General features: G+C 43.8%; 10 protein-coding genes and 1 long non-coding RNA gene across 15 annotated transcripts; 6 read left to right on the plus strand and 5 right to left on the minus strand.

Moving 5' to 3' along the window:
• Nucleotides 1–22,251: 22,251 nt before the first annotated feature.
• On the minus strand, nt 22,252–27,114 carry gtf3c4 (general transcription factor IIIC, polypeptide 4). The gene is made up of 5 exons (XM_003978379.3): nt 26,786–27,114; nt 24,428–26,152; nt 23,750–23,880; nt 23,265–23,353; nt 22,252–22,506 (listed from the first exon to the last, which is right to left on the minus strand). The coding sequence occupies exons 1-5, from the start codon at nt 27,098–27,100 to the stop codon at nt 22,442–22,444; spliced, it is 2,325 nt and encodes a 774-aa protein (XP_003978428.2). The 5' UTR covers nt 27,101–27,114; the 3' UTR covers nt 22,252–22,441.
• Nucleotides 27,115–29,193: 2,079 nt separating this feature from the next.
• On the minus strand, nt 29,194–29,923 carry LOC115250219 (uncharacterized). Its single transcript, XR_003888818.1, has 3 exons — nt 29,854–29,923; nt 29,391–29,506; nt 29,194–29,290 (listed from the first exon to the last, which is right to left on the minus strand). It is a non-coding gene; the product is annotated as an uncharacterized lncRNA (long non-coding RNA).
• A 22,721-nt stretch (nt 29,924–52,644) lies between these two features.
• Nucleotides 52,645–58,084, minus strand: barhl1b (BarH-like homeobox 1b). Its single transcript, XM_003978369.2, has 3 exons — nt 56,827–58,084; nt 54,867–55,089; nt 52,645–54,104 (listed from the first exon to the last, which is right to left on the minus strand). Exons 1-3 carry the CDS (start codon nt 57,275–57,277, stop codon nt 53,801–53,803), a joined length of 978 nt encoding a protein of 325 aa, XP_003978418.1. The 5' UTR covers nt 57,278–58,084; the 3' UTR covers nt 52,645–53,800.
• Nucleotides 58,085–86,290: 28,206 nt separating this feature from the next.
• On the plus strand, nt 86,291–93,502 carry stom (stomatin). Of its 2 annotated transcripts, XM_003978380.3 has the most exons (8): nt 86,291–86,528; nt 87,156–87,185; nt 88,242–88,351; nt 88,766–88,838; nt 90,374–90,456; nt 90,552–90,755; nt 91,824–91,958; nt 92,044–93,502. In XM_003978380.3, the coding sequence occupies exons 1-8, from the start codon at nt 86,468–86,470 to the stop codon at nt 92,230–92,232; spliced, it is 885 nt and encodes a 294-aa protein (XP_003978429.1). In that variant the 5' UTR covers nt 86,291–86,467; the 3' UTR covers nt 92,233–93,502. The 2 variants fall into 2 exon arrangements, with proteins under 2 accessions (XP_003978429.1, XP_011618005.1); XM_011619703.2 differs by lacking the exon at nt 87,156–87,185 and having other exon boundaries at nt 86,296–86,528.
• Nucleotides 93,503–93,555: 53 nt separating this feature from the next.
• On the minus strand, nt 93,556–105,740 carry gsna (gelsolin a). 2 transcript variants are annotated; one of them, XM_029837872.1, is made up of 17 exons: nt 105,584–105,740; nt 101,319–101,519; nt 100,791–100,945; nt 100,524–100,685; nt 100,285–100,434; nt 100,126–100,215; nt 99,473–99,605; nt 99,071–99,375; nt 98,843–98,976; nt 98,625–98,715; nt 98,445–98,471; nt 97,216–97,386; nt 96,696–96,870; nt 94,880–95,001; nt 94,487–94,564; nt 94,338–94,398; nt 93,556–94,118 (listed from the first exon to the last, which is right to left on the minus strand). In XM_029837872.1, the coding sequence occupies exons 2-17, from the start codon at nt 101,512–101,514 to the stop codon at nt 93,949–93,951; spliced, it is 2,220 nt and encodes a 739-aa protein (XP_029693732.1). In that variant the 5' UTR covers nt 101,515–101,519; nt 105,584–105,740; the 3' UTR covers nt 93,556–93,948. The 2 variants fall into 2 exon arrangements, with proteins under 2 accessions (XP_029693732.1, XP_011618004.2); XM_011619702.2 differs by lacking the exon at nt 98,445–98,471 and having other exon boundaries at nt 93,949–94,118.
• A 668-nt stretch (nt 105,741–106,408) lies between these two features.
• On the plus strand, nt 106,409–116,331 carry ppp2r2ab (protein phosphatase 2, regulatory subunit B, alpha b). Its single transcript, XM_003978382.3, has 10 exons — nt 106,409–106,731; nt 108,362–108,430; nt 110,186–110,283; nt 110,379–110,544; nt 110,736–110,848; nt 112,138–112,315; nt 112,575–112,739; nt 112,864–113,033; nt 113,660–113,751; nt 114,839–116,331. Exons 1-10 carry the CDS (start codon nt 106,725–106,727, stop codon nt 115,116–115,118), a joined length of 1,338 nt encoding a protein of 445 aa, XP_003978431.2. The 5' UTR covers nt 106,409–106,724; the 3' UTR covers nt 115,119–116,331.
• Nucleotides 116,332–116,667: 336 nt separating this feature from the next.
• Nucleotides 116,668–125,281, plus strand: bnip3lb (BCL2 interacting protein 3 like b). The gene is made up of 6 exons (XM_003978370.3): nt 116,668–116,991; nt 120,225–120,456; nt 121,774–121,852; nt 122,047–122,150; nt 122,377–122,526; nt 123,155–125,281. The coding sequence occupies exons 1-6, from the start codon at nt 116,937–116,939 to the stop codon at nt 123,201–123,203; spliced, it is 669 nt and encodes a 222-aa protein (XP_003978419.1). The 5' UTR covers nt 116,668–116,936; the 3' UTR covers nt 123,204–125,281.
• Nucleotides 125,282–130,794: 5,513 nt separating this feature from the next.
• dpysl2b (dihydropyrimidinase like 2b) lies at nt 130,795–152,120 on the plus strand. Of its 3 annotated transcripts, none has more exons than XM_003965145.3 (14): nt 130,795–131,322; nt 139,803–139,891; nt 140,614–140,798; nt 145,059–145,223; nt 145,368–145,429; nt 146,329–146,409; nt 146,507–146,575; nt 146,910–147,030; nt 147,143–147,299; nt 147,396–147,537; nt 147,789–147,959; nt 149,451–149,630; nt 149,726–149,891; nt 150,427–152,120. In XM_003965145.3, the coding sequence occupies exons 1-14, from the start codon at nt 131,056–131,058 to the stop codon at nt 150,516–150,518; spliced, it is 1,947 nt and encodes a 648-aa protein (XP_003965194.1). In that variant the 5' UTR covers nt 130,795–131,055; the 3' UTR covers nt 150,519–152,120. The 3 variants fall into 3 exon arrangements, with proteins under 3 accessions (XP_003965194.1, XP_011602794.1, XP_029693522.1); XM_011604492.2 differs by lacking the exon at nt 130,795–131,322 and adding an exon at nt 133,248–133,553; XM_029837662.1 differs by lacking the exon at nt 130,795–131,322 and adding an exon at nt 133,733–133,885.
• Nucleotides 152,121–161,642: 9,522 nt separating this feature from the next.
• On the minus strand, nt 161,643–171,645 carry adra1ab (adrenoceptor alpha 1Ab). Its single transcript, XM_003965146.3, has 3 exons — nt 171,463–171,645; nt 166,662–167,915; nt 161,643–162,650 (listed from the first exon to the last, which is right to left on the minus strand). The coding sequence occupies exons 2-3, from the start codon at nt 167,578–167,580 to the stop codon at nt 162,205–162,207; spliced, it is 1,365 nt and encodes a 454-aa protein (XP_003965195.1). The 5' UTR covers nt 167,581–167,915; nt 171,463–171,645; the 3' UTR covers nt 161,643–162,204.
• Nucleotides 171,646–182,725: 11,080 nt separating this feature from the next.
• Nucleotides 182,726–186,442, plus strand: LOC101078981 (transmembrane protein 230-like). The gene is made up of 6 exons (XM_003965143.3): nt 182,726–182,859; nt 183,544–183,606; nt 183,762–183,801; nt 183,881–183,990; nt 184,110–184,232; nt 185,751–186,442. Exons 3-6 carry the CDS (start codon nt 183,780–183,782, stop codon nt 185,889–185,891), a joined length of 396 nt encoding a protein of 131 aa, XP_003965192.2. The 5' UTR covers nt 182,726–182,859; nt 183,544–183,606; nt 183,762–183,779; the 3' UTR covers nt 185,892–186,442.
• A 1,087-nt stretch (nt 186,443–187,529) lies between these two features.
• igsf9a (immunoglobulin superfamily, member 9a) lies at nt 187,530–224,076 on the plus strand. Its single transcript, XM_011604494.2, has 21 exons — nt 187,530–187,826; nt 192,884–192,972; nt 193,069–193,272; nt 198,128–198,274; nt 200,576–200,724; nt 202,092–202,203; nt 203,078–203,219; nt 205,471–205,616; nt 205,942–206,084; nt 208,282–208,422; nt 208,810–208,929; nt 210,472–210,622; nt 210,930–211,041; nt 212,549–212,739; nt 214,137–214,354; nt 214,678–214,762; nt 215,338–215,508; nt 215,909–215,945; nt 216,203–218,260; nt 218,566–218,639; nt 219,800–224,076. The coding sequence occupies exons 2-21, from the start codon at nt 192,921–192,923 to the stop codon at nt 219,961–219,963; spliced, it is 4,617 nt and encodes a 1,538-aa protein (XP_011602796.2). The 5' UTR covers nt 187,530–187,826; nt 192,884–192,920; the 3' UTR covers nt 219,964–224,076.
• The last annotated feature ends 20,559 nt before the right edge of the window (nt 224,077–244,635 follow it).

A 244,635-nucleotide genomic window follows, 5' to 3' on the forward strand; every position in this document is an offset into this window, starting at 1 on the left:
AAGATTGGAAAAGCAACACCGAACGGATACGGGTTTTTAAAATGCCTAAAAGAAAAGGTTTCAAAAATCATTTTACTCTCTGACTCGCCCATACGACATTTAAAAGTAACCGTTAAGCAGTGAATGAGTTTATACCTGCTAGATGAGGAAATCTCTGTGTGTTTTCTGCACCAGGACCTTTCCCACACGTGTGCACAAGTATGAGGTTGATGCAGGTGATCAGGATAGAGCAGGATTTGTGATCCCTGACCTGGCTGGCCAGCAGAAACAGGACCGTTGTCTGAAAGCAAATGTTAATTTAATTTAAAGTTGATGGGGGCACAGATAATTGAGCAAAATGCTGCAAAAGTGATCTTTTCTTTGCCCTTTTACACAGCATGAGTCGTACAATGAGATTCTTTTTACGTTTTATGGCTTCTAATGAGACAGTATTGTATAATTCTTTGGTCAGTTGGGTTTTTAAAGCAGTCCAGTACAATCGGATGCAGCAATAGCAAGGAAAGAAATGAGGATTTAATGGGAGGAATAGATAGCAGAGATAAAAATATGACCTCCAATTGAAAGTGCATATGGCATCAAATGGAAATGAGAGCGGAGGAGAAAATAACACAAATTAAATCAACAAAAATAAAGTAAATGAAGAGACAAATTGAAAAACAAGGAAAGGAAGAAAACAGGGTGGAAAAACAGAGTAAATGAAAGCAGGACAACCGAGATGAAAGAAAACCGGAAAAAAACAGGGAATTTGTTAGGAGCACAAAAGAGGAGAGGGGAGAGCAAAAAAAAAGAAGTGAAGTGCACAGCAAAGCAAAGACAAAGTCAGAGAGACAAAGAGAAAGCGGTGTTGTGGAGGAGTGGACGATCTGGTCGAGACTTCCTCTCGACCTCCAGTCCAGCATGGCTGTTGCTGCTCATGTTTTCGTGCGGCGTTCCTATGTCTTCCCTCACTTCCGTCTCCTCTCTGCCTCATCTTCTCCCTGTGCAGTATGCTAATTATTGTCGCAAAGGAACGGAAACTTAATGACGACAAAGAAGGATGACGAGGATGCGATTACGACTGTCGCTTAGTGCGGGCAGCGGCGTGTCGCATGGAGGAAAAGTTTAACGGCAGGACGTGGGTGAAGGAGCGCTAACAGGAAAGCAGGTGACGCGGCGGATAGGTTAGCAGTTAAAGATCAAAGGGAAAAACAAAGGATGATTTCAAACGGGCCCAGAGAGCTTGGCAACAGACCCGCGGCTCCTCTGATAATACTTAGATCTATAAATGTTTCCTTTTTTATTTATTTATTTTCTTATTTATTTTTAAAATTATTCATCGCCATAATAATTTGGGCCTAACAAGCACTTGAGGGAGACGGCTTCCTTTTGCATCTCTCTCTCCCCCATTTCTTTAGTTCTCTGCTCTGCGGTGCTGGGAGCTTGGGGATTTGGGGGCACTATTAGAGAGAATTTCTTTTATTTGCTGCTAATGAATGATATGCATGATACTATTTTCTTTTTTCTTGTGTACTTTGTGGGGGTAACTGCGAGGATCGGGGCAGGAGCTGGAGAATTGGACTCTTTTTCAAGGCTTTGTTCATTTAACCCTCTTCCTGCCTTCCGAGCTAGTGCGTGGGGTTGTTATCATCATTTTGCCAGATTTCCAATTCAAATAATGCAATCACACTTCACTTGACACCGGATATATGGCATAGTTTGACTTTGTTTTTCTATTTTCGGTCGCTTGGTATGTTTACGAAATATGGGTTAACTGGTCTGTAGAAACAGGAGAGGCGCAGCATGTCTGTAAACATCTCATTCCACCCAGAGAAATAACTGCACATTTGTTGTTCTTGATTCTTTAAAGGATTCCTGTTGTTGTTTTTGAGGTTAGTGCGGCGCAAACAGAGCACTTGCATCGCAATGCTGGACAGAAATCGAACATTTTCACTTATTTATGTTCTTGTATACAAATTGCACATTTTAACTATCTCATTGCCACCTCCTTTTTTACAGTTCAACAGTAGGCAAAGATAAATATATTACAAACTGGAAGCTTCTGCAACAATAAAACCACTCAATAAATATGGCTTGATGTACTATTTATTTCATAGGATCACTCCTAACACATAATTTATGATTATTTCAAGCATCTGCTTTAATGTTGCCAGTGTACACACTGAGCAGGTTTTATATGAATGCTCCATTTCAATATACATGAGGCATTCTTATTGGAATAACTAATTTTGCTAATTTTTCCACGCTACATGAACAATAATGAATATTCTATAGGATGACTGTACTGCCCAGCTTCAGCGTGAACTAAAAAGATATTCCACGAAAGCGATACTGCTATTGCTAAATCTCCACAATAAACTATTTTCAATCATATTCATCATTTTATAGAAATATCTGCTTTCCCTGTTGGGGTGTACAATAATGTATCACTTTTTTTTTCAATTTCCCACCATTAATAAGATGAACAATTAAATTCAACAGCATTAGACATTTAAGAGCAATGCAAAAGTGTGCAGATAGTATAAATTGTGCATCAAAAATAGACGCTTGTTTGAAAAAGCAGAAAGGTCATAAGTTCAGTTTCACTATTTAATCATGTTTCATCTCGTATTTGGCCTTGAAATTTGCAATAATAACATCACCAACTTCTAGGATGTTTAAAAGTAAGCATTAAGAAAGAAAAAGTAGCAATAAAAGGAAACAAAAACACCTGAATTTACCTGTCTAGCCTTCTGATATCATTATCATATCATGCGGTATTTATTTGTGTAAAAACTTTCCCTGGGGAACTGGTGACCCTCACCTGTACATGCCGGGAATAATGCAAATGTCTCATGAAAGAGCCATCTTTTGGGACAATCTCACGCACATATACTGTATGCATACATAAACCATAGCAGGCACATAGTCCCTTTACTTCCATGACTATATTCCATGTGTTAAAGCTCCAGCAGTGCTGGTATAAACATGGCCTAATAATGACCTCCCTCCTGACTGCACAGAGAGTCCGTCTAACCCCGACTGCCCGGAAAAACTTTGAAGTTGCCTCGGTGCCACCTTCTAGCCTAAATCTGGAGCTTCAGATGGGAGCCGATGGAGACGCTAGTGATAAAGCGGCACTTTTCCCATGCTTCGAGTCATGCCAGAGGCTCCACACGCCTCTCCGGTCAGGATGGGAGAGTCCAGGTCGATCTCCTTCTACCGTGGGCTATATGGATGAGACATCAGGGAGCTCCATGACTAAAGGTCGCATGTGTCAGGAGGGAAAACGGGCAAAAACAGGGCTGAAGGGTATTGACGAGCTTGTGCACAATCATACCTGTCCTCTGAAAACACATGTTAGTATAAGGGGGCTTGTGATTAGGAGTATTTCAACCACATAAATGAACATTAATTAACAAGCGGCACACTTTTTCTCATGCTTGAGTGAGCGTATCTTTTATTTGTCAGGAGAGGCCTCAATTTACGCTAAAAACACCTTCAGACCGACGCAGTTAGAGCACTGATATCACCCAGATGCCAGTTGGACATTTTTAAAAGCAGTCTTTGTTTGCTTCTGCACAGCTTGTTGCTCCCCAAACCCAGAACATCTGTTCAGTAGGAGGTGGTGTGGGTGGGTTGATGGCACGCCACATGGGGAAGGCCTCCCTTTCCTCAGTCTGTCAGCCCACCTGACTGTTGCTGCGGCAGCCCTGCCCAAGGCAAGACCACAGGCGAGGGCCTCTTGTGGGCCTCCAGCAGGGTTCACCGGCATCCCCAAGCCCATTAAAGCACCCCTCCTTTCACCTCCACCCTGAAGGCCTCCACCCAGCCCTGCAGCCCTGTGCCCCAAGATGCCGTTGCTCTCCATCCGACTCCGCTCTGCGGTAAAATAACTCTATTGTTTTCCACCGTTCGCCATGTTGTGCCTGTAATAGGTGCAGTTTGGGGGCATGCTGGTTTATTTTGCTTGGCTTGTCCTCAGGCTGGAAGGTTTCGAATCAGGCTCCTGTGAGACTTCAGCTTCCAGTGGCATAAGAAGTTCGAATAAATCGCAGGAAGGCCTTTTTCCCATTACTGCACTAATGTGGTGTGACTGTTCAAACTTCCCCCCGTATCTTCCTTTTCCCCTGGATGGCCCAACATGGAGGTTTGTCCACGCACTTAGTCAGGATTGGCTCCCCTATCACAGAGACAATAGCAGGAAGTTTCCGCTGTGTATTTCCATCTCTGCATCTCTGATCTTTGATTTAATGAGATCTTCACGGGAGCGCTTCAGATTCTCCGAGGCAAGGTGAGGTGGGTGGGGGCGTGGAGTGTATGCGTGTGGAGGTGGGGGGGGGGGGGATTAGATATTCTAGATACGCTGTGATTCTCTGTCTATTTGAGTCTTTTTGATCTAAATGAAACTACAGGGTGCAGAACGGACCCCGCATGCGAATTAGTTGAGGCGACTTTTCCTGAGCCGCAGAAATACCAGGAGATCAAATTCATGTTCAACCCCAGTTGCAGATGTAATTTGTGAACGTGAGCTTCTAAAGCGCAGCGTAATGGTTCGATTTATAATTAATCATCTCTGATTTGCCAGATTGCCATAAACTTGGGGAATAAGAATTTGGGTGTGTTGGGATTTTCTTTCCCCAGCATTAAGTATTTATAATCCTTGATGGGTATATAAACTGCCGTAAATCTAATTCCTTGAATATTGATTATGTCTAATTAAAAATGCTGTTTGAGAAGAAGACGTGTAGATTTCTCCGGTCATCCCTGCCCTGCTTCACAACTTCCTTCCTTTTTTTTTTTTTTTAAATTCACGACCTCCTCGTGGTTTTTTCCTTGCATCGCATTTTGCCAATTAACTGTAAAGCACTTTAATGAGCATGTCAACCGTTCCAATTAGGGCATGTTCATACGAGATGTTATTAAAGGCAAAATCTTCCAAATTTAGAGATGATGGGGTGACCACTAACTAATATATGCAGATGTTGAGCTTCTTAAGATGGCTAAACAGTAAACAAGTGCTCCTCTGAGCATGGAACACTGGGAATGCGCTCACTGTTCAGACCTATAGAAAACAATTATACCAATTATACGAGGCATATATAACAAATGTAATACTTCTTATCCCAAGTTTGTCTACTTTTACATAATGAATTTTAAACTAAGGTAATTTGAGGAAGTATCTATACCTGTGTTTACAATATAAATGCACACAAGCATGTGAGCGACTCATACATTTATACACCTTGGATCCAAATCGGCTTAGATGCTCTGCACCATAGTTCAGTTCTAATGCTTTGACCTAAAACATTTGTGGAAATGCATCATGACAAGAACAAAGGAGTTTTCTAATGCTCTCGGGGAAAACAATGTCTTCATCACAATGAATCATGGGAGTTTTTGTAGTGACATCGCAGCTACACTGTCGCCTGTCAACTGAGATCAACCGTACTCTGCGAGGTTTCCAGGTGTTATTTTGTTATTCATACATGTGAAAATACCCAAAGTCAAGGTCAGGGCTTGAGTTGATTGTGATCATGTGATCAGTCATATGACTCGCCACTGCTGTCTCGTAGGTGCACTGTAAAACACAGCAACGCTGTCCTATCAGAGCGTCAAGAACTAACAAAAACAGAAACTGTCTTGTGTTTTGGAGATTTTTTTCCATCACTTGGATGGACTAAGAAAAATCAGTTATTGATTGCAGAAAAACTAGAATAAAAAGCCTCTTTCTATATGTATTATGCTATGTCAAATGTCTAACTTTTTAGCCAATTCTCTTGTGTTTACTTCACCCAAATATATTACTCATATGTTGGCAAAACCCAAACAAACTAAGCAGAAAAAAACCTCACAGTGGCTGAACTGGTACCTGTTACATACGTTTGATCTTTAGAGCATTAGATTCAGGAGGTCTAGATCTCATTTCCTGTTGCTGCAATGGTTTGCAGACACATGTTTAACGTTTGCACGGGTTCAAGGAAGGAGGGGGAAGATGGCAGGATGTCAGTTGAGGATGTGCAGGTGCGCCACGAACGTGTCAGAAAGGTACACAGAGAGAAAACAGAAGAATAAAATGTGAGGAGAAAAGATAAAGACGAAGAGAGAAAATCAGGAGTGTGAGTCGTAACGGGGAGTCGCGGGGCTCCACATAAATCACCGTAGATTACGAAGCCTGTGGAGATCTTTCGACTTGTGTTCCTCCTTTTCCTGCCTTCTGTTTGACATGAGAATGAATGAGGTAATGCACGGTGCTCAGGGGTACACGGCTCTGCTCCCATCTGGGCTTTGAACCTTTTGCTCACCTCACTCTGGGTCTCTGGTGTGTCTTGTTACAGTGGAGCGTGTCAAACAAAGAAATTAAAGGTGGCAGTTTACAGGGAAACACTCTGCTCTTTCGCTAGCGCGGCTCTAAGAGGAACCTGACAAATTGATTTAAAAGGGTAAAATACACTTCCCCAACCCACAAACGTTTCCCCCCTCACCTTTTAAAACATATTTACCTCGCCGTCTGTTCCCCATTTGTCACTTTGGGAACATGTGCGTACGTCGTTCCTCGTCTGTTTGCGTGCTTACATCTCCGCACTGCATTCATGTTTCATGCACATAATCTAAGTCCTTCTTTGGAACTCGTACAATCAATCGGGGGTTTTTTGTTTGCATTTGAGATTATATATGTGAGTGTGTGCAGTATGTGTGTATTTTGAAAGCGCTCAGAGTGTTTTCATAAGCAGGACTGCAACTGTTCTTTTGTTGCTCAAAGCTGTCCCACATTTGGGATCAGCTGCAATTCCCCAGGCGGTAAAGGGTTTTCAGAGGCCCTGCTAATTGGCTGTAATCTCCTTTTTAAACTTGAAAGGCAGCACGCCTTCAACCTCACAGTTTACAAGCAATTAATGCAAAGAACACCGATGCTGCTGGTCACAACTGGTGTATCTTTTCCTGTGGTTCTCTCTTATCTGATCTCACGCCCGTCTCAGAGGCAGATTGACTCCTCCTGCCTGGCGGGGCCCTGGTGTAAACAGCTATTCAGTAGTGGGGTCTTCTGGGGAAGATGCACTGCGGGGGGATTTGGTCTGAATCTTGAAGTGTCCATGGGGATGATGGTAGGATTTGGGGATCGGACGCTTTTCTTCTTAGGCACTGATGAAATAATAATGTACAGTGTTGTCGAGGCTGAAATTTGCACATGAAAATCCTTTCCCTTCGCGCTCCTTGCGTCTAATGTGCCGCCGATGACAATCCCTGCCTCTCACAGTTTATATGCAAATGTGTTATCTCAGCTTCCTCCGCAGAGAGTCGGCCAGCCGAGCTGGAGAGAGTGAGATGCACAGAGAGAGATAAAGTGAAGGAGACAGAGTGGGGCTTTTTTGTTGTGTTTTGTTTGTGTTTGTCTTGTTTATTTTTAAAAGGATTTTTAAAAGATGATAATATATTTTAATTTTTCCCTTTGTTTCTCTCTGAAAGGCAATATGCACATTCTCAGAAGGTTTTGAAATGGCAGGATTTTTTTTGCATATAATTGGAACATAATGCAAGCGGTCTATATAAAGTGTTTTTGTGAAGTGAGAAGCGGTCGTAAAATGATATATAATTCTTCAACAAGCACGTTTTTCATCCACGCCTGCCTGTTTGATCATCCTATTTCCATATGAGAAGTCCTGCTTTCTGTGGTCTGTTTGCTTTTTCGGGTTCTGATCTCAGGTGCAGCTCATCCTGTAGGGTGTTGTAGAGAAGGATGGAGGTGTTGAAACCATTTCACCGGGGGTCGTTGATGATATTGATTAGTACCCCTGCAATGCTCAGAATTGTGTTTAGGCTGGAAAAAAAGACAAATGATATTAAATCTTTTCGATGATGATTTTGTGCTACGGTGAGGAAACAAACACCACTTTTTGATCAAGGCAAAACTAATGCTTGTGTTCAAAGATGTGATGACACCACCTTAGTTCAATTCTCTTCTCCTTTGGAAGTCACTACAGAGGATTTTGATGCCCAAACAGCCACCTTTTGTGACCTTAAATTTGTTAATAACAGTTATGGCCTGTAACACCAAATTTTGAAGATGAATATATAGTTATTTTGGTCAAAACAGGCAATAACTGGTTCCGCTTTCTCTTTTTGCTTTTTTCTCGTCGGCGAAGGCGGGCAGGTGAGGCACAACAGCGTGTGGAAGAGGGGCTTGATGTCAGCCGGTTCTCCTACGTCACAGCCAGTTAGTTAAAGCTAAAGCAGCTGGACCCTGGAGGGAGTGTACGGCGGCTGAGAGTGCCAATCACGGCCGAGCTCTGGGCATTCCACCGCACAGCTCGCCTTGAGCAACTTTTTATTAATTTAATAAACATCCCATAGAGGTGCAGTAACATGGACTTATGTATCTGGCAGACAACAGCACTACTCAGACCTAATGAGATGTGCTACTCACATACAAATACATGGAACGCGTGCACTTTCTCTCTACAACACAGCCCAGCCTGCAGCCCATGGGCGCAGTTACTCAAACATGGTGGTGTGCGGCGCATTAGTGTGGGTACACCCAAATTGAATATGTTTTCACGTTTACCTGTTGTGATCTCTGGGCCTGCACATAGTTGATTTTTTCGCCCAAGTTTTGAGGCATCTGGTTTGGAGATTTTGACCTCGCGGTCAGTGCAATGGAGGGGAAAGGAATTTCATTTGTGGTTCTGGCTGCATTAAAAAACATCACTCTGTGAAACAGGCTACTTATTTGGGGGAAAGTTGTTCTGAAGAAAAGAGTTCACCTTGAGTACTGTGTCTTTTTTGCAATACTTACTCCATACATGAAAAACTATATGGAAATTACAGGTATCCAGAAAGTTGTCGCTGAATGGTGGGGAGCTATTTATATTCTAACAATAGAGGATGGTTAGTAATGGCATTAAAAATGACAGGTTCCTAAATATCAAGCCATGAATCTTGAATTTTAGGAGCCTTATTCCACGGAATAGCGAGGTTAAATACATAGTCTCATCAAAGAAACTGCAATTGTCTTCAAAGCCCCTCGAATAAAATTCCCTTTGTTTAAAAGTTGAGCTCCAAAATCTAACAAGCAGAAATCCCTGTATTTAAAACTCTTCTGCTGACACGGCTGGAACACAGTAAATAGCTAATTATGCATTGTGATGTGGTTGCAGCGACCCATTAAATGTGTATGCGGCCTTAAAAAATGCGTCTTTGGCCCTTAAAAGGCACCTCAGACTCCAGTTCATTACAATTCTGCAGACAACATGCGGATGCACCGGGGGTCCGACTGAGCGCGCCAAACATTAGGAAAATAATAATGATCTCATTTTACACGTTTGTTTCTTCCTACCCTGGCGGCTTATGGTGAGAGTCGGTGTCGATGGGAGTCATTAGAAGGGTCGGACTCACTTCTCGACTGATGAGGCGCGAGTTCAGCGGGAGGGGACCGAGGGGAACCTGGGAGAGGACCGAGGTCTAACAACCTCAACCATCAGCATCATCATCATCACCACACGTACTCGCTGTTCTGGGGAGATGTTGCTTCCTGTCAAACAGCAGAAGGGTCCCTGTTCGCCTACAATGTGTAGGTGTGTGCGTTTGTGTCGGGGGGCTGTGTATATGTGCAGATATGCATATATGTGTTTGCGTGCATCTTGCTGTCTACATAATTCTCTGCCGTTGACTGCTCACTCCTTTCCCTTCACGTCGCCCCTCCATCTCCCCCTCCTCCATTTCCCACTGTATCACTCCATATATTCATGAATTTCCTGTTTATCATGAAAACTTATGCATGAAAATAGAGGGTGGGAAGGCAGGGAAAAAGGCAAAGAAAAAACAACAGGAAAAAAATAAACAGGGGTGAATGTTGATGGGGTTTTTGTCTAGTCTGGGTGCAGCGCTGCCGAGGCAGTCTCGTCCTCAAGGGACGTATGTGAGAAGACCCTGATTCAATCTGCCTTTTCATTTCCTTTCATTCACTCTTTCCTTCTATCCACACGTCTGCTGCCTTCCATCATTTCTTCCTATAAAAATCGCCTCCCCCTTCCCCTATAGCTCCCCCCAACTACCCTACTGCCTTTTCTCTTCTCGTCTTCTCCCTCACGGTGTCAAAGCCAGTTACAGGCAGAGGAGCTCGCCTTCTTAAATAATTTACAAGTTGATTAATAGACTCACAAGGGTATAATTAGACAGGGGAGAGATGGTGGCTAGTGTAACCAGTACAGTGCTTAGGGGAATTAGAGAGCAGGGTTATTGAGGAAATGGAGAGAACCAATGCACAAAAAAACCCTAAACTAAAAAAAAAAGGAAACGAGGCGGCTGCAGGGATGGACTCGTGGTGGAGATGAAGAGGCAGGGGGAGGATGGAAGGGGAGGTATGTGGAGGGGGGGTACCTTTTTCTGAGGCTGTGTGTTGGATATGAGGCAGCCTCTCCACGAGCATGGAGCCCGGGGTTTGTTTGATGTGGAAATTGGACAGTTTGAATCCGTCTCCTTTAATTTTTCACAACTTACAGAGCCCCCATGGGGGCCCCACATTTCTCTTATAGGATATAAATTAGTTTTTTTGTCCTCTCACTCCCTTGGTTTAAACCCCCCCTTTTCACCTTCTCTTTTCTGCATTACTCAGACATGTATTTTTTTATACATATTTTTTCAAACATTTTTCTTTCCCGGCATCCTCTCACTCACTGAACGGAGTTGCAGTCTCACCCCTGATGTTTGTCAGTCAGTCATCAGCATAAAACTTCACTTACGTTGCCTCTAAGGCATCTTTTGTATTCTGAAAGGCGCGTGCTTTCTGCTGCCAGGCTGGTCTTCAAAACAAACAAACAGAACAATGGAACAACAGATCTCTCCTCTCAGTTCAGACGTCACGTTTTTTTTTGTTGTGGTGATCTCTGTCTGCTTCGCTTTTGCCGTTAAAATAAAATAGAAATAATAATAAAAAAAAAAGAAGCGATGAAAAACACACAGACAGGTACAACACTGTCTTCCCAGCTCTTGTGTGTGTTTCCTCTTACTTCCCGGGGAAGTTCTGAAGCAGTCATATTGGGTACACACTGCCGTTTCTTTGGTTTGTACTTATTGCATTGTCGATATCTCAGATTGCTTTCCCGTGGTCCCACTCATCTGTTTCATCAGGTTTCCGTGGAAATCCAAACAGACTGATGCGTCCATCCCGGCTGTGTGGCGCCGGCTCTGATGTGCAGCGTGTCTGCCAGCATGTCGGGGTGTCAACTCTAATTCAGACTTTGCTGTTCTTGTCTCATCTGTCTGCTCCAGATGTTGTGCAGGGGTGTCAAAATGTATCTCTGCTCCTGAGAGCGAAAGCTAGCAAGCAACACATTTCTTGTGTAGAAAACTGATGGGTAGACTTTGAAATTCAATTCCGAACGTGGAGGAGATGAGCCCAATTCAGAATGTGAATGCCTCGATGTCATTTTATTACACTGTATGAGAGACTTTTTTTTGATAATTGTTCCTTTCTTGCATGTTTTTGACAATTCCAAAATAATTATCCCTTCTGTACCATCTAATTGGCCCTTCTTTGTTGTCCCCAGCAGACAGCTAATGACTGCTTAAGTCGCTCTTGACTGTGCAGTTACCTTACCACCAGGAGGCGCTGAAAAGTTCGGGACCCCGTGTGTTGATTTATTTATCCGTGTCTGGATTAAAGCATGTATACCTGATAAAGGGGATGTCAGAGGAGCTTTGACAGCCACAGAGGCGGCAGAGAGTGTGCGATTTGGTCGCTGCGCCGACAGAAACAAGGAATGTCGATGGCATCTTTGAAGTCTTGACAGACGAGAGCCTCTGAGCATCTCCTTAATCTTGCCTTCCCTTTCAGAAAGGCGCGCTAGCAGGCAGGTTCTGAGCTCACACGGCTCTCTGTTTGCCTTATTCTCTTAATGACACAAACCATTCAGATACCACACATGATAGCATTTCATCTGGCATAATATGTGGTGGCTGCTCACTTCAAACGCTTCAGTTCCTCTCGCTGCTAAGCCGGTTGGAGACGGCAGGAGCCGGGACACGAACACACAAGGCTTTTCTTATTGGCTTGATGGAATGCCCGTGCCCAGTGCATGCTGTTTGATTGTGCTGATTGTTTTTGTGAGCCCACTTAAAGCAAATACAAAGAATGTGCCGTGTACGATTGTGTGGATTTCAGATCAATGGAAAGGGACGCGCTTCGCAGCTGACGGCGGCGTCTGCTGCATCGAGTGCTCATAATGACCCTTGAACTGTTCCCATTACTGTTTCCTCACATGACATATATGATATTGCTTCCTCGCAGAAAGACAACCCATTTCAAAGACAATGTCGCTGAGGTACAGCAATAAGCTGTAAGCTTTGCGCTTTGTCTTGAGTTTATGCTCCATCAATGCTGATTTGGTGTTTTTCCATCAATTTGTTCTTCCTCCATATCTCATCCAGGACAGTGATAGAGCAGAAATACAGAGAGAGCGAAATATAGGGGGCCTTTCATTGAGGAAGACTCAAGCTGCTGGGCGGGTGAGGGCGCTGAGGTTAATTACTCTATTACTAGACGGCTCAGCCAGGAGCTGTTTAAACAGGCCAAGGCCAGCAGGGGATTAGGCCTCATTACTCCAGCTAAAGTTACGCCCACGACCCTTTCAAACCGCCTCTTACAGTGTGTTTGTCAGACATTCGGAGGAATATTCATATCTACGGAGGAGGGGTCGATATAGGATAAAAGAAGAGATTAGGTCCAAGCAGGAGGAGGAGGACAAGGAGAAAGAGAGCAAGCTGCTAAAAACAAAAGGCTTAACTGCAGCACATCAACTGCATCATCACTTGAGCACACACGGGGCTACAATTATCCCCAAAATACCGGAGCAGAGCAAGATTAACATCTAAGGCTTAGGTTACCCTCTCTGTTTCCCTCCTGCCGCACCGAACTCCCGTCCATCTTCATCCTTCATCGTCCAACAGGTGTCTGATGACACTCGGTGATAATGACAGCACTCTTGTTTGCAAGAAAGACAGGTCGTTTCGAATTAGGTCAATGTTTGCGCTCCTTGGGTCAAGCGTGATGGGTAGGTTTACCAGGTCTGTAGGGCATGAAATACTTCGGTTTACAATGACAGTCATATCTAATGTACTGTAAGGCGGCTTTATGAAACAGATAAAGTGGGTTAATGGTGTGTCTAATGTCTCTTTGCTTGAATTAATTTCAAGAAGAGCGGAGTTTTATCCCCTTTCTTCCCAAACATTGCTCAGTCAATTAAGGAAAATTTAGCACACAGGAAATTATCTCATCATAGAAATGATGGGCTTCATCGTTTGTTCCCAAAAGTACAAAAAACACACAGTCATCAGTGTAAAATGATTTCCTGTAAAGACAAAAAGGGCGTGTCTCAACAAAGTTGCAAAGGATCAGCTGGCGAAAAGTGTGGGAGTGTTCCAATTTAAAAAAAAAAAAAAAAGGTCAACTCTGTGCAGGGAGAACTAATCCAAGGGTGTTTTCCAAAAAGATTTGTGAGAGCTTGAGTTGCGGCTTGCTGAACTGTACACTGAAAAGTTTTGTGCCAGTGCTTCTTTGTCTTCAGTTCATTCACCTGGAACACATAAGATGAGGGAACCAAAAAAAAAAAAAAACCCTCCTCAGACACGCGCTTTTGTATCACATGTTCACTCAGTAGTCACGCAAATCTCTCCAGAGGGGCTGCCGGACCCAGTCGATAAAAATCCCATTCTTATGAGTCAAAATGCTTTCCTGATTTATGAGGAAACGCTCGCTCGTCAAACTATGCGATTTAGGTTTGAGCACAGAGCAGAGCTTCTATTATATAATTGAGGACAAAAAAATCAATAGAAGCAGCTGGATGTGGCCGCAGCAGGCATGGCTCGCATCCATATTGAGAGCGCACCCTCTTCGATCTGTGTCTAGGCCGGGCTCAGCTTCACTAGCCTAATCACACACGGAGCAGGTCGATGGCAGGACTTAGCCACTGGCGCTCTCCAATGGCATATGTTAACATGCTTCTCCCTCTTGCCTAAAAAAAAAGGAAAGCAAATCAAAGCTGAAAAAAGCAGATTGTTTTAAACATAGCCTGGGGTGAGAGTGAGCTTCTCTGCAACAATAAACCCATGCGCTGGAGGTGGGTGGCGGAGGACAAGAGGGGCAAACAGGATGTTTATCCCATTGATTTTCCTAAGTTGAAACAAGAAGATTTAGGGGAGGCTTGACTCTTAAAATATCCTGGGAGATGCTCACGGCTCAGCTCCATGTGCAGCGCGCGCACATTTACGTATGTATATGCTGCGGGATGATGTGTGTCGGAGGAATCATTATTGGTGGGAATGAAGCCCCGTCTGGTACATCCGGCATTGGTGTGAGCAGACGAGAGATGGGACGGCCTCACCGCAGAGATGATGCGTGATGATGTCTATTCTGGGAAAGAAAAGGCCTTCATCAATCAAGAAAGTTCAGTTCAATGTGACCAAGCACAGAAGAAATCTCCTGAAAAAGTATACATTTGGCAAAGGTCCCCGGTGTTGAGAAGAGCATTGGCATTGTTTGGTGATGGTGATGGTAGCGGTGTCTGAACTCCAAAACATTTAAAGTATTTAGTATTGTGAACATTTGAGCATTTTCCTCAAATGTGAGCTACTCTTGAGCTTAATAATACTGTGATAATGTCAGAAATTTAAACCGCGAGACAACAAAAGGCCAACAGAATGTGGCCTGGATGGTTTATATCATTCATATATTAAAAGAAATTACTGTAGCAACATAGCATTGCAACATTGCAGCCCCATTTTTAGCTGGTACTTTATAATCCAAATATTCTCAACTGTCCAGGCCAAGTCGGAATTGGAACTTGATTTAAAGTGATCTACCTGAAATTGACAACAAACTATGTACTTCCTTATTACACTTTCACAAAACCCTGTGTCTTTTTGTAATCAAACTAGCCCCACCCATTAAACTGGCTATTGGTATTGGTTTGGTATGTACTACACCAATACTGGTTACTGGTTACTCAGAAATATTAAGTGCTTTTGTGCCAGGTTCCCCACAGTTGCAACACTTGATGACAGGTATAATTACAGAGCCTCAGACAGGTGGAAGACCTGCAGTCATGGTCCCTCTCTGTGGCCAGTTGTGACACCTCTGGCATGCTCACAGATGATCACTAATTTTGCTGGAGGAAGAGGAGGCGCAATAATAATTGTTCTTTGGAATGCCCCAATTATACCCATAAACGGCCCCTCAGTGATGAGGCTAATGGTGGGAGACCTCATTTGCATAACATTATCTTAATTGAGCCTGAGGCCTGGCATGAAAACGAGCCTGAGATTATGTTACTTGCGGATGGTGGCGATAGTCCGGCGGCAGCCATTTACCTGACAGCTATATTAATTAACAGCTATCCAGTTACATGGACTTTAGCAGGGATGAATTAATGAACATGGTGACTGTGACGCGGTGGTGACAGGGCTCCTGTGCTTAACAGTCGTCACCCAATGGTAGAGACTCGCTATGCGCGCATGTTACGGGAGCAAAGGGAGGCTAAAGAAGGGCTTGGCGTCAGATCCCGTTTCGTAAAAGAGGAAACTGAGCCAGCGCTGGTAATTGTGAGTTAATTACACTCTACTGTGCAGAGAAGACACAGATATCATTCAGTGTTATGGAGAAACAAAGAGAATGAGCAGAATCAACTGTCCTCATTCATGTGCAGCACCTCTTCCAGTTAAGGGTGGAGTTTTCAATGAACCGGGGTCTGGCCAGGTAACTCTTTTGTTATGTAAAGATCTGCCATCTGATCCAGCGGGATAAAAGACGAGTGAAAAAGACACCGTTCTGATAAGCTACCCCCCCACCACCACCACACACACACACATGCACATCAGATAATTAAGGACGCCTTTGCTCCAGTTTCCCCTTCTTTGCATAAGTGTCTGATCAACTTTCAAAAAGCTCATCAGTCAGAGTTGCTCCACTCCAGGGGGTGTAAGTAGGTTCCTTCAGGATCTGCCTGCCTGCGTCGGCCTCTGCATCGGGCATCCACACTGGCCCATGGCTTGCCCTGGAGGCTCCCCCAAACCAATTTGCAGAAAATTGATTATTCTGCTCAGAATAGCTCTAGGATCAACATTTATTGTTTTGAACTGTATTTACCTCCTGAAATGTGTGGGTTGTTTTTTTTAAGGATCATTAATATTAGTATATTTTAAGCTATTGTGTTTGCAGACTATTTTTTCATTAGTGAATTATTTGGGGTGGATAAAGTAAATTCTGTAATACATTTTTGATTCTGGATGTCAGCGATACACACAGGAAAAGAGTAGAAATCGCCCCAGATCAGGCGAGAGGGTCACACTTCAGCTACAGGAAACAATAATTGTAATTAATCACTGTTCATGCTGCCATCTAATTGCTTCTTTCCAGTGAGCAGCCTCACCTTTCCCCCCCTCCATTCTTTCACTCACCTCAACACCCCTTTGCTTCTTGTCAAAACTCTCCCTCCACCTGTCACAGCGTCGCTGACAATGCCCCCTCATCTGCCTCGGTATGGGCCTCCCTCCCTGCCTCCCCTGCTGCCAGTTTTTAACTACACTCTACTCTGGCCTCTGCTCTACTTGTTACAGCCCCAACACGAGTGCAAACAATCAAAGTCTTTGGGAACGCTAAAATATGCATGGCTATCCGTGACAGACAGATAAAGCAGGGCAATTAGCCACGTAATCCTAGAGCATGGTACGAAATAGTCCGCCTTGGCTGTCCTCCCTCCCCTCCTTCCCTTTACTCTCTTGGTCTCCATTAGTTAAATGTACTCTGTGTGTCGGCTCCCCATCAAATCAAGTAACACTTCCCCTAATTGGCTTATAAATAATACAGCAGGGCCTACATTATAATTTCATCAGTGGTAAACATTGCGGGGGTAGTTGGTAAAGAACCTATCCCTCATTAATTTCTTAATTTGGCTAGATGGAACGAGGAGGAAGTGAGGGAACGAAAGGTGGAGGAACAACGAGAGATCGAATGAACGGAGGGACTCGTATCACCTCAGGCAGAGAAAGACAGAAAGGAGCAGCAGGGGAAATAAACGACGAGGGAAGGATGATGCTGCTGCTGCTGCTTTAGTTAAACGAGATATTCAATCCTGGGGTTTTGTTAGTACTCCTGTGCAATAGGTGATGAGGGCCCCCTCGCCGCCCCCATTTTACACACAAAACACACACAAGTAAACACACAATCTCTCCCCAGCCTCCTTCCTTGTTCTTTTTTTATACCAGGTTAATGAATATTTCATAACGAGCGGCATAAATATTCATTCTAATGGTTTTGCACGCTGTTATTACCGGTATTTTTTAAACACAAAAATACTCATTACAGATTCCGCATAAGCAGGCCCTGAAATAATTCCACGGGAGGACCTACGGAAAAAGTGCAGAAGCATCCGGTATCAACCGCTCGCGATCACCCATCAGCTCCATCGGATCCATTTCCCTCCCTTCGGCTGTTTCATGTCAAGTTAGCAGGCGCAGGAACACATTTATCTTTCAGAGGTTCACTTTTTAGTGTCTGTCACAGGGTGAGACAAACCAGAGAAATCCACAAAGCCTCCACGTGTGATGAAATGCTTTTGTAAAAGGCAATAGGTCCGTAACCGTGCCTTCATCCCCATGAAAGATAAATGTCACCCAAACCTGCTATTATATTGCATAATGCACTTTTAAGGGAAATTTACATGGCGTGTGATAGGTGCTGTGAAATATAAGGTATGAGAATATGACACCTTCTGATCTCTGAAAAGCATTAAAGCAAATTCTCAAATGAGCCCCCCCATCCGCTTCCCTCCATCGACACACTGTCTCCCTCCCCGCTCTTTCTTCAAATCTGGAATATAAAAGGCCCGGAGAGCCCTCCAGCCTTCAATACAAGAGTTAAGCGCTCCACGATCTGTGAGATTCTGAAAATGGAGCCACGTGAAGGCAATCTGTCTCTGCTGGAACCCGACTCGTCACCGTTCCAGGGAGCTGTCACTTGGCGGCGTCGGCGCTGATGGAGACAGACATCCATCATCCGACGCATTTATGAAGACATGAAGGCTTGATATCCTGCAGGCCCTCCTGAACGCCGCGTTTCACTTAAGATCTGCCAAAAACATGCCGATTCCGAGCCACTGATGCTTCCCGCTCGCTTGTTTAACATCTGAAAGGGAGGAATATATCCATCAATCATGCGCAAAGCGTCGGTCCAAAGATTAAACTGCACTTCAGCTGCTCGCTGAAGAAAAGCCATCATTAGATCCCAATATAGAATTGCTTTTTTCCTCACTTTAAAATGCATTTAAATATCAAAAGCAATGCATTGCGATGCAGCTTTAAATAACAGGTATCTGCATAAATACTGACAGTCCATTCGTCAAGAAAAAAGTTAGAAAATAGAACTAAAGGACAGTTACTGAAAAACACCATTTACTGGAGCAGAAACACGATTTTCTGTCCCTGATGGTTGCCTGTGCACTCCTAATAACCACGAACCTCCACAGCATTGCAGTCAGTGTCTACACTATGGATTGGAAGAAGCACATAAAGATAAAATAGGAAAAAGTCACAAACAAACCTGCATGTAGTTGACTGATGGGGTATAAACATGAGTGGGAAAACCAGCGGAGGCAGAGGAGTTAACCGCTCTTTCATGCCTCATTGTAACTATCCTACATACATTTAAATGCAGGAACAGTTCATGTGGAACACAGTCATGGACATGAACAGTCGCCTCGGGCGGCTGGAAATGATCAGGGTGAAAAGGGCAGCGGCGGGTAACAGCAACACAACATAATCAATATTAGTCCATTTAGAACTACTACGCATATGTATAATAAATTATGTTTGGAAAGTGAAGTATTAATACCGTCCATTTCAAAGGCACCCTCATTGACTTCTAATTATTTTAGGTGCCTTATTTGATGAAGTTGACTAATTACATGATCTCCATCTCAGAGCTTCTCTGAAAGTGGGGGATGCTCCACAAAAAAGACAGCAGAAAAGGTTAAATAGAGCATGCAGACTCACAAAAGCTGTCGCTCCACCTAACAGCAGCAGCAGCAGCAGAGGAGCCGGGGAGCTTGTTGGGAACGAGCTTAATTAATGTAGCAGTAAAAAGCGTCCCTCCCTCTCCATGTCCGCTCTGCTGTTCAGTATTAGTTCCACCTCGCTGCTCTCAAAGCCAGAAACAAATAGCGACTCTAATGATGGACATACACACACCCAACCCCACGAACCCTCGTCTGTCTCGGGTCACTGCCCCCTCCTCCTCTCTCTGCTCCCAGGGGAAGGCAGAGCGGGGGAGTCAACCAGTTAGACGACCATGTTCACCCCATCAGTTCACAGAGAGCAGGAGACAACCTTGCATACTGACTTCATTAGCACTGACAAGTTCGAGGGAGCGGGGGGGGCGGGGGGGCGATCGAAAAGGGGAGACAGGTCTCGTGGGGGCACGGAGGGAGTCAGCAGCTGCAGAAATGATACAACTCCAGACTGTGTCCGTGATCGCTGTTGTTACTTTATTCTGGGGCCCAACTTGGCTGTAAGACTTGAGGCCCATTATAGTTGAGGCTCCACGTTCGCTACGCACTAGTCTGACTCCTGCCGTCCCCGGATTTGTCCCCACTCACGGGATGAGTCCCTCGCTCATGTGTGGATTCCTAATTGGCATTTACGTACAACAGCATCATTGCTTTGATGTTCACCATTGGTTTTGATGGAGTTTCTGTTCTGCGGCTTAGGTTTAAATTATCTGTTTACACACACAAACAAACACTGTAGATAGAAATAATTGGGACTCAATACTAGAGCAGCGAAGGCAGCTCAAGTCACCTGCTGAATGGAAGCAGAATGGTGCTCCAGAGAGAATACAACAGGACTTAATCATGTCAAAATCCAATCTAAACAAAACAAACTGAATATCACATCTGAAATTAAGGTGTGAAAAGGTGCCATGAATGTTTTATGCCATTGAGCCAGTGTCATAAAGGGAATAAATATTGTATGGAAAAAGATAAGGCCCCTGTTTGAAGTCTTGAGAGCAAAGACGGTGTAAGGAAAAAGGGAGGGGAAGCTGGTAATTACAAGCGGAGCTGCTCTTTGACGGATTATTATGCTAAAGCAGGAGGAGGATCAACCAAACGCAGCTAACCTCCAACAGCACCGGTCTCCACCTATCAGTGACAGGATCATTACAACCCGGAGACGCTTCCACTTGACAAACTCATGCAAAGCACCAAATCCCCAGGTTAGGAAACAAAAGGAAACCTGAAGCCCTCAGACAGTCACAGGGCTCCAGGTTTAACCTGGGGCACGACTAAAGATGGGTTGGCTGGAGGACTTTTTTCAAAATGGGCAATGATGTTTGGAGCGCATTTGAGATTTAATCTGTAAAAAAAAAAAAACATTAACACATTTTGAGTAGTGAGAGATTCACTCTTACATTTAGACATAGGTGTTTTAATCACTTTTTCCTCCTTAAACTTGCAAGATTGAATTTTTTTAATCATTTTACAGAGGATAAGCATATGTGAGAAAATGATTTGGGAGGGATTTGAAGCTTTTGCTTTTTCTCTAAGAGTACTGGCATCATGCTGAAACTGTTTCCTTCAAAATTTAATGATTTCAGCATCAGATATCTGACTCAAACTGCCCCAGAATTTTCAATATTTCTGTTTTTGCATTTATCATCAGAACATCTTGATTAAAACAGAAGCATCAAAATACCTTCAACAGATTTTTAAAGCCTGTCCCTAAATCATCTTCTGTATACATGTATTTATATAAAAATAGGATATTCAGCGAGGGCCCAGGTGACAAGCTGACTCTTGATTATTGAGGGTTCTGACTGAGCAATATAGTCATTCTGAGACAGATGTAACAAATTAAAAGCTGTTGTCATTTACAACTTTGGATTTTCAGAATAACAAAAGATAATTTTTTTTTTTTTTTTGCAAATATATGACAGAGTGCTCTCGCCTTTACAAACATGGCTTCCTTTGTGACTTCAATTTTATCACAATTCTGCTCCTGTCTGGATAATGTGATAAATGATTCACTTTTTAGGGGAGAAGCAGCAGACATTCCTTTTATCCACCAACTGGACTGAATCTCCAGGCCTGGGCTCATAAATGCCACCACTGGGTAAAGAAATGTCAAAGAACCGAGTTGAAAAAGAAGTTTCTTTTTCTTGAAAGTCCTGTGCGTGGAGCTGGAGCACATCCCTTCTTCCCAGCCCCAGGGCAGGCTATCATCTCCGATGACACCACAGGGATGGCAGAACCCCCAAACCCCACCTTTGCCAGAGCCTAGAGGGGATGGAAGGGATGAGATGTTGGCCCGTTCTCTCGAGTGCAGCTTCCTGTTTGATCACCGGCCGCTGACCTCCATGTCTCCAGAACAAGGAGCCGCGGCCGAGAACACGCCACCGAGCCTGTATCGACTCCCTTTGGCCCTTGTTCCATCCAAATATGAAAAAAGGGTTAATTGTATTTAACAATATGCTCTCTAATACCCCCTACACTCCCCATTACCACCAGCACCACCCTCCACTCCTTGATTAGAATTAGAATCACATCTGGCGCCATGGTCTGTCCCTCATTACTGCTGAATCTCATTACAACCTGCTCCCGTGGGAAGGCCCGCGCTGCGTTTTTAAGCACTTTCCTCTTTCTTCCTGCCTCTTGCTCATCTCATCTGCCGTGCCGCTCCCTCTCTTCTGCGTTTACATTAGCGGAAGTCCTCATCTGAGAGAATGACTGAGCACCACCAGCCCTCCTCCTCCTCCTCCTCGAGCTTGGAAATTGTTTTAGAGTGCCAATTAAAGTAGGTATGTTGAGTTTTCTTTTTTTTTTTTTCCAAGAGCATGTTTTATTCAGAGTGTATTATTTGTTGTGCTCAAAAAAGAAGATGGAAAAAAGGCCCTTGCTAAAATAGGACTAGCGGAGGAAGTTCCACTTACTTGCGATAAAAACTACACCAAAGGTTTGGAAATATCGTCAACATAAGGAAAATGGGGGAGTTTATTTATGGTGCCCTGAAGTCCTACTGAATAATAGAAGCCTCAACATTTGAAACTTTGTTCTTTCTCACCCTCGTGCAAACACTGTGCCTAACTGGGAATTAATTTTACCGGAGAGAAAAATAAAGAAATCTGTAAAGTTTGAGTCCAAAATGTTTTACCTCAGTGAAATATTAATTTAAAACTACTGCGGGTGGGAATAGTTCCTCCTGCACACTTAGCAGGGAAAGAGGAGCTCAAACTTATAATCAAAGCCTTTTATTTGTACTTGATGTTAGCAAGAGAAATAATAAAAAATATGAACAAAATACACTGATTTGAGAAAAAAAAAAAAAGGCTTCACAGTGATTTCTGATAATATTGATCCCTATGTCGGAGTGCAAGGCCCTCAGGGTCACAGGGCAGCCCTGAGGTGTCCCTAATCGCTGGATTCTAGATCATCGGTGAGTCACAGAGCGTGCAGGGCGCCTGCAGTAACTTCTTGATCCACTCGGGTTCTGCAGGAGAAAGAAAACGGGTCGCATTTGTACTCCCGGTATCGCGCTCGAAAAAGATGACATAGACTTTTAAAGGAGTTTTCAGACTTCATTATGTTAATGTGAAGAGAACACTGCCGCTGTGACACGCAAGACGTCCTTTAATGTTCTCAACACGGCACAGAAAACTTTCAGAGCACAAGTTTAACATTAATCAAGACTTTGGTTGAGTTTGGGTGCAAAAATTGGAAGTTTTTATAGATACAACAAAGAACTTCTAGGTCTAACAGAGAAAGAGTTCATTGTTTGCTTCGTCTAAACTTAAATCTTGATCTTGATTCGTTTACTTAGCGTGTTAATGCGTTGTTTACTTTCTTTTAATGAATAATAACTGTAAGTGCAAATCAGCCAGTTGTTCCATGGCATGAACACAGCCAAACTTGGAATATAGAACATGTTAATAAACCAAAAGGGGTCATGCCATGAATGGGGCCCTTTTCCACAAGACTTGGAGATAATTTGCCTTCAAATGTGAAACTATCACGCGGGGATGTCGCCACTATAGGACACTGCTGACTTTGTTTTCTGCAAGCGAACAACTTTATACATCATTGATAAATAAGTCTTTAGTTATATTTAATAGTGGGATTTAGAGGCACAAAAACAGTTCAATTAATCATCAACAGGGGATTGTTTTTTTGTGACTAATTGCAGGAAGGGAGGAGGATGAGGCGACTATGAGACTGAAATCAGCTCCAGAGATGGAATGTTGGGCTTACCCTCAGGCTCTGGCAGTTTGGCGATGGAATCCTGCAGGAGGCATCGTCTAAACGTCAGTGACTGGCAGGCTTGGTGTGACAACACACACCTGGAGGACATCAAGAGGAAGGCATTTGAGACCGCTTACACACCCGCACGCACATCAAGATACAGCTGATATTTTAAATGACTGATGGACGCAGTTTTCTCTGAACCCACCAGAGACTTTATGCTCGAGCTAACAAGAAGACAGCAAAACTGTGACTGAAGACATTTATGAGACAATAAGAGTGGTGCGCGGGTAAATATCACGAGGTGAGAGGCTTGATTATTGCGCAGTCGGGACAAACAAGCCTTCGAAAGAGGTATTTGGCGTTAGCATTCGATACGTGTTCTTTTAAGCTCGACGGCGGCATTTGATCTCACCAAGCGTGCTACGGCCAAAGCTAATAAAACATCTTTATTGAGTCTTTACAGCTGAAGTGAGTGGAGGCGAGCTATATACCTGAGCCACAAGTGACCATTTTCACACACTGTCTGCTTGTGATCTGAGAAAGGCAACACCTCCCGACACAGGCTGCAGTGCTCCGAGAAGGTCTGCTTGGCCATTTTCTTCTTGATGTGACCAATCAGGACCTAAGAAGGATCACACACAAGTACACTGAATAAAAATACATCTGAAAATAACCCAATAAAAGGAATGCTCTCTCTGCACGGGGACTGTTTATTTTTTACTTCAAAAAAGAAAAAAACAAACTCACCCTATTGAAACTAAGGACATTAATAAATCAGGGATTAATGACAAATCCATAAAATTATAATTTTGAGATTATACCACGCTTCATCCCAGGTTTCGAAAAGCCTGTTCAATCATGACAAAGCCTGGGCCCAAAGTAGGGCCCATTAACCTGTTAGATGTAGTTAAACTGTGAAGGTAAAAGAATTATAACAAAATGTTGCTTCTGAATGGCAGGCAGGGTGAAAATGACTTTTTTTGGTTTATTAACCACGTGTATTGTGTGATTAAATGCAATTTTCTTGTCCCATTTCCCAAAACAAAAAAAACACAATGAGACTGGGTGCTGGGCTGAATTAAATTAGAGAACAGGAATATGCAAAGTTATATGTCTCTGGAAAATTTCTGAGAAATTCTGAGAATACCAGACAAATGTAAAGGTGTTACCTCTAAATCTCTGTCATTAGCGTCTCCAGAGAGGTACTCCATCAGGCCACAGGTGGGAATGCTGGTGTTCTGAGTGATGCAGGTGTTGAGGTAGACCGCCCCCAGCACCTTCTTCATGTTTTCCCTCATCAGGTGCTTCTCAATGGAGCCAATCAGAGCTTGCGTCTGTGCTAGCTTCTCCTCATAAGTAGCCTCTTGTTTCACTTCGGACCGCTCTTCCTCATATGAGCTGCCTTCCATGTCCTTTGTGTCTTCCTGGTCTTGGCTATCAACAACTTGGCTGCCTTCCTGTGAGGGTTTCCAGCGGTGTTCGGTGAGGGGGGACTGTAGGGACTGGCACAGTATCCGGACCAAAAACAGTTTGAAACGCCACAAATAGGTTGAGTCCGTTTCCCTGATCTTCTGCTCAAGTTCGTCCATCAGTGACGCAGGGATGCACTTGTCTTTCAAGATCTGCCACCTGACAAGATCAAGCAAGTCTGTCATTCTGTATAAGTTTTGGATGGGAGACTCGAGTAGCAGCGCTGATGCCATTTCTGGTGTTTTTAGGGTCATAAAGTGAACCTGGTACGTCCTATTAATGGGATGATAACCACAAACCATACCTTGAGTGCTGACAAGAGCAATATATGCACCATTGTAACTTACTGCAATGCTGTGAATCCGCCTTGCCGTTATGCTTTCGGGTCGCACCACGTCCTCCTGCTTGAAAATCAAACTGTTCTCTGTGAACGTGGGTGTCAGTTTTTTGATCCACCCGTCTATGGAGCACGTGTACACAGCGATGCCGTGCCGACTGACCGCTAACGAGAGCACGGGAAGCGAGTGCAGTCCGGCCACGTGAGAGTTGTGCACGTTAAGACCAGCCGGCGAAATCATGAGCAGACACCAGAAGACGTAGCAGCCGCGCGACGCCACAATGAGGCTGCAGCTTGTTTTTTGGATCGGGTGAACCATAGAGATGCATTTCAGGTTTCCGACGGCGATTTCGTCGCATTCCTTCCAGAGGATGATGGGGTGTCGCAGGGTGAAGTACCCCTTCACGCCTGGAAGGCTGACCGGCATGATTTTGACCGGTCCCACCTCACTGCCAACTATCAATCCACTCATCCGGCGTTCTCCGTTTTCATATTCCCACCACGCCAAATCGCTAGGGCTGGTCACGCCTGACTCCATGAGGTCAAAGAACTCGACGCCGTCACCATTTAAGAAGGGCAAGACAAACTTCCACAAAACAAGGTCTCCATTCTCCATTAGAACAGCAAGAAGGACCATTTCAATGTCTATGCAGGTGTTATTGGGCTGAAAATGCTTGACTGTGTAAATGCTCGACCACTCCATCCTCAGTGGCGTCTGCATGCGGAAACGCCGCTGCAGCTCATCAAAGTCCAGGAGGTTTGCCAGTGGAGGCTTGTTGTCCTTCCCTGCATATCCTTGTTCTTTTAGCCTGTTGCTGTATTTCTTTGAGAGGTTTACCAACGTGTTCCATTCGAGACGCTTGTGACTGTTGTGAATCGTGAGTCTGTTGTCAAGTGTTAGGCAGGCGAGGAGGCAGCATCCATTTAAGTCGCAGCCCAGCGGAGACCAGGCAGCGTGTTTAATTCCTTTGTGCCCTCCGAGTGCTGGATTCATCACCGTGTCAGCCAGAAAAACTTGCCTTATGTAGGGGTCTGGATGCGTAGAGAACTTCTCCACTGCTTCAGCAAACTCTGCTGCCGGTCCCCCCTTAAAATGTAAACATAGTGGTTTAGTTCAGCAAGGAGTGCATGGAATTTCATGCTAAATGAACAAAAAGGTGGATTGTGCAAATCTGCTTTAGGAAGGGGCAGATTTAGGCTACTTTAAAGCTCTAACGCACAGATGTGTAAGCAATGCAGAAGCACATGGGTGGACATTGTGAAATAACTATGTTTTCAGCTGGGTTACAACATGAAACATGCATTATACACCTGATTCTGTACATAATGGTTGTAAAATTCTGCTCCACTCAATGCAAAAATCATCACTTTAATTATGTTTTCTTTTTAAAATCACCAAATAAAAGAAACACAGAGACATCCAGACATTGCATATTTTAAACTCTAATCAATAATGAGTCACATATTAATTTAATGAGGTAAATAATACATCATTAGCTTGCAGTGTTCGATCCTAAAACATACTGGATCTTTATTATTTTTACAGTTTACAGACATTTATACTACACGATTGTTACAGTTATGTTCATGTTATTATTAATTGTGTTATGTATGTTAGACAGTCCTTTTAGGGCAGCGATGTCAGTCATTTAAGTTACAACGCTAACATGTCCGGTAGTTTTTGATTCAATCAAAGGACTCAATGTTCGTGGAAATCTACCTGAAATCGATGCGCTTCGGTCGGGACAGCTATCGATGTCCGATGCAGCGTCAGATCCAGGTTGCTGTTGTTGACATCGCATACCAGCTCCATCACCGATAAGGAGCCGCTGGTGCACACAGCCAGGCGGTGGTCCTCCGACCACACGAGCGGTTGTAGTCCGCTGACAGGGGACAAGAGAGGGACAACGGGGTCCCGCTTGATAGTGCAATCTTCTGTACTGCCGTTGACGCATTCCTCAGCTTCTGGATCTTCCTTTATGAGTATATTGTTGGGTAGCGATTGCGCCTTGTCAGGCGGAATGGAGGCCGCCATGTTTTCCTTAAAACGGAAGTGACGTAATAGGAAATGGATACGAGTCGCGCTTCCTGGGTTAAATACAACTGTAAATATATTAATTATATTGGTTCTTGGTAATTACTAGAAGCCACGACAGAGAAATATAGCTGTTACAATAGTTTTTTAAAAGTAATTTTTTTCAAATTAAATGATGTCCGATAACGTCTGTCTTTCACTGTACTTTTATATTAAAGAAGTGGGACTTGATTTATATTTCCTTCAAATAATTTCAAGATGACTTTTATTATTATAGTATATAAAAATTTAAATTTACTCCTGATTTATTCTCCACACAGTCTATGAAATTTGTGGTTATCTCTCGTAAGTGAAATCAGCTATGACACACATGTGGGTATAACACGCCTCAGAGTATTTTGCAGTGATATATCCAAATGCTTGCTTCCTGCGATTGAAAACATCTGACTCACTGCCGCTTGAGAAATGTTTTCAACAGAGCATAGGCCTGTTCTCTTTACAGAGCAGTCACAGGGCTAATAGCACAAATCAAAGTGTTTTCTGTTTATTTTCCCAGATGACAGCATACAAAGTAAACATAATCAGTGTTGCTGTTAGTACGAGTTAATCATTAAAGTACACATTCTTCATATTTTATCAATTTTATCCTTACGAGATGCTAATAAACTTAATGGGATATAATTTATTTACTTTTTTTATGTCACAGCTATAATGTCCCACCTCCATCAAATTTTACATTTTTATGTTAATCGTATGTCAAGAAAATACTTCTGCACAATTGTACTACTATATAATGATATTTAAAACTGCTATTTATTTTGTCTGCTCTAAGGAAAATGTCTCGGACAGTGTGTCAAGATGTTGTGCGTCGTTATTTTAATTAGATTCGATTAACTGAAACTTTAATGATCTCCGCAGGGAGATTCTGTAATGTATGTGACACATTCAGTCAAAGAGGAAAAGTAACAGCGCTGACACTCGAGAATGACACGTTCCCCACTCTGATGAAAGGACGAGCCCAGTTCTTGACAGGCACAGCATCAGTCATTTCATGAGTCCGAGCGCAGCCGCTCATCACCACGAGACATCATTAACTGTCATAATCCATCATTAATTAACAAATTTATGAAAAGACACTGCGGCTGAAGGCCTGGTTATATATCAGCATGCTTCATGCGATGAGACACCGCACGCTCCAGGACCGGTCAAAGGCCAAACTGTTGCAGTGGGATTCAGAGCCACAGCCTGGGAGGCTGATTTGTTACAGCTCTGCTCGCAGTCGCTGCCCGCCTCTCGGCGCGATGACAGCGGGATTTCAGCAGGCTGAGTTATTTGTCACAAAACAAATTGTTACAAATCTGCGAGACAAATATAGAAAAACGCGCCCGCCATGTTTTAATCCCTCACTTTTCTGTCTTTTGTTTCAATAATCGAAATGAATAAATGAACGCAGACCATGGTATGTTTCATTCTTAATGAAGCGTGTAGTGAATGAATATTTCACACACCTGCTGTGTGTCTTTGGTGGGTTTTGACTGGGGACCCAATCCCAGCCTGCGATGTATGAATGTTGGATTAAACATTCATCAAATGCTGTCACAAAAACTTTATCCTCTCCTGTCAACCACACATAAAGGCACAAACAGGGCCCACACAGACCAAAGAAGCCCAGCCAGAAGTTGAACTTCAGCCCTTGGTTACTTCCTGTTTGCTAGAATTATTTCAGCTGCTCTGTGGTCATGTTTGAGGGTTATGTTATGCCATGCGGGTATATGGATAAGGATGGGGTCAGCACAGGTCAATCCTCTACATCTCAAACGTCCACCTGCTGTGTTGTTATTGCCTGCAGGTTTCTCCACAGCCGTTCAATCCTCAGAGGAACGCATCCTGTGCTGTTTGCTCACTCCAGTGTCGCTGGAGCTGCTTACACGAATCTTGTGAGGAAGCCCACAGGGACGTTTTGATGCATGGTTCATCATACATGTTTTAATCATTCAGTCTCTTAGACACCTCCCAGGAGAAGGCTGCTGCAGCATATTACCGAGTACACACAATTAGTGATATAATCATTATGATGATAATGAAATGTATTTAGAGCATATCGGTGTGGTTCATTCCGTTTGGGGAGACATTAGCAAGACTGCCGCTTTTGAAAAGCATCGGTGCTCTCGGGCTCCTGGCGCTCTTCCTCTGGAGAGGGGCAGAAGCCGGTAGGATGCCACGTCAGAGATTAGCAGTCATAGCAGTCGACATGGCGCCCCTTCTGTGTCTTCAACTGTGAAAGCCTCACCTGACAGGTGTTGCTCCCAATAAGTACTCCTATGCCCCCCTCATGCGATCCTTGGAAGGGAAGAACAAGAAGGCGTCCCATCCCCCTACAGTACCGCTTGACAGGCTGTGTAGCAGCTGAAATTCAGAGATTCACTGCACTTAAAAAAAAAACACTGTAGCAAATCCCCTCCTCGGTGAGAAAGTACTGTTAACATATCAGTGAAATACAGCATTGGCATTATAGCAGCTCCCCTCAGGGATGGTCAGTCACATGTGAAAGGTCAAAGTGATAAGATGTCAGGATCAGAGGCGAGACTGTGTTGCTGCAATAGACCCGCTGAGTGTGAGGCCGATAATCAAGCATCAACAAAATTGATTTGAATTGATCCTGAAACTTATATCGAATTGTTTAGGTAACATCCAACTGTCAAACAACACATTCAAAAATCATGAAGTGAAAAAGGAAAAAGCAGAAATGGCACCTATTGAAATCAGTCCCATACAAAGTATTCAAATACCACAATGTAATAAAAGTAAGTAAGCACTGGTTACATTAAATTAAGGCAATTTTTAAATTGTGTTTTTGTTTTTTGTTTTTTTAAAACCATGCATCCATGCATTACTTTCACTCATAAATTAAATAAATATGTTTCATCATGAAAACCTTTGACATGAAGCACAGGCTTTATGTCAAAGGTTTGCATGAATATTGTACTGAAACAGTATATTTATATTTACATCTTTTTTATTTAACTGTTCTTAATTATTATTGCAATGGAGCTAAAGGCCACAGCTAGATTTTTAAAACAATTTAATTGAGGAATGTACAAAAGTATTTCCCCTAAAACATTGGATTTAATTCCAGCATGAGTTTTACATTAAGTAAAGGATAAGAAGCTGATATTTATTGAAATTTCCTCTGAAAAAGACAACCTGTAATTGCTCAGATTGCACAGCTCCTGCCACCATTATTATGGCCACTGTTTTATTAAAGGACAATGTGGCCATCGATTCAATGGGCTTTGGGAATAAAACCAAGGTTTCTATTTATTGTCAGAACTAATGGCTGAATTATTCATCCCGTGTGATGATTAATTAAAAGAGGTCCCGGGTCCTGTGGCAGATACAGGCTGCCGAGCCACGCTGACATTCCCATGTGATGTGCTGCAGGCCTCTGCCTCCCCTGCTCTCCTTCTGCTTTCTTCCACAACTCTTTAGGGAAAGGTGCGCTCACATATGTCATATAACTTTGCACCCATAATTTGAACCTATATTGCAAAAATACATGAGGTGAAATTCAAGGGCCTTGTAAAAACCAAACGGACAGGGGGTCATTATCCAAATTGTTTGTTATAATTATTTCTAGTCTGTAATACTCTAATTAAATCTGACAGACCTAAGTCTCATATGGGTGTTTAATGGGTGATATGTTGTTGATGTTTTCAGAATTCTGCACATACTTCTGAGGGAAAAAGATACCGTTTTATATATAAGCTAAATCTTTTTTTCCCCTTTGTTTTCTACTTTATGTGAGCGTCAACATTGCTGTGTAAAAAATGACTTTTAGCTGTAACTAGTCGATAGAAGATGACTGATCTGAAATACGTAAGTTCAAAATGTCAGATGTGTCACAAGAAAATTAAAAAAGAAATCCAATGCCGGCTCAGAGAACAGTGGGGATTTTTCATATCAGAACTATAATTTCTCTATGTTTCAGCACATGTGCACATCTTGATGTTGGCCTGAAAGAGAAGGGGAAAAAAGAGAGGGAAGCTACCTAAATTAAGATTTTCAAAATCTTTCTATATTTATATTTTCTCTTTCTCTCTCTCTCTCTCTCTGTGGAGGTGCATATAAATGGTATCTAATTTAACATTTTGCACCCATGAAGGATGCTTTCTCTAAGGAACAAATCAGATTTTCTGTATTTTTCAATTATTCCTGACTTATATTGACATTTACAGCTGTTTCCAGACATGGCACACATCCGTCCTGTCAGCCAGACCAGGCCAACGCTTGTTTTCAACCCACTCTTACTTGTGGTTTTTGGTGGATTGATAATAGAGTTTTTGGATAGACCTTTTTCCACTCTGATGCATTACCTCAAACTGTAACGAGCAGCTGTTTGCAGCCAGATTCAGGTAGGCAGCGGCTGTTGCATCCTCTGACCCAGGGTGGGCAGCTGGCAGTGGGCAGGACATGCCCTGTGGCACTGCCAGGGGACGACCAGGAGGGCTGTGGTCCAGGCCTGATCTTGACACTGCCCAGGCCCTGCTAATGGAATGGAGGCTGGGCTGCCCATATGGCACTTGTGAGAAGAATCGGGGGCTCTGGGGTTGGCATATGAAGTCACCAGGCAGTCTGCCGTTTGAAATTAAACAGGACAGGGCCAGACCTGTACGATAACCTGGCCACCACCAAACATTATGGATATTCTATCTGACTGGGATGGAGTGACACCAGCAACGCAGACTTCCATCTTCCAGAATGCCATAATTCTATTCCATAAATTACGCATTTCAAATATTTTCTGCAGCATTCCTTTGTTTATTAATTAAAATGATTGGACAAGTGAATTATTTTTGTCACACCGGAAATCTGATTTAAAACAATAAAAGCATTAGTAGATTGTGATTTGGGTAATTCTAAGATGCTAAATTTAAATGCACTACAAACAGGGAACAGAGAGGAAACCCGACACTTAACGTGACATAAAACATAATGATGGACGTCTCAATCAACATTTCATAAATATACATGGTAGAGTGAATATGGCATCAAGTGCTGACAAACATCCATCATAATTACTTTAAAAATCCATTCTGTGTTGCAATAATATGATCAAAAATGAGGCATTAATAATTAACCAAACAGAGCTGTTGGTAACGGGCGAATGCTTGCAAACTGACCATGAAACAGGGACACATTTATCTAGACAAGGCTAATCTTTGTTCAAATGAATTTTAAAATGTCAAATTTCCTACTTCTTGGAACAAGCCAACATCTTGGAGAATGTCCTCTACTCTGAGGTCACGGAAAAGACGGACAGCCAGTTTGTGAGTCTTGCATACAGTAGCTGGCCAGATAGACCGCATGTAGGCAATGAGGTGGACAGGAGGAGACCCATGTAGCCGCTAGCCCATCTCTGGCACTTGACTGACTCCTGTCTGAGTAGCGTTGGACCCAGAGAAGCAGAGCCGCATGGGATGGTAGAAGAGAGGGTTTTGGACTGGTCTGCAGTGCTGCAGGGCGAACCCATCTTCTTTCTGGTACTATATCTGCTGAAATAATGCTTATTCTCCAAAACAAACCTGCTCTCCTTGATGCTTATCATAATTATTATAAAAACCCTTTTGGGCTGACACATGCAGGTAATAACGTCAAGTCAAATTGTAAATTACAGAAGTGAGGTTAGATGTTTAACACAGATCAGCATGACTTAGGCCTACTTATCTTTTTTTTCTTCTGTCCCCCTGCGTGTTATCTTCATCCACCTCCTTCCTCCACCACCCACCTCTATGGACGTGGAACAAAAGCCATCTCTGCGGCCGCCTCCACCACCAGCCCCCCTCCCCATCTCCTGCTTTTCTGTTTTATTGGTGACAGCTGCTGCTAAACAAAGTCGCAGAGTGAGAGAAATGATGTGTCAGTGGAAGGTCCTTTAGCCCGTGCTGCTAATCTGTCACACGGCGTTTGTTGTTTACTGTTTCCTCCCGCTCGCCGACCGGCCGGTGGCGTGTGCGGCGCGGTAATGGCGACAGATGCTGACCCACGGAAGTGTGAATCTTGCCGGTTTCTCCCTGCTGTCAACCTGTAAATTACAGCTATCGGGAGTAATTAGACCCGATAAAACCCTTCCAAGATTCACCCCTCTTGACACACATGGGCGCGCACAAAACTCTGACCAGTCAGAGACCACAGTTTGTGCCATTTTCAGAAAAAAGGCATCTGAGCTCTTTGGACTGTCATTTCAAATTGACAGTTCTTTAAATTATCTTTGGCATTTGGAGCATTTACATTTGTCTTGTTGTCTGTAAAATATGGGGCCTTCCTGTGATTTAGTCATCCCTCTTTTGAGTCAAAACACTTGATGCCTTTAAGGACACTAAGATTGATGTTGGCAGCAGATCTTAGGTGTCACAAAGGTTAGCCTGTCAGCAGTGAACTATCTTGGATTAATCTGCAGACAGTCGGGTTGTCCTCTATTTATCCTCCCCGAGGTTTCTGCATGGACAGCGGGGTCCGGGTCGCAACCACAGAAGTCAGCATCGGGCCACCTTCTCTTGGCCTGGCATCCATGTTCGACCTGCATCCACATGGCGGTCACCACTGCCGAGCATGCTCTTTATTGCGAGGCCCGCGCCCCTTTAAGCAACTTGCGCTACACCAAAGGTCACGCAGACGGGTCTTGTCATCCTCTCCCTGACTCACTGCCCACCTCCACCTCCTTCACCAGCCCTTGGTGCCCACTTCCTGACCAACAGAGACGATCACTTATACACTCCTTGCCTCCTCCACCACCAACACCGAGCAGCAATCTGTCACTCGGGCACTGGGAGATGCCACCCTGCCGACTACCTTCCGTACACCGCGGTAATGGCTTCTGGCAGCCCTGGAAAGATAAGTAACGGGCAAAAAAAAAAAAAAACCAGGAGAGCGGTATGAGTAGGGAGGGAGGGACAGGGGCCAGAGACAAGTGGACCCTCTCTCATTTCTAGGATGCCCCTATCTCAGCCCTCCTCTCCCTCTATCGCCTCACCCCACTTTGGGCCAGTCGCTTTACGCGATACTTCAGCGAATAAATGAGTCGTTTTAATCCGACTGACAAGCTGGCATTGCCCAGCCCTGCCCTCCATCTGTACTGGCCGCCAGCGCAGCAGCAGGCCCCGGGCAGCCCAACGTGCCAATCCAACACACAGCTTATCCTGGCTGTAGCTTCAGGGACAGAAGGGTTAGAGCTGTATGCCGCAGCTACCCTCTCAACCAAAAGAGCTATTTATATAAGAAAGGGATTAGTCGACATAGGCTTTGATGAACTGGAAAAAAATTATGAATTTGTTCCATGTTTGCTCGATTGCATGTTTGAAATCCTGGTCTTAAAAGAAAACTGCAGCGAAGGTCCTTCTGGGTTTTTTTTCCCCCCATTGGATGGAAGGATTTCAGTCTGTACTCGTTCTGAAAGTACTGAAATTCGTAATCCAACCAAATTTACGAGGCGATGCAACAGATGCACAACGTCCCGCCTATTACAAATGCAAAACCGACATTAAAGTTTGCCTAATGTCCATCTGTGGCCACCACAGAGGGGTTAAATTTGCTCTGTCATGCTTTGGCACAGCAAGAGGCCAAATGCAGTATCACTCCGATTCTCTGCCATCCCCAAAGGGACCGAAAAGGCAAAAAACAAAATTTGGCCACGGGAGGTGCTAAACCCTCTGCTCCATTTCCTCTCTCCACAAGCTCCGCTCTTCTCCCGTACTTCACCATGTGTCCCCTCCGAGTCATTTTAGGAAGGGACCTGGTAACATTTGAGTGTCCAATTAAGCGCAGGCCATCGGTCCGGGCCCCCCCGCCTGAGTTCCGTTCAGGCACGTCGCTGATGAGCAGGCTGCTGCCGTTACTGCGAACCCTGCACACTCACACATTCCTCCCACCCTCTGATTCTTTTTCATGCTTACTTCCCCCGTCTGTTCAGCCTCGTTTTTCGCACAAACACACTTCCCTCCATGGTAAAAGATCCCCTGCCAGTCTGATAGCAGCTTACCTTTGGAGCAGGAGGTTATGACTGTTTGATCCATGGCTACAGAAACCATTGCCAGCTATACACCGGGGCCTGGATGCTGCTTATTAACTGAAGGGGTCCTCCCACTGAGCCACAAAGGATCTGAAGGCTCGGTGTTTTGCTGCCTTTGGTGAAAGATTAAGCACTGTTTTCTTAAATTAGCCTGGAAAACATGAAGCGCAAACATAAAAGGCATACTTTTTTACCCACAAGGTCAAGTATACGCTCATTATCACCCAGATTGAATAATTACTGAGCTTAAGAAGTGCGTGAAAAATAAAACAAGTTAGCACAGCCAGGCTTTTTTGAAGTGCTAAAGGGGTGTTTATTCCCTTAACTGGAGTGAAAGAGCATCGCTGGATAATTTAGGTTACAGGCTCGACTGTGACAGCTGGGCAGCATTGAAAGCCAACCAAATCGACATAAATCACTGACTTTTTTTTTTTTTCAATAAGTAGGTTAATATCTCAGACTCATGTTTTAATGTTTTATTCAGCGCTGAGGCTCGGATACTTTTGAGGGACGGCAAGTGTTTTTGAATGCAGATGGGAGGTGGAGGGCCGGGCATGGTTTGGCATGTCCCCGTGGTAGCCTCAGAGCATGCTTGCCCTGTTACAGGGGCTTGGGAATTATCTCTCCCCTCTCAAGCCCCTCTGTATTAAACAAGTGCTTTGTAAGTGTGCCGTCATTACTATTCATCACAAATAAATACTTAAGCACTGAGAGCTTAGCACCCTGCTGTCTTACAGTTATCAGTTATTTCTGTCACCTGTTTGTCCTTTTCCTGCCTCCCCTCACTGCTGCTTTACCTTGAGTGACTGAATGTTGTGGTGCCCTTCAACTCAGTAGTGTTCTGGGGGGAGTTGGTAGCTGGTGCCCTCGTGCCAAGCCTCCCTGGGTTGTGTCCCATATTCTTTGCCCTCACCTGAGGCCTCCCCCTCACAGGCCAGAGACTATATTTTCCAAAATGTGCAATTTCCTAGAAAATGCCCTTCCAGTTCCTGCTCCATTTGGACATTTTTCATTTCGTTTTACACCAAAAACCACCCACAAAGGCATAATTGATGTTTAAGTCCACCCCTGCCGAATTACAGGGGCAAAAGTCCACCTCGCCCCCGTCCTCTATGGCAGGTTTTGGAAGGTGATCCCATCTTCTTTCCTCTGCCACTGCCGTTGGTGCGCTGGCTGGCTCCGATGCAACACGGCGCGCGCTGGCGCAGCCAAGGCCGGGCTCCGGAGCTGATGAATTACAAGCGAGATGCGGAGCGGCAACCGGTAAGGAGCTCCAGCAAGCGGGCCGTCACATGCTATCACCTCGTGCTTGTGTGATGGGGGAAATTGGAGAGACAGCCCTGACAACTTAATTTAACACCAGATCTGGAGGAAGCCAGAGGGCCACTGTGCTCTGGATAATTGATAACTTTGCTGCTCCACCATACCTCGCTTCACCCCGTGCCCACATCATCATCATCATCTACCCATACAAGAATCGCTCACGTTACGATACAGATTTTAAAGCTTGCCAAACAGCTCCCCTGTAATATATATATAAATATACATATGTATATTGTGACTCGTGTCACACCTTCTGTGATCAATGCTCTTCCAGAAATAAAAAAACATTATTCTTTCTATGATACTGTTGTCAAAGCCTCCAACAATATAACCCAATGTCAAATGACAGTTGCATCTCTTTCTCACCCTGAATTATAGAGTGACTGATGCTAATATTTCTCCTGAGCTGCAGCGCTGCAGGGGGAACGCGCTGCCTGGATCTCCTTCACAGGCTGTTGGAGGCTGCTGAGCAGGAGCCCGGTTGACTGGTAATGCCTATTAATTACTAATACAAACTGCTAATTAGCAGACCAAACACTGGCATCTGTACAGTTTGTTTTCCCTGCAGCGATGATACTGAGTTCTAACACAAAGAGGCAGCGAACTTAAGCAGTCTGACGCCCGCTACAATCAAAAGAGACCGGCTGCTCTGCGTGTTTGGAGCCACCATCAGGCATCAAATGGGGTGGAAAAAAAGGAAAGGACAGAGCGCTTTCGTAATGAGGTGAACTTTTTAAATCTGCATTTGATGAGATTTTAAAACTATTCCTCATTTAAAGCAGCAGCAGTTTGAAATTTTGTGATAATAAAGCACCATATTTTAGCACCATTTCATATTTGCAGTTTTGCTTGTCAACATTTTTGCTCTGTAAACCAAAACCTTTTTAAAACCATTTTTTATGTCCTTCAACCAAATGAAGGCATAAAAAAATATAAAAGAAAATAATGAGAATCAAAATGTAAATTTTCTTGAGGTGACTGGATTACTTGATATCAAAGGAACATTTTGGAACAATGCTAGTGTCAGATTATCTATCACACCTCAGCACCTCCAGACTTTAAAATTACAATTTCTGACCCAGAGACCCTGCTCAGGCCAAAATAAGATGCTGTCCCACCCTGTCATCCAATAATAATAACACACACAAGCACCCACACAAAAATAAATAAATAATCAGCCACAGTGTCGCCCAGGCTTAATCCCCTTTTAATTTCCTCGTGGGGCCTGTGCCAGGGCTCTGGCTGCAGTATGAAGCTGGCCGTTGAAGTGGGGATGGCAGTGATGACAGGCAGGCAGGCAGGAAGGCGAGGCAGGCAGGCCTGGGGGGTGTTTACCAGGATCCAAGCAAAGAAAATACAATAACTACACACTCCCACCACTGTTTGCCTTACACTTGAGCTGGATTTAGGTTTCCCTAGCACTCAGTAGAGCATGTGTGTGTGTGTGTGTGTGTGTGTGTGTGTGTGTGTGTGTGTGTGTGTGTGTGTGTGTGTGTGTGAGAGAGAGAGAGAGAGAGAGAGAGAGTATGTGTGTATTGGAAAGAAAGCAAAGAAAAAAGAGCATACAAATCAATCTGGCTTCATTTCACTCTCTGTCTCTCTTTCTCACTCACACACACACACACACACCTATATGCATACATTAAGCATGTGCTCAAGCACTCAAGCACACCCCTGGTAATACTACTCTAGATGAGGCTATTTATATCTTAATTTATACAGGCTGGTCTCAGCTCAGGGGTCATCACCACACAGCTGCCCAATTCTTGGCAATCCCACAATGCCAAGAGTATTATCTCCATTTGAACAGCAATTTATTTTCCTCCCTCCTCCCTGTTATACTAAAGTAAAGGTTCTGTCATTAAAATGTATCCCTCCTCTCCTCAATGCAGGAGAAAAGGGCAGCAGGAGAGCTGCATTCACTCCCTGTTCACGTAATGAAAGAAAGAAGGTGGCGTTCCACTGACGCCTGCATCTTTGTAACGCATTTGCACGAGAGGTGGCTACAGCGGAGCAAAATGGAGAAGGTTAACATTATTCTGGCAGATGAAGGAATTTTTCATGACATTTACAAGCAGCAGGGATTTTCTCCCTGGGAGCACTCTCATAACACCCGACTGTTCCGAATATGAACGGTGGCATATGCATTAAGTGTACAAAATATTAAAAGTACCTCCTTGTTCCAGTAAGCACACACTCCGAGGAAGCTGTACACACTTTAGAAGTGACACCACCTGCTTAATTTGCTGCGATCGCAGCCCGGTAGTGGGGGGGGGGTAGGGGATCACAGATGCATAAGCGTGCACAAACAAACAATGAGTCAGAATTTATAACGATTAGCATGTGTTCTGTTATAATGATTAGGCATTGTTGTAATAAGCTTGTGTCCTAACTGACTTCCTTACATTAATTCTTCTTGTTGGGTATTACATGCATGGGAATATGTTGTTTTTTTGACAGCTAAGTAAGCATGCATTAATGTTAAAATAATTAAAAAATGTGGAAAAACCTAATGGAATGTTCCATTTCCTGTCTTTCTCCAAAGGTCTTTTACAATAACAACTAGGGTCCGCCGCGATTCTCACTCTCAGTCTCATTTAAGGCTAATTCCTGTGTGGATGTGGATGTTTGATCCCATTGCCCATCTGAAGTAATTAAAGGGTTATTAGTAAACAGATATTCACGCTCGCTCACTGCTGCCAACTGTTTCATGCCATCTGCTGCCGTGTTTTGACATTGGAAATATGCTGCTGAACTGACAACGCGCGGGGAATGAACCGAGCTTTCATCAAGTCTAAACACAGTCAAACAGTGTCATCTGCGTGTGTGTGTGTGTGCGCGCGTGTGTGACAAAATAAACTCCAGGCAGGAAAATTAGAAGCATGTTTATGCTATTTTAAATCCGCTTGTTAATTTCAATCCCTTTTAAAGGGCTTTACTTTTAATAGCAGATGACAACTATTATATTCCATCTCCACAGTCCCATCTCCCCCTCTCTCACACACACTCTCCTCTCTCTCCTCCTGCTCCAGATCTGCCCTCCTGTCTGTTTTTATCCTTTTTTTATTTTCAGTAATATAGAAGGGATTAACCCTGCTGGCCCCTCGGTGGTTACTGTTTCATTTTATTCTTATTAAAATCTTAAGAACCTGCTTTATTATTCCTGTTTGATACTACCTCAATAATCCTCTGCCTGGCTGCCTCCGTGCATGCACGCGCACGCGTGTGCAAGTGTGTGTATCATGCTGGCGCTGTGTGATGGATGTGTGCTGCCTGTATTTGGGATAGTATGAAGTCCAGGACACAAACCTCTCAATTTTAATCATCAAGATGCATCAAAAAATCTTGTCTTGGTTCCATAATTCCAAAGATTCTTCCTTTGCATATTTATATTCTAACATTGTAGACCTTCACACCCAAAGAGCCCCATCATAAAGTGACACCTAACATATATTCCAACTCATTGTCTCATGTCTTTTCTCTGTTATTCGCAGCATGTGAAAATCACTTTTTTTCCCTCCCGCCCATGTCGGGATGGCTATTAACGCTGATGGCTCTCAAGTGTTCGCTGTGATCTTCCTTACACTGAGCAGCATTGATTTTCTTTTCTCTCTCTCGCTTTTGTTTTTTTTTTTGTTCAAAACCTCTGATAAAGCGCAGACGGGAACGAGATGGTGGCGTTGTCACAGCAAAGCTTCCTGCATCACACAGTGATTCCTGCCGCAGCTTCATCGACCCGCAGTGGTTTATTTAGAGAAGAGGTGCAAAGTGCTGCTGTAAGGTGTCATCTCTTAGTGTTTTAATTATATCTGCTGTCATATATTTTATAATTAAACTCACCCTTCCCTGAGTAGCAGCTCAAAGATGGGAGTCAGGCTATTAATCAATTCAATTAGAATAATCATTGATTATTTTCACTAATTTTAAAGGCATCTATATATGTGTATATCTATAAACAAGCCAAAGGGAGTCTTGCTTATTCTAATATGTTTTAGTTTAGTAGTTTGATGTGGAGCAGCAAATGTGACCATTAACCTGGCATTTAGTATGCGTTAGGAGAGCGCAGGCTGTAAGCTTCTCAACCTGGAGACCAATCATCTGTTCATTAAAAGTGTGATACTGTTCAAGTGTCTCTGCAGGCAGCCAGAAGCACAGAGGATTACACTGTTGACATGGAGAAAGGTCAACACTATTTGATTTTTACAAAGGTTACTATTTATACGCATTTATTGACTGACGTTTTCTCATAACATGCTCAAGCAGACAGACAGACAGACAGACAGACAGACAGACAGACAGACAGACAGATAGACAGATAGACAGATAGATAGATAGATAGATAGATAGATAGATAGATAGATAGATAGATAGATAGATAGATAGATAGATAGATAGATAGATAAAGCTGATCAGCTGAATCAGGAAGCAAACCAGAGTGTTTCATTAGCGGCTCTTAATGAAACACTCTCTCCATCTTCATCTCCAGCCACACTTCCTTTAATTTTATCTTTTCTTTCCATTTTTTATTTGCAAATACTCTTTCTATCCATTTTGTCCTTCCCTTTGCCTCTCACCTCTGCGATTTTCCACATCTTTTCCTTAACGGCAGCCAGAGCCTCGCACCCCTGCAAACAGAGACACGGTGAACTCCACCCCACCCCACCCAGGCTCTTCCCCCCGCCTCTCCCTCCCCTCCATGCCTATGCACCGGGGTCACGCTGTCAAAATGACTCTTTTTATTACAGTTCATAAACAGCGACTCCCCCGGTGGCCCCGGGAAATTTCACATAAACTTTGATCAAACAGACGTTAGCCTCCCTGGTCCTCAAGCACCTCTCTCCACGCGTGAAAATAGCTCCGCTCAATCACAGGCAGAGACAACACGACGAAAACAGTGCAAATAGCAAGGCAGTCACTGATATATCAAGTCATTATTGACCCGAACACCGGGGGAATGGATCTCATATAAAAACAATAACTTACTCTTTGCCTTCTTTTTTCCCCCTCCTGAAGCAGAGCTGGAAATATAAGGCGAAGAAGAGGCAGTAAACTTTGCGGCTTAAAATTAATGGCGTTGAGGGGAGCTCAGGTGAGTGATCCAAAGTGATAAAAGTACCCAATATGAAAAGCAGCATTTGATTTAACTGTGTGTACGTGGATGCACAATGTGGGTTTTTCATTGCCTTCCCTCCGCTCATTCGCCCTCACCAGCTGCTCGAGCTTCCTGCCGCCCCAGTTTCTGTCGGGACCCGTGGCGTCAGAGTGCTCCCCTGTCGGTGATCTTCATCCAGTTAAAATGGAGATGAGCTGGAGCAAAGCAATACCCTGTCTTGTTGCTGAGTTGAGATTCCAGAGTGGAGTTTATACAGCTTCTGCCTGATTGTATAGCTTAAAAAAAACTGCAAAACTATTGTTATCATCAATCAAAAGGGTTTTCTAATATTACGTCACGTCACATGCTTGGAAACCATCTTCAACTGAGCTGTTCTCCAGCACAATAGGAACTCTGCTGCTCCGCTCACACATGTCCTCTCACACAAAAATATCACCCCCTGCCCCCCACAACCACCAGTGGCACCAGCGAAACATCGCATCCATTTTCTTAATCCTTCAAAATTCACAAAGCCATCCGCAATCAGTTTTGGTGTCCCAATTGCCCTCTCTGTCAGAAAAAATGGTCAAACTAAACCTCTGTAGCGTTATTGGAGTAATTATTCAAGTCATTGGGCTTGAAAAAAGAAGGAATTCATATGTTAAAAAAATTAAAAATGCAGTGCTTTTTTCCAGCCACATGACAAAACAAAGTTATTATATGCCAGAGCTTCATCAACTACACTGTAATTATGGAATAGTTCCTCTTTTTATTGACATCTACACCAGGTAATAACCTTTGACACCGATTAATAACATTTGATATTAATCGGTGCGGTTCTGAGAGGCTACACGTTTTACCAATCAAGAATAAATCCCACTATAGAGGTAAAAAAATATATTTTCTTCCAACTTTATGTCCAACATTGTGCATCCTCCTTGTGACAGCCAAATTCGATTTTTGCATCTGTTGTTATCAACCAGTAAACTATGTAAACACCCTGTCAGTTTTCTATAGGAGCCACAGCAAGAGTGGAGCCATCGTTACTCATTTATTGTGCATGCGCATGTGTCTACATGGGTCTTCATATCAGCCCCCCCCCCACCCCCTACCCCTCGCCACTGACTCTTCACCTTTCCCTCTGCTGCATCTTATGACTTATCCTCCCTCTCCTTAATACTGCGTTAGCTGAACCGATTACTCTATCTCCTCTACCTCTCCCCCGTGCTGCTAATCCTCTCCCAGGCCTAATTGAAGGGGACTGCATCTCTGCAGGGTCGCGCGCTGGCGTGGTGCTAAAATGGAGAGCCTGGAAACAGAGTGACGCTTCTCTCCATCCTTATCAAAGTGCCATCTACACCCAGCCACTCTTATTGTCTCAGCCTCGTTCCCATTTTCCTTTGTCTCTTCTTTCTCTTCGCAGGGGTCAGAATGCCTCCTGGAGCCAGAAGGAGTCTACAAATTGTCAGCGAGGATCCCAGAAGAAGGAATGAATGCTCTGCGCCTCTAGTTCATTATGACTTGGGATGTGAGTTAGGCAGCAGTGTAGGGTGGCAATGTCATTTTTATCTGTTACATTTGTATAGGGCCTGTCATGGGTGTGTGTGTCTGTCTGTGTGTGAGTTCAAAAGACATTTGTGCATCTACATGCTGAAGGAGCATGTGCATCTCCCCCACTGTTGTTTTCCCAAGTCCATGTGGAGGCGGCGGGTTCAGGGTCTTGAATGAGGGTTTCTCAATACCCATTGGTCTGCTGATACCAACTTCTGTGTGTGTGTGTGTGTGTGTGTCTGTGTGTGTGTGTGTGTGTGTGTGTGCCTGCTGTGCATCTCTGCACATTATATGTGATCCTTTTTCTCAAGCTTTTATTTATTTTCTTCCTATTCTCTCAGAGACAAAGGACACAGTTTAGAAGACGTTGGGCCCTTGAGCGCTTTCCTCACTAGAACTGCAGAAACTGAAGTTGGATATCAACATTTGGAATGACTGTGTTTGGCTCACTGATTCGCTATCGTAGTTCCTGACTCATGCTGTCAGTTTTCTCGTAGCTTTACTTGGCACAGGGGCATCTGCTCAAGCAGCTTTTATCAAAGCATTAAAGGAAAATTCAGGCACAGCCGATATCTGAGAATTTCTTCTTGAAAATGGGTTTTAATTTTGGAGGAAATGTGAAAATAAACTAATATGATGCTTCACTCAGTTTGCCAACTTCAAACGACCTTATAACACTATAAATTGATGGCAGCAACAGACTAATGAGCAGAAGTTTAGTCATAATTTTTTTTTAAAATGACTTAGCCTTGCCTAACCCAAAGGGTAACATGGGATTTAAATCTTGTGCAGCAACTGCTACACAACACTGCAGATGTTAGTTTGTACCTAAACACAACACAAAATTTATATCAATATTAGTTAAAGAGCAACAGCCAAATGTAAATGAAGTATGCAAATGCAAATAGTATAAAAACATTACAAGACTGAATAATTGTGCATGAAATCACAACTATATTTTACTGAATCTAATCATGGTGGATATTTATGGCCATAATTGCCCCCCCCCCCCCCCCCCCCCCCCCCCCCCCCCCCCCCTCCTTCCCTACTCTGAATATGACTGTGCGCAATTAAAAATAATTGCAAATTTCATTTTATTTTATTAATGTGAGATGTGGTTGCAGAGAACAACACAACTTCAGTGCTGTGTAGTCAAATATTTGATGTGCTGGATTTTTATGGGGAGCCTGTTTATCTTTGTACTTGTGTCAATGTTTACAAATATGTTAGAATTATTTCATATGGCTCGCCGTGTTTGTCCTTTACTGTGTGTAAGAGGATGTTGATATTCTTAGGAAAAGTGTTGTGAGAGCAGTCGGCAAAAGTTGATTCCCATAAACAGGCTAACTTGAGACATCTGTTGCGGGAGACGCTTGAATCGTTGTCTACTGTTTCGCAAATTTCCACTACACATCACAAACGGGTTTCCATCTTTTTTTATTATTATTATTCTCCACCAAGTGGGAGAATTTGTTGTGTTTTCTTGGGGCGTTATTACCGTCGAGTCTGGGGACTGTCAAAGGGACTTGTTTAAACTGGGACTCTCAGTACCCATCAGGACCCTGGGAGTCTTTGTGAACATCGACGCCGCAGAAGGCGCCTTCCAGAGAATGCGTCACATCCAGTTAACACACATCCGGCACGCTAAAGAGGTTAAACTGCCGTGCCTGGCACAGCCAATTGTATTGATAACCGTTTGAAGCTGGTTTTCTCCCCTACCTGGCGTCACGCTTCACACGCTTTATTCGGCTTGCCACTGCAAACAGACTTCAAACCTGGGAGAGTGTGTTTCTGCAGCACTCAGGTGCATAAAGGTGTGGGTGTCTGTGGGCGTCTGTGTGTGCACGTGTGCGTGAGTGTGAAGAGTCAGGGACCTGTTCCGTTGTTTGTTTGTGGCTCTTCCATTCTATAAACCAGGCCTCTGATCTTCTAGGCAACATGGCTCCAAATTCCTCTGCCATTCCAGCTCTGTGTAAATATACATCGGTGTCAGCTTGTGTGATGATGAAATGAGCATTAGGATCTGCAGCAACGCGAGGAAACCCCGCCGCTCCGTTCCCGATTAAAGCCATCTTCTCAGCACCGTGAGATCTTTGGCTCCTGCATGTTAGAGAATAAAGTTTCCGTGAGCAGAAAAGCACTTCGGCACATCTGTGCTTTTCCTTGACTTCTTGGACTATTCCTGCTTTTGCTCCACTGCACTCTGTCACACACTCGGTGTAGACACGCAAACACACACACATACACACACACGTTGCCATTCCTGCGTTATCGGCTTGTTAGCCTGAGGTCTTCGTCTCGGCCTGGAGTTATTGCTCTGTCGGGCAGCTGCTCAGCCAGCCCTGGGGGTCCTCAGAGGCAAATGGCATGTCAAGGATTGGTCACTGTGGTAGATTGTCCCCCCCCCCACCCCAGTCGGCCAAACCACCACCGGTCTCACTTGTCCAATTAGGGGGGTTAAGCCCCATTTTAAGTCTCTACCCATCCACCCTTGACTGATTCTCCAACATCTGTGGGCCCAAGACGACCACACCTGACGCCCTGGAAGTGCAAAGGTACCCATAAATAACTGTTTAGCATTACACACACACACACACACACACACACACACACACACACACACACACACACACACACACACAAGTATGTGTATGTGTGTGTGTATATATATTTGTATGTATGTATATAATGATATATAAACACCTTTTCACTCCTTAATGTATAATTACCACTCAAAACTCAAACTTGAATATGAATCATGTTGACTTCTTGACAATTTTCAGCCTTTTTGAGATCAGAATTGACCAATAGATGGCATTTAGATGTGATAATAATATTTAAATCAAATGTTGACTGAAGTAAAAGCAAATTAATCAGGAAGTCCCGTAATTATAGATAGTAATACCGATATAGCAGTGAAAACCATTGCACTATTATTATTACGAACTTTAAACAACAAAAAAAAAGATGAACGGATCCACCTGAACTAGGTAGGCCTCGGGCCGGGACTTTCAGCTACACTTAGATCTCCTTAAATTGGGGAAACGACCTGTAGATCGTGGGTTCTGTTCTGTTCTTGATGCCATGTCTAACTTTAGACATATTCATGACTCAGGAGAATAAATATATTCTGGGAAAACCTCCTCCATGATCCCTCTCAAACAGCGCACCTTGATCTGTATCCCAGGGTTCTTCTAAATCTAGCAAATAAAAAAATAAACAGCACCTGTTTCCTCACAAACACACAAACAGCTGCCACCATTTTGTCACGGAGCTGATGCAGTTTTGGGGTTTTGTGATGGATTTGAGGTGTCTTCGGCTGTGATTAAAGCTCCAACAGTTGTAAATCATCAGGGTGTTTGCAGTTGCAGGTAGCCAGGCCACTGTGGTGGCAGCTACACATACATTGGTACATGTTGGACGATTACAATAATTCAGTGAGCTCTTTCAAATGTACTCAGCTCTGTGCTGTTATTCCTGCCAGTTGTCAACTGATTGAATCAATTGCCTCTTGCCTGCTCGCCCCCCTGGAGGCAACAAGCAACATCAGTCATTTTGCCTTCTTATTAGAAGCCGCGGTGTTGCTCCCTCGGTGTTTCTGCAACTTTTCTCCCACTTTTGTCTAAGGCTAGAATTCCTCCTACATTAAAATTATATAAGAAAAAGATTATTGAGGATCATGTTCAGAAAATTGTTTGCTGAAACTCAAACAGGAAAGCATTCCAACAATAACTTTCCTTTGAATTACGTTATTATCATGCAACCCAACAGCCTATTTTTCATTCGCGCGTTTGATTTTTTTTTTTTTTACAAAGTTTCGACTGCATGAGGACAATTTGTGGCATAACAAATAGTTTGCTAATAATCCTGGTACAATATCCAGCAGCATTATGGGAGACGTGCAGCCCTGAAACTCATTGTGAGCTCATTTTAATGAGCCAGAAGAAGCATGGCAGGCTAATGACTGATGTATGATAATCACTTGGGGGTGTTTCTGTCTGCCCCAAAAGAGACAGTGATATTGATTTGACTCATGCAGATCACTTTGTCTTAGTTATATAATCCAGATAGGTGCAGGTGCGCCCCCCCCTTCCCCTTCCCCAACATGCCATATCCAATGTTTCCTCATCATCACGCTCACCCGCACATCGACCCAGCAGCCGTGACCCGGCAGGCAAAAGCAGTAACCTGTTGGCCATCATAACCTTTTTGATGCCCCCCCTGCACAAAGAGCACCTGCCCTACTCACCACCCTGCCCCCCACCTTTTCCACCCATTTCTCTCTCTCACTTCCTCACCCCGGCGGTAAGAGGGCGAGGGAGGAAGGTCTCATTCAGGATTGCGTGGCCGTGCTTTGCTCTCTGCCCTCCACCAGGAGACAGCATGCGAGAGAGCTGCCAGACATCACACACAGGCGCTGTTAAAAATACATGTATACCACTCCTCATCATTTATTGATGCTCTCTCCTCCCTTTATGTTTATGAAGTGAGATGCCTCCCCATGGCCCCGGCCAGTGACCCCCCAGGGTCCTCTGCGGTGTCCAAGAAACTGCCCGTTGCCTTTTAATTTATCCCACTTTCAAAGGGAACCAGATCACGGACACACTTCCACATGTTTAAGTGTGGATCGCTTATATATAGTAAACTGCTGATGTGTTGAAAGCAGAAGTTGTTCAAGGTGGAGAAATAGCTTTGTTGCGAGACCGGTGCCCTTGGATGACTAATGAGATTAAAATAAATGTTTAGATAGTCCTTCACTTGTTCTTTACACCTATTAGAGACCGTGTAACCACGGGGAGAAACGACAGACGTGACAATTAAGATGCAGGGAAATGCCTCCTGTTGTTTAATGGACACATTTATCATTCCTGTGAATCACAAGATGGATGTCAACTCACATGTGTACATCAAACAGGCTGACTTCACACACAAGGGTTGTTTTTCAGTCTCTCTATTCTTTCTTGTTTTGCTCGTGGTAAATTTATCACACGTTTCTGCCACAGATGAATAATTTTACGTTTTCATTCGGAGATGATGGAAAGGGGGGGGGGGGGGGGGGTAGGGCCATGAGGTCGGTGGTGGGATTTTATGGCTAGTTTTGCTTCAGTGTGAGATTTACTCATCCTCCAGGTTGTTGTTTGGTCCCAGAGGCATTTCTGGTCAGCCAGTGGGGGTCTGGGCCTCAGGGTGTTGTCGCTTTTTTGTGTTTTTTTATTTAGCCATGTCAGCTGCTGTAGTGGCTGCTGGGAATCCATTCCTCGCCTGCATAACAGAACAAGATATTGATTGAATAATCTCTGTGTCATCCGAGAGTAATGTGGCTTACACTGACCCCCTGCTGCTAGCAGCACGGCACCGCTTTCCACTGCCCATTAAAAAAAAATGCATAGATGAAAGGCATGAATATTAAGAATTTTCCAGAGTAATACTGACTATACCACATCAACCTCCTAATTAGGTGAAGACCAAAATTGCCACATGCTTTTAATATTTTGTCATTTTAATGTAAATAACTTTGGGATATCCAGGTTGGCATTGGCTGCAGTTGGATCTCTTTTTGTTCAGCGTGGGCTAGATTGCGATCCCTTATGTTGCGTTTAATGACCTCAGATTAACCACAAGTATAACTAAAGACTTTCCAGCCTTTCATTGCCTGATGTTTTGTTCGGTGAATGGTGAAGGCAGATTTCAGAAAGCCATTTGTCTGTCATGTCATAGAAGCTGCGGATGAACCACAGCAGTGGCGAAGAGGTCATTAAATGCATGACTATGTATTTTAACACAGCGGTTAATTAGCTCTCATTGAACGTTTGATCATTAAGTATGTGCAGAGTTTCACTGAGTAAAAGGCATTTGATTACAGATTTTGGAGTAAGCTGCATGAAAAAGAAATAAATGTGGGAAAACAGCTGTAAACTTATTTGACATTCAATTTAAAAGTAATATCAATAATAATGATCCAGCTTTTGCGGATATGCTGCCTCGACGAGCAGTTTTATTTATGATGTGTTCAAGTGTGCATCCCACTTCCGCATCAATCAGCTGATCCTTATTCTCACAACTGTAAGACTGTATGACTGCATCCTGCCTGACGCCTATTTGTGTCAACATTGTAGGGCTGTCACGGTCTGTACAATATTTATGTTGACAAAGCAATACACAAACGTTGCCATCAAGTGTGTTGAACAGTACAGTATATTCAGCATGTGTGCCGATAATTCAGTGGTGGTCGCCCAGATCAGAGTCTTTTCTTTATGTTGTAATTGCTATAAAATTGGGAATGTTCCCTCCTGAAGTATGTTTTTGGCATGATCTGCATAAATACTACAGCTGATGGATAACTCCTGTGAATAAAGCAAACATTCTGATGTCAAGTCAAGCAGGAATGGTTCAGTCCGATAAAGTCTGAGATGATGGAGTATAACTGGCGGTGCCCACTCTGGATAGTGCCTTCCTGTGTGGAGAATAACGAACGATAGCTTTCCATTGTAGCGTATGTAGGGTTGTGGAGCACCAGTCCCCCCCCCCCCCCCCCCCCCCCCCATCCATCCCCCCTTTTCTCCCCTTCTCTGGTCCTTTCCCTGCCCCCCCCCCCGCCAACCACCTCTCCTGATCTGAGAGGAAAGCTTTCATTATTTGCTGAGATTGGGATGTCAATCCTCGCGCCCCTGACCCAAGTTTGTCGTTCTCTGCCGTTCTTATTGGGAAAATGATTAGTGTTAGTGGTTATCTCCCCTCCATTTGGAGGGGCCTTTATTCCTCCTCACGAGCACGCCCCTGTACCTCCAGGCGATGAGAGGATGTCTAACCAGGAGGCTGCGCTGTGCTCTTTTACTTTGCCATCCTCTGTCTTTTTAGAGATGCTATTCATGATCTATTTAAGGTCTCACTTCCTCGCTGAGTCAGAATGAATCCAACTACTCATTTTTATCATCTATATTTTCAACTACTATACTACAGAATAAATAAGTTAGCTCCTATTTTAATTTTGAGGAAATACTGCATATTTCCATCATATTTTAGTTACATCTACTACTATTAACGTCTATGTTATAACATATATTAAATCATGTGAAATTTAAACCCTTTAGCTTTGTTTCTTTTTCTATGAACCAAAGTCAAACACTTCATTGGGAGTATTGCGCATGAGGATATGTGCGTAAAAGGGATTTCGCGCTGTTCAGAATCATTTCAGTGTGATCTGAGGGATCCAGGGGTTATTTCAAATAGTTCTAGGCCTATGTGGGATGGTGGGGAGACATGTGGGAATATATTGGTGCGAGGTCCTTTCAGAATAACAGCAGATGAAATAGCGGCAGGATGTAATTCCGTATTTCTCTTTTGCGCGCAAAGGGTGAGATTATCGTTTTACGGCCATTGTTGCTTGGGTAAAACGGCAAAATAGGCCATGCCTTTCTTCAACATTTTAATTGATCTATTTTTCATCTCCCCGTGGGGTTTTCCCCCGACAAATCATTGGTTTTATATTAAAAGTCTTAGTGTCACAGATGCAAAATTGCTTTATTACTCCTCTGGTACAGGAACGAAGAAAAATAACAAAGCTTCCATGATGCAAATTGCGCTTTGATTTGCTCTTAATTCACGAAAACTTTTTTTTCCCATTCTTTTGAATATTATTAATATAATTATAGTTCTCTAGGATTAAGCGGAGTCACTGATCCTCTGGGTCTTAGCCCTTTTTTTGTCTGTCGGGAGCTCAACGAGACTCCATCCGCACTTCATTAACCCTGAGCCGGGGACAATCCTCGGTAAGAGTCGGGGGATTTAGCTGCAGCCTTTCACATGCAAAGAACGTGGGGGGAAAAATCCCAGAGTCATCCAACAAGACACACGGGAGCTTTTCATTCTATAATCAGCTGTGCACTTTGCAAGAATAACCCCCTTTTCATCAGAAAGGGTCGTCGTTATCTGAATCGGTCACGGACCCCCATGATGGGACTATAATGATCCGTTGGCAAGTTGTCTGATTTGCGCCCTTTCCTCTTTTCGGTGTCCAAACTCCTCTCGACCTTCTGTATTTTTAATGCAATTTTACGCACCATAAACGCGCCAGTCAGACTGATATTTCACGGCGTGGTCAGCCACTAAGTGGAGGCCCCAGATAACAGGTGCCATGCGTGGGTGACAGCGGGGGGCGGCTATCAAACCCATTATCGACTTTCAATTAAAACCTATTAAAGTCTTTTGTCTAATCGTTAACATCCTACACGTCAGGACTTGTCCGTCAGCCTGAACTCCTTTAACCCCCCAACTTGCCGTGGCGGATGACGTCCATCGTCACGGGAGAAAGAGGGGAAGAGAAAGAGAGAGAGAGTGGCAGTGGTTGGTTCTTGGCCGAAATTTGTTTGACGGAGGGAGGGAGGGGTGGCGGCGCTGGGGCCGCGCTGACCAGCTGTCCCCACGCTGATCCCCGGTCTGTAGTCAGCTCCAGCCCGGTTACCAGCTGTTGGAGCTGTTTGGCAAAGGAGCCAGCATCCAGCACCCTCAAGGAGAGGAAGAATGGAAACAATCAATTTCCAAATGGGATCATTTAGGGCACTTAAACAATTGCGCACATATCATTAATATTTCATCTCCTGCATTGTTTATGGAAAAGAATGGGAGATGCGGCTTTTAAATTAAGAAAGTGGGGAAGGTGAAGGGAGGGTGGAGGCCCTCTGTTTTTTGGCTCTGACGACATTAGCCAAAATTGATCTTGACGGTATTTTTACTGTACGGTTGCGTGCAAGAGACTTGGATTCAAACTTTTCTCCCGTCATTTTTTTCAAGAAGAAAAATTTGTAATTAAAGCCGAACTCAAAACGTCAGATCTTTGCGCAAATCTCTCTGCTCTTCTTTCGAAAAGGTTAAAAAAACGAGTGTTAAAGTACCTCTTCCGCTTATTAACTTTTCCCTCTCATCTCGACATTAAACAAATTAAATCAACGACTCTAAACCAAACAGCAGAGGGAAGAGTCGTTTGACAGACATGTTCAAATCTACTCAAACACGCTATCGCCTGGTAAAATAACAGTGATCCCTTCAAATTGTGTTTATTAGGGCGCTCATTCCAGGAGCGGAGAAATGTTTAATTAGGCACCCCTATTTCCAACCTTTGTTCACTGTCATTGGTGACACTTCCGTTCAACTTTCTGCATTATTTATCAAGGGATTTTACAGTGGAACCCACATTTTATATGAAAGCAGTATGAGGCATTCGATAAATTTAAACATTTCTAAACTCATTTTTGAACTTTTCCCTGTCTAACGGCGAAACTACAGCGTGATGCGCCATTTCAAATGTAAATAAGCTATTCCCAGTAGCACGGGTCATTTTATAATGCTTTCATAACGCATTTTGGGGCTTTTTACGTCACGCGTAAAATTGCGCAAATGTTTCCAAAAGACTTATAATCTGTAATACAAACAGAAAAGTGACATTTCAACCTATTTCAACCTAGTGCCGTCGCTCTCCTTGTCGTTTCTTTCCACACATTCAAGCAACCCACGTCATTTAATGAAAGACCTTTATTTCCACATTTATAAAATTAAGTCTCTTTTACATCAAATAACCCATTTTTCAGTCCATCTTTTTGTGACTTTTACAAAGAAATTAACTCCACGAAATGGGGAAAGAGTTCGAGGGAGGAAGAAAATGAGGTCGGCCTAATAAAAACGATCCAGGAAATACGAGAATCACTCCACAAGTTTGATATTTGTAATATACATTTTCACCAAAGGAGAGTAATAACAAGGGTTATCACGGCTTCATATGACTAAGTTATGCACAACGTCTGTTCAAATACATCAAATCAACAGGCGGGTACACCTGAGTCCGATCGATTCATCGAAAACGTAAAAAAAAGAGCGTTGCTGAGGGGATCCGACCCCACTCTGTAGGGATATTTTTTATATATATATAAATAATCCTCTACAACTTACAAGAAGACCCCACACATCTGTTTCAACGCGGATGTCTATGCCTGAAAGCAGAAACTTCTTTGTCTTTTCTCAGATGAATCATATTTACCTGTATTATTGTCGCGCCTCTGTATTTTCTGCTGGATAATCTATCCTATTCTGTTTAACTGGATCACCGTGGTCAGATGAAACAAATTCAGAAAAAAGCTATTTTAAAACCAGTCTCTTTTGAATAAAATGCAAAATATTCTTATTTACAAGTTTATGACTCATCAGGTTGCTTACATGAGGAAAAAACAACAAAACTAATAGTTCCTTTGGGTTCCCTAACTACAATAAATTACATGGTTCATTTCTGCCTTTGCCACAACGAAAGCCCGCGTAGTAATAATAATAATAATAATAATAATAATAATAATAATAATAATAATAATAATAATAATAATAATCTAATTGGCATTGGACTTGAGCTCACCAGCTTTCTCTATTTTTGGGTAAATCACTAAAAAATACTGAATATCTGATCAAATAAATACATAGATGCTTTGCTGGAAAAATAAATAAATAATAAATAAAGCTCATGTCCCGAGGAAAAAAAAACGGGGGAAAAAACCTTCCAGGTTCAGCCGATTCCGCGCCAAACAAAGGCCTGGAATCATTTTTGTCGTGTTCGTCACGTCTCTGTCTGTTTCTCCTTTTACTCTGAGTTCAACTCGGCAGAGGTGTAAGACCCCAAAAAGAGGTCCGCTCACCGCTGGGCGGGCCGGGAAAGCCCGCCCGACATGGGAGGCAGAGGCGGGGGTGGTGGCGGGGGAGGATCGCTGCCCCCCTGCAGCCCGTGCAGCAGGATCCGCGGGACGAGGGGTCTCTGCAAGGCCGGCGGGGGCGCGGAGGGCCCCCTGTAGAGGTAGAGAGCCGCGCCGGGATCGAGGTTCGACACCAGGCTCTGCGGATAGAAGTAAGGGGACGGGAACATCCTCTGCAGGGCCGCGTAATTCCCAGTTTCCGCCAGCAGCTCCAGCCCCACTGCTGTCTGTCTCTTCCACTTTGTCCTGCAAGAGACCAAAAAAACATTTTTTGCCTTCAGCGGTGTGTTTACGTGTAAATACACCTGACACACAAACACATCTGTTTCCCGGGAAGATCCACGGGTTAATCAGTGTGTGTCCAAAAAACCCAGCAGCCGTTTTTACAGCCAAACATGCTGCATCCAGGTGAATAATTCATAATCAAGATAATTGAGTAGATATAGTGGTTTGTTTGAATTATTGATACGCACACATGCAATGCTGCATTATTCATACTCCAAAGTGTTGTGTGCTTTTAAATTTATTTCTGCTGTTTATCTGCGGGAGATCCTAAAGTGTGGTTCTAAATGTTAAAGTTGATGCGTGTACCGAACAGGATCGTTGGAGGCGTTTGATTATTCACAAGCAGTCCTTGCTTTCAGTGTGATTGGAATCAGATCGGAACCTGAAAATAGTCGTGTTATGTCAAGACCAGAATGCGTCCAGAATGTAGGTTTGACTGCGAAAGCTGTCAACTATGTTGTTAAATTTGATCAAATGCGCAGATTTGCTTCTAGTTAGGCCGATTTGGACAAAATTGATGAATTCTTCTTATTTTAGGGTCCATTTTGAACCACTTCTGCGCTACTAAGGTGATGATCTTTGTGCGTGCCCACTGATGACCCCGTGTTTACGGTAACGACATAAGGAAAACATGGCCTCCCATGCGTCCATATGAGCCGTGAGAAAACCGATTGACATCCACTCCCCTCCACCCCACCCACCACTTTGAGCCTGCGTCCTTACCTCCGGTTCTGGTACCAGGTTTTGACCTGCGTGTCAGTGAGGTTGAGGGAAGCTGCCAGTTCCATACGGTCCTGGACGCTTAGGTACTTCTGGCGCTCGAAGCTGCGCTCTAGTTGCGCCAGTTGATGGTCCGTAAAGGCCGTCCGGGCCTTCCTGGGCTTCTTGAGCCGGACCTGCGGACTGTCTCTGCTGCTGGAGATCTCCCTGTCCCCCTCCTCTTTTACTGGCGAGCAGAAAAAGAGCACAGAATGAGATGGGAGTCCGCGATAATAACTCAGTAAACAACTATTTTTGAGTGGAAACCTCCCCTCGCGCAGGTGTAAAAACCCTTTAAAATTGAAGATTTAAACTTTTGAAACACATTTTAATTGCATTTTGGTTTGTACAGTTTTGTTTGGTTTTATAGCACGTTCAGTCAGAAGATTTTGTAACTCTTCATGATTACTAATTTTAAGTGGATTAAAGAAAATCACGTAAAACGAAAATTCTAATATTAAATTACACACATGTGCATGTATGCAAACTACATGCTTACAAGGTTGCTCGACGTGATGGGGCATCATTTTAGATTTTAGTTTAATATAGTGTGCTTGTTAAGTGGATGACGACTAATGTTTTAATGTTCTTACAGGATTTCCCATTATTCTCTCTGGCAAAATAACCACCAGCCTACCGAGCTGCGAAATCACGCTGTTGGCAACACTGCCTATAGGCTATATGCACTTTTTTGATTTCGTCTTAAATCGTTATGAAAAGCTCTTCCGATATCCACATTTCCGATGTGATTTCCGCGCAGTCGGTCTTTGTTCTCGTTCTGCGTGGTGTCATGTCAGGGCGAGCATTGATATACGCTCCTTATAGTCAAATCTCTGGGAAAAAGAGAATGGGGGGGGGGGGGGGGAAGGAGGGAGAAGCGAGTGAGGGGAGAGATCTCGGTAGTTGAATAGTTGAGTCGTCTCAAGAAGCACAATAATCCGCCTAATTGAGCCACGAGGGAAGGACGAGCCTTTCAACCGCGACCGGAGAAACTTCACAGGAGCGTGGAAATGAGTGGAAATCAAGAGCCGCGCGGCCGTGCGCGCTTACAAATCTGATTAGCGGAGGGGACAAATTGCGTCAAATCCCTCAAATGTAATAGGAGGCGAATCCGCGCAAATCAAAGCCACCATACAGGCGCTCAGTGGGCCCCGCGGCTTCTTCAATCAATCATCACCGAGCAGGCTGTGACGCACGCACACGCACGGAATTTGTTCTGCAGGTTGACGGCAATAATAATAATAATAATAATAATAATAATAATAATAATAATAATAATAATAAATATCTATATTATTATTATTATTGATTTCTCCACCAACGCTTCATTAAACTGTCAACGCATCTGACATGACTGGAAACCCAGGGGCCCTTGATGGCATTCATCTCGAGAAGACGCTGTCCTCTTTTCAATTCTCTCACATCAACAGATGCTTTCTGGATGTTCTGATGATGGTGAGTTTGAAAGTGGCATATGGTTATGCTCATCTTTATAATAATAATTAATATTATTGTAAACTGTCCTAATTAAATTATGCTCCCATATTTTGAAGGTTATCCCCCAAATTAATAGAAACAAACTATTATTATTATTATTACAAATTATAGTTATATTATTATTATTATTATTATTATTATATGTAGTAGTAAGTGTTGTATTACCTGATAATATTTTATCGCATAGTTTTTCTTTACTCCAGTGAAATGTGATCTATTTTTTGTTCTTTATTCATTTTTGACACATTAAATTTAAGTCTCTATGTGACCCTTCATTTATCATTATTTTTTTTTAACTCAGTTTGATTTTATAAGGATTTGTTTCACAATTAAAACGACTTTTAATGCACCAGCAAAATCAAGGACAAACGCGGGTTTATTTCCAGCAGCTCGTGTGAAAGCAGCAGCCACATTTTCCTCCACTCACCTTTATATTCACTGTCTGACGACGAATTGCTGTGGATCTTCTCCATAAAGTCGTCGGCTATCTTCGAGGCCAGCCTGCCTGCCTCCTGAGTCGGTTGTCCATTGCTGGAATAGGGCGCGCAGGCGGCCAGGGGCTTACAGTCCGCAAGAATATCTCTAATGAGGAACGACGAGGTCACGGTCCTCTGCTGGGACCCCGCCGATATCTGTGCGTGTTGCAGGTGCGCTGGCAGGCCGATGCCGTGACCCTGTCTCTGGGCCACTTCCTCCACGCACTCTCTCCTTGGCGACGGAGGCGACGAACAGCCGCTCTCCACGTCTGATCTCGGGCTGAACTCCAGAGGCGAACGGCACTCCCCCGTAAGACTGTCCCCTTTGGACACTGGACTTCCAGGCCGGTGAGACAGCAGCGAGTCGATGCCAAAACTGGAACCGTTGGCGGACGCATCCATTTTCTTGATCGAGGCCTCTTTAAACAACCATTTGGTATTCAGAATAAGTTTTATTTATATATGGAAGACAGGTGTAAAAGTCTCAGCTGATCCGGTTAGAAATAGACGCCCTCTCTTTGTGCGCTCATTCCAGTTCCCAAACTACTGCTTCAGTGACAGAATATCTCCAGGCTACGCTTCGTTACAGCGATCAATGAATCCGATTTGTTCTCTTGTTTTGTCCCGAAATCCTCCTGGAAGAACCGCTGAAGGCTCTTTTTTGGAGCGTCACCATCGAATCTTCCGGCTTCTTTTTGTAGCAGCTCCTTCTGGGTTGTTTCTGGAAGTCGACCGAAAGATCTCACTCGCGGACCACGGCAGGACACAGAAGTAAAGATTATTTTGGGATGTGTGAGAGCAGCACGCCGGTGTTGTCGGTGAGGCGTTTCAGCACCATGGACAGGTTCTGGCGCGTCAGAGGACAGCGCGATGGGACGACGTTACCTGGCCAAATGGACGACGACTGGGAACTATTAGCATTCTTCTAAACCGGAAAAAACAGCAAATACTAGAGTGGAGCCCGGGACAGCAGAGTGAAACGTCTGGGAGCTGCTGCGGAAAGAGGAAGAAGCGGAGGACGCGAGATGATGATGCGCGCCGCAGAGGCGGAAAAACGATGAGGTAAACTGGGTTAAATAGTCACGAGTAAAAGGATGGGATGCGGCGGGGAGGGAGGGAATCCCAAAAAAATTGAACTTGAAGAAAAGTCAGGAGCTAGGTTTTAAGAGCGCCTCGTCCACGTGAGTCCCCTGTGACAAGCCTCCATTGGTTGAGAGGAGCTGGAAGTGGACCTCCCTACACGCCCACTGACGCTGCCTCCCACCCTCTCCTCTCCTCTCCTCGCCGCCCGCTCCTCTCTGGCTCATCCTTACTTTGATAAAAGAGACACTGAATTCATCAGGAGACTAGGTTCCAACTGTTTACAGGCAATTTTCACACTGTTTGCTTTCATTACATCATTGATGAGCCTCATAATGGGGTTATTATGTGGAGCAGCTCCGTGTTTTTGCTCATTGGCTTCCCACCTTCACAGCTCCCTTCTCGTTTTTAAAGCGCGAGGCTCCCCCCACTAACTCGACTATTATTATTACTACTACTATTATTACTACTACTATTATTATTATTATTATTATTATTATTATTATTATTATTATTATTATTATTATTATTATTATCAAATACGTGGTTTTTCACGATCAAAATTGTGATTTAATTCTTTTTATGGGAATTTTTAATTTTAAGGGAAATTCACGACCGGCAAATTTTTTTTTTAAATTGTTTTGTTGTTGCTGTTTGTGAAATGGATAAAATAAATGATTCTAGTTTCTTTGTTTTTTTTATGCACGTCTCGCCGTCGGAGTTGGACTATAACAACTGTCTGATGGTCGCCCGTAATTGTAACTTCAATTTGGACCAAACAGCGTGACAAGAAACTTCCAGCCGCGTCATTGTGCGCACGTTTCGCCTGATAACATGCGTGAAATGCCATTGTGTGCACTTTTAAGTCCACTCTGCACACAAGTTTGCCCTCTCATAATCTAAGTAACCTCTTTTCATAATCATCGTTATCGACCCCCCATTAACACATACACACACTCAATCTTCCTCCACCCCATGTGACCACCAGATTGGAGGCGCACGTCGGTCTCAGACACCGGCAGGTTAGTGAATCCTCTCCCGGCTCCCATGGGGTTCCATCACGGCTGCAAGCTGTCACATGTGAGGCGGGGACGACACAGATATAAGGCACCACACACCCACCCTGACTTGGCTGTTTCTTTCTCCTCTGCTGGTGCATGAAAAGGAGCTGTGGTTTGAAGCCTCCTCTCACTGTGTTGTTTTGTCTCGGGGTCTTTATCCGAGATCTTGGTCACTGACTCCATTAGTGTTGTAGTAAATAAATCATAAGGTGATTAAACCAACTTTGTGGTGTTGTGTCTGTGAAAAGGAGTCGAATGCATTTTATTTCTGTATTAAAGCATAGGATTTAAACGTATTATTGATCAAACTAGTGTAAGTATTTCCTTTATTTTTTTAATTTATTTTGGCAGGACCTCTTAAGAAAATTAAGGTTTAGAATCTAAAACAAACTAAATCATTTTATTGAACAGAAAAAAAACATACAAAATAAAGATTTTTTTATATAATACTGCATCATACAACATGTGGACGTAATATATGACTTATTTTTGTCTCTGGGTCTTGTTCACTTTAAAACGGTAGAAAGATCAACTCGATGAAAAAAACCCACGTCTTTGTGACGTCATGTGTCCAAAAAAAGAAAGTTAGATTTTGCCCAAATTAAAACGGCGGATAATTTAAGGCTTTAAAACAGTTTCAGGTTTGTTCAATATGATAATCTACATTAATAAAATAGCTCTCCCAGTCAATAATACAGATAGACGAAATAAAGTGTCAATAAACTGTCCAATTTAATGCAATTAAAGCAAACAAACACTAAGCACTAAAAAAAATTAGACAAAAATGCAGTGCAGCCAAATGCAATAATATCCTCCTACAGCATCAATGTGTGTGCGTGCGCGTGCGTGTGCAGTGTATGGTAATGATTTGGCTCGCACTGCTGATTTTGGATGTGTCTCTCTGGTCAAGTCTCACTTTATACTGTTGTTTGAGGGCCAGTGCAACTGCTATAATACACCACCCCTACCCCAACTCGCGCGCGCGCGCGCGCACGCACACATGCTTTAACAGGAGCATTATCGATCCGCATTGACGCATTAGAGGAGCGTTTCAAGGAAATTGTCATGGTGAATCCGTCTCCACTTCTCCCACATCTGTTTTTTCCCAGACAGATGAATAATAGTTTCTTATTGATCCCCAGTAAAATTCTCACATGTCCTCATTCACCTTTCAAAGGGGACTAAACAGACACCTCTGAGCCATTTCAGCTCTCTTTCTGCACTGACAGCTGAACAGTTTAATTCAGCCGCACATACTCGCGAAACATATTTAAGTCTAATCAGGCTATTAGTTTTTGAAGCATTGCTAATTACTAAACTGGCACAAAATTCCGTTTGATTGTAATAGTGCCTGACTGCATTGTTAATCTATCTCTGGACATGTGCTTTGCTTTGTTTTTATTTTTTTATCTGCATGATTTGGAATGCAGCCCATAAGATTTAGCTCTAATAACGTCTGCTGGGCCTCGTCAGCTTGCTGGGATTTTGTTTTGGGGTGGGATCAAAACGTTTTTTTTTTGTTTTTTTCTTATTCATTTGAGCAGGTGTGTTAAACGGATACCTCGATCTGTTTTGTAAAAAGAAAAATGTGTGTCGCCTTTGAATAAACTTTGGCACCTCTTTCGTTTTGGAACGTCGAGTAGCGCTTGTCTTTCCAAGAGAATATTTGTATTTAAAAAAAAGAAAAAAGATGACTCCTCTCAACAAACAAACAGATATATACTTTTCAAGGGGGGAGGAAAAGGCAGGAAGATGTTTGCCGCGGAGCTGGCGCTTCACCCTGGACCAGTCAGGGATGCAAATGATGCACCTTTACGCCATCAGGTACCGGAGTGGACAGAAAATAATGAGAACCCGCTGAATCTTTTATAAGGTTAACACTCACATTTCCCAGTCAGCTGTCACACAAGAAAGAATTTAGCACATGCATGCGGGCGAAATAAACCTTCATCGTCTCATTAATGCTGACAGGGCCCTGGACCGGCAGCTCCGAGCGCCAGCGCCGCCACCACCTTCGTTTTGTGTGGGTAATTTGCAGCGGAGGCAGACCGCCTTCTCCTGCAGGAGGGAGGAGAGTGAAAGGCAAGAGAAGAAGGCGGCGGAGGATCGTGGAGCGGGCTTGCGGAGGAAAAGAGGGAGGGAAGGTGGGCTCGGGTGGGGGCGGGGGTGGAAAGATGGCTAGCACACCAGGAGTCTGATTCTCCCCTAATTGGAAGCATTGGGCATTGTCAACGGAGAGTTTTCAGCTGCTCGCTGACAGGTAGAGCCGTCAGAATGATAGCCCACTTGTCAGCGCAAAAGACCAATAAAAACAAACCACTTTTGATTTAATTGGAGGCCTAACCATGGTGTGTGTGTGGGTGTGGGTGTGTGTGTGGTAGGACACATGTGTGGTGCCTGCAGGGCCAGGGCCACTGGGAGGTAGAAGGATGAGTAGGGTGGGGGAAGTGGGGGGGCATTTGTGTCTGCACCTGAAGAAAATCATCACTGGAGCCATCAATGTGCTCGCCCTGCCTTCATCCTCATGCCACTCTCGCTCACTTTTCCTCCTCTTCCTCCTCTCCTTCTCCTTCCAGGGGTCCAATGCGGTCGCCGGTCGCCGGTGGTGAGAGGATTTCAGAGGAGACATGTTTTGATTCTGTCTCCGGAGGCCAAAGGTGGGAAACAGAGACAGTCTCTCCTTTTTCTTTTATCCGGCCTTTTTCTCCATAAACTTTCCTGTCTGTTAAGGTTGTGGGAAATTTAGTACCAAAGGTTTGGGTTCAGAATTCCTTCCATGGTTCTGGGTGCAGTTTGGAAATCCTTGAAATCCTCTCAACATCTCAACATCTTGAACACCAACAAAGTTACTTTTTCCAGCCAGTGTTTGTCATCAACTTAAACCCCTTAAATCAAATCCTTAAAACATGTCGTGCTCCTGGCTTTTTTGATTATTTCTATATAAATAGTAATTCCTTTGTGGCCTTCTGTCTTTTACTGCTTATGGGATATTAAAACAAAGCAACCAGACCCATTCAGAGAAGAGAACATTATATGTGTGTGTGTGTGTGTGTGTGTATGTGTGTGTGTGTGTGTGTGCGTGTGTGTGTGTGTGTGTGTGTGTGTGTGTGTGTGTGTGTGTATGTGTGTGTATGTGTGTGTATGTGTGTGTATGTGTGTGTGTTATATGACTTTACCTTCCCTTCAGTCATCGACAACATAAATCCTCACTTTTGCAAATGTCTAGAGTTTATCTCATGAAACAACTTTTGTCAATTTGACCTTGGATAAAGAAATAAGAAGGATGTTATATGAAGTGATGTAGGCTAATATATATATCACAGCACATAAAACAGCATAAAACAGTCTTTGCTGCCGGAAGTCTCCCAACTGATTTTTCCAGTTTAAAGAAAATCGACAGTCTCTCTTGATTTCTCACACAGACCAAATTTCCAAAGCCAACTCCCAAAAACGGGATGCCTCAAGAATGAAGTTATTGATGACAAAGCTGGAGTTCAATAATTCTGTGCCTACAAATGTTTGGCCATTAATAATGCCTTAAACCTGAGGATAAATAATCTGCACTGGAATGCACTGATGGTGCATTTAAGTACTCTTTTTGGCATCAGTTTCAAACATAAACACCATAATTATCTTTTAATTATAATAAGGATGCACCGCTTGGGGTTCTTATTCCTGATTAATCTGTGAATATTGCGTAATGGCCCGTTGTCACATGCGTGTGAATATGCACCTACCTGGCTGGCGAGCACACTTTTATAGCCAGCGTTTTATTATTTTTGACAGAGTTCAACGAACACATCTGGTCAGAGGATAAGAGGGGACGGTGGGATGGTGCCAAGAGGCAGAGAGGTGAGTGAGGAGCCAATGGAGAGGGGTGTGAGCAGGCGGAGGACGAGGACCTGCGGCCATTCATCACAACTGTCCCTCATGAGGGAAGGTAGCTCCTTCAAACTACTGCCAACAATACTTTCCCTGACCTTTCCCCAACTGGACCTTAATGGAGACGATTATTAGAACCACTGGGAAATTAAATTAGTTGAATTATTTCACCTCATTCTAATTGTCTGTTGTGTCCACTGAAGTATTGGGACAAGACTGGAGTTTGGAAATGTTCATCATTGCTTGTTCTGTATTACTGGGGACATTGAGATTGTGAAGTTCAGCTCAAAAAACAATTTTAAACTCTTTTACCATTTTTTTAGTACAAACTCTATAGTATCTACACCATATTGCAGCCCCTGTTTTAGAAAATGTTTTAGGGACAACATTTGAGGGGATAACACCCCATCAAATTGTTATTTATTGTTAATTAAAAGTGAAATAGGCTGAAATTGCTGTCAATAAGGAAGTCAAACATTTAGTGGGAATGTGTTCTATCATTGTAAGTTAATACTATTCTAAGCCTCATTTAATAAACATGAGAAATAAAACCTAATAATGGTTCATTCCAAAAGCAAGATCTGCATTAGGATGTCAAAGTCACATGTTGTTATGGTTCAATGTTAACCTGTCACGTAGACCCCTTGAGCGATGGCGTGTTTGTGGGCTCATTGCACCGGAGAGGGGGCTGCAGCTGCCACAGGGAGACACACTCAAGCTGGTGGATGGTGTGGAGACATCCCCCTTCAGCTCCTCTACCTCCAGACAGGGGCCCAGGCCATGGGTTCAATCCACCTACACTCCACTCTCCCCACTGCCTGGGGAGACCACAATGATCCAGGACCTTCACCTTCTGTGTGTGTGTAGTTTGTGCAGTTTGTCTGTTTAATTTCCTCTCACACACACACAAACACACAATGTGGCGAGGGGGCACCAACCTTTCTGTTTTGAACTACCTCCCTCTTAATTTGGCCAATACGCAGGTAATACGTGGGGTCGCAACATCTCAATTATCACGCCTCCTGTCGGCGGCTCAATCCCCAGCTTGCCACCACCTTCCCCTCCAACATGCTTGCACCCCCCTCTGCCATCCTCACCCATCCTGCCGTGACTTTTATTGCTTCATTAGTATGCTCCACGTGACGTGGCGCCCGCTCAGAGAGCCTTCAAACCATAACGCCTTTTGGCAGATGAGTACTTGATGAGGGAATGATGGGGGACTTCCTCACCGGCCTGCTTCTTTGGACTTTATGCTTTTCCATGTCAAACACACATTAGGATGAAAAAAGTAAATAGTAAACCGGCGCACCAAGCTGATAGGACAATTTAAAAAAAATTGAATAATCTACTTATGGATATAAATGCCATAATCTCTTATTTACTATTGCAATATTCAATTATTTTGCATTGGTATTGACTTTGTAAAAATCCATTTGAAGTTATGCTATGATGTAGTCCGATCTAGTCCATTGTTGCTGAGCCAGGCTCGGCGTGTCAGTTTCCCTGAATGTGACACAATCAGTATGAAGAAATGCATTTTAAATTACACGTGAAATTAACACAGCATCAGCAAAATTAGATCGGTACATCTGGAAATTTACAACAAACAACAAAAACTATCCATATTTGCATTTTAAGACGCAAAAAGCTGCACATGTGAATGTGATGTTGCTTAGCTGACATTTCCTATTTATTTATTTATTTATTTATCTATCTATTTGTTTGTTTGTTTGTCTGGGCGTGCTCATGTTTTCTCATTTCAAGTGCACTGGTAAATGCCAAAACATCTCCACACCCAGATGTGTCTGCTGCGGCGTGACATTTTCACTTACTTCATCGATGCTTTGCTCACGACCTTGAAACACGAACAACTGGCAAAACATTTCTCACTGTACTAAACGATCTCGCATGTTTGGCATTCCTCGAGCAACGAGATGGTTAGACAGCTTCGGTGGAAGGATTTGGGTGGGGCCAAAGACTTCAGAGGTGCTCGGTACTTTCGCAGATCTGCGGCCCCTGGAAATATTAGTCAGGCAGAAATCAGGGACATTTTGTTGGAAACTCTTTTGGCCGGTGGCTATGAGGTGGTGTGCTGTTAGTGGGATGCACACCAGAGGTTGCTGACCCTCACTTAGGAGCGCTATACAGGTCAATTCAAAGGATTTTCACCACCCTCTGGTGACAGTCCCCCTTTTTAAGATCAAAACTCATATTGATCTGTTTTCATTTGTATTTGACACCTACAATAATGCCAATAATGATGTAATTTTGGCAGGTCAATTCATTTCATGGGTAGGCAGATGTAAATGGGAATGGAAATAAAATGATCACGACAAGAGCATTGTTCTGAGGACCGATGGCTTTGGCTTTCTTCATCGTGATTGTTGTCCACATTTGTTTACGTCAATGGCTGATGCTCTCAAAAATATCAAGGTTGTGCCGTCACCTGACGTGGATCAGTCAACTCATCTGATTCTTTTTCCTCTACCTGTCTTGCAGTGATGTCCCATTTGTGAGTAAGATACCTGTTGAGAAGCATGCACGGACGGTATATCTGCTGTCACAACAAACCATACAGTGAAGCAGGTAAGTCCAAGGTGTGTGTGTGTGTGTGTGTGTGTATGTATGTGTGTTCAGTGTGGAAAATAAGACCCCAGAAAATGCTCATTAGAGTTGACCTTGGCACTTGGAGCTGCCGTTTGATGGATCGGGTACAGGGCCAAACAAGCCCCTGGGGAGCCATGATCTTATCTCTTATTGTACACACACACCTCCCCTCCCCGCTGACCCTACACCCCCTCAACACACACACACACATGCTCACTTACACTCCTCTGCTCTACACGCATCACAGGCAGAATAAATCTGTTTCTGACACGACAGGAAAAGAGAAGAAGATGGGAGTAGGAGGAAGAGGGAGGCCTGGGGGAGTAAAGGAGAGAGCAGTGCTTGAAGAAGAGATGGGGGGGCACAGGACAAGAGGTGAAAAACACACAGAGGGATGAGGAAAAAACAATAGCTCGCTGAGATGTCATTACCCATATAAGTGTAATATGTACATATATTTATGAAAAGGGGGAAACAGGAAATACAGGAGGAATGTGTGTCTTTATTTTGCTTAGGGTAAATTATAAAAAGTCTGGAAAATGCAACTTGAATGATTAGGGCCACAGAGACTAGCACATAGTAGTGTTCAAACCTATTGTTGGTATAAATGGTAATTATATGTTTTCCTAAAATCTGTGTAAATAACCCTGCTAATTTTTCAAGTTGAAGTTTAATCAATGTATAAAAAAATCTAAATGTGTTCTCCTTAATCCAGCAGCTGTGTGTAGAATCTGAATTAAAGGCAAAATAGAAGGCGTGACACACATATGCAAAACACATACACACGCGCACGCACCCCCCACTCCCCCGCCCCAGCACACACACAGCTTCTAACCAGGGGACACACCAAACGCACAAAGAGACATGAGGCAACATCCACCTCCAGGATGGCAAAGTTTCTACCCCACCACCCAGCATCTTCATATCCACAGGGGTGGCATCACAGGCTTGTGGGCTCTTTGTGTTCTCTTATTCTGCTGCTGCGCTACAGGGAGAAAGTGACACTCTGAAGTCTTAATTGAGGTTTACCGGGTGTTTTCTTCCTCCCTGTTGTTGAGTTTTAAAGTGTGGTTAAACTTTATAATCAAGCCTACAGGGTTTCAAGTGTGAGGCGAGGAAGAGAAGGGTGTGATGACATTACAAATACGGTTGTTTACTGGGCTGCTAGCAGCAGCTAGCTCGGTAGCTGCATCTGGTGAACAACAACAACAACGTTCTACTACATTCTCGCTGTCAGTCAACACCGCTCTAAACAAACGTCTTAGCAGTGCCAGGGAAAGGAATTTGAAGCGAATGCAACTATTTACCAAATCTTTGGGCATGTTTGAATGGCTCCAACTATCTTCTATTTGCTCCCCGCCACCCCCCAACCCCCACTCAGCTCCTGTCTGTCAGTCTGTCTCCGCAGAGATCTGGGAGGGACTGAAGGACTGATGTCTCAGCTCCTCCAGCATTCCACCAGGAACGCCTTTTGACAGTTGCAGTAACAGCAGGATATAGCACAAAGATGTTGCTGTAATTGCACCTGGTTGCGTCATGAAAAAGTAATAATTTGCTGTCAAGGACGTCAAGGTGTCAGCGTTCGGCAGGAGTTGATAAGTTATTGACTGCCTCCAGAGTGCTCACTCACTCGCTCGCTCTCACTCGCACTCCTTTATAAAGTTGACTCCCAGAGAAAGAGGGAGGCAACAGAGGTTGGGGAATCGGGGTGGGGGGAGTAAAAGAAAAGGAAGGGAGATGAAGAAGAAAATATGCAGCGAAAATAGGCTTAAGAGAGTCAATTTGAACTCTCTGCGCTTTAAGACATTAATTGCACTCTATTTGCCACTTCACAAACCTTGTTCATTTATGATATAGGTGCAGATTGCTTTACATTATACATAAGCGATCAACAGGCTAAGCTAAGTTGAATAATATACAATTACCACCTGGCTCACTCTTCGATTCACTTTGATTGCTGCCCCGCAGGTCGCAGCTCGCCCATGACTGACGCCTGACAAGAAAAAAGAGCTTTTTTTTTAATGCCTTACATTGCAAAGGTGGACCCGGCTGCTCCTGGCGATCTGAGAGCAAACGCGACAGGGTTACGGGAAGGTTTGGGCGCCTCTGCTGTCAGCGAACACGCAGGTGGATTATCACAGACGGTTGTGTGTCTGTGTGGACTCAAAGAGCAGAGGGTGTAACACACTGTATGATGATGACATACGTGTTCACAGGGGAGTCACAGTAACACCAGGAACATGTTTGAGCATATAGAAAGTGACTAAGTATATTTATTATATATTTTATATATATTTTATATATATTTCAAGTACAAAGTGTTTATATTCTGCATGCATTTTTATTTTTGGTACTTCTACTATGCAAGTTTACTGATATGATGCTTCTTTTTCCAGAACCAACACTGAATATTTGATTTTTAATGAATCCTTGTATAATTAATTGTTATTCCTTAAGCATATATCTGTAAATATAACTTTCAATACTCTTCTTTCTTCTTCTTTTTCCTCTTAAACTAGTGTTTATTTAACATTTTATTGTCTTAGTCTGAAGGACTCTATGATCATGAAGTATTTGCCTGCTTAACAGAGCCAGAGCCTTCAGAGAGCTCCTTCAGATTAGGGCCACTAATGTAAAGAATAAAAGTAATAATTTGTGTTTCGATTTATAGGGACTAACTTAACTACTGACATGGTCACTAGTTTCGACTCTTGCTCCAGCCCGTAAATGACACAGAGGCTCTTCAACAGCAGCCTCCGACAGGTGCCAGCTGCAGCAGGGATCAATACCTATATATACAGGACATTTTCTCCTTAACCAGTATTCTACCCAGCTGCTCTCTGATCCTTGACCTCCCTCGCTCCATCCCTGATCAGGGAAAAGTCCCTCTGAAGCAGGATGAAGCCCCCGGGCCCCAACTTTCATATTCAGCTCTGGTCCGGCTGTTTCACTCTCAAAGGGAGATTTAAAAAAAACAAAAACAGATTGGCAATGTCATGTTTGATGGTTCGAGAGCGTCCCTGCAAGTGAGGATCAAAATGCCTCCTTCGTGCTGTGCCCGATAGCTCTTGAATGCATCACTGGGGCTTTGCACAAGAGGAATGCCCTCCGCATCAAAGCTGGAGTGACGTAAGCTAAAAGGACTCTATCAGTGCAAAGCGAAAGCCACCAGTACAGCAGTACAGCAGTTATCTGCTCTCATTGTCGCTTAATGAACCGTCAATGGAGCAGCTCGGAGAAGCTTATAGACTTCTCATTGTCGCACCGGGGCTCCCGGGGTTGATAGAATCAGCATTAAGGGTCAGGATTTACCAAGCCAGAGGGACAATCCCTCCGATATTTCCCAGAGATCTAACAGACTGTTAATCAGCTCTCCCTTCATGATCTCTCTGTCTGTTCATCTTCCCATGGACACGTTCTGGCAGTCTATTTCACCAGCGGCCTCCTCGCGCTTTCTGCCTTTCTTTCGTCGTGTTTGTGTTTGGGATTTGCCCAAGTGGCCCCCAGATCGGTTGACCTGACCCTCCGGCTCGACAGAGAATGGCTCTGGGTCTCAGCTGCAGCCTCTCTTCCATTTTAATCAGGCCTCTGTTTTTATTCTATTGCTGCCACACACAGAACCACCAAACAAACCACAACCTGATCAGCCCAGCAGTGATGCGCTGGTTCTCTTTAACCTGCACTCTTCCACAATAGGGAAGATAAACCCCTCTCTGATGGCGCCTCCCGTAATTAATCCTGTCGTATTTATTTCCCATGGATCAGTCTGCATTAAAGATATCCCCCTGGATATCAGGTCTCCCAGCTTTTGCTCTTCCTCCCAGCAGTTTGTCAGCTGATGCGATCGCCTCCCTCTCTCACCGCCTCAGTGGCATTTAGCTCCGCTCATTTGCATCTACATGCCCTCGCTGTGCGGCCTCTGGGCAGCTGAGATTGATCAACAATTCCCTGGTTTGCTACACGCCAGCCTGAAGTCTGAGCGCCACATGCAACGCGTCCACATGAACGTGAGTGCGAGCGAGCAGGTGTACACGCCTGTGTCGTGTACTTCCACACTTACATGCGTGCACATTGGAGACGTGGCTAAATGATAAAACGCACACATCGACCTCAGACGGCGGCCCCTACGGGAGTCGAGCGCGCACATTCCCGACGAAGGCTGCATTTACTGTGGTATTTTAGCGTAGCCTAAGCCTCCATCTCTTCTTATTACACACTGAGCTGACAGATATTAATATGCAAAATAGGCGGAAGCTGAACAAAATGCCGATAATTAAGCGAAGATGTTCTGGGTAGAATCGTGCTTAAGAGTGTGCACGTGGGACCCAGCACATGGTAAGCCATATGCCTCAGAGCAGTGAGAGCTATCCTTTTGGGGGGGGTGGGGGGCTGACTCCGCTCTTCACGAATGGAGCCATGAACTGTATCCTTATTACGTTATTATAGAGTCGTCAGAGGCGGATGCTGCCTCTCCTCTCCTTTGCCAGGAAGTAAGACGTTGCTTTACATGACAGTAACGCAAAGGTCAAAGGTTAGCAGGGGCTTCGCAGTCAGACACAGGTGACACAGGTAGGAAGTCTGGGTGCCTTGTGTCCCACGAATATGACATCTCCCTGCCATCATGTTGGTTACCTTATCCACCAACTCCTCCTTTTCTTTCTGTACTCCCCCAGTTTATCCCTCCCTCCATCCCCAGAGAGGGGGAGGAAAGTGGGGAGGATTTCCACGCTGCCGGGGGCGACAGGCTCTCTGTGCCATCCACTTACACAAACGGCAGGATCAGCGCTCCACACAAGAATAATTAGAAGATAATGGGTAGTAATGCTGCCCGATCTGTCCCGATTATCTCCTGGCACCGACCTGCACAGCGCCATCTGGTGCCAGATCTTGGGGCAGCGGCTGCTCTGCCTCATAAAAAGAAGGTGGGCTTAGGCTTAATCTCACACTCCATTCTGTTATTGACTGTCTGTATGGGGCTGTACTCAAAAAGTGAGCGTGCATGTGTGTCAGTGTCTGTCTGCCTCTCTGAGATAGTCGATATATATCAGACGGAAATGTGCGTTGCGTTTAAATGACATGTATCGGTGACAGCAGGTGCTGCAGAACGTCTCGCTGATGGACAGAGAGGCAGAGTGCTGTTGAGAGCCCGGCGTGAGCTTCTGCAGTGCTGTTACATGGACAAGTGTCTGTCACGCTGGGCCCTTTCTCGGCTTAACTCCCACCCTGCGTCTTCTTAAACAGCCTCTCTCCTGCAGCTCTCGGCCAATTCAATACGACAGTCTATTGTGTGGCCGGTGTGGCCCGAGGTTTAGTGCATTAAGAGTCTTTGTGCTCCGTGTTTACAGACGCTTTGCGTTCCCGTCAGATTTTTTAAGACACCCCTACCCCACACACACCCACACCCACACTCACACACACACACGCACGCACGCAATTCTCCCGGCACCTTTGCACAAACCAAACAGCGTTGGGTGTGTTTTAAAGTATTTCTGTCTTTTTTTAGAGTTGGCATCCTTTCAAAAGGCCGTAGTCGAAACACACTGATTCCTTCAGCTGTAGAGCCACTGGTCATGAAATATAACATTTTTTGAGGTTTTGAAGCTTCAAATGTGCCAAAAGGAGCATTCAGATAAGTTTTTTTTATGTACATTAAACACTACTGTACACATAATATCTATTAAATTAAATCTACTTTCATTTTCCAACTGAGTTTGCACAGTTTATTCCCTTTAATGCAGACATTATGCTATTGACAGTACTGTAAAAAGTAATATTGCACGCTAATATTGTGAGCTATTAATTTGTTTGCGTTTGACTATGTATTACTAGACATAATGTCACTTTAGAATTAGAGCTTTAAGTTCATTTTACAGATGTAATTATCTAAGAACACAGAACTTTTCCACTTGAAGATCATCAGTCTTTTTCATTTAACTGAAAAAAGGATTTAGGTACACTGCAAATGTTAAAAAAGATTGTATTACTACACTATTAGGGTTTTGGAGTTTAGGCTTTAGCCATTTCTCCTTCTTTTACCATCCTGTTGTCGCTTTGATTTGCTCTCTATACACAACCTTTGCTGTTTATGGAGATGCTAACTCTCTTTTATGAGCACCTAATCCCAGTGCAGGGGGGATAATTTATGAAGCATTTACATGAAGAAGCCTGGCTAATTGGAAGCATGTGTCTGAGTAAGCCCCACCAATGTGAACACACTGCAAATGAGCAGGCCAGAATCCTCACTGCGTGTAATGTAACATCATAGTCATCATTTTAGCTCAGTTTAAAAATAACCCTGAAACTCTGCAGACTGCAGCTTGCTACAGTGATGCTACGTGTCAAAAAAGGCCAAGGATTGAGTTCAGAAGTGCAGAAATCTGTCTTTTGTTTGCGGGGACACGCGCACGGGCAGTATTCTTCTCAGGCTAACTGGCCCATCAGCAGACAACTGAGCCGTCAGAGAGGTACTCAACGCTGCCTCTCATGGTTTGACCCCTAGTCCGCTGCGTCCAGTGGTGTGGTCAAAGTTCAAGTAAGCAGCTCTTTGCCAGCCACTAAAAGGGCACCGGTAGTTTCGGTGTCAGCCTGATGTCAGATGACACCCCGACTCACCATTTAATGCAGCTCTGCATCCGTGGCTGGCTCCTCTCTCCCAAACCCCAGCTTCCAGTCTGAACACCCCCATCCTCATTTACATTAGGTCGTTTGTTATGACTTTATGATTATATATGGGGCTTTGTCTGGCTGTGCATGTACCTTCACCACTCCCAGCTGGTCCCCATTAATAACAAGGCCCTGGTGTAGACGGAGCAGCAGCGACGGAGGAGCTTGTTAACTTCACAGCAGAGCACGGGGGCTCAGCATGTGAGAGTGGAAGGTGCAGGACAGGAGGGAGATCTACTCCGAGGCGTATACACACTCACCTGGAGTGTGTTCTTACACTGAAACATAATATCCAACATAATATCCACCATTTATCACTGGATTGTTGACTGTTTTAATATTTATATATTAATACTCATTCATCCTGAAAAACTGAAACTGAAATTGATGGATTTTGTTTTTGAGTGCTGAGCATGTGCAACTACTATTTCTTACAGTGGCCCGCAAATAACCATCTGTAACATGAATTGTGAAATTAATAATGTGCTCCTGCATATAGATTAAGTATACTGATTGACTGATTGAGGACTTTAGCTTAGGAAGCGATGCTAGCATGCTAAAGCGCTCTCAGTAAGAAGGTTTTTTGCAATCATAGCAGTAGCAGCTGTGGAGAGATGCAAGGTTCTCAAACGAAACAAGATTCCTATTTTATTTTCCTAAATTGCTGTTTCCGCGGCATTTTTTCTTTGTATTGTAAAAAATACTGTCCATCTGAATGTGTTAGTGTGTGTTTGCTGAACATGTGGTGAGGTGAAAGAACAATGAGCTTGACTGGACAAAGTGGGACGGTCATTCAGACAGGCTACATTGTGGGTCCCAAACGGCAGCAGAAGCCCCTAAAATCTGCATCCCTGATCTACGCTTCCAGGAGTCGGTGGGGAATAAAGCCGTGGAAATGGGATTTATTTAGCATGCCTCATCAAAAGGGAATTAGCAGGGTTTGGGGAGGGAAGATGGGGTTCTCTTTAGAGCTGGGATGAATGGCAGGATCATCTCTGTAATCCCAGCCACCCCCTCTTCTTCACACAAGAAGAAGAATCACCCGCATTAGCACTAAAGGTGCCTTCTGTAGCTTCACCCTGCACCTAGCGCCAGAGATCCTGAAAGGGGAATCTGCACGTTAGATCTTGGCAGGTGAGGTTAAAGCAAGCATCCGGATACCTTTTCTTCCTCTCTCACAGCAATCTGTATCCTTCACTCCTTCGTCTGCCTTTCACAAACATGGCCACGGCGCTGTCACGCTCAATGATGGCAGGAGCGGCGGCGGAGAGCTGGCGCGGCGAACACGCAGCAAACAACGCGCGAGCATGTAAACTCAAACAAACAAAGCCTTGTTCTGCTCCTCCAAAGCAGGAATCCCTCCCACCTGTCACCCTGCGCCGCTGATGAAACATACGGTAACAGAGAGCAGCCATTAAATGGGCACGCGCTAAAACACGGCTGTACAATATGACAAATGGGTGGAGGGACAGGGTGGGGGGTGGGGGGGTTGTTGTATGCAAGCTTGTTCATTATCATCCTTGTTTGTGTTTTTGTTTTTCCAACCCTGCAGTTCCAGAAATGGAGGTTGGGTGCATTATGAGGGATTTGTTACCTGAGGAAAGGTGAGAGACTAAATTGTCTTCGACGGCCAAATTCCTCTCCGTCTTGCAGAAATTTTCAGTTTTCTCGGGGTCCAGACAGACCGAATCTACATTTCCCCTTTATAATCACGTGATAAGATTAGATTGGTGCATCGATAATTGGCGGGGAGCTCGTTGAGCTATTTGGTTGAACAAGGTGTAAACCCAGTTTGTTTGTTTGTTTGTTTCCCAGTGAGCTTGTTAATCCTCATTTTCCAGGCCTGTACAGGTTCTCTGATTTGGTTGAATCTGGATCACTTTAGAGCAAAAGAAAATAAATAATAATTACATTTTCAGTAAATGATAATAAGCATTAATTTAAACTCCTTGCTGACACCTCTGACAGTGCTAGAAATCCATATTATTAGAGCGGCACCTTTCCCAGTACTGATACAGTATGAAAACATCCTGGTGTCACCATACTGGATCACGCACCGTTAGAAATCCCCCAATAAGCTCATTTGGGAACTTTCATAAGCAGCATGTAAACATGACAGGCCAAACAGAGCGAACAGATGATATATGGTCCCTGATGATATAGATGATATATGATTGGCTCTTCCAAGTGTCAAATAATAAGTGGCAAATTTAGAAAAAGCTCATCAGAATCAATGTCTACGTGTAACTGTTGGTCTCTGACCAGTATTCAATGCTGACATCAGGATGAGCCATCATTCATTTTTAGAAAGCTGCCACGGATTAAAAGAGGCTAACGGACACATTTACACAAATGAATTTTTAATTGGTGTAAAATATGCAGCGGTTTTAATCTACATTTTCTTGTCCCATGGGCTCCTCCCTCTCCCATCTCCTCCTCCTCATCTGGGGAGCAGGGCGCTGATGCAGTAGGCTCAGCCGGGCCCACATATATCGCGGTTCCTACGTTATTCCGGTACGGATCATATGTCCTCTAGGCTACGTCACCGCTCCAGAAGACCCATAATTCCTTTATGCAACACCCAGGAGAACGTGCCCCTTGCGCAGGTACGGGAAGAGAAACAAACACCCATCAGTAACCTGTCTGCTGTACGGAAAGGCTGCCCGGCCCACCTTCACCCTCCTTCTCCTCCTCCTCCAATTTATCCATTCTCCCCTTTCTCTTCCGCCCGTCTCTCCGCGCTCCGCAACCTAATCATCGCCGGCCCCCATTCCTATGATTTATCGCTGGGGATGCGGTTGAAAACCAATAGATCAGGCTTGCAGCAGGGGGCCCAGGAAGGCAGAGAGGGACAGGGGATGGGAGCGGGGCTATAAAGGCGGGGACGGGCAGAAAAACCCACCTATGATGAAGTGCTCTGCAATGCACAGAAAAAGCAACAGCAACATTAGAGCTCACAGTTGGCATTCCGCCGTCCCCCTGTGCACATTCTTCTCTTTTCCTCTCCCCCATCTCTATGCCGCTCTCTCTCCAGCGTCCTCCTTCGTGTCTCTGCCAGGATCATCTGTTATATATATGAATCCCCCCCTCCCTCCTCCCATGTTAAAGCATTTCTGTCTCACTCTATTAGTACTGAAAAAGCAATATTAGCACGCGGGTCGTTTTCACAATCAGCTTGAAAGGCGTTCAGTGGATTCAGGCCTGAAAATGGGCTGCAGCCAAGATACAGATGATGAACACAAAAGGTAAACGGGACCTTGACTGTGCAGGAGAAAAGGAAAATCCAACCAGTCTCTTTTATCCAGATGGCCGTAACTCTTCCTCGCCAGTTGTCAAAGGCAAGCCGAGGTCACCCAAGTCACATTTTTTGTCTACGGCTGGGAAAAAAACAGGGACGCGCGCCTCAACCGTGACAAAGCGTTGATGAAGAACGTGCGAGACACTTCTGTGATCTTCTACATGACTGTGGGGGTAAATGCGGCAGGTACCGCAAACAAAAGTCATCAAACGCTTTTCTGCTACCAAACAGCAGAAACACAAAGACGACAGTCCAGACAAACGACTGTGACAGACGCCGCTTCATCTCCCTGTTCTAATTGTAGACGGAATCAAGGACACTTTTTAGTAAGGTTAACTTTTTTTATGCCTTCCACTGGTTCTTGTGAGCCTTGTTTAAGAATGCCTCCAAACATGACCAAATATATGGCTTTTTAGGGTAAAAAATTGAAATAAATCAGCAACAGCTTGGCAGGGCTCACTCCCCACAGCTGCGTAGATCTTTTTCTACATAATTAGGTGTGTAACATATTGTGACATATGGTTTGCAGAGCGCAAACTTCCACAAACATTTTGTGGCATTTAGGAGAAGAGACAAACATTTTCTGATTGAGGATCAGGTGAGTTATAAGCATCCATGACACTCGAAGACAGTCTGGAGCACGCTTGCTGTTTCATTTGGGGAAAGAGTCCGGATAAATTTTGTCATAAGGTCAAGTTTTCACCAACGGATCTGCAGAGTTCAGCAGGTGGGACTAACGTCTATGCTGCAGTCTGCCACTAGGGGGCGATTTAAATATTTCTTAATTCATTTTACGTTTTACTCTCTGCATTTATTTGAATAAGTGTAACGACAGTTCTGCTGATTTATGTCCCAACTCATTCGCTCTTTGGTTCTCAGATTTGCTTCAACCTTTGCTCTATTTCACCAGAAGGCTGGAGCGATGCACGTTGATATTAAATCCTGATTCCTAGCCCAAAATATCATAACCAAGCAAGTCGTCTTGATTAAAGGCTCATTTAAAATATACATTTTTTATTGATATAGCATGTTGACACAATACAATCAATTACTGCTCATTTATCATTTATACATTAATCAAATGTTATTTAGCACGTGGGCAAAAAAAACAAATAAATACGAAAAAGCCTTCCACACTTTATTGTTATTAAAGATAATTATTGTTAAGATAAAAATCAACAATAACCATGCAGCATTTAGAGATTATAACCAGACATCTCAGCACAAAGATGAATGCACAGGACATCCTGTTCTTGGGGGTACGACCGAGCACTTGACCCACCGACCACCTGTCCTCGGCGTTCTACCAGGAACACATGGTGTGAGTCCTCAGAGAGTAAACTTCATTACAAACATAGATTGGATTATGTCGTTTCGAACAGACTGACCGTGTCCAATCACTCCAGCGTGCCTTTGAATGCAGAATATCCATCTTATGTCTGGACTGGTGCACCGGGAAGACTGACACACTCGCAGGCTGGGCCCTCATGGGGACTGCTACACGGAGCCGATGGAGAGAACAGAGGGGCCTAAAAAGAACCAAAGGGGGGAGGAAGAAAGAGAAATGTCTTTTAAATGACATCCCCATTGTGAGGCAGAGCAGGACGATGGCACTTTGCAAAACTGCTAACAATGAGCACAGGAGAAATCCCTTATCCTACAGGGGCCCGGCAGCATGCTCGCCATTACCATAGTCATTTAAATACAGTAATCTCATTTTCTGCCTCAGCCGACGGGGCACGCTAAATTTCCCAGTATGACAGAAGGAGGGAGGAGTGTACACGGCGTCCAACGCATGCAGGATTAGCAATTTGCCCCAATCGGCAAGGGTGTCTGAGTTTGGATTTATAACAGCGGCACAGTGGGGGAAAAAATCAGTTTTACCAGGTAATTTTTGTCTGCTGTTTAGTCCTCGGTGTCTAATCTGGCCAAATTCCTGTCTTTTCTTTTCTGTAAATCAGATGCAAATTTCTGAGGAGGCAGAAGACATGCTTAAGAGTGAGCAAAGCGTCCCACCCTGTTCCGCACCACCATATTTACTCACCAGTCTGTGCACGGCTCAGTCGTGAAATGACTTCTGAAACACATCACTTATAGTTTCAGAGCCCAGCTAATCACATTTATGTGGCTTTTCTAATGTCGTTCTTCAGTATTGTGCTGACTTTTAAATGATATTGTGTAATAACATAGTATTAACAGTGACATGATGCTAATGATGATAAATCTTTAATGATGCCAAAAAAAACCCACTTGGTCTTGAAAAAAATCCCACTTCAAATATAGAGCAACAGCACTATGATCATGCATGACTGAGAGAAGATTTTAATTATTGTGCCCAAGGTAGTACTATAACTTAATAAAAAAAATCGTTATTAAAATATTTTTAATATATTTTTGCATTCTAGTTACTGGCATTCAAAACAAAAACATTTTTCATTTAAGATGATAAATGACTGATATAATAGTTCAGCTGAGGCCACAAAAATGAGTGTATAAATCAAAACGGTGATCAAATTGGAGCCATTCTAGATTATCTACTTTTATAGAACATGTTTTATTTGACAGTTGTGATCACAATTATAATAGAAGAATACTTAAATAGATGTTTAATAAAGCTTTCAAGCCAGAATAAGACACTGATCTTCATAAAATGACTAATTTAGACATCCATGAAGACAATTTGACTTTGACCGTCCATGTTGTTGGACTGCAGAATTTGAAATCTCTGTTTAGATTTCGGCCACGTGTAGTTTCAGAATGGCACGGGAAGAATTTTCAACTCAAAGAGCTTTGGGAGGGTAGAGCCTTTGTTTTAGGCTTTGCATTTGGTGATGGTGAAGGTTGGAGTGACGACTGCTCACCACCGTGTGTGTGTGTGTGTGTGTGTGTGTGTGTGTGTCTTTGGGGAATGTCACATCAGATGGAAACAACAAAAGAGAATCGAGGGAGAGAAAGCTGTTTCCCCTATAAGCTGTTTTCATTCTTCTGTGCTTCCGGTCCAGTGGAACAGTTGATGAAGTTTAAATGAAGCAGAATTAGGAGATCAAGCGGACGTGGGAGCCGCTGCCGCCGCCGCCGATGGTGTCCACACCGGTGGGAATGGAACCAGAGACAGCTGACCTGGATGAAATCCAGTGGAGGGGAGGGGGGGGGGGGCAAGGGAGGCCAGGGGATGAAGTATCTCCTAAATGTGATAATCTTCAATCACCTCTAACATCAATTCTGCCAGGGCCTGGGTTAATGAGCTCGCAGCCGATGGAGCGTAACACAGCCCCCGCCCCCCCCCCCTCCTGCCATTGCTCTAATCATTGCTGTTGTTCTTTTGATTTAATCCCTCTTACTTCAGCTGATTTGAGCAAGAGGGGAAAGCTGTGCTGGCTGGCTAGATGGATGGTTGGATGGATGGAAGCCTATTACCCAAGCTCCTCTGCTCTCAACTATCTAAATGCTAACGAGAGAGAAGGGGAGGACAACGACGAGGGGAGGGAATAAGGTGTTCTGCAGGGAGGATCGGAGAGGGGGGCTAATCTGTTGCTGCTGGGGGTCTGTGGACGCAGTTTGGTTATTTTGAAAGCGGGTTATCTGAGGAGAAGGTCTCGCACCCGTGTCTGCTGACCTTCTGTGACCCCCGACACTGGGGAGTTCAAAGTGATTGATATCAGCTCTTTACTTCCACCTCTCTGGCCTTGTCTGCTCCCACTTTTACCGCCTCTCCCTCATTTTTTTGTATTGATTACACCATGAGAGGAAGGAGGCCGGTGTGCCCGCTGCAGAGATCTCCGTGCTGCGGATGGATTCTCGATGGTTGGTGTAGTTGGTCGGAAATGACTGGGGGTAAAAGCCGAGGGTCACCTTGAAGTTTTCGATCTTCCTTGCAGCAAGAAGCCGCAGATATTTCTCTCCTTAACGATCCCCCCCCCCCCCCCCCCCCACCCCCCCCACCCCACCCCCTCGCTCAGGGTCGTTGAAACAGTACCCACAACTCCAAACAACTGAGTAAATATTTGCCAATTACTCGAGCTGAAATGATGATTATGAGCCGGAGTTTGGCACCACCACTACGCTTGCTCTTTAATTGGACAAATTCTCCAAAGAGCGCGTACGCAATCCGCTGTTTGCCTTGTTCAATTTCGCTTGGCGTGTTTGTGCGCGCGCGCGCGCGCGTGTGAACTTTGCAATTACGCGGCGGTGGGTAGCGAAGCACCTGTGTGTCGCCAATTAATTGCCTCGCCAAGTTCACAGGGCGACTCGGGCTGATTTACATGGCGATATGAGAGGAGAGGGCGCAGCGTGGCACCCTTTCATCTGTAACAATCATTTTGATTTGTTTTCACGTGTCTGCCACTCAGCCACGCAATTCATCTCGGATGCGCGAGAACACGGGAGGAATTTGCCGGAAAAGACTCGCGCGTAACAAGTACACCCCTCAGATTGGAGCACTTTCATGATTCCTTATTTGATTTTATATTGGCCAATGAAACAGCGCAGGGTGAGAGGCAAGTGAACAATCAATCTTTGTAATGCGATCCGCGGATGGAGCGCAGTGAGTAAATGTTGGCTCAGGCAACCATCCAAGTCTGCAGTCAAAAGAATCCTGCAGAAGAAGGGGATGTATCCAGGGCAGGCCTTTCTCTTTATCTCCCGCCTGCCCGACAGCAGCGGGGTATCAAGCACATTATATTCCACCGCTCTGTGCATTTTTCATATAGAGTCGCCTTTTATGTTTTATGTACGCCAGCTCAGGGGAGAACAGCTGTGTGGGCGCCGCATCCTCTGGAAGTTTAGAGGGAGAGAGAGACAGCCAGAGACAGAGAGAGAGAGAGAGAGAGAGAGAGAGAGAGAGAGAGAGAGAGAACTCATTTCAGTGGGAGAAGTGGAGCAGAATGCCAAACGCACCTGCGAACAAACAGGAGCTGCAGACCAAGGCCCTGCCTCAGCTATTACATTACCATAATACACGGAGACAACCTCGCACGCTGCCACGGCGGTAATTTGAAAACAGATTGACAGGATTTACAAGTTCTCATTTTATGCGCGCCGTGACCGCCCCCCCCCCCCCAATCTTCACTGTCAACTTCTGCAGTCAAATCAACACGGAGACTTTCTTGTTGCTGCGCACTATTTTTTCAGGATAATCTGATTTTAAAAATCACAATGGGAATTGTTTTTTGTTTTTTTTAAGAAAGGTATATTTTGCACTCATTTTACCTGCGTAATAGAGTTTTTTAATTGACCCAATGGATCCTTAATCCTGCTAAATCAGGCACCGAGAGAGCCTTTAGCTTTGCAAATATTTTGTAAAATGAAAATTATCTCCTGTTCTGTGTTGCTCTTTTTTGACGTTTTATCTCCGCCAAAAAATGAATTGTTTTTTTCATTTTTGTGATTGCAGCAAATTAATAGAAATCGGGCCTGACAGGAATTATTTGTGACACCATTCAAAGTGGACACTTCCTTTAGAAAACACTTCAAAACTACTGAACTAGCACAATTATGTTCTCACATCCTCACTATTTAGGTTTGATAAACGGTTTTTACCTTAAACATTAAGCTAATATGAACTTTACACAGCTTCAAAAGAAAACTGTATGTTCGCACAAATAAATAAATAAATAAATAAATGGTCAGCCGAGGTCATCATCTATGTTGCAGGAAACGGGAATTGAACTTTTTTTTTTTAGAGGGACATACTGCCACCCAGTGTCACAGACTGTGTTAGTGGAAGATGTTTTCTGACGTTTGACCGCGTCTTAGCCCGGTTACTTTATCGTTGTTCAATCTGAGCAAAACCTAATCAAAGAATTTTAACTCTGCTGGAGGGGGAATAAGATATAGTGCCTTTTAATGTCCATTTTAAATTTTAGGCATAGCGTTCATATACGTAGGAAACACGTATGATGACCCATAAGAACACATAAATGCATGTAAACTGATGTCATGAGTAGCATTTTCCTCTACAAAAAATCATTTACATTGTTTGCTTGCCTCCTCCCGAATGCTGTACTGATTAGCGCCCCTATTGGCCGCATGATGTTTAGCACGTACATTTTTTAATACTTCATCGACTATCGTCAAAAACATTTGGAGACAAGGTGTCTGGGCTGCAGATCTGCGGCTGGAAACATTATCTCACTGAAGTAGCAGACCTTACTGACCAGCAACAACGTACCTCACCTTAAAGAGTAATGCTGTCGTTATGGAGTACTAGACGATGCTCTTCATACTGAGCATCATCTAGTACTTGCCATGCAAACGCCGCTGTTAAAGGCTGCCTAATATGTGCACTGACTGACTGACTCACTCACTCACTCACTCACTCACTCACTCTCTCACTCACTAATAAACTCAAGAAAATGTAACACCGAAGATCCAGTTTGTAACATTTTCAAATATTATTGTCAGGTGTTGTGCTATTACTAATATACCTCCCTCAACAAAACCCTGCAGAGGTGACGGAAAATATCCCTCCTGTCAGCCACCATAAATGCTGTTTGTGTTTAAGAAAGGGAGAAGATGGGTGCATAGATTTATGAACTGCAATCTGTATTATCACCACAAGGTGCTGCCAAATCCTCCACACGAAACCTTCAATCTGGTGGTGGAATTTGGTGTGCGGCACATGACTGGTGAAAGTGAAATATTTGTCTCACTCTTCATTTTATCGGCTTTTAACACTGCAGTTACCATGACAATTATGATGCAAAATAACCTTATAAGGAATGATTAGCATATTTGTTGGCAAATGCAACAAATATGACCCCTCTCTGCCTTTTAATTTTATCAGCCAAAGGAATATTTAATTTTTTTAAATGTAAACGTGTCGCTGCCCTATTAGCATTTGTAAGGTTTTAGTCATTGTATGCAGCCATCGAGCTTTTGGCTTTGTCTAGTTTTATGTAAATCTGGCTAAAGCAACTGTTCATCTGACAATGAAAACTTCACAGCAAAACAGTGATGCCGGGGAATTCTTTGAAAGTTAAAAATAGAAAGATGAATAAATATTCTCCAGGCAGACAGCCTGGCATATTCAAAGTCTCCGCAAAGCCCAGAGATCCCAAACTAATTTATAATGATGTTTACAACAATTTAAAGTAATAAAAAAAACTTCAGTTGGAGGAGGTGGGATGTGCCGTTGCTTGGAGCTTTTAGTGGGAAATCATTTCCAAAAGAGTTCGGGGTTTATGGAAACTTGAAGTATCTTAAAGGAGATGAACGCTACCATTTTATTTATTTACTTATTGTTTTTGAGTTTTGCCACATGGGGGCAGGATATCTGAAGTCAGCTCAGAACACTTGAAGATGAGATAGTTCAGCCTCCAGAGTTCTTTATCTGTCGGAAGAGAGTCAGAGAGTTGCCGATAAAAGCCTGATGCTTGCAGGGTTGGGCCTAACGAGTTTTATTAGTGCCTATTTTTGAGGACAAGTCTGGCGTACTGAACAGTTCAGACAATCGATGAAAAGCGCTGGCCAGAATTATATCTTGGATCAGACTATTTTGAATTGTTGGGGAAGTTCCTCCTGAAGAAAGCCAATTTGGTTTTAAAACAAAACATGGCACACTGAAATTTTAGATTTATGGAATAGGCATAATAGCATGATGGACCAATTGTAAAAATGTACAGAACAGAGGGGCTCTTAAATCTTTAATCAGAAGAGTGTCTGAACTAGGGTAGTCGTTCCTCTGCTGAATTCAGCGGCATTTAGGTATTTTGTCTCCCTTTCTTTTTCATTTATATATAGATGAGCGATCCAGCCCCCTGAACAGCTGTGACGCAGAAGTCAGGTTAGTGTCAAAATCTTTAACCACTTTATGTGCGCAGGTGATCTGATCTTTGTCCATAAAGTGGTGGCCTTCAACACAGGGTCTGTTCTCAGCAGGGTTCAGAATATGACATCAAATGCAACGCAAACAAGAGTAACATCCTAATTTATAGAAAAGCTTGACTTGTTTTGTAATATCTGGGCTGAAGCTTTCATGGAGCTGCTCGTAGGGTCTCATTAAGGCTGCAGGCGTGACCTTGACCTGCCTACATGAGCTGTGTAAGGTCAGGTCCCTGAAGAATGGCCCCGCTCTCCGGACTAATATTGGCCTTCTGGTTAAAATAATTCACACTAATAGTTTGGCACTATTTCATTTGCTTGATTGTGCTGTTCATTGCTGTTGCTGTTGTGCTACTGCTGCTCATTGTGAAATGGAATCACACCATTGGGATCAAATTACTAGGGAACATTCTTTAGAAATTCTGACCCCGTGGAAAAATGCTGAATGCACGCAAAGACTGTGTAATGTGTGTAAATCTGCACAAGGTCTAAATTAATGTAGTTAATATTAATAAACAGATTAACCACTTCAGTGTGCAAGCACTTGAAATAATTATTGGAAATTGAGCATAAAAATTACACTGGCTGCACATCTAAATGTACTGTTACATCATTTTTAGGTTGTCAGGGTTTGATTCTTTCCTCTCATGATCGTGCTGACTCACATTTCACTTTTGCTGCTGTTAATCTCCATCAGCGCAAGGCTTAACTTCCATTATTGAGCAAGAAATAAGAGAAAAATGGGAGGATGAAATGGACAGAGCGTGAAGACAGATAGTGAAGGCAGAGATAACAAGAAGGGTAAAGTACCCTGTAGGATTAGCAAAAAGGGTGGATAATAGGGAGAAAGCATGTCCACAGAGAGGAAGAAGCTTATCAGGAGATGGTGAAAAATGTTGATCATGTGCTGTTACTTATTCCAAAATGCACCAGAGACTAAATGTTATCTGGTGGCACCAAGAGGACCAGGTACCTGCAGTCCTCAGAGCATTATTTTCCTCATCTTTGAGGGGGACCTGACTGGTCACAATGGCCACCCGTCCTGCACGTTGGTCCCAGCTTGGTGTTTTCTCAATGTGCTGTGACTAATCCAGGAGGAGTCCCATATTTCATCTCACCCTAATTAAAAGAGGATTAGGGGGTGTCGACCACTCCGACATGCATGCCCACCACTCCCTGAGCTCCTCTGAGATAATCACACTTACTAAAATTGCCCTACTGTTCTGTGCAGGGCACCACCTGAACTCCCCTACAAATAGAAATAGCTGTGGCAGGAACTAAATGGGCTTATAAATATCGATTGGTCTATAAATATGCATGGTTGTAGCATCACAGCTGGTGTCTACTCGTGGTCTCCACACTCAGAGGGGACTTTCCTTCTGCTGCTGCACAACTTGTGACTCAGATTCCATCCTGGTATCTTTAACAATGCTTTGATAAATCCGTACCGTGACAGACGTCAGTACACTGGCAATCTTGGCGTTTCTGGATACATCAAACAGATAAAAGCTTTTGCAAAACATAAATAAATAAAACATGATTGGACTTGATCAAGTGTAGTAGGACTACAGAAAGCTGTTCAGGAGAAGTCGCCTGTAGGCAACTGGCTATCCACAACTCTGACTTTTTCTGGTTCGGTTGGAGACTGCTCTTTTTGGAGACTGGCGTGAAAGATAAGCGCCTCTTACCAGTTATCATCGTTTTTCATGCAGGGAGAATGCACTAAAACATGTGGCTTGATCGGGAATAGCATGTTTCGGCTCTTGTACTTTTGTTAACGTGACAATGGTGTTCATGATATCACAAATGCAATAGAAAGAAAAGGCTTAGGAGGTCAATTTGTTATCCTTTATTCTTTAAAGGAGCAAAGAAGTGATGATGTGATTTTTCAAAGCATAAAGGTAAGCTTTGATTTAAGGTAGCCTACAATATTATAACTGTTACATTGTATTACAGCAGCCCTCTCTACAACTGGCATTAATTCAACAACAGTCAGAAGCTATAGAAATACTGAATACAAGGTAAGATTTTAAAAGCGAGACAGTCGATTCTGTGTGTGTCCGCTTGAAATGCAAGGTGCACACAACATGTTACTCAATGATGGTATTTTCTGCTCTAGCAGGATTTACAGTTGTGAATGTGACATCTAAAATAGTGTTCTAGACTGCTGAACTGCAAGGAGGAAGGGCAAACTAAATGTTGATATGATGTTTAATAATTGCTGGTGCTGCACCATTTTGTGTGGTTGGGTGAGGAAGGGGGCTACTGAACATATGTACTGAAGGGGGGGATGGGCCAGGACAAAAAAAAGCCTGCATAAAGGTTGGGTGTAGCTAGCCGCTAGCAAATCCCGCCCCACACTTTCTTGTAAGTTTAGTAAAAAGGACAAATGGGATTTATGTGGGTTTATATAAAGCATTTACTATGTTTAGCTATTCCAATGGCTAAGGTGTAAATGGTGTCTGTATTACGGGTCCATACGAAAGAATGGGACAGGCTTTAGCAGGGTCACACATGTTCCCCCTCCAAAGCTAAAATCGTCCCAAAAAAATAGGATAAAACAAGTCAAATAAGCTCTGAGATTTCATCTTTCCAAGGTCAAATGAGCTTTGATCCAAATCAGCATACTATAATTCTGTTATATTGACAAGATAAGATTGACAACAAGACCATGGATTCTCTTAAATGAAATGCAGAAAACATGTTAATGAGGAATTTTCCTAATGTGGGTAGTAGGACGTACAGATCTGAATCTAAAGTAGTATTTTATCCTCTTCTAAAAGGGCAGCCATTTTTAAAAATTCAATTTGATCAAACATTTGTCTCACCAGGACCAAAATAATTTATGCAGATTTATGTAAAGCAATTAGGTCAGTAATCTATTAAAATAAATGTATTTTAAAATACATCACTTGCAGTTCAAAACGTACTTAAGCAACTTAAGTGCTTCCAATTTATTGTCGCCGTCACTAATATTTATGCCACTTGGTGACGTCATTCAGTCACAGCCAATAGGGAGCCTCGTTATTGAAGAGTCGACACCAGTGCGAGCGAAGAGTTTGCAGCCCAGCCAGAGTATCCTCCCTCGGACAGTCTGCAGGCACGACCAGCGCTTGTTCTCCCTTCAGCACAGTAAACACACGGCGTCTGTTTTCTGCTGTGAAATAAGACAAAGCAGCCATGCATCGGGACAACGAAGAAGTTGCGATGAACAAACCTCAAAGATTAGAACGTCAAACGGGTAAGGCTTTCTTTAAAGTCCGTTACACATCATGTAAATCAGAGCTCGCCTTTAGTATCTATTACACACAAGTTATAATCGCTTTCAATTTCTTTCCTCGGCGTGGAAATCATGTGGATTACAAATATGACACCAATGGTTTGTTTACGCTAATTAGCATAATCAGTTTAGAACCTACGGTGATGCTAGGCTAATGCTATCGCTATTGTAATAACGCAAAGGTCACTGCATCGTTTAACGTTAACGTTTAAACGTTTCCCTCCAACGTTAAATGAGAAATCAGAATGATTATCAACTAAACGAGCCTTATTGATACGTCTCGTCAAGGTTTCTGAGGCGTTTACTTTAGTTTTTGTGGCTGATGTTTACGTTGCGTAGCATATAAACAGCATGTAGAATGCTAAAACACGCTATTCATCCAGAGGGGTAAATTAAATGCCCATTTATACCCGAAGTGATGAACTGCTTGGCTTCATCGAATTGGGGCGTGACCACTTTGTAAAGCTCGACGACGTTTCTTAGAAACCTTGTTCAGTACAGATCTATTCAGCAAGTAAACAACATAATCGCTATTCATGCACATGCATCTGCACTATTATTGCACGTAATGTGTAACTCTGTTTGTAGGTTCAAGCAAAAAAGAGTCTTATAATGAAGGTAATCCCCGTCACCGCAACGTTGCATGTGCCTTTTTGCAGGCCAGTTGATAAGAGGCCGATAGGGCGCCCCTCCCCCCAACCCCCTGGTGTTTTGATGATCTTAAAAAATAGAAGTTAAAATGAACAATAATCAAGTAAATCAAGCGTTTACATTTGCAGCCTGGCATATATTTAACATATATGGATATATACAGTGAAGCATCATTTTAAAAGGGCCCAGTCAGTGTAGAGATTTGCACATAGCAACGTAAATTTATCCAATCGGCACCCCTGCATTTGTCTCCTGAGGAATATAATCGCCCCGAACCGAGTGCGTCGGTACCAGATCTGCTCAGGGCGCCAGATTGGCTCTAAGGGCACATCTGGGGCGCTGTATTAGTGTTAAAGTACAACCAAATTACATTCTCCAATGAAGAATGTGTTGTGGAGACAGTTTTTCTGCACGATGTCGCCTGCGTATGACCCCTGATCCGATCCAGCAGCCCGAGCAGGCCCGGTCCCGTCACAGGTCATGTGACATTAACACAAGGGGGCGCCTCATTTGTTTTCAGCTTTGTTTTGTGCAATGAGCTATTTAGGTTTGGATTTCACAGAGCACCATTATCCAACCAGCTGTTAATATTAGATTGTTTTGGGGCATAATTGTAATCGACTTCACATGGAAGAGCTCCACCAAAAATGTTCCTATTTAACTGCAGTTCGGCTGTTTCTTAATTCACGGTACGCCCTCTCGGTCTCGGTACGTACGTGGGCGTACTGTGTGTTGACGTACACACTTCCACCGTCGCTGCGGGCTCAAATGCGCCCAGGTCACGTCTCGGGTGTACTTAATAAATGCGTACGGTGATTGATCCCAACCAGGAAGTGCACATATTGAGAAACGGCCTTGATCTGCTGGCAGGATGGATGATGATGCTGTGTGTAAAGCCGACTAATAACTCACTCACAAACGCTGCGTCTGTCATCATTGCTTGGTTACCAAGGATGTAGGGCATGGGTTCGTGCACCGCTGCGTACGTGTTTTCTATTTCTGCGTGTGTATTTCTTTTCCCAGCTTTACAGAACGTGGACTACAACCTCGGCATTTGCGGCTGGCTCTTGGTTTTGCTGTCCCTGATTCTCACGGTGATTACGCTGCCTGTCTCCATATGGATGTGCACTAAGGTCAGCATCCGGCTGAAGTCTCTGTTTATTTTTCCCCAGCAAGTAATTCGGACAGAGCCTAGATTACAGGATCAATACCAATCACAACCGGGAATGTCTGATCCTTCACTGATTAACTTGCAGATTTACATGGATCCTCATTGGCCGTCACAATTTTGTTGATCCTGAAACCACTGAAGTTGTTCCAGCCATTTCTTTGATAAATAAACTTGTTTTAGAGTTCCCTCCTGTATTAAACCCTGCGTGATCCAAGTATTTGAGGTGTGGTTCGTTAGCAGATGAGGGAGATCTTCTCAGCCAGCAGAATAATCCTTCATATTAGCATCCATGAATATACCTTTCTGCCTAGTTACTGCTGGGGTACCTTTACATTCTATAAAGCAGCCGTCGACGTGCTTTTCTTTCCCTCCACAGATCGTGAAGGAGTACGAGCGCGCCATCATCTTTCGCCTGGGGCGGATCTTGCGAGGGGGAGCCAAAGGACCAGGTTAGTCATGATTTACAGACTCTCCGTATGCTTTTAACTAGAGGTGTCCAACATTACCGGGCTACCAATGTTGTCGGCCTGTATTGGCAGTAAAATGAGATATTGGAAATGATTACTTTTATAACGACACGCCTTTTATGCATATTTAACGTGATGTGTAGTTTAAATGATATTTCTGTGTCTAACACATACATGCCTTTATTGTCAGTACGTGTAAAGTGGTAATTCCACAATAGTAATGGTCATGCTTTGGTTTGTATGAGGATTTCCAACACACACACACAAACACACACACATCTCAGTTGATTTTGGTATCGGAAACCTACGGTTTAGTGAATAGCGAAGGCCCCTACTTTTAGCTACTTTACATTCAACACATAAATACGTCTTCACATTGCTCCAGGTGGAAAAAAGGGGATTTACAGAACCACCAATACAGTGGAAGAATACGTAAGCTTGAGATGGGAGACAGAACCTCCTCCCCAATTTCAGCCTCGATGTTCGCCAGTTGTTCTCGGCCCCGTTTATCCACAGAACCATCGGAACAGTCAGCAAATCACGTGTCTGTTTACGTCTGACTAACCGAATCCCTCTATTCTCAGTGATGTGGTTCCTGTTTTGAGAGGCGTTGTATTTGTTTAACTCGAGAACGGGGGAAAAAAGGCAGCCTCCCGCGAGGAATCATTTGCATACATCTCATGAATCATTGTCTCTTCATGTTTGATTTCTTGTTTCATTGGATCTAAAAACCAGGCTGTGGCATTTTTAAAATGCTGAAACGCGACTCCTCGGGCGACGAGGGAGCCCATTTGTGACAGTATGGGGTAATAATAGCTCTCTGCCAGCGACTGTCACATTCTTGAGGGGCAGGAGCAGCCTTTGCCACAGTTGAATTCAGTATCAGGGTTCCCCTGATACCCCTGACCCTCATATTCCCACTCTTGTCTACAACAGCTGCTGCGAAACAGTGATTTTTCAGGGGAGCGGTCGATGGTGTGTTTACGAACATTTGACATCTGTATATGCTGCGTTTCTGCCGCTCTGTTTATTCACGAAGAGAGCCTTTATTTGGGCTGTTTATCAGCGGAATTTTCCACGACGTCACAAGACGGCTGGCATGCAGACAGCAGCTGAGGGGGAATGCAAGTTAAGAATCGGGTAAATGTTGCCGCGGAAGCTGCACGCTGGTTACTTTTCCCTTCCCGTAAAGATGCCTGCGAGAAAGATCCCGCGCATACACACTAGCCCGGCAGGAAACCCAAGTCCATTGTGTTTGTTAAACGATCGCACACCTTCCGCACGTCCGTTTCGTTCAGGAACGTGCTCGTTTTAGGCGCTAATTCAATCGAAAGCTGCGAATATCCACGGCTTTGCCACGCTGTCGGCACAGCTGCAGCCCGATAAAGAGAGCTCCACTTGGCCCCTCGCCCGCCTTTCCTTCATCCTGGCATTTTCAAACATTTGCGGAGACGCTTCCTCCTGACGGCGTTCGCAGAGCCTTTGTTTAAACTATTTGCCTCCTTGTGATTCTGCAGGGCTCTTCTTCATCCTGCCGTGCACAGACAGCTTTATTAACGTGGACATGCGCACCATCACCTTCGACATCCCACCACAGGAGGTACGACTCGCTCGTTCCCAATCGCGTCAAACATCTTTCTGTCCCGTTGATCCACGTTGAGGTTTGAAAGTATCTTTCCACCGTTCTGCTGTCAGGTGCTGACCAAAGATTCCGTGACTGTCAGCGTCGATGGCGTGGTGTATTACCGGGTGCAAAACGCTATTCTGGCTGTGGCTAACATCACCAACGCAGATGCCGCCACCCGGCTTTTAGCGCAGACCACCCTGAGGAACGTCCTGGGAACCAAGAGCCTGGCGGAGATCCTGTCGGACCGTGAGGAAATCGCCCACAGTATGCAGGTAAATCAGCACGTTAGTGTTCGGCGTTAGTATCAATGGTAGCTCAGTGGTACGCTGACTTAGACTCTACGCACTTGTGTCTGACTCCTTTTATTTGACATTTTCATTTATACAAAGAGAACAAGATGCCAGTTTTTGGTGTGTTTGTGGATTGGCCTGCAAACCAGTGGAGAGAGCTCCCATTTTTCACTTTTCACTTATGTTTTTTAATAACTACAATTCATTTTCAAACTCATTAATGAGAGATTGAGCAAATTCAGTTGAACAGATGCTCACAGCTCTTTTTAAATCAGATCAGACACCAGCAGATGACATCATAAACCATTTGCACAATGTTTATTAATGTATAGATTGGTTTGGAAAAAGCTGACAAGCACTGGCCATATTCAGCCGTCGTTGACAACCAGCAATTATGCAGAAAATCTGTTGTGTAGTGAGAAAAATAAATGCAGGCAATAATAAGAGGCCCCAGTAGGACAGACTGACTGGTATAGAAAACAGAATGGAGGATTATGGTGCCACCTTGCTAAGAGCTGTGTTTGCCTGAACTGTGAGTTAAGCTAACAAACTGCGGTTAAAATGCGCATTGGCTGTAAACTAAGAAAACATTAAGTAATCCTGTGTTCTGAGCATGGAGCAGCTGTTAGTTTGCCTTTGATTTCAATTATTTACTCACTCATTAAACTTTCACTCCCAGTTGATGCAGCGATTCTGTAATGGGTGAAATATTTATTTTTGAAACACGCGCAGTTGGAGGATCAGTCGCTGTTTATTTATGTCAGAAGCAGAGTGAGTTTCCAGTAGTGTTGTATTCTTTTTTAATGAGAAAAGCAAAGTTAAAAATAAACAAAGGAGGAAATGTGAAAAACGGCTCCTGGTAGAGCGCCCCCTGCTGGAGTGTCTGGCAAAAAGCAGCCGCTTGCTTTGGGAAGTGCCATTTTTACTCACATTAATCAATTTTTTACTGGGAAAAGCTTGGCCAAAATATAAAAAAGTTTGGTAAATAAGACTCTGACCAAGCATTGCATTAAGAACAAAGTTTTAAAGCCCTTTTTCTTCTCTTTTTAGAGCAGTCTGGACGACGCTACAGATGACTGGGGCATCAAGGTGGAGCGGGTGGAGATCAAAGACGTTAAGCTGCCAACTCAGCTCCAGCGAGCCATGGCCGCAGAGGCTGAGGCCAGCCGTGAGGCCAGAGCCAAGGTGAGCCGACCACGTAGACCCATCGCCGTAAATGCGTCTCTCGCGACGCCAGCCGGACCCACTTCCTGCTCTTTTCCTATTCAAGGTGATCGCAGCGGAGGGTGAGATGAAAGCATCACGGGCACTGAAGGAGGCCTCTCTGGTGATCGCCGAGTCCCCCTCGGCCCTGCAGCTGCGTTACCTTCAGACCCTCAACACCATCGCTGCTGAGAAGAACTCCACCATCATTTTCCCGTTGCCACTCGACATATTGCAAGGTTTCCTAAAAGGCTGAGGAGGGGGAGGGGTCGCAGCCCTTCACAAACAGACGCTCACACACACACATAGGCCACATGTGAAGAACATCTCACTTGCTCCTTTTCCACAATTCCAAAGGTTCACTTTATTCAGTCAGTTTATTTATTCAACCGGAAGCTTTAATCTTCCATTGTTTACAAAGTCTCTTTATATTTGGGACTAGAGAAAAGAGCAGATATGCATGTTTGTGTAGTGAGAAACTATTTCTGTAACAGAATGTTGCCTTTTGGATGAATTAGACAACTGTAGCAGATATCAAGGCAACAAAACGATCAACTTCTGTATTTACAGGCAATTAAATGAAGTGCCTGCTAGACCTGTGGCCTTTAACACACACACACACACACACATGTGCGCACACCCCCCCCCAAATTACAGCTTGTACTTATTAGTTAGTGATTAGTGAGTTATTGCTGTTGCTGTAAGGCTTTGGCCACGGCCAATATGCGAGTCCAGGCAAGTTTAGTGTTCAGCTTTAATGAAGTTTTTGGGATTTTTACTTTTAAAACCACATTATTAACCAGCATGACAGGTTGGAAGCCATCTGGGAAAAGTCCCTTTAGAGTGTGAGACGGTATACACACACTGCCATGTAAATGCCTTTTATTTGTCGTGACAGACAGCTGGTTACCTCCACGTGTTTACAGTATCCTACTTTTACACTTAAATAATTTGGTCAGAGCCTTGGAACAGTAAAAACAAGACCAATGAACACTAATGCGTACACGTGTACGGCGTATGCCGTCATTTAGTCCACCGTGTTTGGCTCTGCTGCTCAGAAGCAGGAACTGTTACACAGAAACAGCAAACGTTTCTGCCAGACGCCTTAAGTCACTGCCATCTGTTCATTTCTATGCACTTCAAAAGGAAAACAAAGGGTTTAGTTACCTGATTTCTTTAATTTCCTACTCTGCTGTCATTCTGAGTGTAGACAAAAAGGACTTTTGTCTTTTTTTTTTATCATATTGTTCCTGTGTTCTTTCAGTAGAGTTCCTATATGTTCTGTCTGTGGCTTACTACTGTTACATTATATATGAATTATACACAGTCCTGTGTAGCTTAGTGACTAGAGGTGGTCAGAAGAGGTTGAAACTATGTTATAGAGATATATGCTGTTGAGCGGAAGTAGTTTTAGCTGATTGCTGCTGTTCTGAAAAACATTTTTTGGTTTACGCTCACCCCAGAAGTGGATCCCTGTTCTTTTCTGTCCAAGTACAGCATTTAAATAAAGATTGTATCGACCACCATTTGTGTCCACGTGTTTGTTTTCAGATCAGCATCGTCATGGAGACACGCAGTCGGTGTTGAAATGTAGCTTTATTGAAGAGATCGCGCTTGAATCCGGATAGAAGCGGCACGGTTTCGCTCAGCGTTGCAGCATCGTGTTTCTGGGCACGAGCGTTTAAAAAAAAAAAAAAAGAATAAATAGGTTGGGTGTCTTCCTGGAGGAGACTGGCTTTACTGTGAAGGGAAGGATATCAAGGCACCGGTTGTCCTGCTTCCTCAGCAGGTTTCTTGGCTCTGACTTTGAAACAATGAAATAATTTCCTTCGGAACAGAAATTTCCGCGAAATCTTTAGACAAATGAGTCGGACAATGAGATCAAATGACAATGTAAATAAAAATATCGAGAGCGCCGGCTTTATAAGATGACGAGCGTAGAATCGGGGGGACGGGGGGTGCTGTGGAGACCTCAGATTGCCAGTTCGGCCATGGCGCGCTCCAGGGGGTCGCTGGTCCAGTACTCGTGGTCCCAGCCCAGGAACCATCCGGTAAAGGTGGGCAGCTCGTAGCCCTGCTTGATTTTGACGATGGGCGTCCTGCGGTCCCTGTTGGCCGGGTCGGTCTCGATGTAACGGACCGCTGGGGAAGACGGGGACATTTAGGGATTAGTGGCAACCAGAGGAGTAGGAGCGTGACACCATCATTAGCTCAAGTTAGCCAAAGTCATCGTTCCAAAAACTCCGATTTCAGCGGCCGCTGCACCTCATCCTACCACAAATACATTCAGAAATATCAGCGCCGCCGGATCCTGTTAAAAAGATTTAACCGGATCCCTTTCATTTTAGCACCGTTCCTCACCCGACGGCATCGCCTCGGTCTTCTCCTCCTCCTGGGCCTCGTTTCCGATCCAGACGAACACCTGGAAAAGAGGAGAATTAACATCAGACGCGCGCACTCGAAATCCGCAGGGTGTAGACGTAAAGCACTCGGAGCTCCGGTTCCTTTACCTGCTCCCAGGTGTCGAGGATCATGACATCATCGGTGGCGAGATCGTCTTGGGTCAACTCCCCCGGAACCTCCTCGATCTGGAGGGAAGAGAGGGGATTTAGAGGAGCTGCGCCGACGCGCCGCGGGCTCAAACGGCTTTGAAGCTTTCAGAAAGCGACACAATTTACATTTTGGAGACAGCGCGCCTCATACCCGGTCTGATTCGCTTAAGCTACAGATGTTAAAAAAAAGCCTCCAACTTTTATAAAATCTAACAGCAGCTGCCTGAAGGGGCCCCGTCTGTGAAATCAACCTGAACAGCCCATAGGTGAACAGCAGCTTTTGAGCTTTCCACTGTACGTTGGCTGGTATTCAGAGCAGTTGCTGTCTGACGAAGCCTAAACCGGACTCACGATGAAGTTTCCAGTCTTGTTGGAGCAGGCGAAGAGTCTGGGCGGGTGGGTGTCCATCTTGTCTCTGAGCCTGACAGACGTGCGGTACTCTGCCTTTCCGCCGAGAGCGTTCCAGAACTCATCTGAGGACACATTGACAGAGTGATGTTACCAAGATAATGGGTATAAACCACCAGCCTGTTGGCTTGCAGCTACAATGGGGTGAGCAGAGGTCCTGCTCTGCCTAGACTCGTCTTTATGGTGCCTAAAAATGGTGGAAATTTCTACTTTTCTTCTCCTAGAGCCTCGAAGGTGTTTACAGCGATGAAATGCCCGGGTTCACAGAGCCTTCTGTTAAAACTCTGCATCTCATGTGCAGCTGCGCCAAAAGGTGAGCGTAAGTTCAGACAGGTTAAAAAAAATTCCATGTTTTCGTCTCGGTTCGTGGACCAGTTGAAGCCGAGCGCCTGATGTGCAAATCAGTTCAAGCGAGCGTTAAAACGGCAGCGAGAGGCGAGCGCTCGTCGCCTCTTCTGAGTAGAACAGAGGTCAACGGGCAGCACGCGTGGCTGGGTGAAGAAGGCTTCTCTAACAGCTCCAAAATCCTCAAGCGCTGGAAAGAAGAGCGAATCCATTGGAAAGGCTGTGACAGACAACACAGCCTTTCCAAGGCTGTGCGACAGCCTCTCCCAGGATGTCGCACAGCTGCTGAGCCCCCTGTTTCTCCGTGTCACTGGCGCCCACGCCCACCCACAGGAAGGAGCCACCGGGGGTCACCAGAATAAAAGCATCGTTGGAGTTCAGCTGGGACGACACGGCTTGAGAATGTCCCCTCTGCTCACCCGGAATTTAGGTTGCTAATGACCTGAATAAGGAGACGATGCCCCACGTGAGGAGGACAGAAGGTGTCAGCCATAGTGGTCGACTTCCCACTGTTGAAATGTCTTATTTTGTGAACATACGTACAATTATGTATGCGCACAAAAACAAAATCATACGTTTCTGTATTAAGTTAAGTGCTTTTCTGTCATTTTAAGAATAATAATGATGATAATAAAGCTCATTATCATACACAGTCACCATGTCTGAACATCCATCCATCCATCCATCCACCCACCCATCCATCCATCCATCCATCCATCCATCCACCCACCCATCCATCCATCCATCCATCCATCCATCCATCCATCATCCATCCATCCATCCATCCATCCATCCATCCTCTACCACTTATCCGGGTCGGGTCGCGGGGGCAGCAGCCTAAGAAGAGAAGCCCAGACTTCCCTCTCCCCAGTTACTTCTTCCAGCTCATCCGGGGGGATCCCCAGGCGTTCCCAGGCCAGTCGAGAGACATAGTCTCTCCAACGTGTCCTGGGTCTTCCCGGGGGTCTCCTACCGGAGGGACATGCCCTGAACACCTCACCAGGGAGGCGCCCAGGGGGCATCCTGACTAGATGCCCAAGCCACCCCATCTGGCTCCTCTCAACGCTTTTGTAGGAATTCTTTAGTGTTTAAGCTATTTGTCAAAAGTGAAGCATTCCTAGTTTTTTAGTCTGTTCATGACTTTGAGGTGAAATTTCTGAAGAAAATGAACTAATAAAAAATGGACTGTATTAGCCTGAGGTTTCCTGTTTAAACTGCTGGCAGAGAATCCTTTTATTTGCCTTTGAAGTTGAATCAGATTACCGCTGACTGAAAGGCTGACGCAATCACGGTGCCCTTGTTCAAATATCCATGAACACGAGCGCCGACTTCGGAATACAAAACGACAACCGCTTAAGCCGCGCGGTGAAGGCAGACGTGCGCAGCTTGACCGCAGTTATTATCAGGCGCTCACCCGTCTCGCCTCCCTCTGACAGCTCAGACGCCGACACTCCCAGGATGTCGCACAGCTGCTGAGCCCCCTGTTTCTCCGTGTCACTGGCGCCCACGCCCACCCACAGGAAGGAGCCACCGGGGGTCACCAGAATAAAAGCATCGTTGGAGTTCAGATGGGACGACACGGCTTCAAGCTGTGGAGGCATAATGATCCCAATGAATAAAACTGCACTTTTATTTTCACATAAATTACATAGAGTTGCTAAATAGTATAGTAAGTATACAAGTTCAATTCAAGCATTTGGAATTTACTTTCCCATTTTTCCATCAGACTATAATTCTACTTACTACGCTACAATGAACAACAATGTTAACACTGAAAACAAAACTAATAATGGTTCATAGATAGAGAGGAACAAACAAACAAAACAGCAGAATTAATAATAGTGTATCCTGAGATTTTGCTGTAAAGCATCAGAAGGCAGGAAGTAAAAATAGGAAGTAAAAACTGGAAGAAAGGAAGTTAAAAACTGTCTTACCTCCACGGCACGGGTGTGTCCTGCCGAGTTGGAGCGCACCTGGAAGAGTCGTGTCTCTGCAGGTGCAGACTGACCTCCCTCCCTGGATGTGCCCCCCCTGTACACCACCATGGGCTGTGTTCTGAACAGACTCATCAGATGGGCTGGCTCCTTGCCCTGTACCACCCTCACCTGGTATGCAAACATCAAATATCAAAACTCTGCCACTGTCACATCAAGAGCCTCGTGTGTTTTGTGATGCAAATAAAACCCCAGGCTCATTTTCCATGTGAGATCTTGGAACACGCAACAGGGGCAGATTGGAATGCTGCAGTTCCACTTGTAGACAGCAGATGGCAGCATGGAGCCGAGCTCCGTGTATAAAAGGTTTATAACTTTAAAAATGAAGTAGCAATTAATGTTTAAAAAGTTATTCGGAAACTGAATTACTAGTTTATCCACTACTTCACAGAGTTAGGCAGTGAGATCGCATTCATTCACATGCTAACTACATTTTTAATGCTCATAACACTGTTGAGCATTTTCTTCTTTATTTAACACCTCTATGCCAATATTTGCCGAAATTTAATTATTTTAAAATATTAGCTTTTCCACGTTGTTTCTCCACTGTCAGGATCCACCTAAAAGCAGCACTAAATATAACAGGTGGTTAAAAGTTTAAGGTGGCACTGGGACATTTGTGAAAGCAATTTTTCCACCTGGAACTGGAAGCTGCTAGACAAACCAAACCAGGCTTATGTTTCTTAAAGGATATAAAAGGATGGTCTTTTTCGCTCGTAGGTCATGCTGACTTCTAAAAGTTATGTTAGAGTGTTGTAGGTGAATACTAAATCCAGAAAACTCCTGTAAAAGTGCAACTTCTGACAAACAAAGACATGCTTCACACTGCACACGACATGAGCAGGAGGGGGTGCAGGGTGAAGGCGTGTACACAAATATAACTGAATGGAGACTCACATGAACACAGAGCCTGGACTCACTCACTCTATAAAGATTTCTGGGTTATTGCAACAATTTGGCTATTATATGGTGGGGGGGGGGGCTCGCTATCAACATCCACATCAGAATACCCTGTGCTTGGTTTCAATGTGAATTCATTAAATCATTAAACTCATTAGCGTGACGTAAACAACGATGTTTTCTAAATATCCTCAGTGGTTCTCTTGTGGCGACCCTGGAGAGGTCATGTGAGTCGTCCTGGGAGGTAAAGAGAGGGGGGAGAGAAATACCTGAGTGGTGATAGGAGCACCAATAACCTGAAGACACAGTAAAGGTCAGGAGCCAAGGACAGCAGCAGCATGAGGGAAGTTAAAGGTAACATACAAGGTTTAAGGAGGAGGAGTCCAGAATGGAGGACAGGGAGGAGATGAAGAAAAGCAAAAACAGAGTAGAGGAAAAATGGATTTTACCTGCACGGGACCGCCGCCGAGCTCTTCGTCCAGCTGAGCGCCGAGGATCGCCGAGGCCCCGATTTCATCCTGGCTGGAGTCCACGCCCTGCCTGGGGACACACAGAAACCAGGAAACAGCCATGTTGGACTCCACTGTGCAATAATTCCATCCAAATGAAACGACAAAGACAAAGTAAAACAAAGCCCCCTCAAATGACACGAAAAGCTCAAACTCACCACATGTAGATGATGTGTCCCTGACGTCCCCCGTGCTGGTAGTTGTAGAGGATGATGTAGCTGTCGCCTCCGTAGAACTGTCCATACGTGGACGGATCCACGGGCACTTTGTCCGATCCCTCAATACGCCAAATCTGTCCAGATCGGACAAGCAAGCAAATCCTTAAACGATGGCCGAAGTACAGAGAAAAAAAGGAGGAGGTCCTCCACCATCTCAAGGCTCCTCACCTGCTTCTCGCCGCTGCCGTCGTCCACCATGCCGTGCTGGGCGGCCATGGCCGAAGAGCTGTGGAGGGTGGCGGCGTCGAAGGGCACCTTCTCGATCTTGGCGATGCTGTTGGCGATGTAGGCCACGCCCAGGCCCTCGGTCTGATCTCTGTCCCGCCAGTTCTTGAAGAACTGCTTGAAGAGCGGCGTTTCCCCCATCTCCGGCAGGATCTGCACCTGGGTGTGTTTGGGGTAGTTCATCTTCGCGATGAACTCTACAGCCGCCTTCATCGCCACCTTGCGCTCGTCGATGTTGGCGTCTTTGCCTGGAGAGAGGAGGACCCGTCAAACATCGAGCGCCGGCGTCGTGAGTGTCGCGCTAAAGCCAGCAGCTAGCTTGCGTGGCATCCTGGCAACCCTGACCTTTCCAGACAAAGATCTTCCCGTCGGGGCCGTGGTCCAGGATGAAGCAGTCGCCGGACTCCAGGGCGCTCTGAGAGAACGGGTTCTCTCCTGCTATGAGCGTGACGGCCATGGCGCCGCTGGCGTTGGAAACCTGCACGAGCGCGACAATGAAATGAGGCACTTTTCTTTATTTTGGCAGTTTTGTCTAATCATCCCGCTGCACTGACACATATTGTGAGGAAAACACCTGAAAGATCAGAAAGCATCTTATTTTTTTGCCTCCAGATCAAATTTCCTTATGTTCTTGATATTTGTAGACGGTTGCTCTGAGGCCGACTAACAGAGAGGAAGTGAATCGTTCTGTTTTTATCTCTGAAAGCCTGAAATTCGTTGAAAATAGTCACAAAGTAAACAAAATGCTGCCCAGTCATAATCCATATCTGCATAAAGACGATAAAAATAAAAGCATTTCTGTAGCATTTTGTTTAGAAGCACAATATCATAATTATAATAACATAATTTAGACATTTTGGACTTTCCAGTATTCATCAGGTCCTGGAAAAGACCCCTGACCAGGCAGTTATATACTTTGCACCTTTATTTCACCATTGTTGGAGTCCTGAGTAGTTAAAGAGCCTTTAAGACGTGTCGGACTGAACTTGTTCTCTCACCTTGTACAGTTTGGCCCTCTTCCTGTTTGAAGCGTCAGCTTTGATGTCATCAGCGCCCCCTGCAGGTAGATCTGGTTTGGGACCCAGTACCTGAGGAGAAAATGGCCATATTAGCACCGGGGTCTCCCTGAGACCTCATCGGCACCTTCCTCTCCTCACCTCTAACATCTTCTCCCTCTCTGTACCCTCCTCGCAGACGTAGATCTTCGCCCGCCCGCTGCGCTCGTTGTCGCGGATGCCTATGGCGACCTGCGTCGCCTTGTACTTCTCAAAGCGGTTGCTGTCCGAGCCGAACCACTGGTAGATCTCCTGTGCGGGGACAAATCGGAGCTGGTAAAGCGCCGCACCTTCACCACGGAGAAGTCACGTGACTCTGGCGCCCGCTGAGTTTGACCCACATTCCCCAGATCCAGGATGAAACAGTCTCCCTGGTTGAAGCTGTCCCAGCTGACCGCCACCTCGAACGCCCGGACAGAACGGCGACCTTTGACATGGAGGAGCCGCTGGACTTCTACCTCATTAGTCACGACGTGCTTGAACCCAGAGGCCACGCCCCCTTTCTGAAAAGCCAGGAACAGCAAGTTTGGTCATGAATATCCGGACTGGCTGAGCAAACGTAGCCTAAACTACGATACAGTACAGGGTCAAATATGCAATTATCTTACCATGTATTTGATTCCTGACTTGAAGTAGCCTAGGAAGGTTTTGGACTCGTGTCCCTGCACCTCCCGGTACTGGATGGGCTTCCCCCCCAGGTGGTCGTCCATCTGGACCGTGAAGATGGCCGCCGAGCCGCTCTCGTCCTGGCTGCAGACATCACCTGTGCCGGAGGAAAGACGGACCCGTTCCGTCGTGATAATGCTCGTTCCACAGTCCTGCCCGACAAACCCGCTCGCAGAGCGAGGGGAGGTCACACTAGACCCGGCACACTAATACATTTGCAGTCCCCGTATCTAAGATCATCAAAATTTCTTAACAGACAGAAAATAAAACGCTCCAACTGCTTAATCATCTGAGGGAAATGGGCACAAAACTTTATGAGCAGGGATAAAGTCCTGTCAGGGAAATGCCACGGTGCTAACCAGCTAGTTTGCTATTAATAGCCAAAGAAATAAAAGTTATGCTGTTTATATTTGTGCCTCATTAAAATGTTTCTGGCTAATTTGGCTAAAAGGCCACGTCAGTGCTCTCACCCAGCCAGAAGTGCAGGTCATACTGCAGGTTCCCGGAGCGCTGTTTGATGGTATTGAGGATCAGATAGGCATCGCCGCTGTAGAACCCCCCGTACAGGTTCTCAGGCACGGGCACCAGGTCGAAGTTCTCCACCCTCCACACCTGGAGACCCTGTTTCTGCCCGGCCCGTTCGAACTCTGGGTGTTGCACTGCCATGTTGCCTGCAGAAAAACAGCGAGAAGGGACTGTGAGATGTTTGCTGTGGAAAATGGCGCCTCCCTGGAGACTGAGATGAAGCCATGATTAACAGTCGCATGATAAATCCCAGCAAGATGACTCACTGGTTCCCAGTGTGTTTCCCCTAAAACCAGGATGTCCTGCATGTCATGAATCAGAGACTTCAACTGTCCCTGTCTAAAATTACACACAGGAAAACCCTGCCAGTTTCTTCCTTAACTATTAAACCAGCTGCTGGATCTGGAATATGTGCGGCTGTGCATCATATCGTGCACACCCGATGTCTCGGCACCAGGCTTTAGCCTAGCTAGCAAAATGCTGCAAACATTCAAGCATAGGCAGACCAAAGCACCCCCTTCGAGGGGGTGTCTGAGCTGTTCCTGGCCTCTCGGGAGCCCGCTAGGGTGTTTCAGTCTTGTGAGGCGGAAAATAAACATTTAAAATGTAATTAAAGTTCAACAGAAGCCCTGCAGAGCGGCTGAAAACTAATTCACTGAGCTGCTCTTAAATTAGAGCCTCGCGTTTACTGGAAGTGACGCATTTCTGATTTCATTTACCCGCTAAAGTTGTCTGTGGTTGCAGCACATTGAATTGAATTCATCAGCTGCACCACGCGGGGTTCAGGCGGTCCAAAGTGGATCCGGGCTCCGGTTTTTCCACAGGAATGCTGCTGCAACCGGACCGGGCCGCCTCTCACGCTTCACCCAGACTGCATCGGGGCAAGAGTGGCCCGTTCCCCGCAGCGGCACGCTGCCCACAAACACGGCAGGAATCTTCTCCCGGCGCTCCCAGGGAGGGAAACGGTTCTGAGTTTATGTAACCGAAGCGATAAATGTGAGGTTTGTCCCCCCACCCCCCCCATTTCTGCCTCTCCTGTTACGCAACAGACCCAATATACAGAAATGTTTTAGCATCCCTCATGATCAGTTCACTCCATCAAGTCAGCACTTAGAGGCGATGATTCGGTCTAAAAAGATGGAGTCAAAACAGCAAGCTGGTAACCACAACAACCGGGGTCACATTAGGCCACGCACCACCTGAGCTTCCGCAACACTGCACCGCCTGTTTCTGGCTGGCTCGGGAGGTTTCCCACAATGTCCTACACAAACAAAGTCTGTGGTCACATGGAGAGTCCATGGAAGTGTTGATCCTTTGCATTCTCGCGTACTTGTGAAACTCACCGGCCCCGCCCAAGTACTGTTCCGATCCTAAACACCCAAGTACGCTCCGGGTGCGTACTTGCATCAGATGTGACTCGTGTGGACTCGGGACGGCTCCTCCTCGGTGCAATTCGCAGCAGCAGCAAGTACACACTTCAAAGTACACTAGAAGTTCACAAGTCCGAGTCTCGAGAAGGACTTTTGTCTATTGTGAAAACAAACGAGCTGACGATAAAATAACAGCCGCTAATGTTGCACTGGTAGACAGAAAAGGGATGAGGAAGATAGATGAGGACGGGCTGGTGATGACGGATAATCACATGACTGAGTGGACAGAATGCCACCAATCTATCCGCCCGCCTGTCTGCTGATAGATCCGTCAATATCTTTATTTAAGCAGACTAAAAAGCTCAGAGGTGAGGTGAGATTGCTGCTGTGGAAGTGGAGGACAAGTCAGTCCTGGAATATTCAGCTCAATATTTGCAAGTAATAAGCACAAGTAATAAGCACAAGTAATAAGATGCATCCCTTTCCAGCTATAGATATTCCAGATTAGCAATGCTAAGCTATGTCGCTTCCCCACTAACTAACTCGAGACTGAAATCCTTCAGCGAGAGAGTTGATCCAAACACTTTGAAATAATTTGTCGACCACACCCGGGGATCTAAATATAACCACGGCTGTGAGGACCATAAATTAGGTGAATGGATGTTTGTGAGCAACCGATCCATAAGTTCCCCTCATTCATTATCTGAGCTGCCGCACCCAGAGTGACAGAAGCCTGTTTGACAAACACAGAGGCTTCAGTCTTCAGCTGGGACAAGTGAACTCTTACACGAGTGCTTCTATGTACTGTAGTCGCGCCATAAAGGCGCTCTCCATCCCAGCGGCAAACCTCCAGAGTCACAGCTGTTGAAAATAGAAAAGAGGGAACCTGAAAAGTCAACTCTGTTCAGAAAAAAAGCCTTTTTCATGCAGCGGAGCGGCAGAACACGCTGGAAATATCCGACTCCTGAAGATCTGCGCTTTCGTCCTTCGGCTCGAGGAGCGAGATTAAGACACGTTATCTGAGTCACTGCAGGCTAACTGGAGCAGAGGGAAAGTTGAGGGAACAATGCACGGCGGGCCGGGCGGTAGCAGAAACGCTGTATGGACACGATCAAATCCCAGATTACAACTCAAACCACACAGATGATCTCCAACACTGAGATCTTCTGACCCCGAGACTCTTGATTTGTGTTGCATGTGTGACAGATGTCTTGTGACTTCCTGCCAGTCCTCTGAAATGCACGTGCGAAGGTGACAATTATGGGAAATGATTAGTTTTACCTCCAGGACGCTGACCGTGACACCCACTGAGGGTGGCGGGCCTGCAGCTATTACGCAATCACGATGATGTCATTGTGTATAAATTAATTCACAGCGTGTGGAAAGTACAGCAAAGCATGTTTATCTCTAAACTGAATCTGTGTGTGTGTGTGTGTGTGTGTGTGTGAGTGAGTGTGTGTCCAGGTGACCTGGCCAGTTCCTGACTCCTGGGACAGACTCCAGCAACCAGATTAGCCGCTAAAGCTAAGTGCAAATGTGAAGTCTGAGACCAAAACGAGAGCGAGGTAAATGAACTCGTGACCCCCGAGCCGTGCATCCCATTCCCACCATCTATCACCATCAGCAAAATAACCGCTGAGTCATCAATCCGATCCGATGGGGAGGTTTTCCATGGCTGCAGGATAGCGAGAGCATCTTAAACAGGTTCAGACCTCAGTCTTGGGATCCACTCCCACGCGTCTACGCACCATGGCGACGCCAGAAGCCCTTGAGATTTCCAACTGGCGGGACCATGAAATCAACATCTCAGTCTATTTGCACGTCTGTCCAGAGTTTCCTCTTCAAAAACAAGGGGGGAGGGGGCTCCTGGTGACTCAGATTCTCCACAGGAGCTGCTCTAAAGCTCCACAACCACCTCTGCTTGACAGATTTAACCACTTTATGATTATGAGATATGGCTGAAACCTGCTGTTCCACCCTATCAAATCTCTAAAAAGACTTTTTTTGGAGAGTTTACAGCGGCGGCGTTGTGTAGATGTTTACATTCCCCAGTTTAAAGAGTTTTCTGTTAAAGTTGTGGGGGAAAAAAAGATGCTGGGTCTAAAGTCTGAAAGCCATTATTACTGAGCTTATTACACGTGTTATAACAGTGCACAGTGCAAGACAATAACCTCGTGTTCCGTTTTCACCCATAGTCACAGTTTTCAATCTTTATTTTAATCATGAAAAGTTTCAATAGCCTGCAAAGCGCTGCGGAGACGCTCCGGGTTCAAATCGCCAGCGGATGCTTCGCAGCGCAGTTGTTGTCTCCGGGCATCCCATAATCGAGCGTGGATCTGACGCAGCGCCCTGTAACCAGCCGACAGAGGCCTGGTTTGACGCCCCTGCCCCCCTCCACCCCGGTGACAAACTTCCTCAGTGAACAATCACAATATTTGCCAGGCTGTTGCTGTGGCAACCAGGGAAAATGCAATAAAGCGGATGACGCCATGCGTTAGCTCAGGTGTGCACAAAGAAATATGCAGCCTGAAATGTGCGGGGGAAGGTGTCCGATTTCAACTGCTTTGAGAGGAACCGCTGGGATTGAGCCCTCATCCCTGAGGGGCCACCGCCTGCCCTTATTTGGAGGCAGAAATGCGGCTCTTTTCCGAACTCTTCACACTTTTAACCACAAAGCACCAAAAGTCACGGCTACAAAAACCCAATTCCGTGGAGGACAGACAGCAACAGGACACACACACACAAATCTCAATCTCAGATTGGTTCTGGACCTTTTATTCCCCACTAAATGGGACTTGGAGCGCGTTATCTGTGCGACGTGCCGCGGAGGAACTACGTACCTGGACCCGTGGAAAGTGATCGGATGGAAGGATTGGAGCGGCACTGATTCTCGGTGGACACTCCTAGCTGCAGCGGGACAACAGAGGCGTCGAGTCGGCAGGACGGTGGAGGGCAGTGCTGCTATTCATGCTGGTGATCCGGGACACTCCCCGACCTGACGCTCCCACCCCCTGCGGTACCGCCATCCACCACAGGGCGGCGCACATGCGCACTCTATCTATCTATCTATCTATCTATCTATCTATCTATCTATCTATCTATCTATCTATCTATCTATCTATCTATCTATAGGTTGTTTGTAACTCAGAAATAAACTGAATAAAGGCGATATTCCTCCATTTATTGATTAATTTGCCGTAATTACTGTCTTATTAATCAATGCGAGTATTTAAAAGCTCACATAAAACCCACGTGTGCTTTCATGCTGTTGAAGAGTCCGTCTCAGCCTTATATAATGTTTAAGCCCTCATCACTGGGGATTATTGGACCAGTCTGGGCCTGGAGCATTAATTCAGGGTCACATATAGACACCAATTAATTAACATTAAATGATTTTATGCCACGATTCAGCCAGGGTGCGCGGATATCCAGAGTCCACATCTCAGCAGATAGGTGTGCCAATAGAGGGAAATATTCACGAACCCAACTATTAATTTGCTACTTTACCCACAATTGTGTCTAAAAACCCGCTTAAATGACCAGAAAATAACCCGCCCGTTGCCAAAGTTCGTTCCGGAGTTCTTTCACTCGGCATGTGCTGTGTAGTTTGTTATTTATTGAAGGAATTGTCAGTGATGTGCGCGCCTTTTTCTCGCCGTGTGCGCCTTTTGGCTCCGGCACAGACAGAGGAGAAAAGGCTGCGGAGCGGAGGGGAGGGGAACCAACAACCGTGGCGTGCGCTGCAGGACGCACGGGGCTTCAGCGAGTCACCCTCGGAGAGGAGCGGCACCGTCGGGAGAACTACTAAAACCCCCGTCGTTCAACTCCCGGCATCGAGGTTTGCGCAGGAAGCGCAGATTCATTCGAAGAAGAAGACGAGGACGAAGAAGAAGAAGAGAAGTTGAGCTCCCACAAAGCAACGCGTGGGAGTGGGAAGCAGGATCGTGACTGACTGAGGAGAGCTCCACGGGCTGTCTCGTCATGGCAGGTAAGGAACCGCGGGGCTTTACCCGAGCATCTCCGGACGACGCCTCGGAGTTCCCGGGGACTCTCTGCTCCGTTTGAATGGTTTCGCCAACCGAAGCCTGGCTTGCTAACGGCGGGGAGCTAGCGCAGCGTAGCAAGTGCTAACGTTAGCCAGCGTGCTCTCCCGAGTGACAATGTACATCTCTGCCGGCTGATGCTAGCTTGCACACTAGCCTCTTGCTGCTAGAAAGCAATAGCTGTTTACCATTATCACCGGCCCGGGACTAGCCTACATACTGGGTTAGCCAAACAGAGCTATAGGCGATATTAATTGACTTAGCCGTATTGGCTGCTTCTCAGATGTGTGCACAGTACAGAAACGAATACATCTGCGGATATTATGAAACGGGAAGAACCAGCTGCAGCAGTAAAATCTGCTTAAGTCAACCCGGACATGGTTAGCATGCCGTGGCTGGCTTGTCAAGCGAGGCTAACTAACGTTAGCTCAAACTTTGACATTGCCCACATGCAGGCTAACGCCAGTTCCTCGGGCCTGCTGGGTTTTGTCCAAGTTGTCAAATATATCCTCATGCATTTTCCCTCAGGTATGATTATCGGATCCGAGCAGCAAGTTTGTAATTCTTAAATGGAAAATATCAAACACCCAACTATCGCTGTGCGTGGATCTATATTAGCATCTGGCAGTTCATTCATTTGTTCGTTGTTCATTCAATTTCATATTAAAACACCGATGCGAATTTTCTGTAATGCAGTGGTATTATTCGTTCCTTTTGGATTAATGGCATGAATAATAGGGCAAATATTTGGCTATTTCGGGTGGGGAAGTGGCGCTATTCTCTCGCCGGGGGGATTGCGCAACATCCGCTTGTCGACCTGATGTTATAATTTGAATGTTTGATGTTACAAACGACAGATTATGTTGAAAATAATGGACTTTCACAGTTTAATGTCCCAGCCAGGACCAGCCCCGTCATTGCATTATCCTCTAGCTTATGTTCATTCCAAAAACCCTGGGTGTACGTGGAGCCGCCGTGACTCATAACTGCCCTTGATTGTTCTAGGGGAGCCGTTACCGACAAACCAGACCAGTTCTCATTCTGGAGCAGGTTCATGAGTATCTGTGCAAATATGCAGGATTCAGAAAGCAACCCCAGGTGAACCTGTTGAAGTCACAGCATCCCGTGATGCTCCCAGTGGTGCACGAGCCTCTCGGATGCATGAGAGAGAGGGTGTGGACACAAATATCTGCATTTCCTGCTGTGGATTTAGGCCCCATACCTCCTCGGTTCCCCTCCCAGGTGGATGACGGAAGCTTAAAAAGGAACTATGCAAAAAGCTACAAGTGGGGAAGGTTATTAACGTGACGCAACACTAGGACGCGATGCGATCGGGAGCTTCTGCAGGTGGACATCGAGTGTTGGAGCAGATGAGGCGAGAACGCCGTGTGGCTGAAAACGCCAGATGTCATGAATCAGGACTTATTGTTGTGTTTAGCTTGGGCTGTTTATGTTCATCCGCTTCCAAAAGTGGGTCAGGACTGTTGCGTTAAAGGTCGGGGAGCAGCGCGTTGACATATCGGACCCTGTAAACCTGCACTTTTCTTTATTTTTCTCCTTCCTTCATCTTTGCAGGACCTGGAGGTGACATGCAGTGGTGCTTCTCTCAGGTTAAAGGAGCCATCGATGACGATGTTGCCGAAGGTAAGAGCTCAGAAAGGTTAACGAGCATCAAACAGGTCCCATGATTGACCTCTTCAGTTGCAGCATCACCTGCTAAAAAGACAGTTGTTGAGTTTTTTTGCATTCCTAAAAAGAGAGAATTCTTCAAAGATGTTTTGTGATGACACAATGACCACTCGTATAAAATAATGTGGCACTTTTTTTGTTTTTTGGAATAACAAAGATGAGGTGTTCTTGTAAATTAGTTGCGAAACACAATTTAGAAAAAAAGAGGAAAAAACCAAAGTTAAAAGTCTGTAAGGTTTTTACCCCTTTAAAGGCTGAAAGTCCCAAATGAATGAGTTTTAAATCAGCTATGGTGACGCGTAGCTGTCCAAATAATTATGCACTCCTGCAGATCGGATGCGTGCTACACTGCAAACATCTGAACATCTGGCTCCTATTGCGACCCCTGCGTGTTGCTGCGGCGCGATTTTGTCTTAAAAGGAGCGCCTCTTTAATTCACTGCCCAAGTTTACACGTGCTGGGGAGCACAGCCGCATGAAGACACATGGGGTTGTTTTTAGACACCTGGGGGGGCGTGAAATGGAATAATCTGCAGGTAACAGTTGTGTGATTGGCTGGTGTGGAGACGACTGTGCTACCGTTGCCACAAATATTCAAAAATAGCCATTTTTAGAAGATAATACCTGCTCATCACCCAAAAAAGAATGTGCTAACTTGTTATGCTGTTTTTAGTTGCACAAGTCTAATATAAGGGTTTGTGAGACATGTTTAATGAGACTCTGAAAGGTGCTCTTGTGCCCAGCAGATCACACATAATCTAATAACACACACACACACACACAGCCTTAATCAAAGCCTATTTTTGCTGCAGTTCTTGAGTTTAACCGTGACTCATCTGTGTCGGTGAGTTCATCCTCTGCTGCATTCACTCATGTTTTAGTCTATTTCCGTCGAGCGCACTCCTGCGCCGATACATCGGGAAAACGCTCACAGTAACGGCAAATGTGTGTCTGCATTATTGGGGGGGGGGGGTTACGACCAGGCTTGGGTTCAGGGTTCCACACGATGTCAGTGATGGCTGACTGCAAGTAAACGCAACACTTCCACTGCTCCGCCCGTAAACATCCTCTAGTTGGGAAGTGTTGGCCCCCACACACGTGGCCCCAGGCAGCATCATTCACAAAAAGAAGCCCCCCCACCCCCTGCTGCATTGTGTTTCTGCTCCAGTGGAATACAAAGAGTTAAGCAAGAGAGAAGAGAGGGAGAGCAGCCTATTGCTACTGGAGAAATGCAGCATGTGGGAGAGAAAAAAGGAGGGGGGGGGCTGGGTTACTGGACATTTTCCACTCGCTGTCATCTTTGTGCTTCTCTGGCCAGATGAGAGACATCGGCCCCATCCTGTGTTGTAAGTGTCACTGGGTTCATTCATCTTATCAGATGGATTCTCAGGCTTTTCCGGACACACTGCCAGCACATCCCAGATGTCTTTCCTGTTTTAGCTTCTTTTTTTTAACGTCGCCATCGATCCATTCAACCCACACCTAAACCAGGAAGTAGGATGATAACTGTCCTCCTCTATTGGAAATCATGTGCAGGTTTTTGCAGGCTCATGGTGAAAACCCAAACTGAAGGGTTTGAGCTGGCGTTGAACTCAACCGCCTGGCGTTTGTGGCCACCTTCATCCTCACACTCCTCCATTCCAGCTCTTGCTGCTGGATGCATTTTAAAGGCCCGACTTGCTCTTGACATGTTTTGTTTGTGCGCTTGCAGCCGACATCATATCAACCGTGGAGTTCAATCACACCGGGGAGCTGTTGGCCACTGGAGACAAGGGGGGGCGCGTGGTCATTTTCCAGCAGGAAATAGAGGTACAGGCGCCAGTCAGCCGACTAAATGTGACCGTAGCTTCTCTGTGATTAGAGCCAGCTTGGAAGCAATCGCCACTGTCTAATTCTGTCCACAGAACAAGAATCAGCCTCAGTTCCGGAGCGAATACAACGTTTACAGCACTTTCCAGAGCCACGAGCCCGAGTTTGACTACTTAAAGAGTTTAGAAATAGAAGAAAAGATCAACAAGATCCGCTGGCTTCCTCAGAAGAACGCTGCTCAGTTCTTGTTATCAACTAATGGTGAGTTTCTCGCTGATTCCTGTGGTCACATGAGTCACAGTCAAGTGTTTAAGCCAATAAACGTAGGAGATGTCTACATTTTTCTGATAACCAACACCCATGTGATCATCAACTGATGGCTGTGGTGTTGTCAGCTGTTCTTCGCACCTAAACCTGAAGCATCGTTTCTATATTTCTCAATCCTTCAACAGATAAAACCATCAAGCTGTGGAAAATCAGTGAGCGGGATAAGAGACCCGAGGGCTACAACCTGAAGGAGGAGGATGGACGCTACAAAGACCCCAACAACATCACATCCCTGCGGGTCAGTCCTCCGATCTCATGTGTATTTTAGGAGGTGGGGATTACCGGGCCCTGCTAGGGTTTCCACACAGAACTGGAAATAGTCTAAATGTTTATTTGATCCATGTACAGTTTGTTCTTCTCCATCAGGAGAGACACATACCTCCATCCTGCTGTGAGCTAAAATGTGCCACAGGCCCTGATTAAGGGAAATAATGCAGAAATCACCAGAACTGGGCAGATGGTCGTGCTCTGTAACCCCTGTTCATGTCCAGAACAACCCCCCCCCCCCCATCCCCCGAGGTATAAACACCCCAGATTTCCCAGACGACATCCTGTAATGGCAGCAATGAGCGCCGTCTGGTCCTGGCGTGATTGAAACTTTACCTTCCCGTTTCCTGGTGTTTCACGTGCGGCCTATGAAGGGTTAACCTGGCACGCTTGGTTCACGCCAGATCATAAATAATCCTGCTGGCAAAATGGTTCTTCAGTTAGTTGAGGAAACTTTATATTCATCATTTTAACCATAAAGATCCAGTCTGTGTTTGGAGAAGCTGAATTCACTGTTTAATCTTGGTTTTTCCTTCCTTCTGCTGTCATAATCTGTTTATTATACGCTAATAACAGCCGAGGGAAATTGCTTGTGTCATTTTCCAACACGTATCCTGCTCATTAGCAGTCGGGGACTATTTAAACACTAAAGCCAATGAAAAGAATAAGAGAAAGGACTCATGGAGGTGAACCTCGGACACCTGAACAGCGTGGAGACGAGCAGACGGTCAGGAGAGGTCTGGTGGCGTCTGCAGACTTTAAACAGCTGAGCCTTAAATCATTTGAACAGTTTAAACAATTGTGTCTCTAACTTGTAACAGTCCCTTTATTTTCAACCTCTCCATGAGCACAAAGCTTTCTTCAGCTGTCATGGAAATCTTCCAGGACGGCTGGTTTAACTTCCTTTGTGCCGTTAACGGCAAAGATTAGTGCAGCTGCTCCCTGAACTACTGGTGAGGCTCTTGTCACAGGAATCTTCCCTCTGGGGCAGAAATGTCGACGAGCTCTCGGTTACAAACGCAAACGACTGCAGTTTAGCTTTTAAGGATGTTTAAATGATTCCCCCTGGGTGTGATTATACACTTATTTTCCCTAAGCACACCGGTTTAAAGGAGTAAAACTGTTTGTCTCTTGTTGTAAAAGTTGCTGGGGAATTTAAAAGCTGTGGAGCTTTTTGATGAATTAAAAAATGCAAAAGCTTTGGAATTAATTTGGGCATTTAAAGGGATTAAACGCCGCCCTATTTCTGCCTGATCTCAGGTGCCGGTGTTAATACCCATGGACCTGATGGTGGAAGCCAGTCCCAGGAGGGTGTTTGCCAACGCTCACACCTACCACATCAACTCCGTCTCGGTCAACAGCGACAACGAGACATATCTGTCGGCAGACGACCTCCGCATCAACCTTTGGCACCTGGAGATCACCGACCGCAGCTTCAGTATCCTTGAATACGCTTGGACCCCCCCCCCCCCCCCAGCCCTGAGAAGCAGCGTCTCCTCGCACTCACATTGTTTTGGCCTACTAATATATTGGGTTTTGGGGTTGTGCAACATCAGTCTGATGTCTTGGCGTGGCTAAAACGGTAGCCTCAGCATACTGCATGCTTATTGGCTCCCTGGTTTTGTTTTAGCCCCCCAGGCTGCTGGTTATTTCTCACTTTAAGCCTTCAGTTCTCCTTTAACTTGTTTGACAATCAGACATTGTTGACATCAAGCCTGCCAACATGGAGGAGCTAACGGAGGTGATCACAGCAGCAGAGTTCCATCCATACCAGTGTAACACCTTTGTGTACAGCAGCAGCAAAGGAACCATCCGTCTGTGTGACATGAGGAGTTCCGCGCTGTGCGACCAACACTCCAAACGTGAGAGTCCTTCAGTCAGATTTGACGTTGCCTCCGCTACTAAATGACAACAGGAACTGATTGGAAACTGAATTTCATGTCTTTATACTATACGTGTTTTCTTTTTCCCGCTCGTTCACTTTAGTCTTCGAGGAGCCAGAAGATCCCAGCAATCGCTCGTTCTTCTCTGAGATCATATCCTCCATCTCAGATGTCAAGTTCAGTCACAACGGACGCTATATGATGACCAGAGACTACTTGTCTGTAAAGATTTGGGATTTAAATATGGAGAACAGACCAGTGGAGACCTATCAGGTGAGTCGCATTGAATGGCAGAAAATCCAAAAGCTCCATGAGATTCAGCAGAAAACTGTGTAGAATTCCAGTGCCGAGATGCTCAGCAGCATAATTCTCATCATCAAATTTATTCGTTTTTAGAACCCTTGAGGGAGTAACTGAGGCTTCATGTAGCTTCAACTGTTCGGATGTCTAACCACAATATTAAAGTTATTCCTAATATTTAAGCCGGCTCAAATTGGGGCAAAGCAGCAGATGTAAACGAACATTTATCTTTTGACACCACTTCGTTTTTGTGCAATTGTTCCTGTGAGGAAATGTGTTCAGAAGAGAGAAGTTCTCCACTGGTGAGGTCCAATATATTTAGCCTTTGGTAGCTTTTGTGACTTCAGTATTCTAGTCACTATATAGTGTGGTTTAATACCATCTTTAATATTCAGACCACAGAGACGAGATGATTTTTTTTTTTTTTGCTAAAAATGGGTGTTTAGCTTCACATCTAACCTGCATGGTTCAACTCCTCGTCAATTCAGACAAGAACCACTAGGTGGCGACATTTTTAAAGTTGCTGGCTGAAGGGAAATTCAGGTTGTTTGCTTTTGTGTGGGTTTAAGTCTGAACCTCTTTCAATCTGACCCGTCCAGGTCCACGAGTACCTGAGGAGTAAGCTGTGCTCACTCTATGAGAACGACTGCATTTTTGACAAGTTTGAGTGCTGCTGGAATGGCAATGACAGGTACCAATATAATGATGTAACACGTTCCTTTAGTACGATCACATGATTGAATGTCAGTCTAATGGTTACAGCATCTACCCTAATGTCCGGACTATAGAGCACACCTGATTATAAGCCGCATAATCTAATTTTAGAAAGAAAATCAATTTTGTACTTATACAAACCGCACCGGATTATAAGCCGCAGGTATCCCACGTAGTAATATGAAAAATTAGATTGAAAACATTCAGTACCAGTAGATGTTTTTATTACCGTAAGAGACGAGTCACTGACGAGTGACAGACAGACAGGTAAGAAACAACAGCCACTCTTTTCACTTGTATGTTTATACAGAGACCTTAAATCCAAATTTTATCACGTCGGGATTTTTTAACTTTTCTTTTGATTTAATCCGCTTAGCAACATAAACAAATATAACGGTGTCTGTAATGCAGCTACCGTGAAATATACGTTTGTATCAGCTACACACAAATTACGTTGTTTATGCTTTTTTACTCAAACAATGAACAATCTAAACCCCCCCGATGGCCCACCTCTAAAATCTTCTATTTTCATGGCGGTGGCGGTTGCTTTTGCCTTCCGTCTGGTTTGTACAGCGGAAACACCGCGGCCGTCCGCTCTCTGTGTTGACCCAGTCTTCCAGAACGTTCTCAAGCTCGGGCCACCTGCGATGTTTACGTCTAAAAGCTTTTGTCGTCTTTTTTCTTTGGATCAGTTCTTCAGGCGGGCGTCTCCACCTTCTCGCCATTGATTACCATAATGCCAAGATTACGCGCGGCAGCTCGATTTCCTTCTTTAACCGCCAGAGTGATCGCTTTAACTTAAACGTCGCATCATACGCTTTTCTTCTAGTATTTTCCACGTTGATGAGGGTTAGTAAAAATGACTGATTCACAATAGTTGTGATAGTGCGCCACGAAAAAAAACATAAATAAGCTGCACCGTAGAATAAGCCGCAGTGTTTAAAGTGTAGGAAAAAAGTAGCGGCTTATAGTCCGGGAATTACGGTAATTGACAAGCAGAACAACAACATTTATTGCAAACACTACTTGGGAAGAGCTTTCACACTGATTCTTCCTCCCCTCAGCGTGGTGATGACCGGCTCATACAACAACTTCTTCCGCATGTTTGACCGAAGCCAAAGGCGGGATTTAACTTTGGAAGCTTCCCGAGAAAACAGCAAGCCCATGCAAGTCCTAAAGCCCCGCAAAGTGTCCGCAGGCGGCAAGCGCAAGAAGGACGAAATCAGCGTGGACAGTTTGGACTTCAACAAGAAGATCCTTCACACTGCGTGGCACCCCCAGGACAACATCATCGCAGTCGCAACAACCAACAACCTCTACATATTCCAGGATAAAGTGAACTAATTCCAGGGTGCGCTCCTGTGGGATCTGGCGTGGGCGGCTTGACACGTCCCACCCCAAGCGTCACAGCCTTACCCAGGCCGATCTGTGGTAACGCCGTTTAGAACGGCATCCCTGTCCGTCAGTTCTGGGTGACCAGTCTTTGCCACTTTGTTCTGGGTGTGGACAGAGGAAGCCTTACTCTCGCCCATCGTCAACCCGTCTGTGGCAGAGTAACACCCGCCTTGTCGTTTAAGTGTCGTGCCAATTCCTCCCACTCCTTATTTTTGTCACCCAATGGTCCATTCTCTTGCCTTGGGTACACTGGGGTAAACCAAGTTAGCTTCCTTAAACTGAAAAATACAGACACACTTATTTTTATAACTTTCCCCAATGGCTCTGTGGTAGAAAATACAAAAGTAGGTTTCATTATTGTCCGGTGCCATTCAAGTGTTCATTTTTGCAAGAAAACAGGTATTTTGTGTGTACACCTTTTTTTTTTTTTTAATTCATCTGTTATACTGTCATAGTGAGTCTGTTCACATGTCTCCCCCTTAAATCACAAGCACACTGGACGTTCACCAATGTACACAGTTTGGGTTTTTTACACACGCACACTGGCCCCACTCATTATTAACATGCCCCAGACCTTGGGTGGGCAGACTATTGAGGAACTCTGTTTTTTTTTTTAAATTTGGATCTCACATCTCTGCTTTGGTTCTTCTTCCTTCCTGTATAGCAATAGTCAGGTATAAGAGATAGCCTATTCAAAGATAATAATTATGATTGTCATATTTATATTAAAGAGAGTTCAAATGTCACCAGAAATTGTTCCGTCCTATTTTGTGAAATGAAGCTGGATCATATACATGTTTAGGAATTACCTGAATTATTGTCCTCCCACAGCCTAAATGCAGCCTCAACGCTGAACTGAATCGGATTAGACACTGGACTTATTTTCTACCAACTAGTATGTGGATGTGTTATAATGCAGGGGGGGGGAAGTACATTATTTGAGGCATTATGTCAATTACATCTTTAAGTGTATGAACTACTGCAGATATAAATAAGTACTACTGTGTGTTGTGGTTCAATAAGCTTCACAAAGGTTTGCAGTTATCTCCACGACATGTTTAAAATGTGGTCCAGTCCAGACTATATTGATGCCTCCAGTAATGTATAAATACAGTTTTAATCTATGACAGTGAAGACAATAAAGGAACTACTTTTTGCAGCTCTGTCATGGCCTCATGGTTTGATGGGAACATTGTGCTCTGTTGCTGCTACCTGCTGACTTTGACCCCGAAGGTTACATCATTTAGAAGGTTGCTAGAACAGCAGATGTCACAAATTCGAATGCCTGCAGATGGAGTAGCCCATTTTTAAGTCGTTGCCTCTGTCCTTCGGCAACACAACCGAACCCAACAGTCACCACCTTTCGCTCGCCAACCTCCTTATGATCGCTGTTACACGTGGCCGAACTGAACCGCGCTGAAGTCGCTTCTGTGTCGGCTCCAAAGCCGATCACCCCCGCACGGCTGTGTTTTTATCACGTTGCGTGATTGGACTTCCGCTCCGGTTTGTTTATCATTGGGACGGTGACGTGATCGTCCAGCTCACGCGGGCGGGGGTCCAGCACAGCTCGCGGCTGGCGCTTCCAGATTAGCTAGAGGACGATAAACAAGCCGCAGCTCCGCTTAATTTCAGTTTCAATTGGAACAACCGCTGTGAAGAGACTAGTTATTTGTGGTGTCGCACGCCTGAATGTGTGCAGATAGACTAGTGCACGTTTTGCACTAGACTAGCCTTTTATGCAACCCACTTAGCTCACTAGACACAATAATGTCCGAGGCTGCTAACAGTACTACAGACAACAATGGAGACGCCGGGCTAAACGGTACGGTAAATATTACCCAATTGATTGTAGTTGCACTCTTTCTAGAAAATTGTATGACTATCGCCTCTTTCACGTTTTATTGTTATGTTATGGTTGTCGATTCTGGGCGGGTTTTTTTTTTTTCCATCGTGAAGCTACATTTTTTAGAGGAAGTAAGTTGTGTTTAGCGACACGAGTCGCGCCAATCGCGTATCCGCACCTTTGATTGACAGGTAATTTACCTAATGAGCGATTCGAGCGGAGGGGAGGAGGCGGGCCAAAGGCTTGTCAACAAGACGAAATGGAAGAAGTCAAGAATGGGCAAAAATCGGTGAAGACAAACTGACACCTTATTATTTGGTGGTCTTGTTAAGTCTTATTCAAGGCAAATATAAAAATGGCTCTTTCGTTCGTATGTTGACCGCTCTAACGGAGCATAATTCTGCAGGATTATCACTTCATAAGTGTGAGATAATGTATTGGATGGACATTCAATAGATGAAATAGAATAGGCAAAGACCTTTTTTCCTTACATTAGAGGGGCAAACAAAGCCGTGTTTATTCTCAGGGGCCAGTCCGTGGTTTATGTTTTACCACACTATGGGAGGCCATGACTTTGCGTGCTATTTATGGCCAGTGACACTGGACAGACGTTTTAGACGTGAGTAAACTGGAGAAAGTGTTGCATTGCACAGCAGACTCGGAACGCGGCTGGGTGGGGTGTTTAGTAGCACAACTGGGGCAGAAATCAACCATAAAAATCTTTTTAAAGTAAATATGATGCTTTTAGAAGTTGTCCTTATAGTTGAGCAAAGGTTTTACTGGGTACCAATGGGGGTTTCTTTCCTGAAATTTTAAGATCTAAATATCTGCCAGGCACCCATGTTTGAGTATTATCACAGTTGGGGGCGATTAAAAGAGGATTTGGACAGTGATGATGTGAAAACCCTTTAAAAAGAACCACCGCTTCCATACAACAACAGCAAACATTGACAGCAGAACCTTTCTTAGGAGATGCCAGCTGTGTTATCAGACACTGTTATTTCTGGAGCTGTCACATCAGTCATAAACATCTCATCTAATACCCCAGATCCCCTCTATGACCCCTCTCTTCCCCAACAGGCTGTAAGCATCAATGGAGTCAGATCATAGCTGCTCACTCCTAAAGCCCCACGACTATAACCGGGGGCCGAATGTTCAGGAGTGTTGGTGGTGTGGTCCTGTGTTGGGTCGTGTGGCCAGCAGCTTGGCTCACAGTCCACCGTGTAATCTGTCAGACCAGTGCTGACTCTAGGCTTCTTTAAGAGGGGGAGGTGTATATCAATTGAATCGAGTTGGAATAACTGAACCCATCACTGGCCTGACCCCTAAAGCGCAGTTGAACTCTGTGTTTACCGGCTGTTTATTTGAAGAGGTGTTTTCTACCTGCATAAACGGCATAGCTGTTTTTACCATGCCGCTCGGGCTCGGCTGCTTTCTCGCTAATATCTGTAACCCAACTCTTGCGTTCTGTGCACACCAGAGCTTACTGTATGTCCAAACAGCATCATAAATCACAGCATGCATAGGCAGGTATTTACTGCCTTTTCATTGTATAGCAGCAAATAGACCCTTGAGCCCTGAACTACTTTACTACCTCGGCCCTTTGTCGTGTCAGTTTAGGATGAGGAAAGCGTTTTCGGCCTCTGTCTATTTCTGTATTCTTGTGAGCAAACAGCTTTTATTAAGTCACTCGTGGTCCATGTCCTTAGTGATGTTTGCCGAGCCATCAGCCAAACTTCTGGCCTCCTGGTTTGGGATTAACAGAATGCTGATAAGTGCAATTACACCCACCCGGCTGTGGGTCTCTCTGGGGGTGCCTAATAACGACCCTTCTTGTTTCGGTTATTATTAAAAATCTGTACTTTCCACTGCACCCATCACAACAATGTATCAAAGCAAAAACACGGGTCAAACTTGTTTCTGTGATAATTGTTGGGTTTTCTCTTTTTGCTGTTTCATGGTGACTTGAATCAACACAGCAGCCAATATTTTTTGGAAAACATTCCTTATTTAAACACCGTTGCCTTGTGTAACTTTATGGAGGAGGATTAAGCACACTTGAGAGTACTGAGGATGATGCCGACTCGAGTGGATCGCTAAATACTGATGAGGTAAAAGCCGAATGTTGGATATGTTCCATGAGTTTGAAGACCCTCCGCTATGACACTTGCACTGTGGCTCTGTGGACCTTCCTTTTTGTCTCCATCACCTTTGAGAGGTTTCTCTACCGTAGTGATTTGCTAAGCAACACGCCTGTCTACGTTAGGTCTCGTGGCTCATTACACACATCGGTGGAAAGAAACACAGATTGTGCGAAGGTCTGCCTGTCTGACCAAACTGAGGTACCTGGAGGGAGAAGGCTCTCTGTAAGAGGTGTGATCAAGAACCCAAAGGTCACTGAGCACCAGAGTTCCTCCGTACAGGTGGAAGAAGGTTCCCCGAGGCCAAGTTTGTCCAGACCAAAGCCTCTCATCAGTGAAAGATGCAGGGAAGCGGCTAAAGTGCCCTCTTGTGAGAAACACAATTCTCTGATGTAATTCAAAACAAGATTACATTTTTGGCCTCCCATCGATGCATCGTGGTGGCGGGACGGACATGATGTGGGGGTGTTAGTGCTCAGGTCCTCAAACCTAGCTAACAAGGCAAAGACCCTAACACACATCCAAAACAGCACAGGAGAGGAGTCAATGAGCGTCCTTGAGTGAACCAGCCAGAGCCCTGATATGAAAAATACCCATCGACCTCTATGTCCTGTCCACTTAGAATCCCCCCACATCTGAAAATCTCCAGAGAAGAATGGCACAGTCTAGGTTTATAGCGTACCCAAGAGGTCTGGAGGCTGTTCTTGAGAAGCATATAGATAATATTGGATTTTTTAGCTTTGCACGACTTAACGTGAGAACACGGATAACTGTCCAGCTGCACCTAAATCCAGCTCAACATTCGATTAAAGGCAACGTCTTCTGTTGTAGCAGTCAGTGTAGGCCATAATTAAATGTCATCCAAACTTTCTGCTCCACTTTTGCAGTGTGAGGCTTTTCCTAGCCGTGGTCTGAGTAAGCTGGTATGTGAGGGTCTGGAATTTTTCACTGTGTTGCACCAATATGATGATTTCACTCTCCTGAAATCCTGACACGTTGAACCAATTCATTTTGAAATAGTTTTGTTAAGCATTTACAACTATTAAGACTTTTTTTGCTTGTCTGGTTCAGGTTCCTGGGTGGAGTTAGAGATGAACAGAGGCGCAGCTGGATCGGTCCAGTCCACCTCCACGACTGGCCCTGCAGCTGTCCTGCTACCCCTCCCTCAGGTTGAGGAAGAGGAGGCCATGGTCGGGGGCCTGGAGCACGTTCCTTCATCATCCTCAATCCACAATGGAGACATGGAGAAGATCCTGCTGGACGCTCAGCACGAGTCGAGCCGCAGCAACTCGTCCTGCGACAGGTAGGAGTCGGCTACTGTCTGCTCCACCTCGACACAGGTCAAAAATAACCTGTGGACGAATGAGCCAACATGGGCACAGGGCAACATCTGAGCTCACACCCTGAATCTGAACAGTCTGATGCCGGTTGAGCTCCTCTCAGTGCAGAGCTCAGACTCCATTTCAGTCATTGTTTCTTTGACATTGTTGCAATTGTCTCTGAAACCCAGGAGGGCTGAGCTAATGTGACGTGAGGTTCAGCCTTATGTGTCACCGAACAAAAGCCGGGGATTAAACCGTATTGTGTGATTAAGTTGTCACTGCAATTTAGTCAACTAGCTTTCCAGCGCCATAATACTTGAGAGTGCATATTGCCACAAAGCTGTTGGATTAAAATTTAGGCCCAAATATTTATCTAAACTAAAAGAACAACACACGTCTATGACTGGTTTCTCTTCAACTCCCATTATTGTGCTAGTTAATCTAGGGGGAAAAAAGATGTTTAATTGAAGGCACCCCGATAAATAAAGAAAGAAACAGTGAACTTTCCACACTTGGTTACATCAGGTGCGCGTGTTCTCTCCTCCCGGGTGATAGTGGGCGAGCCAGGCGGTCAGCTGTCTCTGAGTCACTCGAGGATGTTTATCAGGACTTCATTTACGATAGTGAAACAGCTGGACGGTGCTGCTCCTTCTTGTTGACACTGTTGGCTGCTTCAGAGTTCACTTTTTTTTAGAATCTACTGTGAACACATGCTGAAACAAACAACGAGAAAATCCAGCATGGGGAGTCATATGCTGCCTCACACAAATAAGGCCAAAGCTGTGTAACATGACACGTGATGACGTGCTAATTCCTGATTGGGGATTTTCTTCCAGGATTTTCAGCTGATGAAATTTATCACATTTTCCCTATTTAGTTCCTAAAAGTCTTTCTAGGAAGGGGGGGGGGTGCACTTTCCATTATTACCGGTAATTTTCCATCCAAACAACACTGAAAACTGTTGTGACATCAGATAAGACAAATATTAAAATGCTGTCTGCTTCACCAAAACGATACATTTTTAACGAAGGGCCAAATCAAATATGCTGGAAATGAAACCCACACAAGTGCTTTTAGGGACGGCTTAAGGGCAAAATAAGCTGCTTTGACGCAGCCTAACCCAAAACACTGTTGTGATGGTGACTTGCTGATATCTTCTGAGCACATAGTTGTGATCAGGGTTCAACATTTTACCAGCAGCGGCTCTTTGACAGGATCGGAAGAATTTTGAGTGAGTTTTTTTTCCCGGCATGTGGTCAAAATTGAGACGTCTGACTCTCACCTGTGTCCATCTGCAGCCCACCACGGCCCCACAGCCCCCAGGATGAGGGACAGCTCATCTTTCACGTGGATGTTGCAGGCAGAAGAGACAGCCAAGTAAGCCCGCCTGTTGCCATGGCAACTGCTGGGACCGAGCTTCTGTGCGGACATTGCAACTTTCGCCCCACCCGGCAGCTCTCGAATACCATGAATTTGTTTCATTAATCAGACTTTTGTCATAGTAATCTTTAATCTATTATAGTGTTTTTCTGTAGGGTGTTGATGATCAATGTGTGGGGGGTGTTTTTTAGTCAGAAGAGGAGGTGGTGGACAAGGAGAGGGACATGGACATCTTGATGAAGGATGCCGATTGGGTTGCTGACTGGTCCAGTCGGCCAGAAAACATCCCACCCAAGTAAGTGTCAAGTCAGCAAGCATCAGCACTTTTTCAGGGCAACTAACTGTAACCCTTCTATTTTTCAATATTTTGTTAAAAGTAGAGTTTAGTTCAGCCAATCGCTGCGAACCTCATGCTCAAAATGGACTCATAAGGTCTTATTGGAAGCAGTAAGCTAATGAAACAGCCACAGCGCGATTGGCAGCTGCCACCTGGTAACGGTGTATCACTGCGCTTCACGCAGGGAGTTTAATTTCCGCCACCCTCGTCGCTCTGTGATGCTCAGCATGAGGAAGACTGGCGCCATGAAGAAAGGAGGCATCTTCTCTGCTGAGTTCCTCAAAGTCTTCATCCCCTCATTGGTGCTATCACACATTCTTGCGCTGGGCCTGGGGTAAGAAAATCACAGAACACAAACCTGAAGCTCTTAGGAACTCACCTGTGCTTAGTGCATCGATGTAAAAGACAGGAAAACACTACCATAAGGTTTAATTTGACTAAAAATGTCAGTTGCATATAAGGCCCAGCAGGGGGAGTCGTACAGCAAATATGAGTTCAGTGAAGCGCTGTAGATGGAGCCTGTACACTCCCAGCAGGCTTCTATGTTCACAATCTGTACTGGAGAATTAATACAGTTTATGTGGATTTCCTCATTACTCTCATCTGTTGATGACAACAAAGATTCTCTAAACCCAATTCAACAGCCTCTACCGGATTAATGCTGCTAAGCAGATCTTCAGGGTCTGAAAGTACTGAAAGACCGGTTCAGCTACATTGCCATGGTAACCTGCTGCATAACTAATTTATGCCAGGGGTGCTGCAACCAAAGGCTTAAACACACACCAGTAGACACAAGCTAAACTAATGATAGGGAAGTGAGCCTGAGAAGAGTAATCTCGCACATGAGCGCAGCTTTAATTCTAAGATAATCTCAGTTTGACTAATATGACAGTAGCCCGCTGATGCTCAGCTCTGCTGCCATCAGACTTGCCAGGTCAGCTGATACTCTCTTGTCTCGACAGAGTCTACATTGGAAAGAGGCTGACCACGCCCCCCGCCAGCTCTTTCTGAGCCCCATCCTGAAGAAAAAGTGCCTGAGAAGTGGCCAGCAGTTGTCGGAGAAAGTTTTGGCCGTTGTGATGAATGCCTGTCTTTCCTCCCTCTGCCCCGCCTGCTCCCCCCCCCCCCCACCTGAGTTATGACACGTTCTCAGGAGAACTCCCCCCACCCTCCTCTTTCTTGATTGTGCTCCTGCTGTCTGTAAATAATCCCCTCTCTGCATCCCCCCCCCTCTCATTTCTATAAGCCTTTAAGAATATTAACATGCTGTCTTTTCCTCTGCGTTTGTAAGGGGTGGGTTTTCAGGGAGGGTCACAGCATTGAACCAAACCTCTGCCGCTTTTGATCACCTGACAACAAGGGATTGTCAGATTGTGCCACCTACATGAGAATCTCCATCTCAGACAGAAATTTAGCTCTGCTGCAGCAGTAATATTGGTCTTGCCTTCTGTTTTTCCTTTAGGTAGCCTTTTTCTCTTATTTTAGTTATTTATTTCGCAGCTGTGATGGTTAAAGAGGAAGTTGTGTAAATGAAAAGTTGCCATCATGACCAGATAACTCAGATTTTGGTTTCAAACCAGGACTTTTTACGTCTGCATTTGAAAACATTTTTTCTCCGAGTGACAATAACTGCAAAGCAGGGTGTTTGGACGCTGGAGGTATGTTGTGGTTGGGCGGAGGATGAAGGGTCAGCGTAACACGCCCGGTGCCCAGACCCAGTCCTGGGGGAGGGCTCTATCCAGCTGGGTTTCACCTGAGATCCCATTTTCTTTGGTAAGAGCCTTTTCTGCATGGTAGGACAGAAAGCCCGGCTGGACTGCCACCCTGGAGGACTGGGTCTGGGCTCCTCTGCCCTGTCCCAGTACCTGCTCCCGTAACTGCAGGGGGCGCGCGATTGTCATTCCATGACAGATATTTGCAGTTCTTACTCATATTTTTGGCAACGAGTGGCAAAAACATCTGTCGCTAGTTGACTCTTTCCAGACTGAGGGGACAAATTATGTTTCGAAAGCGGCTGAAGACGGCAAGACCACTGAACCAGAAGAGTGAGGGAACCTTCACTTCCATGGCTAATGTTGATATTAGCTCATGTCCTCCTGTATTATGGGCACTTTAGTAAAGCTAAAGTCTAGTGTTAGACTTAATCTTTTGATGAGATTCTTATGCTGATTGGAGAGCGCGAGAGGGTGTGTGAAGGCAGAAATTTGACAATTATGACCTATTCTACAGCTAGCATCAGTTGAATAAAGCATCTGGCACCAAACCTTTGCTGTGACACGCCAAAGCACATCAAACTGGTACCATGAGGTGGAAAAGGTTTAGTCCCAGCTGCTCTGAAATCAGTCAGACTTTGTCACCAAAAAAAGCTTAAAAGATTAGGATTTGATAGTGGCTTTTTTAGTGAGCTTTGCTTGGAGAAGGTTTGACTACTGAAACTGTGTGTATTGAATCAAAACCTTTTTTATAACACTCCACCAGTATTTTGCCACAGGCCAAGTATAAAGGTGTGATGGAGACATAAAGAAAACATGTTTGCAGGACATGTAGAAGAATGGATCTAAAATCTGTCATCCATCAAAGACTGAAGTTGCTGTAGGTGCTGCAGGGTGTTTTCAGTGCTTTTACTGGTTTCTTGCTGACTAACACATCGAGCTTCTCCATGAATCACGACCTGACCCAGCAGGTCGACTCAGGAGGTGCTGCCTTTCTTCTTTTTTTTTTTGACCTGTTCTAATGGAGTCATGAAGCACCAGCTCTGTTGTTGTTGTTGTTATCTCCATTTGGGGTACTTCTTGTTTAGACGTCTCTGCCTGCCTGTGTTTTTAGGTGCCTCGTCTTGTTTTGAGTCGGCGCTTTTTTCTCCATTATGTCGCGAAAAAGATTGTGATTGCACACAGGGAAGGGGGGTGAAAATGGCCCCCTTCGGTTGACAGGAGGTCCCAATGTGAATGACCATGTGGAAAGTGATTTTCTTTGGACTGTGACGCTCTAACAGTAGTTCTTGTAATGATGCATTTGCTTTAATTTCTCTTCCCACCACATTGGTAAAACATTCAAAACATGTCATTAAAGTTGACTGAATAAGGCCACTTTCTGACTTTTGATTCAGTTATTTTTGATGTTTCTTATCAAGTAAAATGTAGGTGGGGGGGGTCTTCATTAATTATATAAAGCGAGTGGTTTTCAGCCAAGTTAACAGAGATGGTTACTATTGTATGCTTAGTAAATGCTGTATATATTTTATTGAATTAATGTGCACCTGACAAATGTGCAAATAGTAATATTCCGGTAATTCCTACTAAAGAGTCAATTGTGTTTAAACCCCCATTTAGAACTGAGAAACGACTGCATCCTGGATTTAAAATGTAATACTAACTTAAGAAGCATTTTGCTTCAGAGGTTTATTCCCTAAACCTGGTATTAGAAAAGAAAACTGCCAGAACCTCAAAATATTTAAATGCGATTTACAGTATATGTCAGCCACTCCACAAATGCTTAAAAATGAATCAGAATGCTTCTGTCATTTAGAGCTATTGTGTTTGGTTCAGTCACCTGGGGGTAAGGGGGTCCTGCTGGATGTGGCGCCAGTGATTAGAACTAGTTCAGAGATCTGAAGGCCTCGGCTTCCCTCTGTCCTCGTCTGCAGCCTCACTCACAGAAACTAATGATAAACCTCAGCCGCTGCACATTATTTCTTCTATATTCATCACAAAATATGTGATTGCATTAATATAATTCGATCTTATCTTTAAATCAGGGCATCATTGTTGAAACCAGAATAGATCTACTTGATATTCTACCACCATAAAGCAATACTTCAGCAACAGTGAATGTTTTCCACTCAAAAATAGCTAGAAAAAGCTAACAGAATAAAATGTCTGATTCTTATAACTCATATAAAGTTTAAAAATCAAGCTGCATGATATCATTATTACTATTGTAAGCAGTTCAGTCCTATCCAACCTGATCTCCTTCACTTCCTGTTCTCCATTCGTCCTTTTATGGAATCTCAGCTCACCTGCTCTTGGCCAATCCGGACACAGCATGATGCTAAGCCCCTCCCACTGCTGCTGACGACATTGCCCTGGGCAGTCAATGCCCAAAATCATGCGATTAAAAACACCCTGACCATTTCAGCATGCACAAGTGCCAGATTTCCACCTCTGGCTGCTGTTTTTGCACTTGAAAACAGCTGTTTTTACATTACAGGGGCGTGTCTAAGGGGCGTGTCTAATGTGGTTGACATGTCACAGAGGGACGTGAGACGATTGCTGGAGGGAATTCAAATTCAAATGAAATCACTCATGATTAATGTAGGTCCACAAAAAAGTATGTCTATGAAGCTGATACAATCATTTCGGACTTTAGCTGATGAGACTGTAGAAGCTGCTTCTATGTTGTAATCAGAAAGTTAAAATAACATCAGAGTTCTCCACACGCTAAAGCGTCCTGGGCGCCCTCTGGTGGTGGGCGACTGTATAGAAAATATTCCTCTCCCTTTCTTTTAGGTGAGAGCACAAACTGAAAAGTATTTTTTTCCCCCATGTTATTTTTAGATGTTTTGCTTGTGTTATCTTTATGATTTTTAGGATATAATTTATAGACTTGTCATTACAGTTTCAGTAGATACGGTGTGGTGTTCTTGGTGATCTATTGATAAAACAGAAACAGTACAGACCCCTGGCTCAACACGGACAGGCTGGCTCTCTGGCCAATCGCAGAGCTCCAGAGGATCTTCAGACAGATTGCCATATCAACTACAATAAAACGATGAAACTGTCTTCTACCCATCTTTTAAAAGAGTTTATTTTGGAAGTGTGTTCAGAGTTCTTTAGAAGATCCCAGTCTGGTGTCATGATCGGGTTCATTCATGAAAAAAAAAAGTAAAATGGATGTTTTCCTGTGGAGGAGCAGATTAGACCCCCGCTTTTCCAAACACACACACACACCCACACCCACACACACACACACACACACACCCACACACACACACACACACACACACACACGCGGAAGCGCCTGATCTCACTTGTCTTACATCTGCTCCTGCCTGCCAGAGCCGTGCCCTTCCTGTCCACAGACCAGACGCCTCCTCTGCCACCTCCAACTGTTTATCAGGCACGCTGCCAACTTTCCCCTCTAATTATCTAACATTTAAACATTAGTCTCTCTCTCTCCCTCCCTCCCTCTCTCTCTCTTGCTCTCTTTCCCTCTCTCTCTTGCTCTCTCTCTCCCCCCTCCCTCTCTCTTGCTCTCTCTCTCCCTCCCTCTCTTGCTCTCTTGCCCCCCCCCTCTCAATCTGTCTCTCACACACACTTGTATTTATAGTGTGCGGTCTTCCATGGACGTAATGCATTCTCCAGCGCCCTAACCCTCACCCTCACCCTCACCCTCACCCTCACCCTAACCCTCACCCTCACCCTCACCCTCACCCTCACCCTCACCCTAACGCTCACTCTCACCCTCACCCTCACCCTAACCCTCACCCTCACCCTCACCCTCACCCTCACCCTAACCTTCACCCTAACCCTCACTCTAACCTTCACCCTCACCCTCACCCTCACCCTCGCCCTAACGCTCACTCTCACCCTAACCCTCACCCTCACCCTAACCCTCAGCCTCAGCCTCACCCTCACCCTCACCCTCGCCCTAACGCTCACTCTCACCCTAACCCTCACCCTAACCCTCACCCTCACCCTAACGCTCACCCTCGCCCTAACCTTCACCCTAACCCTAACCCTCACCTTCACCCTCACCCTCACCCTCGCCCTCACCCTAACCCTCACCCTAACCCTCACCCTAACCCTCACCCTCACCCTCACCCTCACCCTAACCCTTACCCTCAACCTAACCTTCACCCTAACCCTAACCCTCACCTTCACCCTCACCCTCACCCTCACCCTCACCCTAACCCTCACCCTCGCCCTCACCCTAACGCTCACTCTCACCCTAACCCTCACCCTCACCCTAACGCTCACTCTCACCCTCACCCTCACCCTCACCCTCACCCTAACCCTTACTCTCACCCTCACCCTCACCCTAACCCTCACCCTCACCCTCGCCCTCACCCTCACCCTAACCCTCACCCTCACCCTCACCCTCGCCCTCACCCTAACCCTCACCCTCACCCTAACCCTAACCCTCACCTTCACCTTCACCCTCACCCTCACCCTCACCCTCACCCTCACCCTCGCCCTCACCCTAACGCTCACCCTCGCCCTCACCCTAACGCTCACTCTCACCCTAACCCTCACCCTCACCCTCACCCTAATGCTCACTCTCACCCTCACCCTCACCCTAACCCTAACCCTTACTCTCACTCTCACCCTCACCCTCACCCTCACCCTCACCCTCACCCTAACCCCAACCCTAACCCAACCCTCAGCCTCACCCTAACCCTGAACCTAACGCTCACCCTCACCCTATCCCTCACCCTAACCCTCACCCTAAGACTCACCCTCACCCTAACCCTCACCCTAATGCTCACCCTAACCCTTACCCTCACCCTAACCCTCACCCTAATGCTCACCCTCACCCTAACCTAAGCCCATTTCTAAAATCAACCTTAAAACCATGTCTCAACCCTCCCTTTGTTAGTATAATGAGTATCTTGGTACTTAAAATGTGGCAAATACAAAGGACGCACACACACACACACACACACACACACACACACACACACACACACACACACACACGCACACAGGAGCTCCACCAGCCCTTTGGTAGAGGAAATAGCAGCAGTCATTTGCTGCCCAATGCGTTGTTATGGAAACTGTCTGCTCGTGCTTTCAGTGCACGTTTCCCATGGATACTTGGGACAGGACAGGTTTTGCCTGTTGTACTGTCAGTCAGAAACAACCAGTGTTTTAGAGGTTGGCTACTTGTTGTCATTGATCACTCTCATTTATTTCAAAACAACTCAGCTGTATTTGTGCATATTTTAGGACTAATAATCAAAATGAGATGCTCTCAGTTTGATGTCCACAGTTAATTAAGTTTTCATGTTTTTATGCTCCTGGGTTTTTCATTTTACTGAAATCACTCAGTTCTGACTAAAACATGAATAGAATGTGATACTTTGTGTGATTACCTGTTTCTTAGAGAAGAGTTTAAAGATTCAGTTTGACAAGAAATAGTGTATTTTTGAGAACACTTCCAAATACTCATGTTAGAGAGTATTCTCACTCCCCAGAATAGACGGTTGTTCTCAAATCTAAGAATTAAAGGATATCTTTGTGTCTGTAACATACCTCACAGTGCAAATTACATTTAAAGAAACACAATTTGCTAACAGGGCGTCTCTGTGGGCTGGACCGGTTATTGACCATGTTATCATGATGATACTTTACGTTTTAATTCATAGTGAAAGATTATGGTCTTCTTTCATCATTCTGCCAATAATAACAGTCTGGAAAAGTCACAGTTTTAAAACATTATCAAACCACTTATGTGATGTTTGCATCTGCGTCTGGTTCAAACATGTCTGGCTGAAACACTCCAGCATATAAATCTGTCATTGTGCAGGCTGTGAGAAAGACAGATGAGTTCTGAGCACAACGGCGTGGAATCACATTCAGATAGTTTAAACCATATGGGAGTTTGTTCTTCAGCATTTCCATCTGTGGGGGAAGGGAAGGGGGGTGAAAGGTGAAACGTTTGCAGACAGTGCGTCATGTCTACAGTTTATTTTATTTGTTCCTACAGTTCTCAGCTGATTGACTCTGACCACGCCATTACCACGCCATGGCCACGCCATGACCACGCCATGACCACGCCATGGCCACGCCATGGCCACGCCATGACCACGCCATGACCACGCCATGACCACGCCATGACCACGCCATGCACCATTCAACAGCCGATTAAAGACCGTCTACTTGAGTAAATGGCACGGAATTCAAACAGCATCAAACGAATCACACGGCCTGGCTTTAGCACAATAACTGACCAATCAGAAATCAGCAGCATGTGTCTAATGGTTGGCGACAAAGTTAGATTATATTTTTTAAATCCCTAATCAGTGTTAATCAACTGTATAATCAACTGTTGCATAAACATGTTATAACTCAATTTCAAAACTTAACCGACCTTATTCAAAGGTGATTACTAATAAACATAGGAATAAGAAATGGATTGTGTCAACTTTATGTGCAACAGGGCCTATTAATGGAACATATCAAGCCACTAAATAACCCTAGATGTTTATTGTTATCAGCTTTTCTCATGTATCATCTCACATATCAATGCTGGGGATTTTTGGCATGAGCAGAAGAGGATGAGGAGGGTGTGGTGCTGAACGGACAGCGCCCTTCTTCGTCGGAATGGGTGTGACTTTGGTGGAACTCTCCTTGGTGCTGATTGCGTAATCGCCTCAAAGTTTGGTGTCAGAAACGCCCCATCCGTCAGATCGCGGAGACACAGCTGTGCGACATCTGTCCCCTGATGTTTCTACAGCTCTGGCTTGACCCTGAACAAGAGAGGGCGTCTGGGTGTTCCCGAGGTAATCCCATCATCAGGAAACATCCTCCTCCTGTTGCCTATAGAGGATCTTTGTTTCCACAGACAGGAGGTCTCTCTCTCTCTCTTTATTTGCCGATGAGTAAAATCAGCTGCTTGCTGCAGGCTCATTTAAACTCATGAGTAAGCAATTCCAAACTGTTTGCTTGTGGCAGGAGAGACAGTAGGCTGTGCCCATATTATCCGATAGATGACAGAGTGACTGTTTTTGCAGCATTCGTGAGCTTTTCCTTTGCGCTGTCGTGCGTCCACCTGCGCTCTGAAAGGCGGCGGCTGCACAAGCCGATACAATAAGTAGGGGCTGAACTCCGTTTTTTTCCCCCACTGACCACCCAGACAAGGCATGTCTACCACCGGGGAAGTACCAGGCTTCTTCAAGAACATGGGCTCCGACAGCCCCGCCAGGCCGAGGCAGAAATTCTGCGGCGTGTTCTGCCCGGTGGAAGGCTCCTCCGATAACAAGACGCTCGACTTTGACGTGCTGTCAGCGTGTAGGGGCCGGAGTGAGGGGCGAGTCATCGACCGGCAGACCGACATCTCCAAGCCGAGGAAGGTGGAGATCAGGGAGAGCAGCGGGAAGGAAGCGCTGCAGAATCTGGACGATAAAAAGGTAACAGTCTGTCTTCATAGCATGCGGTTTTTAATTTGTCTTTTTTTAGTTGCAAAACTGGGAATCTGATTATCCTTAAAAATCAGAGCAATGCGCACTATTTTTCGTCCCAACTGCAGTCAGACGCACAGTGATTTGACTTTATTTAAGCTTGTAGGCGATGAATGGAAATCAATTTACCGGGCCTACATTTCCCAGGAAGCAATGGAGTACAATAGATGACATAGTGGTGGACGGCCCACTCCCCGGCGCTGCGGTCTGAGGGAGTGGCCCCTGATATTTTCACTTGTCATCCCTGCTTTTTCAGTCTGTTTGGGTCAATCCACTGTAGATTTCAACAGTCTTCAATAGACTGCAAAATTTTCTACTAGGTTTACTTTGATTTTAAATGGCATGTCCGATGAGTGTTTAAACATGTCACACATGATGCAACGTCTACTTATGGTGCGTTTAGGTTAAGCAGAAAAGAACCGTTGTCTGGATGTTGTAAAAAGCTTTGGGTCGTGTTCAGCTGAGATGTGTAACATGTTGATCATCTGTGTGGCCCAGGACTGTGTTTCAAAGGCAAACAGGTTATTTCAGAAATACTGAAATCTAAATTTAATCTGGATTACGCCTCCCTTCACCATATATTTACACTGTCTCTGTCCAGGAAAACCAGGTTTTCATTTACAGCACAAAATAAACACAATTGCCATGAGAGAACCAACACAGGAAGCAGAATTGTTCTGTCTGTTTTAACACTTTTAACCAGTAGAATAATTCAGTAATGTCTGAGATAATTACCAGTACCACTGATAGGTAAGGTAAAGGGGCAGGAATTGGAGTTGGATTGGAATTCTTCCCGACCTCAGCTGCCATGTTGCTATGCAGGAAGCTCAGGAGAAAGAAAGTTGTTTATTTCAATTAAAAGGCAGTTTAATCTCCCAGAAAAGGAGAAAATGTAAATCTTTGTTAGAATGAAACCTGTCTACTGGCAGAAATTCCTTGTGTTTGAGTCAATCTTTTTTCTTCCCTTTTTCCTTCTTTTTTTTGGGGGGGGGGGGGGGGGGGGGGGGTGGTGGTGGTGGTGGTGAAGGATCAAATTTCCATGTGCACTCACATGATCTGAAGAATGAGTCATTCTGAAGAGGCATATGATGCTGGTGGCCATGGAAGAAATGGTGTATGTATGCCCTTAGGGAGAGCTCTGATTTATCTTAACTTCTTTGATCTTATCTTAACTACTTTGATCTTATCTTAACTTATTTGATCTTATCTTAACTTATTTTATCTTAACTTCTTTGATCTTATCTTAACTTCTTTGATCTTATCTTCTCTTGGGTGAGAATGAGCTCTATCTTTGGCAATGGTAAGCATGACTTATTACATTATATTACAGATGTCTTGAATTGTATTTCCATTGGTTTGAAATAATAATTTAAGGATAATTTAAAGCAGGATCTCTGATTTCGGAATGGTTGCAGCATCTGTTGGTGACAACTGAATATGTGCTCGCCAAAAAAATGACCTCTGAATAAGTGCAAAAGTTCTTCGATTCATTATTTTCAGGTATTCAGTTTAAACAAAAACTCAAATTATATTTATTTCACTTTGGAACCATCCTCGAAAGCTTCCTGGACCCACGAGGCGTCCCCACCCCTATCTCCTGTGTGCCAAAGGTGGATTATTAAAGATGCCTGATCTGGACATCACATATGCTCTAAGAATAAGGTCAATACAAATAAATCGCAGCAGTTACATTCAGATTTGGAGCCCCTACATTAAAAAAATAAAAAAAATAGAGCCAAAATGGCTGCTTGCTCTTTTCCCCGTTTGTCTGTGTGTACACCCTCTGCCTTCACTAATCCACGTAGAGCAATTGATGGCATTAATGGCTCTCTCCTGTCAATGGAGCAGGGCGAGGCTTTGCGCATGCGCCGTCGGGCTCCTTTTTCATGGGAAAGAGGCTCGCCAGCGGTCCCTCCCTCCCCCGTTGTCGGACTCTGTCTGGAAAGGAACGGTTTTGGTGCATCGGGAGGAAGCCGGGACACGAGCCGAAGTTGAGAAACGGGTTTATTCTTTCATTTGCGACCACCCCGCTCTTCACACTCAATTTTTTTTCGCCCACCTCCTCATCCTCGCTTTAGCGGCAATCCAGCGTGCCATTCATTGATTGCGGTCCGGCGGCGCAGAGCAAGACGGCAAAGATGTCTGGTTATCAGGGCAAGAAGAACATTCCCCGCATCACGGTGAGTTTGGGGTTCATTCAAACGCTGCAGAGGCGATCGTCGTGCTCGATTTGGTCGCCTGGGCCTGCCGGATGTCACCGGGGCGGCGAGGACCATGCGCCTCGGCCTCATCCGCCGCTGCCCTCCTCGGCACTTCTCAGTTCGGAGCTGAAAGGGCTGCAGCTGACCCAGCAGCTGTCTTCGTGTATTATTAGATGCATTCTTTTATTTGTTTTTTTGCGAGACCAAACCTTTTGGAAACGAGCCAGCCCATCGGTAGCGCGCTGAGGCCGAAATCTGACGGTCATCTGCAGCATCTTGACGACCGTGCTGAAACCAGGACTGGAGCTAATGTATATATTTTTTTTCATTTTCACATTTATTGGTCACTTCTGGTGCAGATTTATCGACCTTTCTGTCAGGTTTTGTTCGTGGTCTGTCTGTAGCGGAGCCTCCAGGCCGGTGGTCTTTGTTAGGCGGTGTGTCTGGGAGCCCAGTGTCACTGCACAACAACTGGTGGAACAAATGCTCCCCTGCATCCGGCTGCATTTTTTTTCAACCTCTTGCTTTACTTTAGAATCTATATGTGTATATACGTGTTTTAGAGGCACGGAAACATATAAGAGCACGCTGCCGGTGTCACCCCGGGGCAGATCGCAAATTACCCCGGGATTGCATTGATGATGGTGTGCGAATGGAAAGTGGAGAGAGGAGGAGGGAGGAGATGGGTGGGGGAGCCAGGGAGGAGAGAGGACAGTCATTCCCGTTCCATCCCAGCGGTGTAATGAAGGGAAGAGCTGAGGAGGGAGGCCACTGTCTGCATGGATGGAAGAAAAGGAAAATCTAAAAATATCTCTGATATATATCAAAGGATTTGGGTGGGGGAGGTGCAGCCCTTCTGCACCTTAAAGTCGGTGCAAAGCTGCGATAAAAGGAAACATTTTAGCTGTAGATTCTTACCAGCCTGTGAAATTGTTGGCCGTTTATCAGAATACAGGTGCCGCAACCTGATAGGCTGGTTCATTTTCATATCGGCAGGTGCAGCAGAAAACAGGCGGCACGTTCAGGTTCCCGTACGACCAGGCATAAAATCCTAGAAGGAAACAAAATCTCTGGGCGCAATCTTGTTTCATGAGAAGAAACCTCGAGCTGCAGCCGTGGTTGGTGGAGGGATCAGAGGATTAGTAGGTGTTTGAGTCCCATCAGTGATTAAGCCCAACCTAAAGGGATAGATGTCCTATTCTTGAAGGAAAGAAGTGGGTCAGTCCAGAATTGAGTTCTTTGAGATGTATTTTCACGTAGCTGATGAACAGGAGAGCTTCTCGGTGGCTTTGTGGACTTCAGGCCTCTCCAGACGGTCCAAATGCTGCATCTCCAGGTAACACTGTAACCACGGCTGAGCTGGACGTCATCACTGACCAGCAGATTTAATTCATTCAAACTGAGGCTACAGAGGAAACTAATGACATTATTCAATGAAAAACCACAGCGGTGATGGAGGAACTCTGCATTCTGAGCCGTCTTCCGCACTAGCCAATCTAATTTAGACGTTAGATGATGCATCAAGCGGACTTTCAGGGTCCGGTCTCTTCGGAGTGCTGGTTAGGCTAACTGGTTAGGTCGGGACAGATGGAGTCAGGCTGGGGCGCACTTAAGGCGGAACTCATCAAATATGAATGAACCTTCACAAACTCACCACCTGCTTTTTAAGCTTTTGCATCATCTGCTAACTTCTGGTGAATCGGAAGAGTTCAGGCTGCAGGGAGTATGTAAGATGCATGTTTAGGGTAAGAAGAGTGGGATAATAGCTTTGTTGCTGTGATACATGAGGCTGTATTTGAGGTTGTATAATTAAAGTGCATTTTTGCCTAAAATTTAGCAAATTCTACATTATAGGTTATCAGTAAGATGACATTCAAATGGTTTTGATCTCAATTCCAGTATTTATGAAGCATTTTTAACATGATATAAATATTGACTTTTCATTTGCTTTTTCAAATGGGAGCAGATTGTCTCAGTTCCTTTGAATTTTAATGAAGGATATACATTTGGATGCAAGTGAAATGGAGCAAACTCATGTTGGAGCTCTTGCATGTAAAACAGAGGGAGGATATTTAAAGAACATCCTGGAAGAGTTCAATCCTCAGTGGATCAGAGATCATCTGGCCATTTGCGTGTAGCATGTAGTTGCTACAAGTTGCTCAACGCACGCATGTGTGTGTGTCAGTGTATACATGTGTGAGCACCTTTAGACTTATCGCACAGTGCACTGCAACAGGAGCTCCTCCCACATTAGCACACTGTTGAAAACAGTTTTTAATTGTATAAAAGATAAAATTATTTCTAAAAAAGTGATCCATCGGTCATTCGAATGTCCCTAAAAGTACGCGCCGCCTAGTGGCCGCATTCATGATTGCAGTCCAACACGTGCTGTAAGTAAGAGAAATACTCCCTATATTTCCAACAGCAGCGGCACACGGTGCTAAAATATGGAAGTTTGTATCCCTGTTGAAAATGTGTCCACTAATCCAAACTTTCCCGTGGCTGCTGTTGGACGGCGGGACAGAGGATGTGTCTGGCCCAGGACGTCCTGTAAAGTTTGACCCTGCATGAAGCCATGCAAATGAATTCAGCCACAATTTAAGATCAGTAGTGAAAGAACGGACAAAGAGGTTATTGTGATGCCCAGACTTTGCAGAAAGATAGTTAGCTTTAGTGAATGCGTTACCACGGTAACGAAGTTGCCGCAGAAGTGGAGCATTTCCCTGCTGGCAATTGAGGCAACGATATAAAAAAAACCTTCACTATCGCATTTCAAACTATCCCAAATTGGTGATATTACTTTCTTTTTTTTTAAGTATTTTTTTGTATTTGCATGAATAAAATAAATACTTTTAAAAGCACACACATTCAGTTTTGGGATTCAATCAATAACAATAACAAATCCTGCCTGAAATGCAAACCTTTTACTATTTTCCTTTGTTTTCCTGAAGCAAAAAAGGAAATCGTAGGAAAAAGCCCCTCAATGAGCTTTTACTAGTCAGCTGAAAGTGGCAGCGCCGTGTTCCTGTTACAGTAAACAGCGTTGTGCTTTGTTTAGCCGCTAATTCCTGAAAACTTCCCCTTCATATGCTCTGGCTCTATTAACACGAGGATACACAGTAGTTAGTCTGCATTCAGATTTACACTGTTTACACATTTCAACTTACACTTAAATAAATCAGCGTGTGTTTTTTCCAGCTGTTTCGGCTGCGTTTGAATTTGCACGGGAGCCTCGAACACGTACAGAGGCGATTTTGACAGCAGAATTTAGCCTTCTAATCATCCCTTGCCTAAACAATAAATCCTCCTGTCTAATTTGGCAGCGCTCTATCTGACTTCACAAAAGTTCCCAGGATATTTTCCATCTGGACAGCAACACATAGACGTTACCAGGTTACATCACACATGGGCAGAGGCATTTATAGATTTTTGCCCTGAATTCATCCCTCCCCTGACGCCACTCATCTTTTTTTCTTTATAAAATGTTTCGGACAGATTGATCTAACTGGACAGAATGATCAAATACGCAATATTCCGTCATCAGATGTTTGTTTCCTTCATGCAGACCACTCATCCCCTCAATTTTATTCAAAGTTTTTACTGGCCTTTAACACATATGTGAATGCACTCCCCCATCTGGATGTAGCATCCTAGCATCACTGATGCTTTTTCACATCATAAACATTGACAATTCTCTCAGAATCCTCCAAAAAAGCTGGTACAAACGCTCCTTATGAGTAGTCTGTCTGCTTTAAATTTCCAGATTTAAATAAAGAGCACCCATGAGTTCTAGAACATGAGCAAACTCACTCCAGAACGTGGCTGCTGCAGAAGGTTCCTCATAAAAGTTCCAATGTGGCTCATGGTTCTATCACAATAGGCTCAAGGAAATTAGCCAAACTCATTCATAAGTCCGCTTCAGAGGAAAGATGGCTGGTTCTTTGTGTCTAGATTCAGTAATAATCACCAAAGATTGGATATATGACATCAGCGGCGGTTGAGTAATGCAGTAGAGTTGAACACAGCTGTGAACCCAGCGAACCTGTGTGCACTTCCTGTTTGGGGGCCTCCATGAAGGAAAGGTCGCTGTCATGTTTGGGCTCCGACCCACTCTCTCGCGCTGCGTCTGTGTCTGCAACGCTCATTTAGCCTCCCGGTTTTGGTTTCGTGTTAGCCCGGCGTTGAAAAGCGAGGTCGTTTCGTCGCGGCCCCGCTCGGTAACCTGACACCGGCAGTGGTGCATGATGTAATGGCGTCTTTCACAACATTGATGAAAGCGGCCCAGTGGGTTGGAGCGAGCCCAGCGCTCCACCGCTGCACACACACAGGCCATTAGCACCCCTCTGCCACGGATACTCTCCGTCACATAACCTCTTTGGCCGGATCCCATCAGGGCTGTCAGATAATGGCGAGGAGGCGTTTTCCAAACCTGCTGCACTCAGCTGAGGTCCGGAGTGTGTTGCAGCACACAGCGTGTGTGTGTCTTCCTTTAATTGAAAAGCCACAAGTGTGCAGCTGCCAACTTAGTTTCCCTCCAAGAACAGAGAGGATTCAACTTTATTACATCTGTCTGTTCTCCGGCTGTTTACGCGGTTCCTATGCAGCAGCAATATAGACAAATAACTTTATTATTTCAGCCTCTCACTGAGAGCTCAGACCGGCGCAACCATCATCTTCATCATTCTTTTTTATTTCGGAGTTGAAATGTAATAAAATCAGTACTTCTCTATTTTGTTTTTTAAGCCTGTTTAAGCCTCCTAAAACATCTGCACGTTAGAGCTAACCAATCTGTCCTTTTCTCTTCATGCTATTGCGAGCATTTCCAGATTAGCTGCTTCCACCGAGCTACAGTTGGAGAACAGGGCTGCTAATTTTGGGACAGTAATCTGGGGGTGTGGAGCCGCCTCCTCCTCTCTGCTTGCGACCAGCTGCGCGGGCCAAAAAGACGTAGCATATGTGGCTGAAGTGCCGGCGGATTTCTTTTGTTTAACGCGTGCGGCCTGATCAGGAGTGTGTTCAGATGCAAGGCGGTGCTGTCGCCACGACAACCGCTGTTGTGTTTGGGGGTCAGAGCTGTTTGGCTGCTGGAGCTCCAACATAGCGGCCTTTGTTAGCGCAGCACGCTGCAGTCCTTGTGACCACTGCCACCACTCCCATTTTTTGGATAGACAACCAGGGGGGCGACCAAATGGGTGGGTGGGGGTGGGGGGGTGGGAGTGGTTTACTGGGTGGGAGGATGTGGCCTGGCTCCCCCTCCCCTTCCCATGCACCCTCATCCACCCTCTCCAGTACTGAGACAATTGGCGGCGAAAGAGCGTAGATGATTGATTACACAGCCGGCGCTCCCATTGGCCCTCGCGTAATCGCCGTGACAACACGGCCACATGAGGAGAGACAGAGGGGGCGTGTCTGGAGGAAGGAGGGCGCCTCTTTGTTGCCGCGGCGCTCAGCAGGACATTTTACACTGAAGCACACCCCGTGTGAAGAATTGGACTGAACCTTCCTGTTGAATTACACGTTCTGAACTTAGAATTCATAACTGAAGCTAAATGTTGATGAGGAAAATGGCGCATAAGAGAGATAAAGGATGAAGGTCTTTGCATCTGACCATATATATACTTTGTGTGAGCGCTTTGTGTTATTTATTTTTCGGCCAGACTAAACTAACCTCCATAACTTCTTCCTTAATCTTCTCTCTGTATCTCTTTTATTAATGGATATTTTTAACATATCTTGTAATCCTTCTTCAGACATCAAAGGTACTGAGCCAAACATCATAATGATATAAGATCTTTGATGATGGAATTAATAAATAATTAGTCTGCATGTGTGTTTTCTTGTTCCCGAGTGAGTAACACAATGTGCTTTTATAGCAAAGTGGGGACATTTTAGGCTGGTCCTCCCGGCCCCTGGGGTTGAGGGCCTCAGTCCTAACAAAGATAGAAGTGTGTGTGTATGTGTGTGTGTGTGTGGGGAGTTGAAAGACATTTTTCAGCCATAAGTTCCTTATCAGTCTGCATCCTAAAAAGGCCATAGTGAGGCTATTGTTTACATACTGTGGCTCCAAAGAAATTTTATTGGTGCTTGTGTTGGTTCCCATCTTTTTTCCCCACATTTTTTTCATGTATAAATTGAATTTTCGCCTGAAAAAATGTTTTCTTACACTGTCAACGTGCTTCGACTGGAGTGAAGTTAGTGCAGAGATGAATCGTCTTTCTTGCTTTGCAGAGCGACCGTCTCCTGATCAAAGGGGGCAAGATCGTGAACGATGACCAGTCCTTCTGTGCGGACATCTACATGGAGGATGGAGTCATCAAGTGAGTTCTCTCCATGTTTTCAGCTGCTTGGCTAAATAAAAGAAAGTGAGCACGATGTTGACGCAGGTCGTGCGGAGCTATTAATCAGAATACAACAACATTAAAAACAAAAAAGCTCTCATTTAAAATGTGACAAATGACAGACATGAAATTACCCAAGCAGAAATACTTTTAAAGTTCATTGTAGAAAGTAAACAGTTAGAAAGAGAAACCAGGTAAGCTACAATCTTGCTAGTTTGCATTAGCTTCCTGTTGTGCAGCGACGGTTCTGTGACCGTTGTTTTAACCTTTAGCTGAGTGGTGGCGCGACAGAAGGTGCTATTCTTTTGAAACCCTTTCCAACTTCTTACAAATAAGTGACTGATGTACAAATAACACTGAACTGTACTGAACTGCACCATTAGGTGGAAATGAGGCCCAGGAGACACCTACTGGCAGAAGCTGCACATTGCAACACCATCATGGACTCAAAGGCCATGATGTAAAGTTTTACAAAGTAAAGAATGAATCTCTTGACACTGTTGTCAGTTTAACTGATCATAAATTGCTGTTTTGTATGTTTTTATAACTTGTTTCCCCAGTTACAAAATTAAAGACTAAAGTATCACAACCGGGGGAAAAGGATATGACCGTGCTCCATGAATCAGTGCAGCTGTTCGTTTATACGCATTTTTTTTCCCATTCTGATTGTGTTTCATTGTCCGTCATATTTCTCTGCACAGACAAATTGGGGAAAACCTCATCGTGCCAGGTGGGGTGAAAACCATCGATGCCCACGGTCGCATGCTGATGCCAGGCGGCATCGATGTACACACGCGTTTCCAGATGCCAGATCGCGGCATGACATCGGCGGATGACTTCTACCAGGGCACCAAGGCAGCGCTGGCAGGAGGCACCACCATGATCAGTGAGTTACACCATTCTGTATCAGTTTACTGCAGGTGCAGGCTGCACTATTTTGGTGGACCGCTAGGTGGCGGTCGAGAGCCTGCTGTTCTGGCATGATTTTGCAAAAATGAAATGGAATTAAGTTTCCAACAACTGATGGATGAGCACACTTGAGGACTGAGGTGGAGTGGAAAGTCATGAATGCAGAATCAAAAACAAAGGTGAAAGGTTTCTTTCAGTAACCACTGTGGAATCCTCAGTTGTTCCATTAAAACACCTTTTATACTGTATTTGGCATGAAACTCAACAGAGCTTTTCTACATTTGTAAGGAAAAAAAGTGACAGAACCGTTTTCAATTCAGATGTATATTAACCATTAAGGCTGAGCTATTGTTGCTTCATATGGACGTTTGTGCATTAAAACCAAGACACTGTATGAATTTAAACATTTGGTTTGTGGTTCGTATTTTCAAAGGAGCTTAGTAAGCTAGTCAAACTTACAAAATTCCCATGCAACGTTATTACTTTACAACCATAAAACAAAATTAGCAAAGGTTTAAACAGCTCTCTGGTGAAAAAGATGCTACACACACATGATTTTACCTGGTTTAATACATTTTCACAGGAAGTAGAGGCTAGGGTCTCTGCGGAGGACTCTGCCATCACCCAAGCCGGACTCAGACCTCAGGGGTGGATGTGATCTTGAGTACCTCAAATCTGTGGATGTTGTAGAGGTGTGTTGTAAAGGCCGACACGCCTCTGCAACATCACGTGGCAGTCGGGGGCGGTGCTGCTGGGTGGCGCAGCGCGGTGGGACTGGAGGGTGTGTTCCAACTAGAGGGGGATCACACTGGACCAGCTCTATACCCTCCGCAGGGTGCTCGAGGGTTCATGGGAGTTACCCCAACAGGTCAACATTCCACCGTGTTCCTCGGGTTGTGCTCCATAAGTATGGGGTCCGAGCTTGGTTTGCATTGCCGGCAGCAAGTCAGACCCATTTCCTGTGCATGTTGGACTCCGGCACGGCTGTCCTTGGTCACTGGTTCTGGTCGTAATCTTTATGGACAGAATTTCCAGGCGTAGCCAAGGGCCGGAGGGAGTCCGGTTTGGGAACCGCAGGATTCCATCCATGCTTTTTGCAGATGATGTCATGTTGTTCTCCTCAAACCAGAACCTCCAGGACGTCCTGGGGCGGTCTGCTGCCGTGTGCGAAGCAGCTGGGATGAAAATTAGCACCTCCAAATCCGAGGCCATGGTTTCTCGACCGGAAAAGGGTGGTGTGCCCTCTCTAGGTTCATGAAGGATGGAGGATCGGTGCAGCTTCTGCAGTTAAGCAGTCGTGTGTATCGGACTGTCACGGTGAAGAGATTTATCCGTTCATTAGCCAGACAACGCTCCTACTCTCACCAATGGACATGATCTTTGGGTAATGACCGAAAGGACAAGATTGTGGATACAAGCGGCTGAAATGAGTTTCCTCTACAGGGTGGCTGAACGCTCCCTAAGAGAGGCTGAGAAGCTCAGTCACTCTAGTAGAGCCGCTGCTCCTTCACGTTGAAAGGAGTCAGCTGCGGTGGCTCGGGCATCTGTTTCAGATGCCCACTGGACGCCTCCCTATGGTGGTGTTCCAGGCATGTCCCACCAGGAGGAGGCCCTGAGGCAGACCCAGGAGGCGCTGGTGAGACTGTGTCTCTCAGGCTGGCCTGGGAGCACCTCGGAATACACCCCCAAGAGCTGGAGGAAGTGTCTGGGGAGAGGGAAGTCTGGGCATCTCTGTTCAGGCTGCTGCCCCCGCGACGCGGTTCTGGATAAAGTGGGAGAAGACGAGACGAGATGAGAAATTTCTTAAATTTCTTGACATGGAGCATCTTCTGGTTTAGGTTAAAGGGAGAACGGGAGTGGTACCGTCTGGAGGTCTTATGGTGTGACCTTGATCTTGGTGATGGTGCACGAGGACGCCTGTGGCGCCGCTCGTGGCGCCTTGATTTCCAGAGTGGACGTTTACACGAGAAGGAGCACAGTGGGGAGAAAGTCGTACAGGGTGGGGGGTGGGGGGTAGCGGGCGGGGCAGGAATGCTGCAGGAACAGATTATGAGTTTGTTAGCTGCTACATGTTTCATTTTTCATTTGGCACAGAGCAGATTCCTGTAATGTCGCCATAGCAACCCGCTGTAAGCAAATAACTCTCTAACGTGAGAGTTGATGGGGTGGGAGGCAATCAGGACTTTGATCTTTGTTCTGTCAAAGAAAGATAGAAATATTATAACAAGACACAGTTTCACACTGCTATCCCAGTGGTTGCTAGGTGCTCTACAGAAACCTTCTGGGAAATCTTCCTTTTAACAGGAAGAAACCTTGAGCAGGACCACGAAGAGCAACTGTTGTCATCCAATTAAAAATAAACTAAAAACCCAAGATTTGCCTCTAACACACTGTCAAAGGTGTGGAGTGTCGGACCTGGGCTCACCTGTGATTCCCCGTCAATCAATCTTTATTTTTATAGCGTCTTTTACAATCAGAATTGTTTCAAGGCGCTTTCCAGAATCCCAGGGCCTGACCCCCAACAAGCAACAGTGGCAGGAAAAACTCCCCTTTAACAGGAAGAAACCTTGAGCAGGGGGGAGGGGAGGTCACTGGATCAGCTGTGATAGAATCAGGAATCAGTAAAAGGATCGAGGAGGATTTTCATTGTAGTCTCTTAATACTTCCATAATCAAATGTCTTTTGATGCATTTACTTAGAGGGTATCAGGCTACACTCACACTCATCAGAACTCTTGGCACCGATCGAAGCACATGTTGTCTTTAAGGCTGTCTGGGGAAAGTCTGGGCTGGTTGCCAGGGTGACGCAGGTGCGCCCCACTGATGAAGCATTCCTGATGCCTGAGAAGACTGTTTTAAATTAGACCAAAGCTGGAAAGTGCAACATTTCCTCCAGCTGCCAGACGACCGCGCACAATCACAACGAAGCCACGTAGTCACGTGAGAAGCAAACGCTGTCGCCCCCTCGCACGTGATGCCGTCACGATTAGGTGCAACGACACGATAATTACCACAGGACACTCCCAAATGTGTTCACCGGGCAGTCGCACCCGCAGGTGTGGTCAAGAGGGGCAATTTTGCCTCCCCTCTCAGAGTTGCTGTCAAAACAAGTTCTATTGATTTCTAATCATATATTTAATGTATGAAGAGACTATATGACTTTAATCAACAAGATAAGTGTTTACCACTACTTTATCATAACCGGACTGGGCAATCGTGGCTCGGATATCTTCCTCCTCTGATGTTTCAGTGTTGTGTAGGCGTCCGTCATCCTTTAGAGAAGCGGTAGGTTGTGGAGAGGAAACAGGAAATAAGAGGATTTTGTAGAACAAATGTATAACTATGTTAAAAAAAAAAGGAGGTTGACATAAATAATAATAGGAAATAACGTACCTTTGTGTTTGTGTCAGTGAGCCGCAGGTCTGTATAATCAGGTTCTTCAGGTCATAACAGCTATACTCATATTAATATCTGTCTGCTTTGGACGGGAGCGTGTAGGTAACTTCGCTAGTTTAGCTTTTTACCCTCAGAAACAGTTTCAAACAGTTTAAACAAGAAGTGAAATAAAATGTGACGGTGGCTCTTTCATCCTCCATATTAAAATAATGATTTTCTCCAATAAAAGTGAAATATGTTGAATTGAAAACGCCCTTAAGTCTTTCAGCTGGGACAACAGGTCACACTTAAGCTGTAATTCTGCTTTTGGACGTTCAGATCAACGTCAGATCTGCTGAAGCATTTTTTATCTTTTTTTGAGGATTAACAACACTGGTGGTTTATTAATAGTGACCTTAATTACTAATTAAAATGCACATCATGTCTAGCTCATCATGTGCAACCACAAAGAAAGATGGGATGTATTGCTTGGTTTGACCACTACTTTTCACAGTGCACTATAGGAAACTCTGAGTGCACTAAATAGTATACAGCGATGCTCACTTAACCTCAACAAAAGGGTGACCCCAACAAAGTGCACTATAGAGGGTGTAGGGGGTGTCCCATATCGAGCTGAACTCAAATTTCTGTATTTGTGGTTCGTTAATAAGCCAGAAAATTTGCTGTGGATTTAAGATCAATATGGGAGCAACTTTGTAACCCTTAATTTTTATTTCCTTCCTTTCAGTATTCAGGTATAGTGCGCCTAATGAGTTGCAAACACACACACCTATTGTTGGCAGCCCAGCGTCGGGCCCTGTTGGACGCCTCTGTAAACGGCGTTGTGCGTGTGTGTTTTCCAGTCGACCACGTGGTCCCTGAACCCGGCGTCAGCCTCCTGTCGGCCTTTGAGCAGTGGCGCGGGTGGGCCGACAGTAAAGCCTGCTGCGACTACTCGCTGCACATCGACATCACCGAGTGGCACAAGGGCATCCAGGAGGAAATGGAGATGCTGGTGAAGGATCACGGTACCAGAACAAGTTTACCTCTCTAGTTGTTATTCCCGACCTGCGACTTTCTCTAAAAGCACCGAGGTTCTTAATACCCTGAATGCATGCTTGCCTTATTTTCTATAACTATTTCTCTCTTCTTCTTTCTCATTTGAATTTCAGGCGTCAACTCCTTCCTCGTCTATCTGGCCTATAAAGATATTTTCCAGCTTACCGATTCTCAGGTTTGATTTTTCACTTATTTGTTGCAGCCGTACAGAGACTCCGATTGAATATAATCAAAACAAATGAGTTAAAAGATCAAATCTAATAGCCACCTTGCAGCCAGGCAGCCAACAATAAGTCTTGTATTATATTTTGACCTCAACTTTGGCTGCTGATCTACAGTTTGATTCTTTGTCTTGGCGACTCTTCTCTTCATGCTGACATGTTTAACTTCCCAAAGGTTAAAATGGTCTTGTTCCTATTCTCCTCCAGACTCCTGGTTAAGTTATTTACTCCCACCTGAAAGTGCTTTTGAAGCAGATCTGTGTTGCCTTTGGCAGCCGTGGAAGAATTTATCATTGATTTTTACATGTCGGAGTATTAAACAGTTATTATTGGAAACAGCGGCCGGGAGACGGTGATTCACCTACATTTATTCCAAGGCCATGATTCACTTAACCACAAAAATAAACCGTTATTGAAGTCAGGAATAGTGTCTGGATGTTTTTTCCCATCAGTTTTTTTACTTCAGTGGGGTTTTTTTTATGCAAATGACATGTTAGCAGCATCGTCTAGTCAAGGCTAAAAGCTTGCAGTGCAGAGTATGAATGCTTTTCTGTGTGCACACTCAGCACATTAGCATGTTTCCTAGATTCATGGTTGATTTTTGAACAGTGGTAAATATTATCACATATCCCTGGAAAATCTAAAATGGTCAGACTGTGAACTTTCCAAAGTTTTTCTCTGTTTCTGTCTGGTTTGAGCTGAGTCGCTGACTAATCAGCTAACCAAAGCTAATGAACATAAACTTATCTTGGGAATTGCTTCACATTACCGAAGGAAAAGCTGTTTCAGACTTATGAAAGAGGCCAGAAATATGGAAGTCTATTTAAGCATTATTTCCCCCTCATTTCTGCAGGTATATGAGGTGTTCAGTGTGATCCGTGACCTCGGAGCCGTTGCTCAGGTCCACGCTGAGAACGGAGACATTGTTGCTGAGGTAGGCTGTCGCTTTTTTGTTTTGCTTCTTGTTTGGTTGGTAAAACGCCATCAGATGGATACTAACTCAAAACTCTATCAAAAATGGGCATTTTTAGGAGCAGCGCAGGATTTTGGAGCAGGGCATCACTGGGCCAGAGGGACACGTCCTGAGTCATCCTGAGGAGGTTAGAGCAGATCTGACGATTTCCTGCAAATCAGGAGGTGTTTTAGTTCTTACTTGCAATAAAGTGACTGTTGCAGAGTAATCAAACTGTGAATTGTGAACAGATTTTCATGTGTCATCCTGTTTCTGCTTTTCCCTTACGAGGCGGGCGGGGAGGGCCCTATCCCTGCTGCCTCCCTGTGGGTACACCCTAGCCAGCTGGGCTAGGCTAACAATTTAATCTTAGAAAAAAACACCTCCTTGGGTCGATATTTCTATGTAAATGTGTAAAAGGTAAAAAAAAAAATCTTAATATTGTTCCTCAAAGTTCAAATTCGTCTCTCTTCCTTGCGTAGGTGGAGGCGGAGGCTGTGAACCGCTCGGTGACTGTGGCCAATCAGACCAACTGCCCCCTTTACATCACCAAGGTGATGAGCAAGAGTGCCGCCGACGTCATCGCTCAGGCCAGGAAGAAGGGTGAGACGGCCTGTTTTCCCTGAAAGGGAAAATTACAGAGATGCTGAGTAATTTGAGATCCAACTGAAGGGGATCGAACTCACTGGGGGGTTTATTATAATCCTGATTTTAGGCACGGTGGTCTATGGGGAGCCAATCACTGCTAGTTTAGGGACTGATGGTTCCCACTACTGGAGCAAGAACTGGGCCAAGGCAGCTGCCTACGTCACCTCCCCTCCTCTGAGCCCCGATCCAACGACGCCAGACTATCTCAACTCCCTGCTGTCCTGGTGAGAGAATGATCCACCTACCTGGACAATACTGGACTGTGTGTGTGAGACTGTGTGTGTGAGATGGGGAAACAAAACTATTGTTTTCTCTTGTAGTGGCGACCTCCAGGTGACAGGAAGTGCTCACTGTCCCTTCAACACCGCCCAGCGTGCTGTGGGCAAAGATGACTTCAGCTTAATCCCTGAAGGCGTCAACGGTACCGAGGAGAGGATGTCGATCATCTGGGACAAGTGTGTGGTACGCAGGAGATTCCTTAAATTAAGCAGAAAGGGGGGGTCACAGGTTAGCACATGTGCTAAGTGTCGCTCCCAGCTTTAGACTGGGCTGCAGTAATGTTAGCATAGCGGGCACGGAACTGCATAATTCATTTTTTATGAATAAGCAGACAGTCGACATGGCAACAGGCACACTGGCAAGAGGGTCGTGGAATCCAGTAATTATACTAATACATGCAACAAAGGGACTGACTTGGTTCTGGGTCCTTCCAGGTGACAGGAAAAATGGATGAAAACCAGTTTGTTGCTGTGACCAGCACCAACGCCGCCAAGATCTTCAACCTGTACCCTCGCAAAGGACGCATCGCCGTGGGCTCGGACGCCGATCTGGTGCTGTGGGACCCAGACACCACCAAGATCATCTCGGCTAAGAGCCACAACTCGGTACAAACCAGTAACAAACCAGTTTAGCCCTTGACTGCATCGAGGAGACACTCTGTAGTATGATGATCTCATCCTAACGGACACAAGCCGAAGTATAGGGACATGACAGACACCTCAGATACACACCAACACACCACTGAGTGGTCACGACTGATGAGAACAGCTGATTTCTGTTAGATGACAACCTGGTTTTTGGATCTCTTTGTTGCCTTTAACTGTTGAACTGGGTGTGGTCCTCCCACACTCTCCGAGGGGTGATGTCACATCCTCAGAACAGATGGCTCTGAGTGTGTGTTGTGGTACACGATACATACCAAAGAAATGTACTTTACCACTAAAGTGAGAACATCTCTTTGGAAGTGAGGACATTTTGGCTGGTTCTCACACCGTCGGTGGTCTGTTAAGACGTGGTTTTATGGTTCAGGTTATATTGTACCTGTGAAAGATCAGTGTGTGTGTGTATATGTGTGTGTGTGTGTTTGTGTTCTTGTACTTGGGTTCAGGTTAAGGGGTTAGTTGGGCAGGTAGGGAGCTAAATAATGCATTATATCTATGAAAGTCCTCACAAAGGTAGATGTCTCAGGATGTGGGTGTGTGTGTCTGAAAGAGTGTGAGTTTCTTACTGTGTGTTCTTATGCTCTGTTTATTTTAGCCCATCAGGTTCTTTGGTGTCTTTATGCCACTTGGTCAGAGAAAAGACTACTGTTCAGAAGAGAGCCCGTGTGTGTGTGTGTGTGTGTGTGTGTGCGTGTGTGTGTGTGCGTGTGTGTGTGTGTGTGAGAGGGTATAAAAGTAGGCCAAACCTGGTGATTTCATGCATGTGCTCCAAGTATCCATGACCTCAGCTTTAGGTGCAGTCAGCGAGAGCAGCCATCCAGCCACCAGATTCGTAGCACAGCAACCTTCCCAAACAGCAGGACCCTGTAAACACCCCAAAACCACCACAAAAAACCACATTCGCGCTCCTTTTGCAACAGAACGGAGCCCTCATTCTTCCTCTTGTGTTGTTCCGCCCCGCCGATTAGCTTTGCTCTTAGCTTTCGAAGCCCGGGGGGACACTTTTACCAGCACATAAATGGAACCAGTTAAGCTACGTTCACAAGTGCACTTTAATCCACCAACATTCTGGCCATTTTTTTCCCGGCTACTTCACATAAGCGCAAATTCCTCTCAGGCTCACTCTGGCAGCTTTTCAGCGCGGGGATGAGTGAGGTTTTCCATAAATCTGTGAAGTTGAAGCATAAAAATGTCCAGATCCCGCATGTGATTGGGGCCCATTACATCATATCTAATCAACAGGAGGGAAGGGGGTTACTGCTTTGAGGCTGTGATGATTTGTGTTATCGAGGGAGACAAGACAAGAGCCTCCACTTTCCTCAAATAATAATGATAAGCAGACATTTCTGTTTCATACCTGCCTACAGCACCAGCTGTTCTATATTTGGGCTTTTATACAAATCTTTATGGTTTATGCCGTTCCTCTCCCTACAGAGCGTGGAGTACAACATCTTCGAAGGCACCGAGGTCCGCGGTGGGCCCCTGGTCGTGATCAGCCAGGGCAAGATCGTCCTGGAGGAAGGGACCCTTCACGCCACTGAGGGCTCGGGCCGCTTCGTGCCCCGAAAACCCTTCCCCGACTACGTTTACAAGAGGATAAAAGCTCGCAGCAGGGTAGGCAAGCCGTCTCGAGGCGCATCCAAGTTTCAAAATCATTTAGCTCATTAGCTTAGCGTCAGAAAGCTGAAAGGAGGTGTCTCTCCCCGCAGCTGGCTGAGCTCCGGGGGGTCCCCAGAGGCCTCTACGATGGGCCGGTCTGTGAGGTGTCAATCACACCCAAAGCCATGACCCCCGCCTCCTCGGCCAAGACCTCCCCTGCCAAACAACCCAACCAGCCCGTCCGCAACCTGCACCAGTCTGGATTCAGCCTGTCCGGTCAGTTTATCCACACACTTCTTGGTCACATGATTTCTACTTGTATAAATTCCTTTCGGCTCCGTACATTGAATTGAATTCTGTATCTTTATGATCACAAGTTGATCCACGCTATAGTTTTAGCTGAGCTAACACTCATCTAACATTAAGCTGGGGTCGTCTATAGCTACTCGCACTTGGATTGGAACTTTACGATCTTATAGATCTTTGTAAAATGAGAGAATCCACAACACAAATGTCATTTTCTTAAAGTCAGAGCTCTTACAGGGCCTTGTGTTGTGTTGTTATTGTGAAACAACATCAGTCGTCGCCCAAGTGCTGTTCCACTTAGTCCCATTTTTGGAACCTACGTCCTTGTGAACTTGGAAGTCCTTGGTACTTTTGAAGTCCATACTTGCATACTTTTTTATTTCAGATGTTTGGGTTCAGATGAAACCAGTTAACCAGTGGCGCTGCTGCTAATTTTCCAGTTTGAGGTCTTTAAAACTTTAAAACAATCCTTTTTACGGCCTGTCTCATGCGATCGCCCCAACAGGAGCGCAGGTTGACGACAACATTCCCCGTCGTCCCACCCAGCGCATCGTAGCACCCCCGGGTGGGAAGGCCAACATCACCAGCCTGGGTTAGGCCTCCGACCTCCGGCCTCCGAGGAGGAAGCCAAAAGATGCGAGCGGGGGCGGCCGGCAGGAGCCGCGGGCTCAGAGATCAGCCATCAGCGTCCGCCGGCCTTCGACCTTTCACCTCCTCCTTGGCTCCTGCTCCTGTATTCCTCCTCCCGACTCTTCAAGAGGACACAGTTAGAAATGAAATGCTCTGCCTCATGTGATAAAAAAAGAGAAAAAAAAAGTCATTGTTCGAGCACTTTTAACTGCATTATTTTGTTCGTTTTTTATACCGTTCTGTCTCCCGTATTTTTCACGTTTTTTGTTATTTTAACTGCGGGACTAGATGAGGGTAAACCATGGAACTTGTATTTTCCTTTATTCTTCTCTTCCGTGCACCGTCGGAACGAAGCATGCACACCAGACGTCGTCACTATTGTTTGAAGAGGCCAAAACAGTCAAGATTGCTGCAAATTGAGCAAAACGACAAGCTAACGCGTAACTCAAGTCGTGAACTTTTGATCCTTCGTCTTGGTGGGTTCCGTTTTTGCATCCCGTTGAATTGAGCCTCCACTGAACCAATGCCTCTTAAACAACGTTGCTGTTGTTTTGGGGTTTTATTTTAGCGCTTGCTGCACCGTCCCACCTGTTTGGCTTCCAGCTTTGCGTGTTCTGAGTAGCTGAAGGAACGTTGGTAGATGAACCTTCATTTTCGGGCGTCGGATCGGTCGGTGCGATCGAAAAGAGAAAGTTTCCGCGTTTCCTCGCCCTCCTTGCAGCGCAGGGGAGATACCATTCCACTCCGCAGCTACCTTCACTCCTCTGACACCGTCCATCACCGATCAGTGCATTTACACACCGAATGATTCTTTTTTTTTTCCTACTCGCATAAAAGTTCCTCTTTTTTTTCCTCCCTATTTTGCTCTTTATGTGCCTGAACTCACAAAAGTTGTACTGATAGTTTACTTTTCTCATTTTGGTTATTGAGCTTAGTGGAAGATGTAAGATATAAAACAAGCTGTAAAATAGCCAGGATTAACCGATTCAAAGGTGCCAGATTTTGAGCTTTCATGGGGTCAACAGAACCCTCGTAAAAGGTGAAAAATGCTCGAAATGTTCTAATGTGTTAGAGTTTTTACCTTGTTGTCAAACTGCTTTTTAGTGTCATTCTATACCTAGAGGCGCCGATGGGCCGAACACTATTAATTTATGCTTGAAACTAGACACGAGCTGATGTTCTTCTGACTGTAGTGCAGCGTTGATGTGTGAGGGATGGGACACGGCCCGGGGGGGGCCTCCTCTGCGACACAGGTCACCGATCTTCTTTTCACTCAGCCCACCAACTCGTTTTACAGTCTCTGATGAGGTAATGAACGTAGCCTGAGGTCAGCTGGGCCGTTCACACTATTAGAAAATGAAAATAATCTGATGGACACAGAGGTGTTTGGGGGCGGGGCAACGAAGATATTTAAACATCCAAAGAATTAATGTTTTCCCCCATTGAAAACGGCCCCTCGCCCTCTTAAAGGCTGTCCTACATTTGGGAACTTGCTCAAACCATCTGTCCAAGTCTTCTTGACTCTCATTTTCTGCTCTTGGGGCTTTTTTGTGCAGCAAAATCCACCAATCGATAGAACATCAGGAGCTCGGAGTCGCAGTTGTGCGTTAGTTCCCTAACAGAGTGTTAATATAGTAATACACACAGCATGTGTTGCTTTATTTACAACCCTGGGGTGTGTTCAAACCTCAACTGGTTGCTGATGGAGACTAACATGACCTGTGATCTTGTGATTCTGACAATGGTGTTGCATAATAGGCCCAAAAGCGGGGGAGGGGGTCAAGGGCAGACCAGTCAGGACCGCGCTGAGACTAATGATCCGAGGTTCACTGATGGAGCGACAGTATATCCGTGGGCAAACGAGACACCCGAGGATCAGTTTAAAATAGCAAAGACCCTTCTAGGATGGGCAGTAACTCTGTAAAGATATATTAGAAGGGCCCAATATGAGCCATCGTTCCCCTCATGGGCCCTGCTGCATAGTCCCCCATAAGATTCAAGTGTTAAATTTATCTTATGTGGATTTATTTATTCTTCCTAGTCGTATAATTTGAGTGTGACTTTAAAAACCTGACTCGCACAGACCAAGTCCCATATGTTCCACACTGTGCGGGGGCTGTCCAAGGCGAAGAGATCAGACATCAGCCAATTGGCTGTGACATTCCTCCCTGCTGTTACTGTAAATGTAGCTAAAAACACGCTATGGTGACTAATCCCACCTCACGTCTCCAACCCAGCCCCCCTTTTCCCCTCCGCCACCTCTTCAATCCCTGATGCGTAAATTTGTTTGCAGCTGTCGCCATGGTGCCAAACCCCTTCCACCCTCGCGGGTTTCTCCTTGATGTTTGTCATGGCAACGCATCCCCGTCCCAGCGCGCATGTATGGTTGGCCTCCGCTTCAAAAGAAAGGGTCTCTAATTGGACGCAATCTCGCACACAGGCCCGCTGTCACGCCTGAAGAACAACGCGGCGTCCTCGCTGTGTCCCCCGCCGCCTCGATTTTACACTCACTTGTACTCCTTTAATGCTCTGTCAGCTTGGATGGATTTTTTAATGCCACATTATGTGAAAACATGAGTGATACGTATGTCCTCAGGCTGAGAGGCGGCTCCCTGCTTTCCGAGGGTTGCTGATGCTTTTGAACCCCCCCCCAACCTTTGTAGGCCCCCGTCCCTTGTGAAATTGAAACTGTGCAATGGTGTTTTTGTCTTGGTGACCGTGGGGACTTCTGGGATGCTGTGGGAGAAGTGTCAGTCCTTATGAATGGTGATGTTGAAAAAGGAAAAATTAAAAAAAAAGAGAAAAAAAAGACCGTCTTTCACATCTCTTTCATTCCCTCCGCAAGTCTGCAGAATAAAAGAGTGCACAAGGTCTCTTGCAGGGAGTTTTGAGGTGAACAAAGTCAAAGTGACTCTGACACACACCAAAATGTTAATGAATCCAAACCTAACTGAACATCAATTATGCAACTAGCTGAGCAGATATCAGGTCCAACTTTGTAGAGTAGATTAAACACACAGAAACATTTTGATTTGGCTATAACGCTGCATGTAATCATTAAACATAGCAGAAAATTGGACTGGGGATCAAGACATGTTTACATAGTGGCCCCAGGTTGGCATTTTAAGCTTGTACTGTTTTCTCACAATTTGAGTCTTGGACCAACGTATATAATCCCATGAAATCCAATGATGCCTCGTGGTTGAGGCACGTTTGCAGGAGAAAAATGTGATATAGCAGGATGAGTTTTACTTTCATCCATGCAAAGATGTTACAATGATTGGCTCCTTCGTGCCTGCACTCATTTTCCTCCCTTTTTGACCTTTTCCTACAGAAAGAAGACATAAGCCATGAGTTGAACTCTTTATTTTAAATCAATTTATAGAAAAAGGACCAAATTCCAAGAATATTTATGTAATGAGACTTACTGGAGACATCCTAATCAAGATGAACTAAGTCATTAATTAAAATGGTTGGGAAAGTTTGTAGAAAATGCCAGAAATCTGGTCTGATTAAGTTTGCACATCTTTTGAATTGCATGTAAATTCTGTATGACCTGGTTGGTATTAGAACTCAAGATCTTGTGGTAAAGTGGAAGGGCTCAAACACTATATAGGAATGTTCATACTGTTATTCAGAGACCCGACATGCCCAACTTTTCTTTCTGCACTTGACTCCAGATAAACACTGAGGTCTTAAAATACAAAATTGCAACAGGATATTATAGTATTTACTGCTTTTCTAAACCTTATACTTGCTGGCTGCACATCAAGAATCATCAGACTGATACAGGAAGCGTTTCATTATCGCTCAGAGGATGTTCACCATTCAAACACTAGGGGGCAGTGTTGTCATCTTAATGGCTACTCTTGTGCACTCGTGTCTTGTGGGACTGTCTCGTCTCAATATTTTAGCAGGTAAATGGTCTATGACACATCTGCTCCTGCTGTTTCCTTTTGAATGTGCACCCACTGGCTGACCATTGTAATATATTAATAAATTAAAAGCATATTGTCACTGCCCTTCACAGATTTAAAATCTTCAATAGCAAGTGGGAACCAAGCAGCAGCACATGTTTCTTAAAGTTCCACGATAAAATGAACAATTTCCTTCTCCACAATGAATTAATTAAATCCTGAATGAATGCATTCTTTGATTTTATAAACCTTTTCCCATCTACCTTCCACTCGGGAACATAAAGAAATAGGAGAAAAGATGATTCAGCTGAAATTAAACTTCAGGACTGAACTTTGATCGCCACCTTTAAATTTTAATTCTGTCTTTTTTAAAAAACAAAAAAACCCAAAACCTGAATGGTCAAATCAAAGCCCAAGTTCATTTTTTGACCCTGGTGGTGCAGGCTCTTTCTTTTGACAACTTTCTTTGATTTTTTCAATTAAATCTCTTTCTGCCTATTGTTATGACCTCATCATAAAATCTTTACTTGTCGCGAATATGTTCCCACAGACCATAAACACTGAAGTCTGAATTGGATCTCTCAATAGGAGGGTGTTTATTAAAGTTAGTATTCTGAACTTTACGAGGACATTTTGTCTAGAGAGACTTTATTTTATTAAAAAAATTGAATTTTATGGAGCCCCACCTAGAAAAACAAGGTTTTTGCTCAGCCTTCTGTTATCACTGTTTCGGTGCTTGACGGCGGCGCAGACTCACTCTTGAATACTTGAAGAATACAAGGCAGAGCAAGTGAATGCCACACATCTATTATTGACTCGAACAATCATTCAGGACACGTGTGAGAAATCCTTGAATAAACCCCGGGTTCATTGTAAGCTGCTGCTCAGGCTTTGGACAGGGTCCTCTCGCCTCTGAGGGTGAACGCAGCCACCCCGGGGACGACCTTGGGCTGGGGTTGGGACCATTTCACACCGTCCTCTTCTGTTTCTACTTCCATTTCCACGCCAACAAATCACCATGTCTCTCAGTCTCTTCTGACAATCCAATATTCTTGAACATTTTCCCAACCTGAATCAAACCCACCGCGACCTCAGCAGGCTAATCTTCATCACAGCGGCTTCGGCCCCCGTAGGTCTCACCACGGATGAGCAAAAGGTCAGAAAAGAAGTCAAACGGACACCTGCTAACAGGAAGAAAAGATCCAGAAGCCACTGGATGTGATACCCTTCAACACTTGACTGCATATACAAAAGCTGTTCTGTCCAGAAGACCCGTGATGTCGCAGCACTGATGGAGTTCATCCCCAACCGGGAAAAGTACCGACTCACTGCTGGGAGTCTCAGTCTGACAAAGCACAGATCAAAACGTCATGACCTTTGAGCCCAACCATCTTCATCATTCACCTCCGTCCTGCCAGTTTTGTGTCAACAGACTAAACAGACAGAAGCAGGAACAAGTTCTCAAAAATGAAATCCTCCGCCGCAGACGTGTTGTGATAAACCCACGTGGAAACGCAGCAGTGTCGTCCACCCATAAGGGAATATTCCCTCTACCAGAGCTATGGAGTCTGCATTAAATCCTGTTTGTTCTCTAACCCCAAATTGGCTCATAGGTTTATTCATCTGACAGCTTTTCCCTGTTGTTCCTCCTCCCTCCCCAGGGTCTGAAACAAATTCCAGGAAGTCCTGATTAATCTCACACATTATCAGGGATGCTGTGACTTTGTTTTAATCACTGTTTATGTCACTTGAAGCTGTCCAGATTCTGTGCATGCTGCTTCGAGATAAATCCACTAAAATGACCAGTTTAGTGAGCTGTTTTGTGGCTGGCTGCTGACTGCAGAAAAAGACTGTAAATCATGATTACCCCCTAGAGAGGAGCTGAATAGGTAGACATCCCAGCCTTACGATAGTTAGCCGATACCATGTCTTAATAGCTCTTCTGCACGCGCAGGGGGAGGTCTTGTCTTGGGCAGAAGACCAGCACTAAAAGATGTTACAAACAGGTCAATAATCCTGTTTAGAGTGAATGTGTCCAATCATTCACGCAGGTCTGCTTCTGTGGTGACGTTCTGCTTCCTGAAACCTTGTATTAATTTAAAATGAGCAGTCAAGCTTCATTTGCTTGATGTTCGGGAACCGTATTATTACTCCTGTTCAGTGGGTGTTTTGGTCTGGTATGACACACCGATGCAGCGTCTGCTTCCCCTTCAATGGAACAGCTGCCAGATATGCTGCTTTTTAAAAAATCTTCTATGTGCTAACGTGCTAGTTTGAGAGTAAACTGTTTAAGGCTGTCCAACTAGAGTCAAGCCAAATGTTTTATTTAGATAAAATGTAACTTTTCTTGAGGGGCATTCATAGCATTTCCGTGGAACCCCCCCCCCCCCCCCCCCCCCCCCCCCGAATCAGATATGAGCTGTTAACCCGCACAATGAGCGAGCAAAATGGTCATAATGCTGCATTCACACTGTTGTTGCTGAACTGACCTGCTTTTGTTGCTTAAACATAGCTTTTTTCAGGGCTGCATGGCCCCACGGATCCATTCATCCTCTTCAAGGCTGTCTGAGATTTTGCCATTTGAAAAACTTTTTTGTGTTACTTTTGCCTTTGAAAGATTCCGTATAGTCAATTTATTGCTCGACATGCGTCAAACAAGAGGGCAATAAAATGGCAGTTCCCATAACTCCAATGAACAGATCAGACTAATCCATGCAAATGGGCACCCTCAGATTTCCGTCATGTGCTGCTATGACAGAGTCCAATTACTGTAATGGTGCTAAATAATTGCTTCCATTATGTTAAATTTTAAACATAATTAAAAATTAAAACAAAAGAGTAATCTGTTACTGACGAGTCTCTACATAACTGTGTCTCTTTGATATCATGTACACCAGCTTGAGTTAGCTGATGCTAATGGTAAAAAGGTTGACTTGTTCATTTAAGCTTGAATAAAAGATAGAACAACCCCCCCTGTGCACCACTCAACAAAGAAACCTGGAAATAAGTTGTTTTCAGCAGCCTCGTTTCTCTCCATTAATCTCGGAATAATTGAAAGCTAATTGAGTTTCTACCTCCAGGTCAGAATGCTTCACTTCTTTGCTCCCGGGGGCTGCAGGAGTTGCGCACTTGTGCAGATACCCAGAGCACATGACCCTGAACAGCACCGAGAGACTCAGTCGGGGTTCCTGGAAGAACAAATCAGGCCTGTCTTCCAGTTCCAGTCAGTATTGGCAAACAATGAGGGACATTTTCATTTATCCTGATTTCCATTTCTAAGGGTGAAGCCATCACTTTGTTGAGATGAAGGACGATGTTAAAAAAAGGAGGAGAGGAGAGGAGAGGAGAGGAGAGGAGAGGAGAGGAGAGGAGAGGAGAGGAGAGGAGAGGAGAGGAGAGGAGAGGAGAGGAGAGGAGAGGAGAGGAGAGGAAACCATGACCCAGTGGGGTGACAGAGGCCTGTCAGGTGATCATATTTCTGGACCAGTATAAGTATAACTAAGATGTTAAGCTAATGATTAGATGACCCCCTAAGCATGATAATTTGTTTGTCTAGGATAATAACTAAAATTAAAGAATTAGTAACAATAAGCTTTTTCAAAGAGGAAGGTTTTAAGTCTAATTTTAAAAGTAGAGATGGAGTCAGCCTCCCCTACCTGGACAGGGAGCTGGTTCCATAGCAGGGGGGGCTGGTAGCTAAATGCTTAGAAACTTATTCTACTTTTAGAGATTCTGGGGACCACAAGTTTGAATCTATTAAAAGCAGACAAAGTTGCTGTGGCGTAGGTTCTCATGTCCTGCTACAGTCAGCTTTCTCCTGTTGTCAGACATTTTTAATCCATCACTGTCACTCTGTGCGGTTCCACCTCACAGTTTTCAAGCAATCTGGTGCCTGATCTCAAGAAATGGCCCCCATCTCATCAGAGGGATGACAGGTCTTCTCTTTTCCATCAGTGGGTGAGAGGATTTCCATTACAGTGGCCTTGCATGAATACATCTGTGGAAGAAGCTTCAATTGGCTCATAACTGGTGTGAAAACATCTGGAGGGCAGAAAGAGCCTTTCAGAACCCTTGAAACAAATATGTTGTTTATGGCATCCAAGCAGAGTGACCTTGACATTCTTTTCTTTTAGCAGCTGATAACAGATAAAAGGATATTCCTTTTTAGGTGTTCCTCAAGGCTGTTGTCTCAGCCCTTGTTCAAGAGTCAGTAGTCAGTCAATTCATTCATTGTTGGATAGCAAAACCTGACAAGGCTTTTACTGTGCAACAGTGCGACTTGGGCGCCCCCTGCTGGCGAGGACGCCACATCCAGCAACCCCCTCACCTATACACCTGGTATATGATGTCTCTTTTATTATTTGTTACTATCTTTGGGAAGAGAACATCTCCATATGTTCCATGAATACATAGACAGTAAAAATTGAATCCTTAGAACTTTAGAACATGTATCATAGAGCCGTTCTACATTACTCATTTATTTTCTTAAAAAAATGTACGTTCTTGCCCAGACCACCAAAATGTCTTGAATGTATGTTTTTTTTTGTGTGTTTTTTTTTTAAAAAGCCTTAAAAAATATCAGGCTCTATTTAAACGTCAGAAGCTTCTGGCAACATGTCAGCGGTAAATTTCCCAAAGAGGTGAGTGAAAATGCTCGACCACAGGAGCTCCGCAGGAAGCAGCCACACTGTGTCATGGACACAAGCCACCCAGGAAGGAGCCTTTCTTCTTATCTCCCTCAGGGAAGGAGCCAGATAAGAGCAGGGACCTTGTTCCTCTGAGACACCCCCTGGCACCTCCAACACAGAGCAGGAGCTTCCACACTGAGATGTCATCAACGCCTTTATTTGTTCCTTTTCCCCCCACTCTTGTGGATTTGGTTCTATCGCATGCATCATTGTATCATTTAAGTATTTATCAGTTACAAAGGGCTGAGATGTAGGGTGACGTATGTTTGATCCCAATTTTTTTTGTGTACTCTAATCCACAAGCAACAAAGTTCCAGTGAGTTTAAAAGGTCACATCATGGCAGAAATGTGACACTTTGGTCACTTCATACAAAAACCTTCAATTCCGCTGCAAATATTTTCAGATGAAGGTGGTCTTGAGCTTAAATCATATCTGTCTTTTTCAGATTTCCCTTCAATCTAATTGTGATTCCGGCAACATTACAGTAAAGTACGATTATAATCATTTTAATTGTTGACATTATTGGAAAAAGAGCCGCTCTAAACCTCTCAGCTATGTATGGTCCCTTGATCACTGTCACTGTGATTATTTCACCCATATGTTATGCTGCGGGGGGGTTTGCGTTTGAAATTTTCTCACACATCCTAGGCTTTCTGCATATTTTTTTCAAACATTAGCCACCATATAAGTAAAAAAAGTGTGATTAGAACACAAAAGGTGTGTTTGTGTGGGTGTAAACACTCGTCACATTCAAACAATTATACGAAAATAGTGTTTTTAATGTCAAGTGCTGCATATGGGAATAAAATTACCCATCAACAGACAGTACATCATTTACTTTCACACACTTAATTGCTGTGACATTTTATTGGTCTCCGGCACTGGGTGGGCGACGTCTCTGTCTCTCCCGTAGCTGCGATTGTCAGCATCAGCATGAAATGTTGCTGCACAAATCATCACTTTTCTTTAGTCACGCTGCTCTGAAAGGGGTCAACTGCTCATTCTCAGCAACGTCTGGCCTAATGCAGCATAACGTGGCTGAGGGGTGGAAATGCTTCTGCGCTGTGGTTTTATTTATTATCAGAGAGACTTTAGTAATAAAAAGTTTCCAGCCATAACCACATCATTTAACGCTGTTTAAATCCTATAACATGATGCAATGACCAGCCTTTTTTGGTGTTTTTCATTGTCAGATGGGGTCAAAACAGAGAAGAAAAACATGGAAACATGCAGCAATTAACAGACAGGGATGATTTTAATTTAATTTATTTCAATTTTTGTACTCTACGTGACATAGATGCTTTATTGTCTCATTTCAAGCTAAGGTTGGTATACCACGGATCATAAAGAATAATAGAATTTAAGTTCCCGGCTGTAAAATTGACTACCAATGCGTGCAGGCTTTAAATTCAGGGGTCCATCTGATGGAATGTGCCATAAAATAAACCATCTTCCAAAGGTTATGGGGTTACATTGTCTATCGTGGAGCTAAATATCACTGCAGCTGCCTTCAGGGGAGGGGCGGGTCACACCCTGGACAAATCGAGTTAATGATTAGATTTTTTTAGAAAAGTAGCTCATAACTGTAATAGATTACTCATTCCAGCAGCTTACCGAACACTACAGAAAGTTCCCGTCTTTGGTTTGCTGGATAGTCCGTTTGCATTCCCATTGTAAGCGAAAAGCTCCAGAGTTCACTTCTAAGTGAACCCAGACCCACAGGTGGACCAAAGTTCCCTTCTTTAGTCTGCACCAGAGCCTAAACGAAGTGAACTATTCATGGACGTGAAGAAGTAGCACCAAGATAAGTTCAAACTTAAAGTGAAGCTTTGTGCCCCCTACTGGTTGGGTTAGGTTAAGTCTGGTCCCAAAAGAAATAAAGGGGAAAAAACTTTTTAAATAAATATGTTAAATAAATACATAACCTCAATGGCCCATGAGCTTCTAGTAAAATGTCTAAACCCTGCAAAAGGTCGAACCAATTATCTTTTCCAGTGTGATACATCATTAAATTGGGTGTTGTTTTTGTTCACTAAATGGCTCCAGTTTCCCACTTTACTGAGAAGCTTATCTACATTTTCAGTCTGATTTAATTCCAACTGCAAATGAGTTGAATAAATGGTTTTAGTAAAATACGTCTGTGTGTTGTTTACGAGGGAGGGAACCAACTAATACATATGTGTGTTCTTGTAGTGATCCACTGTGAGCACCAATATACTCATTCTACGAGCAAAAGGTGGACATTTATGCAAACTGGGAGCATTTTGGATGCTGTTTGAGCATTAAGACATGGGTTTGAGGTTTAGTTTAGACCTGGGTTTATATTAGGGTTTAGGTTGGGATGTTAGTGTTAGAGTAGGAAGCTGGGTAATGATTTATACCCAGCAAAGTCCCCACAAAGATAAGAATATGAGAATGTGCATGTGTGTATGTAAGGTAATAATTAAATGTATGGGGATGTGCAAAATTAAGAATGTAATAGTAATTATAGGAAATAAATATGTTTTTATTAACAGCACAAGATACAATCATAGACAATGCATTTTTGTTGGACGTTTAAATAAAGCCTCTACATCACTGAATGGTAATTGTGCTCGGATAATTTAAAAGCTACTCTCCAGAGCTTTTAAGAAATCTGCAGTAACAACACTCAAGTTCGAAGAAATCCACTTTCATTGGCTTGATCGTCACATCTGATTACAATTAAACTAAAGCAGTGGTAGGTGCGAACTCTTTGCACATGCTTGCTAATGCATTCTCGCCTCCCATATTTTGTGTATAACGCTATTTTTTAGATGTTAAATTCTCTCCAGCCTTCGTGGCTTCGGTCCTCACTAATGCTGCAGACAGTAAAGGACCGTCTACTCATCATCTCCTCCCATTTATTTGACACTCTGGGCATTTTCAGCACCATAAAGCTGACCATGAACACCATTATCCCCTGCCTTATCTGTGCCATTATCGGCTGTTTGCAGGGGTCCTTTACAGCGAGGTTAATTGTTTGCATTCATGCGCTCAAGGTATACTGAAGCGAGACATCCATTATACTATACTGCTTCACCTGGAACACCAAGAGAAAGGCACAAGACCTTGGTTGGTCGGTGACCAGAGGGGCTCGGTGGTATCGGGGTCTGACTTGCTGAGAAACACCACTCCTTCAGCAGACTCCTGCTCGGAATTTGTGTCTGATCCAGGCCGCCGTCGGGTGAGGAACCTTTATGGCAGCGACACCAACAACATGCAGCTTTATCAGCTGAGAGGTCAGAAGTGTTTGGTTTTAAGTCCGAGTTGGATGAATGGGGCTGCCCTTGGGTTTTGATAGCCGGGGAACCGGTTCTCCGGCACTGGCCGCGGAGCACGCTGGTAAAGGCTTTCTTGAACTCACGGCTGAAGCAGGGATAGATGACGGGGTTGATGCAGCTGTTGAGGTAGCCCAGCCAGAAGCTTATCTTAAAAATGGTCTCAGAAGGTTTATAGGATGGGAAGATAGAGCCTGGAAAATAAACAAGCACACGTCCAAAATCAAAGACTGCTTTAAAAATAAATGCGCCATCAACAGTTTGGGACGTGCACAGGGGTGATTCTCTTTAATGGCCAACTAGTTAAAAATCTGCACTTGTGCTCACTCGCTTAATGAGTAAATAATTCAGCAAATGCTCCTGCTCAGCTGGGAGTAAAGAACTGGCGGTTCTGTGCTCCTCAGTTCACAGACCAAAAGGTTCATTGAGCTGAAGTCCGGTACAAGTACAGACGTGAGGCACTGTCTCTGATTAGCGTCCTAAATGAACAGCGAAAGCTGCAGATGTCACAAAGGGAGCAATTGTGCTTACGCTCCACTCTGGGCTCTGGACATAAAACTCCAATCATTCATTCTAGATTGTCCTTGTCTAGTCTTCTGCTCATGCAGAGAAATGGCCTGATTGAGGGTAGCCTTTAAGAGACAAAACACTTTTGGATGATACCCTTCACCTAAACTCTTATATTTAACTCAGGTCACCAATCGCTCATAATTCTCATGTATCTCGGCCTGTATTAAGTGCTAAAGTATTCAGTTTGTAGGTAAGTTCTGCTATTTGTTCCGAGCAGGCTTTGGTCAGGACCCAGCGACGAGCAAGAGTCTATTTATAAGCTCGGCGGCTTCATTCCGCTGCAGCGATAAAACCCACCAGATACAAGCCAACACAAAAAAAGACCCGAATGCAGGAACACAGGCCAGATAAAACAGGCTGAGAAAATCAAATTGTCTCAGAGGCTGAGTGAGAGCTGAGCTGTGAGCCATGAAGGTCTATCTCTCCTAAAATGCAGAACTATTCTCTGATGAACCCCCAACCCCCCCCCCCCCCCCCCCCCCCCGAGACCCCTGGGTGACAGAATATGCCTCCTGGCATTACGGCTCATTAAGCAGCGAACTTGTTAGCCATAATAGCTTTCATATGAGGCAGTAAATATCTTGGTTCATTTCATTTTTAAATTGCAGCTGCAGCACCACTGTGGTGTTTTACTTGGTCATCTGGGTTGGCTGTAATTGAATTTCTGATGCCCCCTCCAAGGAATCTGAATAGACGCTTCAAGACAGATCACCAATGGAGATGATGATCTGAAACTATACAACTCCATTTGCTGCACTTTTTTTAAAGTTTTTTTTTTAAGTTTGGCAACTTAAAACAAACAAATAAAAAACTACCAGACCATCAAATACATGAATATTCTCTCTCTTGTTTGAGTGCATCATTTGTTTTTGCACTTAAAAAAGAACAAAAATCTATAAACTACAAAATTGGAGATTTTGTCAGTTCAGTCAACTCTAACATCCTAATTTCAGTTCAGGCTGCAAAGGATAAAGCAAAACCAAATTATATATCAGTTACATAAGCAAATAACCAGAGTTGCAACTGCAGACAACCTTTGGAAAGTGGAAACTGGTGATTCGAAGAATTCTTTCTGCATAAATTGGAGATGTGATAAGAACAATTTATTATCATTACATAACTACCTTTGATGTATAAGCACAGTTTCTCCTGGATTTAGTGAGATTTGCTAGCATTAGCATTAGAATAATAACACTAGTATTTTAAATGCTAATGATACCATTTAAATGTGCTGTGCTTTGTAGATAACTATTATTATTATTATTATTATTATTATTATTATTATTACCGGTATTATTATTATTTTTATCATCATCATCATCATCATAGTTGTTGTTGATTTAAATGAGATATTCCCATGAGAAAAGACCAGGAAAGGATTACAATAGAATTTGCAGACAGAAGTGTTATCTTTACTTTAAAAAGTAACATGTTCTAGAAAGTAAGATTGCTGTTTGCCTTCGGGACAAACATTGGACAAGGATCAAAAAGTCCATGAGAAGTTCAAGTTAACTAGGGGAACAATGTGATGGAAACTGGGAGAAAGTGTCAATTTGGGTCATTGTGTGTGTTAGATTTACAACTAAAAAGATTGTTGCCACTTTGCTTTTTGAATCCCTGTAACAAAAGACCTTAAAAACAATAAAAATCAGCCAACAGCTGCGAGGATTTCACAGGCACCGTTGTGTTTATGCAGGGATTACCCTTTGTACTGTTCAGTAAAGCTGGTTATTAATGTCCACATATGAACAATAGAGAGGAAAGACAACACCTGCACGGATATTTCACCTATCGCGACTTCGTGGTGCTCTGTGACCTCAATAAAATGAGTTTGTGGAATCAAACAGGCCTTTCGGTCGTAATCTCACCATCTGATCTTCACTGACTGCTGGCATACGTCTAAAATATACACAAGTCAACATTTACATGCACTCACATGCAACAAGAGTTTTTTCAAAAGCAAATAAGATTGAAGATCAGGCCTGACAACAGTTATCACAATCTGTAGATAAAGTTTATCAGCTATGAGGATCCAATATACGTATGTGTGTGACTGGATTTTATCGAGCTTTGAGCAGCTCATTTTTCTGAATCTTGTCACTAGGTTGATGTTTTGACTACAGCAGCAGAAAATTGATTCACGTACATTTGGCTTTCTTTCAGCTAAAACGCCACAGAAATTCAAACAGACCTCATTTGTTTCTACCGTTCCTTCAGTCCTGTGGACATTTCTAGACAATGAAAAGGAACAAGAAATACGAATATCATTACAAGTAAACATAATACAGTGGGACCTCTACTTATGAAATTAATTGGTTCTGGAAGTTGTTTCGTAACCTGAAAATTACGAAAGTAGAGAAGCGTTTTCCATGTAAATGCCCTAATTCGTTCCAAGCCCTCAAAAATTCGGCCCTATTTTTTTTATAAATCATAAAAATGCATCAAAACATGTAACAAATACATGTTACAATTAGATTACCGCACAATAAATGTAGGAATTCAGTGCAAGGCTTCTCCAGGAACAAAATGAACTTTATTACAGGCTAATCTTACATTAGCCATCATTACTAGCAACGAACGTTAACACTTGTTGTAACACCGCCATCTAATGGACAAACATACGAACACCCACAATAAATAAAAGCTAAACGAAGGCGACGCTGGGATACACACAAACTTGTACGTATTAACGTCCCTCCTAGCCAATGGGATCACAGGAAGATGCTAGGCGATAGCCAATGGCAGAGCAGCTACAAGCATGTTTACGTTCGCTAAACTCCGCGAGCTGCGAGTAGCAGCGGTAGCGTATTTTTGCCTTTCGTATCCTGAAATATCTTTCGTAACAAGAGAAAATATTTTCCCGTTTTGTAACCTGAAAATTTCGCATGTAGAGACGTTCTTAAGTAGAGGTTCCACTGTATACATTAGCTTGTTTCATGATCTTAATGTTTAATTTTGTCTAACTAGCCTAATTAATTGAGGACCCATGCAGATGAACATTTGATATAAATGTTTTCTGAAACCCTTAATTTATGATGCCGTGAAGAGTCCCCAAATGATTTTGGAATTTTACATTTTGAGCTCATTGTTCACCTCTTGAGAAATCTGGGATGTGGCTTTAGCCTGAAATCAGAAAGTAATGGTGCACAGTCTGTCCTGCTATTGAGATTTGACAGCTCTTAACATTCATATAGCACATTTCCCTGCACTTTTGCATTCCCTTTTATTTTATTGTTATTATTATTATCTATGGTTGCTTAGCTATCATTATTTTGGGAATTGGCTGGTACATCACTCCTTTATGGGGGTTTCTAATGAGAGAATTTGTGATTGGTACAAAACTCACAAAATGGCCATAAACTCACAGAGCAATGATTTAAAGTCAGTATTGCTTGATAATTTAAAAAGGTGAGAACAAAAAGTTGTGTATATTAATGGATAAATTCTGCTTTATATAATTTGCCTCAATTGCGCTATAATACCTTTACAACACTATATGGTGTTAAATCCTTCATTAACCGTCATTTTATTTTTTTGATTAATTTCACTCGTTACATATCATCTAATTGTACTGCAGACATAATTGTCCTGTGAGATTAATCCTAAAAATGTAAAAGAGGTTAGCAGGTACGTACCAATGGGTAAAACTAGGAAAAAGGGAAGCCAGCACAGAATGAAGCATCCAACAACAATACCCAGAGTCTTGGCTGCCTTTTCCTCTTTGGTGAACTTCAGCAGCCTTGGCAGGGAAAAGGTGGTGCGTTTATGACCCATGCTAATGTTATCATCCTGCTGCTTCTCCGCTTGAGCGGCGTTCCCTCTGTGCACCCTCAGCATCACCCCTTCGGTCTCAACCCCATCTCCCTTATTGCCCTTTCTGAGTGTCGCTGTCTCCCTCCTCGCCACGGTGTACACGCGGCAGTACATGGCCAGGATGATGACCAGCGGGATATAAAATGACCCCAGTGCTGAAAACAAAGCATAGCCGGGTTCCTCTGTTATTCGACACACCGACTCATCTTCTGGGTCGGGCTCCTTCCAGCCAAACAGGGGGCCTACGGATATGGCGGCCGAGAGACCCCAGAGAGCCGCCACCGCCGCCAAGCCTCGCCTCCCTGTTGCGATTGCGGAGTAGCGCAGCGGGTAACTGACAGCCAAGTACCGGTCGATCGAGATAACGCACAGGCTGAGGATGGAGGCGGTGCAGCACAGGACGTCCAGGGCGGCCCAGACGCTGCAGAAGGGTCGGCCAAACACCCACCGTCCCAGAGCTTCCGAGGTCGCGGAGAAGGGCAGGACCGCCGAGCTGAGCAGCAGGTCCGCCGCCGCCAGGTTGGCGATGAAGTAGTGCGTCACAGAGCGCCAGTGGTGGTGGAACAACACCGACAGGATCACCAGGATGTTACCAAAGACCCCAAAGATCACGAACACCAGCAGGACCAGCCCCAGAAGCACTGCCTTTATGACGTCCACCTCTGGGTGGGCGGTGGAGCTGCAGTTGAGACAGCGTTCCTCCACAGAGGATACGCTCACGTTCTCAGCAGGAAAGATCATTTTGTGCGAGTGCTAGTCTCCCAGAGGATCATACATCATCCCTTCCTCAAACTGCAATAACTCCTCTCTGCTCCCCTCAATGCACGGCATGAAAAGCTTTTCCTGCCGCATAAGTAGCCCTTAAAGTCAATTTGTTGATGCAGTAACTCTTGCCAGCACTCCACCAATCATATGGCCTTGGCCCGAGCTCCTTGACAGAACGTTATTTCCACAGAGAGCGCTGCCGTACAGTGTGTCATGCGGAGTCTGGCATCATTCCATATTCATATTGCAACTGGCAGCCGCTGTTGGATGGTAGTGATGTCAGCCATGTCGGAAGGTTTACCGCTGGAGGTCTGCAAACACAATAAAAAAAACAATTTAAGATAGACCGAAGAAAACATCTCACGTGGAATACACGATAACAAGCGTGGCCGCACTGGGAAAATTGCTCAGCCTCATTTCCAACGCCCTCTGACCAGTCTTTGATTACAGACGCATCAGAGCACACTGGTGGTAGATGGTTGTCGGCTCTCACAACTGCAATCACAGGAAAACACCCGGTTTTGGTTCTCCTTCATGTAACCGGGCAGATCAGTTGAAGAAAAGAAAAAAAAAAATCAATATCCAGCAACTGTGAGGGGATGCAGCTCTCATCTAATGGTGAATTTATTCAGGGCAAAGGCAAAATGCTATGACATTATGAGAAAAAGCAGTCAGCCGTGCAGGGATTACGGAGATAAATGAAAGCATTGGTCATTTTCCTTGAGAAATGACATTCCGCCAGAGCTCGTGATGACTTCCTTTAAGGTTTTTGTGTCTGTAAGCTGTGCTGAACTCAAATTGTTAGATGACAGGCCGGGAATTGAACCTCGAATTGCCTCTGCCTGATAGTCCCACTCACCGCCACTCACGGTGTACGTGTTGGAGATCCGGGATATCAGCGTGGGGAGATAAACATGGGCTAGGATGAAAAAGAATAAAAGAGATAAAGCCTCCGAAGAGCGGTCACGCCTGTCACGCGTTCACGTGGGATCAAACGCTTGCGATTGCTCGCGTGTCCCACGGCGAGGGGGAACAAAATTTGCCAAAGCAAACACTGCTTCAAACGCATCAGGATCAGTAGCTATGAAGAGAGTTGAAATAATAAGGAAATAGTTGCTGGAGATAGGATTCAAAAGCAGCATGATGCAGTATGCAGAGCTCTTTAGGAGATTTTGTAAGGATGAATGCACTGGCCAACTGTGGTTGATGATTATATTTCTTTAGACAGACCCTTTCTTGGCATAACTTTAGCCTATTATTTGTGTTGGTGTCAGTCAAAAAGGGGTTCCTGAAGGTTCAACAATGGGGACCTGGATGGGAATCTGGAGCTCTTCTTAAAGGGTCTTTATGTGTATCCTGCATCCGTCACATCATCTGAGGAGGCAAACGTGCTGAATGACTTTTACCAAGGCTTGTCCGAGCCCCAGTCAGGAAACTTCAAGAACTGCTTTCTGGCTGGTTTTCTCTTGTTAAATCCAGTCAGGCTTTGATTGTATGTGCTCCAAGTGGGACAGAGGATTGTCAGACTTCTGAGCTCTTGACAATCAGTTTTGGTTCAGCGCTCTCTTTTGTTTTGACAGTCTACACGACGCGCAGACTCGAGCGAGTGGCCCTTGCCGGCGCAGTTCCAGGCTGGCAGCGACCTTCCTCTGTCGGAACATCAAGAGCACGTCGGCATATTCCATCACTGTCTGGTATGCTGGATTTACAGCAGCGGTTCAGAAGAAGCTGCAAAGGGAGATAAGGTCAGGCGAAAAACAATTGCTCTCCCTCTCTGCCTCTCCTCCTGCCAGCCCGCCTTATCTCCCCAGATTGAGGAAGATTCCACAATCGCTTCCATCCCAGACTCACCTGCTCGGCAAGCTTTCCTCTGGAAGGAGGCACAGAATTAAAAAATGATGCCTTAAACCAGAAGTATAATCCAGAATTAGTTTATTGATGGAGGGTCTGAGATTTCTCATTGCTGCCTTTCTGACCTGCAAATCAACCTCCTGAAATTAAAACCCAGCGAGACTGGGACACGTGACAGTTTTATGTTCAGAACCTGCTTGTCTGACACCCCACACTTCATTCGTATGTGCGAGGTTGGTGCTTGGCTCCAGGCTCATAACCCAGAGTGTGCCATAAAATTAAAAGTCCACAGCCTGTCCTTTCACTTTATGTCTCATTCATGGCTGCATTATTATGGAAGGGGCGGCTGATGGAAGAGCTGAGATAAAATGATGATTTGCTAGTGCATAATGCATTAAATGTCATCTCAGGCAGATGTTATGAATGCACACCCTCCCTCCAGAAAGCCTGTGTGTTTTTGTTTCTATTTATCATAATTTCCTCCTCCTTGGATAGAGGATTTTCCCGAAAGCTGTGAATGTTTATGACTTCAAATGGACTATCTCAGATATATTCCTTCAAATTATCATTTCAGTTCGATACCATTCCTCTCATGTAATGCCTTGAGGTTTCACGCCATGCAAATCAGTCAGAAAGACAATAAAAAGAGGCAGCGTATTACATCTGAGATCACACGATCCATCCTTTCTCCCCGTGAAGCTGCTCGAATAAAATCTATCAGGGAACAAATCGGCAGTCCATTTTACATCTGAATTGCAAAGGTGCAGCACTCATCATCGTTAGTTCTACAAAGATGGTGTCGTGTCCTTGAAGGAGCTTACTGATGTCATTCTCTCAGCCCGAGGGTCCATTATAGTCTTAGAGCAAGTCAGCCAATCAGAACTCTAATTGGACTCATTATGATTTTGTTTCAGGAAAGCGATTAATTAGCGAGCATATTAAATGCCTAATGTAGCCTCATGAATGGAGCGACAGCATCACTCCCTCTACGACTGTGTGCTTGATTTAATAAATACAGGCTTCAGCACTGAGAGGTCTAGACTGAAAATATCTCCTTGAATTTCCTTGAACTTTGGGGTTGTTGACTTCAGTCACTTCTTAAAGACGAGGCTAATTGAGTTAATGCCTCTGATCGTGCTGACTCTTTAGCATTGAAGTGCTAGTACATTCGAATGAATTAGCTCATTTAGCATCATTTGGGTAGGATAAATAGCAGAGATCCCCCAAATATATGAGAACATTTTCCAGCTTTGTCGGTATGTGCAAAACAACTGAAAACATGCATTGCGTGATAGGATCCAACTCTGATAAACTCTGGTTTGAAATGATATTGGCCTCTTTGAGCCACATATGCAGCACAACGTCCATTCAACACCCTCCTCCCCCGGTCATCATGATATTATGTTCTACTGCAAAGCACGGCAGAAATCATGCATGAAAACTATAATATGAGCAACTTTCCTCTGTTTCTTTGGATCAATGCTCCAGTGAATGTTTAAGGACCATTTTGTGTAGGCTGCACTTTCCATTAGAAAAAAATTGCCTGACATTCCTATTTCTTTATTACCGAAATTAGCCTGGAACGATTTCACTTCCTCGTTCGAGTAATTTTAGCATACATCGCAGGTTGAAAACCCTGTGCCCTTTTAATGCTGCATTAACTCTAATGTGCTCTTCACATTTATATCCACATTCTTTCTATTAGCATTTGTATATTCTCTGGGTTACTTCAGATTCAGGGCAGCTAGCTGCTGGGTGAGAAATGAAAATATGAATAAGACTCTATTAAACACTGCTCTCTATTTGCTTCACATCCAAGCTGATGATGCACACAACACCATGTTTTGCTGCTGGCATCTCACAGTGATCCGTGAGAGGGAACAACAGTGCAACTAATTAGAGTGGATCAAAAATAGCCAGAGTGATCCTTTATGAAAATTAGAAGTCAATCAGCCTCAAAAAGGATGCTTCTGAGATGGCTAGAAGAGGAGATGAGGAGACACCTACCTTGTCCCAAAGCCCCTTCATAAACATTCAGGCAGGAGATAAGAGCGGGGCTTATTTGCTCCTCAGGCAGTCATTCTTCTCTCCTCTACAGAGACTGAGGACGGACATCCTCTCCTTCCTTTTTTCCTCCAGCTGCCGGAGCAGGAAAGTCACACTGAGGACTGTCCGAACTGCTCCAGCCAGGCCCCGCCCACCCCCCGTTCACCGCCCCCCGACAGCATGGACCCTGTAATTAAGGGATGGTCACGAGCCATTAATTTACAGCATCACCTGGTGTAAGCAGACTGATTAGGCCATTAATAACAATAGGTCAACAACAGCAAAGCTGCACTTCTTTGTGTTCGAGTGCAGGTTTGCCACTAAGGTGAGCAAAACAGGAGGGAAATTAAAGTCTTGGCAAAAATCCATAAGTTTTGTACTTTAAATGTCTACAGGAGGTTGGTCAAAACCACTTTCATTCTCATTTGGAGTTTTGTTGACAAAAGGAATATTTTTTATCTTCCGTGCATCTACAAACCCACAAAAGGTTTGTAAGACATTTAAATTACTGTAATTAATGTCTGTTTAGATTAAGTGCTGATAACCTTTTCCATTACCTTCTTTGTCCTGTTTCTAAATTTAATTTTAGGAAGAAAAAAACATATCAGTGATGCATGCAATACTGAGTCACCTTAAAAAAATAGAAAATATACCATAAATGGTATTGACAAACATTACAAGTCAAGTCAGCAGCGATTTACATCACTACGCAGTAAAGTGACTGCCCAGAGTAGAAAAATACCTTCAGCAGTCTGTAGGGACTGAAGCTACAATTTCACATCACCATGTTGAGGTGAGATCAGGCGTTGCATCAAACTTTGAAGTTTTGCTTTGGTCCAATCAGCTCAGTTCACGTTTGATGTTAGTTGCAAGGTGACACGGCAGGTTCCACTAAATCTCGACATCATTTTCCTGACTGCTTCACCTCAGTGGAAAGCATCAGGCACTTATTCATTTGTACAGCATCACAAACATTCAGAAACCACTCCACAGAGACATAAAGCCACAGTCAGATATGTAATCTTTAAAGCTGTAAAGAATCAGGTGACAGAAAAATGTCACGTTCGTCATCTCCAGGATCAAACATAATGTTTTGGTTGCCCCACATTAACACCAGTTTGAAATTTGAATGTTGAAAGAGGACATAGTTCTGAACTTGAACAGTTGTTCACTTTGTTTCATAACTTTTTAATTAACTTTTACATCTGGGAAAAATTTCTTTAGGATATTTCCCGTAACGCTGCAAACTCTGGCAATGACAAATAGGCTTTTTCAGGTTATTGTCTCAAGTTGAGTTATTTATGACTCAAGCGGTGGTTCGGTAACCTGACCACACGGGTGTCAGATGCTGCTCAGGGCCCTGGCAGCTGCGTCCACTTTATACTTTTCTCAAATCTGTCTCAAATGCCGGGGTGACGCATTCATCTTCAGACAAGAGAGCCATCTCATAAGTCTGATGCCGCCGGGCGTATCGATCCAGCTTATGGATCTTTTCAGTCCATGAGTTTAAATTGCAACTGTGAGGACTTGTCCTCAGCCTGTCTTGTTTTCTACAGCCGAATTTACATCCATTATTAAAAATTGGCTTTGTAATGCCTTTAAAATGTTTCTTTTGTTTTCATCCTTTTACCAGTGAAATTAAAGTTTTTTGCTTGAAGATTCTTTTGGGTTTCTGTCTGTGAAAAGTAAACAGACAGTAACAATTTAAGATTCATCTCTTAATGCTAAATCCTTAAAAGTTCTCTCATTGTATCGCCACTTGAAAGGTAGTTAGTTCACTGTTCTCCACAGCTTTACATAAATGGATGGTCACTTAACCCACATGCAAACATCGCTTGGATGTGATATTAAGATTTAAGAATTATAGAGAATGAGTGAATAGGGTATAAACAGGAGAGGAGAGAGGCAGTGAGAAGAAATAAGTGCTGTTAAGAGAGCAGGTTCTCTCTGAAGAGCTGTGGCTTCAAAAGCTTATTGAAGGAAGAGATGGTCGCCCCTAATCTGACAGAGCTCGTGGGGTCTTTTCACCTTTGGGGAACAAGATATGAAAATAGTCTGATTTCTTTGGGTGTTGAGTGAGGCAAAGCAGCATGACTAGGAGCCTGAGGCTATATGATCAGAAAAAGACAGTTGATCATCAATCATGATTCCAAGACTTTGAACAACCTTGGCAAAAGACAAGGTCTCAATGTTGTGATGAATGGATTGGTTAGCCAGGAAAAGCAGGAGCTCGGTTGTACCAATTTTAAGTTGGAGGTAATGATTCGGCATCCATGCGGATATGCCCAAGAGACGGTTTGAGATTGAAGGTTCATCTGGGGGAAAAGACAGGTATATCTGGGTGTCATCTGCATAGCAAGGGTACGAAAATCCATGCAATTTGATGATCAGTCCCAGTGAGGTTGTGAATATGGCAAAGAGCAATTGCCCCTAGCAGTGATGTTGGGGACCCAAGTGGAGAGCTGGTAACGAGCCAGAAAACTGACCTTGCCATGACATCCTGAATGACGCCCACGTAGGCCCAGGAAAGTGTAATGCAGCTGATGAGTCCAGCAAAATGAAAACAAGAGTTGATCATGCGAATGATCACAGGTGGCAGCTACTCTCTGTAGGAGAGTGGTTGGGTTGGAGTCTAGTGATGATGTAGTCGGCTACGTGTCAAGAATTTAGATACCTCTCTATGTGAGAGGGGTGAATGTAGGGAAGGAGGGGAAGAAGGCTGAGAGCATGCAGTAGATGGCAACATGTTTGACTCTTGGGATTCTCAGACAACCAGCAGATGGTAGCTGCAACCTTCTCCGTGACAAATGAGGCAAATGTGTCAGCTATGAGGTTCACACTATCTGAAATGCAATGAACATTTTTAATTGCCCTTTTTGTGACACTTACTGCTGTAAACATATGGATAACGGGCCAAAATAATCAGGAGAAAATGTTTGTGTGTGTGGGGTGCATTCAAGGATTTATTCAAGTATTTTTATCCTTTAAACCCTAAATAATAGAAACCCTATAATAATAAGTGTCAGCTATGAGGTTCACACTATCTGAAATGCAATGAACATTTTTAATTGCCCTTTTATATAAGAATATAACAAGGTGAAAGCAAATAAGAGATAACTTTAATATAATGGATCTAACACATTGTCCTTAAAGAGAGCACATTTAATGCAGAGCAGGATTAATTTTACATCTTAAAAATAAAGTCATAATTAAAAATTATGAGCTGAATCAATAATTATTACAACTGCAGTACAGAATCACGTCTTCTATAAAAAGCTGACCTCAAAATGCTTCAAATTCTGTAGCTATCTACTTATTCCGTATATGAAGATGTAAGAAGAGAAATATGGAGAAAATTCCTTATATCCAGATTCTGAAGCCGTCCACTGTTTTGTAAAGGCCATACAAAGTTCAGCCACAGATTTGGAGGAGTTTTGCTGAGAAATCTCCCAATGCTGTCATCAAATATTAACCCAACAGTTGCCTTCAAATGTTAGCGAAGGACTCACCCTCCAAATCTGTCTCTCTTTAGCCCTCACAGCAAGAAGTGGCTCTTGTTCTTGTCACCGGGTGCCATCATCCACTGATCTGAGGAGTCATTTTTGGTTTTAAAATTTCACACAGAAAAAAAGTGTCTGACCTGGATTTGATCTCCCAGTATCATACTTCGGGCTGTTTTCTCATGTAATACTGCAATTCTGCCTGCAGCTTTTCTTATTTACCCCATTATTTTTTTTCTCCAAAAACAAAGCTTTAAAGGTTGGGTCTTTGCTTTGGGCAAATATCGCTCTCTGTCGCCCTTCCTGATGTTGTCCCACGTCACAAACTTTAAACATAAAACTGATTACACTTTTAGGTTAAACCCTGATTTCCTTCCACAGCCAGAGGTATACGACTGAAGCACGGCTCCGGCCTCTGCTTGGCTGAGGGAAATACTTCATCAGCTTGAGTTGGTTTAACAATAAATTATTTATGGGGAGGTAAAGGCTTGCCATCCTGAGATTAGCATGCCTTATTGTTCAAAGGCTCGGCTGTTTTGGAGTCAAAAGTGAGGATGGCTAAACACCAGCATCATGGGTATGCTCTACAATAATGTTATAAAAGAGGCACAACACTTGCAATCTATAGACAGTCTTTTTGTACATTTTACATCAATGAAACTTAGGGAAATTAAAAGAAAATTAAACATCAACATGGTATCATGGCAACCAGTGGCTAGGCAGCAAGATAAACCTAATAACATTTTATTGGCAATTAAGAAAACACTTTCACAGGAATTCATCTTACATTCTTATCAAGGAACTCAGCACGCTTGTTCAGTTCACATTGTGCCTCTACAAAACCGAATTTATGAAGCCTTTCAGTAATAACGTCCTTAAAAGTATTGACTTCCCTCTAGTGGCTGGCTGCAGTAAACACCATAAGATTATCACAGTTTGGACGTGACTTGGTTAAAACCCCCTCAAACTACTCAACACTTGCTACATTTTCTGTCCTGCAAACACTCTGTGGTGTGGTTAAGCTGGCACAATCGCCTAATTACAACAAAGTTCTGGGTTGGATCCCAGCCTAGCGTTCATTAAAACAGGGTGAAATTTGATTAAGATCTTCCTGTGATTAGGGAGGCAGACCTTTGATTTTACTTTTACAATTAAGCAGTTGTAATCCTTTTAAATTGATCACACATGAGTCAGACCAGACGAGCTCAAGGTCACTATGATCTACTTAGTGAGCAGCTTGATGCATGAATTTGCAGCAATGAAAAGACTAATGCTTATGGCTCTATCCACTAACCTCTTCACAAATAAAAGCAACAGTTTACATGTTTTGGGAAATTCAGTCAGGTTTACACTTTTGATGCCCAGTTTTCAATTTATTGTGAAATCCCGTCATCTGCTAATACTCCTCTTTCAACTCTACCTTCTAGGCTGCTTGTAGCTGTCCCTAGGGGGTGGGGGGGTGTTCATAAGTCTGTTGGTGCAGGCTCACATGATTCTGAGTCTGCCAGATAGAAGAGTGGTGAAAAGAGAGTGTGTGGGTGGGAAGGTTTGACCTGAGTTGGCTCCAGCAGAACTCTACAAGGCTTGGGAATGAGGAGAGCCACTGACCTCTCTTGATGACCAGCTGCAGTTGCTTCCTTTTGGATCTAGTTCAGCTGACACGCTACACTCTGACCCCATAGGTCAAGACACTCTGTTGTGCAGTGCCAAAAGTTTTGGAGGATGGAGTTTATTACGCCTCCGTGTCCTCAGGAAAAAAACAAAAACATGCTGCTAGGCCTTTTTATTTATGTTGGTGGTGTCCTTATAATTAAAATTAAAATAATTAACAGTCCAGCTCAGGTCCTCTGAGATGTGCAGTCTGACTGACGTAACGTTTGTGACCTACTCTACTTCTTCCCCATTGATGCTCAGTGCAGTGTGGTCATGTGTCTCACTTGCATCTCAGTATCTCCCTGTGCTTTTGAACCTGCTTCTCCTTCCCTTGTGTCTTGTTATTTTGAATTAGAACAAGTAAAACTGATGTTTCTGTTATACGATAAAATCTGTGTGCTCATTTGGAATTTCTGTTGGCTAAGAAGTTTTCCTAATAAACACTGGAACTGTCTGAAATACCTTCTGAGCACTCTGAAGTGAGGTTCTGCTTTACCTGGTTAATGACTCAAACTGTAATTTTCCAATTAGAACAAAATGACCCTTATATTATTAATTAGATCAGTTTCACTTTTATTTATCTAGGACCCATCGAAGAGCCCACAGTGGGAGTGGACATTAACACACCCAAGTTCTCACAAGCACATTGTTTTGCGATGAACCACAGTTGCCCCAATGATAATAACAACAATATAACAATATTTAAGTAATTATTGGTTAATCAATGGATATAGTTAATGAAACGTGCATACAAAGTACGGCTTGATTTGACACAAATTAAATAATTCCAAAGACAATTGTGTTTAAAGAGCAGAGAGCCGACATCCTCCCGGATTAATGGCAGTGAAGAGAAGCTCGCTAACAGAAGGGAGAAAGCTCATCTAGGCCCCAGCTCTAGACAAGCCATCTTCTGGGGACAGAGAGAAAGACAGACAGAGAGAGGCAGAGTCAAACATGTAGGTCCTCTCAAACTCTGCCATTATTCTGTTCTGCAGGCCAAGGTCAAACCCATTCATCTGTGGCAAGAATAAAACACACAATAGTTGTTAAAAGAGCACTGAACCAATAACCAGGAGTGCACTATCACGTGGATGTGGATCTTGAGGAACTACTCAGGTCGGCCTCTCTTCTGTGCTGCTCTTGAGAGACCATCTTCATTATCTCTCTCTCTATGCAACATTTTGGCTTTTTGGAAGCCTTTAAACGTCTTCTGGATCTGGTGCAATAGACAAAAGCACACTACTATCAAGTGTTCCACTGAATAATGTGTGTTTCTGAGCCTGTTCTGTTGTCTGACCATTTCTCTGCCTCTTTAACTCATTCCAGGAGTCAAAAACTTTCTTTAAAGGCTTCTTTGGTCCAGTTCTGCCACTCTTCTCAAAGGCTTCCAATTGTTAAAAAGAACATTTGTTGGAGCTTCTTTTGGTCGAGACAATGGAGTCTGGTCCCAGATAAGATCAGAATATTAAAATTAGAATATTAATGCTCAAACTATTTTCAAAAAAATAATTCTGGTATAATTCTTACCGGGGAACACTGGCAGTCCACTGGTGACAGGTGTTCACTGATGCTGTGGACATTTCTGTCAGATAGAAAATAAGTGCTACTGACTCACATTTCACTTTTCTTATGTTTTATTTTCCTATGATGCCAAGCATCTTGGGCCTCCTTTCTTCTCCCTGTACTTCTGCCCCTTGGATTTCTCCTCAGTAGGAACAACATCTCCGTCTATTTCCATTCAGATGACAGTCAAATTTATGTGCCACTAAAACAGGAGAATGCAGGAAATGTAGACCAACTTTTAGAGTGAAGAAGTTAAGGCATGGATGTCTTTAAATAGTTAAAATGATTAAAATGCACGTTAGTGTTTCAAATCTTGATTTTGGAATTTAAGTCATAAGCGACAAGACAATGACCTCAAACGTGAAGCTTAGAGTGGCTCAGTGGTCAAGTCCACTTGACCACTTTCTTTCTCCTGAGACATCTGGCTAAGGTTAAATCATTTCTTTCATGTGGCATTCTTTGTATGGCTTTGCGTTTTCCTATCACTGGCTTCTGGTTTGGATTCAAAATGATTTTAATTGTCTTCATGGTGTTTTCCTATTTACTTAGCTGACCTGCTCCACCCTCTTGGTCCCTCAGGTCAGCAGATCTAACGGAGGGCTGAGAGGAGACCTAAAATTTTTGAATCAGCTCCCTCTAAACATCAGGCAGGCTGACACGATTCCTTTTGTAAAGGTCATGTAGAAACACACTTTTTCCCTGTTTAACTACTGGTTGAGATGTTGCTCTTGAATTTTATAGTCTTTTATCATCGATTATTGTTTGCATTTTTACTGTTTTTTCCTTAGACTTCGTGTACATCGCTTTGGTGACACTGTTGTTTTTAAAGTGCTTTATCAATAAATAGATAGACTGATTGAATAGCTTGAAATCCTGGCTGAAAAAATTAAAATAGCAACAATAAAGATTTGTTGTTGTTTTGATTAAACCGCTCGGTAAAACTCTTCCAAACTGTTGATCTTTGGTCGATCCCCGGTTTTGATGACATCTTTGCTATTCTCCTTTTTTCTTTTTTTTTACTATTCTTTTGTTTTCTGCATATTCATTTAAAAAGGTTCATTTTGTGGTTGCTTTTCTATTAATGTGTGTGACTAAAATATAGTACTTCTGCTGCAGAATAGATGCTGTCAAATTTTTGTAGCATGTTTCAGATTATTCCAAAGATTTCTTTAAGATGATTACTGTGTTATAAATAGTGAACCGCTGTCACAGCTTCGGTTTCAGTATCCAGGAAACTGGACATGTTTCTGGGTGTTCCCTTCTTAGAGCATGTTTTTAATAACAGGTTGGTTTATTAAAATCCATCAAATCTAAAACACGCTGACACACACAGCCAGGTGGAGTCCCCAAAGAAAACAAATCTAATTTGATTTCCTGTCCTCAGCAGAGCTCTGTGCAGATACTGATGGATGCCTGTCATGCCAGGGGACTTGTTTAGTGAAAAAAAAAGAAGATATGAATTCAATTAATTAGGGGATGCACTTAGACATGGCTAATAGAATTTGAAATGAGCACTTTTGTTTCATTAACTGGCAAAGCCTCTGGGGCGTACTGAAGACCTGGATGGATTATTCAGCAGTCAGAACAGGAAGGAAAGAAAGCAGCAGCAGACTGTGGACTCTGATGTGTTTCCATGATCAAATGGGGAAACTGCTGCCGCAGTCTGCTGGGTCCGTTTTCCATCGTTGTTCCAAATTCCAAATTTAGCTTTTCGATACGATCAGTCATTTCCTGTATGCGCCATAAAGCCTTTGTTAGAGGCGGCTTTGCTTTGGTTCTTGGATTTTTGCTCTTAAATACAATACAGTAGCCTCGTGCAGCTGGTTAATTACTGAAGACGTTAAGCCAAAGGCAAAAAGAGGACAAACAAGGCCTTATATTTATGGTACTGCTATGTTTAAGAGAAGCCACCCAGTAAAGACAATAAGGTGCAAACCCAGATACAGCCCTTTAAAAGCAAACCTGGAACATAGGGCTAATTTGTATCAACTGTATATAATCACACAGTAGTGTAGAATTAGATGTGGCATATTTATGATACTTACATTTGATTAGCATTTATGGCTATGGGTATGAGGAGCGTGTATCTGTTGGACAGATCTGCAGCGTGTGCAGGTGATGTTGACCACAGCAGCATGTATAAAGCCGGGATTCCATCTCAGTTCTTTAACGATTGCTGTTTTTGTTATTAAAGTGCCAGAGGACACGTGATTGATGATTGGATGCACGTGCGCTGTGACCTTCAGTTCCTCTGATGTTATCTCTTTTATTAAATGAACCAATCTGGTTATGGAAACACGATTAGACTGACATTGTTTTACATATAGTTTATGAAGTACAGTAATTACATAGATGTTCATTTAACTCAGTCAGGTTTTGCACCTTAATGTGATTGTTTCCTGGGGTATATCAAAGGATCTAAAGTTTTTATTTGAAAAATATTATTGATTAATGTTGTTTTATGTAAACGTGTTAGTGATTATTAGACATTGAAGGACATTCACTGTCAGATAAGTATTCCAAAAGTAGTTGGTGAGCTGAGGACATGTTGATTCTTTTTTTTGGTAACTGACAAGTTTTTATTAACATACACTAAATCTAGAATGTCTTTTTGGGGATTAAGTTCCTAATTTCTGCTGTGTTTCAAGAGATGAAAACCTCTAATTTGTAGTTTAGCAGTAGTTTGTTGTTTCATTGTCATTTCTTTAATGAAAAAGCTAGTCTTGGTGGATTTTAACCAGTCCCATGAGGCCTGAAATCCAGCTGAGTTTTCTGTCCTACCAGGTAGACAGCTTCTCTTTTTCTTCTTTTTTAACTGCTTATAAGCCCCTGACCATATAAGCCCCCCCCCATAACGCTGGGGAGGGGGGGGGGGGGGCCCTTTTCCCCTTTTATTTTCACAAAGTAAACTGGGATCTCAGGGGACAGCAGGTGCCAGCAAACCCAGCTGGATTGCAGGCCTAAAAGGACTGGCTTGATGACTACTCTCTGAAACATTCCATGAATGAACAAAAGAAAAAAAAAAGAGTAAGATGCAAATCTCCATCTAATTCCAGTAAGTGAGTTTTTTTGTTTTGTTTATATCAGTGTACCATGGAAGCAATCAAATACCTGTAAAGGAACATTTGTTTTAAATGACTTCTCTAAGAGCAGCTAATAATTTAGCTACATAAACTGAAACGTTCCTGAACAAAGGTGACATTTATGGAGAAAAAAAAAAAAACTGAATAAATGCACCACTTTACAGTTGTTACCAAGAAAAACCAATACCCTTAGTGTCACATATCATCTCAGTTTAATTACAATGGCATGACTGTCCTGACAGGTAATCCTTTTTTGTGAACTCTGAAATTAACATTTGTAATTTTTTTTATCCACTCAGCTGAGCAAATCAGAGGAGTGACTCTGATCTCAGAGAGGCAGGTTGGAGATAAAAAATATTACAGAACACTGGAAGCAAGGGCTTTTGTGTTGTTTGGGAAGAACGTTATCCATTTTTAAACGAAAATCCTTTTAAGAGGGTGTTTGTAGGGTATTTGAATAAACATCTTGCTGAGCCTTCACTTACAGTTGATGGCCTTAGAAATTTCTGTCATCTTTGAGCCTTACATTTTAAAACATCATGGAATATATGGGAGAAACATCCTCAAACTGTTCATTAATAACATTATTTGGTTCTTTCCTGACACATATGTGCTTAAAGTCATGGCAGGCAAGCACAGCTTTCCGCCAAAAAAACCCCAAATGCACAGAAATGTTTAATTTATTCTTCTTCAGGCTACAACTCCTCACTACAACTCCTCCATTGGAAACAGTCAGGATTTCAAGGTCGAGGTCTTAATGGACTTCAGCATGTTAACAACCTTAGACCAGACCTTGTTTAGGTCTACCACGACCATCTTTATTAGTACCCAGTGCTCCCTTCTTCTCCCTGCCATTGTCTGTGGCCTCTCCGTGCTGCAGCCAACAACCATCTTTAATAATATAGCTGTCAAATTGTCATTTACTATGTCAGAATTTCCCTAATTTAGATATGAAAGAGATGTCTCTCTTAATCTCGGCATATTTAATGATTGACTGTACAGATCATACAGTATTTGTAATTTTATGCCTTGTAGCATCCCAGGTGATTCATACATTTAGTGAAGACATTTACAGGTTATTGATAGGTTGCCTTGAGACATTTCTCCTTGTCAGTGTATTGTGAAAGTAGTTTTTTTACCTACTCCTCATCCAGTTATTTTTTTTAAATAAAATAATAAAATGTGTGTATATACAGTATATATGTGTGTGTGTGTGTGTGTGTGTGTGTGTGCATATACATTATAGATTGTACAGATTTTAAAATAGCTTTTATTATTTTTGTATATATCTGTATTAATATAACATTTTAGAAACACTTCTACTGCTAGTACTGTCACTATTACTGCTACTACTAGACTATTACTAATAGTTTATTCCGTTACATACAAAACTAACGATCAAGCTTAAGTGAGTTTCGAGAAACAGAAATGGGGCGGCAGCATTGCGCATGCGCAGTGCTAAGAAGAGGAAGTTCCTGTAGACGTGACACAGTGGAGCAGCAGTCTGCGTTACTTTACAATATTTACACCGTTACAGTTCAGCTGTAGCTCAAGTGAAGGTAGGGATAAAATAACCTGCTTTAAAAGTCTTATTTTAACGCACTTAATGCCACGCTCCTGTCACTGTCCGCGTAACTTCAAAGAAGCTAATGCTACAGCTACTTTAGCCGATTATTATGTACAAAAAGGTCACGCCAACCTTGGTAAACTTTACATCATCTAATATTTAGTGTTTGCAAGATTTAAAGGCTAGAGAGATATAAATGAGTGTTAATTGTTTAAAAGTGAGACATACTTATGAGATGACATTCGCCGACTAAAGTACACATTTGCCCGATTAAATTACATAACAAAAGCTGCAAATATCCACACGGCTAAAAAGCGTTTTATTCTTTTACAGACGTGAAAAATGTTGATCCAGTCAACCATTGTTCCTTTAGTTCTGCTGCGTCACAAACTCCACATTACAGATTAAAACATCATCGAGCTTTAAAGTATATTTCATTCCCGAACAATAACGTCACAAACATGATTAAAAAATAAATAAATGCATAACTACTCAGGGGATGGGGTCTGATTTTAGGAAATGACAACCATTAACAAAAGGTTCCCCAATGGTCATTTAAATAAATGCTATCAACATGTCTTTTAAATCAGTGGGTCAGTATGTCATAAACGGTTTCCTTCAGGCTGCCTGTGATTTCACTGTGTTTGTATTTATGCTTTTCTACCTTCCTTTTCAGATGATATAGGAGCCTCCGCCGTGCTGCTGAAGCCCGGAGATTTGCTGTTGTAAAAGCTTTGTGGTGAGTAGATGTAGCAGCATGGTTCTGAAACCTGCCCTCTTCTCTCACTTCTCTAAAGGAAGTTACAGCTAGAAAGTAAAAATAGGGGGGTTTTGTCACGCTCTGTCAGATTTTCCCACTAAATATTTACTTATGAGATTTGTATGCATTTATAGATTCTGGATGGCACAAATATGACTATAGGAGGAGTTAAAGGTTAGTCGGCTTAATTTTGTACAGCTAAGGTTTAACGTTCGTTTGTAGCTATTTTGACCGATCTGTTTTTTCCCAATAGCTCCCACCATGAAGGCAGCTAGGAGCAGTATGTTAGGAGCTGGAATGTCCAACAGCAGCTTAAAGTATTCCCGCTTGGCCACTGATGAGGATGGCTACATAGATTTACAGGTAAGAACCTGCTTTCTGTGCATCTTCAGTTTTAAACCACCATTTCTAGAATATTATTTTGTACCTGAATTCAGTAGACTGAAACTTTCTTTGGTTCTCTTTTTGTTTGAATTTTACAGTTCAAAAAAAGTCCTCCCAAAGTCCCGTACAAGGCCATCGCATTGGCCATATTCCTGTTTTTGATTGGCTCCTTGCTGATAATCTTGGGAGCTCTGCTTCTGTCAGGAGTCATCGAGGTTGAGGTGAGTTTGGTCGCTGTGGTCGAAGCAATCTGTCGACGGGCCTCGTTTAGCCTTTGTCTGGATTCATTAATATTGGATTATACTGTGCATATGCTTTTCTCGTGACCAGCTTATTGTCAAAGGTGTCACATTTTCCCACCATGTGGGTTTAAAACAGCTAATAACCTGATAGATTTGTTTTCTTAAGCCTTTTTGTTTTGGTTTGTTCAGAATATCTCCAGCCACCACAAGAAACAGACACAATAACCAAAACAATGATGTGTTTTGCTATTCAAACTCAATATAAACTGTCATGTGTGTGAAGATAATTAACACAGAAAGGGTGGATTTCATTTGCATGGGCAGAATCAGATTACCTTGTTTGCACTACCTCCTGCGTTTATGCTAAACTAACAGCCTGCTGTTAATCTGCATCTTTGTATTGTTCACGTGGAAAATGAAGAAGCATTCCAAGAAATATCATGTGGGGGGGGGGTGATTGTGGTAATTATATTGACACAGAAATTGAAAAGTGTTAATGTACCCTGAGGTCTCCATGTTTACTACATTTGAGTTCTGTCTACAGCCTGGCAAAGATGGTGTCTTGCTACCTTTAAATTGGACCAATTAGGTTTCTGTCTTGTCCTGCTTCCAGTTCTTCTCTCTTGGATTTGCTGGCTGCACTCAGCTTGTCTGTGTTTGAAAATAGCTAATGATTTTAGTATTCCAAAGCCTTCACATGCCAAATTGTGGATTCCCTGCTGTGATCTCCTTAATTCCCAACTCCATGTGGGTGATTGCACATGTTCTATTTGTAATTGTCAGTAGGAGGTTTATATTTTATTTATTTCACTCTGTGTAAATCCGATTTGACATCGACGGAATGTTTGGGCGCTCCGCTTCCCAATTAACACACCTGAATTAAATATCCCATGACTAATATCAGGAATTACAGCTAGTTTATGCAGAAGCTTTTAACAGCTTTGAAACAGGCACCTTCTACAGTAAGAGGCTTAAATAAAAATGTATCCTTTCATCTTGCAGAAGAAAGTTTGGACGTGTTCAAGTAAACTTATTATTTGGTGACTAGTCTCATTAAAAACACTTACAAATACATCTCAGCAGGTCCCACTCCCTGTCGAAAAGGTAGAAATATTAAGTCAGCCACGCCTTTCAAAGAGAAAAAGCCCCGCAGTTCTGTGCTGCGTCAGACTGCCACCTGCTGGTGGAGTGAAACACTTGATATTTATAGAAAGTGGCAGCACTTCCTGGTGGGTGGGCTCCTCTCCATGCAATGATGAAGGCAGAGCTATGCGACAGCCTCCAGATGAAGTCGTCCCACCCTGATGGGCCTTTTTTAGATCAGTACACTTAAGCCCCGTAGAGCACCGTAAGTAGGTTCTTCCCATTCCTCATTAAAAAATATTCTAGTACTTGTGGGCAGGTGTGACATGAATGGATCAGGTCAGTGTTTTGGGTCGTTAATTCAAAGAAAATGTCACTTGGTCAGCTCTGATGGCAGGTTCTTATTGTTCACAGCACCCGGACCGCACCATTCCCGTCATCATAATCGGGCTGCTGGTTTTCCTGCCTGGCTTCTACCATTTAAGAATCGCCTACTATGCCGCCAAGGGTTACCGGGGTTACTCCTATGACGACATCCCAGATTTTGGTGACTGAGGAGAAGAGGACGTCCTGGTTCTTCAGACACGCTGTGTTCTCAGGCAGTTATTTTGGATCCCTGAATGTTTGTAGCCATCGAGGAGAGGCGTCACCACCGTTCTGCGTTCACAGGTGGCAGATTGGAGTTTGATTTTATCGCCTGTTGTTTATTTTCTGCACTTTGTAGCAACGTTGAGCCACGGAGATTTAACGGCAGAGAAAAAGGACGTTAAAAAGTCACTGTAAAGGCCTGACGCTTTCTTCTCGGCAGCTGAAGACGTAGATTAGCATATATGGCAGATTAGCATCCTAGAGACAGTTGTCTATCTATCTTCTGAGTATTTACTGGTGTCAATCCAATATAACCAGAAACTTTTTGCCTGACACCTTAGCAGCACTGTTTAGAAGGCATTTATTTTAAAATGTAATGTGTTACTTTGTTTATGCATATCAATGTAGAAAGATGTATTTTTTATATGCATTTGCCTGATTTAAGAAGTAAAAAAAAGTCATGTGCTGTAAGAAATTATATTTATTTGCCATAAACTGAGAATAAAATGCTGATTTTATGATGCACCCTTTATTTAAACTGCACATTCATGCGGAACACCCGTTCATGTGTGTAGGGTATAAAGGTTATGTGCATTTGGAACCTGTAGCATGCTCTAATAGACAAAGGCTGTTTGAGTTAATCTGTCGGAAATAAGTACGATCTCTGATAACGACGTCGCCTACTTGAAAGTGTTGACCCCAAACCTGAAACGTCTCCAGCACTAATGGTGTTTTCACCAGCGTCACGGCGCCACGCGCCCTCATACCGCTGCCGTCAAAGCCTTTTTGAACTGATAACAAGCCGAATGTTGTGTCTCTTCAAAGGAAAAGAAAAGAAAACTCAGGGTTTGACTCTTAAAACCACTTTCACCCCAGCTCATTAGAAATGAACTCGCGCTGTGAGTGGCTGCAACCGGTGCACTCAAACAGACTCGTGTCAACTATTAAGAGGACCGATCTGGGAAAATAAGAGGATTATCCTGCTCAGACTTTTGTCAGATTCTCTATATAGTTAAAAGTTACTTCGTTCATGGGCTAAATCCACAGCCTCTCTGGGCTCCTCTTCATCGGCTAATGACATCTCTAATCTGCTGTCACACCTCGCACATTGGTTGTGAGGATGTGGCATATTTTTATTTATTCCTGCCATTGTGTGATGTCTTTCCTTTTGGAATGTTTTGGAGGTGTAAAATTCAAAATAAGGTCATATTTTCAGTTTTCGCCGCCTTTGTGCTCTTGAAATTGAATGTGTGGCTTCAGTGATTTCCAAAAGCATCACCAATCCTTTCTTATTTCCTCCCTTCCTTTTCCACATCTCACCCAGCACCAATAGAGCCATTTCTCATCTGCAGGCTGCCCTGAGTGACTCGCAGGTCAGTTTCCTGTCATGGCCGACAACACCAGATCAAGGACGCCCCCTGGTGGCCTACACTAAACCGGATGCCCCCTGAGGATTAAAGGATTTTTTTTGCCTGCGCACAAATAAATAAATAAATACATAAAAAATATATATATGCACAACGCATGTGGTTTAACGTTGAAGAGGCTTAATCACATGTCAGAAACGCAGTTGAGGTTGATTTGGATTTTTAAACGACAACAGGAACCAGCGGGAGGAAAAAGTAGGAAGGGAGGGTCGAACTCCGAGGTAACCGAATACGTCGATGCTTCGCTGTCACCTGTACCTGAACGCAACACCTGTTGCCGGCGGCGGTGAGGTTTTTCAACCAGGAAAAAAAAGCTCTAATTTCAAGTAATTGTACGACGGCAAAAAGAAACAAGAGGCCCCGTTATCAGTCTGTGACCCGGAGTCCACACGAAGCATCGATCTGGACGCGTTACTGCAAGAGAGCTGCGTAAAGATGCGTTTTTAAAGGGAAGCGCCGGGAAGAAGGGCCACAGGTAGGGTCGCTTTTCACCAAACAATTCCTTAATGATACCGGTTGTTTTTGGTGGATTCCAGCAGCTTTGAAAGACTGGAGAAAGAATTGTGCAAACTTGTGCAGGGAGAGTACGGATTATTCTATCACTATCTGAAAACCATCGAGAGGTTTTATTATTTATTATTTTATTTATTTTTGTAAATTAAGAAAATGAATTTCTGTTCAGCCCTCAGGGCCACCAAATGGGCTCTTAGTTAATAATGAATAGGTTGTGTGTGGTATATTTTTTATTTATTTATTGCTCATATATGTTTAATACCTCCTCTTCATCATTCATGAAATGTCAAGAAAACAGGTTGGCTGACCTTTACAGGCAGTTCCACATGCACTAAAGAGCATGTTTTATTGTTATGCGCCTCATTTGGAACGAACCTGCATTTACTTGCCCAAACATCTGCTTTCGGATGTTTAAAACCCCTTTCCTGAGATATTTCCACCAAAAACTAGACAAAGCATGTGTGATGAAGTAAGAAAATAACATCCAACTTGTCCTTTTATTCACATTAAAAGGAGGCTACTATTCCTACTACTCCTATTACTTCTTCCATATATTTAAAAGCTTTTTTCTGATACCAAAGTCACACATTTGAGCTTGCAACAGCAAACAGAATCTAATTTAGTCATACAATCCAGACCGGTGATGACGAGCGTCCCAAGGTCCAGGCTCCTTTCATCACTATTTAGGCCTTTATTTTAAATTTTAAAATCGGTGTAGCTTTGTGAACGAGCACATCGTGATGTCATTGGATGGAGTGCGTATCTGTTTCACCTATTTTGTAAAGGCCTCGCCTAAAAGTTCCTGGACGTGGTAAACACCTTAATCGGCTGAAGCAGATGCAAAGCACGGTGAAGAACTTCCCGGCAGGTTTGCATACTTCATACTACGCTGGCCTCTCAAGTAGAGAATGTCCGAATCGTGTGTTGCTATATTAGTGTGGACAGGTGCAGATAAATTCAGTTTCAGTTTAAAGTTTGAGCCCATTGAGGTGACCGAGCTCATAAACTGGTGTTGTTTGCAGTATTGCTGCGATCAGTTAGCATGGCGTTCTGTTCCAAATCAAGGTACATGCTCTTCGCCATGCTAATCGTGTGATGCTGATCTTTTGAGGTTTGGATGTGCCTCTTTAACCAGGTGACTCGGAAGAAGCTGCTGAAAAAGTGGGATTTCATGGCCTTTAAGGTAAAATGGTTATCCGTCTTCATCGCATCTCAGTTGTTGGAGTGTTGAGTTCCAATGGCGCAGTCGAGGAAATTAAACTTTAAACCAGGGTCTGCTCGGACTCAGACATGTGTTGACTTTAGTCAGGCAGTGTCAACATCAGCTATGGGCTGGATTTACAGGTGTATTAAGCAGTTGTAAGTCGGATTGAGAGCAACCAGCCACCTGTTGTGCAACAAGCTGGCAGATATCTCAAGTGAAATGTTTCTTTTGCTATTATTTAAATTGGGTTGAGTCTCAGATGGAAACATAGAAATAATAATAATAATATATATATATATATATATATATATATATATATATATATATACTGTACACACTTTGTGACTGCTTCCACATAAAAAAGTGGCAATATGAATGCAGCCCATCTAAATACAACTACCCCGCTGAGACGCACGTGCATGAGTAAAAAATGGAATCCAGGAAGAAGGAACTCATAAAACAGGAGTAATTCACAAAAAATCGATATGCTACTAAAGGAAAAATGTTTCCCTGGCGGCCGTGGTGATTTTCAAAAATGCTACTTCTACCTCTCTCAGAAGTACAGAATCGTCTTTATTTCGTCCGCTTTTCTTTGAATCATTCTTCAAAATACAAATCCAGTCAGGTCACATATAATGTTCTTTTATAATGTGTAAGGAAGAACTATGAAATGAGTTTTTTTATACATTTCATATGACTCACTTGGTCCAGACAGCAGATAACAAGTCTCAAGTGAATACTTTTTGATAGGGAACGCTCAATGAGTAAGGACTCAGGGAACAAAACCAGCATCTGTATAAACCAGGAAGACGTTACCTTCTCTGTCCCTGTGCTTTATAAACCACCATTAAGGGGAATGTTGGTCATTATTCCAAGCTTTAGCATTAAATTAAAAATAAAGCCAACCGTGCACTTTTTCACCTTCCAGTTGAGCGTTTTGTTGCGGGGTGCAGACATGATTGCGAGGTCATTGCTTTGTTCTGATTAAGGATTTCGCCGCACATTTGCTGTAAATGGGTGGCGAGATCGTTGGAACTTCAGAGGAAACGTTGTCTAAGGTTTTGCGTCTTTAGGGAGTTGAAGGTTTTCACATTAATCTGTATTTATTGGTTTGTGAAAACTAAATTGTTATTATATTATTTTATATATATATATATATATATACTGAAATTGGGGATGTGGAGTCATCACCTTTCGTGGAGCCTAGCAGCATGAACCCTACAAGTAATTATTTAGCATTTAAAACAACTTAATAAAAATGACCCCAAATCTGAGTGAGGAAAAAGCCACGTATTTCCATAAGGCTTGGCTCAGAGACGATGGCCGTTGCATTCAGTAAGGACGTGGCGCCGAACACTAGCTTAGCTTCAACACTGCTGGTGCTGCTCTGCCTCCATCCATAGTCATAGCATTAATTTACCAATAGCTCCCAATGGTTCTGTGTAGTTGCCATGGTAATTTCCCTACAGAAGGATCAAATATATTAACATTTGTATGTAAGGGCCTAATTAAAACACCAAAAGAAGAAACAGCAAAAAGTTGCTCTTTTACTGTAGAAATGAACCTTAGTAGCTACAGTCAAGCGCTGATTCTTGCATCGAAAGTATATGATGTTATATTTAGAGACCGTTTACGGTGGATTACAAAACCAAGAAGAGCTTAATTGTCTACAAAAAGGATAATGGCGTGTTTACACTTGTCACTTGCGCAGCTCTTGGCAGAATTGCTGATTATTCTGTCTTTGTATTTACAAAAAAAAGGTCAGAATTTGATTTGCACGCCTGTGGTTGAACAGCTCCAGTTGTGTCTGCTGATATATCTGTGCTACATGGGGCACTTGGCTGAATCACTCCAACTCGCCGCCGTGGTAATGTTTCTAGTTTCTCGAGGCGCAGAGCAGGAAGTGGCAGGGAAGCGTCCTTGTTTCCATGGCACACTGGTCTCAGCACTGCAGGCCTGTTTGTCTGGCTGCTCGATGAGCTGGAGTCGCCGTTTTAATCACGGCCAACAGCCCACAGCGAGACCTTTGTCACCTTTGGTCTGGTTTTAATCGCTTGTATCCCAGTTTATTAACTTTGGTGTTTTGCCATTTAACCTCATTGGAGCAGTAAACTTGTAAACATTTTATTGATCTACTCGGTATCTGTGAGGGAGCCGAGTTATTTGCGCAAACAGTGGCGGCGTGTGTCAATCCGGAGTAATCCAAACTCCTGATCTCTCCAAGGTGAACAGCAGAATCTGGAGTGAATCTGCTCGTTATGAGGCAAACATGGCGAAGCCACCGCTGTTTCGCCATTTTAATGAGGTTTCCTCGGCCGTTCTGTTCTGAGAATTGGGACGATGACATCTCAGTTTGGCTGGCCGGGCGTGTCCTCAACCAAAACAAAACAGCTGGGATATGATAAGCAGCGGATCAAGTCTCTGCTGGATGGTTTTGCATAGAAACGCATGGTGGAAAAGGGGCTGGGAAACAAATGTCCGCATGTGAATCACAGCACAGGAGCTGCAGATGCATCGCAGATCCTGTTTTCTGGCTTTGGCTGTGATTTTATTAAGAAAAAAAAAAGTCGGTATATGTTGTGCTGTGGGAAGCAGCGGCATGTTGACAGCCTGTGTAATTGTTTTCTACCGGCACAGACCTTGCCCCCGCCACAAAATGAAAAAGCCCATAAAAGAGTTATGGATATAGCCTGCTGGGACTGGGACTGGGACTGGGATGGGGGGGTCACTGTTTACATTAAAGAATAATAGGGATCACTGAAGATGGCAGTCGCATCATTCGCATGAGCACATAAATCTAATAAGGCCGACCTTGTTGTTATGATGAGCGCGTTGCCAGGAAATCTGCACACACAGGGAACCTTGCAGTCTCACCCATGAGCATGACCCTAATGTAGTTTTATTTTATATTTTTTTTTAAATTGCATCAAATATGTGCTTTACTACAATGCAAGTGAGCTGAAGAGGAGGAAAAATAAATAATCCTGCTCTCACATGTCAATGGCCGATTATAAGAATTTGGCAAGACGTTGTAGCAGAAGCACTCAATTATATGATGATGTCATCTAATTATGGCCTAACCTCATTTCAATTAAGGCGGCTTTCCCCTCGCTCTCCCGTTTGCTTTTGTAGTCTGGCAGCCTTCAGATTTCTAGTTTTATATATATACCTTTTAAGCAGGTCAATTGTTGCTGTTGTTTGTGACCCAGATACCGTTGAGTGTAAAGGTCATTCGTTAAATCTTGATTTCCTCTCCTCGCTGAAGCTGCCGTCTCCAGAGGTGAGTCAGCGCTGAAACCGGGAGCTGCGCACGTCCCGATCTGTCCTGTAATTCGGATCTGTTTTCGTGTTGCACCTGAGTCGTCCCGGTGACATCAGCGCTGCCTTTCTCTCTTTATGGCCTCCCAATCAGCTCTTCTTATCTCCGTCCTTGACGGCTAAGTACAGCCGCTCCGGCCAGAGACCTTCATTGATGCGTTTTAAATAAAACACTTATCTGTCACTCCGCATGTGACTCTCCGGAGATTTATGTGACTTTTATGACGTTCACTTTCAGAAAAGGGTACAGGTCCGCTGAGTTTTCTGGCAGCCGAGTCGGCGTCGGCCATTTGTGTAATGACATGGGACGAATTCCAGTTACTGAAAAGCTGTATAAAAACACACTCGCACGCACACACACGCACACACACACTGTGCTTTAAATTATGACGGAAGCAAGCGCTCTGCAGCAGCCTGTTTGGTTGTCACAGGCTGTCGCCCTGCGTGCGGCCGAGGCAATAATGTGATTGTGACAATTTTGCCCCTTGTGCCAACAGAGGCTGACCATGTGACCAGGTTGTGTGAGTGACAGACATGGGGTCACGAGGAAGCACCTTCACCGCGGCGGCAGCTTTCTGTCTGTTCTGTAAGTAGCCTGACAGTTTTGCTTGAAATGTGTTGTGACTGTTTGTGGAACAATGGGTCAGATTGTACAGGTTTTCTGTTCTCCTGATAAATTCAGGGCTGTGTGGAGCTTTGAGGCCGGAGGTGCGCGGAAAAGTAGGAGGTGCGGCGGAGTTGCCGTGTAATTTTCCTTCATCCCAACCTGCTGGGAACGTGTCCTCGGCTCCCCTGCGCGTGGTCGAATGGGTTCGACGGGGGCTCGACAGCCCCGTGCTGATGAAATTCGGGTCGTACAAACCGCGTGTCCACCCGGATTATGAAGGTGAGTGAAAACGGGAACGCATCAGTTGGTTTTTTATGCACCACTGAAACATCAGCGTGGCTTTTAACACATGAACATTTAAGGCAGCGGTGTCCAAATCCAGTCCATGAGGCCGCAGACAAGCCGGGTTTTCTGTCCTACCAGGCAGAAAACGCTTCCTCTGACAAAGGTGGGATGTCAGGTGAAACAATGTCGACCTGGTAGGACAGAAACCCGCTTCATCTGGATTGGATTTGGGCACACCTGATTTAAGGTCTTCATATCTTTATTCTACACCGGAATACATTTTCTGTCCATTCTATTGATTGATCAGTCACAATTACACAATATAGACAGTATTGAAGGTTAATTTTGAAAGCTGAACAACAGAAGAAGACCAGAAGAACCTTATACTGAACCCCCAACCTCATCAAATCTCAAGCAAGGTGTAAAATGTCAGACACGACTCCATCAGAAGGTTAGTCTAACAGGGCTTTCACCAGCAGGGCTTTCTCTCCACCTTCACCGGGCTCCTGTTCATGCTTCAGTTTCCATTTATTCAGACTGTCCATGAGAAGCCCTGAGCCTCGACCCCTCAGCAAGCAACAGATAGTTTGGGTCCTGAGTTCCTGCGTTGAATTGGCGGCTCCATCAATATGGAATGTCCTTCAGCCTGTTGTGGTGGTGCCTGAACAGGACAAAAGCTGCGCCAGATTACATCTTAATTACATCTTAATTACACTTTGCTGAAGATTTATGCACATAACATCACAAGTATTGTTGAGTTTTGGTGAGCAGCTGTGGATTAATTAACAGAGCGCAATCAGGCCTCATTCTAGAAAACAACGAATGCCGTGGATTCTTCTCAGAGCCTTAGGAGATTCAGCATATTAACAATGACCTTTCTAACCTGCTTCTTTTAAGATGGCTCTAACTCTCAAATTGCAATGACCATTGTTGCCTTTGTGCCCGCAGCGTTGACAGCAGTAATGGTTCTGTGAGGGGAAGTTCCTCGGTGCAGCAGCAATACCTGCGTAAAGCTCACTCTAGCCCTTAAGAGCTCAGACAATGGGAACTGTGGACAAAAGCTCAGTTGCTTTCTTTTCAGGCACTCTTATTTTCTGTGGAGCTGCCCGAAGAGAAAGCCTGCAACTGTTCCAAATAATTCCAATACAGATGGATTGAAACACCTGTTTGGAATGCTTATATGTTGAAGCAAAAATGCTAGAATCACAGATGAAATCTTTAAATTCATTGCGGTATTATATCTATTAAGCTGCAACTAATTCATTGTCGATGACATTTCTATGTGGATATGAAGCTTTCACAATGATTTCAGCTCTGAGTGGACTCGGGGGCAGCGTGGCACACAATAAAGAGCAATACTCGTCACGTTTATGTGCATGTTTGCCAAAGGATCAGAACCTGTGTTCAGCTCTTTGGCCTTTCAGGTCAATGCCACTCCCTCCCCTTCCTCCAGCAGGAAATATGACACATTTACATGGCTATAAAGTCATGTTGGACCTTGGCTGGTGAGATCTTGTAAGCGGAAGAAGGGCAGGCTCATAAAATCCTTTTGTTGCCAGATCTGCAGATCACTGATGGCCAATCCTGGATTCTGGATGAGGAAGCAGCTATATGCTGCTCCTAGGAAAGATTGCTCATACTTTATGAAATGAACACCACTGCTTGTGCTCCTCCTATAACCGGGAGGGTAATCACGTGCCTCTCTGGCAGTTTCGCCCTCCGTAACGCAGACAAAAGGCTTGAAAAGAGACTCTTTGTCCTTGCTGTTGCTAAGCTCCAGCTTTCTCACTGGGTGCTGTGGGAGTAACAGGTGCAGGATGGAAAACTGATGCTTCAGAAGTCGAACAACTGGTGTGGATTTCACCTCCTCCAGCCACACAGCTCCTCCACTGCCACCACCATTTGCCCATGAGGCCCCATTGAGTTGCAGCTCAGCTTGCCGATCAACTCGTATATCTCTCTTCTTCAGCCCCTTATTTTCTTTTAAAACCCATCTGGTATCAAATTTAAACATTCTCTGTTCAAGCACGCACAGCAACAGAGCGTGATACGCATGACTCTCCTCCAGATTGTTGTTAAAGCTGGAAAATATAAATATATTTGCTGGAATAAAGCAGTAACGATGGGGGATTAACATGGGTTTGGTGAGTGGGACAGGGAATCTCTCAGCTCACATATACTCACCGTACAGCTGTATAAATACATTTCTCATGTAAATCTCTTAGCAAGAGAGCGGACTGCGCTGCCATAACACATTAAACACAGCCAACGCGGATAATAAGCCTCCTTTGGGGGATGGACAAACACGAGAGTTTGCACTGGGATTACTGACGTCCGTTACAGAAACAAGTATCTTCTGATAGCCAGAGAGCTCTCAATTTAAATTTCAAATGCTCGGCGTGGAGGGAAACCTTATCTGCGTCTTTCTTAAGCGAAACCTGAACAGCTCCGTGTAGATTGCCAACAACGTCTCTCGCTGGTGATGCGGGCCTGCTGCCCGTGGATGTGACGCGCTCGGGGACGCTCGCGTCTGCGGACGCCTTAAATATAAGCAGTATGGATGTGAACCACATTTTACAAAAGGGCCATATCCGAGCAAACAAGACGGATTCCTGATCATTTTGGCTTTGGGAGAAAGGAAAATATTTCTGGGCCACTGCTTTTGAAATTATAGAAGGAATCCAAATAAGAGCTGGGTTAAAAATTCTCAGGAAGTATGTGTTCATCAGTGAAAATTGTGTTTTTCTAGTTTCCTTGTGTGTCCTTTTGAGAGTGTTTTTGGGTGGGTGGTACATGAAAAATCCTTTGAGCATTTTTTGAAGAATGAAGACTTTGTAACGCACTGGTGTGGTCTCGAGTTTCTTTGTCACCTGAGATTGTTTTGAAGGAAAAAAAAAAGCCTTGAAGGGACTTGAGCAGTTGGAACAGTTGTGTGGGTGTGTGTGTGTGAGTGGATGGATGTAGGCCTGAGTACATCTGTGTCATGTCAGAAGGAAACTGCACTTTAGTTAATTTAACCGTTTCATCGATCATTCATGGGAACATGAGGATCAGGGATGGTGCTGTTGGTGTGGGCGGAGCTTCTGCCTGTTCACAGTCATCTCTGTCAGGCCGGGTCACACCAGCCCAACAGGACCCGAGAGAGAAACAGCATCATTCAAACAGCTCATTGTTCTGCTTAGCAGATGTAGCATAGCATGCTCGTGCTGGGTCTTCTCTTGCAGCTTCATCAGTCTGCGTTAACAAATTGTGCAAATCAGGAACTTCCTGTGCACGTTTGTTAGAAAATCTGGTCTATTTTAATCACGCGTTGACTTTGGTGATGAGCTGGTTCCCAAACCTGTGGGGGAAGAAGCAAGAATCTTAATTTATCCAGCAAATATTTGCTCCTCTTTAAAAATGGGACACTTTATTCAACTCAAATTCTCCGTCGGTTGCATATTTATAGACATTATATCATACCTTTTCACCAATAAATGATTTCTGAAGCTGTCATTTGAGAGGCTTATGTTTTAATCTGCTCATGCAGCAGCTTCCAATCATGTGGTGCCACCCTTTCCAGAAGCTTTAGGAACCCATCTACTCTGATTTTCTCCTCTCGGCACAAAAGTATTAGAGCAGTCCAACAACATGGAGCTTTTACTCATTTTCCAAAAGTTCATGGCTCAGTTTAGGTCAATCGTGTTCGTCCACGAGGGCAGAATTTATCCATATCATGTCGGTTCCTCTTTAAAATAATTCTATTTTTACGTTATAAGTTGTTCCACTAAAAAAAAAAAATAAATGACTGCTTTTTAATTGTAATAATCATTATTGTTAATATTGGCCCCAAGTGCATATAGTCAATTATAGAACAAACATATTTACATTGTTAGCCAGCATTCATGAAACACATCAGTTGTGGACCATTTTTTAGCAATAAAAACATACTTGATATATTTAGCATTTAGCATTTAGAGCACAGTTCGTCCTGCACAGCACTGTACTGGGCCATATCGCTCGATTCGGCAAACATGAAAAAGATGTAGAAATAAATAAATTACTGCCAGGGGTCAAAGGGCAGGATTTCCAAACCCACTAATCCCCACAGTGTATGCTGATGTGTGTTTTGCTCCACTTTTTAAGCTCCCTCCCCTCCTTTTCCCTTGTGGATTTAGTCCCCTTTGGCAGCTTGGAAAAGTAAATAAGGCGCGTTATCTCTGCTGACATACCTAACTCCAACTTCCTGGTTCGTGTTTGGCTGTCAGAACTGCCCCTCCCTGACGCAGCCAGCAGAAATCACAGCCTCCATTAATAATTACCACCGCAACACGCATGCCTGTTTCCATGCTGCCGCCTAGCTGCCGTTTTTTTTATTTCGGAGGTTGAGAAAGTCAGACGTTTGTCCTTGTATTGTGCTTCCCTTATACTCAGAGTTGCTTTTTTACTTTCAGTGAGGCCACTGGACAATCGTGTGGGTCATTAGGTGTGATTTATATAGATCCTGGCACATGTGCTCTGCCGACTGCAAAAGATAAAAGGGTTGAAGACAATCATTGGCTCCAGGGATCCGTCACCTGGCAACAGGGAGTTTGCGCTTGCAGTTGCACGTGCGTGTTAGACATTTATATTTTCAGCATCACTTGGCTGTTTTAGGCTACGTTTGAGGACAGTGTTGTTTTTCATGTAGCGGCAAAGGTTGCCTGACATTCTAGCAGTAGAGCACCGGATGCGCATGAACACCGACAAGTGAAAGCAGCGTCCGGCGTGCCCCCATGGCCCCCAGCCTCTGCCCTCCCACCTTTTAAACTGCTGTCTGTTGAATAAATAAAAAGGAAAATGTTCAAAATCATGCCATCTCTTTCCACAGGGCGGGTCTATTTGGTACAAACCACTGCGCTGAGGCTGGAGGCTCTGCAGCTGGATGACCAAGGCTTGTATGAATGTCGAATCCTCTTACTGGATGAGCCCACAGATGAGCTGCAAAATGGAACCTGGACTCAGCTCTCTGTAACTGGTGAGCTTTATGGAATAGTCTGTGCGTGTATTTGTTGCACTAATACAGCGTATTGCTGAGCGAGTGTTTGTGGTCAAAAATCAGTGATCCGTATGTAAAATATCTTTGGCACGTCAGTGGAGAAGCCAACTTTCATTCCCAGCATTACTTCCACATAAGAGGGAGCTTGGTGAGTGACACGAAGCTGAAAGACACCTTTACAACCATCATGATTGGCACATGTAATCTACAGGTGTGTGTGTGAAATCACACAACCCTTTTTAATATAATCAACAGTGCACTGTTATCCTCCACTTTGGTTTTAACATCACCAGAGGAGCGCTGACATTTCCAAGTATTGATGCCAGGCTAACGACACCAAACAAGCCTATGATGGTCATTATCCATTTAAGGCTCGAGTGTGAGCAAAGGCCAACATCAAATATCAGGCCCTTCCCTTAGACACACAGTACAAATGTGGTCCCACGGGTATCACCGACTTTATAGCTGTTCGATGACCCGCTGATCTGCTGACCTCTGACCCTGCTGACCCACTCAACAGTTATGCTGACAGCTTGTTGTAATTAATGTATTTGGATGATCTCTGCGTATTCTCTCCTCTCCTGCTCTCTCCTCTCCTCTCCTCTCCTCTCCTCTCCTCTCCTCTCCTCTCCTCTCCTCTCCTCTCCTCTCCCCTCCCCTCCCCTACCTCTCCTCTCCTCTCCTCTCCTCTCCTCTCTCTCTACCCCCCCCCCCCCCCCCCCCAATCAGCAGGAGGGTCCCCCTACATGAGCCTGGTCCTGCTCAAGGTTTCTTCCTGTTAAAGGGGAGTTTTTCCTGCCACTGTTGCTTGTTGGGGGTCAGGCCCTGGGATTCTGGAAAGCGCCTAGAGACAATTTTGATTGTAATGGATGCTATATTAATAAAAACTGATTGATTGCCGTAGACGCACTGAGTCTGAAATTTAAAACTGGACTGCAGTGTTGTACAGGCTCATTCTTCCTTTGAGCTGCATAATAATAATATTACTGCATGGGGGACTTTTATAATCTCAGGAGCAGTTATGCGGCAAAAATGACCTTTTAAGGTCTCCACATTGTGTTCTTAGTGATTTATTATTCCCTGGGTGAAGAAGATGAGTGTTGTGGCAGCACATATTTGTTTAATTTTCCATTTGAATTTAATTTTCCCCTGAGGACATCTTGCAGATCTCACTGTACACTACATTTTGTCACTCTGACCGGCTGTTTCCGTCCCTCTCCAAAATCATTCAAATAGAAAAACCGAAGTTTAAACCTCCAACCGCTTCAATTACAAAAATGATATCTTTGCTCCTTTTTCTTTAAAACACAGTTTACTATATGTGGGATTTTATTTTAATTTTTTGAGCAAAGAAGTCAAAACAACTCATTAAAAGTTGTTTTGTTAACTTATTTTGTTAAAACCCTATTGGCAAGGCATCGGCTTCGACAGGTGTTGGCATTACACTTATTGATATGCTTAAATAATACATCTCTATTTAAAATATGCGTAATTATTTTTATGTCCTTTTGAAGTTTGTGCATACGGAGGGAGAACCTTCTCTGAGCTCAAACCTGCACAACAAAGCATCACCGCATGCCGCTGATCAAAGCGTGGTGAGACAGTCTCACTGTGGCTGTTAGCAGATGGATGTGAAATCTGTTAGATTGTGGTTGTGTGTTTGAGGCCCTCGGTGTAACCTCACTGCAGATGCTTTTTTCATATCTTATCATTTGAGATCACAGGCCACAAAATCAGATTCAAAACCCTTTTTCGCATGCAGATATTAACTTTTTTCCCCCCAACACTTTCCAACACTCAAAATGAAAGGGCTCTGTGTAATTCATCTTTAAAGGGTGTGATGAGACCTGTATTCAGGTTATGCATGGCAGCAAGGTGCAATGGCTCATCTCATTAAATGCTGGTTCGCAAAGCTGAAGCTTACACCGACTCTGGCTTTTTAATCATAGAACTCTTATGACATAGTGTCTTTGTTTGGCTGTTATTGTCCAGAATAACGATTGCCCTGTCTGCAGGGATTCTACTGCACTTACCCGAACCCCCCACGCTTCTTTCTAGTGTTGAAACCAGAGTAAAGATTTGACATTAAGCTTCTATCGCTCTAATTTGTTCTTTGTTGAGGGTTCCGTCAATTGAACTCTCCTTATTAATTTTGTCAGTATCTGATTGGGACTAAATTCTTGGAGCATTTTCTGTTGTATGTTTTGAAGCAATCACAGCCCAGGTGTGCGGAGAAAACCTGCTTTTTTATATTTCTTTTTTTCATCTTTTTTCCCACAGCCCCGCCCACCTTCACACAGGCCCCGCCCCCCGCCCAGGAAGCCCTTGTTGGAAGTCATCTTTCTCTTGTGTGTGTTGCTCATGGCAACCCGTCCCCAACCATCACCTGGCTAAAAGATGGCAGAGTGATTCAAGGAACAAATAATCAGGTGTGTTTTTACTCATTTGTGTCAGCGTAGGGGTGTGTATCATTCTGCGGCTGCCTGTCATCCTCGATCTAAACATCCCATCCAAGGATGCTTTTGTATCACACTGTGAGCTGATATAGAAACAGAGCAGAGTAGGAGTTTGCATTCAGATTGTACGTTTATACTTATTTACTCTTAGGCAGAACCTACCTGACAAACCTCAACAATTATAATAATGTGTTTAATCTATATCCTAGTCAAGAAATTCTGCAACACAGTTGTCACATCATAACTGTAAGCGATATTTCTCATCTTTCATGATAATATAAGACTTTAAATAACTGTTTAACGAAAGGAATGTGACTTTCCTTTTTCAAACTGCAGTCTGATTTGCAACTGAATGATGACTTCTTTTAGAAAATGTTGCAGAAAAAAAGGCTGTTGTGATTTTTAAAGGGAGCATCAGAGTAAGACTCATTTTTGCATGATGAATGATTAAAGCGTTATCACATCCTCTTTCAGCAGCAGATGATGTAAATGTCTCTGTTCCTCTCTTCAGATTCTTTTTAACTAGAGAAGCTTAACATCAACCACTCTGGTTTAGGGACTGGAACAAAACCTCTGACAGAAACGGCTCCTGTTTGATCAGACTTTCACATTGATAAAGGAATTAATTTTAATTTAAAAACCTACATGACAAAGTTTGCCTTTGAATCCATTCAAAATGGGGACAGTTGCTCTGGTTACTCTGTTTTCACTGCTGTGGCTCCTTTCCTTGCTTCCAAAGTTTGCCTCATTTTCCATGCATGGACAGAATTAAGCTTTAAACTTGTCTCTTACGTGCCACAGCGACAATTTTTGACATTGGAATTATTCAGTAAGACACGCAGAGCAACTTCCAAGAACCTTCAGGAGCTAATCGGCGATTTTGAGGCATTGAAATGGAAATTTTGACCTATGATATTAGTAATCCTTAGGCCATTAATGATGCATGGTGGTTCAGTGGTTAAGATATTTTGATAGGCCTTTCTTTAGGCCTATAGGAGTTTGATTATTTCCATGCTTGTGTGGATATCCTTGGGATCTGCCAATTCCCCTGCATCCAAACACATGTTAATGTTCATTACAAGTCAAAGGCCTTGAGCAGGGCACTTCATCGGCTGGCTCTGCTCCCTCAGGGCTACACATTAGCTGGCCACCTCTCATCTGATGCTGGTTAAACACGGAGGTCAAATTTAAGTGTTTCTCGTGTACAGACTTGGTCTACATCAAACTCCAATAAAAGGAATTATGGAGCAAATAAAGCGCTCCGCGCCACGCTCGGGCTCGAATCTCGTCCAGTTTCCGTTACTGCTGAACTGATGCGTTTGTCACACTGTATTTACCAGGATGGAGTCTTGTCTCTGCATGCGGTGAGCGCGCAGACAGCGGGTCAGTACACCTGCCACGCCTCCAACTCGGAGGGAAACGTGACTCGCGTGACCAAAGTGAAGATCAAAGGTCAGTAGTTGTCGATCCGCCTGCCGGCTCTGTCCGGCTCTGTGGTGTCACTGGTTGTAAGCGTCACTTTACACGTCCGTTTCACCCCTCTTACATCATTTGTCAGAGCCATAACTGAAAACGAATTGGCTGCCAATACCAGGAGCGGCCACGGGAATTTTAAAGGCTGCTTCTTGGACATCTCTTTTCTCCAAACAATAATGTTTGAAGTCTTCCAAAACATTACCAAATGTTTGCTCCCCAAATTCAGGACAAGCGCATGTAAAGCATGCACATATCCAATATCGGTGGATTACACCTACACAGTTTTGCATAATACAGCGCGGAATTTAATTCTGCCTATTTCTCTTCTCTTCCTTCTGCTGATGTTCTCTGGAGAGCCGGGACACGTCTGCAGCTTGGCAGAGCTGGGGAATGTTTTTGTTCTGTTGCGATGTCTCACCCCGCTTCCACTGTGGGATCACACAACTGCAGCAGCCACCTTCTGTTTAATTACCACGAGGAGAGCCCGGTCACATGACCAGAGCCTTGGCAGAGCTTGCTTGCGGTTTTGCCTCATAGATGAATTCTGGTGGATGAAAAGCTTATCTGGATAAAGTGTGTCTAAAAACCCACTAAACTGTCACTTATTTATAGACTGTATCCATCGGGCTTTTATCATTATAGAGCCGAACAGTAATGACCGCTGTACAGGTCATATATGATCAGGTATGTGTCAGATATGACACATTAGGCTCCATTTTTTCACACATTTGCAGGGGCGTTACATAAGAACCACTGACTCATCAACACTTTAAAGCAAACAATTGAGGATTTTGATGTTCTGTGAACTTGGACTGTGCACATACGATGCTTTCTAATCTGCTTTCCCCAGGCCCTCCCGTCATTGTCGTCCCTCCGAGAAGCATGTCCGTCAACGTATCCCAGGATGCCCTTCTGCAGTGCCAGGCATATGCTGACCCCCCTAACATGACATATGTGTGGAGGAAAAATGGAGAAAACGTATATCACGCAGAGTAAGTGCATTCATTAGTCATTGTGTTGGGGCTGTGTTAGGGTTTTCACCTGGTTTCGAAAGCAGGCAAAACGCAGGGGGAGGCGTGTCGTACAACAACGTCTTTATTACAAGGTCTGTTCAGAAGTCCTACTGGACTGCAGGAGAAGCACTCGTCCAGCCTTCCTGGCGCACAGAGAGCTCCAACGTGGAGCAACGCGTTCTTCCCTCCAGCAGGGCGGCGTGGGGACCTTGAACAGGCAGGGAGAAGCGTTACTACAAGTACAAGCACACGCGAATAAACACGATAACTCTCCAATGCTGGCAGACAGGCGCTCATTAAATACGTGGCTATGGAGATTGCCACAGGTGCGTCTGTCTGCAGTGCCAGCTGAAACCAATTACCGGCTCTTCCACGCCCCCTGCAGGAGAAAGCAAGCAACACACATCCTGGAACCCTGGACCCCAGCACATTGTTGTCTAAGTGGTCTATTTTTACCCTGACCGCTTGATTGATTTAAATTTTCCCCTTCTGGTTTAGTTCCCCACATGCACGTCATCAAATGTGGATGTAAGGCTTCATTTTTTCCTTGAATGTTTTGTGCTTTAAAATCAAACTCAAGAAGACGGGGGCAATAATGGAGACGTTCAATCATAAGCATTTATTTTTAGGATAAAATAAAGAGCGTAAAAGCGCAAAGAAATACTTTCCATCATAGTCCATCATTGCATTTTATGTTACCCATACCCTTCCCAAACACATATATATTGACAGCCATTTAACATATGTACCTGTTTCAGACCTTTTAAGTGGGTCGGTCTATTAAATTAAACAGCAAACGTGGGACAAAACCAGCAAAATAATGCAAAAAGATAAGGCAGTTACTGAAATAGACCGATTTGCCTTTTTAACTATCGCAGGCTATTAGTACGTCATTTATCAGCGCATGTCGGCACAGGTGAAGCATTAAAAGAGAGCCGCTGTCATGGCAATAAAAGGGGTGAGTCACCTGTATTAACAGTTTTTGTTAAAATGGCAGCCCACGTCAAAACTGAGAGGATCCGTTAGGAAAGATTTTAAAAATATGCTGTGAACGTGTGGCCAACTCAGTGGGAGGGACACAGATTCAAAAATCTTTTCATTTAGTTATTGACTAAGTCATAATAGAATAAAATTGTTGATATATCATCATTACATCATCACACAATGGCCCTTCACATGATGCCGTTCTTATTTTTCCACGTACTGTGTAAATAAGCCCTTTTAAAAGGACTTGTGCTGGATTTATTATGGTACGTTCTATGTGTCAGCCTGCGCGTGCAGTATGCGTAACAAAGACGACGCTCTGGTACGTCTGGGCCATACTCTGTTTATCTTTGGGCTCGACATGCACGACCAGCCTTTGCAACGCTTCAGTGACCACTTGGACAAATGTTGGTATTTGCGGGCATATTCTCTTGATTACTCTTGGGCTGGTTCATCAATTAGTCGGAGATGAAGCAGAAATTCAGTGGCAGACTGATCACAGCTGTTGCAGTGTGTCACAACAGTTTATGGTGGCATCAGAAATGTGGGTCATAATTACACATTTGGCGAGTACTACGCATTTCTTATTTTAAAAAAAGTGTCTTTTTTCCCCTCTTTAAGTGTTGGTGTCTTATTTGTGCAGCGGTGGTGATCGGCCACACTGGATCAAGGCTATCTATGACTTTCAGTCTATTATTAAAAAAAACAACAACTCTATATAATAATTTAGTTTTAGTTTTTGTTTGTTATACATTTATATTTCATTTCTTTGCAGCGATGCCTACATTTGACACATTTCAGGCCAGCCCGAATTGCCAATTCCAACAAGTATCAAAAAAATCTTGGCAGCCAGACTTTGAGTTATGCTATGTTGCAAAAATGTGTAATTATAATTTCATCTTGAGTTCTCAGCTGGCCAGAATTAGCGTCACCTCCTGCTGCTGGACAGTTATATAAGTGCCGGAACAGTCTGGAAATCTACCTGATTGTCACTACATTGAGATCTTTTACAGGTGTAATTTCTCATTTTTAAAATGCCATTTCACAATGGGAGAAAAAAAAATGTTGTGCTTGAAAAGAAGGTTGTAATTGTCCATTATGTTTTGTACAATATCTTTTGTTCATTTTAAATACAAGATGTGCCAAATCAAGTGGGCGTGACAGGAGGCAAGTGCTGTCTTTAGAAATCGACTGACTTGGTGTGTGTTTGTGTTTGTATTTCCTTCCTTTTTTAAAAAAAAATAAGGTCGCTGAAGTCACGAGTCAAGATCATGGTAGATGGAACTCTTCTCATCTCCAGTCTCATCCCAGAGGATTCTGGGAACTACACCTGCATGCCCACCAATGGCCTGCTGATCCCACCTACAGCCTCCGCCAACCTCACCGTGATGCGTCAGTTTCTGTCTTTTTATCCCCTTTTCTTTTTTCCTCATCATTCATAAACACACCAGATTTCTTGGAACTAAAACATTTCTAAAGGGCACTTTTATTTATCCTATTTCAAAGAAATTACGACATTGGTGAAGTGTGAAATCCCGATGGTTGAGCTGGCTAACACACTAGCATGAATTTATTTTTGTTTGCTTTGTTTTTGTTCCATACATATCATTTTTAATGATTGTTATATTCTGTTTAGGGTATGGGGGGGTTAACTGTTGTGTTGATGAAGGTGTGTGCTGAGCGACTAGTAAACAGCCTTTTACTCATCTGTGTTCAGATCCAGCCCAAGCTCTCCAAATGCCCGCACAAACATACCTTCCCACAGGTATGGAGGGTGTCATCACATGCCCGGCAGCCTCTCAGCCTCCATTAATCCGTGTTGATTGGACAAAAGACGGTGAACCACTGGACCTGTCCACGGTAATCAAAACAGTACTTTGTACATACAGGGGCAGCGGCCTGGACACCCCTGGTCAAAATGAACAACGTGATCTGCAAACAGTCTAAAGCAATAGATGAAACATCTGCATTTTAAACAAGATCTTTTTTTTCTTTTTTACTTTGAACCTTTACATTTTCAAGGTAAAAGAGAAATAAAAGGGCCCCCAGCAAAAGTTTGGGTTTGGAGCGGGAGACTGTGGGGCCGATGGCCAAAACCTTGTGGTTGTGCCTGTTACGGTAGTTCATCCTGACTTTTGAAGTGTGTTTAGGATCAACATCCACTCACAGAGGCCATCCTTTTCAACTTCAGCTTTTGATGCTGTTATATTCACTTCTAGAATTCTTTTGAATTTATTATTTCCCATCTTTTTCTTACTCCTAATCCAGGGAATCTAATCCAGGGAAACCTTCTGTCTATCACTGGCTGCATCATGCAGGACAGGTGTTCTTTTCATGAAATTCTGCACCCTTTCCTCTACAAACCTTTTCTGCTCTTTTCAGCCAGACTTCTATGCTGACCTCATCAGTCCGTTGTACCCAGAATGCATCAGTGTTAAGTTGTTCTTTTGATGCTGAATTCTGTGGCGAGGAGGCTGTGGAGGTGTTATTCTGATGACTCTTCCACAAGGACTGTGTCAGTGCCGGTGGTGCTGAACAGTTGAACAGCGCCGCGACTCCCAACCTCCCTGAAGGTCTTTTGCAGTCAACAGCGATCCTGAGTCGAAATTCGAACAGAAGTCCTCCCTGATGGGTTTCTTGGTCTTCCAGACCTTTTTCTGACCCCTACAGTTCCTGTTAACTTCCATTTCTTAGTTAGATTCCAACTGAGGGAACAGCTACCTGAAAACACTCTGATATCTGATCTTATTCCCCCACCATGTGGGCTTCAGTCATTTTCATTTTCTGAGTGATCGGCAGCTGCTTAGGGACCCATGGCCGCTGAATGCTGGAGCAAGATTAAAGGAGTCTCCATGACGCTTTAAAGATTACCTCACCTGGACCTAGCTAATGATGAATGTAAACAAGCCAAGGTCCTAACGGGCACCATGAGGTCTGATGCATCAGGCACGGTTCTTTTTCTTCTTTTTGTACAAAACCAAACTACAATGCTGATATTACTTACTGGAATTTTGACCAGATTTTTTTTGGGGGGGGGGCTGTGAACGTTCCTGCATGCAGAAACTCAAATCTCAACCTACTTTGTTCAGTCAGACTGGCTCTCTATATTCCTGAATATTCCCCGAACTGCTTCCATTTCTCTTGACAGTTGAATACATTGTTTTTTTTTTTGGTAAATAAACACAAGACGCCACTGACATCACTGAAGTGACAGCTTTCAGCAGCCTGTCATGCAAATGCTCTCCTGACAAACCTCCGCACCTGTTTACAAAGCAGTAGAATCCTCTCATTATTGCTGGGCACCTACTTTATGTTGGCAGTTTATACGTATATTCATGTGATATAAGTACAATGTTCTCATTTTCTGGTTGGATCACTGAAGGGCCACATAATCTAATTTCCAAGTGGAATCATTAGTTTGAAGGAATCTATCATTTGAACCAGCAGCGGCAAGTTTTTATTTAGAATTTTTTTTTATTGCGTGCAAAGCATCCACCCGCTTTCCCCCTCCGCCTGCTGATCCCACTTTGGCGTGAGCGATGGATATGCCAGTGAACGAGAGCGCCACAGGAACTGTGATGGATTCCCGCCGTGCCAGATAGTTTCAGGCTGTTAATTCACCAATTATTGCAGAACCGCGGTGGATGTGACGAGCCTCGCTATCGGCTGGAACGGTGTCTCACAGCCTCGTTCAGCTGACGATAGTGGCTGTTTCAACTTCACTACACCAATGTAAATGCAAACCTTTTGTGCCATCTAAGTATAACACCAGCGCTCCGCTGTCCCTTAATAACAGGGAAAGAAAAAGATAAAATTCAAATGTTGCTCCAAGAGATCGTGGGACTGAAGCTCCATCTGAATCCATGTAAGCGGTTAGAAAAGAGGATGTTTTAAGTGAGAATAGGCCATTGCTCACGATGTGCCTTTGATGGTTTAGATTATTCTTGCAGGATTTCTGATGATATTAAATACTTTGTGGTTTTGTGTTTGAGTCAGCGGAAATCATTTCTGTATTCCTGAGGACACGTCGCATGTCTTATCCTATTTTCTCCCATAGTATCCAGGATGGACCTTGACCTCGGCCGGATCTCTTTTAATGGCCACGGTCAATGACGACGCGTCCGGCGTGTACGCCTGTACTCCCTACAACAGCTACGGGACCGCGGGTGCATCTGGACCAACGGATGTAATCCTGAAGGTTGGTGCACGCTCCCAACTGTCGCAGGGCCAGATCTGAACATCATTTTTAAAAGTCTTGCTCGGGACATTGAAAATGCGGCGCCGTATGTGTCTGCACCCGCTGTGCATGTGTTTTAATTAGACACAACCACATCTGTCGCGGCCTATTAGAAACTTAACAGACATGACATTTTTCTGACCTTTTCGCTTCGACGCGGAAGCCTCCTGGCGTTAATGCAAGTCATCTCAGACTCACTGCAACGGCTCCACTATTAGGGAGTTAATTGTGGGGCTAATCCTTTTGTTATTAAGATAATCTTGTCCAAAGCTGCGGTAATCCAGTCTTAAAATCCATTGTTGGAATCGCTGCAATCTCCCTGATGCAGCTTTATTGCTCATGAAACAGGACCCCCCATCATTTAGCATCACACCGGAGACGCAGTACAGAGAGGAGACCGGTCGAAGCCTGCTCATCCCCTGTCAGGGAAAACACGAGGATCCGACCATCAAAGTTACCTGGAGCAAGGTAAATCCCTCAAAGCCGTCACTCCAGCATGTTAACATTCCCGCTCTAATCATCAGCACTCGGCTCAGCTCAAGCACAACCTTTGTGTCGCATGTGGCTCACGTGGCTCTCGGCTAAGAAATCTATTCATCTGCAAATAAAATGGATGAATCAAATAAAATAAAATGTGAAAATCATTTAACAGCCAATACCTGCTGTGGAAGACACTCACCACCATTATATTAGGTGTCAAATGTAGTTATACGCCGTTGCTTCTTTAGTTTAAGTATCTCGGGATCTTGTTCATGAGTGAGGGTAGGATGGAACATGAGACAGGCGCATCGGAGCGGCGTCAGCAGTGATGCGGGCGCTTAACCGATCCGGCGTGGTGAAGAAGGAGCTGAGCCGGAAGGCAAAGCTCTCAATTTACTGATCGATCTACGTCCCGGTCCTCACCTATGGTCATCAACGTTGGGTGATGACCGAAAGAACGAGATCGCGGATACAAGCGGCTGAAATGAGTTTCCTCCGCAGGGTGGCCGGGCTCAGCCTTAGAGATAGGGTGAGAAGCTTGGACATCCGGGAGGGGCTCGGAGTATAACCGCTGCTTCTCCACATCGAGAGGAGTCAGCTGGGGTGGCTCGGGCATCTGGCTAGGATGCCTTCCGGACGCCTCCCTTTAGAGGTGTTCCGGACATGTCCCACCGGGAGGCAGCCCCGTGGCCGGCCCAGGACTAGGTGGAGAGATTATACCTCTCGCCTGGCTTGGGAGCGGCTGGGGGCTGTCTGGGCATCCCTCCTGAAGCTGCTGCCCCCGCGACCCGGATCCGAATAAGCGGGAGAAAACGGAACGGAAATTCTTTAGTTATTATCTGTTGTTATAGAACATGTGCATCTTTTAATGTAAATTGTGAAAATAGATGTTGTCATTTCTTTAAGTGGTTATATGCATTAAAAAGACACGGATAAAGTGCATTAATTTACTGACATCTGTGTCATTGTTGACTAAAATTACATTAAAATATGTGGAAAAGTTGGTGCAGTGGAAAAGTATACACCAAAAAACTTTAGGTTTCATAAATAATTCCATTAATTTACATTTCTAAAGTGTGTTTCATGTTTCAAAGTGGCAACCAAAGAGGTTAGCTCCTGTAAAACAAATTCCTAAAGAAGCACAACTGTAAAAATGAAGACACGTTGATCAAAAAAATGTGGGTGAAGACATGAAATGTCCTTATAAATGTCAGACACATCTAGGTGTTGGAATTTTTGAGTCGTGGGTTTCATTAATCAAATATGAGCGATGACTCAAAGTCCAGCCAGTAAAGTGTTTCAGAGTTCTTGGAACTTTGGCTGCAAATCACTGAACCCCCACTGTTTTTCCTGCATCTGGAACATTTGAGATTTCTTATTTTAGGTCCACTTGAGCTGAGGGCTTGTGAGTACAGAGGCCTCCATTTAAAAGGCTTTGTCCAACAGGTTACTTCAGTGTGCCGCCCGTTCCAGCCGTGCTGAACTTTTAAGAGCCTAATTCTGAGGAATTCTTTATTTTGTTCTCTCCAGGTGGACCTGGCGCTGCGCACTTCGTACTCCATCCTGGCCAACGGCTCCCTGCTCCTGCAGCCTCTGACCAAGGACCACCAGGGCGCCTGGGAGTGCACCGTTACCAACCAAGTGGCCGCAGTCAGAACCAGCACCAGCGTCTTTGTGCTGGGTCAGTGTCGGATAAATGCTCGCAACAGGGCGCCAGTTTAAATCCAGAGTTTTCATTTTAGATTTTATTTTCGAGCATCCGTTCTTCTAAATGCCCTTTTAGTTCAACACATATTTCAGAAACAAATCAAATTTTCTTTCCATTTTTTTTTTCTTTTTGCTGTGAGTCTCCATTGCACCCATCATTTGAAGCCTCTGCCTCCGATCCGCCTCCGACAGTTAAATGTAGCACATCAAGAGACGGTCTCTATACTTTGGAAGCACGGTTGAAGTGCTGGATGATTTCCATCGACTCCTCTGTGTTGCAGGAACCAGTCCCCACGCCGCCACCTCTCTGTCCGTCTCTCCGGGGGTAAAGCAGGCCAACATATCCTGGGAGGCAGGCTTTGATGGAGGATCAGCGCAAACATTTTCAGTTTGGTGGGTGTAAAGCCTCCCACTTTCTCCTTCGGCTGTAACCATGGCAGCCATTGACAGAGCCTGTATTATTGTATTGATCTGGAGGAGAGGAATTCATTTATCTGTTATCACTTCTTGGCAACTGCAGGGGAACATGCTATTGCTTTCATAATGCAGAGGCCACGTTTGCAACATGACAGAAGGTTGCAGGAAAAATGTGGGCCAGTACGACCAGTTCAGAGAGTGAAGGCGATGTACAAAGTGCACGTATTGTTTATCTTAATGGCTGTGTAACCTGAAAGTGCAGGAGGAGACGGCGGCATGATGAGCTATCTTAATCCCTGAGAGGGTAATTGATCTCTGCTGCCGCAACGAGCAGCATGCAAATGGGTATATATAACATTAAAATGGAGGTCTAACTACATCAGCCAGTCGTCCTTTTAAATGAGCCCTTTCCTTGACTGGCTGGTTGGATAGGATCTTGGATTAAGGAGGGGAATTATGAGGAATAATCCCTACTCTGAGCTACGACAACAGATCAATTTAGCTTTTTATCTACACAAGTCTGAACTTTAACAGGATAAATTGTGAATCCTTTAACTCCTACAATCTATTCTCCTTTGCCCTAGAGATACTTTATAAACAGACCTTTGTGCCAAATCCATAATCAAACACAAATAAAGATGTAAAATGATGTAAACACAACAGTAAAAAGGTTACGGTGTGACAAAACATCTGCATCTCTGTACCAGTTAAACCCAATGGAAACAGCAGTTAAATTAAAATCTAATAATAAAAACCATAAATAATACTACCAAAACTTTGTGTGAAAGCACAGGACTGATCTGAGAAGCACAAATATTGATCAGATGCCATAAGAATCTGTCTTTTCTTCTCATTTATCTGTTTTTTTTATTATTTATCTCCACTGAGATTCACCTGCTGGAAGCATTTAAAAGAGAATAAACGAGCTTAATGGAACAAATGTTCTCAAATCTGAATCATCAGGCTTAAATGTTTTCTACTCCTGCGTCACGCTCAACAACCATCATCATCTTCAGCACGAAAAAATCATACTGCCCTAAAAACTGAGCTCTAATTAAATGAATGTTGATGTGTTGATGTGTGCAATGCTTGTTTGGTTTTTCTCACACGAGAGCCAAACCTGTCAGAGCAAAGCTTTAAAAAAAGCCCCGATCATCACACTTCCATTAATAGTTTTTAAGGTTCGCATATCAGCAAGCAAAGAGGTGCCGGTTTAGCCTTGGGTCATGTAATTTGTTCTTTATTAAGCAGGCAGAGATCCCCAGCTCCACTTGAAACATGGAAATCGCTCTAATTGGCGGCGCGAGCTCTCAGCGCGATTGCAGTCATACATCAGCGGCGTCTCTGCCTCAAATTCTGCAACTGATGGAGAGCATGAATGATTAATGAAACCTACTTTTCTGTCATGTTCCATAAAACCAGACTCGGTGTTTCCCGCCCCGGCTTTTGTTCTCACGTCTTCTCTCTGCCTCTCTCTCTCCAGGGTGAAGAAGATTTCAGCGAGCGATAATGATGGGAAGCAGGGCTGGTTCTCTGTGTCTGTGCCCCCCAAGGCTGGCACCAAGATGCACGTGGCAAATCTGTCCTCCAACACAGGCTACCAGTTCAGCATCCTGTCGCAGAATAAGATGGGCACGGGACCTTTTAGCGTGATCGTCACCGCTCGGACCTTGGGTCAGTCCTCGCGCTTCAGAGATTGCTTCTCTTAACTCTTTTAGTTGTCTGAACAGAACCTTCACAACTTGGATGTAAATGTTAGAAGGCTGAGACAGATAAAATGCCTGTGGTGTGAAAAATGAGTGCAACTTTTGCTCGGTGGATAAAAACCGAGGGTTGGCTCCGCAGAAGAAGGGGTTCATTATAACTGGGAGAGTATAAAAAGGCTTAAAAACAACATGCTGGTGGCTAATTTGCTTCTATGAATGTCACTTTTCTGGTTAGAGTTTCTGACACCAAGTGCTGTCTCTCCTCATCGAGACCAATGCCGGCGCTCAAAAAAATAGAAATTGCCCAATTAGGCAGAAAATAATCTTCGCTGAGGACCATTTATTATTCAAAGGCACTTTGAATAATAGCCCAGTTCTCCTGTATGATCTGCATGTGTGGAAAGTGTAGGAGTCCTCCCGACCAGGCACATCATTGATAAAAGAAATGCTAATTACCAAATTTAGACTTAATCTCGTTCCTCATTTACGGTGCCCAAGTATTGAACCTGCTGTGAAATTGGCAAACTGTTGCATATACTATGCCATCAGCTGAGCCATCAACCGATGGAGATGAACTAAGATTGGATTTGTGTGCTTTGTATTTGAATGGTTTAAAACAACTTTAAGTTAATTAATTCTTGTTACAAATGATATAGTGAATGCTAACCGCTATGTTGAATTCATTGAATGTCATTTATTTAGACGCTATGTTTATATGAGGCCCTTTACCTTCACTACTGTGAATGGGTCTTTCTTGCGTTGTCAAAAGAACATTTCTATCCAATTTCCACACTGCTTATTTTTGTTCTCTTTAGCTGGACGGACATTACACTTATTTTTGTTTAGCCTTCTGCAAAGCTTGCCTGCAGGAAAGGATTTGTTCTTCACTGTGATTACAAGTCTGTCACATTGTGTGGAAAATCTTACAAGGTTAATGGTTTTTCCCCCCCACCCTGCTGTAAATAGTTTATCCTTCCCAGCAGCAAGTAGACATCTTCAAGACGTCCAGCTCACAAAGCGCCTTTGAAGATGAAACCTGCTGCTGGAATCTTTTTCCAAGGCTTGTCGGAAGAATCAGGGCAGCAGGGCTTTTTGGTTCTAACTAGATCCTCTCTTCAGATAACTCCAAAAGAAACGTCTCATAATGACATTTTTAAAATTTAACGTTCAAGCTGAGACTTTATTGTTGGACTCCACTGTTGGAGTAAACATCATCAAGTTGCTAATCAAACTTGCATGTTGCAGATTTGGAACCCCAGAGCTACTCCAACCAATCACTCTCAAAAGATTGGACGTCTGCGAGCTGATTTTTTCAACCCCACGTCTGACTGTCTGGAGGTCTTTTTCTTATTCCCTCTGCTTCAGGATCTCCACTGAGGAGAGGCAGACTGAAGCCCCCGGCGTCTCTATCAGCTAATCAGAGCTCGGCAGGCATTATTCTGCAGTGGTCGCTTCCCGAAGTGCAGAACCCTCAGGTTACCGCCTTTGTTCTCCAGTCCCGCACCGAACAAGGGGAGTGGTTCAATCTGGACGAGAACATCGGCGCCAACAGGAGTGAGATAGTGGTTCCAGGTCTGCACAAGGTACAGAGCCATGCACAATGCCCCCTCTGAGACTAATCAGTCCACGCACACAACACTGTGGAGATTTTTATCTAGGCTAGCTTTCACTCCCCGGGTCTCTCAATGATGCACGCCTACCTCGCAGCCGCCACTTTCCCGTCATCTTTCAATCCGCACTCTGTGCCCTGGCTTTGCGTCTTCCTCCGCACATTGTTTTTGTTTTTACTATCCAGGCCTTCACAGATTCAAATGAACTTCATTAGCATTGCAAGCAGAGGCCCGTGTTGACAAAGTGTGGTTTCATCCTCTGTCCTCTCTGCTGTGTGTGTGTGTGTGTGTCTCAGGACCGCGCATACGAGCTGCGGCTGCTCTCTCGTTGTGGGGAGTTGCTGAGCGAGCCCAGTCCATCAGTCAATGTCTCCACCATTGGTAGGTGTCTGAGAACAACCTTAACCCCTCACCCCACCCTTCCCATCCTCCTCCAGCAGTCTCCTTTTCCAAACCCTATTCCCATTCTTCATTTTCCAGTTCCAACACTGGAGCCAAATTAGAGCGATGCCTCGGGGAATTCTGCCCATTACAAGCTCAAGTGATAGAAAATGGCTTCACTAATAACTTTAAAGAGTTAGCAACAGAACTTTTATTGGTCTTTTCTGATTCTAATGTGCAAGTGTGAAATGAATTTTTCATTAGATTAGAAATACAGAGATATCAAAGGAGTGGATCTGGTATCCCAGTGGTATCACCAGGGTTACGATGCTGTTCAATCATCTGCTTATAATATCAGTCTGGAGAAATTTACGGTTTGCTGATAGTCATCATCAGTGATTACATCCATTTCACAGTTATACTAGGCCAACCTCATGGTTCCAGATCTTTGTGTGATATGCAGAGATTATTAACAGCCTAAAATAAAGCAAAATAACTTTTAAAGTTGTTTCCACTACTTCCGCCTAGTAAGTTCTGCTGACTTAAAAAAAAAAACTGTTCCAATGATGTCACAGGGATGGACAGCTACCCGGTCTCGTCCCAGCTGCTGGAGAACGTCCCAGAGCCATTGATGGCCGGTGTCCTGGGCGGGGTTGGCTTCATGGGCCTGGCCCTGGCTCTGCTGCTGGGGAGCGCCTGCGTCGTCAGCCGCAAGATGGGCCGACGCTGCAAACGGGAGGAAGACGGTAACCCCCTCCTCGCTCTAGAGAATCAGCAGACACTCACTTTGATGAACTGCATCATGAATATAACAATTTATTCAATAAAATATTGAAGGCACTTTTACTCCATTATATAAATCATACTACCCCCCTGCATGGTTCTGCTGCTCCTCTGTTCTCCCGCTCATCCATTCAGTTGTTAAAGTTATTGATGTCATTTACATTACTCGCTAATTAGGGTAATAGGGTAATTTCTCATTAGTGGTTGATAAATGGAAGTGTAATTAACTTTTTGGACAAGCCTGTGCATCCCTTGCCCTTTAATGGACTCCTATTGGGGGGGGGGGGATTGTTCTTGCTTCCTCTCAGTGTGGTTGTATCCTAATGAGTCAAATGCCATCTCGTCCCTCTTCCTTCCCTCCAGAACCCCCCCCTGCCATCTATAAACGCTCCCCATCGATGTGAGTACCCCTTTTTCATTCCTTAATTCCTCCCATTGCCCTTTTCCTTCTGCAAACTTAAATGCCCCGAAAATGCCAGCACCTCAGCCGTCTTCTTCATCAAAACCGATTGACCCTCTCTCCGCTGCTATTCTGGTCTGTCTGACTAAAGTGTCTTTCCTCCCTTCCTCTCACACAAACTGTTATTCTCACTCTTTTCTGTTTTTTTTTTGTTTCGTATTCACCCGCCTCTTCCTCTTTTACCCCGTCTGTCACAGAAAGACTTCAGGCAGCGGCAGTCCAGACAGTGTGTTAAAGAAAAGCCTCCTGCCACCCAGCAGCCTCTGCCCCACCACTTCCTCTAGCACCTCCTCCCCGTCCTCCTCGCAGGCAGACTGCTCCTCCTTAGGCAGTGAGAGCCATCACTGGATGAAGCACCTCTCCACCAGCAAGAGTTGTCTCAGCAAGGCGACCTCATACCCCGTTTCTTCTTCAATCGAGCTGATCTCTCGGGGCTCAGATGGACGCTTTCTGATCCCGCCGTATAAAAATGACACACCGGGTCCTCGGAGCAAAAAACATTGCGACCAGCTCGAGGGAGGTCGAAGGTCTGTGTCGCTACGGTCGGAGAGGTTGGAGAAAAAAGAGCCCCCCTTTGTGCTTTCTGTTGAACTCCCACCTTGCGATCTGACCGAGGCGCTTCCCTCTAGCCAGTTTTGTAGCACGGCTCAGCACCTGCCCCCCCGTGAACCGTTCGGTACGGAGTCAAACGCAGGCGATGACCGCTTCCCTGACCTCAGCAGTGTGTGTTCAAACGGCAGTTTGGCCACATTTCCAGCTAAAGATAGAAAACACACTCTTACTTTTCCAGTTCTCCCACATATCAGGCGCGGCCTCGGGCAGCCAGCTACGAACGCCAGCGCGCTGGTTCTGCAAATGGAGCACGAGCGTGAGAAAGGGAATCTCAATCACTGCCTGAAACTGGCTCAGGAGAGGGAGGAGCTGGAGAAGGAGCTAAAGAGGTACACTTTGGAAAGAAGCTCTACTACGCAGCAGCATTTAGGTGGAGAAAGACAGGGGAGACGGGATTCTGAGAACCTGTGGGAATATAGGAGCAGGACCCTTCCTCACAGATACCCCCAGGGCAACAAGCAGCGCTCTGCCCTATCGTCAAGCAATTTTTCAACACCTTCCTTAGGCTGGGAAGCTCCTGCATCGAACTTAAGCTGTGCAAATATGTCTCTGAGTCCTGCTATGTCTTCTGACACAGAGCGGCAGCTTCACTGCGGGGAGGGAGGTGGGAAATCCATAGACAGATGGACTCTCCCATATCAGCCCTCAAAGAAACACAAAAAGGAAGTGGCGGGACCAAAGGGCTGTGACGGGTCACCAGAGAGCAGTCCCAGTCATTGTAGCATTTCAACTTTGTCTTTCCATAGCAACAGATATACTGAAAGATCGAATTCAGCTCTCAGTGCAGTTGCTCACGCTTCAGGAGTGAAAGAGCTTTTTCCAAGTGCTTCTGATGAAAAGGTCAGTGTGGAAATGAGTGTGGATGAGCCACAGTTGGAGGAAAGTATAGTAATACCTTCCAGGTTAATGCTGCACCACAGGATCGCCTCTCATCTGCAGCATGGCCATTCACCAGCTAGTGGAAGCTGGTTTGAAGACCAGGGTGATCCTATTTTTGGAGGTTCTTCTATCAGATCTACTCCTCCGGACCCTCGGCTTGAACTTTCAAGAGTCCGAAGTTCTAAAATCTGGGAGTCTGCGCTTCTAAGTCGTAGCCTGGACATGAGGACACAAAAGGAGGAGCAGTTCCTTACTCCCGATGCTTGGATATACTCTCTTAGCCAAGAGAACTGCTCTGCTCTATCTCCCGACCGCACATCTTCTTTGTTCCTGGAAAAACGGGTGCTACCTTCCAGGACAGTCCTCAAATCTCCCAACAATTGTCCCTCTACTTCCCAACCTCCGCAGGAGAGTTCAGATAGACTATCTTTGAAGAATAACACGTTTCTAAACTCAGGGTGTAAAATAAATGAATGTGGCCACCAGGAGGTGGTTGCAGAGACGCAAGGTTCCTCAGAGGTGCTGAAGGACCCTCCCGCGTGTGTCCACGACGACAAACACCCCGACGCACTCGAGATAGAGGCGGGAAGCTACGAGGGAGTTCCACAGTCTGGCAGCTACAGCAGCTACGCCAGCAGCGGTCGGGGCAGTATGGGACCGGCCAACGGGCTGCTGTCCGTTTGTCACCTTCCCCCGAGCCTCACCATCTTCCCGGAGACTGTGGAGGGGAGCCAGAGGAGGACCCATGATGACGCTCCCCACAGGTATTTATGAAGACAAAAAAACCAAAACAATCAGGGGACTTTATTGATTTTTTCTAGTTTTATTATTTATAAAAAATCAGGTTCATCTCTGATTGCTTTTTGTTGAATTTCCACACGTGAAATCCAGTTACTTACTTTCACAAGCCAAGTCCTTCCATTGAAAACCCTCTAGTCCTTCAAGCACAGTCTGATGTACTGTGTTCTGTGCTCCATCATTCCGAGAGAATATACCCCCATAAATAGCAGAACTCTTCGTCTGCATTGAAATGCCGACTGTGCTAAGCCATGTTCTGTGACCTCTGCAGGAGAAAGGCCTCGGTTGATGAAAATTATGAGTGGGATGCCGCTGATTTCTGCTCGCAGCCTGGAGACTACGAGGGTGAGAATTTCTCTGCGCATCATTTCTGTGAAGGCTGCATTCGGTGCACAAATGGAACTGATTATGCCGCATTCAAACTGTACGGATTGTTATTTACACCCATTTGTTGTTTAAAACTCGTCTAAGGCTCCCATGAGGCTCCCATCTTCATGTATGTTTTGTGCAACCTTTCCCTTGATTTTTTTTTTTTTTTTGTAAGATACGAAGAAACACACTTTTAACAAGCTCGGAAAGCATCAATTGTCGGGTGAGAGTTGGAGGGAAATTGCAACTTTCACCAGCTGTGTAATCAAAAGCAGTGTGCAAGTGGGTCGAGACAGCTGGTTAGAAAACAATCCGTAATGGTTTGAAACCGACCGTCGTGTTTGCTGACTCTAATTGTCCTTATTTTCCCTAACTAGACTCCCTGTGTCACACATGTCTGCTCTGTAATGAAATTAGAGGCCGACTACACAATTATGAGATCATATACTCGGATTATGATTAATAACAGGGCTGACTGTCGGATCCAGATGGTAGGGCGGTGAAAAAACCTTTTCCAGAGGAGTCTGTTGTCGGATGAAACGAAAAAAATGGAGGTGTTTGGTCACAGTCAGGCTTTATCCAAAACATTTCTGTGCTACAAGACAGTGAGGTGAATAATCAGGAAGGAGGGTGAACTCCAAACTCTTCCTGAAGGCTCGTAGCACAGCTGGATGCTGCAACAGCACACGCAGCTTGAGAGTTGAGAAAATGGCTAAATTAGCACAACATGTCCCCATTTTAAACCGACTCGACTCATGTTGAAATGTTGGAAACTCCCAAAGTACCAAATCTGCAACGAGCTGATTTGAAATGAGACGCAAGGTCGGTGAAACACCAGCTGCTATGAAGACAGTTGAGGCCACAGGTGGCTGCAGAGTGCAACGCCACGGAAGCGCTAGCAAATTTTCTTCAAATGTAATGGTGTCAACTACAAGTTGACATCATGTGGAGGCGTTTTTTTCCTAAATTCCAAACCTGAGGAAGATGTCCCAGATACAGTCGAGTGTTCGCCAAAACACATCTCAACACACTTCAGCAAACCAGAGGAATTCTATAGGAGCCTCATTGGAGGTATTTTCCTGAACAAGTGAAGGGTAAATGAAGGGTAAAAAACACACGTTTGTTTGTACCCGCAGGAGAGCTCCCTTCTTCCGATCTACTGAAGCCTTCACAGCGCAGACGCCTTCCCAGCATGCAGCACTCCACAAACACGCTGAGAAACTGCACTCGCCTGCCATCGCACGCGGGGCACCCCGGCAGCTGCTCTGCTGGACCAGAACCAGAGGCTGTGCTGTTCTGACCGCACCGGGCTCACAGGTTTCAGGTGTCAGTTCTCGCTGCTGCTCTCTAACAGCTGAAGGATCAGAAAGAGAAAATCTGCTCACCCTGCTGTCTGTCATGCTCTTGACTTTTCATTCTGAGGCGCTCTGCCAAGCCCAGATGGCCTTTGGAGAAGCAGAGCTGCTAAACTAACATAATGTACGGTTATTTCCCTTTCCTGATATATTTGAAAGGTTAAATCCCTTAATGGCTGCACCCACTTAGCACCTACTTACCTGTTATCGCGCAGTTGTTCAGATTGGGAGTAAAAGGCAGCGCGGATGTTGTCACTGGTTGAGTAATTAAACCTTTCAGACGCTGAACGCGTTCCGTAAAACAATTGTTTGAAGTAAAGGCTAATGTCTGCATAGTTTCTACGCGTTATCTGTATTTTATTTCAAGGTGACGTTATGATTTGCCTGTGAAGTAGGCAATTTACATCTTTTCCTTCCGCTTCCTTAAAATTGTGGGGAGCAAAAGACGACATATCGCTTTCAAATGAGCGCGAGCGGAGCGATATTTACCGATTTCATTCTAATAGATGCACAATTTTTGGAGACATGTGTGATGCGCGTGCGTTCCAGCCCAACAGCAAATGACACGCATGAGATCACACTGCAGCTTCAGCACGTGTTTGGAAATGAACTCATCTCATACTCTACACTCCCTCATGCAATCATTCGTATATTACATATATAATTATATTTCTTATCAGTGTAGTTACTTTATCACCTAACATGTTATTATAAACAATGGCGGAAGGAAAAAAAGGCCGAAGAATCTACATCCTGGACCTAATTATGACTGGCAGAGGGAACACGCTCTGTGTAAATCCTCCATTATAAATATATTGGTGCCCTGCATTTAGTAGCTTCGTTTACTATTTGACCATTGGACAGAAAGATGTTTTTTTTTTCCTGCATAATCCTGGCAATAATAAAACCAAAAATGAAAACATACTCAGAAACTGTATCCCTCAGAATGCAGCCATAAAGCGTCGCCACAGAAACCTGTTGACAGAGACAACAAAGCCAGGTGATAAACTTGTTATACTGCTACCTTTTTCAGTAATTGTGTGTACTTAGGTGGATTAGCTTTTAAACGAGCTCTCTTTTATTACGGTCATTAAATGCTCAGTGAATTATTTCCAAATGTCAGAAAGCAACTCCCCAAAGCTTAAAGCAAGTCAACATGAATTGAAATGTCAAATCAAAATGTAAGTGGGCTCCAACAGGGTCTTTTAGCTCAGCGCTGCTTTAGCATAACGAGTGAGCGTTTCTGGTGACGTGACCACCGCAACATGCAGGTCGTGTTAAATGTCTAAGGAATCGTCACTCACAGAACAAATTAATCAGGTTCTCTGGCTGTTTCATTTTCTCTTCTCATGATTCAGATTTAATTAGTAGGAACGACCATAAATTGAAGAATTCCACATTTGGAAAGTGTGACTGACGCACTGACGTCTGAAATCCACCTTTTGCGCACTTAAGTCAGCACTGAGAGCAAATTAGAAATGCTAATATGATTGTTTAAATGCGTCTTGACCGAATTTATTTGAACAGAGCATTTATACAATTGTTCAGCCTGTTTAAAGATTCCATTTGCTATTCTTGATTAATACTCTTAACTTTGTCTCGATTATTCCCTGTAGATATTCTTATTTGATTTGGGTTTGTGGTTGTAGCCGAATTGTTCTTTTGAGACGGAGTTTTCAGGAACTGACATGCAAATCCAGATGAAATAATCTCATGGGTCTGATACCTTGGCTGTCCTGCTCCAGGCGCCCTTCAAAGCCACGTTTTACCGTCGATTCTTCCGCATCTCCTGTTTTGATTCCATTATTCACTACAAGAGTGTTTTGTTTTGCAAAGAATGAGGAGACCCATCAAACCTTAAGGCTGAGGATAAAGGGATTATTATCGTCTGCCAAGTGGAAAATTAGTGTAATTATCAGCAATGCTGCCATAGAAAATATTGCAGTTGCTGAATAATTCAAGGATTGAAAGTTAAATTGGAGTTTTTAAATGTGCAGATCCAGCCTCACTCTGAAAACACAAATTCTCAAAAATGTCAGCAGAGTTAATTACACTTTGAGAAAGAAACAACAGCGTCGGAGAGAGAACAAGTTCTTTCCCAAGTCTTTTTTCAGTTTATTGAGTTCATTTAGGAGAAGGTAAAAATTACCTGTTGTTTTGACCTTGAACTTGTTTGTGTAGATATTTGATAAAAGGTGGTTTTTAAGCTGTTTAATGACCTTTTTGGATGTCCTGGGATGCCCTTTCCTCTCCAAGCATGTCAGAACCTAGTATTTTATATTTGTAGACAATACTCAGACCTTTAAGGGAAGAGTATTTTCCCTTATTAAACAGGCAGTATTTACCAACAAAACCTAAACCTAAAAAAGATTTTTTAAACGACTATAGATCATGTATACAAGGTGTAGCTCAGGCTGTTGGGGTCTCCACTGAACGGAGGGTTCTCAGCTCAAGCACTGAGCAGGCAAAAACTTAGAGGTGTTCCGATATCAGAGGAAGGTGCCAGGACACCTTCACAGTGCTACTGGAAGGCTCACATAGGGCCTTGTGATCAGTTGGCAGCTCATTGGTATGCAGCAAGGATATCCCCCCCCCCCTCCTTGTGAGCCTGATGGAGGAAAAAAAGAAGATAATATAGGCATAAGTGACCCATTTATTTCTGTAAATGGGCTGTGATTGGTACCAAGAAATGTGAGTGAAGCCTATTCGAAGGAAGGAGAAGCTGAAAAGAAAGAGAAAATAATGTCCAACTGTTGCCGTGCTCCGTAGGCGTCTCAACACCAGTAGGAACATTTGCAGACTCCATTCTAATGCCAAACCAGCTGCAGCCCCCACTGGCATCAAGCTGACGCCACAGTCGTGTCAGGACCATTATGAGCACATTCTTGGTTCTCTCCATATATTTGAAGGGTTGATTGGAGATGGAAATGTTGATTTTTAAACACTAAGCTTTTCCTGGGAGAGAAGCTGCCAGTGATTCACTTTGGATTTCATAGCTCTTCTCTGTGGCGTCTCTGTAGAGCAGCGACGATGGTCATATATGTGATCCGTGCATGTTTTAGCTAGTGACAGTTCCCAGACACTAACACAGTAATCATCTCACAAATACTGAGTGACCTTTTCAACACCTCGCCGGCTGCCGCATCGCGCTGCTGTTTATTTGCTACGAACATCTCAGAACGGATCTGTTTTACAAGTCAGAGGTCTTTTTGTTCATCATTTACAGCTTTTACAATGTTGTATGAACAGGATAAATATGTGTATGAATGTGTATTTGGCTGAAAGGGAAACAGACCTAAACAAATTGCCGTATCTTTCACAGATTTTTTTTTTTTAGCGTGTTGCAGGTGTAGTTACCAACTGTAGTTTAATCAGATTTACTGACAAAGAACTTCACTTAACTATGTGATTTTTATTTTGTAAATTCCATAAATTTGTCACAACCTATTGATTTTCTGCCAATTGTTCAATGTGTGTACTATTCATGTGATATTTTATACATATATACTGTATGAGATCTCTAAAATGCAAAACATATTATAAAGAAATAGTTTCTATCATCAATCACTGAGTAACACTGTCTGAACAGCATTGTTCTTTAAGTTTTGTGGAATCTTTTTGTTTCTTTTTGTAAATGAATCATAAACCCTTCTTTTTCTTTACAGTTCTCACCCTTGTAGTTAAGGTTGTAATAATGTCGGAGTATGAAGGGAAAAAGAAACTGTTGTTTTATTTGAGGAATGTATTTTTTAAATATGAGCTTACTCTTGAAGGTTTTTTAATGCCACTTTTCTATTGAATGCCTGTAGTTGTGTTTTGTTTTATGCACTTGTGCATGATGTAAGTCATAAAAAATGGAGGATTGTGTGTTAAAAAGATGAAAAGCAGTTTACATTTTACACTGTTTACACTGTTGGCGCAAAAATGTTCACTTGGTCACAATCAGGCTTCAGCTTTCAACATTGGAAATCCTCATTTTGCCCATTTTCGTATTTTTAATAGAAAACCAAAAGTCCATGAATCCATGTTTTCAAATAAAAATCAAATGTACAGTGGGATTCGCTTTGGTTTGACCTACCAAACGTGGTTTTTCTGGATGTCTCCGTGTGTAGTTTGTCCGATGTTTCCGTGCACCGGTTCAGGCTGGTGATCTGTAGTTATAGAAAACACACAAAAAAGTGCAAAAGTCAGATAAATAAGATGTTTCAAAGCCAGCAGGTCTAGATTACAGAGGCTGAATGTGAATTAGCCTGTAGCACTAGCATGGTTTAACAATGGGAACCGTGAGTTTGGCTGGTTTCATCCTCCTCCACTCTCGGCTGTTGAATGATATTGCGAAGCCTCAACCAGCTTGCAAGTCTTGGTCACACTTCAAATGAAGGTCTGGCTGCTTGATTTCCTTTCACACAACAGCACTCGAGCACTTATCAGAACATTTGACTAAAAATATGCAGAAATGACACGTTTGAGCATTAACCTTTTCAATGGTTGGATAAAAACTTTGGAGGAGCAGAAGTCTTTTTAGTTACCTTTTGCTACACCATCATCATGTCGTTGTCATCATCATCATCATCATCATCAAGGCAACTTATCCCAACAAAACACAGACTAACAACAGCGGAGATTTGGCTCTTTGTGTCTCAGATGACATTAATGTTTATGAATTTTGAAAGGATTGAGCAGCTGGTGGTAGATCTGGGTCAGACTGGTCCAGTTTGGTTTAACTTAAGGAAACTCAATCACAGACAAGCCCAAAGGATGGATGATATTGACCATTTCCCATTATTTATTTTGCTGACCCGTTGCCACATTGTTTTAAACAATTACCGGAAGGTTTGACCTGGGCTCGGACCCCGGAGAGGTCAGCTAAACCCAAAATAACGATTAAAAAACACCAAGATGTATAACTTCTCCACCTCATACAGGTCTACTGGTTTAAAAAAACAATATTATTAAATTATGATTATTTAAAATGCAATTTAAATAATGATTTATATAACTTGGGGGTGGGGGTGGCATGTGGGGGGACAAGGAGCAGATAATTTTTTTCACGAGTAAAAAGAGTAAAAGCAACATAAATTCACTGGAGACTCTGGAGGTTTTCTCCAGACGAGCAGCTTCCATGCTTTAATTAAAACTTTTACTTATATTCTCATATTGCACTCGACCAAAAATACAACTGTACGACGTGTCACTCAGTGGCGTTCAGTCGGAATTGTTAAAAATGAGACAAATCCAGAAAGGCTTCCAAAGTTTAATGTTGCTTGTTAGCAGGAAGACTTTGAAAGAATGTGGAAACAGTTTCTTTTCAGACAGTTGTGGTTAATCACTCTGCAGCTGTGTCAAAATAAGACCCTGTCCTGATTGAAAAACTATAAAAATATAGTTCCATTTTATATGTAATTAATCAAGCAAACAAAATTGAGGAGTGTATTGAGTTTTAAAAAAAATACATAATAGGAGAGCTAAGGTGGCTAAAATGGACACAGAAGAATGACCTATCTGATTAAAATTACAAAAAAAAAAAAAAAAATCCAAATAAAACTTCAACATCACTACCGCAGTCGTGTAGACCCCAAAGACCTGAGGTGGGTCAGGAGAGGTGGATGTGGGAGGAAGGAGATGTTCTGTAGTTTATGCACCATAAATCCACCTCTGTGCACTTTGTACAATCCTGCATCCCGATTCAGGGTGGGACGGGGGTGGACCGGGCTCCTGCCAGCAGCTACACAGGAGGGACCTACCTTCCTTCCTTGTATTTGCTTTGTACGCAGTGCCAAAATACTTGTTTTACTAGCACAGTGGGGATTATTATTATTGTCAAATTGGGCATTTCTGCTGGGCCCCTCAACTCCAAAGTATTGTTTCAGGTTCAAGACGAGGTTTTAAGGTTAAAGTCAGAATTGGGTCAGTGACTTAGTTGGGATGGAGAGGGTAGGGGCAAGGAGCTGGCTTATGTACCATGTCTACAAAAGTTATATATACAAGGGTGCGTGTGTATGTGTGTGTGTGTGTGTGTGTGTGTGTGTGTGTGCCCACCTATAAGAGACAGGGGTATAAGTTTGACACTTGGTGTAATGAGTAGTGACGCTGGGATGCCTCAATCCCACCACGAGTGTGACAGATCTAAAGACCGTCCATCCCAGGACAATTAAGCAGCTCTTCGTAGTTGTACATTGTGTTTGTTGTTGGGAATTTCTCTGCCTGACCCCCCCCCCCCCCCCCACACACACACACACACACTCACACAATTTTTAAGATTATAACTACTCCCGCTTTTACTATAAGAGCAGTGCTTTTGAGGTTGCCATTTTAAATTGTATGTTTTCCTAGTTCCTAACTACCAGGCTCCTGGAGTGGTCACAAAAACAAAAACAATAAAAGAACACTGCATCCTTACAGTTCTCAAAAATTACTGATTGTCAAGAGCTGAGCTGAGAAAAGTCTACATTTTTTCAGTTCCAGTTGTATCAGAAAGGGATGGCCTGGGTCTTGTGATTTTTAATGGGACTGAGCGGTGCGTTGACATATCACACTACGCCCTGGCTCGGTTCATCCCACCTGAGTCATTTTGGTTGTTTTATTTTGTTTGTTTTTAACAATTACTGGGAACAAGATTGTGCAACTGGCCCTCCTGTCAAAACCTTGAACCTCCAAGAATCTCGAAATGTCTTTCAGATGGAATCGAAGTGCATTTTTACATGTTGGAAAAAGCTTCTTTAAGGTTTCGGCATAGCTCGATCATCTCAATATAGTTTTGTGTAAAGAGCTTTAGAAGGCTGCTCAACCTCACCTCCTCCTACATCCAGACCAAGAGGTAGGTAAACAAATTACTCCCCAGTAACGCATGTGCTCCTAGTTCCTGTGCGACCACCGGACCATTATAGGAGAAGTCACTGGTCTTTGGACCGGTAGCGATTCAAATAATATCTGAACCCACTATTCATTATGTAGGGAAGAGAAGACAAAAGAAGAGAACGTAGAGCTGTAGCCCGAACCCCTAACTCTAGCTCTCTTCTTTACAACATTCTGAATGTCATTATGCAGATTGCCCTCAGTCTGATGACATGGGTGTGTGTTCCCCTTGATCTCAAAGATGTGCATCACACATTCACCTCAACACACATTTAAATTCACAATATCTTATGAGTCAATATACTGTACATTCGTGAAAAAAGTCCTTATCTTGGCATGCAGACGTGACCTTGTCTGCGTAGTGAAATGGAAAATTGTTGCCCGCAAGCAGTTTCTAAGAGTAGTTTTGTATGTAAAATAATTGCTGTTTGCGAGAGCCATCATTAATTCCAACAACATTCAAATAAAGGCCTAACAAACCACAGTACTAGTGTTGCATCCCATAATTGCCAGCCCAGGAATGGAATGTTATTTGTAACGTCTAAAAATCCATCTATTTCAAGATGAAAGACTCAAATATAGATTTAGCTAGAATGAGTGTACTCCTGAATGCAGCAGTCGATGGGGGTATTTCGCACACTAAATGTTGGCTATTTCAGCCAAATTGATTATTCTATCAATCAAACTGATTACAAAGAGGTTATTGTGGTAGCCAGAGATCTACTAGACTTCAATAATCGGGGGGCCTGTCTTATTATAAACCTCTTACAGTGGTTAAGTTTCATTTGTGTTTGCTCTTGGCTCTGTTGTCCGGTGTTTTGACAGCCTGTCGCTGGTTGTTCGGGACTGTGCCGCGTTGCCCTTCAAATCTCTCCAACCTGCTGTTTAGTCACCCCTGACGGACATGCCTCTGTCACTTCCTGCAGTTTATCTCTTCAGCTGCCTCAGTTTATCAGTCACTCCTGTCCTCCGCGTCCAGCTGACACTCCTCACATTTGTCTGTCGCTCCTGTCTTTCGGATCGCGCATCACTCGTAACATTTGCACTTGTTAATATTTTATGTCAAACCAAAACGGCCTGAGGATGCCAGAATGCATTACATCATAGTTAATTTTATGGCTGCACTATAGTTGGCACAGCTCTAATACGGACAAAAGCCTTTTGCCACTGATGGCAGATAATTTATAAGGTATAGTGCGACACGATTAAACCAACAACCACTAATGAAATTGAGCAGAAGGCTTCCTCGGGCTATTTTCAAGAATGTCCTTGAGCAATTGCAGTTACAATTATGACGTAATGGAACAGAGGCTGAGCCTGAGGGCGCATTACTTAGCCTGCAGAAAATATGCTATAACTGTTGAAAGTAAAATTAAAATGCCAAACAACATCCATCCAGCCACAGGGTGACCGGTGTTGGAGGATATCCCTTGGACACACAATGACTCTTACACCTAGGGGCAATTCAGAGTTTCCAATCCACCCAAATGTGCATGTTTTTTGCCTGTGTTGGAGGCTTGCATGCAGGCACAAAGAGAACACACAAATTCACACAAATTACAGAAACTGTGTCAGCCACTGCACCAGTCCTCTACGAAATGACCATAAAACAGTAAAAAAGACCTTGTGCTTAGAGGTGCAGTGTGTAAATATAGATTAGAGTGAAACTTGTTAGCCTCTGCTTGTTCGACATGAGTTTGATTTCTTATCATTTTCAACGTTTAGCTTAGTTGAAGGTGAAACTAGCCTTTTTGGTTTTTTATCAGTGGGGTACAGCTCCCCTGGGATTCGCAGCCTGACGATGGCTGGGGAAACTGACATGGAGCTGACAGAACCTTTGAGAATTGCCGAGGTTAGTTTGTCACCAGAGAATACAGCAGAAGTGAGAAAGTACACAGAACAGAGTGGTCCACTTTTTATAGTTCAAGCTTGAATAGTCTATGTAAAGCCTTCTTCAGTAGCATGCCAGGTGACTGTATGACTCAGTAATGGGATAATGGGATGGGTAACCAAGCTCTATTTATAGTGTGCCACCTGTAACCTCAGAAAGAGGTCTAATGCATTGAGGTTGCACATACTATACTTTATAAATAAGGCACACCTGCTGCTATATGTGTCTATATACTATAGTTGTATTCCTTCATTCCTTCGTCTATGCTGCTATTACAATTCAATTTCCTTTTGGGGATGAATAAAGTAAATCTTGAATCTTGGAATTTACACCAGAATGAATGAATGCTGTAGATTTCATGCCAGGCCACTAATTGCTGGTGTGCTTTGTGTGATGCAACAACACATCCTGGTTACACAGAAAGAGAGGCTGAACCATGTGGAAAAGCACTTACTTAAAATGCCGTTTACATGTAAATATGACAGAAGTGTAAAGAAGTGAAAAGAAAAAGTTCTGATTTAACATTCTTGGCCTCCGCCCAACACAAACACACTTAGTGTCACATGGTGACTTTCTGATGAATGACTGAAACCCGACATAACAATAAGGATCCACTTTTTTCCACATGCATTTTTAACTTATGCAACTCAAAAAAGCCCCACAATAAACCCTGTCAAAATAAGATAGGTTACTCACAATGCTGCATTCAAATGTTGCCACATTGAATCAGAAAGGTCACTGTTGCTGATGACAGACGGAAGTTCAATGGTCCACTCGCAGCAGTATTAGGTGCTGAGTACCTGGATGCTGTGCTGGGTAATTACATTTACTCAACCCACTATTTAATAACCGTCAGGCTAACATGATTGAGTGGAATTGCATTGAAAATGCATCCTGCTGCTTTGACATTATGGGTGGGTGAATGGGTGGGGGTGCAGGCTTTAAAGAACTGAGCCTTTTTAGAAAGCAGAGCATGTCTGCATGGTGTCCGAGTCCACGGATGCATTGTCAGGGTTGCAGAGGAATAATGTAATCCACTTAGAACTTTTCTGACCTTTGCTGATAGACATGCTAGGTGCCAGGCTAATGCATGTGTGGAAACCTCAGATTGTTTTTTTTTTTCTACTCTCCGATAACCACTGGAGTCACATTCTGAAGTGACTCTGGGTTTTAGTTCTTCTTAAAAAGGAATTTTTCAGGAATTGTTTCTGCGGGAGTTTAACCCTAACCCTAACTCAACATGTGAAATGAATTGCCACGTTTACGAGTTTAAAACCAGTGTGATGAATAAGTGGGATGCAGAATTTAATTGGTTCACAAGTTATCCAACAGAGAATCCTCGTGAATAACGTATACTTCAGTTTTACTGGAGTATTCTTTGGTTTATTCTTTTTACAATTGTGGTGTTGGGAACTCAGGGAATAAGAGAGGGAATTACAAATGACTTGGTCTACAACAGGGTTAACATGTTAATGGTCACCGAGGACAACGCTGCAAAAACGCTTTAAAAGTTTTAAGGAGACACAGAAAGGAATCGCTATCTTGTGTATAACGTTTCTTTTATTAAATCTGCCCCTTAAATCTGTCTGAAATCACATACTCTTTCACTAATCCTTACTCACTGTTTCGAGAGCAAGGATGAGTCTTCATTTTTTTAAATTATTATTACTAATTAATAGATGTATATCAGTCACTGGTCATTATTTTTCCATGTACAAATAAACCTCCACTGCTTCATGCTCTATATTTACTGAAAGTGCTGTACTATTGGCTAATAAACCTTTATATAAACTAGTATATTTATGTATGTTAATATATACAGTATACGCATTGCACAATATGTGCGTGTGTGTGTGTGTGTATGTAGAGCAATGCTAACACCTTTGAAGTACCGTGAACATCATCAGTGATAGTTTTATTAATATCTGGTAATTTAACTCTTCTTAGCCAAATAATTGAAATCATGAATCAAATAAAATGGGATTAGATTTAAGATGATTTAAATCCTCTTCCTCGATGTTTTTTTTTAACCACTCCTTTATTACCTACACATGGCTCTCTGTATGACAGAAGTCACTGCTGTGATGTCACGTCCTGTTTTGTGTTTTATTTGTAGAACATCTTACCTGGTCACAAATAAAGTGAAAATAAAGCCTGGTTATTAAATCCCTATTAAATTTGTGAATCATTAAACTCAGTAATATCTATGTGCTGGTATCCTCTGTGGAGTGTTTGTGTGTTCACACCCCCATTGGCAGGAACAAAGGATGATGGGCCGGCTTTTAACTGGGAACACATGACGAGGCTCCTGGTTCTTCGCCTCCTGCTCAGATGCCAGCTCGTTGCTACTACTGATAATCGTTGATCCTGTCAGCCTGGATTAACCTCTGCACGCTGCGTTGTGTTGTGCACTGCATCCACAGTGTAACAATATGCCCGCTTCCACAGGTCTGATGCTCGGAAAAGTCAGGAGAGGGCGTGAGGAGATGAGGGAGGAAGGAATGATGATGATGGTGAAGAGCTTCATGGTCAGGATCAGGATTTTAAAGCAGATGCAAGGGTTCACAGAGGTGATGCAGTGGTGTGAACAGGTGTGGGTGAGTCCAGCAGGGAAAGTGGCAACCAAAAACCAGTAAGGGTAAGGGACCTAGGGTCATTGATAATGATGCTGGACTTACTGTAGTTAAGATGAAGAATGTTTGTTGGCACCCAGAGTTTGTCAGAAGGGAGAGGATTGTGGTTGGGCTGGATTTTGTGGAGACGTGTAGTTGGGTGTCGTCAGCATAGCAGCAACAGCCAGCATTAGATTTAAGAAGGGTCAAACGCTGATGGCAATAGCACTGGAAATTCAAACAACCAACAAGGAATAATGGTTTTACTTGATAATTGCAGAATACCTGAGGGATTCAAAAGATATTTGGCAAAAAGACACGAGGAACATCATCTCGCAGGATGATTTTAATGTCTTTGCTTAAACATCATGGCCCATATCAGTTAGAAATACAGTACTTATGTAAACTACTACAGTCGGTAGGTCCCACTGAAAGGATTATTATTCTATCGACAGCAACTACCTTGTGCAAAATGCCAGCAATTTTGAAGCCTAGCTGTAAATGTTCTCTACTAAATATAGATTTTCAGTGGATCAGCGGAATTAGCATTAATAGCTTCTGGAGACGTCAATTGTTCCATTTTATCGGGGTTCTCTTTGACCAGGAGAAAGTGTTCCATTACAACAGGGGCCATGTATGTGTATGTGGGGAAGTCCTGTGTTGAGACAGCCTGAAGAGCTGCACTTTCGACGCTGAAGAGGTTCTGAAACCTCACCTGCTGTGAAGAAAACAGTTCACAAGCATTTGTATCCTTGAAGACGTCAGACTTTAGCCTGACAGGGTGGCATCTCTGCGTCAACGTGTTAATTCAGCATGGTTATCTCGGAAAGGTGGTTGCCTTTTGTGGCTCTAGAAGCAATAAACCTGTCAAGAGAAATATCTTTTGATCATTGAGGTTCAGGCGGATGCATCTGCAAAGTGCTGCAAATGTTTTATACTTCAATACATTTTGGATCATGGCTGAGGAAAAAAAGCTGGAGGAAGAGCTAATGATGGGTCAACGATCATACCTTTGTATTTACTCGTTTTTTTTTACCAAAGTAGAAAAACATTTGATGCTGCCGATAATCAAAAGCTTTTGACTCTGAAAGCTGGACGATGTTTGAAATAAAATGCAGCCTTGCTCTGTGGAATGCCACAAATGCTTCCAGACATGTTTTCTCTCTTTTCATAGGGAGACTTGAATTTACAGCACAATCAGTTGAGTAGAATAAGTCCCCTGATTTAGCCTGAGGCCATCCTTTGCTGTCCTCTGCGGCAAACTTTACATTTGGTAATGAACGAAGAGGCCTGGACTATTAAAAGGGGCTTTTGCTGACGTCTCTATAAGCCTGAGATAAGCTGGGCCTAAATCAAGAAAAATGCAGACTGAGCACATTTCAGTCCAAGGAAATATTAGCAAGAGGAGCTTCCAGAAGACGATAACTGAAGGTGTATTTGCCTTTGCATTACCCTTTTACACACTGTGATTTCTCTCTATTTGAAAATCTTCTTAGAACTGATATTTTCTACAACTATTTATTTATAAAGCTATTCAGATTCTTGGGATGATAAACAGGTAGGACCCATAGGAGATTTGCCCCTTCATATGATGAACACAAGATATTCTACATGCATTACCCATTATATTAAAACATTATATCATGTAAGTGTTTTCTTGTCACATGACAATTAGCAGCAAGGCTGTATCCTGGCCAGTCCAAGAATTGATTCAGCCATAAATCTCTTTATATCCTTGTTAAAGTGTCCCAGAGTAAGACACTGGGTTCGACTACACCTGACTAAAAGCATTCTGTGTCAATGATGGATGTAATTTGTGTCTAATGGTTGTGTAAATGTGTGCTGATGTATCCAAGAACTTGACACAAAGTGAAGTTCAGTTGTTTGGGAAAAGGAAGCGACTCAGAGGATGTTGAGACTTTAAACTCAACGGTGTAAGAAGAGGCATAACACAGGGGTGGAATTCCCCAAATAAATGAATGAGCTATAGATTAGAGGAAATGACTCTGTTATGGCAGCCTGTTAAATAACCAATGCAATCGGAGATATTTTGTGATAGTAAAGGAAGGATAAATGTTTACTTCTGGGCCCGCATATGTCATGTTTGCAGGCAGTAAGATTAATTGGTACCAACAGGTTGGGTACTCGTGCTTTTTAAAGTAGCGGAGGAAACTGAACGTTTGTGTTAAGGTTAATACGAGATCTTAAATCTAAATATTACATGTAAATGTTAAATCCAAATGTTAAATCTGAATTTCAATTTGTTATTTAAAGAAGTTAAATTGTACTTTTCTGCTCAAAGCTGCATCGACTCTTGATCTGGCTTTGCCACATAACCTGTTTTCATTAATTATATTTAATAATTTTCAGGATTTTTGTAATCATAATTACTCTTTATTAATTTCTACAGAAATATTCACATTTAAAATTGCCTCTAGGCAAGGGCCTGACCTCCAATAAGCCAGAGGGGCAAGGAAAATACTCCATTTTACCATGGAGAAACATTGAGTGGGACCAGGGTTATGTGAAGGGGAATGACAGAAAGAGGACTGGAATAGAAACATTTGTCAGATATGCAAATCCATTAATTACACAGAGGAAACAAATCTAGAGGAGGAAAGGAAGACATGCAGCCACGAACCAGCCAGGTGACAGAGAACTGTTTGTGTACCAAAGCATCCTTGTCCTTCAGCAGCATGAGACATGTTGGATTGCAATACCTCTCGTGTGTCACTGCCAATCCGCGTGCTCTTTGAATGAAGACTTCAAGAAAACAAATGCCAATTTCAAAATGTATTTAGCAAATAGAATGAATTCAAGATACAAATATTACAGAGCCCCGGGCCAGTTCATAACCCTACAATAACAGAGTCCATTGCCAGGGCATGAAGTCTGACAACCTAACTATCCCTTGGCCCAGTCTTTTATAGAAAGACAGATGTAAATTATTGATGCTAATTCAGTCCAATCCAGTCCTTCTTCTTGGATGACCTCGTCTTCTTCTTCCAGTCCCATTGGATGCTGACACAGTCCTTGTTCTCCGTTGTCTCCCAAATGGCCAGTTCAAAGTTCACCTTCTTGCAGAGGAACTTATCAACACCAGTAAACTATTTGTCACGTTCTACGATGGGGGTTTAACTCTTTCCGTCTGACTGTCTCCTCCTGCCTCCAACTGTCTAAACAACATTCATGTCAAGGAAGGGTCAACTGACTGCTTATCTTTATTCCTACTAAAGATTATATACTATCCCTAACTTCTAAACTAACTGTAACAGAAAACAAAAACATATAGTATAACACATGCTAACAAGATAAAAGAATTCTCTTCAGACAATAGGTAAACAGGTATCTAAATGTGTTTCTTACTTCATTGTTCAAAAAGTAAAAGATGCAAAATAATGTCTCCCTTTTATTTGTTACAAAATGTGCGGGTTTCCTTTTTTCATTTTCATTTTATTACCACAACATTGTAACACATGACTTTCTGCAAGTTGACACAGTGCAGTGGTACGGATTGTAAATACATGTTTTTAGAAAAATTATTTACAGCATAAATTGGCAATCAATGTCTACAATTCTCTGCACAGTATGAATGTTCCCCCTCTGCTTTCAGAGTCGCTCCTCTTTAAAAATGTCCCTGATTGCTGGAAGCTACCTCACGCCGTAAACTGAACTGAGGCGGCGAATTATAGCTGCTGGAACCCTGCGAGACATTCATAGGATGGCGGTGGCTGAATTATATCTCGCCACTATTATGATATGTGCTACCTTTACGGAATCTGATGAGTCACTAAATCTGGTGAAAAATGCTTTTCGGTTGGCACTTGTGGTGGTTGGTGAGCAAGAAGCTGATTTAAAAAATGTGAACAATGATGGGTGGATGCAGTCACATTCTTTTATGATGGTTTGTGACTAATGGCCCCGCCGATCTTCCTTTATTGGCAGGCGCGGCGAAGCTGTTAACAGTAATGTTGCTCTGGGAGTAAAGCCCCGGCACTGTGATATACTGCGACAGCAAATGTGTTTGTGAAGGAAATATAATGTAAACACAATAAAAAAATATTCAAAACTAACTGAATGCTCTAAACCAGTGACGGTGTCATTCTTCTGGTTTCCTTCTGTGATGATTCATATGTTTGATTTTTATTTAATGAAACCTGTAACTTTTGCATTGTATATGCATTTTTTTGGAAAACATTTGCAAAATTAAGAATCATTTGCATTGGCATAACTGCATTGTTAAACTGAACGTTTAAAATTAACATTTAAATTTGCGGAAAACCTTACTTGGTGCTATTGGCAGAGTCACGAGAGCTCCACCTCATAAGGACAGACTCTACATGCACACTTCTCTAAAGCAACAGCCCCCATTCATGTACGCTCTCAAACAGAACCACACTTTTTAAAGTGCCACAGCTTAATGTTAAACCACCATCTGTTCGGTTAGCAGGGCAGCCATAAGTGTACAATGAGTACTGTATATTTTAGCAGACTTAGCCCCATGGCTGCAACTCAACACAAAGAAATGCTTTCTAAATGTGCAGCACTTTGTGAAGTACTTTTGTGTCACCTGTGGGCTTTTACCAACAGAAAATGTCTATCAAGCACAGCCACAGCACAGCTTTTATGTGCTACTGTTTTTTTTACCTTTTTCAGTTTTACATCAGAAGGCTTGTTTAAAGAAATCCTAAAGTTAAACTGACACAGCCATACTCTTTTAAGCATGGCCTGATGTTTCAAAAGTAAAATCACAGACAACTGAAACTTAAATATTCTGTTTCATCCCAGAACAAAAAGGTCACCTGTTCTCTTACTCGTTTTAAATATTCACCTTCATCAGTGGCAGTGTTTTAGTTTTTATTGTTTGTGATCTAAATAAATACATATTTTAAAATGTTTTGTTCCCTGGGATTGTACAAAGTTTTATACAATCAAACAGCATGTCAATTAGGGGTAAATAAGCAGATGAGTCGGTAACTTTTAAACCGGAAATTAAACCTTATGGAAAATAAAGTTTAGTCTACTCAAGTGAGCCGCTGTATTATCTAGATATGTAATTATGAAGCCATAAAATGATGATGTAATGTAAAGGAGGGGAACAAAGTCAAGGAAAGGAGGAACAAAAGGGAACAGAAGTGCAGAACAAGATGTTCCTCAACATGCCAGAGAGACAGAAAATGGACGTACAAAGGAAGAATCAGAACAGATGCAAAGGTTACAGAAAAGGGGAAGGCTGCCTACGCCAACCGGAGGGGGAACTCAATCGACTGAACAAAGTGAAGGTCCCGAGACTCAAGTTGTGCAGCTGAAGAAAGAAAAGCCTGAAGAGACCATTGAACAGAGAATGATGGAGAAGATAATTTGTACAACACATCTAGAAAACATGGAGAGAAAGAAACGAGATTATCACATAGACTGTTATCAGGCAAAGTGTAGAAAAATAGATGTATGTCTTTTGACGCTAGAGCCAGAGGTTAAGGAAGGTGGACATCACAACCGTCCCTCCACTCTTAAATCCATCTTCCACCCCATTCCTTCCTCCATAAATCCCCCCCCCCTAGTTTTCTCTCTACATTATCACACAAATTTTTTGTGAACATTTGTTTCAATGAAACACGTTCTTGACCTTTTAATAGAATTTTGTTGTTAATAAAACATTATGAATGAACTGATTATTCGACATTATTTTAATGAGCAAACCAAAAGATCCCACACATGTTGTTAGTAACGTGTAAGCACGTGTTTATCTGCTGAGACCCACAGAGATAGTTCAGAATTTAATGAGTCATTTAATGAGGAGATGATTGAATGATTTGGCGAAGCAAACTAAACTTTTAAATGTTACACAGATATTCACTTACGTCCATCAAGTACAGGCTCACCATTGGCCAACAGAAGATTAGAAAAATGTTGCCTGGTCTGAGTCACAATTTCAGCTGTGATATTCAGATGTTTTGGTCAGAGTTTACCTGCTGCTGACCATGGCCGACCCTTTATGACCACAGTGGACCAGCCTCTGATGGCTACTTCCCCATCTGGAACATGAAAATGAGATCACTGTACTCCAGTGGCCTCCACAGTCACCAGATCTTAATCCAATAGATCACCTTTGGGAGCTGGTGGAACGGGAGATTCACATCATGGATACGGAGCTGACAAACCTGCAGCTTCTGTATGGAGCTATCATGATACCATGGAGCCAATTCTCTGAGGAATGTTTCCAACACCTTGTTGACAGTATGTCAGGAAGAATTAATACACTTCTGAAGGCAAAATAAACTCTTTCACTAGCAAGATGGACCGGATAAAGTGGGCGGCGAGTATAAACGAATGAAGCATCCGGACGTTCATCAACAGGTCATGATTTGATTAGAGACCCTATTTATTCATGCCTTCCAACTTGATTTATAAATGAGGCCAACAAATGAAAATCGTTCGTGGAACTTTAAATGTGTTTAATAATCATTGCCAATCTACAAATGTGCCTGGGATTGACCCAATGGTTTTTGTATGACCCTTGGCGTGAGAAAATTTAGCCATTAATTCTGTCATTTGACACCAGGTCATTGAAGACGAACTGGAGCTGCCTCTTGGCTAAGAGTCGAATCGTCTTTGGCAAAACAAAAGGTTCAGTTGAGTTCACTTAGACCTGGACATTTGTGGCCATTGTTCCTTATTTAACACATTTTAGCTCATTTCTTTACATTTTTTGTACTTCAGAGCAACATCTGAGCCTTTGTTTTTACACCCCCCGCCATAAAGGTGCGGGAAAACCGCTGCACCCATCGCCGCTGGGATCAAACAGAATAGAAAATCATGCGTTCCTGATGCCTTTTACACATTTTTAATATTATTTACATATATAAAATATTGTTTTTTGTTTTGTTCTTTTTGCCTCCATGGGTTATGCTGCAGCCCCCTCCCCCTCCCCCCCCTCCCCAACACACACACACACACACACAAACACACACACATACATGCACATTTCCATAAACTGTCTGGCCACATCGTATTGGTTTGTCCCTTGTTTACATTATTGTATCCCCTTAATGCACAGATGGATGCATTAAAATGAAATTAGCATAGCCTCAAATAGGCACTAGCTGAAGCATGAGCAGCCTCCTCGGTCTCCTGCTGCTTATTATTGCAGGATGTCAGGCGCTGAGAGTGGGGTGATACTGTAAAATTGCTTTTTCAATGGGAAATGCCTTTGAATTTAGAAGCATTTATGTAATCCCTGCTTCATTTGCATAGGACAATGGGATGTTTGTGTGAGTGGGAGTGACGTGACGCCACTCCGTGAGATGATTGCGCGTTGCCTTCAGCGGGATTCGGAGCTTGACTTTTATCGTACCCCTCGCAACAGCGCAAATGGATTGGAGTCTTTCAGACGCCCTTTGGAGGCCCTCTCGGCACTTCAATGAGATGTGGGCTTTTAGTGAAAATCAGCATGCCTCTGTTGACTTCAGTCTTTTGATTTAAGGGAAATGTGAAATCCCTTTAATATTCTCAGCTCAGCAGGTGCAGAGAGGTGTCGCTCCGCATCTTATTCGTCAAAGAAAGCCCATTTAGAACTTTGCTTCAGTCCGCTAATTAAGAGAATAAATGAACAGATCAGTGCATTACTTGCTTTCTGCTGGGGCTCAGGCATTTCTCTGACTAAGACAGATGACTACATGTGGTATTTTCAGAAGCCACTAGCTGAGGTTGGAGTACCTGCTTATGTGCACATTTGAGCTTTCTAAACCCAAGTGCAGTTACAGTTTCAATGTTATTATGTGACAAAATGAAGAACGGCATTACACTTTTTTCTTCTGCTACTAAAAAGAATAACAGTGAAGATTTAGTTAGCAGAGTACATTTGGTATTTTGAGATTGTCCTTGGTTGACTGAAAAGAAGAAGAAAAACTTTGTTGCATGAGGACTTAAAATGTCAATGGTAACACTTAGGGACCCCATCTGGACCCGACACAGTGCTACTTTGTTTTTTTTAATTTATTTTTCACTCTCCACATCTTTAATTGCTACAATCTAGCCCACAAAAAACTTGTTAAAGGTGAAAGTAAGTAGAAGAAAAGGTTCTACGAAGTGATGAAGGGTTTTTGCGCTTAAAACCACATAACAAGAGGCATGCTCTAACTTTTGTCTTCTCCAAATGATGTGCAAACGAGTCTAATTTTCTAAACCAGTCTGGTTCTATAAGGTGAGGAGCCAAGATTTGTATCTTTTATTTAAACTGTCCTGGAACAGTCTCAAACTCTCCATTGGTGGGAAATAGAGAGGATTCTTTTGAGTTGATACCTTAATAATCATATACAATATTTCCCTCTGAAGAATATCCACAAACCTGTATTTAAAATAATGAGTTGTTTGTGCATTAATGGCATTATCCCACATTTCATTTTTATTTAATATTTTCAGTGCATTCATTTGGAAAAAAATAAAGGAGAAACATTTTTCCCACTTTAATTATTGATTTAAATGTTATTCTCTGGTCTCTCAGCAGTGATTGACTTATTTGATTGTGGCCTTGGTGATATGGTAGGATAATATATATTTTTAAAATTGTGTTCTCTTTTTCTAGTCATGTCTGCCAGATAAAAGCTTGACCGCTGCTCTCATCCCCTCACACACTCATCCACTGGTGTTATTGCAGGACAATCTGCTCCTACACAGAGACATAACCATTAGAGCCATAGTTTGAAGACACAGCATCAATCCAACAACCTTCTGATCAGTGGATCAAGCACTTTGCTGACCACCACTAAGCAATTAATCAATTAATTAATCAACCAAGTCAGTAGTACATTATCAAGGATTCAGGCCTTTCATACTGGTGCACTATAAAAGGTAGCTTGTACTCTCTAAATGTACCGTAGGTATAATCACTACTGATCACACACACACACATACACATACACACACACACACACACTCACACTCTGTCAGAAATGTTAAGACGGGGGAAGTAAATAAAGGTGGCTCAGAAGAAACTGGCAAAAGGATTGAGAGGAACACAGACCGTGATGAAGGTGTCGCCGAGACAGTGAACCACATCGGGGTGGAGTCGACAGGGGGGACAAGAAAAGGGGACGAAAATTATATTCTTATAATGAGCAATGAAAACAACAAATGAAAACACCCAGAATAATACGCCCTCCGGGACTCTGAACAGCGATCCTCCTGCTATTGCTGGAGATGTTAAGTCAGTTTTAACGCCTTGAGGAGCAGACAGTAAACACCTCTTCAGCATTAAACTTGGCAGCCTTTTCTGCTACAACCGAAAGTCTTGGAGTTTCCAGGAAGATTATGCAGATAAATCTTATGAGCCATAGGAAAATATTTGGAGCTGCTGCAGTTTTTATGTTCCCTAATTAATTGATATTTATTGTGGGCTTCTCCAGCTTTTGTGAGCTGTTCAGTGGTGACGGACAGCTATGGCCGCTCAGTTTTCGCTCACTCAGCTATGCTGGTATTGTGCTATTAATTATGTCATTTTTGTTTTTTTTGCCATTATAATTCCCCCCATATATGACATATATATCTGTCGGCCAACAAATGGAAAATGTTGGCGGACAGATAACATATAATATTGGCACTTCCTAAAATAATCAAAAGTGCACCATCTAAATACACAATAATGAAGCCATAGAAGGATTCCACCATTGTGTAACTGTGATGTCATTGTGGAACAGACGTCAAAGGAAGTACAGAAAATAATCCAAATTCACATGATTTTTGTGTCCACGAAATTCGATATAAGCCAGCATGAGAGACCTGAGGAGAAAGGATCCCAAACGAGGAGATCATTTGTCCGTGGAAGGGACCACAATGATTTTCTCGGAAACTGCAGGGACAGAGGAAATCTGGGAAAATAGATTTTCTCTCCTAAAAGACAAGGATGGACACGGATGTGGATGTTCTGCGTCAGCTGGAGAAGAGGACAGGGAAGGTGTAGAGGAACAAGAGAAAGGAGAAAGACAAGAGAGCAAAAGATGCTCCTCAGCATCCGCCACAGCTTTCAGGGGCAACGGGGAGATGGAGCTGAATCAGCGAGGAGAGTGTCAGAGCCCAAATCTAATGATGTAAAGGTGTTAAAAGATGAGAATCAGGGTCAGGGCCAAACCAGACAGCCGACACAAAAATAAATCCCAACCCGAGGAGGAAACAATCAAGTGTCTGAACAGACTGAAGGTCTTGACTCTGAAATCCTGCAGCAGGAAGAAAATAGGGTGCAAACTCGAAAAGATGGGGATTAAGGATGGCTTCTTTGGTTTTAATTCTACTTTAAAACATGGAGCTGAAGAAGGAGAATTAACCGAGAAGCCTCAGATAAACTGTTGGCAGAGCATTCTCTGCAGGAAGAACAGAACAATCATTTCCTAATGAGCTGATTCCCCCATTCAGGAAGGAGGAGGTCACATCCTTCCCTTATTTACCTCACACGTGTTTCCTCTCTCCTTTATTATATTTCCTTTTTTTTTTGTTGATATTCAGTGAAACATGTCTAGTTTTTAATGGTTAGCTGTACTTTTTCTATGTTAGATACATTATACAATTATTTTTTCTTCTACATCACGTTGCTGTTGTATCAGCCAAGATTTTCCATAGGTGGTTTATAATCACAGCCTGAAGGTTCTGTTATTCAAAGAGAACATTTTAACAAAAAATGATAAGTCTCAGAAAATAAAATCACTCGAAACAACTGGGGGTCTCATTTTATGCCACTCTCCATGACTTGTAAATGTGGCTAAAGTGTAAATAAAATGAGTTACACAAAGTTAATTATGTGTAGCTTCAGATTGATCTTCACATTCAAAGTGTTGAGCACATTTCTGGCCTCCAGAGCGTTTTAATTCAGAGTACTGTCATGCAATATCTGCAGGCTGTGTCATCAGGAGTTAACCTTACAGCCAGTTTTACGTTACCATGAGGCGGCTGTTCGTGCAGAAAACACTTGCTCTTTTGCCCTAAAACACTCCAGTTCCCAGTCAAACATGTAATATTTTGATATGAGATGCTTTTAATGTGTGAGTCAGTGTCATATTCATTTTTTCCACCAGTTAACCGGACACCTCGGGCCCATGGTCGTCTTCAGGCTGCGAACACGCATTTTTCACAGTGATGCCGCTTAATTAATTATGATCAACTTCCGAAATAAGAATAATAAACATGCAACTGAAGGGTGAGTGCATTCCGTTGTAAAGCTTTTCTCTGTGGCATTAACATTATTTCCAATACAAGACCTGAAGCTTGTAGGAACACAGGAATTTTAATTTGACAGTCTGTGCAGGGGGATATGATGCTTGTTGGAGATGTGAGCGTTGCCATTAATGATGCTCGGGAGAAACAAACAAAATAAATGAATGAATACGAGTGCTGAATTACCAGAGGCACAACAGGACACTGCACTCAATCTCCATTATTTTTTGAGCAGCTGAGAGATCATGTGCCAGCTCATGATAACAACATCTCCTAGAAAGAATTTGGAGAGTTTAGGGCCAAACTCTTACATTAATTATAGTCAACTACATTCGTGGTTAGAATGTCAAATTCTGATTTAACTCTCAAATCAGCTTTTCTTCAGTCCTCCTCTTTGCTGCGTCCTTCCATTTACCTCTAATTAAAAGCAAAATTTATATTATGCTCCACTAAATTTCTTCCTTTAACTAACATGAATTCAAAATACAAATGAGAACGGTGCTTGCACGTTCTCCAGCCCCTGACACCAGTCCATCTGATGACGTGTCCCTTCTCAAATCTCTATCCAAGTGTTGCAACAGCAGTGGCAGCAATGGCGCATTTCACACTTTATTTCACAACACGTGCCCGAACGACAGCATAATGACAGACCACTATATATACTGCATATGCGTGTGTGTGTGAGCGAGTGTGTGCATGGCACTCGGAAGAAAACATGTAATTTCATACTGTGCTAATATATCTCTTCTTATGCACATGCCCAGATGCAGCCAGCTTCCATGCAGACTACGCAGGTTGATGCCGAATATAGAAAGGCTTTGAATGCTTTTGCCACAAACTGAGACAATGAGTCAGTGATCGTTCACATTTCGTTTAACACAGAATCCCCTGTCCGGCAAGTCTGCCCAGCGTCGCTTATCATACAGCTGCAGTAGATCTCTAATCTGAACGTTTTGTCCAGGCTGTGGGAGAGGGGCAGACGTGTGAAGAGAAGGCTCTCACCAACTGACACTGGCATTGTTCATCTCCTCTGCGTACAGTTTGTGCCATTTGTTTGGGAGTATATCCCGGCTGCCGCAGGGCGAGAGGTCTTGGCAGGCTCAGATGTATGGAAATATACAAGTATATACCGGTACAAGCATACACGCCTCAGGTAAATTGGACTGAGGACATGCATATGAAAGCTCCTGGTCTCAGGGGGATTTGAAACTAGGAACTTCTACCTTATAATATTTATCCTTTTACCCCTTCTTAAATTTGACAAGACATTAAGTTCTGGCTACAGAGTTCAGTTTAGAATGTTCCAGTTGGGTTTGGTATAGAACCTTAAACTGGCTGTCTTTCTCTATGGATGCTAATAGCTGCATTGCTTAATACCTCCAAACTTTCTGTCTAAGCTGTTTTAAAGCGTAATTTGTGTTAATAAAATCTTGGAGTGAATTACTACAGGACCTGCAATTGAGCCATTTTGAGCTGCTGATATTTGAGGCCATGGGCATAACTCTAAGTGGAAAGTCAGTGTTCGGAATGATGAAAAAGGGACTCTGAAAACTCTACAGATGTTGCAATGCAAAGATATTCAAATGAAGTGAAAAGAGTCCTTAAATGCTCTCGGCTGGCCGCTTTAAACTTAACACACATTTCCTTCCATATTGTTGATGTATGCCAAGCTAACCCATTTATCAATAATGGTAAGAGTCAAAGCATCAAAAATGGAATTTTAAAGGAGTGCTGCTGAAAGCATGAGCTTTGTTACTGAACAACTCTTTTATACGAAAGAGTTTCTGAGAGCTTAAAGAGTTAATAAATTATTGTTATATAGCTTCTCTTTCATTACTTGTTAGTTTCAATTGGAAACCAAAGTGGAAAAGCTGTTTTATGACGAAACTGCTCGATTCTTTGCAGTGTGAAGAAATTAAAAGTTGTTTTAGCTGAATTTCTATTCCCAACTACAGCATAAAAGCAGAGAGCCAGGATGTTTAAGAGAGGTTCTTCCGCCTTTTTAAAAGGTCTTCATAAATTAGTTGTAGCTTGTTGATCACAAGCTAAACAATCAG

This window comes from Takifugu rubripes, chromosome 6 (genome assembly GCF_901000725.2).
Source record: "Takifugu rubripes chromosome 6, fTakRub1.2, whole genome shotgun sequence".
Classification (NCBI taxonomy): Eukaryota; Metazoa; Chordata; class Actinopteri; order Tetraodontiformes; family Tetraodontidae; genus Takifugu; species Takifugu rubripes.

Excerpts from the sequence above, each read along its gene's own strand:
- bnip3lb (XM_003978370.3), top strand. The coding sequence starts at position 116,937 with ATGTCCGAGGCTGCTAACAGTACTACAGACAACAATGGAGACGCCGGG. Across the intron at positions 116,992-120,224 it reads TGGAGACGCCGGGCTAAACG|GTTCCTGGGTGGAGTTAGAG; the intron begins GTACGGTAAATA and ends TGTCTGGTTCAG. Across the intron at positions 120,457-121,773 it reads AGCAACTCGTCCTGCGACAG|CCCACCACGGCCCCACAGCC; the intron begins GTAGGAGTCGGC and ends GTCCATCTGCAG.
- dpysl2b (XM_003965145.3), top strand. The coding sequence starts at position 131,056 with ATGTCTACCACCGGGGAAGTACCAGGCTTCTTCAAGAACATGGGCTCC. Across the intron at positions 131,323-139,802 it reads AGAATCTGGACGATAAAAAG|AGCGACCGTCTCCTGATCAA; the intron begins GTAACAGTCTGT and ends CTTGCTTTGCAG. Across the intron at positions 147,300-147,395 it reads CTCAACTCCCTGCTGTCCTG|TGGCGACCTCCAGGTGACAG; the intron begins GTGAGAGAATGA and ends TTTCTCTTGTAG.
- igsf9a (XM_011604494.2), top strand. The coding sequence starts at position 192,921 with ATGGGGTCACGAGGAAGCACCTTCACCGCGGCGGCAGCTTTCTGTCTG. Across the intron at positions 192,973-193,068 it reads GGCAGCTTTCTGTCTGTTCT|GGCTGTGTGGAGCTTTGAGG; the intron begins GTAAGTAGCCTG and ends TGATAAATTCAG. Across the intron at positions 218,261-218,565 it reads CATGATGACGCTCCCCACAG|GAGAAAGGCCTCGGTTGATG; the intron begins GTATTTATGAAG and ends TGACCTCTGCAG.
- gsna (XM_029837872.1), bottom strand. The coding sequence starts at position 101,514 with ATGGCAGTGCAACACCCAGAGTTCGAACGGGCCGGGCAGAAACAGGGT. Across the intron at positions 100,946-101,318 it reads TGACCTGCACTTCTGGCTGG|GTGATGTCTGCAGCCAGGAC; the intron begins GTGAGAGCACTG and ends CCTCCGGCACAG. Across the intron at positions 98,977-99,070 it reads ACGGCAGCGGCGAGAAGCAG|ATTTGGCGTATTGAGGGATC; the intron begins GTGAGGAGCCTT and ends CGATCTGGACAG.
- adra1ab (XM_003965146.3), bottom strand. The coding sequence starts at position 167,580 with ATGATCTTTCCTGCTGAGAACGTGAGCGTATCCTCTGTGGAGGAACGC. Across the intron at positions 162,651-166,661 it reads TTTCCTAGTTTTACCCATTG|GCTCTATCTTCCCATCCTAT; the intron begins GTACGTACCTGC and ends TTTATTTTCCAG.
- ppp2r2ab (XM_003978382.3), top strand. Across the intron at positions 110,849-112,137 it reads ACAACATCACATCCCTGCGG|GTGCCGGTGTTAATACCCAT; the intron begins GTCAGTCCTCCG and ends GCCTGATCTCAG. Across the intron at positions 112,740-112,863 it reads GTGCGACCAACACTCCAAAC|TCTTCGAGGAGCCAGAAGAT; the intron begins GTGAGAGTCCTT and ends CGTTCACTTTAG.
- LOC101078981 (XM_003965143.3), top strand. The coding sequence starts at position 183,780 with ATGACTATAGGAGGAGTTAAAG. Across the intron at positions 183,991-184,109 it reads ATGGCTACATAGATTTACAG|TTCAAAAAAAGTCCTCCCAA; the intron begins GTAAGAACCTGC and ends TGAATTTTACAG. Across the intron at positions 184,233-185,750 it reads CAGGAGTCATCGAGGTTGAG|CACCCGGACCGCACCATTCC; the intron begins GTGAGTTTGGTC and ends TATTGTTCACAG.
- barhl1b (XM_003978369.2), bottom strand. The coding sequence starts at position 57,277 with ATGGATGCGTCCGCCAACGGTTCCAGTTTTGGCATCGACTCGCTGCTG. Across the intron at positions 55,090-56,826 it reads GTCAGACAGTGAATATAAAG|TAAAAGAGGAGGGGGACAGG; the intron begins GTGAGTGGAGGA and ends TCTGCTCGCCAG. Across the intron at positions 54,105-54,866 it reads ACCTGGTACCAGAACCGGAG|GACAAAGTGGAAGAGACAGA; the intron begins GTAAGGACGCAG and ends GGTCTCTTGCAG.
- stom (XM_003978380.3), top strand. The coding sequence starts at position 86,468 with ATGCATCGGGACAACGAAGAAGTTGCGATGAACAAACCTCAAAGATTA. Across the intron at positions 86,529-87,155 it reads AAGATTAGAACGTCAAACGG|GTTCAAGCAAAAAAGAGTCT; the intron begins GTAAGGCTTTCT and ends CTCTGTTTGTAG. Across the intron at positions 90,756-91,823 it reads AAATCGCCCACAGTATGCAG|AGCAGTCTGGACGACGCTAC; the intron begins GTAAATCAGCAC and ends TTCTCTTTTTAG.
- gtf3c4 (XM_003978379.3), bottom strand. The coding sequence starts at position 27,100 with ATGGCGGCCTCCATTCCGCCTGACAAGGCGCAATCGCTACCCAACAAT. Across the intron at positions 26,153-26,785 it reads CCGAAGCGCATCGATTTCAG|GGGGGACCGGCAGCAGAGTT; the intron begins GTAGATTTCCAC and ends TTACATTTTAAG. Across the intron at positions 23,354-23,749 it reads AATGGTCACTTGTGGCTCAG|GTGTGTGTTGTCACACCAAG; the intron begins GTATATAGCTCG and ends GATGTCCTCCAG.